General features: G+C 42.8%; 4 protein-coding genes and 1 pseudogene across 6 annotated transcripts; 4 read left to right on the top strand and 1 right to left on the bottom strand.

Annotated features, from left to right (window-relative positions):
* The first annotated feature begins 65,630 nt into the window (after positions 1–65,630).
* ENTPD6 (ectonucleoside triphosphate diphosphohydrolase 6) lies at positions 65,631–93,374 on the top strand. 3 transcript variants are annotated; one of them, XM_037493671.2, is made up of 14 exons: positions 65,631–65,797; positions 73,429–73,749; positions 75,146–75,222; positions 77,333–77,476; positions 78,596–78,671; positions 79,276–79,311; positions 80,152–80,240; positions 81,177–81,256; positions 81,999–82,063; positions 84,259–84,360; positions 87,688–87,825; positions 89,658–89,714; positions 90,204–90,316; positions 90,449–92,560. In XM_037493671.2, exons 2-14 carry the CDS (start codon positions 73,458–73,460, stop codon positions 90,545–90,547), a joined length of 1,368 nt encoding a protein of 455 aa, XP_037349568.1. In that variant the 5' UTR covers positions 65,631–65,797; positions 73,429–73,457; the 3' UTR covers positions 90,548–92,560. The 3 variants fall into 3 exon arrangements, with proteins under 3 accessions (XP_037349568.1, XP_037349560.1, XP_037349575.1); XM_037493663.2 differs by having other exon boundaries at positions 87,685–87,825; positions 90,449–92,197; XM_037493678.2 differs by lacking the exons at positions 65,631–65,797; positions 73,429–73,749; positions 75,146–75,222 and adding an exon at positions 75,315–75,396 and having other exon boundaries at positions 87,685–87,825; positions 90,449–93,374.
* Positions 93,375–104,964: 11,590 nt separating this feature from the next.
* Positions 104,965–164,147, top strand: PYGB (glycogen phosphorylase B). The gene is made up of 20 exons (XM_037493648.2): positions 104,965–105,304; positions 118,075–118,176; positions 131,568–131,646; positions 133,670–133,773; positions 137,046–137,177; positions 138,798–138,909; positions 139,307–139,389; positions 140,295–140,438; positions 140,973–141,065; positions 142,903–143,049; positions 143,895–144,058; positions 144,827–144,941; positions 145,932–146,033; positions 146,781–146,928; positions 150,259–150,317; positions 152,062–152,203; positions 152,977–153,184; positions 154,357–154,491; positions 155,996–156,062; positions 157,506–164,147. Exons 1-20 carry the CDS (start codon positions 105,062–105,064, stop codon positions 157,656–157,658), a joined length of 2,532 nt encoding a protein of 843 aa, XP_037349545.1. The 5' UTR covers positions 104,965–105,061; the 3' UTR covers positions 157,659–164,147.
* Positions 159,885–243,216, bottom strand: ABHD12 (abhydrolase domain containing 12, lysophospholipase). The gene is made up of 13 exons (XM_037493637.2): positions 242,893–243,216; positions 185,618–185,742; positions 176,831–176,936; positions 174,447–174,566; positions 171,361–171,391; positions 169,808–169,853; positions 167,971–168,100; positions 166,436–166,473; positions 165,806–165,885; positions 164,895–164,977; positions 162,897–162,975; positions 161,749–161,876; positions 159,885–160,577 (listed from the first exon to the last, which is right to left on the bottom strand). Exons 1-13 carry the CDS (start codon positions 243,081–243,083, stop codon positions 160,538–160,540), a joined length of 1,197 nt encoding a protein of 398 aa, XP_037349534.1. The 5' UTR covers positions 243,084–243,216; the 3' UTR covers positions 159,885–160,537.
* A 10,240-nt stretch (positions 243,217–253,456) lies between these two features.
* On the top strand, positions 253,457–281,757 carry GINS1 (GINS complex subunit 1). Its single transcript, XM_037493624.2, has 7 exons — positions 253,457–253,653; positions 259,384–259,448; positions 262,628–262,726; positions 263,757–263,847; positions 266,232–266,348; positions 270,891–270,965; positions 276,137–281,757. The coding sequence occupies exons 1-7, from the start codon at positions 253,579–253,581 to the stop codon at positions 276,203–276,205; spliced, it is 591 nt and encodes a 196-aa protein (XP_037349521.1). The 5' UTR covers positions 253,457–253,578; the 3' UTR covers positions 276,206–281,757.
* Positions 268,844–268,957, top strand: LOC119237812 (U6 spliceosomal RNA; annotated as a pseudogene).
* Positions 281,758–287,473: the final 5,716 nt, after the last annotated feature.

The raw sequence follows: 287,473 nt of genomic DNA, 5'->3' as shown, positions 1-287,473 counted from the left end.
GGCTGTGCTCCCCTTCTGACTTCATCCTGCCTTTCCTTTAAAGGTTATTGGAGGGCCTCCCTGGTGGCGCAAGGGGTTAAACACCACACTATGAAGCAATTGCAGCCTCTGTGGTATGAGTTCAATCTCTGGCTAGCCTGGGAACAACCCACGTGACGCAGCAGACCTCTCCTGTCTTGCCCACTGCTCCCCTCAGCAGTGTACTTTGGTCAATCTGCCTGTTCTGTTCCCCACTCTGTCTCTGGTGAATCCTCTCACCCTCCCCCCTCTCCTACATCTCTGGCCTGTACCCAGCTCTTGTATGCATAAATAAATAAATCTTTTTTAAAAATAATAAATAAAGGTTGTTGGAGCAAAGACTGTTTTGCCCTGTCCAAACAATCGCTTTTCCTGAACAATTCGCCTGCTCAGCCTGAAGGACCCACTGGACTCTTCACTTGGAGACTTTCTCTGGTCTCCAGAGTCCACTTTGTCCACTTATCAAATGTGTCAAGAACTGACACCCCTGGAGAAACCCTGGATCAAAGACTGTACAAAATACTGTGAAGGGGAAAATAAACCTCCCTCCAGTCCCTCAGGACTGGGGTGGACTAACTCAAGTATGCAGGCCACTGACTCTCAGGGCCAGGAGAACTGTGCTCCTTGCTACTTGGTGCTTATCTCTTCCCTTATTGCTTTCTTCCTAAGTGCTGCCCTTATCCCACCCAGACACCTCTTGGGTTCTTGCCTTGCACCCACAGATCACCAGTGCCCCGTCAGGAGAACTACCCTTTACTGATAAAAGTCCTTCACCTGGGCCAGTCCACCCAAAACCTCACTCACACAGCCAACATTTCATCAATTGACACGAGGCATGAACAAGTGGGTCCCTTGCCTCCAGGGGGACAATTCTGCAGAGCCATTTCTGCTTCAAAGCCTCCATTCATGAGCTGGACAAGGCTCCTCTGAACCTAGGGCACTTTCTGGTTCAGCTCCTTTCCACCTTTCTGGCCTCCGTCTTCCCTGCCACCTCACCCCACAATAACTCTCATGCAAATCTAGGGGCCCATTTCCCACCTCATTTCCCTACTGCTCTGCTGTGTTCCCTGATAAACAACTTCTGGAGTTCTTCACTCAGAGTCTACATCAAAGGAAACCCAGACAACATATTCCTTTACTGTGTTTCTTTTCTTTCTTTATTCTTCCCTCCTCCTCCCTCCCCCTTCTCCCTCCCCTTTTCCCTTTCCCCTCCCCCTCCCCCTGCTCCTCTTTTTCCTCCTCCTCCTCCTCTCCTAGATGGCACCTGATTGTCCAAGGTAACTGGTGAGGGGAAAAAGTTACTTAATGCAGTTATGTCACTAAAGAACATTATGCTGCCCATCTTCCTGTAACAGGTGCTAGAGAGCACCATGCTGTAGGGGAGCAGGGAAATGCAGAGGCGTTTTCTATATCTTCTTCCCCTCTGCCTGGTTTTTCATTTTAACTCCTTGAAATTCAGTTTTTCCTGATTTCAAATAATCTCTCCTCTCATGGGTTCTCTGCTCCACTCTGACCACTTTCTAAGAGTCCGTATCTTCCAAGGTCGGTCCTGGGCCCCTTCATTTTCTGTCTACTCTCTCCTTCCCAGAAATCTGTCACTCCATGTCATGCTGTCTCCAAGAAAACTAAAAACTAAAAACTCTATGTAGTTTTGACTTCTCTCCCAATATCACATTTTCTTTTCTTTTTAAAAGTTGTTTATTTATGCATACAGGAGCTGGGGTACAGGCCAGAGATGCAGGGAGTGAGAGGATTCACCAGAGACAGAGTGGGGAACAGAACAGGCAGACTGACTGAATTGCACTGCTGAGGGGAGCAGCGGGCGAGACAGGAGAGGTCTGCTATGCCATGTGGGTTGCTCCCTGGCCGTCCAGGGATCAAACTCTTGCTGCAGAGGCTGGGGATTGCTTCATAGTGTGGTGCTTAACCCCTTGTGCCACCAGGGAGGCCCCACATTTTTCTTTTCAACCTTCATTTGGAACTCTTTACCCTCCCATCCAGGATGGACCAGAAACTTAAACACTCCCTAATAGAATTTTCTATCTTTCTTCCCCAAATTACTTTTTCTTGCCCGATGCCGAGTCTTGACACTGCCAATGAAGAGTCTTACTGTAAGTGTAAGTAATTGTTCTTGCACTAATAAACCAAAACCTTGACATATTCATGCAGCTTTTGAGAGTCTGTTTCCTTGGGGAAACTGTTTCAAACTGTGATAATGAAGATTCAATGAGGTAGTATGTGAAAGAGTGCCTCGGAAATGCCAAAGTGCTGCTAGAACTTGGGCCATTTTTATTACTTCTCCCCCTAGTCCAGACTAGGGCTTGGCAAGTGAGCCACTTAACTCTGGAGTAAAATGTAAAGGTTCCCAAAAGCTCAGTAATCAAGATAAATACAATTTTAAAGCAACATATTTTAAAAATTCAAAATAATATCCCCCAAAATGAAGAAAATATAAAAATTGTAAATGAACACAGAGCCTGATCCTGCCTTGCACATCCATGTCATCTCCCTGATCCCTCTTCTTCATCAGTGTCACTGTCACCTTGGCCTCCTCCCTATCAGCAGATTCCATACAACCAGCTATGACACCCACAGGCTCTGTTCTTGTAACCCCCCTGTCCTGTGTCTTGTGTCTGTGACTGTGTTTTGTGTTTGGTGTCTGTGTCCTTGGCTCCCTCTGCCAAGACTATTTGGTAAACTCTCAACTGGTCCCCATGTCTGTCTTCCTTCATCACTCACTTTCTTTATATTCTTTTATGCAAGTTCTAGAAATAATAACCTATAGATCACTCTTGTCATGTATCTGTCAATTAGCACTGGTTTCATAATTAATTACTTACATTGGAAGGTGGTCAAGAGACTTAGAAGAGTTTGGAAGTATCATAAGCCTGGTCTGGAAAATAACTTCTTTCTCATCTGAGCCTTAGTTTCCCTTCAATAAAGTTAAAGGGACAGACTATGTGGCTTGCATGATCTTCTTGAGCCCCTGCCCAGTTCAGAGCCTGCATTCAGGGTACTTTGGCCTCAGTTCCACCACATCACAGCCACGGATTTCTCATACTGCCTGCCCTCTTTGAGCACCATGTTCCAGGCTGATGAAATGAGGAATATTTTTGTCTTTGTAATGAAATATCCAATCTAATTCTGGATAATTTCAACTGAGCTGTCAAACTCCTTTTCGAAAAAGACAAAAAACACTAGCAATTTGCCATTCCTCCTATAAACCAATAAAGCGAAAGCATACAACCTTTCTGCCAAGTAAGGATATAGTATTTCTCACAGAGGGAAAATAACAACAAAGATCTATGTTTGTTTATAAGCTCTAGAGGCTCTGGTGCACTTCAGTGGTGACCCAGATTAGTTCAAGTATGATAATCTCATGACTGGAGGAAATATTTTTTTAGGTAAAAAACAAAACAAAACAAAAAAAAAACCCCACTGTCCCTGGAAGCCTCTTCACCCTTTCTCCCACCCCCAACCTCTTCACCTCTGATAACCTCAGCTTGGTCATCTGTGTCCAGTAGTTTATCATATATGTGAAATCATGCAATATTTGTTGTTATCTTTCTAACTAACTTTGCTTTGTGTGATCACCTCAAGTTCCTCCCATTTTTCAGCAAATGGCAAAGTTTCCTCTTTCTCTATAGCTGAATAGTATTCCATTGTGCACTAAGCAAAAACAGAATACCAGCAAATTGCAATTCTGGTGAAATGATTCACCAGAGACAGTGGGGAGCAGAAGAGGTGGATCTATTGAAATATACTGCTCAGGGGAGCAGCGGGTGAGACAGGAGAGGCCTGATACACCACATGGGTTAGCTCCCTGGCGGGGCATGAAACTCAAGCCATTGCAGTGATAGCCTGATAGCACTCAGACTTAACCCCTAGGCCACCAGAGAAGCCCTATTTTTTGTATTTAAGGAAGACACAGACCACTTTCCATAATGGCTGTACCAGATTACATTCCACCAACAAGGTATAAGGTTCCTCTTTTTCAAATCCTTGCCAACAGTCATTGTCAGACATTATATGTCTCATGCTCCCCTTAAGCACCACTCTCTTTCCCTCATGTGAGTCCCACGGTGCAGTCACTTTCTGTCTGTCAAGAACTCCCAAATCTCCAGCCTGGGATGTGCCCCTGTAGTCTAAGACCATATTGCCTATGGCCCCCAGGCTATCTGCCCCAGAGTCTCCCCAAAACACTGAGAAAGAGCATACCCAGCACTGAATGCAGCATCTTCCCCCTCAAGTCTGCATCTCCCAAGTCTTCTTCACCTCCTCTGTCAGTGAACCACAGTCCTGAGCATTGTGTTTGTCTCCGCACTCTTCCAGGCAGGTTTGCCTCCAGTTACAAAAACAACATGAACAAGAGGAGCAGCCTCCAGCTCCTGGCTTCTTACTATGGGCCACTTATCCAAATGATCACGCTTCATCATGACCAAAGATGTGTGGGAGACACTGCTATTGTGCACATCTTTCAGATAAAAAAAACAAGGACCCAGAAAGTTTAAATAATCACATAAATTACACAAGAACACCCCATTGTGAGGATCAGATTTGAACTCTGAACACTGTGGAGCTGAAGTCTGACTGTAGGTCACTAGTTACTTACTCTCAGCCCTCCCCAATCCTCTCAGTCACGCTCCCTGTCCCTGGCACTTGCTAGATTGGAACCAATTTTTCAGTCTTGGCTTCCTCGGTATTCCAACAAGTTTTGGGGTACCCTAAAGAGGCAACCCCTACAAACAAAAAAAAAGGGTAGATATTTTCTCTTCCCACTCCCTGGTTATTACCTGGGACCTCCAGTGAGGACTAAGGCAGAGGTAGTAACTTGTGTCCAGGAGCTGTGGTGAGTGCTAGAAGTTACTGTGAACACACCACCCTCACTGCTGTTCCCTGGCATGATTTGACCATGTTCACAGATGCCTAGTCTGTTGCAGCCCTGCCCTTTCCCTCCAGCCCGAGAAAAGTATGCCATCCAGTAAGCTTCTTTTCTGAGTAAATTAGCTGGAAGTGGTTTCTGCGGTTTGCATCCAAGAACCCTGTTTAGGCACTGGATTCCCTTCACCTTCTACATGCCCCTCCCCCACACCCACCAACCCATCTTTATTCTTCATCCCAGTGAGCTCTGTCAAGCAGTCCATCACTCTTGACTTCACATTCCTGACTCATCCCACTGCCACAGGACAATGCTCACCCTTAACTCCTTTGCCAACAACTAACAAAGCAATTGCACTACATCCTGTGCTTTTCAGAAATAATTTGGCCAAACCAGAAGGAAGTTGGATCAGGAAACTTCAATCCATTTCTCACCCCGATGCAAACACTAATTCCTGAATTCTCTTCCTTCATTGAATATTCTGATTACTATTTCAGTGCAACAAAATTATCCCAAAATATCTACTGCTGGGTGCGTCATGTGTTTTCTTCCTGCCTTTTTATACAAAACTGCTTTGTTCACTGCTTTCAGCAAAGGTTTTGAAATGTGTGACACTGAGCATGTGATTTCATTTGTTAAGTTTTTGTTCACGAAGGCTGAGCTACTCTGCTCAGCTCCCTGTTAGCCCCCCCCAAAGCACCTGTCACAATTCTAAATATTCTTTTTCCCTTTGGTTTATTGTGCCTTACCTGACCCGTACCAGATGCTATAGCTGGCCCAGCAGCCCACCCCAGGTCACTTGCAACATTACAGGTAGTTCCCAAATACACCAGTAGTTTCCCTCCTCAGGACCTGCAGCTCTGCCTTTTGAATTTCTCAGGCCCCGGGAGTGCGGGCCAGGCTCAGGGTCTGGGAGGTTATGTACTGCACCTCCAGCAACCCTCAAATGATTTTTTTTTTAATAGAGACATGTTTTATTTATTTATTTATTTGTTTGGTTTTTGTTTATACATGCACTGGGTACAGTCAGAAGCACGGGAGGGTGAGAGAATTCACCAGAGCCAGAGGGGGAGCAGAGCAGGCAGAAGGACCGAAGTACACTGCTGAGGGGAGCAGCGGGCGGCAGGAGAGGTCTGTGCGCCATCCCTTAAATGATGATTGGAAATTGGTGGTTCAGTCCGCCAGCATCTTTGCCAATCTGAGCTACAAGGCTAAGATGGGTTCTGCAAACTCACCCCAAGGGCACCATTAGGAGTGAGTCCAACAAACTCCATTCGTTATCCCAAACTTCCCTGGTCCTGCCCTTCTCCCTACCAGGGCTTACTGGGTTCACCTTCAAGATGAACTATTTCATCCAATCCCCCTCTTGGGGTCTGCTCCGGGAGGACCAAAACCTAGGCAGTCAATCAGCTCCCCAACAACTGGCTGACCTGATAGCACAGTGTGTGTGGCACCCAGCACATGGCCAAGAATTGTGGGATGAGCAAACACACAGATGGGTGCAATGAATTGTATGCCTGTGGCCATGACTTTAGCTCCTTCCCATCCGCTCAGCACCCTTAGAGTCCCCTTCCAGATCCCGTGCCCACACTAAAGGCTGGGTCCAAGGAAAACGGACTGGCAGCCATCACCTCCACTATAATCCCAGCACTCAGGGACCAGCCCTTAGTACTGGCTCATCTCCAGGTGGGTGCACTATGTGTTTTATTCCTGCCTCTTTATACAAAACTGCTTTGTTCACTGCTTTCAGCAAAGGTCTTGAAATGTGTGGCACTGAGCATGTGATTTCATTGTTAGGTTTTCACTCACAAAGGCTAAGAGAAGTAGCTTGGTCTTGGGTAGTTGTGAGGCCAGCCTTAGACTCTCTGCTCCAATAGCCTGAGAATGACTGTGGAATATTACTCGTTCTAGCATACTTCCTCCAAACACACTAATTAACCAAACTCCTCAATTCAGCTAGAAAAATCCTCATTAAAGAGTAGAGAAGGAGCAAACAGAAAAGCAAACAGCCACATGCATGGCATCAGCCCTTCCTGCCCACAACAAAGATGCCTCAATTCACAGAGCAGCTCCCCAGAGAGAGGAAATGGCAAACAGTGACATCTTTTTCCTAAAGCTACAATAATAGGCATGGCTCTTATCTGCCAAAGGATAAAAGTACTCAAAGTTGATTTCTGTTCTTGGTCCTTTTAAGATGGAGGAATTTTCATTACATACGTCACACATTGCTGGGAGTTCACTATGGTTTCCTCACTGAGGTCTCCTGTATTTCATTTGTTCTGATAATTATCAGATGTGATTTCTTCAATATTGCCACTCCTCCATTCCTTCTAGTCTCTCCTTGAACTCCAGTTATTCTTCAGCTGGACTTGTTCTATCTATCCTCCATGGCTCTTAAACCTCTCTTTCATAGTTTCCGTTTTCCTGTCTTTTTGCTACAACTCTAACTTAATATTACCTAATTCTCTTAAATCATGCATAAACTATTTTATAAATAATCATTTATGCTTTTAAGCTCAGTGGCTTTTTTATTTTTTATTTTATCTGATTTAAATATACTCATTTTAGAATCATATTGAAAATTTTTTATTTGAAGCATTTAAAGTTCAAATTCTGCCATTTGGTGTTTCTGCTGACTCATGCTCAGTCTTTTTTTTTTTTTTAGGTTTTGTTTTCATTGACTTTTCTTTTTAGAGCAGTTTTAGGTTCAGAGCAACTGAGTAGAAGGGACACAGATTTCTGGTAACCTCCTACCTACCTCCCACACCCACAAACTCCTTGCTATCAACATCCCCCACTGATGGGACACACGTTACAATCAGTGACCTACACCGGCACTTCATTATCAAAGAGTCTGTGGTGTACATGGGGATTCCCTCTTGGTGCTGTACATTCTATGGGTTTGGACAAATGTATAATGATTCATATCCACCATTATAATATCACACAGAGTAGTTTTATTGAAACTCATGTTCTGGCTATTCATTCTTCCTCAGTCCCCACACCCAACCCTTAGCATCATTAATTTTTTTCTACTGTCTCTGTTGTTGTCCCTTTTCCACAGTATCACATACTTGGAATCATACATGTATCCTTTTCAGGTTGACTGTTTCACTTAGTAGCATGCATTTAAGTATCCTTCAAGCCTTTTCATGACCTGGTAGCTCATTTCCTTTTAGTGCAGCATAATATTCCATTTTATGGATGTACCGTAGTTTACTAACCTATTCACCTTCTTCTTGGACATCTTGATTGCTTCCAAGTGTTGGCAATTATGAATAATGATACTATAACCATTTCTATGCAGGTTTTTATTTGGACATAAATTCTCAAATTTTTGGGTACCAAGAAATATGACTGCTGGGTACAGGTATGTGTAGTTTTATAACAGACCACCAAACTGCCTTCCCAGGTGACTGCACCATTTTTCATTCCCACCAACAATGAATGAATTCCTTTTGCTCCACATCTTCTGACAGGGGTCATGCTACTCATGTTGTCTGACAAAGGTCCAGGCATGGTGCAGATTCCTGAAAAGTCAGGAATCTCAATTAGCTGACTCCTGCTAGATTCTTCTCATTTGTTTATGGCTGATTCTTCTGAATATGGCAATTGTTAAAATACGCATTTAAAAGTAAAACTGCAGGGCTTCCCCTGGTGGCGCAGCGGTTGAGCACCAAGCTGCAAAGCTGCCTGCAGCCTCTGCAGCGCTGGTTCGATCCCCGGCCGCCAGCGAGGGTCCCACATGGTGCACAGACCTCTCCTGCCACCCGCTGCTCCCCTCAGCAGTGCATGTTATCAGTCTGCTTGTGCTGTTCCCTGCTCTGGCTCTGGTGAATTCTCTCACCCTCCAGCGCTTCTGACTGTACCCGGTGCTTGTATAAATAAACAAACAAACAAATAAATAAATAAGTAAATAAGTAAGTAAATAAATAAGTAAATAAATAAATAAATAAATAAATAAATGTAAAACTGCAAATGCTGTTTGACCAAATACTAAATAAATAATTTGACAACAATGGCACTGAGTGATATAACAGTACATTTTGAAACAATTAGTATTTTTCTGTTTGGAAGCAGTGATTTAAATTTTGGTCTTACATTAACAAGTGATATGTCACACTTGAAAACTTCTGGGAACAAAAGGCTGTAAACATTCCCCGGCCAAGTCTTTGAGACAGATTTGTGGTCTTTTAAGACAGAGACCGTCTGGAGAGGAGTTTTAAATTTAGGGACAGCAGTTAAAGTTAGAAGATAGCAGTTAGAAATAGTTAAAGTTAATAGATAATTGAAGTTAGAAATAACAGTTAGTTGACAAGATAAAGAAGCACTATCTGGAGAGGAGCTTTAAAGTTAGAGATAACAGTTGAGTGGCAGGCACAGGCCATGTTCCAAGTATGAGGGAATTCCTGATAAGCCAGGAGGTTCCTTAGCTGACTCCTGCTGGGTCTCTCCTGTTTGTTTAGGGCTAATTCCCCTGGATGTGACAATTGTCATGGCAGTTGTTAAAGTATGCACTCAAGAATAAGTCAACAACAATTTTGCTACTAATAGAGCGAATAACCATGGTAGCACAAACGGTGCACTTAGAAATAGTCAATGTTACAACTGATATGTCACATATTAACTATTCTGGGAACCAAAAGCTATAACCATATCCCGCCCTGCCTCCAATGAAATATTTGTAGTTCCTTGAAACAACAATCAGCAATCTTATAAGAAAAGGAATTTTTCCTTGATGGTAAAGTTAGATACGGAAACTGGGCTGACGAGATAAGTAGAGGAGTACTAGGTAGAAAAACTCTTTTGTTAGATTAGGAGAATTCCTCCCTTAATTGAGAGCTTGGGTTTGGGGAAAAGTCAGTGAGTCTTGCCAGGCATTGATATCCTCCAGGTCCTTGGTTCCTTAATATTGAATCAATATCTTATTAAAACAGTATATTATGTGATGATAATTTCTATTTGAAAGCCTTCTGTTTTTGCCTTGATCATATGGTTATATGTTAGTCTTAAGTTTATAGGTTAGTTAGAAAAAATCCCTTTGTCTTCCTTCCCCCAGATAACTTCCCGTCCCTTAATTCTCCTAGCCCTTAGTTAATCGTTCACCATGTAAACATAGAAATGTTAGTTTCAGTCACATAAATTTTTGCTAGCAATAAGATAATTGTTTGGTTGTTTAAGATACATGACTATTCTAAGAACACTTTTGTTTAGCAACTGTGCCTTCTTTAAAGAATAATAAATGTCACGACCTGTGCAGGAGGGCAAATAGACCCTTCCTTGGCTGTTCTTGAGAAAGATGTAATGATTATTATCTTCTTGCTCTAATGCATATGCTTATGTACTCTCACGGGGTTTGCTTGAAATGTATAAATAAAGAGCTGCTGAGACCTTCAGCAGGATGATACTTGCACCCTGATCAAGTGTCAGTGTCTCCTCATTCCCCTACCCCTGTCCCTTTTCCCTCAAGTCGCCGAAGCTGTCTTTTCCTGCAGGGACCCTGACACGACAGTTTGCTGGAGCTGGCTTCCAGCAATCTTCACTAATATTTGATGTCAAATTTGTAGATTTTGGTCATTCTAGTAGGTACATAGTGGTATCTCATTGTTTTATAAATTTTCTTTTCCCTAATGACACGAGAAAAATTTTGTATGTGCTTGTCAGCTACATCTTTGGTAAGCTGTTTAAACTTTGGTCCATTTCTTAATCAAATCGTTTGGTTTCTCACTGTTGACTTTTTGTTTGGTTTTTAATCTTTAATTTTGTTCACATAATATTTTACATTAATTGATTTACATATGTTAAATCATCTTTGCATCCATCGGATAAATCCTATTTGATCATGATGTATAACCCTTGAGTTTATGTTGAACTTGATTTGCTAGTATTTTATTGAATATCTTCACATTAATATTTATCAGAGATATTGGTCTATAGTTTTCTTTTTTTGTGTGCTGTCTTTATCTGGTTTTGGTATTAGGCTAATATAGGCATATAAATATGGGTGCTCTGATGATGGGTAGGGTTTGGTGACATACATCTGAGGAGCTGCGAATCTATTCCTCTGAAATATATGCAGTGATGTAAACCAATGTCACCTCAAAAAGTAATAAATAAAATTAGAAAATAATAAAATAAAATTTGAAAATGAAAATAAATTCACAAGACGAAACATAAAAAAAATAATATAGGCATATAAATATAGTAGGGAAAAATTCCCTCTTCTTGGATTTTTTAAAATAATTTTAGCAGAATGGCCATAAGTTCGTCATTAAAGGTTAAATAGAATCTTTTTCTCCACACCCTCGCCAACATTTGTTGTTGCTAGTCTTTTTAATATGTGCCATTCTCAATGGTTTAAGATGGTATCTCATTGTAGTTTTGATTTGCATTTCCCTGATTACAAGTGATGTTGAACATTTTTTCATGTGCCTGTAGGCCATTTGCATTTCCTCTTTGGAGAAGTTTCTTTTCAGCTTTTCTGCCCATTTTTTGACTGGATTATTTTCTTTGTTTTTTTTCAGTCTCATCAGTTCTTTGTAGATTTTTGTGATCAGTCCTTTAGCATTAGAGTTATGTGCAAAAATTTTCTCCCAGTCGGTGGGGTTTCTCTTTGTTTTGGTTATTGTCTCTTTTGCTGTGCAGAAGCTCTTTAATTTGATGTTGCTGGTGGGAGTGCAAACTGGTCCAACCACTATGGAGAGCTGTGTGGAGATTTCTTGACCTACTAAACATAGAGCTTCCATATGATCCAGCAATTCCACTCTTGGGCATTTACCCAAATGACACAGAAACATTAATTCCAAAGGGCACCTGCACCCCTATGTTTATAGCAGCACTATTTATGATAGCTAAGCTATGGAGACAACCCAAATGCCCAAAAATAGATTGCTGCAGGGGGCCATGCTGCCCCAGCCAGATAAGACACTGGCAAGCAGCTAGGAAAAAGGGCTTCACACTGTGGGGCCAAAGATTTCCAAAGAGCCTCAGACTGTGGGGCTGAAGATTCCTTGTGCCTCAAATCGTGGGGCTGAAGATTAATCTATAACCTAACTTCTCGGAAAGTACATTGGGCAATAAATTATACGTATAGAATACTGTAAGTAAATGGCACAAAGAAAATACCTGCTTAAAAATTAAACACTGTAAATTCGGCCTGCCTGACAATGGGAAAGAATTTGTTATACGTAAACATGCCTGACAAGCAATCCAGGACAACGATTATAGTAAGTCCTTCTTTTGCTTTTTTTAGAAGTTTCTTAGGAAAGTTTTCAAATGAAGTTAATTGTGTTAAAAGTTTCTAGGTAGAAAATCCTTTTAGCTGATAACCAAAAAGCAGCTGGTCTTCAGCTGAAGGCCATGTGAATAAGAAGAATCTTTTGAAGCTTAGGCTTTAGCTGATAAGGGTGTACTGTACTGACTGCTATCAACTGTCTCAGGTAATTGTCTAGCTAAAACAATGAGTTTTAGTGTAACGTTTAGTTTTTTTTATCTATTAACCTTGAAGTTTGCCTTCTTGCTGTGAGCACGTAGCAGCCATAAGTCTATGGGAAAAGAATGCACTGATTGTCTCTGCTTTGCTTCCATGCATATGATGATGTCATCTCACTGCTTCAAAAAATGAATAAAGACTGCTGAGTCCCTCAGTAGAAGATACTTGCACCTCATCAAGTGTCATCGTCTCCTCACTACCTCATCCTCTTCCCCTTAGCCCTTAAGTTTCGCCGACGCCGTCTCATCCTTTCAGGGACTCCTGACACGACATTTTGCCAAGGCTGTACTTCGGCAATAGATGACTGGATCAAGAAGATGTGGTACATATACACCATGGAATATTACTCAGCAATCAAAAAAGATAAACACATGCAGTTTGCAGCAACATAGATGGAGCTAAAAGGGACCATGCTCAGCGAAATAAGTCAGAAAGAAAAAGAAAAATACCGGATGGTCTCACTCATAGCAAGAATTTAGAAACCTAAATAAGGGACCAGGAAAAAGACTAATTAACACAAAGTAAAAATCAAAATCAGGGCCTCCCCGGTGGCGCAGCGGTTGAGCGCTGGGTTGCAAAGCTGCCCACAGCCCCTGCAGCACCTTTTTGATCCCCAGCTGCTCCCCGGCCACCAGAGGAGGGTCCCACATGGCGCGCAGACCTCTCCTGCCGCCCACTGCTCCCCTCAGCAGTGTACTTCCATCCTTCTGCCTGCTCTGCTCCCTGCTCTGGCTCTGGTGAATTCTCTCACCCTCCCACGCTTCTGACTGTACCCAGTGCTTGCATAAATAAATAAATCTTTTAAAATAATAATAATAGGGCCTCCCCGGTGGCGCAGCGGTTGAGCGCTGGGTTGCGAAGCTGCCTGCGGCCTCTGCGGTGCCGGTTCGATCCCCGGCTGCTCCCCGGCCACCTGAGGAGGGTCCCACATGGCGCGCAGACCTCTCCTGCCGCCCGCTGCTCCCCTCAGCAGTGTGCTTCGGTCTTTCTGCCTGCTCTGCTCCCCGCTCTGGCTCTGGTGAATTCTCTCACCCTCCCGCGCTTCTGACTGTACCCAGTGCTTATATAAACAAAACAAACAAACAAACAAATAAATAAATAAATAAACATGCCTCTATTAAAAAAAATAAATAAATAAAATAAAATAAAATAATAATAATAAAATGCTTCTAAAAAAATCAAAAGCAACAAGCAACTATAAACCACAGACACACTGGGGGGGGGGCCAGGGAGAGGAAGGACTAGGGTCAAAATAAGGGGGGGGGGTGCAATTGTACAGGGAATATAACCAAAATGAAAATGCATACATTGTGCAAAAATGAAAAATGATGTAAGAATTACATAAAATATTTTTTTAAAAAAAGGCTAAATAGAATCTGCTTGGGGAGAGATCTGGCCCTGGGCTTTTACTTTGGGGGAAATGTTTAAATATGATTTCCATTTCCATGATTATTGTTGGTTTATTCCACTTTTCTGATTCTTCCTGGTTTAATTTTAGTAGATAATATTGCTCTAGAAATTTGTCCATGTCTGCAAGATTATCCAATTTATTGTTGCATACTTACTCATAGTAATCTCTTAAGATCCTTAATAGTTCTATCCCACCTGTGGTCACTTCTCTTTCATTTCTAATTTTGTTTATTAGTGCGTTCTCTCTTCTTTGTTAGTCTAGCTAGAAGTTTATCGATTTTGTATTTCCTCTCAAAGAACAAACTTAGTTTCATTGATCTTTTGTGTGGGCTTTCTATTTCACTTATTCCCCCTCTTGTTTTTATTGTTTCCTTCCTTATACTAACAAAGTCTTGTTTTTTCCCCCTTTTCAATTTGTTTTAGTTGTAGTATTGATTTATTTAAAATGTTTCCTGTTAATTAATGTAGACCTGTATTGCAATTATCTTCCCTCTTATGACTTTTTCTGCATCCCGTAAATTCTAATAGCTTGTATCCTTTGTTGTTAGTTTTTCAAGGTATTTTTTAATATCTGCTTTAAGTTCTTCTTTAATACAATAGCTATTAAGCAGTATATTGTTTTGTCTCCATGAATTTATGATTTATCCTGTGTTTTTTTATAGTTCACTTTTTATAACTTCATAGCATTGTGGCATGATCAGAAAGAGTATTTGGTAGTTTTTGTAGCTTTATTGATAATTGACTTGTGTCCCAACATATGGTCTATTCATGAAAATATTCCAGGTGCACTTGAAAAAATGTACTTGCAGCAGTTTGGGGGGAAGTGAATTATAGAGTTTCTTCATTTACTCTGTCTTGATCTGGCCCTAATTGTAAGTGTTCTTACTGTTGACTTTTAAGAGTTCTTTGTATACTTTAAATAACAGTCCTTTTTCAGATGTATCTTTTACAAATATTTTCTCCCAATCTGTAACTTGTCTTCTTATTCTCTTGAGTGTTTTTCACAGAGAAGAACTTTTTAATTTTAATGAAGTCCTGCTTATCAATTTTTAACTTCATGGATCATACCTTTGCAGTTTAAAAGTCATTACCATACACTAGGTCATCTAGGTTTTATTCTACATTATTTTCTAAAAGTTTTAGTTTTATACATTTAGTTCTATGATTCATTTTCAGCTAACTTTTACGAATTGTGTAAAGTCTGTGTCTAGATTCATTTTTCTGCATATCAATGTCCAGCTGTTCCAACACCATTTGTGGAAAAGACTATCTTTGTTCAATTGCATTGTTTTTTTACTCTTTTCTCAAAGGTCAGTTGAATATATAAATAAAGGTCTATTTTGTGTCTCTTTATTTTATCCCTTTGATCTGTTTGTCTATTGTTTTGCCAGTACCACATTTTTTTTTTTTTTTGAGTTCATGGGGACTTTGTTTTTCTCTCTTTTTATTTAGTATTGATTCTTTTTTTTTTTCAGGCTTTAATATTTTATTTTTTTAATTTTTTTAAATAATAAATTTTATTTTTATATTCCCCATACAATTGCAACCCCCCCATTCTGATCCCAATCCCTCCCCTCCCGCCCCCCCAAAAGTGTCTCTGTTTCATAGTTTTTTGATGATTCTGATTTTCACTTTCTTATAGTTATTCATTTTCCTGGTCCCTTATTTAAGTTTCCTAGATTCCTGCTATGAGTGAGACCATTCGGTATTTTTGTTTTTCTTTCTGCCTTATTTCGCTGAGCATGATCCCTTCCAGCGCCATCCATGTTGCTGCAAATTGCATGTGTTTATCTTTTTTGAATGCTGAGTAATATTCCATGGTGTATATGTACCACATCTTCTTGATCCAGTCATCTATTTTTGGGCATTTGGGTTGTTTCCAAAGCTTAGCTATTGTAAACAGTGCTGCTATAAACATAGGGGTGCAGGTGTTCTTTGGAATTGATGTTTCTGTGTCCTTTGGGTAAATACCTAGGAGTGGAATTGCTGGATCATATGGAAGCTCTATGTTCAATAGGTCCAGAAATCTCCACACAGCTCTCCATAGTGGTTGGACCAGTTTGCACTCCCACCAACAGTGCAGAAGAGTTCCTTTTTCTCCACACCCTCGCCAACATTTGTTGTTGCTAGTTTTTTAATATGTGCCATTCTCACTGGTGTAAGATGGTATCTCATGGTAGTTTTGATTTGCATTTCCCTGATTACAAGTGATGCTGAACATTTTTTCATATGCCTGTTGGCCATTTGCATTTCCTCGTCAGAGAAGTTTCTTTTTAGCTCTTCTGCCCATTTTTTGACTGGATTATTTTCTTTGATGTTGTTGAGTCTCATCAGCTCTTTGCATATTTTTGTGATCAGTCCTTTATCATTAGTGTTGGGTGCAAAAATGTTCTCCCAGTCAGTGGGGTTTCTCTTTGTTTTTGTTATTGTCTCTTTTGCTGTGCAGAAGCTCTTTAATTTGATGTAGTCCCAGCTCTTTATCTTTGCCTTCACTATCACTGCTTTGGGTGATGTGTCTGTAAAGATGTCTTTGATGTGCAAATCACGTAGTGTTTCGCCTATATTTCCTTCTATATATTTTATGGTTTCAGGTCTTATGTCTAGTTCTTTAATCCATTTTGAGTTGATTTTTGTGTATGGTGTGAGGTAGTGGTCAAGCTTCATTCTTTTGCATGTAGCAACCCAGTTTTCCCAGCACCATTTATTGAACAAACTTTCTTTGCTCCAATGCATAGTCTTTGCTCCTTTGTCAAAGATTAGTTGACCATAAATCTGTGGGTTTATTTCTGGATTTTCTCTTCGATCCCATTGGTCTGTATGTCTGTTCTTGTTCCAATACCATGCAGTTTTGATGATTATGGCTTTGTAGTATAGTTTGAAGTCTGGGAGTGTGATGCCTCCATTCCCTTCTTTTTTTTTTCAGGAGAGCTTTGGCTATTCGGGGTTTTTTGTGATTCCATATGAATTTCATCAATAATTGTTCTATTTCTTTGAAGAATGACATTGAAATTGTGATTGGAATAGCATTGAATCTGTATATTGCTTTTGGTAGGATGGCCATTTTAATAATGTTTATTCTTCCAATCCATGAGCAGGGGATGTCTTTCCATTTCTTTGTGTCTTCTTCTATTTCTTTTAACAGTGTTTTATAGTTTTATTTGTATAGGTCCTTTACCTCTTTTGTTAGATTTATTCCCAAATATTTGATTTTTTTTGTTTCGATAATAAAAGTGATGATTTTTTGATTTCTTCTTCTTCAGATTTATTGTTTGTGTATAGGAAGGCTACTGACTTTTGCGTGTAGATTTTGTATCCTGCCACTTTACTGAACTGATTGATGAGTTGAATTAGTTTTTCTGTGGCGTTTTTGGGGTTCTCTATGTATATTATCATATCATCTGCAAATAGTGATAGTTTGACTTCTTCTTTTCCTATTTGGATTCCTTGGATGTCTTTCTCTTGTCTTATTGCTCTGGCTAGGACTTCCAGTATTATATTGAAAAGCAGTGGTGAGAGTGGACATCCTTGTCTTGTTCCAGATCTTAATGGAATTGCTTTCAGCTTTTCACCATTGAGAATGATACTGGCTGTTGGCTTGTCATAGATGGCCTTTATGATGTTGAGGTATGTTCCTTGTATCCCAAGAATTTCAAGGGCTTTTATCATGAATGGGTGTTGCACTTTGTCGAAAGCTTTCTCAGCATCTATTGATATTATCATATGGTTTTTATATTTCTTTTTGTTGATGTGTTGGATAACGTTGATTGATTTTCGGATGTTAAACCATCCTTGTGTACCTGGAATGAATCCTACTTGGTCGTGGTGAATTATCTTATGGATACATTGTTGGATTCTGATAGCTAAAATTTTGTTGAGGATTTTTGCATCAGTGTTCATTAGGGAGATTGGCCTGTAATTTTCCTTTTTTGTGTTGTCCTTGTTCAGTTGGTATTAGGGTAATGTTGGCTTCATAGAACGTGTTTGGTATTGTCCCTTCCTTCTCAATTTTTTGGAAGAGTTTGTGAAGGATAGGCACTAATTCGTCTCTGAATGTTTGGTAGAATTCATTTGTAAATCCATCAGGTCCTGGGCTTTTGTTTTTGGAGAGGTTTTTGATTACCATTTTAATTTCGCTGCTTGTAATTGGTCTGTTTAGGTGTTCTATTTCTTCTTTATCTAGCTTTGGGTGATTGTAGAGTTGTAGGAATTTGTCCATCTCCTCTAGATTGTTGAACTTGTTTCCATATAACTGTTCATAGTAGTTACTGATTATGCTTTTGATTTCTGCTGTGTCCATTGTGATTTCTCCTCTTTCATTTGTGATCCTGTTTGTTTGTGCTTTCTCCCTTTTTTCCTTTGTGAGCCTGGCTAGGGGTTTGTCTATTTTATTGATTTTTTCGAAGAACCAGCTCTTGGTTTCATTGATCTTTTGGATTGTATTTTTAGTTTCAATTTCATTTATTTCTGCTTTGGTTTTTATTATTTCTTTTCTTCTACTGGTTTTGGGGGTTTTTTTTTGTTGTTCTTTTTCTAGATCTTTGAGCTTCGAGATTAGGTTGTTTCTTTGAGTTCTTTCTTGTTTCTTGATGTGAGCTTCTATTGCTATATATTTTCCTCATATTACGGCTTTTGCTGCATCCCACACATTTAGGATATTGGTGTCCTCCTTGCCATTCAATTCAAAGAATTTTTTAATTTCTTCTTTGATCTCCTCATTAGTCCAGTGGTCTTCCAGTAGTGTGGCTTTTAATCTCCATGAGGTAGGAAAGGTCCTTGCCTTCTTTTTATGGTTTATTTCTAGTTTGATGCCTTCATGGTCAGAAAAGATGGTTGGTATGATTTCAATCTTTTTGTATCTGTCGATTTTTGTCTTGTGCCCCATTATGTGATCGATCCTGGAGAATGATCCGTGTGCGCTTGAGAAAAATGTGTACTCCGTTTTTTGGGGGTTTAGTGTTCTATAGATGTCTGTTAAGCCCAAATGCTCTAGGTCCTTATTTAGAGCTTTAGTTTCTTTACTTATTTTTTGTTTTGTTGATCTATCCATTGTTGATAGTGGTGTGTTGAAGTCTCCCACTACGTATGTGTTTTCTCTGATGTCTGTTTTCAGAGAGGACAACAGTTGTCTGATATATTTTGGTGCTCCTTCGTTTGGTGAGTATATGTTAATTAGTGTTATTTCTTCTTGAAGTATTGTTCCCTTGATCATAATGTAGTGACCATGGGGTCTCTTTTTATTTTTTTGAGTTTGAAGTCTGTTTTATCTGATATAAGTATAGCTGTTCCTGCTTTCTTTTTTGGTCCATTTGCTTGTAGGATTGTTTTCCATCCTTTAACTTTGAGCCTATTTTTATCTTTTGTAGCTAAATGTGTTTCCTGGAGACAGCAAAAGGTTGGGTTTTGTTTCTTAATCCAGGCTGCAACTCTGTGTCTTTTTATTGAAGAGTTTAGTCCATTTACATTTAGAGTTAATATTGATATGTTAGCATATGTATTTGCCATTGTGTTTGTCTTTCCTTTGATTTTATTTATTATTTTAATAACTTTTTTTTTTTTGGCCTTCTTTCGTTGTTATTCGTCCCTCTGAGGTTCTGGATTTAGGACTCCTTGTAGTATTTTTTGGAGTGGGGGTTTAGTCGTAATGAAATTCCAGAGTTTCTGTTTGTCTGGGAAGGTCCTTATTCTTTCTTCATAGAGGAAGGAGAGCTTTGCGGGATAGAGTATTCTTGGTTGGCATCCTTTTTCTTGGAGTCTGTTGACTATGTCCCTCCACTCTCTCCTTGCCCGTAGTGTTTCTTCAGAGAAGTCTGATGTCAGCCTGATTGGTTTTCCTTTGAATGTTATCTGTTTCTTCCCTCTTGTCAGCTTCATTATTTTTTCCTTGTCCTGGATTCTTGGAAGCTTTACTATTATGTGTCTTGCTGTATTTTTCCTTTCGTCATGGAAGTTTGGTGTTCTTCTTGCTTCTTGTATATCAATTTTCAGCTCCTTCTTCACATTTGGGAAGTTCTCTCCAATTATCTCCTGGAATATTTTCTCTGTTCCTACATCTCTCTCCTCTCCTTCTGGAATTCCTATAACTCTTATATTTCCTTTCCTCATGGAGTCAGATAGTTCCCAAAGTCTTTCTTCGTTCTTTTTCCTTCGTACTTCTCTTTCCTTTTCTGTTTTGGTTCTTTTTATTTCTGTGTCTTCAAGAGTACTTATTCATTCTTCCATTTCATCTATTCTGCTTTCATTGCTTTTCCCAGAGTTCTTTAGTTCCTCCATTAATTCTTTGATCTCCTGCATTTCTTTTGCTTCCCTCTTTACGGACTCAATTTCATTCTTCTGATCGTTGATTATTTTTCTCATATCATTGTTTTCCTTTATGACTTCTGTCAGTTTTTTAATCACAGCAATTTTAAATTCTCTTTCTGGAAGTCTCAGAAGTTCTTCCAAGTTACTGTCGTTGTAATCTGGAGGGTGGTTTTCTTTTTGTGGTGTGCTTTTTTCCTGAGGAGTTGTTAGGTTGCGTGTGGTTCTTCCACTCCCTACTGTCTGTTTTCTAATTTGCCGTATGCATTGGGACACTGTGTTGCTCGGACTGGCCGGCATCTTGGGTGAACTTCTCCGCTCCCCTCTGGCTCCTCCAGGAGCCATCTCTGGCTTCTGAGGGAGCTTTCTGCTGGTTTCAGGCAGTCTTTACTGAAGAAATGTCCCTGTTCTAAAATGGCGACACGGGACTCAGTCCCTGCGCTTCCGTTCTCAGGCACACTCTTCTGCGTGCCTGGTCTGCCCCGGCCGTGGGTGCCTGTTCCCTCTGTGGGCTCAGACTGCTGGTCGGAAGGGGCCTGGCGTGGGCTAACTTCCCAGCTGGCCACTGTCTCCTCCGGGAGCCTTCTGCCCTTTTCAAGCAGTCAAGAAATTTCCCTGTTCTATGGGGTGTTAGTGACTTTTTTTTTCCTGGTCGCTAGGTGGCGCCAGAGATCTCTCCTATAGTCCTTGGGGGGGCTGTTTTTCGCCCACCCCCACCCCATGGGACAGGGAACAGAGCGGGAATGGTAGGGTAAACCTCAACGGCTTTGGGGTGCTGTGTCTGCCTTGTGCCCCACCGTCGTGGAGAACCCACGCCCCGAATTTCATGCCCCGGGTCTCAGTTCCAAAGCCCTCAGGTCCAGGACGTGGGCTGTAGCCCAGTTCAGTGGTGCGGGAATGGCGCCTTTTGCACCCGCTCCCGTGCCTGGGCGCCTGGTTCCTGCTTATTCAGTGAGGGACTTTCACCTCAGTGAGGGCCTCTGCGCGTCTCCCCAAAAGCCTAGGTCGCAGGCGCAGGGGCCTGGGCAGCCGCGATCCCGATCCGCGTTTGCTTTTGAAGCGCGCCAATTGCGCAGCTTTTCCACGCAAGCTTACCAGCCGGCCCGGGGCTGTGTGCGGGTCTCCTCCAGAGTCTCTTTGTTCTCTAATGGCGCCCAGAGCCCCTCGCTCACCACCGCGGGGAATCCTGCAGGGTTCTCCACAGCTCCCGTTCACGGGGTGTGGTGGCTGCTATAGTTCCTTTCCACTCACAGTCCCGCTTGCTGAGTAGTTTGTTCTTGTTGGTCGTTTTAGTTTCTTGTTTTCCTCCTCTCTGCGGGTTGGAGAGTGCCGACTCTGTGGGTGGGGGAGGGGAGCAGGGTTCTGCGCTTTCCTCCCTTCTAGTCCTCTTTTATGGCAACTTTCTTCTTCGGGCAGTTTGCTGGAGTCGTCCGTTTATCTTCCGTGTCCCAGTTCTCACTGGGACCTGCTGCTTTTTCTCCCCATTAACTTTTTTTTAATGGGAGATCTTCTCGCAGCGTCTCCTCGCTGCCATGTTGCTCTTAGTATTCCCACATTGTTTTGATTGCTGTAGCTTCATATGAAGTCTGTAAGTCCAGTGGTGTCAGTTCTCTAACTGCTCTTCTTTTTCAAACTGTGTTCACTAGTATGAGTCTTCTCTCTCTCCATAAAAACATTAGAATCAATTTGCCAATATCCACAAAGTAACAAACTGGGATTTTGATCAAAATTGCATTGAATCTATAGATAAAGTTGAGAACTAACCTCTTCGCAATATTAAGTGTTGTGATCCATGAACATGGAGTATCTCCGTTTACTTAATGCTTTGCTTTCATACATCAGAGTTTTACAGTTTTCTTTATATAAATAATACACATCATTAGTTATGCCTTAGTATTTTATTTTGTGTATGTAAGTGATATTTGTTGTTTTTTTTTTCAAAGATTTATTTATTTATACAAGCACTGGGGTACAGTCAGAAGCATGGGAGGGTGAGAGAATTCACCAGAGCCAGAGAGGGGAACAGAACAGGCAGACTGACGAAATACACTGCTGAGGAGAGCAGCAGGCGCACCAGGAGAGGTCTGCACGCCATGTGGGACCCTCGCTGGTATGAACCGGCCCTGCAGAGGCTGCAGGCAGCTTCACAACCCAGCACTCAACCGCTGTGCCACCAGGGAGGCCTGTAAGTGGTATTTGTAACTTGCCTATAACTTGTCTTCCAATGTAAGTGGTATTTGTTCTTAATTTCAAATTCCAATTATTCATTAATAGTATATAAGAAAGCAATGTATTTGTATATTAACCTTGTTTTCTTCAATCTTTCTATAATTGCTTATTAGTCCAAGAGTTTTGTTTTTCCTACATAGTTTTCATACACAGTTTTGAATTTCCTACATAAATGATCATGTCATCTGTGAACAAAGATAGTTTTATTTCTACTGTCTTATTTATATACCTTTATTCTTTACTACACTAGTAAGGCCTGTCACTATTATGTGAAAAAGGAGTGGTGAGAGGGCCATCTTTACCTTGGTCCTCACCTTAGTAGGAAAACTTCTAATTTCTCACCATTAAGAATGATGTTAACTGTAGGGGTCTCCCTGGTGGTGCAGTGGTTAAAGTCTCAGTGCTATCAAGGAATTTCCAGCCATTGCTGCATGAATTCGATCCCTGACCAGGGAGCTAACAAATGGTGCAGCAGGATTCTCCTGTCTCACCAGTTGTTCCCCTCAGCAGCGTATTTCAGCAGATTCACCTGTTCTGTTTCCCACTCTGTCTGTGGTGAATCCTCTCACCACCCCCCCCACCCCCACACCTCTGGTCTACACTCCAGTTCTTGTATGCATACATAAATAAAAATAAATCTTAAAAAAAAATAAAGTTAACTGTAGGTTTATTTGTGGGTTTTTATAGATGATTTTTTACCAAGTTGAGAAAATTCTCCTCTATTCCTATTCTTGAGTTCCTATCATGAATTATTTGATTTTGTTAAATATTTTTCCCTGCATGTATTCATATGACTGTGTGGTTTTTCTTGATATAATGGATTAATCAATTTTCAAATATTGAACCATTATTCTTACACACCTGAGATAAATTCATTTGGTTGTGATACACAATTTTTTAATATACTGTTAGAGTCAACTTGCTATTATTTTGATGAAGATTATTTGCATCTATGTTCCATGAGAGAGAGTTCTTTCTTTAACAAGCTTTAAGCTAGTGTTAATAAATTAAAAAGAAAAGTTGCTTGTCCACTTCCACGTTGTTTTATACCCATTTCATATCGATGTTTGTGTTGTAATTTTTACTTTTGGTGCTATTTCTGAAGTGCAAAATTGGTTGTCTCAAAAATATAAAGATTTCAATTGTAAGTAAACTATTGGATGTGTTTTTGGCCAATTCTGACAATCTTTGTCTTTTGATTCAGGTATTTAAGTCACTGACATCCAAAGTAATTATTGATATTGTTGGGTTAATATCTACCACATTTGTTATTGTTTTCTATTTGTTGGTCTTGTTTATTTTTTTGTCTTCCACTTTTTCCTTCCTTTGTGCATTATTTTGAATAGCTGTTATATCGATTAATAATTTAGAAAATTTTATATTCATGTAATCCTTGATACTCCTCTTTGTCTATCCAAGTTGCTGACCTATGTAATTTTCTTTTATATGCCAGCAATGAACAATTAGAATTTAAAGTTAAAAATGCAATGCCATTTACATTAGCACCAAAAAATTAAAATACCTAGGTGTAAATCTTTTCTATATACAAAGTACACAATTTCATATGCTTTAACATTTATGTACAACCAAGCTATAACCATAATCAAAGTAATAAAAATATTCATAATTTCATCACTCACCCCAAAAAATTTTCTCTTAGATCACTCCCTCTAATCTCTCAACAACGGTTTGCTAGGATTTATTTATCAGAAATGGATATTTGATTTGTCAAATGCTTTCAATGCATATATTGAAAAGATCATATGATCTTTCTTACTATGTAAAATGTGTTTTGATTTTTAAATGTAAACATTCTAGATTAATAGCCTTTTTAATATCTGAACTTTGAAGATGTTTCTCCTCTGTCTCATAGTTTACATTATTTCTGAGGAGATATATGCTTTTATTTTTTTTTTTTTAAATCTACTGGACTGCCTCCAACATTGCTCACAGGTCCAAGCTTCTTTCCAATTCCAGTTCTGTTGCCAAAGTCTATTGCTTGATTTTTATTTTGTTTTTCCCTTGCATCTGCTTTGTATCCTTATATTCTACATATAGTGAAATCATCTATTTGCTTTTCTCCAACTGACTTATTTTACTTCATAATTCCCTTGAGTTCCACTTTGCTGTAATAGTTAGGTATAAATCTCCCAAAATATGTACAGGATCTAATTGAGGAAAACTACAAAACTCTGAGGAAAGAAACCAAATATCTAAACAAATGGAGAGATACTCCTCTCACGCATGATGACAATTTTTTTTTCTACTTAATCTACAGATTCAACACTATTCCAATCTACATTTCAACAAGTTATTTTGTGGATGTCAACAATGTGATTCTAAACTTAGTCTGGAAAGAGGAAGACTTAGAATAACCAACGTAATACTACAAAGTGGGGGAACTGACAATACCCAACTCTGAGACTTACTCTAAAGTTAAAACCAAAACATTGTTGTGGTCATAAAACAACAAACAATTAGATCAATAGATCAGAATGGAGAGCTCAAACAGACCTATATAGTCCCTGATTTTTGCAAAAGGGCAAAGACAATTCACTGGACAATGTATAGTATATTCAGTGAATGGTCCTGAAGCAATTAGACGTCCATAGTTTCCCCCTCCCCCGAAAAAAAGGTGAGACATGCACGTTATATCTTACCCACAAATTAACTCATGATGGATCACAGAACTAAAACTTCCAAAGATAAGACAGGAGAAAACTGAAGTGACTTTGCATTTGACAATGAATTTTCAGATATGATGCCAAAAGCATGAAACAATGAGGGCCTCCCCGGTGGCGCAGTGGGTTAGGGCTTTGGTATTATATCTGAAAATTCGTTGTCAACCTGCACTGCAGAGGTTCCAGACAGCTTCACAGCACTGCGCTCAACCCGATTCCTGGCCGGCCAGGGCGATATCCACATGCCTGGCAGACCTCTTCTGTCTCTCCCGCTGCTCCCCTCAGCGGTGTCTTCGGTCTGTCTGCCTGTTCTGCTGCCCGCTCAGTCTCTGGTGAATCCTCTCACCCTTCCACGCTCCTGGCCTGTACCCTAGTTCTTGTATAAATAAATAAATAAATCTTAAAAAAAAAAAAAAGGAAAAAAGGCTTAGAGTATAGCAAATAAAAAAAAAAAAGCATGAAACATGAAAGGAAAAAATGTTAGACTTTATTAAAAATAAAATGTCCATTCTGTGAAAGACACATAAATAGAATGAAAAGACACAGACTTGAAGAAAAAATAATATCTTTTAAGGACATGTAGCCAAAATAAATAGAACTCTTAAAACTTAACAATAAGGAAGAAAGCAACACAATTTAAAAATGGACAAAAACTCTCAATCGACACCTCACTAAAGAGGTACACAGATGGCAAATCAGTGTATGAAAAGATGTTCCACATCATATGTCATAAAGGAACTGCAAGTTAATACAACAATGAGATAGCACTGCAGTCCTGATGAGTGACTTAAATCCAGAACACTGACAACAGTGTTGCTGGCCAGAATGTGGAACAATAGGAAGTCTCATACATTGCTAGTAGAAATGCAAAGTGCTTCTGCCACTTTGGAAGTCAGTTTCTGAGAAAGCAAAACATAGTCTTAATATACCCTCCAGCAATCTTGCTCGTGGGTATTTAGGCAATTGAACTGATAATTTATGCCCTCACAGAAACCTGCATGTGAATGTTTTTAGCCACTTCTGTTTTTCATAATAGCCAAAACTAAAACAACCAATTAAGTCTTTTAATCAGTCAATATATGGACAAGTATCACACATCCCTACAACAGAATATTATTCAGTGACAAAAAGAAATGAATTACCAAACCACAAAAAGACAGCTGAAATTTAAGGGCATATCTATACATATACATATATATAGCACGTCCTTGAAAATCTTTCATGTCAATACTTTCCTTTATGAAAAGTATATCACTTAAGTTTTTAAATTTCCTGCAATCAAATGATTTTTTTAAAATGTCACCCAAACTGAATTGTCACAACTACTATTAATGTACAATTGAGCAATGCATTTTACAAACATAAAATTTTGGCAACTTATTTGAAAATATATCTTTTGTTGAAATAGAACCTTTTTTGGTTACTTCATATATATGTATACATGTTATGTGTTGCTAACCAGAGAGTTCATAGCATCCATTTTATTTTATTCTTATTTTTTGTATAAGACACATGGAGATAGCCTGTTTACAGAAATAAGTGAATGGGCTGGGGAAGTTTCTTTATAGCAAAGTCACTCAATTATCTGAATCGCTTCCTGAATTCACACCCCAATTCCCATTTGCAGTTGATCATCACTCTAATGATAACTAATCAGGGACTCTTTCAATTTGCTAAACAAAGAAAAAGAAACTCCCAAACATACAGTTATTTCTCATGCAGTCATTAGAATCTTTTATTATTTTTCTTTTTCAAGAAAGTAATACCAAAAAGGCTTCACTCATCCCTGTCAAATGATTGCTATTGTGCTGATTATTCTTTCACTCACAGGCAGCTAGATTAGCATCATCCACTAAGACCTGTGAAAGGTACTTTGTTTAAGGAAAAAACTATGCAACTGAGACAGAATTGGAAACAGTTCCTTATAGAAATGTTTCTGGCAGCTCTGGAAAAAAACATATTCCATCTATTTCCATTTACTTGTTATCTTAAAGAGTTTATAAATAAAATGCAGGACAGATTGATGGAGAGACAGATACACACACAGAGATAACAATTGACTTTACAGTTATGTTTCTGACAGATTTGGCACAGCCTCTGCATGCTTAAGAGAGAGGACTTAATCCTACTCAAATGAAGCCGGTTTTCTCAAATTCAGGGAATTGATTCCTAGATTATGTATTAGAGATGCATTTATCCTGCACATGTAAACAGTGTATGTTCTGCTGGCAGGAGAGCACTCTAATCCAGGCTTACTGCAAAGGTGTTAATGATTATTACTAAATGCATTATTTACAGCTCAGTGGGTGTTCAAATAATGTTATTTCCTTCAACACAGTTTCCTTATAACATTGAGAAGAAACAATTACTGCTATGCTATTGAACATTATTTGAGGGCCTGCTTTCATTATATGTCATTTCAATTAAAGTCACAGTTTCCAAGAACCTATCGATGGTGGTAAGTGAGGACATGTTCACAGCACACACCCCACTGAGTGAAAGAACAGAGAATGACTAGTGAGTGACTGCAGGAGACTTGTGCCCAACTTAAAAAACATTTTATTTATATTTTATATTTCATTCACTTCCAGTACCTTTACTGATACAGTCAACAAAATATTTCTCTTATAAATCTAGATGAATGTTTAAACAATATATAAAATAGGAACTTCTTTCATCTGTAGAAACATTACATATATATACTATATAGCTTTTGTATGTACAGAATGTATATAGAATGTATACATTCTATACAGAGTGTATAGAATGCTGCTCAATCAGAAGTAAAGGTTCAAAAAGTAAAGGTAAAAATGTTCATCTTTTGCCCCTTTACCTTGACATCAAAATACGCAGCCTAGACACAGCTTCACCCTTTCCAAGCTTTTCCTGTAACTCAGGAGGCTGGGGTGTAGAACAGGCATGCTTCCAGGGTATTTTTTTATGAATGTTAAATATTTTAAATCTATGGAAGTATAGTTAATTGCTGCCCATCTGGATCCCCTGCTATGGAGCTCCCAGGAATTCTTTCATGGAGAACCATTCCAGCTTGACAGTCACCGTACCCTCAAACACCCGAAACCCAACTTCCCCCAGGTGTGTTAACTGGCTGACTGAACAGTCTTCAGGCTTGCCCTCTCCTCAAGATGAGACTCACTGCTGTATATTTGGAACATTCTGGCTCATGGTGCTGTGTTCACAGGGTCAGTGTGCTTATCTGAAATCTGGCTTGGTTTTTCTCATTTGTTTTATTTTTCACTTAACAGCTGTATGTTAATAGAAAGTCCCCCTCACTGAAGGATTTGCCATGATTTCTGTAATAAAATAGAAGGATTTGCAACAAATGCTGGAAGAACCCTCTGCAAAAGTGGTATTTTTCAAGTGATTATGAGGCCTAGAACATATTGTCATACCAGGGTGGCAAGCCTGACTTCTCCTTGAGCAGCCATGACAGCTGTCCCCTGTTCATGTCTAATTACTACAAGTCACAGAGGGGAGGGCCCCTCCTATTCTCCAAGCCTCTCTTGCTGGCTCCCACTTCATCTACTCAGCCTGTTCTTTTCTTCCTCAAACCAGTGTCACTGCTTGTCAAGTAACCAAGTAACCTGCATTTCCTTGTAAGTTGTTGGGCTTCTCTAGAGATGAATCTACGTCCCTTCCCTTGCCCATCCTCCATAGCCCTGGGACACCATATTGAGCACAGAGGACAGTAGGGGATAAATAGTACCTTTGCTACCAACTGAAACTGAAAGTCTACAGGTAAGGACAGCTATGGACAAGGAAACAAAGATGCTCATAGAGATGTCAAATAACTTCTCAGAAGAAAAGATGCCCAACATCACTCACCATCAGGGAAATGCAAATCAGCTACCTCTCATTTGCTAGGATGGCTTTTGTCAAAAAGATAAGAGATAACAAATGTTGGAAATCTTGTGCTCTGTTGACAGGAATGTAAGTTGTACAGTGACTATAGAAAACAGTATGGAGGGTCCTCAAAAAATTAAAAATAGAACTATCATATGATCCAGCAATTCTACTTTTTTTTTAAAGATTTATTTTATTTACTTATGCATACAAGAACTGGGGTACAAGCCAGAGGTCTGGGGGTAAGAGGATTCACCAGAGACAGAGCGGGGAGCAGAACAGGCAGATCTACTGAAACACACTGCTGAGAGGAGCAGCAGGTGAAACAGAAGAGGTCTGCTGCACCACGTGGATCAGCTCCCTGGCCAGGGATCCAACTCATGCTGCAGTGGCTGCAGATAGCTTCACAATGCTGAGACTTAACCCCTGCACCACCAGGGAGCCCTAGCAATTCTACTTCTGAGTACATAACTAAAAGAACTGAAATCACAATCTCTAAGAGATATCTATGCCCCCATGTTCACTGCAGCATTATTTAGAATAACTAAGATATGGAAACACTTAAGTGTCTAGCAGTAGATGAACCAAGATGTTTTATATATATATATATATATATATATATATATATATAAACATTTGAATGATATTCAATCATGAGAAAGAATCAAATTCTGCCACTTGTGACATTATGGATGAAACTTGATGGGCAAGAAGTACATAACCTATAAAGGAAACTCGATCAGGTTAACATCAGATTTCTCTGAAGAAACTACAGGCAAGGAGAGACTGAAATGACATGATTAAAATACTTAAAGATAAAAACTGTTAGTCAAAATATTCTATCCCACAAGACTCCTTCAGAGAGACAAGAGAAATAAAGGCCTTTTCAGAAAAATAGAAGCTAAAGAAGTTTGTAAACACTAGAGACCCCACCCAAGAAATGTTGAAAGGAGTTCTCAATTCTAAATCAAAAAAGAGGAATATACACAAAGAACTGAACCAGGAAATAAAAAGAACCACAAATTTGAGGGTAAAATGGTAGCAACATATTTTCATATTATCAATGTAAACAAACTAAACTCACCAGTTAAAAAGCACAGAGGTTCTGGATGGATTAGGAAACATTTTCTGCTGTCTCCAGGAAATACACCTAAGCTCCAAAGATAAACAGAGGTTTATATAAAAGAATTGGAAAACACCCCTACAAGTGAATGAAACACAAAAGCAAGGACAGTCATACTTACATCAGATAAAATTTATTTCCAGCTAAAAATAGTAACAAGAGACAGGAATCAATACCATATAATGACTAAGGGAAAAATACATCAGGAGGACATATCACTGATCAATGTATACTCACCAAATGAAGAAGCACCAAAATATATAAGGCAATTACTATCAAATCTGAAAAAAAAAAAAAAAAAAAAAAAAAAAAACCTCATTGGAAAAACAACACTCATGGTGGGGGATTTCAACATCCTGCTTTCACTAATGGACAGATCATCAAGCAGAAAATAAATAAACAAATAATAACCTTAAACAGAGAACTAGACCACATGGGTTTAATATACATTTATAGGGGACTGTACCCCCCAAAAGCTAAATACACATTTTTCTCAAGCACACATGGGGCATCTCCAAGATTGATGACATGTTGGGTCATAAGACAAGTATCAACAAATGCATGAAGTTTGAAATCATACAAAGCATCTTCTCTGACCATAAAGGTATCAAATTAGGAATCAACCACAAAAAGAAAGCAGGAAAAACCTCTAATACAAGGAGACTGAGCAAAACACTGCTGAATGTTGACTTAATGAGAAAATCAAAGAAGAAATAAAAAAATACCTTGAAACAAATTATAATGAAGACACAACCTTCTAGAAAAAGTATGGAAGACAGCAAAAGCAGTACTAAGAGGAAAGTGTATAGTAATACAGGCCCATATCAAGAAACAAGAAAGAACTCAGAAAAAAAGAAAAAAGAGCTCAGAAAAAAGTTACAACAGGCATAACCGAAGTTCAGAGGATAATAAGAGATTCACAGGGCATTGCACATTTGTATGTTTTTAAGGTCAACAACTAGAAGAGATGGAAAGATTCTTCATATTATGCAGTCATATAAGACTGAATAGGGAAGAAATAAAAAACCTGATTAAATCAATCATAAGCAAGGAAATTGAAATAGCAATAAAAACTTTCCCAAGAAACAGAAATCCAGGGCCAGATAGTTTCACAAGTGATTTATACCAAACCTTCAAAGATGAACTAATACCTAACCTGTTCAAACTCCTTTCAAAAAATTGACAAAGAGGGAATACTTCCAAATATATATTATGAGACCAATATTACTCTAATACTAAAGTCAAATAAAGACAACACAAAAATGAAAACTACAGGCCAATTTCCTTAATAAACAGAGATGCAAAAATTCTCAACAAAGTCTTAGCAAGCTGAATCCAACAATGCATCAAAAGCATGATATGTCATAACCGAGTGGGATTTATAGCAGAGAAACAAGGATGGCTCAATATCCAACAATCAATCAACAAAATTCACCACATCAGCAAAAAAAAAAAAGATAAAAACCACATATATATCAATAGATGCTAAGAAAGCATTTTCATGAGATTCAACATCCCTTTATAATGAAAACACTTGAAAAACTGGGGATAAACAGAACATATCTCAACGCAGTAAAGGCAACGTATAACACACCCACAGCTAACATTCTCAAAGCTAAAAAATTGAAAACTTTTCCACTAAGGTCTGATATAAGATAAGGATGTCAACTTTCATTACTACTATTCAACACAGTATTTTAAGTCCTAGATAAATTAATTAGGAAAGAGAAGGAAATAAAAGGAATGCATGCAAGTTGGGAAAGAAATAAAGGCATCCTTTGCAGATGACATAATAACCTAAACTCTCCACTGAAAAACTAATTGCAACGATAAACCAATACGGCAAAGTGACAGGTTATAAAAATCAATATACAAAAGTCAGTTGCCTTCCTATATGCAAACAATGTGCTGGAAGAGGAAGAAATTAAGAAAATGATCCCATTTATACTTATATCCCCCCAAAATTAAATACCTAAGAATGAACTAATGAAAAAGGTGAAGGACCTATACAAAGAAAACTATAAGACATTGTTAAAAGAAATAGAAAGGTACAAAGAAATACAAAGATATCCTTGCTCATGGACTGGAAGAATTAACTTTGTCAAAATGGCCACCCTACCCAAAGCAATATACAGATTCAATGAAATCCCTAGTAAAGTTTCAATGGTTTTCTTCAAAGAAATAGAACAAATGTTACTGAAATTGAAACAGAATCACTAAAGACTCTGAAAACACAAAATAACTTTAACATAAAAGAGGGAAAATGGCAGCATCACACTTCAGACTTCAGAATATACTACAAAGCTATAGTAGACAAAACAGTATGGTGGTGGACCAAAAACAGACACAGCTCAATGGACTAAAATCAAGGGCTCATAAATAAACCCACAATCATATGGACCCTTAATCTACAACAAAAGAGCCAAGAATGTACACTGGAGCAAAGAAAGCCTCTTTCTTTTTTTTTAAGATTTATTTATTTATTTTTATTTATACAATAGCTGGGGTACAGACCAGAGGCATGGGAGGGTGAGAGGATTTTCCAGAGACAGAAGGAGGAGCAGAACAGTCAGACAGACCAAAAGCACTGCTGAGGGGAGCAGCAGGCGCGACAGGAGAGGTCTTCAGTGCCATGTGGGAATCTCCCTGGCAGGCCAGGAATGGAACCTGTGCTGCAGAGGCTGCAGATAGCTTCACAGCATTGTGCTCAACCCTCTGTGCCACCGGGGTGGCCCAAAAGCCTCTTTCAATAACTGATTTTGGAGAAACTGGACAGCTACATGCAAAAGAATGAAACTAGACCACTACTTCACACCATACACAAAAATCAACTCAAATGGATAAAAGAGTTGGATGTAAGATCTAAAACCATAGATACATAGAAGAAAACATAGGGAAAGCACTCCATGACATAGGTTTCAGAAATGTCTTTGTGGATTTTTCTGTAACAGCAAGGAAAACAAATAAGTGCTTCTCCCAAGAAGACATATGTCTTAAAATGTTCATCCGCGGCAATCCCACTGCCCACCTGTGACTATGCAAGTGCCTCTTTTCACCGGTTCTCTCCCTCTTCAGGGCAGCAGCCTTCCTGCCTGCCCATGACCTCTCAAGGCCACCCACCTGCAACCATGCAGGCCTCTCTTAACAACCTGCCCCTTCTGGAGCAGCTCTTCCTGCCCGCTGTGTCTATGCAAGTGTACTTTAACTTTCCTGACCCTTTTCCTAATAAACCTGCCCTTTAAATATAAAAATTAAATTAAATTAAAATGTTCATCATCACTTATTGTCAAGGAAATGCAAATCAAGATCATAATGAGATGCCACCTCACACTTATGAGATTAGCCCATATTGAAAAGAGGATGCTGGTGAGGATGTGGAGCAAAAGAACGCTCTTATATTATTGATGGGAATGTAGACTTGTTCAGCACACAAGGAAAACAGTGTGGAGATTTGTCAAAATTTAAAAATGTATTTGGCATCTGACCCAGCAATTCCTCTCCTAGGTATCTACCCAAAGAATACAATAACACTAATTCAAAGGGAAACATGCACTCCCATGTTCACTGCAGCACTGTTTACAACACAGTGTGGATACAACCTAAGCACCCAAATACAGATGAGTGGATCAGGAAGATGTGGTGTATATTTATTTGGGTGCTTAGGTTGTATACACACTTTGTTGTAAATGATAGATGTATAGTAAATGATAGATGTATGTAAATAATAGATGTATAGTATTCCATACACACACACAGGAATACTATACATCTATCATTAAAAAAATATATAGATATAGTTATAGATATTCTCTCAGTAGAGAGCAAAAAACCAGATTTCCATGAAAAAACTACCTATTTTTTCACTGTGGTTGAAAACTTTGATTTAATATACTTTGGGTCAGTTAAAACATTCCTGAAAACTACATGGAAACTGAGGGTTTCTAGTAAATGACATTCCCCTCAGATGAAAATCTGACAAACTTTCCCGTACAAATCATTGTGCCCACACACTCCACGAACACATACACACCCCTGTGCTAAATAAAGGTCACAGTCAAGCTTCTACCATTTCATCAAGTGTCTACTGAGAGCTCAGCATTTTGTTGCGTCCCATAATTGAATACCCTGAACTCTATCCTTTCAAGGGAGGACTTCATGGTACTTGAGTTATACCTCAATAAAGCTTTAAATTTTAAATGGCCAAAACATGCTCAAATTGCACTCAAAATTTGAGCAATTCCGTTGCTTTCTGCTGACCACACATCAGGCAACACCCACAGTCTTTCCTTCCTCCTGTGTCTTGCGCTCCACTGTGTGTTAAGATTGCATCCCCATTAATTACTGATTTTTTAATACTGTTGAATAAGAATTAATACTATTGTTTTAGAACAAATACTATCCAAATTTTGTCTTTAGTCAGACTGTAATCAGCTTTACCCACTTTCCATCTAATCTGTTTGGAGCAGATTTTCTCCAAGTCTTTTTTATTATTATTTTGTTTTTATTGAAAGGTCACCTATTTGGAACTTCCTCAAACTTAAGTTCCTGGGATCAATTTATAATTATCAGTCATAGACAACCTAACAGGGAAGACATTACTATACTTTTAATAATGATTAAAAAAATGTGGGAGTGGAGGCTGGAAAGAAGAGAAGAGGGAGGCGGAGAGCGAGAGAGATGGATTTTCACATTTAGTGGAATTCGTGAGGGAAATGTTGGGTACTGCATTACTGAATATATTTTAGCCTATTTTCCCCAGCTCTGTTATAAGAGTTCATCATCATGCCTTTTGACCCTCTGCACTTATTCCATCATAATTATCCTTTAATACTCTTATAAATGAACTTTTAGCTTATCTCCCGTTAATTCTCTAGAACAAGCACAGCCATCTAAATAAAGTGTTTAACCCTTTTATGGTCTTTCAAAGGGTCAAAGTAGAGATGCCTATCTTAGGAGTTCCATTGTGCACCTATACCGATGAGAAGAGAGATGGCAGTCACCTGCCTCTCCTGTCAATCCTAAGGGGAGATTCACAACTTGTACTTGGGGTTCAGATATAAAGAAGAAAGACTTCCTGGTGTAAGTGAAGCTAAATGGTTAAATTGTCTCAGATCGTAAGAGCACAAAAAAGATAAAATAACATATCTAAACTTTTGTGAGACTTGCTTTTATAAAAACAGCAGGGCCTGGAGGCTATCAACTAAGCTTAAGCTGAGCTCCAAGGTGGATACTATTGAAAGCACAAATATAGGGGGAATACTCAGAGGCAAGGGGCCCACCATCAGAAATTCAAAACTCCAGTTATCTGAAGAAAAGCTTCTTTACACTTCTTCAGGTATGAACTGCCCTATAACTAGTCAATGAACTTCTCCAAGTCCATGTCTCTTTGCCCCTAGCTCACTTTTCAACCAATAAAATTTAACCCTTTTGTTATCAATCCTGCTCCCCCTAGATCCCAAAACCTTTATTATGTCATACTATTTCTTAATTGGGGAGGTAGACTTCAGTTTATCTCTTACCTTCTTGACAGTAGATTTGTGATAAGTTTATTTCTACTCTCAGAACTTAATGTCATGATACCAGTTTCTGTGCAAATAGGCTAACAAACCCTAATCAATGGTACCCCAATTGGACGGTCTCCCTGAGTCTCTACAGACCCCAGGGTAGCAAATTCTCCCACTGCTAATTATGAAATGGTCACCTAGACCTTCTTGTCCAGAGGCTTGGCACTGAACTGGGCATGGCATCCACCATGCTATTTATATTTTGAGGGGAAAAAAAACAGATCTGGAAACAAGACATCTTTCTGGTCTCTGGTGATTGCACCTGTGACTTATCTTGTCTACTAAGAATTGTGGGTTCGTTGTTTCCTGGCTTTTTAATCTAAGATCAGTTGAATAATTGTAGGTTCAAGTCCCAACCCCAAAGAGATTGGTATCCTGAGAATTGTGGGGTCCAGTCCCACTCTAAGAGAGATCCTGACAGGTTAGATCCCCACCTCTGAGTTCAAGTCCCAGATAAAATTTGGGTAAGAGTCTTGGAAAATAAGAACAACATAAAAAGAATAACCACTGAGGTACCCAAATCTGGTCCTGGATTCAAATCCCAGCTTCAGTTCACATTGTAATAATATGAATCTGGTTTGTTTTAATTTTTAATTAATTGTTTAATACATTTAATTAATTAATTAAATGTCTGATTAGTCTATTGTTTTCCATTGTCTGTATTTTTGTCCTGAGCATTTAGCTAAATTTGACTGTTTGGGAGTTAAGTGACTAGATAAATACCCATTAATCTCAAATTATAAAGATTCACGGATCCCAAAGATAAGAAACACTGTTCCCTTCAGCCCCTTGGGTGTCTCCACATGACTGAATACCACAGTGTTACTGCCCACCCTATTTGCCTCACTTCCCCTCTGTTGAGATTTCCTAGTAGCATCAGAAATAACCATGACTGTTTTGTCCCAGCTCCATGGACCTCAGTGCCCCAAATTTGAGCCTTGCAAGCTGCCTCCCCTCTAGGCTCCAGTTTCATGTTCGACTTGCATCTTCCACCTGCTACCGCCATTGATCAGCCCCCTAAGCTTCACCATCAGCAGATGAGCAGCTATGCACATTAGGGAGGCTAGAAACATCACCTATCTCTTCTGGTTGGTTTTCTCCAAGTAGACCAGCCACTATCTTACTGATGTCTGCACTGTCTTAGCTTGGTAGAGCCCCCAGCCATGCCTGATGCTGGACATGTGCCCATGAAGCTTAGCAAAGAAAATTCAGAAGAAGCCAACCCTCCCTGTGACTTCATCCCTTGTCCTACCACCTGGGGTCCCTCATAGGTAACAGAGCACAAGTACCCAGCAGAAGCCCCAGAAAGTCCAGACAAGAGATGATCAAGAGAAATGAAATGGGGAAATCTGGATTCCAGTCACCATCCAGCCCTTCTCTGGTCTTGCTGTGATGATCAGTAAAATGGAGATTAGGTCAGTTGGTACCGTGTATTTTATTTTCAGAAAAAGAATAAATGCATGTGATTCAAACTTAAAACCCCACAAGAATATACAGCGGCCATCTTCGTCCCTCCCAACCCACTTGTGCATGCTTCCAGAGGAAGTTCATGCATTACAATAAATTCATCATTTGCTTTATTTATATAAACCCAAGTCCCACACAATTCACCTCGCATTTTTCACTGGACAACACACCTTAGAAACCATCCTATGCAGGCTCACAAGTGCTATCTCATTTCTCTATGTTAAGGCTGAGTGTCCCATTGGGTGGAGACTTACATAATTTTAGATAGTTTTTTGGAGTCCTCCCAGTTCTGCAAATCCAAGATCTCCATTCAAACCTGCCATTCAACCTGGGCACACAGAAAGTTTACCACACGGAAAGTCACCTCTCCTCCCCCGGCAGTACTCTTCTGGGGAGGAAACCCTTCTATAAGCCAGCCCCCTCCTCTCATCGGACCTGAGACAATTACTGTACAGCCAGATGGCATCTTGGCAGCAAACCAGGGCTGCTTTGTTTCTGTGGCTGTGCTAGTGGACTAGGGCCAGAGGCTTCCATTACCAAATATGGAACACCCATGAGCTGACCCCATCATAACACTCTCAAACACATTCCCTAAAATTCCTGATCTGAAAGGCCTGTGCCTGCCTTTCCCAGAACTGATCTGGCCTCTTGTGTCAGGATAATGTTCCCATCAGGCCGGTTCGTCCCTTAGAAAAGAAAAGGGAAATTACATCATAAAGACAAAAGAAGTTGCCTCCTCCTTAGAACCCCTTGTCCGTCTACAGAATTATACTAGGATTGACCCACAAAATACCATGGCTGCAACAGTGCCCAGGGGAGGCGGCAGATCCTTTCTTACCTAGCACTTCAGCTCATCCTAGACAGCAGGTTTGAGAGGAGGAGGGGTTGGTCCTCACAAAGGACTGGCAAGAGAGGTGGGCAAAGGGTAAAGAGAAAAGAAAAAAGCAGACACCAAATAGAGATAAGTGAAGGCAGATATGGATGCTGACGGCAAGAATGCAGAGCTCCGAGAGAGCTGAAATCATCAGATGCTTGTGGATGGAGAGTAGTGGAATCGCCCCAGATATGAAAAATGATCAAATGGAAAGACTACTCTGAACAAAGAGAAAGATGGTACACTCTTTCTCTGATGCTGCAGTACAGATTACCCACAACCTAATGCTCCCAAACAGCAATAGTCATTTACTATCGCTCATGGTTAGGAATTCACCCATAGTTCAGCCAGTGAGTCTGGTTCAGGGTCTCTCACACAGCAGCCCTCGGACTTCAGTCCCGGCAGCCTTGTGTCAGGGTAATGTTCCCATCATGTTGGTTCGTCCCTTAGAAAAGAAAAAGGAAATTGTATTTTGACACAAGACTGGAGGACCCACTCCCAAGGCAGCCTGGCCTGTGGCTGTTGAGGCTGCTGGTGTTGTCAGGAGGCCCTTCTGCCCCTCCACGGGGCCTCTCCACAGAGCTGCTTGAGTGTCCTCCCGGTATGGTGGCTGGCCTCCCCAGCGAGGGATCCAAGAGAGCAAAAGGAAGTTATGACACCTTTTTAAATAATTTTTTTTAATTTTATATATATTTTACATCATTCTTCATTTTTGTACAATGTATGCTTTCTCCTCTCAGGCGTAGTCCCCATGAAATTCCCACCACCAATTCACCCATGCACCATCGCCGTAGTCCGTAGTCCATCACCATCACCATAGTCCCTTGCGTTATTCCCACCCCTGTTTTGAGGCTTCTCCCTCCTTCTCCCCTACAGAATGTCTCTGGTCTATGGTTGCCTGTTGATTTTGATTTTTAAATTATTTTAATTTCTTTTTTTTCCTGATGTCTTATTTGGTCCCTCTACATTCCTCCTATAAGTGAAAATATCCTATACTTTTCCTTTCTGGCTTATTTCATTGAGCATAATCCCTTCCAGCTCCATCAGGTTGCTGTGGATGGCATGAGCTTATCTTTTTTTTTTTTTTTTTTGATTGCTGAGTAGTATTCCATTGTGTATATGTACCACATCTTCTTGATCCAGTCATCTATTTTTGGACATTTGGGTTGTTTCCATAGCTTAGCTCTTGTAAATAGTGCTGCAATAAACATAGGGGTGCACGTATCCTTTTGAATTAATGTTTTTGTATCCTTTGGGTAGATTCTTAGGAGTGGAATTCCTGGATCATATAGAATCCCCACTTTCAGTAGTTTGAAGAACCTCCACACAGCTTTCCACAGGGATTGGATCATTCTGTACTCCCACCAGCAACGGAAGAGAGTTCCTTTTTCTCCACATCCTCGCCAACATTTGTTGTTGCCAGTTTTTTTTATACGTGCCATTCTCACTGGTGTCAGATGGTACTTCATTGTGGTTTTGATTTGCATTTCCCTGATTGCAAGTGATGTTGAACATTTTTTCATATGCCTGTTGGCCATTTGCATTGCCTCTTTGGAGACGTGTCTTTTTGACTGGATTGTTTACAATGCCTTTGATGACTGGCAATTGGAGGCCTGAGTCTATATGGGAAGGACTACACAGAGTGACTCCCCAGAGGTGAGGATTTTTGGCAGCCACAGAAAGAGACAAGATAGCTCACAGAAACATGAAATTGTGAGAGGCCATGTGAATTTCATGATATTCTGCAAACATTGATAGAAGATGGGAGGGATGAAAAATTAGTAAGAAAAGATAATAAGTGAGGTTCCTTTTACTTTCATTGGACTGTGGCACCCAAAACTTGTTTCCTTTTCTCACCCTCCTTGTTATTTTAAATGATTTAAAATGACAGCAGTAATGTATGCATATATCTTCATTACAAAAAAGGTGGCTTCTTTCCTTAAGCATCATGAGACAACCTCTGCTAGTTTCAAACTTTTTTGTGCCACTTCCTCACCTCTCTCAGCTCTCATGGAATTGAAAAGAGTTGGGTTTTCACTTTGAATTAGGCTTTGACTTAAGAGAATGTTGTGACTGATTTGATCATCTAATAAGGTTGTTTCACTTTCTTATGATTCATTTGTCCACTGGATGAGCACTTTTACTTTCCTTCAAGAACCTTTCCTTTGCATTTACAATTTGGCAAACTGAGGACTAGCTCTAGGACTATCTTGACTTTCGACTTGCCTTTTTCATGAAGCTCAATTATTATTTCTACCTTTTAATTGAAAATAAGAGACATGTGCATCTTCTTTCATTGGAAACACAGAACATCTGTAGGGTTATTAAGTGGCCTAATTTCAATATTCTTGGGTCTCAGAAAATAAGGAAGCCTGGGGACATTTGTTTATTATAGGAGACTTGTCATTTGTGTTAAAGTGCTCTGCTTCCTTCTGCTCTTGATCTCTGTGAATTTTGAGAGATGTATACTAGAGAACTTACAATAGCATATTTTTAATTTCTCTTTGTATTTCCATCACTTCTTATTTTAGATATAAAAGTTACACCTTCATTTACCACCTGCTATGTGTCAGACCTTGTAGTGAGTACTTTAACTATATTGTCTCATCTCATCCTCACAACACCCCAGGAGGAAGGCATTAGTATTCTTTATTCGCCAGGTGAGAAATGCAAGGTAAAGAGGAACTTTCGGTCATGTTTCTAGAGAGCACTAGAATTGAGATTTAGCCCTTAGACTTTGACTCCAAGATGTGAACTTTTAGCCCCTACAGGTACTGCTTCTCATTGAGACCTGTCATTATTTATACCACTAAGGATAGGAGCTACCAGTTACCATGACACAGAGCTTTCTATCCATGAGAATTTTTGTATCTATTGAGAGAGTTCTCTTAGACTTATTTATAAATCATTGTGTCATATATTTCTCTTGAGTGTATAATAAAGGAAGTGAAATAAATTGACTAAGGTTTTCTTAGGACTTGCTTTCTTTCAGCACCCAATGCTTCTGAATTACCCTTGGAGTCAAGAGGCCTCACCTTCTTTGTTTTTCCCCATCTCCGTGCCCCTCGATTCCCTCAAGAGCATGGTTAATACATGATTCCTTTAAAAGTTCTTCTCTGCAAATATGAGGCAATCAGAGAGAGGCAAAAATGTGGAAAGAAGGGTAGAAATATAGAAAGGAGGGGGCCCAGTGGAACACGGTAAAGGATTATTGGGTGATTGGTGGTGGTCATGCATGGTATTAAAACAAACATTTGAAGAAGTTTAAACCAATAACCCCCAAAACATATAAAATGATGTAAACAAACTGTACCTTAATTGATATTATTTTTAAAAGAAGAAGAAGAAATGTAGGAAAAACTCAGGCTCCTGAATGGAAAACTATTGAAAAGAAAGCAATTTATCTTTTTTGATTGCTGAGTTATATTCCATTTTGTATATGTACCACATCTTCTTGATCCAGTCATCTATTTCTGGGCATTTGGATTGTCTCCATAGCTTACCCACTGTATATAGTGCTGTAATAAACATAGGGATGCAGGTGCCCTTTTGAATTAATGTTTCTGTGTCCTTTGGGTAAATACCTAGGAGTGGAATTGCTGGATCATATGGAAGCTCCATCTTTAGCAGGTTGAGGAAACTCCACAGAGCTCTCCATAGTGGTTGGACCAGTTAGAGCTGGAAGGGATCATGCTCAGTGAAATAAGCCAGAAAGAAAAAGAAAAATACCAGATAGTCTCACTCTAGCAGGAATTTAGAAAACCTAAATAAGGGATCAGGAAATAAACTAATTATAATAAAGTAAAAATCAAAATCAAGAAGCAACTATAAACCAGAGACACACTATGGGTGGAGGGAATAGTACAGGGACTGTAACCAAAATAAAAATGCATACATTGTGCAAAAATGAAAAATGATGTAAAAATATATATATAAAATAAAAAAGAAAGCAATTTATCCATAATCAATATATAAATTCTAAACAATTCCAATAAAAATTCCAATGGATGATTCCTGTTGTCTCTGAGGTTTATGTCCAAGATTCTCATGGCCATTCATATTAATGCTGTGCTTTATTGATTTTATCAAAAAATGCCAACAGAAGTTCTTTAGATTATCACCTAGACCTGTGCCTGTCCCGCATGGCCCTTATATAACTCTCAGACTGAAGTGGCAGGAATAGTGTCATCCAAGGCCCTCAGGGGTAATGTGCCAGCCTATGGGTGCTTGGGCAGGGGCAGTGCCCAGCCAGCAACCACTGGGGACATCCAGTTATGACACATCGTACTATCACAACTATTAGAAAACATGTCTCATGCACATATTTCAAGGCAATGCATGAAGATTTGTGATCGAGCCTCCGGTAACTTATACATGATCAGCATGAAATAGGCTTCACTGCTTTCCGCCTTAAATTCCAAGAGGAAAGTATTACTTAAAAAAATGCATGAAAGTTTTATTGCAATTTTAGTATTCAGCATAAATTTGATGTCTGTACCTGCACTGGATGCCTGAAACATGGGCATGGAGATTGAACTAAGAGCTAGCAGGTCTATTAGAAAAGTACACTTAGGATGATTTGAATGTGCATTCTGCTTTCCTAGGTCTCTTGCAGCTAGCCACACTACATCTGGGTCTGAAGAGTGGCTGAAGGCAGGACTATTTCAGGGGTGAGAAATAGCCCATTGTCACCACAGGCAGAAAAAGAACCCAATTTGGTGTCTTGAGTGAATTAGGAATCACAGGTCTGCCCCGTTTTACTCTCACTCTTCCGCTGTGTGTTGGGGAGCAACTGCAGTGCAGGGTAATACAGAATTACTGTCATCAGCAGAGAGAAACATGAAAACCTTCACTCTTATTATCTGGGCCTTGGAGCAGCCATGTTTGGATGTATACACTGTTGGGACAGGATGGGAAGCTGCAAGGGGATGGCCTAAGGTCCCTTCAGCTTGCTAAAAGGATGACAGTGATTACACAGGACAGCAACAAGACCAAGGCATGCCACCAGGTAAGAGGCAGGATGTTGTCTGTTTCAGCTCATCATTACAGCCCCAGCGTGGCTGCCACTTACCTGTTATTAACATTCCTTCTGACTTGATGAGCTGTGGAGGTGCCAGTTGCCTGGGGTTCCTTCAGCAGGTCCACCAAACCTAGTTCTTTTAGTCAAAGAAACAGCTTGGGACTTGTATCTTTAGAGTTTCCCAAACCACTGTTTGATTTCTCCTCTCAGGTGTAGTCCCCATAAAATTCCCACCACCAAGTCACCCATGACCCATAATCTCTTGTGTTCTTCCTGCCCCTGTTTTGATCTTTCTCCCTCCTCCTCCCTTACTGAATGTCTCCGATTTATAGCTTGCGTGCTAGTTTTGTCCTTTTTTCCCTCTGGCCCCTTGTTTGGTTCCCCTATATTCCTCCTATAAGTGAAACCATTTGATATTTTTCTCTTTCCTTCTGACTTACATAATTCTTTCCAGCTTCATCCATGTTGCTGCAAAAAGTATGAGTTTATCTTTTTGCTTGCTGAATAGCATTCTATTGTGTGTGTGTGTGTGTGTGTGTGTGTGTGTGTATCTATATATATATGTATGTATTTTTTTTATCCAGTCATATGTTTTGGGGCATTTAAGTTTCCATATCTTAGTTATTGTAAATAGTGCTGCAATGAACATACTGTTTTCTATTTTAAATCATTTGAGAGTCACACTGCAAGACACAGTCACTCCATCCCTCTCCAAAGCACACGGTATATTTCCATTCAGTGATCACGAGTAATGAAGACTCCACAGTGCTGTGGATAAATCCTTCAAGTATTCATTAGCTCCAGCTTGGAAATTCTTCTTTGTGTCTGATCTAGTATCAGCCACATGGTCTGTCCAAGATAGAGGTGATTATGTGAAGGTTTGGCTTCAAGGAAGTCCCAAGAATGAATTTTAAAGAAGCAATTGTTTCATCATTTCATATCTTCCCACACACCAATACCAACAGAGATGACAGAGCACACCTCCCTCACCACAGAGATGTCAATAACAAACCAGAAAAATTTACTAAGCATGCACATCCCAAACAGCTTTCAAAGAAACACAAGAAAACAAACTCTACCTCAAGTACAGTAAAGCTAGAAAGCAAAAACTAACAAACACACATAAAATGTTTAAAAAAAAAAAAAAAGGCTGTCATAAGGAGGTTCCACCTGGGAATATATTTCAAAATTTCACCTGCATGTCCCCTAGGAAGCTACTGTGTGGAAGACTGATGTGCCATTTTTCAATGAACCCAATCATGAAGACTGTGTCTAAGAATACTGGAATTCACTAAGTACATTTCACATATCAAAGAATGTTACACTCACAGTCAGCTGTAACAAAGCACCTGAGAACACCCAAGTGGAAAACGATATCTCTGTGGGTCACATGCTCATTAGGGGGAGTGCTAACCCAATGACCACCACTATTTAAATTGTTTTTGATTCTCTCTCTCTCTCTCCTCCCCTTCCTCCCTCCCTCTCTCATTCCCCCTGCAGCCATATAATTTTTTAGCACCACACTATAACCAACTGAGCTCTCCAGCCCTACCTGCATACTTTTGTTAAAGAACAAAAGTCATATAATGTGACACCATTTTATAACCTTCTTTTTTTAATATGATGCACTTAAGACTCAAAGAGACTGTCACTTGGCCAAGATCACACAGTATTTCCTTCTAACTTATTTTGCTTAGCATAATACCTTCCAGCTCCACCTATGTTGACACAAATGGCATGAGTTTATCTCTTTTGATCACTGAGTAGCATTCCATCATGTATCTATAGCACTTTTTTATCCATTTGTCTGTTTGGGGGTGTTGAGGTTTTTTCCATATTAGATGATTTCACTTATTTGTAGCATATAGAGAAACCAAACAAAAGGTCTGAAAAAAGAGACAAAACTTGCAAGCAACCATAGATCTGAGGCATCCGTCAGGGGGTTGAGGGTGTTAAAGCAGAGAAGGAAAGAGCACAAGAGACTGTGATGATGGATCACAGGTGCTTTGGTGGTGGGAGAACTACAGGGACTACACCTGGGGGGTGGGAAACCAAATACTCTACAAATGAACAACAATTAAAGAAAATAAATAAATACATTTAGAACTTTAAAAAAAATCGCACAGTGCTTAAGTATGAGGTACTCTAATAATTATTATGAGAACTGGCTTATAATAAGCAAACACTTAGATCTTATCGAAGAGACCTTCCCCATTTACCTGAAATAGGTAGATCGTACTCAAGAGTGGCCAACAAACTGTTAGAAAAAATTTAAGTCAATAGTTTTTTCATGAAGGTATATTGCTCACAACTTAACTTTTCCTATATGTTTCACCGGTAGAAAGAGCAGTATGTAATACTTAACTAGTGTCCAGGCTATGGTTTTCTCCCAGGTTAAAGTTGAAACTGCCCACTCTCTTGGTCTGAGTAAAGATGCACATTTTTTTTCTTTTTTTTCCTTTTTCTTTTTTTTTTTCTTTTTCTTTCTGGCTTATTTCGCTGAGCATGATCCCTTCCAGCTCCATCCATGTTGCTGCAAATTGCATGTGTTGAAAAAAGAAAAATACCCGATGGTCTCACTCATAACAGGAATCTAAAAAACCTAAATATAGACCAGGAAAAAGAATAACTATAAGAAAGAAAAAAATCAAAATCAGCAAACAACTATGAACCAGAGACACTCTTTGGGGGAGGGGCAAGGAGGGATTGGGGTCAAAATCGGGGTTGCAATTATATGGGGAATATAAAAATTTTAAAAAATGCACATTTTAGTTCCCAACAGAAACATGAGTAGTTTCTTTCTCCTCTAATGGATCTGAAACCAGTCCAGGTATGAGTCACCTAGGAACAAGCATGATTCCCTCTACTGCCAGCCTTCCTGCCTCCTAGAAACAGGGAAGGAGCTCAGAGGATTCTAGCTAAACTTAGATAAGGGACAAGGATTCCTGATAGCATCCTTGGTAAGGAAAGGAGGCACCATTGCCCCTGGGAAGAGTTCTCCCCTCTGGAGTTTAGCTTGAGGATGGCACTTCCACCACCATATTCCAACAACGCAAGTACAATGGCATGAGCCAAGGGAAATATTGCGGTATCTGTCATCCCCAAAGAAAGGATACAGTTCATTAGGTGTGGTCTAGGTTCCTACTGGAAGCCTTCAGGCCTCTGGGGCTTGACTGCCTGGTAAGTGCCAATCCTCCAACTGACATTATTAAAAACTAATATTTCAAACACAAAACTTGCACTTATGTCAGAGTGTTGAAAGACAAGTTTCATGAATTTGATTTTCATTAAGGCCTAAATTTCTCAAATAGTTTAGCCACAGTGGTAGTCAATGGTAGGAACTGTCACCAACTAACATTTGTATGGGGGAAAAAATCCCCCAAATGAACTGGGTTAGGAAAACTTGCTAATAAGTCATCTGTAACATTGCCTATCCCTTACTTAGCCTTTTCGTTTTCCAAATAATTTTTCTTTCATAGGTCCTATGACATATGTGTGGATTTGAAGGCAAAGGAAACTGTCCTCTACAGATTTCACCTGCATGGCAGGTCATATAATGTTTACTACAACTGTAAGGAAATTTGTTATAGGGAAGGAATCTTTCTAAAAGCATTTTTCCTGATCATTATTAAAGCATTAAATCCCCTCTTTTGGCTTAGAGATAAACAATGTCCTCATTACCAGAGCAAAGCACCTTGAGACTTGCATTTATTTCCCTGACGACATAATCCTCCTACCAACGAGTTATGCCACGTGTTAATATCAAGGAACAAAATCACAATCTGATTTGATTTTTTTTTTTGAGTGAGAACTCAACAACATAATACCACTACATAATCATCAGATGCAAAATAAGCTGTTTATCTGATTTCACATACACTCACAATTGCATCTCACTCCTGAAATAACTATAATTGCTTTCTAAAATGATTCATTTTCTTTCTCGTTACAAAAGTCTGCATGCCTGCTAAAGGAAATATGGGAAATAAGAAAATTACAATCACCCTAAGCCTGTGATCCACACATAAGCCCTGTTAACATTTTGGTGTACTTCATTTTAAAACTTTTTAATATATAACTTTACAACTCAATACTCTTGTAGAGACAAATTGTTGTACTGATTTTTTTTTTCAATTTGCATTGTATAATTGTATACAGTTTTAACTGTCATCAAAACTTTTCAAAATCTGGGAGAATATATACTAAGGTATTAACAGTGATTATCTTTGGGTAGTAAGAATATGATGTTTTAATTTTCTTTTTGTATTTATGTCTTAATTCTCTAATTTTCTATAATGCACATTTATTGTCCTAAAGAGAGAATTTCTAAATACAAAAAGATTATTTTAATATTTCATTTTAAAGATACATTCTAGTTTACTTAATCTATTCCACAATGGTGTATACCTGGCCTTTCCAAGGGGCCCTACAATGTAGGGGCCCTACAATGTGTTTATGCAGTTGTTTTTCGAGTTTTGGTTTGTTTGTTTGTTTTTCTCTTTAAAATCTGTAGCAGTGAAGTGCTGCAACCACAAGCATTTGAGATCACACCAACTGGCAGGTCAAGTTGTGCTGGGAGGTGAGAGGCACTGGGTTTGGGGGTGTGCCTTGAGGGTGACTCACAATCAGTTCTGCTTGTAGCTAAGTCACTGCAAACATCCTGGTCTGGCTATTGCTTATAGGAATGCTCCTAATGCTACCCAATATGCAGGATTTAAGTGACTTCTGGGAAGACAGGAGTAGTGACAAAGGTTTTGGATGGCCTTGAATCCTACACAAATAATCTGGCAATTAAAGAGATAAACAAAAATACATAGGAAAACTTACAAAGTAGACAAGAGAGTACCCCAAGTTCTCCAAACCCAAGCAAGTAGGCCCACCACCATGGCCACCAAGCCTGCATGGTGCCAGCATCTGTGGGAGGAAGGAAGAAGGTAAAGGAAACTGGAGAAACCCAGAAAATAAAAGACTCATGAAAGAAAATCATCTGAGAATCGAAGGCCTAACTAGAAGGAACATAAGAACAAATAACACAATAGTCAACGCCTTGAGAGAAATAGGAGGAATTTTTTTTTTAATTATAGGGAATAAAAAAGATTTTTCTAAAAGTGACAAGTAGGTAGAAAAACATTCAGCATATGGGTAACAGGAGTATCTAGAGAAACAAACTAAAGTCAAGGAATAGAACAAATCCTGAAATCTATAATAGCAGAAAACTTACCCTAAATTTAAAAATTACACTGCAGTGTGCAACTGAGAGAATCCACCTGAAAGACCAAAGCCAAGATAGTCTGGTAAAATTATTGAATGTTAACAACAAATAAATAATTTCTTTGGGCAGTTGGGCACAAAGAACATGAAAGTACATCAAATAATAGGGACAGAAAGTCAGATTACCATTAATGTTGACAGCAATGCTTGCTCCCAAAGGAAGTGGAATAATCTGATGTAGGAGCAAAGAAAGAAAATGTGAGCCCACAATTATATCCAGCAAAATTACTTGCAAATTAAGAGATCACAGCACGGGGCATCCCTGGTAGCCTAAGTTAAGTCTCAGTGCTTTCACCGCTATGGCTTGAGTTCGATCCCCAGCCAGGGAGCTGACCCACATGGCGCAGCAGACCTCTCCTGTCTCACCCGCTGCTCCCCTCAGCAGTGTATTTCAGTCGATCTGCCTGTTCTGCTCCCCACTCTGTCTCTAGTGAATCCTCTCACTCCCCTCCTCCACCTCTAGCGTGCACCCCAGTTCTTCTATAAATAAATAAATAAATAGATAGATAGATAAATAAATAAATAAATCTTTTTGAAAGAGAGAGAAATCACAACACCTACTAGGGCTTTCCCTAGTACCTTGGGAGCATTTTAAGTCCACATTCAGAGGAAGCCTGGAAGCACTAGAGGTGCCCTCATCAATGAGAGTGAGGAGCCCTGGCCTCGGTGAGATGACTGAATGCACTCAAGTGACAACCGGGCATCCATGTTAATTGGCTCTCACCTTCCCATCTCCACACTTCCCTGGCTGGTTTGGGGAACCAGGCAAAGACAGAGATACATCCTGAGTGAATGAGTGTAGAGTAATTGGTACTTGCTATCTGGTAAGTGCCACAGCACTGATGCAGCAGTCACATGTGGACCTGGGTGCCATTCACAAGCATTTGGGTGCAGTGACAGCCTGAGTGGTACTGTGCATGTGCACCCACATCAAGGCAGATGACCCTAAACTCCAAAGGCTGTCATGCAGTGTCAACCTGTGGCCAAGTGAAACTCTTCCCTGCAGAGTCAGACTCTGGCCTCTTCCTCCAGCAGGATCTGAGTTTAACCTCCACCAGGAACCAGTAGCCACTGGTGCAGGATGGGAAGATGCCTTGGACTTGGCACGTCCTGGGACAGTCCAAAAGTCGAGGTTCCCAGACATCTTCCTTGGACCACATAGTGGGACTCTCACCCCATTCCCTGTGTTGTTCCTCTCAAACTATCTCCAATCCAACCCCACACACACACCAGGAAAATCTGATCTTCAAATCGACAAAAGCAGTGCAGCTGTTGCAGAGTAGTTCACTTTGGGTGCAGCTCGGCCTCGGTGAGTTATGTATTTGTGGAGCAGCTGAGTGGTGATGTTGTTCTAGGAATGCTGCAAGAAGCTACTCTGGTTCCCACTGCTTCAAAATTGCCACTGCATATCTCAGATCCGAGGTGCTGGCTGAGCATCCCCCAGGTAGAATGTTGACTGGGGCCGCCCAGACTCTGAAAAGCCCACAGACTGTGGTCCCCCAGGGAAGAGCATGATCACTCATCTGGGTGTCTAAGTTCCATCCATATTTCCCCTCACAACTAACTGGGGGTGAGAAAATCTCTAGAATATCATGGGTGGTACACTGGGTGGCCTTGAGCGTCCAGCCAGGAGGCCAAGCCCCCCTTCAAGAGCATGTCCCCACCAGCACCGCCAACCACTGTCATGTTCGTCCCACAGCCCCATCTCTCCACCCAAGCAGAGGCCCCAAAGACGTCTTTCTCTTAGGCCTCTGTCTTCTGAGCTCTGACGGCAAGGGCCATCTTCCCAGTTCTGTAATCCTTATCCCACCCACCTGCTTTTTCATCTCACTCATTTTTTACAAGACACTTCTAAGGCCAAACATCTCCCTCAGCCACCCCTGTTTGGCTCTCAGCATTGCCCTGTGATATCTCATCCCCAGCACGGATATGGGACTTTCAGGAGAACCTCCAGGCTCCACTGACTCCTTGTTTACAGCCCTCTGCTCAAAGCCTATCAGACGTGGGAACAGGGGTGAGCTGCAGCCATGCCTCCCATCACCTGGCTGCTGACCCCAGGGGAGGTGGAAGACCTGAGATGCCCCCAGGAACAATGGGTGAAAAGCCAAAGCAGAGCTGAACCCCAGAGGCAGAGAAGGAGAAGCAGCACAGGCTTGGGATAAACCACCCTGGGTATGAGTCCATTTATAAATGGGTTGAGAACACAAGTTTTTTAAAGCTTCATGTTTTAAAGTTTCCAGTCTTCAAAATGTGGGTAACAATATCAAATTCATAGGGGTGTTACAGGGGTGAAATGAGATAGGAACAAGCACACAGCATAAGGACAGGCCTGGGATAAACACTGGTAGCCAAGTTTGTTGTGGTCATCATCGTGAACCGTTGTTCACATCTCTGAAGTCTCTTATCCAGAAATCCAGCTTGTATCGAGGACCATTTGAAAAAGAAGAGCAAAATTTTAAATCAGCGTGATTCAAAGAATTTACTCCCAGCCAACAGTTGTTAATGGCAGGAAACCTTGGGATTTCTTTCAAAATAGGATTCTATATTGTCAGGCTTGAGTGGTTTCTGAGAGAAAAGGTCTAAATTGTTCCTCAAGTTCCTCCAAGAGCCCCTATATTTTGATTCCATGATTCTTCAAATCTCCCTAATTAAATTGTCTGGTAATCACACTCTCAGCCCTCTCCCCACCCCACCCACCCCTGTCCATCCTGGGCATAGCAGCCATTCCGTGCGCATTCCAGACCGGGGACACCTTCCACAGCCTGTTTGCAGTTCACCGCCCCACAACAATATGCTGTGCAGACTGCCTGCCCTGCTCTGCAGCCACCCCCTTTGTCTGAAGGCCAACTGGTAACGGGCAGTTGGAATGTCCTCTAAGCAGACAAAAGACCTGCTCAAGTGTGCGACTATTTGGGGGCAACCCCCACTCCCTCCGCGGGTGGTTGGGGTCTGTGCTACCCAGAGCCAGCTGCTGAGTCCTAGGAAAAGAATAGAGCGGGCATGTGGGCTGGACAAAAGCCCCAGGCCTTGTGCCCCTGGCCAGCCTGCCACGCTGAGTATCCTCAGCATATGGGTCCCCAGGGCCCTCCCTCGTTTAACAATCATGACTTCCCTCTTTGGGAGACAACAGTATTTAGAGATCTTAAATGGGCCGTGAGACTAAATTAAATTCCCAAGACAGCCAGAACAAAGATGCTAATTGGCTGGACTCATGGTTCTTCCCCTTCATGAAACAGATTGGCTCATTTTTTCAGGGTGTGATTATTAATTGAAGCCATGAATAGAAAGAGATGGGAAGAACCTGTCACCTCTGCCTGGTAAATGTTAAAGCTTTGTTATTCACAGGCACAGTAGAGAACTGAGGACCCTGGGGGTGGGCACAAGTTAGATCCCACGTGTACAAACTGTGCCGGGTTGTTGCTTTTTCTCTGTAAAACTCAGTGAAGAGGCTGTTTACAAGGAACTGTTACCGTCAGACAAGGAGAGGCGGGCTGTGGAAGATAAGGGCCACATTCTCTCCGTTCACAACAAACTCAGACTTTGGAGAGGTCACCAAAAGTTGTATATGTAAAAGTTAACCAAAACAGAGTCCTTCATGCCACTTTTAACATATATTCCATTACTAGACCATACCTTCGACTTTATAAATTAATATTTTAAATAAATTCAATAGTTGTCTTGTGAACAAGTGTATTAAAGGCATTTATTTGTTAAATGCAAATAACTGCAATATGCCTTTACTTTTTGTTTAGTCATTTTTACCCCAATATTTTGTTCTGGAAAATCTCAAATACACAGAAAAGCTGAAAATGAACCCCCATACATTCTGTAACTGCTAAAATTTTGCTTCCCTTGCCCTGTCACAAATGTGTCCCTCTGTCCACCTTTTAATTCACCATCTAACTAGCTGACATCAGGGCCCTTCCTTAAACACTTCACTAACCAGAAGTTAATGTGTTTATGGGCTTTTTAGGTAAAACACATATAATGTCAGGCCCTGCTCAAAAGTGGCCAGTCCCCAAGTTTGAACAAATAGGTACACCAGGAGCCTAACCCAATCAAGATGCATGACATTTCCATCATCCAAGCAAGTTCTCTGGCCCTGGAGGGGCCACTCCCACTCGGGCCACTCCCACTCAATCCACTCCCACTCTGCAACTTACCTCCATATCCAACCCAGAGACAACTATGAATTTTTTCTCTTAGAGTCAGAAGTCATTTTTGCTATTAGTTTCTTAATGAATCTGGAACCTAAAAATAATAAAAGTGGTCCAGACCTCCCTCAACTTCTGTGAGATTCAGAGAACCTCCTCACTGTTCTTAAGAAAAAAAAAAAAAAAACCACCAAGTCATCATCAATGCATCCCTCCAGGTCTAAGAAAGCATGAGTGCAAATTCCAAAACTCCCACTGGTTTTAAACCCCTGGGTACATGGTACATTTTCTTTTCTACAAACAAGAACATCAAACCTGACTGATTTTACTGTTTTTATGAGCTTCTTCAGAATAGGAAATTGGGTGACCACAAGCTCTTTTTACAAGCCATAGAGTTCTTTGACTCTTTTTGGATCAGGAATACAACCCACCCACCCCCCAAAAAGGAATACAAGCCCAAATAAATTAGGGAATTGAAATGAATTCCAAATGTTTTTAGGCAAAAATCACTGATGAATACTAAAAAGGGTGAAAGTTTGAGGCATATGAGGATATTTATTTACATAGTCTCAAAGTCTTTGCTCAGAAATTTAGCTTCACAAGGAAATATAGCAACCTGAAAGTGGAGAAGGCAGGCAGATACCACCTTAGGCAGTGATGAAAGTCAACAAACTTGTGATCAGACAAAATAACATCATGAAACCTCTGACGGGAGGCAGAGAAAGGGCACACCCCACTGCAGGGGTATTCGTGATCAACACTCATGACCTGAATCTAATCATAAAGGATCATCAGAAGAACCAAACTGAGAGGCATTTTAAAAAATAATTTACTCTTAAAAGGTCAGTGTCATAGAATAAAAGGCTGAGAATTCATTCCAGATTAAAGGAGATGACAAGTTATTCCCACGCATGATCAAAGACTTTCTTGTGCTATAAAGAACATTAAGGGAACAAATGGCAAAATCCAGTAAGATATATGTTCCCTGCTCTTATGATCAGGAAAAAGCAAATCAAAACCACAATGAGATACCACTTCACTCCAATGAGAATGACCCATATAAATAAACCAGAAACAACAAATGTTGGTGAGGGTGTGGAGAAAAAGAAACTTTTTTTTATAATAAATTTTATTTTTATATTCCCCATACAATTGCAACCCCCCATTCTGACCCCAATCCCTCCCCTCCCGCCCCCCCACCCCACAAAAGTGTCTCTGGTTCATAGTTTTTTGTTGATTTTGATTTTCACTTTCTTATAGTTATTCATTTTCCTGGTCCCTTATTTAAGTTTTCTAGATTCCTGCTATGAGTGAGACCATCCGGTATTTTTCTTTTTCTTTTTGGCTTATTTCACTGAGCATGATGCCTTCCAGTGCCATCCATGTTGCTGCAAATTGCATGGGTTTATCTTTTTTGAATGCTGAGTAATATTCCATGGTATATATGTACCACATCTTCTTGATCCAGTCATCTATTTTTGGGCATTTGGGCTGTTTCCAAAGCTTAGCTATTGTAAACAGTGCTGCTATAAACATAGGTGTGCAGGTGCTCTTTGGAATGGATGTTTCTGTGTCCTTTGGGTAAATACCTAGGAGTGGAATTGCTGGATCATATAGAAGCTCTATGTTTAGTAGGTCAAGAAATCTCCACACAGCTCTCCATAGTGGTTGGACCAGTTTGCACTCCCACCAACAGTGCAGGAGAGTTCCTTTTTCTCCACAACCTTGCCAACATTTGTTGTTGCTAGTTTTTTTAATATGCGCCATTCTCACTGGTGTAAGATGGTATCTCATGGTAGTTTTGATTTGCATTTCCCTGATTACAAGTGATGCTGAACATTTTTTCATATGCCTGTTGGCCATTTGCATTTCCTCTTCAGAGAAGTTTCTTTTTAGCTCTTCTGCCCATTTTTGACTGGGTTATTTTCTTTGTTGTTGTTGAGTCTCATCAGCTCTTTGCAGATTTTTGTGATCAGTCCTTTATCATTAGTGTTGGGTGCAAAAATGTTCTCCCAGTCAGTGGGGTTTCTCTTTGTTTTTGTTATTGTCTCTTTTGCTGTGCAGAAGCTCTTTAATTTGATGTAGTCCCAGCTGTTTATCTTTGCCTTCACTATCACTGCTTTGGGTGATGTATCTGTAAAGATGTCTTTGATGTGCAAATCATGTAGTGTTTCGCCTATATTTCCTTCTATATATTTTATGGTTTCAGGTCTTATGTCTAGTTCTTTAATCCATTTTGAGTTGATTTTTGTGTATGGTGTGAGGTAGTGGTCAAGCTTCATTCTTTTGCATGTAGCAACCCAGTATTCCCAGCACCATTTATTGAACAAACTTTCTTTGCTCCAATGCATAGTCTTTGCTCCTTTGTCAAAGATTAGTTGACCATAAATCTGTGGGTTTATTTCTGGATTTTCTATTCGATTCCATTGGTCTGTATGTCTGTTCTTGTTCCAATACCATGCAGTTTTGATGATTATGGCTTTGTAGTATAGTTTGAAGTCTGGGAGTGTGATGCCTCCATTCCCTTCTTTCTTTTTCAGGAGAGCTTTGGCAATTCGGGTTTTTTTGTGATTCCATATGAATTTCATCAATAATTGTTCTATTTCTTTAAAGAATGACGTTGAAATTTTGATTGGAATAGCATTGAATCTGTAGATTGCTTTTGGTAGGATGGCCATTTTAATAATGTTTATTCTTCCAATCCATGAGCAGGGGATGTCTTTCCATTTCTTTGTGTCTTCTTCTATTTCTTTTAACAGTGTTTTATAGTTTTCTTTGTATAGGTCCTTTACCTCTTTTGTTAGATTTATTCCCAAATATTTGATTTTTTTTGTTTCAATAATAAAAGGGATGGTTTTTTTGATTTCTTCTTCTTCAGATTTATTGTTTGTGTATAGGAAGGCTACTGACTTTTGTGTGTTGATTTTGTATCCTGCCACTTTACTGAACTGATTGATGAGTTGAATTAGTTTTTCTGTGGCGTTTTTGGGGTTCTCTATGTATATTATCATATCATCTGCAAATAGTGATAGTTTGACTTCTTCTTTTCCTATTTGGATTCCTTGGATGTCTTTCTCTTGTCTTATTGCTCTGGCTAGGACTTCCAGTATTATATTGAAAAGCAGTGGTGAGAGTGGGCATCCTTGTCTTGTTCCAGATCTTAATGGAATTGCTTTCAGCTTTTCACCATTGAGAATGATACTGGCTGTTGGCTTGTCATAGATGGCCTTTATGATGTTGAGGTATGTTCCTTGTATCCCAAGAATTTCAAGGGCTTTGATCATGAATGGGTGTTGCACTTTGTCAAAAGCTTTCTCAGCATCTATTGATATTATCATATGGTTTTTATATTTCTTTTTGTTGATGTGTTGGATAACATTGATTGATTTTCGGATGTTAAACCATCCTTGTGTCCCTGGAATGAATCCTACTTGGTCGTGGTGAATTATCTTATGGATACATTGTTGGATTCTGATAACTAAAATTTTGTTGAGGATTATTGCATCAGTGTTCATTAGGGAGATTGGCCTGTAGTTTTCCTTTTTTGTGTTGTCCTTATTCGGTTTTGGTATTAGTGTAATGTTGGCTTCATAGAACGTGTTTGGTATTGTCTCTTCCTTCTCAATTTTTTGGAAGAGTTTGTGAAGGATAGGCACCAATTCATCTCTGAATGTTTGGTAGAATTCATTTGTAAATCCATCAGGTCCTGGGCTTTTGTTTTTGGGGAGGTTTTTGATTACCATTTCAATTTCGCTGCTTGTAATTGGTCTGTTTAGGTGTTCTATTTCTTCTTTATCTAGCTTTGGGTGATTGTAGAGTTGTAGGAATTTGTCCATCTCCTCTAGATTGTTGAACTTGTTTCTATACAACTCTTCATAGTAGTTACTGATTATTCTTTTTATTTCTGCTGTGTCCATTGTGATTTCTCCTCTTTCATTTGTGATCCTGTTTATTTGTGCTTTCTCCCTTTTTTCCTTTGTGAGCCTGGCTAGGGGTTTGTCTATTTTATTGATTTTTTCGAGAACCAGCTCTTGGTTTAATTAATCTGAAAAAGAAACTCTTGTACACTGTTGGTGGGAACGTAGAATGGCCCAGTTCTTACGAAAAACAGTTTGGAAGCTACTCAAAAATATTAAAAATAGTTATATCATATGATCCAACAATCCCACTCCTTGCATTTATCCAAAGGATGCAAAAATACTCATTCCAAGGGACATATGCATTCCTACATTCATTGCAGCACTGTTTGCAATACCAAAATTATGGAGACAATCTCGTTGATCCCAATGACAAGAACTAGATTAAGGATGTTGTGGTCCGTCCACATGTTGGAATACTATTTAGGTACAAAAAAATGTATGAGCTACTTCCATTTGTTACAACATGGATGTAATTAAAAGGGATTATGCTAAGTGAAATACGCCAGGAGAAAGACAAATGACAGATAATTTAACTCATATGTGGAATATAGATTAAAAAAAAAAGAATCAACAAAACTAAACCAAAATAAAGTCAATAAATATGATTGCAGAATTGAAGTTACTAGAGGGGGAAGTAGAGATAGAACAAGTGGGGAGGGTGCCCAGTGATATGCAATAAAGGCATATGGGTGCCCAGGGATGGGTGTGGGGTGCTGAGGTATATCTGAGGAGGTATGAACCTATTCCTCTGAATAATATACAGTACTGTAAATCAGTTACCTCAAAAAATAAAGTGGAAAAAAAAACCTACAACAAACACCCATGTTGATTTGGAGACACCTATATCAAAGAGAAATAACTTAAATACATGGCCAGCCATGAGACTAGATAAAGGCCAGGCTGCCTCTCCCCACTGACACTGCTTTTGTTTTACAGACCTTGGTTGATTCATATAACTGGTCAGCTGGGACTGATCTGTATATTTCCTCTTTTTTTTTTTTCTTTTTGTCTCTTTTCCCAAAATTTCTTATGCTTAGAATGCATCAAAAAAGAGTAAGCCTGTAAAACCCTAGACCCCACAACTTCAGCCCTAATGAAAGCAGGCTGCTAGGACCCCTGTGCTCACTTGTCCTCCCCACCCCCCACATCACTATGACCCAGGTGTGCTGTGTAACTTCCAGATCTGGTAAATAATAAACACCTATTCTTTTCAATGCTTCTTCATGTTTATTACTAAAGGGCATTGTACAATCATAAAAAACCTAAAGGGATAGTCTGGTCATAAAATCAATAAGTTGTGACCAACAAAATCAGACATTTCTCTAAAGAAGATGTACAAATAGCAAACAAGCACGTGACAAAATGCTCAACATCATGAGACATGGGTGAAATGCAAATGAAAACCACAATGAGATGCCATTTCACTTCCACTGGGATGGCTAAAATGAAAAAAAGAAAAAAAGATGAACTGTTGGTGAGGATGTAGAGAAATAGAAACTTTGTACATCACTACTGGGAATGTAAAATGGTGTTGCTGCTGTGAAAAACACATGGTTAGTTCCTCAAAATGTTAATAAAAGAATTACGATCTGCCATTCCATTTCTGCATATAAACCCAAAAGAATTGAAAACACACAAATCAGTATTCACTCAGAATGAGCACGGCAGCACTATTCACAATAGTTAAAAGGTGGAAACAACCCAAATGTCCATCAACTGATAAATGGATAAACAAAATCCAAACAATGGAATATTGCTCAGACATAAAAAGAAATGAAGCAATGACACAGGCTACAATGTGGATGAACCTCAAACACATTATGCTACGTGAAAAAAGTCAGATCAGAAGGGCATACACTGGAAGTTCCCATTTATTGGAATATCCAGAATAAGCGAATTCAGAGACAAAAAGCAGGTTAATGATTGCCGAAGGCTGCAGGAGGGAGGAATGGAAAGTGATTGCTCTTGCTTTTCTTTTTGGACTAATGAAATGTTTTAAAACTAGCTAATAGTGATGGTTGCTTAACTCTGCAAATATACTAACAATCACTGAATTGTACATTTAATAAGGTGAATTTTATGGTTGGTGGATTACATATTAGTTGAGGCTGTTATAAAATAACAAGGATCTTTTGTGCACAACCACAAATGCAATTGTTAAAATTAGGATACATAGGAAAAATGAGAAAGCTCTATAAGAAATATCAGACTCAATTAGAAGAGGAAACATAAGGATAGTGAGTATTGAAGAAAGTAAAGAGAGAGAGAGAGAAAGGGAGCAGACTGTAGTCAAAGAAATAATAACTGAGAATTTCCCAAGCCTAAGGAATGAATTAGTATGGCTGTTGAAGAAGCATAGAGTTCACCCAAAATTTTAAATGCAAAAGGACAGACACCAAGACACATCATTGTTAAATTAACAAAAATCAAAGACAGAAAAAAAACTGGTATAGATTTTGTTTTTACACATTTTTGCACATAATGAAAGTGAAAACTCAGAGAAATTCAGTTCCATCTCACTGTCACAAAGCAAGTAAGGTGCAGAGGTAGGGCAAGAGCCCAGAGCTCACTTAAACACCACAGTGGTAGGAGAAGTGAGTGATTTGTACATTTGAGTCTTCTATTTCTGAAATTCTATCTTGTGGCCCAATCCAGAGACACTGAAAAGGAGACTAGGCTCAGGCAATTACACTGCAGTTTCCTATCAAATACACACATCCTCCAGGGCTCTCCACAAGACAAGCCCACCAAGTATTTCAGGCCCAACAAGCTCCCTCTAGTGTGGCAACTCAGAGTGCTTGCCTAGAGCCAGAAAAGCTAAGAAAGGCAAGGAATAAGTTTGGGCAGGATTGTCTTTGTATATCAGTTTCCTGATCTGTAAAATGAAACTAATAATTGTCTCAGGAATTGATTAAAAGAGTATACGTATCGAAGTGAAGAGACTTAGCAGACAGGATCTGAACCAAGTGTTTAAAGTAGACGTCAGCAATAATGAGACAGCAGGCACCTGATACAAGGTGCTGGGAGGGGCACACCTCATCTGCGGCATCACTACAAACGGAACCTGAACTGAATAGTGAAGAAACAGAAGGTATTCTATAAAGCAACTGGCTTTTCAAAAATGGCCAGGTCGTGAAATACAGAGAAAAGCGGAGCAACTGTTTTAGATGGAAAAAGACTGGAAGAGACAGTCTGAAAGAGATAACAGACTGAAAGAGGCTGTATCTTGGATCAGGAAGGAAGAAAGGGAAAAATAGACTTTTGTTTGCTTTGTATTTGCTAAAAGGCACTATTGCCACCATCAGTGATACTTGTAGTGTATGGATATGAGGGTTGCCTTGTATCAGTGTTAAGTTTCTCATTTGATGAGTGCACTGTGGCTCATCTGACAGCACAAGAATGTCTTAGCAAGAAGGCTAATTACAGCTATTAAACTAAGTACTTAGAGTCTGTTCCACATAGTCTATTATATGTAATTTACTTGCCTAACTGTTTAGCAGAGAGGTGTTTGATCTTTGAGGGCATTATGTTTTTATGACATTTATAAGGTCTAATATACTGGCATAAATTTTATTTGACAGGCATTGATTTAGATTTGAGTTTGCCAGTTACTGTGCCAAGTAGAGAGGCAGAAAGGAGTTCTATGTCCAGAACTTCGGAGTTTGTCTATTCTAGTGGGAGAGGTTTCAGGATGCCTTAAAGTGAAGAGAAAGAGGGCTACTGAGTACTGATTAGCAAGACAAGAATGACAAGGGAAAAAAAAAATAGTTGGTGGGAAAAAGTAGTGAGACCAAAAAGGCTCTGTTTAAAATTAATTTCTGGCATCCTTAAACAGAGTACCTCTCCTCATAAGTCGGTTGTGGTTACCTGGAAGGAGTTGTAACAGGGAGGGGACAACAGGGAATTGGAGTCAATGAGGGGTTGGTGCTCCACAGTCCACAAAACATCATCGAGACCTCCATGTAAGACTTGTGCACTTTGCCACATGTCAAGTTAATTATAGCTCAATTTTTAGAGCTTTTTAAAAATGTATTCTCTATGTATATGTTGATATACAGTCTTTGATGGGAGAGGGGAGTTTCAATAAAGGGGATATCTACACATCTGTGCTTACCAATCCCTGGACATCAACAGAATGAAATAGTAGAAATGAGTAAAGCATTTACAACAGGGGAGAAGAGAAGTGGATGGCATAGGCCTGGAGCTGGAAGCATATGTGGGAAAAGAAGCCAAAAAATTTTTAAAGTGAGCGGGAATCTAAAGCATGGAGAAAGTAAATGCTTCCATTTAAAGCACTTAGAGCTAACAGTTTTGACAGATGAGGTGTCTGCCAATGCATGATGTTAGAAGATTAGATGAGGAATCTGGATTGGGAACTGCTTTTAAATCTTGTTTTTCTCAGTAAACTAAACACAACTGAGCACCCTGTCAGAGCTGTAGTTTAGTTTTATATCAGATTTTAAACTCAGCCAAGTGCCTATGAATTTATTAAAATTGGTAGGCATTTACATACACACAAATACAGATACATGTGGCCATGAGAGTTCAAGATACACATTAAACCTTGGAAGCCGAATTTTTGGACGAAACTCCTCCTCCACCACCACCACCACCTCCAGTTTCTGATAGTATGCTGCCACCTAGTGTCCTTCAACAAACTGACACCAAATGGAATAAATAAGGATGAGGCTGAGTCACTTTATTCAGATTGAAAAACATGTTAGGAATCAGTTTATACATATGCACATATGCTTATGTATGTGCAAAATGCCTTTGGAAAATACAAACAAGTTGTTAATATCAAGTTGCCTCCAAAAAGAGTAACTGGGTTGCTGGGGAAATTATCACTATATATTATTTTGTATCTTTTAAATTTTTAGCCATAAAATATACTAATAATTGAAAATATTCAGTAAGAATTTAAAAAGAAAAATATGTTTATCAAATTCTGCAGGTTTATTGACTGGGAGGCCACCTTCATTCATTGATTTGTATAATTTAATTACATATTAAATGTTTCCTATGTGCTGGGCACTATCTGGAGGAACAAGGGTAAAGAAACCAGAAAAATTCCTGCTCCCCCAGAGTATAGACCCCATGAGACTAGCCTTGAACAGCAAATATTGAGGATTGAAGAGCCTTGCGAACCTGGGCCCTAGGATGACTGACTGCATGGAGCAGAATTCCAGCCTCAGGTGAATGCAATGGGGAACAATTGTCTTCCATATGCTTCCATATCTATGCAGGGTCTTTAGTTTTATCCTAATAAATATAAAACTTCAACAAAATCTGTCAGTTACTGGGAAGAATAATAAAATTTTTAAATTTTCGGGAAAGTTGATCAACAAAAAGAGAGGTTACAAATAAACTTTATTATGAGTAAAAGGGAGGCTATAACTGCAAATGCTAAGAATAGATAATGTGGCTGATTTCATGCTAATAAACTTTAAAACTTAGGTGAAATGGGCTAGAAATGGAATCACCAGTTTAAAAACATTTCACTTAAACAACAGGCATATTCCATCAAATATACAAGGAATAGAAAATTCAAAATAAACGCCAGATTAGAAGATTGAAAAGAGAAAATCAACAACAAAAAACGAAAAGTAAACCTACTGAGAGAAGATATTTATAACTCACGAACATGTGACCAAGGATTAATCAGTCAAAATATGTGAAGAACTCATTCAGCTCAGCAACAAAAAAACGAACACTTCAATTTAAAAAATAGGCAGGGGATCTGAATGGACACTAGTTCAAAGAAGACATAAAGCTGGCCAACAGGCATCAGCATCAATTATATTGATGCAAATCAAAACTACAATGAGATATCACTGTGAAGATGACTCTTTTCGAAAGGACAAGAAACACGAGTTAGCAAGAATGTGAAGAAAGGGGAACCCTTATGCACTATTGGGGGAAATGTAAATTGGTGCAGCCACTGTAGAAAATAGTATGAAGGCCCCTGCAATTAAAAATAGGACTACTATATGATCCAACAATTCCACTTTTTTAAAAATCTACCAATACTTGTTTATTGGTTTTTAAATTTAACAACCAATTAGAAATAATGTGTGGAGCATTCAACTACTGTTACCAAAAAGACTGGAGGATGACAGAGTCAGGGCTCAGGGCTTTGACAGTGGAGCTTCAAGAAGAACCTAAAGACACCTCCCATGGTGTACTGGGAAGGGAAGTTGTGATGCCAACACCCAGTGTTCATGTGGAACAATTCCATTTTTTAGATATTTATCCAGATGTGAAAACACTAAGTCAAAAAATATATGCACCATTATGTTAATTAAAGCATTATTTATAATTGCCAAGACAGAGAGACAACCTAAGTACCCCAAAACAGATGAATGGATAAAGAAAATGTGTTGTATATACACAATGGAATATTGTTCAATCAAAAAAAAAATGAAACTTTGCCTTTTAGACAACATGAATCAACCTTGAGTATATTATGCTAAGTGAAATAAATTAGAGAAAGGAAAATAAAGAGCCAATGTGGAGTATTGAAAAAAAGTAAGTAAAACAAACTCTTAGATATGGATTGATGGTTACCAGAAGAACAAGGAATTGGAAGACGCAAAAAGGGTAAAGGGGGCAATTATATGGTGATGGATAGAAACTAGACTTTTGGTTGTGATCACTTTGTAGTGAATACAGATGGTCAAATCGTAATGCTGTATGCCTGAAACATGTTATAAAACAATGCTACCTCAATTTAAAAAATAGTACACCAGGCCTCCCTGGTGGCATAGTGGGTTGAGCGCAGCGCTGTGAAGCTGTCCGCAGCCTCTGCAGCACCGGTTCGATTCCCAGCCAGCCAGGGAGATACCCACATGGTGTGGCAGACCTCTCCTGTCTCCCCACTGCTCCCCTCAACAGTGTATTTCAGTCAGTCTGCCTGTTCTGTTGCCTGCTCTGTCTCTAGTGAATTCTCTCACCCTCCCGCGCCTCTGGACTATACCCTAGTTCTTGTATAAATAAATAAATCTTTAAAAAAATAGTATACCAATAATTATGGATGTGATAAGTGCTATGAAGGAAATAACATGAATGGTGAAAAAGTACAGATCTGGGGTAGGCTATTCTATATAAAATGGTTTGCAGAGATAACATTTGAGCTGAATCGTCAGTGAAAAAGAATGTATGTCTCAGTCTGTTTGGGCTGCTAGAACAAAAATACCATAAACTGGGTAGCTTATGGATACTTATTTTTCATTGTTCTGGAGGCTAGGAAGTCCAAGATCTGGGCACCAGCAGATTGTATCTAGTGAGAGCTTACTTCTTCAGAAAACTGTCTTCGCACTGTAACCTTACATGCAGAAGGGACAAGGGATTTCTCTGGAGCCTCTTTTATAAGGGCACTAGTTCCATTTCTCTCCCAGAGGCCTCATCTCCTAATACCTCAACTTGAGGATTAGGATTTGAATATATGAGTTTAAAGAAGACACAAACATTCAGACCACAGCAATTTACTAAGGAAGAGCTTCCAAGCAGTAAATGTAATAGCATATGCAAAAGCCCATGTCAGCAATACAGACAAATTCCAGAAGTATGGTGTAAGATATGTTGTGCGTTTGTTAACAGGGTGGTCCCCAGGAAAGGGGGAGGTTCCAGGTTTCCTGCCCCACCCAAAAGGAGGCTGGAGTTGAGCAGGGAGAGAAGAAGCTGCAGAGGAGACTGAGGAAGGGAGGAAGCAGGATGGAGTGCCAGAAGGAGACCTGGAGGAGGCACATGGAGCCGAGAGACACATGAAGAAACTACACTTGCCTTTTGGTCGTGGACTGGGTGAAACAGACGTGGGTGAGAGACCCTTGGGGAGGATAATAATGGCAGGTTTTGCTTGATTTTGATTTTGCTCTTTTCCTCCCAGACTTGTCTGGTTGTTTCTGATCCTTTTCTGTGGGTCCCCACTGGAAGATGCTTTAGACTTGCAGACTTTGGGGCCTTGCTCTGGGCCAATCCTGCTTGGGTGGACTCTTACCCACGAGGGGACGGGTAACTTTGGGTGCTTGATTTAGAAACTATATTCTTTGCCTTTCCTGTATTATTTACTAATTGTATTAAAGTTCCTTTTCATTAAAGTCTCATATGTTTTGTGTTGATGCTGCACATGGCAGAATCTATTTAGAGCAGGCGGGTTTGCGGGGTATGGGCTGCCCCTCTCCCTGACATGTAACAGGCTGATGTAGACACTAGGGCACTAACAATTCCAACAACAGAAATTTCAAAATATTAGAATAAATGTAAAATAAAACTGTATATGAAGTAGATTTTTGTAACAATTGGAACAGTTAAGATCCACAGATCTGTCAAGACTCCACTCATGAAAAAGTGGGGAAACCCACACTCTTGTACACTGCTGTGGGCATGTAAGTTGTGCGATAACTTAGGGGCAATTTAGTATATATATTGAATATTTTTTTAAGGTGGGGGAGATATCCTTTATCATAGCAATTTCTCTTCTAAGAATTTTTCCTAGGGATATACCTACATGAGCACACAGAGATGTTCCTCAGGGTCCTGTACCAGTGCAAAATGGAACAAGAGGCCATATGGGCTATATGCTGTGTAAACACCAAATCTCACTGGTTTGACCTGGTAAAGGAGGATAGTATCCCAGGGGCACTGGAGGCCACAGGGTGACCCAGTAGGGTGACATGCCCGCTCTGCCCAGTCCCAGTCTATAGTCCATCTGGTTAGCAGCTACTTATTTGAGAATTGTCACCATCTTGATAATAACGTTAAGACCATTGATCAGGAGCCCACAGGCTCTCCCCAGCCAGGCCTTTAAGGAGCACACCCACTCCTCGTTGGCGAGACGCTGTCACATGAGCAGCCCAACATTAAGGGAAGCTGGTATGGGGGCTCTGGCTCTGGTGGGAAGGAGGGTACTTTAGGGGTCATCTGAGCATCTCCTACCACCAAGATCCTTGGGGCCCTCCGCCAACCTCTCCCAAGTCAGGAGCCTGTATTTTCTATACTGTATTGCCTTAAAAAAAAAAAAAAAAAAAAAAAAAGTAGACTTAGGTGAGGAGGTACTCAAGGAAAGATTTTTAATTCCACAGGCTAGTTAAGGTCAAAGTTGTGCATTGTGCTGGTAACTCCTGGGCCGGGCACAACAGACCCAGTGACGCCGCGCCGTGAGGAACTCCCATAAACTGGCCCAGGAGTTGCCTCTGGCTGGCCAGGGCCACACAGGCCGCTGGGAACCCGGCACCGCTACTGGGCCACCGCGGACAGCGGGGAGAGACCCCCGCGCCTGCGCAGTGGGCCCGCGACGCCCCGCCGCGACTCCGCGCCTGCGCGGTAAACTCGCGCCGCCCCGCCCGGCCGGTGTCTGGACGTGCACGTGGGCGGGGCCCAGGCTCGCGGGATCCAGGGCCTGTTTCCCCCGCTGAGGCCGCCGTGAAGCCGGCGGAGCCCGGGCAGTGCGAGAAGGGAAAGGCGGCTTGGGTCGCTCGCCGGCCCGCTCCCCGGGGAACAACACCTAACAACGTGGGAGGGAGAGGGAGGCCTTGCGAGGTAAGCGGGGGGCGCGTGCGGGACCGGCGGGGTCTGCCGGGTCTGGGCGAACTGACTGCACGTGGGCCTCCCGCTTACCGCTGTGCTGTGCCCCTGGGGAGGGGCCTGCAGTGGGGAGAGTAGGTGCCCTCTGGGTGCAGACCCACGCGCGTGGCACCTCCTCCTTCTCGAGCGGTAGCGCCCAGGGGTGGTGTCAGGGTCACTTGCACCCAGTCTTTCCTCCTGCCGTTTCCTGACCCGCTCCTAGACCTCTCTGAGTCTCTGAACATGAGAATTATGTTCCTTATTGTGGCAACTAGGTAGATCTGAGAGCAGGAGTCTCTTCCTGTAGTCCTGATGCATTCATTCATTTAGCCAGATTTGGGGATCCAGCTGCTAGGCAGGCCCCTTCCCTCGCAGCCGCACAGACCAGTTGCAGAGCCCAAGGAGCAAGTTCAGACAGTAATTGAAAATGTGAGGACAGTGAGCAGGCACTGGAGTGATGACCAGGAGAACAGCTTGTGGAGTGGTCTGGGTAGTCTGCCAGAGCTGACCAATGAGCCACAAGTTCTCCTGGCTGCAGGAGAGAGGCCCTGAGGTGGACAGAGCTGGACACCATACTGGAGTCCATTAAACAGCCAGGAGGATGTGGAAAAGCTGGGAGGGATGGGCAGGGGACCGTGGAAGGAAGGGCAATTTTTATTTTAACTGCTGCTGGAAGTCACAGAATGGTTACAAGGGCTAAAGGAAAGCCTGAATTGCTCTGTAGACAGGGTGGCCATAGTCCTCTATCCTGGGTCCCCACCCAGAGACATCAGTCAACAGGAAGTGATTGAGAACTTCCACACATCTGTATTAAGTATTGTGTGTATTCAACCTACATCCTTCAAGATGCAAGGAGGTCCTAGCCCATAGCCCCCCAGTGACAGAATCTGAAACTTGTAGGAGTGGATAGTCATTGTAATTGCAAGGGTTCTCTGACCCTTTCTGAAAGAGTGATGATGGGTGGTGGGATTAGGGTTCGTTTGGGGGTTTTCCAGTTGTTGGTGTTACCAGTGTGTTAACAAGGTTCATGAAAAGTCTGGCAAGCATGATGGTACAAATCCAGAAACTGGTTTTAGTCCCCCTACTCCTGTCTTCAGAAGCATCCGTCGGTTAATATGGTATGTGTCTGTATCTCCTTTCTGCTACCTCCTATGAAAAACCAGAGAAATGGACAAGGACATAAAGAGGTCAGAAGAGTTTCCCTCCCACTTAGCCTATGAAAAGGAAACAACAGGTGGTGTTGACAGGGCTGATTGGCATGTAGGTTTTTGCAGAAAGAAAAGAAAAGCCCTTTTAGCCCACCAGGAGAATAAGTAGTGGTATGCTTAGGTTTTGAATAGCTTTTAAGCACATGTGGCAGTCATTTTATACTCATGACTCTTACGTACTTTGAAAGCCTTGAAGAAACTGACAACAAGCAGCAATCACCTGTCCACATCAGGTAGAGTTTGTAATCTCTGAGAACTGAACTGCTGTCCCCAGTTCCATAAAGAGGTCTGGAAGAGCTTCCCTTCCACTTCAGCCTGTGAAAAGGAAACAGCAGGTGGTGTTGACAGGGCTGACTAGAATATAGGTTTCTGCAGAAAGAAAGAAAAGTCCTTTTAGCCCACCAGGAGAGTAAGTAGTGGTATGCTAGTAGCTTAGGCTTGCTAGCCAGAAGCTGAGGCGGGCACCAACCTCTGCACTACTGCTCCATACCCAGGGTCTCTTCTCTGACCCCTCTCTCCCTCTGAGGAAGGCTGCACTTGGCAAGAGCCAGCCAGGAGCAAGGTTTGCTCAGCCAAACCTCTGTTTGCCCTTGTGCATCCGGCCCCCGGCCACTCCACCCACCTAGCTTACCTTCCTTGCAGCCTTGTTTTAGACTCTCTCCTTTAAAGAACAATACTAAAATTGAATTGTTTTCCTTGGTGAACCTCTGGGAGGGAGGGTCTGATTCACACATTTGTGTTATGGTATTAATAGTCCCCAAACAAACGTGATTTGTCTCTCTTCCAGTTGCCTTAACTCTAGAAGAACACCTTAATTCAATAGGGTGAAATGGAGTTCAGGTTTGGGCCTCAGGAACATAGAGGTTCCTGTGGTCCAGGCTGTTTCTGACTGTTCTCCCTCAATTTCATGTTGTCAGTGGACTCTGTCTTTATGAACTCTTTGGTGTGGAGCTTTAGTGATTATGTATATGTAATTCCCTGTGGGTGTTTTTTTTTGGTTGTCTAGAATAGGGTCTGTATTAATAGGGAAAAGCAAGTGAAGAAGTATATTTGATTTAGAGACAGAAGCCAGAAACACTCATCTGTACCTCACCAGGTGCCAACTGTGTGATCCCAGGCAAGTCCATTTTCAGACTTTCCTTGGTACTGTCATATGGAAAAAAGTCATTGTATCTCAAATGGTTTAAGTGCCAGCCTTGTGGGCATCTAATAATAGCATTATTACATGTTAAAGGATATTTTTTAATGGGTAGGTAGATTTAATAAAGAGCAACCTTTACCCTGAAATTTAATATCCCACCTGTTAATCTAATCTTGTAGATCACAGTTCTTTGACTAATATAGAATATAATAAAACTTGATTATATTAAAGGGTTTTATAAAACACTTCCCAGTTGTAAGACATTAGTATTGCTTTTGTGTCCTCAGTATTCATCCTTGTAAATAGCTGCTTTAGAGCTTTCTCTATAAATATATTTTTTGTATTTAATGATCACTGAGCTGAGCAACAGGAAACTGTGGGAGGCAGTAATCCTAACGAAAAGAGGCCTATGAGACGGCCAGTTGTCAGCTGAGAACTGGCTGCCTAGGACAGGCATCCCCCAGGAGCATCGCAGCCTCTGCTCCGTACTTGAGTCTTTTCTCTGTCACTCATTTCTTCACTCCTGATCTCAACTAATATCCCCTTAATGCAGATAATTTCCCGGACCCCAACTCCACATGTGTCATCTCTCACCAGGGTCAGTTCCATCAGTTTGTGACTGATGTCCTACTGTCATTTTAAGCTTGACCAGAAACCCTGGTCACTACTTCCTGCCAAAGACCCTCTTCCCAAATGGCCTATTTCTGTTGGTGACCATCACTCAGTCCTGGAACATCAGTACCCCCATCTTTCCATGACTGCCTGAATCACTAAGTTGTCAGCTGGCCTCTTTCAGCGAGTGCTGGCTGAGCAGCTGCTGGGCTCTTGTCTTATATTGAGGTTGGGAGATCTATGGTGAGAGGCCTGGTTCCTGATCCCTTAAAGGCACTATCTAACCAGAGGGAAGAAGGACACATAACTCCACATACAACTTACCTCAGGGAGTAGAAGTGCAGAGCACCAAGGAGCCTGTGGGAGGAGCCTCTAAGTGCAGGGCTCAGAGCAGCAGTAAGCATCTTGGGTAGATTATAAAGGACCAAAGGAATACAATGCTAAACAAACAACAACAAAAACAGATCATTTAAGGCAGAAGGAATCTCGATTAGGCATGTAAAATGACTGTCACCTTTGTTGAGAGGGTGAAAAGAGTTGTATCTTTAAAGTGGTTTCAATTTGTTGAAAGAGGCAGCCTTTTCATTTTCTTTACACCACTGCCTTTAGCCCTGCATGCCCACAGAATTCATTTATGTTACCCGCTTAACCTCAGAGCCATTAAAGTATATTCTTCATTGTGATGAAATATGCATAATATAATTTTATTATTTCAGTCATTTTAACTATGCAGTTCAGTAGCATTAAGTAGATTCGCATTGTTGCAAACCCATCTCCAGAACTGGATCTCCTAAACTGAATCTTTGTACCCATTAAAGACAAGCTCTTTGTCCTTGCTCTCTGGCCATGGAACCATTCTATTTTCTTTCTGTGAATTAATTATTAGAGTTACCTCATAAAAGTGGAATATTTGTCCTTGTGACTGGCTTATTTTGCTTAGCATAACAAGGTTGATCTATGTTGTAGTGTTTATCAGTTTCCTTCCTTTTTAAGGCTGAATCATAATCCTGTGTGTGTGTGTGTGTGTGTGTGTGTGTGTGTGTGTGAGAGAGAGAGAGAGAGAGTATGTGTGTGTGTGTGTGTGTACGCCACATTTCCTTTATCCATTCATCTGTTGATGACATTTGGGCTATTTCTACCTCTTGGCTCTAGGTGTGCAAATATCTCTTCAAGAGCCTGCTTTCAGTTTTTTCAGACATATACCCAGAACTAAGATTGCTGGATGAGTTGATAATTCCATTTTTAGTTTTTTGAGAAATATCCGTACTGTTTTCCATTGCAGCATTTTGTAATCATGCAAGGGTTCTGATTTCTTCACATCCTTTCTGGGGTGTTTTTGTTGTCATTCTTGTTGTTGTTTGCTGGAACTACTGGGCCTAATGGGTGTGAAATTATATGACATTTTAGTTGTGTATGCCTGTAATGATTAGTAGTGTTGAGCATCTTTCCATACACCTATTGGCCATTCATCTGTCTTTGGAGGGATGTCTATTCAGGTTCTTTGCCATTTTTTGGACTGTTTTTTGAGTTTTGGGAGTTCTCTATACAGTCAGTGTTAATCCCTTATCAGATATGCAGTTTGCACATGTTTTTCCTATTCTGTGGGTTGCCTTTTTCCTGTTGTCAGTATCTTTTGATGTACAAAGGTTTTTAATTTTGATGTGGGTCCATTTTTCTTTTTTTTTTAACCTGTGCATTTCATGTCTTATCTAAAAATCACTGCCAAATTCAATGTCATGAATTTATTTTCTTCTAAAAACATCCCCTTTTTTTCTTCTAGGAGGTCCATAGTTTTAGATTGTACATTTAGGTATTTAATCCGTTTTGAGTTAGCTTCTGTATATGGTGAAAGATAAGGATCCAACTCTATTGTTGAGCATGTTAATATTCAATTTTCCCATTATTATTTGTTAGAGACTTTCCTTTCCCCAAAGGAAATGGTCTTGGCGCCCTTGTCTAATATCATTCGCCCATATAAATGAAGGTTTGTTTGGAGACTGTATTTTGTTCCATCGGTCTATGTGTCCATCTATATATCACTATCACAGTATGCTAATCACCTTAGCTTTGTAATGTGTTTTGAAATCAGGAACAATGAGACCTCCAACTTTGTTATTTTTCAAAATCATTTAGGGGTCCCTTCAGGTTCTTTATGAATTTTAGGAAATTTTTTTCTATTTCTGCCCCAAACATGTTTGGGATTTTGATAGGGATTACACTGGACTTGTGGATCATTTTGGATAGTTTTGATGTCTTAACAATATTAAGTCTTCCAAATCATGAAAATGGGATCTCTTTTACTTATTCGACTCTTAATATTTTTCAGCAACATTTTGCATTTTGTAGTGATCAAGGTTTAAGTCTTTCATGTCCTTGATTAATTAGTCTTCTAAAACAAGGTGTTGATTTTATGTCCTATAACCTTGCTGAATTTATTTATTCTAACAGTTATTCCCCTACCCCTCACCTCCAGGGAATCTTTAGGGTTTTTCTACATATAAGACCATGTCATCTACAAACAAATAATTATATAAAATTATTAAAAATTATAAAATAATAATTTTACTTCTTCCTTCCCACTTTGGATGCCATTTACTTCTTATTCTTTTCTAACTGATCTCACTGGAACTTCCAATACTATGTTGTATAGAAGTGGTGCAAATAGACATCCTTTTTTGTTCCCAATCATAGTAAAAGTTTTTTGTCTTTTACCATTGAGTGTGATGTTAGCTATTGGTTTTTCATATATGGTCGTTATTATATTTAAGTAGTTTCCTTCTATTCTTAGTTTGTTGGTTTTTTTTATTATGAAAAGGTATTGTTTAACATTCTGTTAAATGTTTTTTCTGCATTGATTGAAATGATGTTAATGTGATATATTATTACCTTGATGGGTTTTTCATATGTTGAAGCATCCTTGCATTCCAGGAATAAATCACACTTGGTTATGGTATATAATATTTTACTATATTGGTCAATTCAGTTTGCTTCTATTTATTGAGGAATTTTGCATCAGTAGTCATAAGGAATATTAATCTTTGTTTTCTTATATTGCCTTTGTCTGGGTTTGGTATTAGAGTGATTTAAGTACAAGGGCCACTGCATTCCATTTCTTCCCCCAGACAGCATTGAAGTTGGTGTGAAGATCACCGTAGAGTTGTCCCTGACCTTCTAGCCCTGGCCCCCACATTTCCTCCTCCCAAGACTGCAGTCACACTGACCTCCAGCTCTCCTGCCCATCACTACCCCTTGTTCTAAATGGCCTGTGTCCTCTTCCAAGCATATCACACAATTTGGTGTATCACCAGACAATGTCAGGAGGCAGCTTTCCTATGAGCAGCCCTGCCTTACAGATGAGACTGCCCCACCCTGTCAAGGGGTAGCTTACCACAGTCCTGAACTGCTTTAGCAGAGCCTAAATCCATGTCATCCTTTCATCCCATAGTTCCTTAGGGGAGGTGTGTCCACCGTTTCACATGACTGACAGAGAATAAGGGGTAGGCAGGCTAGTGGGTGGGCCTTTCCCCCAGGGTGGGGGGATCCTGAGAATCACCACCTCAACCTTGTCCTTTAAAACCTAAGGTTCCCACACAGTGCCTGGCAGTAGAAGCTGCCAATAAACTTGAACTAATGCTTTATTTGGGGTGTATTGAACCAAAAATAATGGTGTTGAATTAATTTATTTTGCTACTCAGGTAGAATATTTATAAGCTTTGAAAGCACATGGCATTATTTCCTCCTTGGCAAGAAAATGCTATGTGAATGAAAGGAGGCTTGTGTTGTGAAACTTCCAAGGAAACGTGTGATTTATCTCAGATTTGTCTGGGGCACTCTGTAGTTCCCCACGGATAAGATTTTAAACCTTTTGAAAGGTAAATTACCTACATGGGAGCTAAAGTGAGAATTGGAAGAAAGGATCAGATAAATGTTTCTGTTACCTTGAAAAGCGTGGGACACTTTTCCATGTGGCTTTTTTATTTTTTTTTTAATTTTTTTTTTTTAATAGAGGCATGTTTTATTTATTTATTTGTTTGTTTTGTTATACATGCACTGGGTACAGTCAGAAGCGCGGGAGGGTGAGAGAATTCACCAGAGCCAGAGCGGGGAGCAGAACAGGCAGAAGGACCTAAGTACACTGCTGAGGGGAGCAGCGGGCGGCAGGAGAGGTCTGCGCGCCATGTGGGACCCTCCTCCGGTGGCCAGGGAGCAGCCGGGGATCGAACCGGCGCTGCAGAGGCCGCGGCCAGCTTCGCAACCCAGCGCTCAACCGCTGCGCCACAGGGGAGGCCCTCCATGTGGCTTTTTTAAATAGCAGTTAGTCCAAAAGCCATTTATCTGGAGAAGCACTTAGAGGAAATGGATCTAGGCTGAGGTCTGTACCCCAGGTCACCACCCACAGGGCCCACATCCAAGGACAGGTTGTCTAGTTTTATAAATTTCAGTTCCCCTTCTGTAAAGTGGAATCACACGCTCCAGAATCATTTTGAGGATCAAATGAATCTTCTGATTCGGGAGTGGGGGGGTGGGAGGCAGAATGCAGACCATTTTCTGGTTGAACATTTTGCCCTTGAACACAGAGATCTCTGACATGGCCCCAAACCTCATTGCCTAATATCTTTTCCCTGGTTCTGCCTTTCTACCAACAGCTGTGGCGCAGGCCTCCACAGACAAAGAAATGAGAAAAATACCAAATAATGGAAACCTCAAGATGACAAAGGTGGCGTACCCTCTGGGGCTGTTCGTCTGCCTATTCATCTACGTAGCCTACATCAAGTGGCACTGGGCATCTGCCACCCAGGCCTTCTTCAGCATCACTGAAGCAGCCACAGGGGCCCGAAGGGTCCCACAGACCCGCAGTCCTCCCGGGACAGCTGCACGTGGTCATGAGGTCTTCTATGGTATCATGTTTGACGCGGGGAGCACTGGTACCCGAGTCCACATCTTCCAGTTCTCTCGGCATCCTGGAGGTACCCAAATCAGAAAGCCATTCCCTGCACTACTTTGTTCTTTATGTCTCAGAGCAGAGCGCACAGGGTCACTTTCCCTAAAAGACAGTGTCTTCTCAGAGTAGGGGCTGGACCCCTGCCTTGGACTCACCTGGAAGCTCATCAGAAATTCAGCTTCCCAGAGATACTGATTCAGGGTGTGGCTTGTGGCAGGAATCGAAATCTCCCAGGAGTTCCAGATTGTCCTTACTCACAGTAGCATCTGTCCCCTACCTAAGGATAGCTGAGGCCTTGCATGGTATTTGATGGTCTGTTCCCCTCCCAGCATTTACTGACAGTTCAGATGACTGGAACCATGACTTAAACCAAAGATCACATTGGGACCCCACAGGTAGTGGGAGCCAGGAATCTAGGAAAGTCAGATAAAATTCTGGCAAAGAACCAGAAGCAGATTGACCTGGAGCTGGCCAGTGGAACCGGAAGCAAGGGGGAGACAACAACAGTGAACTCAGCAGTAAGGAGGGAACTGGTGCCTGAACCCCATCATCTCTGCTTCCCAGTTCGGAGACAAGGGCTCCAGGAGGAGGCAGGGTAGGGTGGGAGTTGGTCATCTTCACCTCCCCTGGAAGCCCCCAGTCACAGTCTCTCTCCTTGCTCTGCTTCTCTCTTTTCCAACACTGTTTTCCTCCTCCATAACCTTCCCTGGGACCTCTTCTGCGCAGCATCCCTTAACCGTCATTGCCGCAGAACACTCTTCCTTGCCTGTGTTCGGCTCCCGATAATATAAAACCCTCAATACTTTTTTTTTTTTAAGACAGCTGTTCTTTAGAACCCTATAATATAGCCTCACATAAGCAAGGAAATGATTTTCATATTTGCAGTTTGGAATCTTCTACTGTACCATTCTGTTGTTGACTCACCAAGAGTTACTATGTTAAAATTAACATGGTAAGTGAGTACAGTTTTTTATGAGTAAAGTAGATCTCAAAGTTGTTTTTTTTTTAGAAAAAAGAAGGTAAAGTTCTCACCAAAACATGAGATATAATAGGTTATAATATAATCTGATTCTTCAGCTGAACTACGGATTCTTCAGCTGAAAAATATATACTTACAGGACTAATGACTAACTCAATGAAAAAACTTAATAAGAGGTACTTAAAACCTCAAGTCTTATCTAAATAAAATATAAAATGCTTCCCCATTCTGCATATCTGTTAAAAGATACTTATCCATTATAAAATTTCAAGCAAATCAGGAAAGAACAAAGAAGGTGGCCACCCTATCTCACCAATTTAGACAGTGATGGGTTCCTGTCACTCTGGGGTTGTTCTTTTTCAGATGTCTGTCTTTAAAAAGTGTAGCTAGTCATGGTTGTGTACATTCATAGTTTACCTATTTTAAAATGTTTTCCCTTTAGAAACGCCCACCTTGACCCATGAAACCTTCAAAGCACTGAAGCCAGGTCTTTCTGCTTATGCTGATGATGTTGAAAAGGTAATGACTTTCTCTTAGGTTTATTTGTTCCATCAAATTTATCTTCTAACTGCAGTTTATTAAAGCCAGCTCCCTTTCTCTTGAATGCATAGGCCATCTTCACAGAGCAAGGCCTCTCTGATGGTGCTGACCTGGGCTCTTCTGCTGTGTAGGATGGTCAGATGGAGGAAATTGGTACAGCACCTGAGGCTGAAGGAGGACCATTCCCCCACACCCACAAGCCCCAGCTTCTCAGACCCCTCCCCAACCAGTGTGCATGTCACCCACAATCTTGGCACCATTCAAAAATACAAACACTACAAACTTACAAAAAGTGTTACTTGAAATTTTAATTTTTTTGTTTCAGTTCCTCTGATTAAAAATAACAAAAATTGACTAAAACAAAAAAAATAAAGTGTATTAAGCAAAATCTACAAAAAACAAGTAAGTGTAAAAACAATTCAATCAACTGTCAAATAATGACTTTTGTAAGTCTGTAGCATTAATACTTAAATCCTTAAAGCTTACAACTGCACTTAATTCAGATAGCTGTATTTCCGCTAAGGCACTCATGAAACTTACTAATATAGTTGTTAAGTTCCTTTTGGTTCTGCATGTCTTAAATCAAAAGCTAACATACACCTGAAACTAACAGATATGTCAGTTATACTCCAATTAGAAAACAAAAAGCAAATACGTGATTCTTGCCCACAGATGCATCCTGATCTCAATGTAATCACAGCCTTGCTTTCCTGTAGCTTGATTAAAGAAAAATCAAAATTAGTGATCCTAGAGTGACCATAAAGTTAGACCTGTTTATTAGAGATATCCTTAGAATAAACTGTTAGGATATTTTAAATCTTATTTGTTTGAGTAGGCAATACACAATCAAGTGGGACAAGTTTCACAGCCTCCCAGGGTGAACCGAGAAATCTGCCTCCCTCTCCAACCTTCTCCAGGAAGACCAGAGTCCTGGTTTCTTACATATCCTTCCAGAATGAGTTTATGTGTGCATGAGCAAATGCAACTGTATTCTTCTCCCTTCTTTACTTTCCATATGCATAGAGTGTATGCACTTTGCTTTTGTTGCTAAACAGTATCACTTGGAAACCCATTTGCTATCAAGATGTGAAGAGCTTTCTTGATTTCCTGGGAGAATGGTATTGCATTGTATGGGTGCACATTGAATTTATAGAACCAGTCCCCTTCTGAAGTTTATTTTTTTTTTAAGATTTATTTATTTATTTATACAAGCACTGCGTACAGTCAGAAGCATGGGAGGGTGAGAGAATTCACCAGAGCCAGAGCAGAGAGCAGAACAGGTAGACTGATGAAGTACACTGCTGAGAGGAGCAGCGGGCGGTAGGAGAGGTCTGAGCGCCATGTGGGACCCTCACCTGGTAGCTGGGGATCGAATTGGCGCTGCAAAGGCTGCGGGCAGCTTCACAACCCAGCACTCAACAGCTGCACCACCAGGGAGGCCCCTGGAGGTTATTTAGATAATGTTTGTCACCTTAGATGTACTTCCTTACCCACACATGCACAGGTGTTCTTGCAGGTGAATTCTTAGAATGGGATTTCCTAGTGAAAAGAATGTATGTTTCCCCTTGGACAGACATCACCAAACTGTCCCAGTGGCATTGTGCCTCTTGATATGCCCAGTGATACTTTGTCAAAGTTGTTTCCCTTCCCCAACCCTGCACTACCACAGGGCCTTATCCAACTTTTGAATCTTGAGTGTTCTGACAGGTAAAAAAGGCAGTTTTCATGAGGTTTTAGTGCTATAATGGACCCCAGAATTCATTCATGATATTCAGGGCAATTTCCACTCTTCTGAGGTCACTTGGTCAGGTTTGGCAATGGGGCTGGGAGGTGGTTCTAGTTGCTGGGTGGTATAGAACAGCGGGAGCCCCTCTGCATCCTCACCCACCTCACTCGGCTGCCAAGGGTATATCTTCTTGTGCACCTGCTCCATGCCCCAATGCCCACCTGTAACATTTGAGTTACTTTCCTGCTGATTTGGAAAGTTAGGAAAAAGTATAAATTAGTAAAACCAAAAGGGTGGGGGAGAATTTGTGGCCCTGCTTGACATGCTTTGCCCAATCTGACTTGACTTTTTCCTTGTTCACAGAGCACTCCAGGAATTCAGGAATTACTGGATGTTGCGAAACAGGACATTCCTTTTGACTTCTGGAAGGACACCCCATTAGTCCTCAAGGCCACAGCTGGTTTACGCCTGTTACCAGGAGAAAAAGCTCAGAAGTTACTGCAAAAGGTGATTTCCATTTCCCCCGAGGGCAGAGGGAAGGGGAAAGAAGGAGGGGAGGGGTGTGGCTTATGATAACTAAAAACAGCAAATATTCATCCAGTATCCAAGCAGTCAGACAGGATATGTAGACACTTCTTGGGGGAACCACATTGGAATTCTAACAGCATCACTTTTAGACAGAGGGATTATGAATGAATAATGTTTCTTCCAATGATATTGAAAGCAATTCATGTTTTGTAGAATGAGACTGTTTTATAATAAGAACAACTTCATTTTGAAAATGCATTGTGCTTTCAAAGGGCTTCCTTCCACCCATGGGCTTGCCATGTGTTAGAGAGCTTCTCTGGGAACTACCATCCTGGCTTAGTATGAGACTCAGATGTACCAATTGAAGAGAACCCTTGGCCTTCTTTCACCAGCTCTGGCTCTCCATTATAGGGTCTGTCACCAGATCCCAGAGCACCCCTGCAGAGACTCTAGAATCTGTCTCTAATAATAGGCGCTTGCAGGGTTCTTATCAGACAAGTTAAGAGAACTATTCTAAGCACAAAGGTTCTTCTCCTCTTTACTGTTTCTATACTCTTTAGCTGCTAACTGATGGTGCATGACACATCTGTCAAGGTCCCTTCCAAAAATGACCTTTACATGCTCACCTCAGATTTTAGGGATAAAGTGCAGTTGGAGTGTTGGGATACAAGTGCAAATACAGAGTACAAGTCTCTGTATTGAGACTTACTAAAAAATGGAGATGGAAACGTATACATCTGTGCAGGGGTCAGGGCCAAGCTCTGCCATGTGCAGCTTCCCACCCACTTCATCCCCATCCTAAAGTAGAGCATGTTTGGGGGTCCAGCAGGCTCAGTGCATCCCACAGTTTTCCAGTCCAGAGCAAACTTAGGCTGGTCTCTCCCTGGCGGCATCCACCTCAGCTAGTTCAGGGAGTAGATTAACATGAAAACCCCCTGCTGAGGATTAGAGAAGTTTAAAGCAAAATGTGAGGTTGGCACTTACCAGCATCAACAGACACCTTCTCATGTTGTGTTGCTGCCTGCAAAAATTCTAGCATGACTGGGATCTAAGAGCTTAAATGCTAAAGGGTAAAAACATGTCTGTCTCTACATTTAGGTGAAAGAAGTGTTTAAGGCATCGCCTTTCCTCGTGGGGGATGACTGTGTTTCCATCATGAATGGAACGGATGAAGGTAGAGTTGCCAGAAGCTCTGTGCATGGGCTGTGCGGCAAGGTGACAGGGCTGCTGCTAGTGTTTTTTCCTTGATGAGCACCATGAGTGCTCAGGGACCGAATGATGGGCCCTTCCAATTCACAATTTAACTGGTCTCAGAATATCTCAAAGACACAATCTCCTTTTGACCAACTTCAAACCTGTCTCAGATGTTTTTCAGAACAAATCACCCCACCTGCTGCCTTGTTTAGAACAATGCTGTTGTGTTAACTCCAAGAAAGACCCTTAACAAGGTTCTTCACCCCTGATTTTAAATGTAACCTTAAGAGATGGTGGAGGGTAATGTTTGGTTCTCTTACCCGCCAAAGTTGATGATAACAGGAGGGAGAGATATGACTTTGGTAGTGTTCTGGTTTTTTAGTGCGGTGTCTGCTAGAAAAAAATAGTTCTAGAAAATGCTGGATGACTTCATAAGTAGCATTCATGTCTGTGGATGATCTGAGTGTCAAGGAAGCAGTGGTCCCTTCATGCTCCTGAAATATGAGAGCAATCATCTGAGTCACATGTGTTATGTTTGAAACTTCTCAAGTGCCTCAGACACTCTTTGTCACCCTCTCTTGTAGGCGTTTCAGCGTGGATCACCATCAACTTCCTCACAGGTGCGTGCCCTTTCTCATAGAGATTGGCAATTCACAGATGCTGTTGTCAAGAGTAAGGGCATCATTTCTACCCTTCACAGTAACTCCTTGGCATTTCAAAATGTTGCTGGTGTTGGAATGATGGGAGTATCCATCTGGCTCATCAGGGTGAGCAGTGAATGTTAGGGAAGGGAGAGCTTCCTTGCTGCCTGGAGTGACAGTCACCCAGGAGCACCCAGCCCCTTCTTCCAGCGACATCCGCCAGTGCCCTGTCCTCTCACTCCTTAGAGAAGTCATGAATGAAACTAGTCTGGCCTTCAAATATTGAATGTGAAGTGAGTGCTAGTCATCATGTGGTTGTATTCCTGTGCTGTGGGTAAAACAGGGAACAGAAACATCTGTTCTTGGAAACAGGCAGCAGGGAGTTTTTTTCCTTAGATTATTCTCTGTACATGTGGATTTTTGTCACTTTATTGTATTTATAGAAAAGAAGTGTATCTGACGTGTGTATGAAAAAAGATGTTTCTTGGCAGAATTTGCCCATTGGGAGTAGGGGACCACATTAGGGGACAAATCAGGAGGGGGACATAGGAAATAGCAGAGAAGTCAGTGATGCCCTTCCTAGTAGGTGTGGTTGACCAGTATCTCTGCTCAAGGTCACTGTTGTTCAGATTAAAACCACAGCTAGCAGAGCCTTTGTTCTTTTCTTTAAATATTTAGTGCATCCTTAAATGAGTATTTTTATACAGCTGCAGCTATACTTCTCTTTCTCTTTCCACTGAAGGACTTGGCTTCTAACCTCTCTTTGTTTTGCCTACTCTTCTCATCTTTTTATTGTGTGGTTTTTACTTTGCGCTCCAGGCAGTCTGAAAACCCCAGGAAGGAACAGTGTGGGCATGCTGGATTTGGGCGGAGGATCCACTCAAATCACCTTTCTTCCAAGAGTTGAGGTAACCCATCCCTGCCCACCTATCACAGTGCCTCCCACTCCAAGGCAACCTGCCTCGTAGGGGGAGCTTATGGGGAGGCCCCACTGGCCTCTGAGTCAGTGAGGTCAGTTCGTTTCCTGAAGATCAGATTTATTCAGCTAATGCTTGTTTCTTTGATTTTAACTCTGCTTGGGAGGTGAGGAAATTTGTCTTCATGGTAGGGGGGCGGGGTGATAAATGACCTGGAACCCTTTGGAACAGAAAATATGAGGTGGGCCTGTAATTAGTCTGACTCACAGGAATGACAGAGCCTCAAACCTTCTCAGGACAGGGGCCTCCCTGGTGTCCTGGGGGTTAAGTCTCAGCCAGGAACTTACTCTGAGGCCTGAGTTCGATCCCCAGTCAGGATGCTAGCTCTCTCCTGTCTCACCCACTGCTCCCCTCAGCAGTGTATTTCAGTCAATCCACCTGTTCTATTCCCTGCTCTGTCTCTGGTGAATCCTCTCACCCCTGCACCTCTGGCCTACACCACAGTTCTTCTACTCAAAAATAAAAAAAGAAATTATAAATTAAGGAAAAATAAACCTCAGGACAGTTACTTAAGGAGATGAACATATTTTCAACAAGGAGTATCTGCTGCTTTTGAAAAGAGTTCCCTCCTCACTCACCACTTTTTGTTAATTTTTCAGTTTTCAGCAGAAGAGCACTTAAATTTACTAGGGCATATTTGTCAAAATGGGTAAATGCTGCTCATGAGGAGGAAATCTTAGTTTCCATTCAGGATGGTTTTTTTCATGGCTTGTTCCATGCTCTTTCACAGCATGGGATTAAATGAAAAGTTCATTTAATTGAATACACCTGTGAATATAGCAGTTCTTTCAAATGAATTGAGCAAGTGAGGGACAATTTTCTAGAGGAGTCAACAGGAAAGAGTGTAACCCTCCTGTTCTTCCCCAGGGCACCCTTCAGACCTCCCCACCTGGCTACCTGGCATCACTCCAGATGTTTAACAGGACCTACAAGCTCTATTCCTACAGGTTTGTCAGTGGGAATCAGTGCGGGGAGAACTCAGCTAGCATCAGGTGGTCTCCCCCTTGCCTCTGGCTGCTGCTCATAGGGGACAGAGACCAGGCATTCAGTAGGGATGCCAGGTCCTCAGAACTCCCTGCTGTGGACCCACTTGGGGTAACCTTCTCTTCCTCACCCTCCCTCTCCTCTTCCTATCCATTTCCCTCCTCTTCCCCCATATTTGTCCTCCTCCACCCACCCCACCCCCGCCCCACCATCTGCATCCTCCTCCTACCCATTGCTCCTTCCTCCCTTTTCCTCCTCCTTCCTTCATTTTCTAATTTACCTGTCGTCCTTATTCTGCTCTGGTTTGGATGAGGTTTCCAAAGTGTGGAAAAGCCCATGGATTGTGGAAGAATTTCCTGGGCCATGTGTTTGCTGTATGGTGCTTTCAGTAGATTCTTTCCATCAGGCATTGCGTAAGGATGAGGGTTCCCTGTTTCCTGCACTGTGCTGTCCGCAGCCCCTGGTCCAGCCATTATCAAGGAATAGGCCTTTGTTTGTTGAATTGACTAGCTGAATGCCCTCAACTCCACAAGGAAAGACTTCAAAAGAAGCAGAAGGAAACCTGCTAACTGCCCTGCCCAGGGCTCCTCCCTTCCCCACTTGTTTTGGATGCAGGCCAGATGAATGTACTGGCAGCATTATTGGGACAGCAGCCAGGACTTTTCCTGGCCAGCCAGCCGCTCACCCAGTATTTTCTTTCCACAGCTACCTGGGGCTCGGGTTGATGTCAGCTCGTCTGGCAATTCTAGGTGGCATAGAAGGGAAGCCTGGTGAGTAGAATTTGGGGTGAGCACCCTCCTTGCTTAGCAGATGTGAAGAGGCTTCCGGGAGAGTGGCTGTTCCATCGTGGGGGAGGGGCGCTTGCCCTCTCCTCTGTCATGGCAACTCACTGGCCTTCTGCTGTTGTGTGTGGAAGGGGGTGCCCCTGACCTTGTTGGTGGACACCCTGATAGGGATGGAGGATGTTTTACCTGTGTCTTAGACTTTTTTTAATAAGAAAAAGGTGCTACTGAAGTCACTTCTGAAACCTGAAGCTGGGCAATTTTAGGAACCCAAGAAACTGCACTCATCAGCTACATTTGGAGTCAACTTGTTTTTAAGGATTTAAAGAGAGAACCCAACTCTTCAGGATAGTCTGGCGGGAACACAAGGAGGTGGTTCTGGGCCTCTTGCTGTGGGGCTGAGGGAGCTTTTCTCTCATTCACAGTCAGTCTAATCTGTCTTCTCTTACTCTCTGAAAGAAATAAACATGAGCTTGGTCCTTCCTCCAGGCGTGGCATTTGATAGACATGAATCCTATGTCTGGTTAGGTTATTAATAACCTAACCTATATCTGGTTAGGTTATTAAGGCTATGTCTGGTTAGGTTATTAATGACACGTTTAGTTCTGAGCCTTCTCTGTGACTTCCTGGTAGACTGGCTGAGAAGAAGCCTGGCATTGGCCAACAGTATTGAAGAACTAGGAGATCTTAAGGGATGGCCTCATCCTGATTCTGGAGTGGGGGAGCACTGTCCAAGGATGGCATCAGCCTGTCTTTCCTGGTAGCATCATTCGGGGGCCCAAGGCTTCAACTTGTGCCTCTGCCATAGATGTGTTTGTGAGCCACCTGTCTTCTCCACCTCACCCCTCCTTGAGGCCCTTCCCCTCAGCATCCTGCACTCTTCCCACCTCTGCCAGCCCAGCATTCCACCTGCCTCTTCCAAAGGCCCTTCAGGCAGGGTAGAATGTTCAGCTGAAACTAACTTGTCCACATACATCCTATTTCATTCATTTCTTTCAAATTCACTTTAACCTCATGATATTCGCTTCATGCAAACCAAAACACATTCATGTCTCAGAGACCCCTGTAACCCTTACTGGGGCAGCAGAACACCTTATTAGCTAATAAAAAGAAGGCAGGCTCCTGTGTTTGCCCTCCAGAGCTAACCTCAGGGTTCCATCAGCTCCCGTCCTCCCCCTACTCCCAGTAGGGAGGACTGCTGGCCTTCTCGGGCCATACAAAGTACCTAATTGGGACGTGGGGGTGGGGGCAGAGGGCATGCCACCAACCAAGAAGGGAGTGGAGTACCCCCTGCCCCAGAGGATATCTCCCTTTTGTGTACCCTTTGCACAGCAGTTTACCCAAAAAGAGTGAGTGATTGAGAAGAGCAGACAGCAAGTTGTTTACTATTGAGGTTCATGATTTCACTGACTTCAGCAGGTGGCACCTCTGTTGGGACCACTGGGGTCCAATGTGTGGTGTCGATTGGGGTGCCTCAGCACTCCTCCACGTAGCTTCTCTTCCCACAGAGCAGCCTGCATTTGTCCCTGGTAGCTCAGGGGAAGGAGCACTGCCTGGAGTCATGACCTCCTGGCCTGAGCATTCATAGGTGAAAGCAGGTCCAGGCCAGAATCAAGGAGAGGGCAGGGGCCCACTTCTTGTGGGAGAACAGCATGCCTACTTGAGGTGGCATTGTGGGGCCAGCCTTGGAGACCAGCCATGAGGATTCTTTGCTACTGTGGGGCCCAGCTTTGGTGTTGTAGATCCACATGGATTCATGGTGTGGTGCACCTGGTGACCTGGACCTACCAGGTTACTCTGCAGCCTGAGCCATTTATAAAATCAGGTAATGCTGACTCTCCTCCTCTTAGGGTCATTGTGACAGTTGACTGAAAAATGCTCAGGCCAGTGCCTGGACACATGAGCTAAGAGTGGCCGTGTTTCCAGAGTAGAGAGGGTCTTGCTGCAGCGTCTGTGACAGAGAAAAGCTTTGCCTCCCTGGTTGACTTGGAACACTTCACCAGTTAGATCTCATGCGGCAAAAAAGAAGCATGTTGCCTTGAGCCTCTGACGCCTTCGTTACTATCCTGAAATACTCTCTGAACTGCAGGCCTGCCCCTCAGCAGAACCCGTGTGTCTCAGCTCCATGCATGCCATAATCCTCCAGTGGTAACATGCCTTTCTTTTTAATCTATTTACTTCAGCAAAGAATGGAAAGGAATTGGTCAGCCCTTGTTTGTCTCCCGGGTACAGAGGAGAGTGGGAACATGCTGAAATAACGTACAGAATTTCAGGACAGAAAGCAGGTACAGTAGATTTATTATTTACTGGTGATTCATAAGGCTTAAGAATGGCAGCTTGCCCTTACCCCAGTATCTTGCAAATACCTCAGAAGCAGGGAGACGATGTTCAAACCTCTTTTCTTTCCCAGACAGGCCTACAAAATGGAAAGAGAAGCAGCTCTGGGCACTTTGTCAGGGCTTTAGGGGGCCCTTGCCAGAGCACACTGGGAACTGCCAACTCCTACAGGGTCTCTGCACACGGCCCCCTTGTCCATTGTCCAAGTTCTTTGTAAGAAAGCATTTGGCTGAATTGCCTAACTAGCCTCTAATGAGGGAGGATTTGAACATGCCACAGCTCTGAGACAAATGCCCAAATCCAGACTGTGCAGTAGCACCAAGAACCCATCTCTGGACATAGGAAGAGAGAGCTTCTCCTCTCAGGGAAGCACAGTGGGATTCCCTCAGGCTGCTGGCAAGGACAGAAGAGGAGAGGCGGCGAGGGCTCCCTTGGTTGTCACTGCACTGACAGGTCTCACCAGCCTGCCCCTCCCACCCCCTATGGTCTTTGTTGCTCTGTGCTCTTTTGGTTCTTTCTGAAGGACACATGGGCATGAGGTTTTTTTGCCTTCAGTGACAGCTATTTCTACTTATAACACTTCTAACACTAGATGCGGGGGGAGGGGGTTCTGCACACCAACCAATCCGATTCTCTTCCGACACAACTGTTCTCACACTAACTACCTGGATCTAGAGCAGACCCCACAAGTTAAAGGCCCTCCTCCACAAGATTCTCCGCAGCTTCAGCAGCTGCCAGTCTCAAACCACAGACCTCCTATACTTCTGATCAACTAAACTGTGGGCTCCCATACCCCCGCCCCCGATAATGTGCTAGAACAGCTCACAGAATGCCAGAAGACACTTGACTTACTGCGATAGGTTATTATGAAGGGTACAACTCAAGGTCAGCCAAATGGAAGAGAAGTATAGGAAAAGGTGTGGGAGGTGAGCAGAGTTTCCATGCCCTCCCAGGAGTGCTGCCTCCCTGCAACCCCACATGTTCACAGATCCAGAAGCTTCCCCAACCCTATTGTCTAGGGGTTTTTATGAAGGTTCCATTATGTAGGCATGTTTGAGTAAATCTTTGACCATTGGTGATTGGCTCACTCCCCTACACCTTCTTTGCCCAGGAAGGTAGGGGTAGAATTGAGAATTCCTCTAATTACATGATTGGTAACTGACAACCAGCCCCTATCCTGAAGCTTCGAGGAACCCACCAAGAGACACTTCATTAGCACAAACTCAGAGATGCTTGAGAAGAGTTACCATGAATAACAACAAGAAGACTCTTCTCACCCTCATCACTCAAGATCACAAGGGTTTTAAAAGCTCAGTGTGCAGAACCAGGAACAAAAACAAACATATATATATATATATATATATATATATATATATATTTTTTTTTTTTTTTTTAAGATTTATTTATTTATAGAAGAACTGGGGTACAGGCCAGATAAACGGGAGGGTGAGAGGATTCACCAGACAGAGCGGGGAACAGAACAGGCAGACTGTTCTGCTGTGGGGAGCAGCGGGCGAGATAGGAGAGGCCTGCCGCACCATGCGAGATTCTCGCCAGCCGCCTGGGATCGAACCTGCACTACAGAGGATGCAGACAGCCCCACAGTGCGGCGCTCAACCGCCTGCACCACCAGGGAGGCCCAGTATATATTTCTTATTATGCAGTTACTGTGCAGTGATTCTGATTCAGTCAACCACTTGTGACATGCCATCTGGTAGAGCCTCCTGCAGTACTGGAGCAGAGCAGTCACAGTGCAGATCAGGTCCTTTCCCTCATGGAACTGACACTCCAGTGGGTGGAGCTGGGCAATGAAATGCAGGAGAAAGTGCTTTGAAGATAAATAAGTGGAAAAAAGGTACTGAGGGTGTAATTGTACCCTGGTGATATTTTATCGGAGTTTTTCGGAGAGCAGGCCTGGAGTGTGAGGACCCCAGACGGGCTCTTTCTCAGTTTTAGCTTTTGTCGAAAAAAGAATTCAACATGGAGACCGAAAGTGCAGAAAAGGAAGAGATTTATTCTTAGATAAGAGGAAGGACAGCAACGCTTTCCTACCAGAAGGGGATCCCAAGTGTGTGGCCACTCAGGTGACAAGAAGCAGGTGTTTATATGGGCAGGGTGAGCAAGGAGTTGGGGGTTGGCCATTGGGAATGTCCGCATGGTGTCTCTTGCTGATTAGCTGGGCCCTCAGTGATCTCCTAGGCTATTGAGGCCCACTGAGTTTTCCCACTTTACCCAGCTACCGCTGCAAAACCAGCTTTGGTCTGTTGCTGTTCTGTAGTTATGTTGGTGTTCTGGACATTCCATTTTTAATTGAATTGGGCTGGGGGTGGGGATGTTGTTTCTCAGACTGATAAATGGACCTGGGGCACCCTGTTCCTAACTGACTGCCTATATCCATTGAAGAACTTCCTTCTTCAATCTTTGAACCAAGACATGAAGAAATGGGGAATGAGCCATGTGGACCTAAGGCAGCATATGAGAAGGAGCAGCAGATACAAATACCTGAGGCAACTGCTGCTTCTAAAGAGCAAGAGGGGAGAGCCAGACTAGTCTGACAAGGGAGAGTACAGTTATGAGAGGGCTGCCTCATACCAGCCGTAAGTCTATGGAGAAACAAGGGGTGTCAGGCTCTGGCTCCTTGGAACCCAAGCACCTCCCCCAGTGTCTCACTTGCTGAGCTACTGCTGACCTGGCCAATGGCATAACCCTGTGGATCGCTTGGAGAACTGGCTCCCCACAGTTGCTGTTAGACAATGGAGCAGGTGTGCACTGTGGGCACATCCATGTCCATTAACCTCTGGTTATTGCCATTATCCTTCAAGCAGGGAGTTATGACCAACTTGCCAAACTGCCCATTGGGCCTGTTTCCTCATCTGTGACTTGCAGCCCCCAACTCTCAGGTGGCTCATGAGTCGGGGTAGGACATCACATGTTCAAAGCTCAACTAGGACTGGCAGAGGGCAAGTGCAGAATAAACAGTGCAAACTTGAACCCACTGACAGCTGCACAGCTCCATTCTCTCTCCGGCCATCTGTGCGCTCAGAGTTTCTCTCCTTTGACCTGGACTGCCATGGGTCTTAAAGGTTGCTAGTGATTGTGGACGTGTGTGGTGCTGGCGAGCACGTGAACTTGGAGTGGGATCTGCATAAGATCCCGGTCCTGCCTCATCCCAGGCAGGTCTTGCTCACATCACCGGGAAAAGGCCCCCAGGGCTGCGTGCCCAGATGCTCCAAGCCTGCTAACCCCCTGGCTTTGTGCCCTCCCTTTGCCAGCAGTGAACCTGCATGAGCTGTGTGCTGACAGAGTGTCAGAGGTCCTCCGAAATAAAGTGCACAGAACAGAAGAAGTGAAGAATGTGGATTTTTATGCATTTTCCTACTATTATGACCTGGCAGCAGCTGTTGGCCTTATAGGTAAGGAAGGGTCTGTTGGGCTTCAAGGAACCTTGGTTGTGAGTCCTTGCGCCTTCTGGGCAGAGAGCCGTGGCAGAGCATGAGGAGGCATCCGCCACTGCTCAGACCCTTAGCAGTGTGTGCGTCTCCCCTGACTCTACACCATAGTGAGCTCACTCAGAGCAGATATGAACCGAGGAGTCTGCCATGGCCGAGGGGTGATGAGATTCCTGAGAGGGTTGTGAAGTCATTTGTGTGGGTTGAGACCAGAATTATTTTAATGAAACATTAAGGATGGAGAAACAAGGGGTGTCAGGCTCTGGCTCCATGGAACCCAAGCGCCTCCCACAGTGTCTTGCTGAGCTACTGCCGACCTGGCCAGTGTGAAGGCCGCCGGTGAGTGGGTGCTCTGAGTGGGAGGGGACTTCTCTCACCCCGATTCAGGCTCCAGTTCCCTCTCTCTGGCACAAAGCAAGGTGCCTGGGGTGCCCCCCAGCAACTGGCCCTGCTGCTGCTTGGCCTACCAGGCTTAAGAGGTCTCCGCCAGCTCCCCAGAGCTAGAAAAGTGTGTCCCCACTGTGCTCTCCTAACCATGCTGCTAGTTGTGGACATCTATGTGCCCGCGGTCCCCCACACCCCCAATTGGCCCGGGCACCTGCTGTTCTGCCCTTTCAGGCTGGTTCCTGCCCAGCCTGGTCAATCCAGGGTGCCTCACTTTGTCTCAGGCTGCCTTTCCCCTCGGAGTTCAACATCATCTTGGGGTGACTCAGAATGCTGGGCTGAGATATTGTAACTCCTTGTTGGGATCATGTGTAACTGAAAGAAAGACTTGGGTCTGTTTTCAGCAATGGAACCCACCTTAGCATGGCATTTGCTGACTTAGCACACCCCCAAAGTCTCAGAAAAATTAGGAGATGTCCTTTTTCTTAGTACATTGAGCAGCTGCCTCATACCAGCCATAAGTCTATAGGACACCTTGGGGACCTTCTATTGAATATAGAGCTTTTGAGGTATGTTGATGAAACCAGTCGTCATTCTTGAGAGTTAGGGAACCCAGTACTTCATCCTTCCTCCCCTGGAATGACACAGAGGCCACATTCTTGGAAGCCTCTGCCCATTTGTTCTAAAACTCCACCGCCCACTCCTCACTTTTTTTTTTTCAACAGAATTCTTTTTTTCACACTCAGGAAATTGAAATCAAAATACTGTTGCTGAGTTCAGGTCTCACAACTTTGGGAAACTTTCATTTTTTTTTTCTCTGTCTCTGCCTTTATTATTATTTTTTTTAAGATTTATTTACTTATACAAGCACTGGGTACAGTCAGAAGCACGGGAGGGTGAGAGAATTCACCAGAGCCAGAGCGGGGAGCAGAGCAGGCAGAAGGACCTAAGTACACTGCTGAGGGGAGCAGCGGGCGGCAGGAGAGGTCTGCAGCGCCATGTGAGACCCTCACTGGTGGCCGGGGATTGAACTGGCGCTGCAGAGGCTGCAGGCAGCTTCACAGCCCAGCGCTCAACCATTGTGCCACCAAGGGAGGCCCTGCCTTTATTTTTTAACATAAAAGTGTGCTCACTCTGTGGGATCCAGGAATCCTGGTGAACTTTATCTGTGAGGCCCCTGGCCCTATCGACGCCCCCAATGCTGTATGGCCCTGCATGAAACACCTGTCCACCCTGAGCCAAATCTCAGAACTCATGAGCAGCGTACAGGGGACACACTGCCCTGTGACAGCCAGGCGGAAGCCCCTCCAGACACACAGCTTGTGCCAACTCTCAGGCTCCCTAGGGGCTGGCCTTGGGCCTTCAGTGGCATTAAGTCTCCTACAGGCTGGGTTCTTGGTTTCTGTCCTCAGATGCAGAGAAGGGAGGCAGCCTTGTCGTCGGAGACTTTGAGATTGCTGCAAAGTACGGTGAGTGGTGGATGCTTTGGCAAGGTGAGAAAGACCAGGACAGTGTGTATTTCTCACAGAAGACCTCCCTCCTGGCCCCCTCCCCAAAAGGCTTTTTTTTTTTTTTTTTTAACTTTCTTGCCACTCTGGCCTTATCCTATAACACTAGATGTCTGTGACTCTTCGGTAGGAAAAAGTACTTGAGCAAAAAGTTCAGGTCCTTTCTGGGAGAAGTGCCCAGGGTCATGGTGGCAGAGATGTGGCCTCTGAGACTGTAGCTTCCACCCTTGACATCGAGGCCAGGGGCACCAGTCCTCTTAGTTCTGGCAGCCAGAGCACAATTAGCAGCGAGGACCTGGGTATATCTCTTGGGAAGACAACATTAAAAGGGCACAGCCTAAAGAGCCTGGAGGGTGCACCCTGATATAGGCAGAGTTAGTCTGCACTCCACATACCATCAGCCCCGGGAGTGAACCACCCAGATCCTCATTAGGAAACTCTCACCCACAGTGTGCCGCACAGCAGAGACCCGGCCACAGAGCAACCCCTTTGTGTGCATGGATCTCACCTACATCAGCTTGCTGCTCCAAGAATTTGGCTTTCCTGGGAACAAAGTGCTGAAGGTAAGGACTCGCCTTCTGGGGAGTCCCACCCCCATGCCCTTTATGGCATAAAGGACCAGGACACTGCTTCTGGTCCTGAGTACCTTCAGCATTCAAAGTGGTCCCCTCTGTTCCTCCCTTTGTCTTTTCTAGCTGACTCGAAAAATCAACAATGTTGAGACCAGCTGGGCTCTGGGGGCCATTTTTCATTACATTGATTCCCTGAACAGACAGAAGAGTCCAGCCTCATAGTGGCCAAGCTGCCCCAGTCATCCTCACAGAAGCAGTTCTGTCCCCATGAGAACAGGCCCCTTTGGGAGTCCTTGACATGGAGGGAGGAGGCCATAGGCCCAGACCCTCTTCCCTGTGGCCTTGCAGACCTACCCCTGGACTGGCAGAGTGTTAGAAGCCAGTACAGGCCCAATGCCTTCTCCTGCCTGCCTTGGCCCCAGATGGGCAGGGAACCAGAGAGGGCAGAGGACACACACTGAGGCTGGAGCGATGCACCACCCCCCATCTGCACATTGGGCAGCTGTGATGTGCATCCCGTGACAGGAGTCTTTCTGTCTCCCCCCATGTGGTCCCTCCACCAAGTGCAGACCTCCCCCTTCTCCCCACGATCAGTGTGGTGATTGTACAGCTGTCCTGGCAGTTCTCAGGGTGAGCCAAGTGGGAACCACCGTGCCCTCTGGGACAGTAAGTCAGTGGAAGGCCGTGAACTCTGTTCTTGAATGTTTGTCTCCTCCTCGGGTATGGACATGTGAAGTCATCCAGAGGTCCACGTCCTCAGTCCTCCAGAGGAGGAACTGCTGTAAACTATTTGTGACTGTGCTGTGTGAGTGACGTCTGTTGTGTGGTGCTGAGTGCTTGTGTAGCAGCCACGTTCTGAGCCCCAGTGAATGTATCGCTGTCCTGAGCCATTTGCAGCCCAGCAGTGTAGGAAGACATAACCCCTGGGGTCAACCAGGGCTGCAGTCCCAGAACCTGCCCCCAGTGCCTGGGGCCACAGCTGATCCACCGGCAGCTCCCCAGGACACAGAACCTCGTCCTGCATCTGCAGGCTCTGTGAGTCATGGGCCATGTGCTCAGGTGTGGGCCCCAAGTCCACAATCGTCTCTGCAGTGAATGTACAGTACACAGAGTAAGCTAAGCCTCATGTGTTCCTCTCAAAATAAAAGGTTTACGAAGTTTCAGTTTCTCTGATTTCTATGTGAGCAACAGTGACATATGTCCGCCCACCCCACCTCGGGAAGCAACTTTACTGAAGTGGGTTGACAGGTGCTGATACAGCTATGTCCTGTTTGTGTATCTCATGGGCAACATCAAAAGGACACATGAGGCCACTGTCGGCCCTCCTGATGTCTCTTGGCAAAAACTGGCCCTATGGAGACCCAGTGCTCTGGCAGAGACCCTCATTTTCCAGCTGTCAGAACAGAGATCCCCTGGGAGAGGGAGAGATACCTCCTCTGGGACCATGACTCAAGCATGTGCCAGTAAGACTATGGGCACCCGCCCTTCTTGAGTGGTGCTGGCGAGCAAGCACTGAGCCCCAGGTTTCAGTGTTCACCTGCCAAGAAGATCTGACTCTAACCTGGGACAGTTGGAAGGGGGTCACATGCAAAGTCTGGGCAGGCCCCTGTCCTCAATACTCAGCACTTAGAACCACCACCCCCCACCTCTCTCAGCACCTGACCAGGGGAGCTTGGGGTCTAGCCCTTGGTATAGGTCCTCAGCAGGACCATCCTGGTGGTGGCCCATGTGCAGAAGAGGGCAGTGAGGAGAAAAGGAGGGGCAATGCTTGCTGCCTCTTCTCCATGGGCAGAGGAACAGAGGGAGCCAGTGTAAGCCCTCTTGATAGTGAAGAAGCGCTATGACCACAGGACCCTCAGGGGTGTCCTTCTCTTAGGGTGTCCCAATCTGGTCTGAGGAATGACCTTTATTACCCAACTCCAGAAGACTGGGGGAGACACCTAGGATGCAGCCTCTGACAGATGATTCAGCTCTTCTTTACCCAATTGTTTCTCTAAAACTTAAATCTGGGGCAGAGGTCTCAAGGTCAGTGTGTCACATGTGCAGGAAAGGTACTGTGACAGTAGGAAGATACTGTGACAGCAGGTGTCACAGTAGGAAAGGTACTACCCCCAAATAAAAAGCACCTGAGAACTGAAGCTAAGAAACTTTCACTGGACAAGGGCATGAAAACCTTGCTTCTCCCTGACACATCTGCCCACCCCTGCCTCATCTGGGTTTCCCCAAGTCCCTTTTCTTTCTATAACATCTAATCATTTAAATATTTAAAGAACTCCGGAGGCAAGGAATCAAAGATGCATGAAGGTAGAAGCAAAAATTGATTTGTTCCCTTTATAGGTTAGTGAGCTCACGTCTGAAAAAGTGTAAACAACTGGAAGTTTCTCAAAATGTCACCAAGTAAGTCATGGAACATTTTGGGGCCCAGCAAAATATGCAAGTCATTTCACTCAAGTAATAAAGTAGGTTCTTGTTTAAAAAAAGAAATAGCTGCAGTTGCACATCCCAACACATTGTAAAAGATGCAAACTAGGGATCCCATGCAAATTTTGTCCCTCCCATGCGCGTGCCCCACCTCAAAGAAGATGTGCATCTGTCAACTCAGGTCTTCCTTGCACCCCCACACCACTGCTGCCTACAAGTCCACAGCTGCCTATAAGTCCACACACCCATTCTCAGAACAGCCATCCTGTCATGGCTCCAAGTTGCTTCGGTCCTGGGGTACTTGTGTCATTCCCAAGGCTAGATGCCAGAACCCATCAAGTTCCCAATCCCACATCCATGTGTGTGACCCATCCTGATGTTGCCGGATCCAAGCCAGAACCATTTTAAATTGTGTCCATATCGCTAGATTTCCCTTAACTCCACTGCCCTCCCAGCACAGCTATGATCCCAGGATTTGCTCTACCACGTGACAGGTAAGAGGTGGCAGCTGGCGGTTCCCCATGCCCTGATCTATGATCTAATTCATCCTGTAAGTCCTAATTCATCCTGTCAGTCTGAGAGTGCTTCCTCTTCTGTGAAATATCTGTACATATCCCCTGCCAAATTGTCTATAAGATTGTTGTCAATCTTGCTGATTTTAGATTTTTATATATTAAGAAAATTAGTCATTGTTATGTGTTTGCAAATTGCTCCATTTTATTATTGCCTTTTGACTTTATGGTGGTTTTGTTAATGCACAATTTTACTACTTTTATGTATTTAACTTTGACATTTTAATACAATTTTTTTCCTGGGTATCAAGTTTTGTCACAATTAGAAAGGCTTCCTTGCTGAGATCATTTTAAAAGTTAGCAAGTTTTTTTTTTTTTTTTATGGTTTTAGTTTTTACATTACTTCAAGAATTAGCAGTACCTGATTTTTTTTAAAGATTTATTTATTTATTTATACAAGCACTGGGTACAGTCAGAAGGCGGGAGGGTAAGAGAATTCACCAGAGCCAGAGAGGGGAGCAGAACAGGCAGAAGGACCGAAGAACACTGCTGAGGGGAGCAGTGGGCGTGGCAGGAGAGGTCTGCACGCCATGTGGGACCCTCGCCAGGGGTCGAACTGGTGCTGCAGAGGCTGCGGGCAGCTTCGCAGCCCAGCGCTCAACCGCTGCGCCACCAGGGAGGCCCAGCAGTACCTGATTTTGAATACTCTTGGGCACAATAAATCACTGGTGCAGAATGGAGTTGATTTTTAGAATCATTTCAGAGTCAGTGATAAGCAAGAATGATATTCACATTGGATATCACCATTTTTTAATAGACTAAAGGCTGGCTCTACAGCAATGAGGCAATCCCAAAGGGAACTACAGAAGTATGCAGTCGTAGCAACCGTTAACAGTTGAGTGTGCAATTTCTGGGAAAATTATTTTAAAGTGACTTGTCTGGAGGCCATAGATGTGAGGAATGTTTGAAGTTATTGGGCTGTTCATCCTCATAAAGTTAAAAAAAATTTCTCTTGCTCTACTCACCCCTCCACTCTTCTCTCAGTACTGCATTCTGACAACCAACATGTGGGTTTATGCCAAGCAATTCTGGGACAACACCCTGCCATCCTGCAGTTTAACTCAATTCTGACATTACCTGAAGGTGGGTCAGGTCCTGCAGGGTAAGAGCTCAGTCCCACAAGATTGCCCTCACTCCGGATGCCCATTGCAAGTCAGGTTGTCACTTGTGCTTCTGACCAACCTGCTGTTAATCAGAGCTTCCCACAACCCCCGGCTCAGGTTTGCTCATTTGCTATAGGGGCTCACAAAACTCAAGAAAACAGTTTGCTTCCTAATATTGCCTGTTTATTACAAATTAATAGTCATGTGGAAGAGACATGTTGGGCATGTCAAAGTGGGGTGCTTCCCTGCCCTATAGGCATTCCACCCTCCTGGCACCTCCATGTGTTCACTGACCTGGAAGCTCTCCAAAACCAGCTGTGCGGGGTTTCTATAGAGGCTTCATTACTTAGGCTTCACTACTTAAATGACTGGTCACTGGTGATTATGTCAATCTCCACTGCGGGATCCTGAAGTTCCAACCCTCTCATTACAATTGAATCTCCTGGCAACCAGCCCCCGCACGGCAGTTACTTAACGGATTCTTCAAAGATCACCTTGCTAACAAATGAATGTGTGGTTGAAAGAACTTCTTAGACCAAAGACCAAATATGGTTGGGCACTGTGGGCACAAATATGTTTGGGCACCAAATGTCTTTGGGGCACTGCGAGCCAGGAATAGGGAGGGACAAAACATTTCTCATTATAAATCACAGTCCTGGAAAGAGAGGCTTTAGAGTGGCAGGAATTCAACAGCCATCTTCAATATTATAAGGATTATCATACCTTAACCTTGCCTGTGCTCCTCCAGAAGCCAGAGAGCTCAGATGTGTGGGAAGACATTTTCAGGTTCTATCTGTCTCACAAGGAAAGTTGCCCTGAAAAGAAGATGAACTCTTCAATCAAGTGCATCCCTCCTTGGTCAGCATTCAAGGGTGCTCCAGAAGGGGCCTGTGTGTGGGATGAGATTTCAGAATCAGGCACTTGCAAGATCTCTTCACACTGTGGTCCTTGGATTCACTCTGACAATTATTTTGAAAGTTCTAGCCAGGTAAACATGTGGAATATCCCTTAATTTTGAGTTAAAATAACAATGGCTTGTGTACATGGGGTGTATCTTGCATGTCAGGCATAGAACCCACTTGTTTTTTGCGTAGCCAACAATTTAATCATCACAGCCACTCATGGTCTGGGTGCTGAAACCAAGCAAACCCAGGGGGGATGATCAATTGGTAGATCCTCACCCACATGCTTATAACTGCAGACACAACCCCAAATGTTTTCCACATAGTGTGGAATAACAATAACAGGATTTATTTACACCAGGTGGAGGAAAGGGGAGAGCAAGAGAGGGTATTCACTGGCTAGCACCGGGTAGATGCCATTTGTACTACCCCAGGAGCATCCACTGAGCAGAGGCCTAGGTCCAAGCCAAAGCCATATACAGCAAGCTGGTGGCCTCTCCGCAGAGACCCTTCCTCACCAGCAGTTTAGCTGCCAGAAGCCTTAGCTCCTCCCTATTTCCCATCAGCCCCCATTTCCAGACTCCACCATCTTCTACCCACAGAGCACCACCCACTGGCTCAGAGATTGTGCCTCACTGTTCCTCTTACAGTGTTACTGTTCATCTCCACCCATCATCCAACAGAGAAGCTGGGCCTGAAAGAGTCAAATATCAGTGAGTGAGGAGATAAAGGCCCCAATTCAGTCCTAGGTCTGAAGGCTTCCAAACCCCAAACTAGGAAGCCACACTGAAATGAAACAAACCCAGGAGAACAGGAGTGACTGAGTTGATGGGTCCTCACAAGAGGGTTTACAACTGCAGGATGTGACTCAGAAACAAACGCATGGGGACAAACAATAACAAGATTTATTTACACAAGGAATGAAGAGGGAACTGGAGGAGAGGAGGGCAGGGAGGGAGGGAAAGAGAGAAGGAGACGTCATTGGAGAAAAGGGAGACTGAGAGATTACTGGCCAGCATTTGGTCAGATCCCATCTGTCCTACCCCAGACAGTGTCCACTAAGCAGAGACTGGTCCACTATGAAGCAAGGTCATGGGCACACAGGCAAGCTGGTGACTTCCCCACAGACACCCCTCTTCACCAGCAGTTTAACTACCAAAGTACTAGCTCATCCCTTTTTTTTCCCATCAGGTCCTGCTCAGGGTGGAGTCTGGAAACCTCTACCTTCTACCACTGAAGGTGTGTTCGTGCACCATCCACTAGCTCAGAGGTTGCTCCTCACTGTACTTCTTCACAACATTACCTCCTAAAATTTAGTGTCTCCAGCTGAATTTTCCCTCATCCCATCAGGTCTTGTTGTGCAATTGTTTATCAAAAGCAGATCTCTCTGGCAAATAATTAGAGTAATAATGGGCTTTGCGATATTGAGAAAAATAGTTATACAGTCCAGAGAAATAGTTAGCTCCAGGTCTAACTGCCTCTAATTCTTACTTTTCCACATTATTGATTAGTGAGTAAAGGCTTATGTTTAAGAGCTTGAGTGCAGCCTTGTAAATCTTTGTGTCTGCTCATGATTTACATAGCTCAGAAGCAGACATCCCCTTATAAGGCATCTTGGCTCAAGAACCTTTCTAAAGGTCAAAAGGACACCAGAGCCACTTTTCAGGGGGCAGTGGGATGGCTTTAAACATAACCTTCAAGGTGCAGGGTGCTCAGCAAACAATGCTGTGTCCACCAGGAAGATAGCTGATGATCAAATGAATTTACAAATAAAATACCAACTCTTGGAGGCTTGCAAGGACTTGTTCTAAAGCAATATGGAGAAATAGGAATGTTAGCCAGGGTTTTCAGCTTTCTGGAGATAGATTTCAAAGGATTTTTTTAATGACTCCATATATTGAAATATTATTTTACAGTAAAAATGGAGTAGTTACTTATACATGCTACATATGAATGACTGAAAGACCTTTGAAAACATTAGGCTAAGTGAAAGCTAGACACACAAAATCATATATTGCATAACTTCATCTATATGAAACGTCCAGAATAGGCAAATCCATGGAAACAGCAAGCAGATTGGCTCAGGGATAGGGGTCCGGGGAGGGGGTGGGGGGAGCTAGGGAGGGTAGGGGGAAAATTGGAAGTAATTGCTACTTGGCTTTGTAATAGGGCTTTTGGGTTATTGAGAAGGTTCTCAGATTATGGTAATGTTCATAAATTAATCGAAAACCATTGAATTGTGCATTTTAAGTGGGTAACAATGGTATGCAAATTATATCCCAATAAAGCAGTTTAACAATTGAAGACTGGGGCCTCCCTGGTGGTGCAGCAGTTGAGCCCGCAGCCTCTGCAGCACCAGTTCAATCCCCGGACACCAGGCGAGCGTCCCACATGGCGCGCAGACCTCTCCTGCCGCCCGCTGCTCCCCTCAGCAGTGTACTTCATCACTCTCCCTGTTCTACTCTCCGCTCTGGCTCTGGTGAATTCTCTCACCCTCCCACACTTCTGACTGTACCCAGTGCTTGTATAAATAAATAAATAAATCTTTAAAAAAAAAAAAAAAAAAAACAATTGAAGACTGGAATTCCAGGAAGGTAACAGCCTAAAAGGGTTTACCTTCAACAAGTTCCCTTCAAATTTATCCACATTACCATTTTGATCCCATCTGAATCAAATGATCCTATGTTTTGTCAACCCTTAGAATTTTTTCTGTCTGGCATAGTCTCTTTTACAGCTGTGGGCTGGGAGAAGATGGCGTCCTTGTGGAGAGGTCTGGTCTGCTCCTTCCTGCAGGTATTTGACTCATGGTGAGGGCCCCTCAGCTGCCTGATGAATAATGAAAGGTTGTCTAAAAAGGAAGCAGGAGAACTGAAAACTGGAGAATGTGACAGACCTCTCCTCTCCACCCCCCACCTCACTCACACAATCACACCATCCACCGAACCTCATAACCATACTTCCTTGTGAGGCCAACATCTTCCTGTTTTCTCAATGAGCATACCTGGCCAGGACTCCGCCCAAACCACACAGTGAGGGTCAAAGTTAGGCAGAGTAAACCAACTTGCAGCCACAAGCCCTCCTTCACTTCCCTCTTGGATGGGTTCTTCATGCTTGGCTCAGCGCTTCCGCTGGAATTCCTCAGCACAGAATCAATCTCAGAAGAACTGGGTGCTGCTTCCCCAAGGCCTAGATTTACAGCCTTCCCATTCCATGAAGGCTATCTAGCACTTTAGGTCTTCTTTTTTATATATTTTTTAAGATTGATTTATTTATGCATACAAGACCTGGGGTACAGGCCAGAGGTGTGGGGGGTGAGAGGATTCACCAGAGACAGAGTGGGGAACAGAACAGGCAGATCTACTGAAATACACTGCTGAGGGGAGCAGTGGGCAAGTCAGGAGAGGTCTGCTGCATTATGTGGATTGCTCCCTGGCCAGCCAGGGGATCGAACTCGTGCTGCAGAGGCTGCAGACAGCTTCCTAGGTTGCATCTTAACCCCTTGCGCCACCAGGGAGGCCCCACTTTAGGTCTTCTTGACTTTTACTTTTGACCTAGTGGATTTTTATGAAAAGATTTTTATTGAAAATTTTTACTTTTTAACATTTTGTTGAAAATACAGAGGTATTTTATATAGTGAATTGCACAGATCTTATGTAGTTCACACAATTTTAACAAATGCATGCAGCCCATACCCCGTATTCTTTCACTCCAGAAAATCACAGAGAATGTCCTGAAGCCTTGGCCAGCAACCACTGTCCTGATTTCCACAACATATTCTTTGCCTGTTCTGGAATTGATAAATGAAATCCTGCTGTATGTATTATTTTATGTCTGGCTGCTAGTTCAGCATTTTTGTGAGATGTACCCGTGTTGACACGTGTATCAATGGGGATTTCTGTTATTTCTATTTGCTCCACTTTGTTCCTGCATTTTCCTTTTTGTAATTACTGGGGTTCCAGTGTGGGCCTTTAATGATAAGGCTTCTGTGAACATTTTCATACAAGTTCTTTGCGGACATACATTTTTATTTCTCCTGAATGAACCACATGGCCCATGTAGGTTCAACTTTATAGGGACCTGCCAACCCACTTCCCATGTGACTGTATCCATGACCACTCCTGTTGGCAGTGTTCCACGTCCTCACCTACAGTGGGTATTGTCGGGCATTTTCTTGTTAACCATTCTAGAGATCATTTAAAATTATAAAAGTATTCCTAGCTCAAGGGCCACACAAAAACAGGCTAGGGCTGCGATGGGCTGAAGGCACAGTTGGCTGCCCCCCTCAAGGTAAATGAGGAGCAGCCCCTTTGCATCTCTAAGCCAGTAAGCCAGCAGGACCTTCCCAGAGCCCTACCTAGCTGCTCCTGTGGGGGCTTGGACATCGAGGAAAGGGCTACCTGAGATGAGTGTGAGGGATGCTTCACACTGAGGGAAATGCTGAAAAGGCAGAGGAGAGTGAGAGCCAGTCTGGGAAGGCTGCAGATGCAACTCCTCACAGCCCCCAAGCCCCACCATTCTGGGGTATTATCTCCTCAGCATTCCACCAGCCTTTCAGTGACCTCAGCTCTGACTGCTCCCTCTTCTGCCAGCTCCCATAGGAATCAGATGCCTCATATACCTGTTTGGATTAGTTCCCATCATCACTTGCTCAAGTTTCCCTTGGCTTAGCCCAAGGACCCACAAGAGACTGGCTGGGCCTGGCTTAGTACGTGTGACTGCTTGGGATCAAGGTCTATAAGGACAGTCCTGGGCTCAGCCCTTCATGGAAGGAGTATTCAATCTGCAACCTGTGTAGGATAACTCCGGGAAGCACCTGGAGACAGGGGACCCCATGAGGAAACTATCACAGGAATCCCAGCCAGAGCACCCAAAGCAACAGTTGAGGATGTAAAAAGGGGTAACCAGACCAACAGGGAACAGAACAGCTGGAGCCCTCAGACTTTCTCTTAGCATGACCAGCTGCTAGCACAGAAACCTTGAGTACTTGGGGGAGAAATCAGGGCCCTGCAGGCCTGAGTGTCTCTGGCACCTGACCTGGGAGCAGGAAGAAAGTTATAGGCCTAAAGAAAAACAGGGAGCCCTATTGGATATGGGGGATGGCAGGAAACAGGATAAACCAGGAAGGAAGTTGGTAGAAGTCCGTGCCTAGGTCTGCCAGGGTCCACTACATCCTCAGGTGCCCCCACATGGGGTAGATCCTGTGTGTGCACATGGTGAGCCTTTACACCACACACACCACCCTGCCATACAGAGTTTTCCTGAACTCATACTATGTGTGCCCACCAGTTGTCCCCCGCTTACGTTTCCACCACCACCTTTGGGCCTAATGCCTAGAGGTTTGCTGGCCTCGGTTTTGTGACTCACACAGAACCTGCTCTTGGGTGCAGACTTCGCTCATCACACTGAGCCACATCATCGTGGCAAGTCATTCCTTCCCGTGGTAGCAGCCTGTTCGACTGCGGGGATACACCAATGTCTTTAGCCACGCCATTGTCAATGGACTGGAACCCTGCTTCCAGTTTAGGACTGTTTTGAACAGGGCTGTTAGGAAAATTTTTGTGTCTGCCTTTTAGCTGGCATAAACACTCACTTCTGTTCACATTTTCTTTGGAGCAGAACTGCTGGGTCAGAAATAAGTGTTGATTTAGTCTTCAGAAATACCACTAGTTTTTCAGAGCAATTGTAAAACCTGCAAGGATTCTTGCTGATGTAGCAGCTGCAGAGGCTGAGATGATATCGGCAAGGCAAGACTGAAACCGTGATCCAAGAGGGTCTGAGCACCAGAGGGGTTCTCCTGAGAGAGACTTGGGGCCATCCCACAAGCATATAAGGAAGAACCAGGTGACCCCACCTGTGGGAAGGAGGAGCAGGTGCTGAGGCAGAGAGGAGGGGAGGTGCCAGCAGGAACATGGTCCACCAGGCCAGCACCTGGGCATGGTGAGAAACATTGTTATCCAGGGGGAAGCTGACTTAAGGAATTTGTCCTGGAACAAGTCTCAGCACATACCAGTGAATAAATAGAAAGTGAAAAAAAAAATAAGAAGTGTTTAAGCTTGAATCTTAACTTTTTTTGTTGTTTTATTTTCATTGAGGTAATACAACACATTCACTTCTTCAGATGCATGTCACACACTTCTTCAGATGCATTCACTTCTTCAGATCATGCCCCCCACTAAAGTCCCAATAACTCTCCACCATAGTCCACGGCACCCTCCTCCACCCTGTGCCACCTAATCCCTCCCCCCTCTGGTAGCCTCAGTTCTGCTCTAAAGATCATTTCTTAGCTCCAATGATATAGAATAAGTTCACTATTGTAGTAACTGAATCTGGAAAAATATCCATCACTTCTTAATAAATGAACTTTAGAAAATGATCTCCCAAAAAGAAAAGAAAGAGATTATAGAGAATTAGCCTGTAACCTGTCAACTTGACTCTCTCAGACCTTCTTCCTACAGGTGAACAGGTGCACCTGACCCCTCAGCCTGAGACATCAGAACAGGCCTTTATCTTGAAGAGGCAGAGCTGAGCTCACTTTCTTATCCTTCCATTTTGTTGTTAAAATTGAAGATAAGAGAGTCCTCACCACAGCTGACCTGACACCTCCACCTGACTCCCCACCTCCAGTCTGAATCTACCTGTTGGTTGTATAGGGGAGTAAAATAAAAGCTTTTCTCTACTCATCTTAAGTACCCAATCTGAGGCCCTATAAAGTAGACTGGCCAAAGACAGATTAACAAGAGAAAGCAAACATGAGTTTGTCAGCATGTGCATCACACATGTATGCAGGAGTACCCAGATATAAGTGACTCGAAGGGATGGTTAGACATGGACTTTTAGATTATTTTAGGCCAAAACAGAGGTCTGGGGCTTCTAGAGAGGGGAAGCAAGTTATGGAAGGTGACCAGAAGTATGGTAAACCAAGGGAGTTTAGTTAGGTTTTACAGGCAGACTTAAGTTGGAAGAAGGAATGGAACTATCCATTATAAACATAAATTTCCTTTATAAAAGGAAAATGTGTGTCCTGTTTTTAGAGTTTTCCTGCTCCTGCTGTTTGTCAATAGCCTTTAGTTCAAAATAATCCATATGCCAAAGTATATGCAATGAAACAAGGACAGTTTGTCCTATAAATGGTGCTGGGAAAACTAGACCACCACAAGCAAAAGAATGAAACTAGACCACTACCTCACACCTTGCACAAAAACCTACTCAAAATGGATAAAAGAATTGAACATAAGACCTGAAACCATAAAATATATAGAAGAAAATAGAGGTATAGCACTACATGGCATACATCTCAGTAACATCTTTAAAGTCTCATCCCCCAAAGTAAAGAAAGTAAAGGAAAAGATACACAGCTGGGAATACATCAAACTAAAAAGCTTCTGTACAGCAAAAGAGACATTAATAAAAATAAAGAGACACCCTACTGATTGGGGAAAAAGTTTTGCACTCCATACACTGATAAGGGATTGATCACAAAGATACACAAAGAACTCACACGACTCAACCAAAGCAAAGTAAACAATCCAGTATAAAATGGGCAGAAGAGTTTAAAACACACTTTTCCAAAGAAGAAATGCAAATGGCCAACAGGCATATGAAAAAATGTTCAACATCACTCTTAATCAGGGAAATGCAAATCAAAACCACAATGAGATACCACCTTACACCAGTGAGAATGGCACATATTAAAATGATTAGCAACGACAAATGTTGGTGGGAATGTGGTGAAAAAGGAACTCTCCTGTACTGCTAGTGGGAATGCAAACTGGTCCAGCCACTGTGGAAAACTGTGTGGAGTTTCCTCAGTCTACTAAAAATGGAGCTTCCAGATCACCCAGCAATTCCACTCCTAGGGGCCTACCCAAAGGACACAAAAACATTAATTCAAGATACCTGCACCACTATCTTTATTACACCACTATTTATAATAGGTAAGGTTTGGAAACAGCCCAAAAATACATGACTGGATCAAGAAGATGTGGTATATATATATACAATGGAATACTATTCAGCAATCAATAAAGGTAAACTAATGTCATTCGCAGCAACATGGATGAAACTAGAAGGGATTATGCTCAGTGAAATAAGAAGGAAAAAGAAAAATACAGGATGGTTTCACTTATAGGAGGAATATAGGGAAACCAAAATAAGGAATCAGGGGGGAAAATAACAATTTAAAAAAACAAAAATAAACAAGCAATTATAAATCAGAGACATTCTGCAGGGGATAGGGAGAGAGAGGGATCAAAACTGGGGAGAGAAGAGCACAAGGGACTATGGTGATGGTGCTCGGGTGAATTGGTTGTGGGAATTCCATGGGGGCTACACTTGAGAAAAGAAAGCAAACATTGTATAAAAATGAACAATGATGTAAAATATATAAATAAATTATTAAAAAAATAAACAAAATCAATTAATGGTTGCCAGAAGGAAAGGGATAGGGGATGGGTAAATTCTCCGGAATGGAGAAGTGGTCATCTCAGTCACTTTCTGCTAAATAATTCTTGGATAGTTAGAAATGCTTTGAAGAAAAGCAGGTTGAATGGCTATTGATTGAAGTTGCTATTTGACTTGACACCGAACTGAGTGAATGAATCTGGGAGGATAGCAAGTGCAAAGCCCCTGAGGTGGGTATCTGCTTGGACAGTTCACAGCAGAGAAAGTCCCACTGGTCCCATAGAGAGCAACTGAGGGTTATCAGGAAATGCCACCACCCAAATTGCCTCTTTGGCATATGGATTATCTTTTTTCAGGTTTTTTTTTCCTTTTTATTGAAATGACATTGAATTATATCATAAACTTCAGGCATAAATCACTGAGAATCATGTGTATATACTACATTAAGGTCACACCCTGACTCACCCCAACTAGGGAACATGTTCCTGATGGGATTGTGGGGCATCTTGAGAACAAAGGACAAGGAAGAGGTTGGGAGTGGGTGGGGACATCTGACTGAACCTCACAGGAAGCTCAGAGCACAGGCTCAGAGCAAAGCAGGCTGGGTGCAGGGGACGACCTCATGTCCTTGGAACCATAGCCTTAAGCAGGTGCGTGAGACTGTGTCCACACCCCCTGATCTCAAGCTCACATGTGAGGAGGAGTGGAGGAGGCTGTGGCAATGTCTCTGTCACAGTGACCCAACTTGGAGGGGACGAGGGGGTTGTCCTCCCTGACCCACTTTAAAGGGCAAAGGGTCTGAGGGCCCATGATTTAAAGAACAATGTTTCTCAGAAAGAAAGGGTGGTCCCTCAGAGAAGGGGTCCAGGTGACACTTGAGGGCAGAGCATGCCCAGGAGAGAGCTGTCTCATTGTGGCAATGAGAGCCACAGCTGGGATCCTCGAGTCCTCTTGTGCAGACTCGTCGAAAAAGGGGAGACCCCAGCTTTTGAAGGGCCGTGAGCAGATCTCATCAGCTTCTTTTATATAAAACCGGACGCCGCTGGCCAGGTCCTGGGATCACAGCCACCCCGGAGTCCCGCCCCGAAGGCCCCGCCCCTCCCGGAGCTCGGCCCCGCCCCTCCCGGAGCTCGGCCCCGCCCCTCCCGGAGCTCGGCCCCGCCCCTCCCGGAGCTCGGCCCCCTGTGTCCGGGAGGCTTGGCTCGGCCCTCCCGCCGCAGTGCGCAGGCGCGGCCCCTGCCCGCGGGCGTCTCCGCCGTCCCCGGCGCCAGAGCGGCCGTAGCATCCTCGGTGTCCGCGTCTCCTCGCACTCCGTCCTCTCCCTCCCCGGCCGGCGCGATGGCGAAGCCGCTCACGGACAGCGAGAAGCGGAAGCAGATTAGCGTGCGCGGGATCGCGGGGCTGGGCGACGTGGCCGAGGTGCGGAAGAGCTTCAACCGGCACCTGCACTTCACGCTGGTCAAGGACCGCAACGTGGCCACGCCCCGCGACTACTACTTCGCGCTGGCGCACACGGTGCGCGACCACCTGGTGGGCCGCTGGATCCGCACGCAGCAGCACTACTACGAGCGCGACCCCAAGGTGAGGCGGCCCGGGAGGCCGGGGGCCTGGCGCTCGCCCTGCACCACCCCGAAAAGGGGCGGCACTGGCGCCTGACCCTTCGGGTCCCGGGCCTCTGCGAGGTGACAGCGAAGCGATGCCCCTCTCTCCAGAGAGACGCGCGCGGGGCTGGTGCGCGCCGAAAGGATGTGGAGCAGAGGGAGCCGCCCCCGGCCCGCCCCTGCAGCCCCTGCAGCTCATTGGTGGTCCTTGCCCGGGCCTCCGGCCGGGGAGAATCGCCTCGGGTGGGGCCCCTGCCTTCCCCGCCGCCTCCCTGTCGCGTTTCCCCGGGGGCAGCCTGTTGCACGGTCCGAACCCGGTACTTCCCGTCCCGCCCCCTGGGCGCAGAGTGGATTCGGGCTGTCGCTCACGGTCCCTTGCAGTCTGGGTTGCGGGGTGGGGGGCTTGGCCTTGGCCTCTCTTCAGGACCGAGCCCGCAGGACCCTTCCCCCACGATCCAGGTCTTGCAGGGATCCCCTGTCCCCACATCATTGAGCCCTGGAATCCTAGCGGAATTTTCTGACCTGTAACTAGCTGTATGCTTCTGTGATAGCTGCAGAGTCAGTGCTTCCTCCTCCCTCCACTCCCGCGTCCCCCACCTTTTGTTTTTCTGCACCAGCAGTGTGGGAGAAAGGGGGGCTGGAATCAGGCCCAGGCAGTTTTATGTTTTGGAAGAGCTCAGTCTTCTGCAGGGAATTGTGGACCTTTTTTGGCCAGGCGGTGAACAGAAGAGAATCATTTAAGACGCTTGCGGAAGCAGGAGGGGTCAGAATGTCAGAGAAGGAGCCCACAAGAGATTCTTGGTTTTAACATTCTCACACCTTCCTTCCTTAAAAAATACGTTAAAAGTTCATGGGTGTTATTTAAGTAATTGTTACTTTTTATATTTTGCAAGAATGTGTGTTTATGGAAGAAAATACACAATAAACAAAAGCAAAGTAGCCATCTCATTTGCTCCAAATTGTAGATGTATGTCCTTTCAGTTCTTTTATTCTTAAATAGAGGTACACATTTTATAGTTTTTCTGTTTTACTCATCACAATTACTACTTTTTCAACAACTTTCTAGGTCAGTGTATGTGCTTCTCTGACATCATTGGTAGTTCTCAATTTGATAGTTAATCATAGGCTTGGCCATGATAGATCACAGCCCCTCTGCTACCAGACTTTTGCTTTTTGACCTTCTCTCTGTCTTTCTTTCTCTTAATCATGGAGAATTTTGTCCTTTCTACTATACTAATTTAGGGTGAAGACTGGCAAGGAAAGAATTCTTTTGCAGGCCTGCAGCCAGTTTGCAAACATTTGATTTGTATACCCCTGGGCACCTGGGCAAAAAATACTTTGATAGTATTTTGGAGTATTTTTATGGGCTTTAAAAATTGTTTAGTAGTTACGGCAGCCCTGTCTTGCTCCTGTATTTCAATAAATCTGCCTGTTCTTTTCTCAAAAAAAAAAAAAAAAAAAAAAAGAAAGAAAGTTAGTAATTGCTAAGAGTGGGTTTCTCTTTTTTTCTAAAGTAGAAATGGAAAGGACAAATTTGTTAGAATACCAACTGAGCCTCTTCACAGTTCTTCAGAAAGAAGTGGCACCAAATGGATAAAACAGGTTATTACAACAAGGGCTCAGTATGATTTTGCCAGGGAAACTGGCCAAAAGACAGTGGGCCCCTTAGAATTTCCTACTGATGGTAGAACTAACTGATTCAGTTTTTTGTTCCTGTAGCTGACAACAAGGGTATGACTTTCAAGGTCAAGGACATTTCCCTGGAGCAGGGCCAGGAGATACCTCAACACCTTAGAGCTCCCTTTAGAGTCCTCTTGTATAATTAGATCCTAAAGAGGCCAGTGATGGACTCAGAGGTTATGGAGATGACTTTTCATGAACAGAATTAATCCCCTTACAAAACAGGTTTGCCTAACCTCAGTAAGAGGTCTGAGTTTTGATTGTCTACTGTAGAGGCTACAGACAGATACCTTTCTCTGTTAAGGAAACCACCTGACCTGTAACCAGAGGGTTGTTTGTGTGCTAGTTTTAGATACAAAGGCCATTTAAAAATGGGAATTAGAATTGAAGTGCTTCAGCCTGGCTAATTCATTTTGAAAACAAGCCAGGCCTCCTCTTTGTCTACAAAAGTTGCATGTTTACTTATAATGGATCAGAAACAAACCCCACTTGGATCTGAGCCCCAGGAGAGATTGAATCCCAGTAAAATTCCTGCAGAGCTCCACCCCCAGCCTAGCAATGGCTCAAAACTGTGTATACTCCAGACTTGGGTAGCCTGATGATCTGTAGTTAATAAATTAGAGTGCACTTGTTTCTTATTTTTGTCTTTTAAACAATTACACAAGTCCTTATGATTATTGATGGAAAAACTAGAACATGTAGATAAGCCAGAAGAAAAAATTTAACTGTGGTCTCACCTCCCAGTAATACGGTAAACACTATCCACATTGGTGGCTTACATCCTTTTTTCCCTATACTGAGAGAAACATTTGTTTTTATTACAGTGTAGTACAGAGCTACCTGTGGTTTCATGACTTGGGTTGTAGCAGAAACAATTCTATTCTGCTCGGAGGAAGATTTTTTTAAAAAGATTTATTTATTTATACAAGAATCAGGGTACAGGCCAGATGTGCGGGAGGGTGAGAAGATTCACCAGAGACAGAGTGGGGAACAGAACAGGAAGACTGACTAAATATACTGCTAAGAGAAGCAGCGGACGAGTCAGGAGAGGTCTGCTGCACCATGTGGGTATCTCCCTGGCTGGGGATTGAATTCATGCTGCAGTGGCTGCGGATAGCTTCGTAGGTTGAGACTTAACCCCTTGCACCTCCAGGGAGGCCCAGAGGAAGATTTTTCAAGCAAACTGCCTCGCAAATCAGCAAGTCAAAAAAAAAAAAAAAATTGACTAAAATTAAGAGTGGTTAGTTCTGAAGGCAGTTGAAGGATCCCCTGAAGTGATAGCAAGGTTGGAATCTGGGATGAAATGTCTCTGGACTCCAAAGTCAGGAAGGGAAAAGAACTTGGATAATGAGGGATGGCTTGGAGGAGTCCAGGCTCCCGTGGGGCTTTACCATTCAGCCAAGGTGACTCTGGCTTGGATGGATTTCTTAGCCTTTCTTGGCCTCAGTTTTTTAATCTTTAAAATGAGGTGGTTGCATTAGGTAATCCATTTCTCAGAGCCCTCAGCATTCTTAAAGTTATGGCTTTGTGTTTCCTATAAAATGTTTCCATTTTAAATTGACATCCACCTCATCCAAAAAGAATTTTAGATATGACACAAAAGACTCAAATTAATAGAAGACTCAGAGAAAGCTGGGGAGAGACAGTAAGAGTAGAAAAGCAGGTGAATTCAGCTACAAGGTCAGGACATAGAATGCAGATGTAAATTGTGGTCAACCAAAGCAAATGGCAGACCATGCCAGATTATGGGAGTCATGGAATATCTTTTGTAGCTTCTAGAATGGGCAGGTGCTAGATTTCTTCCAGGGGTCTTAAAATAGATACTGTGCAGTGGGGACACTGAACTACCGCACCCTGCAGTGGATGGAGTAATCAGTTTGCTGTGGCTCCTGCTCATATGCTCATGGTATAAACCACAATGGTAGATTAAGGAAAAGCAGCTCTACCATGGGGCCCAATTGCTGTTAAGTACTTCTAGTAAGGTAATCATAATGAATGCAGTTAATCTTACAGAATTTAGGAACTTGCTCTTGCACAGTATTCGAAGCCTTGGCTGCCCACAACTCCTGCTTCTGATGTTTTTGTTTGTTTGTTTGTTTTAAAGATTTATTTATATACACGAACTGGGGTACAGGCCAGAGGCACAGGAGAGTGAGAGAATTCACCAGAGACAGAGCAGGGAGCAGAACAGGCAAACAGACCAAAGGCACTGCTGAGGGGAGCAGCGGGCCAGGCAGGAGAGGTCTGCCGCGCCATGTGTGTTCCTCCCTGGCTGGCCGGGAAACGAACCTGCATTGCAGAGGCAGTGAACAGCTTCACAGGGCGGTGCTCAACCCGCTGCGCCACCAGGGAAACCCCCAAATATTTTGTTTTAATTAGCCATTGGTGGGACCCGCCACGGGATCTTTGTGACACACTGAGTTGTTCTGATGCCATTAATCTATGTGAAGTTGACCTTGTTTCCCAGGGGCAGGCTTTCCTGACAGCAGATAGCTCAAAGCTGTTTTCTCTGGCTAGAGGCTAAGGATGGTTTTTGTTGCTGATTATCCTGGCAGCTAGCCAAGTGGAAGGTGAAGTTAAGTCATTTTATGAGATTGAGAAGCCCTTCAGCATAGGTGCCATGACTTTTTTAGTGGATAGTCTGATCTCTCCTCCGACTGGCTGTTTTGGTTCATTTTCTGTGTTGTTTTGGCTGGGCCAAGGTGCCCAGATCAGTCCAGGTCAAATATTATTCTGGATGTTTCTGTGAGGGTGTTTCTAGAATGAGATGAACATTTGAATCAGTTATGCAGGAAACAAAAAGTGGGGTTTTGAGTGAAGCAGACATCCCTCCATAATTTGGGTGGGCCTAATCGATTGAAGGGGTTAATACAAAGAATTAGGCCCTCAACCCTCCCCAGCAGGAAGGGATCCTGCCAGCACACTGCCTTTGGACTCCAGATACAACTCCGAGTTCCTTCAGTCTCTGGCCTCAGATTTCGGTCCTGGACCTTCACAATCAAATGAGCCAATTCCTTAAAATAGAGCTCTATAGTTATGCTATCGATATTGTTTCTCTGGAGGACCCAAACAAATACTGTGGATGACTGCAAAGACCCATTTATCTTATGAAGTATTGTAACTAACCTCACTTCTGCCCTTTGAAAATAATTTTTGAAACTTTATTTTACATGATTTCAAATTTTAGAGTTATAAGACTAATACAAAGTATTTCCTTCTTCACCCAGACTCCCCAAACATAAAACATCTTGACACGTTTGTTATGTCCTTTTCTCTTGATACATAAATATATTTTTTCTCTGACCCATTGGAGGTAAGTTGCACATTTGATTCTCCTTTACTTCTGAAAATCTGGTTGTGGGCTTCTAAAGAATCAGGGAGACTCTTCTGTAGCTTCAGCCACGTGGTTAAACCTGGAGGTTTGCTTTGACACGGTGCTGTCATCTCTGGATCTCACTCTGCTGCTCCTCTTATCCCATTTAGAAGAATTACAAATAAGAAAATTGAGAGAATGTACTATGTCTTTTTAGATTACACTTTTTTTTTTTTCATTAAACAGAACAAGGCTTTAAGCCATTTAGAAACTCACACATTCTAAGGCATGAAGCAAATAAACAGCAGGGTTCCTAGGTTGCAGCAAAGTCCTTCACTTGACTACAGAAATTTAAAAAGGTAATTGGAAAATAGAAAAGTTTGCTCTATTATGTCTTTGACAGGATCTTTTGGAATAGGAATTATATGTTATTTTGGTTTAAATGAATCTTTTTCTCAGCCTTAAAACTTGTTTAAAAATGAAAGGTGGGGCCTTCCCTGGTGGCACAGCGGTTGAGCGCTGGGCTGCGAAGCTGCCTGCAGCCTCTGCAGTGCCAGTTTAATCCCCGGATCCCTGGCTGCCAGCGAGGGTCCCACATGGTATGCAGACCTCTCCTGCCACGCCCGCTGCTCCCCTCAGCAGTGTATTTCGTCAAGTCTGCCTGTTCTGTTCCCCGCTCTTGCTCTGGTGAATTCTTTCACCCTCCCACGCTTCTGACTGTACCCAGTACTTGTATAAATAAATAAATAAATCTTTAAAAAAAATGAAAGGTGAAAGTGGCTCTGTTTATAATGCTGACTAGTATGACACTGGCTATAAATACAGTTTGACATAGTCCAGATCACTGCATATAACTTGCTTAAACTTGGGCTTATCTCTCAGTGATGAGGCAATTTCCACGGTTGTTTGCTCTGGGATGGGAGTGAATGAATATTTTATAGAGCTGAATAGAAGGAAAAGAGAAAGGCAAAGGGTTGTAAAAATGTGATGAATGTAGAATAAATTTGTTTCCTGCATAACTGAGTGATCTCTAAGATCCCTGTGAGTTCTCATATTCTATAATTTTACTATTTTTTTTTCAAAGTTGACTTGGAGCTAACATGACCAATGTTCTAAACCAAGGTACTAGTATCTGAAGTGAAATAGGAAATCTGTGATCCACACTGAGACAAAATCTGTCACCAATGGAAAGCCATGTTTTCCTGGCACTTAATTTTAAAAGAAAGAACTTGAGTATGACTTCCTAGGTTGGGAACTTAAGAAACATGGGAGATAATGCTCGGCATCCTTGTATAAACAACACGTTGTGGTCTTAGAAAGCTGTTCCTGATCTCTCTCTTGCTGGGCTGCTATGAGGGCTATGGTTGACACATGGGAGGTGGCCCCACTGCTTTGTGGAGGCTGGGGAGCCTACCGGATCTAGCAGGCGGAATGCTTTATTCACCAACCTCTTTATTGAGCCAGAGTCCCCTGTGTCACATCAAGGCAGACTATGTCCTACCCAACAGGGAGCCAGCTGTGAGTCATGGGCACCACGGTCTGCTTCGCCACTGACATGTGGCTGCCAGTGTGTTAAGATGTGGGGTGCTGACAGAATGTAATAGACAAGAGGAGCATTGCTGTGTTTCCCTGGGTATAGGATGACAAGTCTCTGGCCACATCTGCCTGGAGAATCAGTTTTTTTTTCCCTTGGAGAAAGTGATTGCCCACATCTGTTTTATTGCCCTGTGTACTGGAAAGTTACTTTTCTTTTCTTGCAGGGCATTCAGACCCTTCTGTTAAACAGTCTCAATTAAAAACACTTTTAAGAGAAGGAAAAGAAATTGGAGGTCTCTGAAAGTTCAGTTTTATTTATCTTGGCTATGTAAAGGGCAAAAACAAACCCTCTACCTTTTGATAATAAACTCAGACTCTATAGGTAGAGTTATTAATACCTAAGATAAATATTTAGAAGACTAATATGTGTAATATTTGTGTCGATCATATTTTCATCTCTTTGTGCAAAAGAGCTTCATTTATGCTTTTCTATGATGTTACCCATTAGTGTAGGCTTTGCATGTAATAACTAAATTTAATTTAAAAAGTAAAGGCTTGGGCCTCCCTGGTGGTGCAGGCAGTTGAGTGCTGCGCTGTGAAGCTGTCCTCAGCCTCTACAGCGCCAGTTTGATCCCCTGCCACTGGCAAGGGTCCCACATGGTGCTGCAGACTTCTCCTGTTGTGCCTGCTGCTCCCCTCAGCAGTGTATTTCGTCAGTCTGCCTGTTCTGTTCCCCGTTCTTTCTCTGGTGAATCCTCTCACCCTCCCCCGCATCTGGCCTGTACCCCAGTTCTTGTCTAAATAAATAAATAAATAAATCTTTAAAAATAAATAAATAAATAATAAAGGCTTCCTCTAGGCCACTTAACACTTGTTACAGTTGCAATGCAAGAAAGGATCCTACAAGAAAGATTAACAGCTCAGTTCAATACCCCAGGCACTAGGCTGGTATAGAGAGGTCGAGGGGTTCCTGTGGTCAAGCTGAAGAAGGTGTGAGTCTCGTTCTCCCACCAGAGCACCCTCAACAGGGATGGCAGGCAGGAAGCCCATGGGACTAGAGGGGTGGAGAGAACAGGTAAGGTGTGGGATGGCCTTTGGCTGCCACAGCAGAGTTTGGGGCCACTAAGGAACTGGGCCTTTGCAGGTGAGAGCCCAGACTTCTACTCAGACAAAGCCAATGCCTTTAGGTATCTTTTTATCTTTATCTTTTTACTGCCGCCCTGCTAATTAGGTTCTACACTCTCCCTGAAAATCTGACTTGTTGAGTGGCTGCCATTGCCTGAGTCCAAGCCTAGCACCTTGTTGGTCCCCCAAATGGATGTGGTGCCACAGATAGGGGAGGGGCTCTGGGGACTTCATGTGCAGGGTTCAGGCATCTGTGCGTCTCCTTGATTGGTTGCTCCAGCCAGCGCCCTCTGTCTGGTAGTTTTCACTGTGAACCATCTTAAGAAAACTAGAGAAATTGGGGAAAACAAAACCATTTGAAGAAACTTTAAAAGTTCTTCAGTCACGCACTTAAGAAGAGACAAGCCACAAATCTAAGCCCAGTGCCCATCAGAGCCAGGTCTGCAGTGGTGCCTGGCTTGGAGCTGGCCCACCTCATTTTTTCTGAGACCCCAAATACCCTTCTTGCTCCTACCCACCCCCCACCCCCCGACAGAAGGTTGCCCAGCATTATTGCAGAATAAAATAAACTGCTGAACCCTTGACATCTGTGTTCAACTTGTAAGGATGGGTCGAAGGTTATGCCATAGTGTTCATCCCTTAAAAAAAGCATCATTTTTTTTTTCATAGTGCTAGTTAAAGGTTAAGGAAGATCCGACTATAACAATTTAAAAAGTGCATACTTCTAGTTAAAGGCAGAATTAAACCATCTCAATCACATTCGTGACTTGCCAACGTTTTATAAAACCTTTAGGAAGAACCCCCAAAGTAAGTATGTGGGGAGACATGATCACTGATGTGTTGGACAATTGTGCTGGAATGTGATAATGGGGCTCCTGGTGAGTGTGCTGTCACACTGGCCACCAGGCCCAAATGGAGGGTGGGGTGGTGCAGCGCCACGGAAACCCCGTATGATGATAAGTCTGTTCAAGTGTAGTGTAAATAATGTCCAAAATGATGACAAGTCAGGAGGGCGCAATGGAGCGTGAGTGGCAGTGACAGCAGTGGCACTTGGCGAGGCTGTGCAGGTGCAGTCATTATACTGCTGTGTGATATAAAGGACACTGGAATCTGATAACAGTTTAGAAGCCATACATGCAGATGATCAGAAATGTTTAAAAAGGTTGTCAAAGATTAAGTCCGTATGCTTTTTTTTTTCATGCATGTTCTTTTAATTTTGTAGATTTAAATATGTATAGAAATTTTGTACTTTTCAACCTCTTTATTCAGGGACACCACACAGATACTGTTTGTCTTCCACATGGATGTTTTTCTCTCCACTTCTTTTCAAGTTTGCCCCTAATTTGTTCACTTTCTAACAGGGTTTTTGTTTTCAGTTTTGCTCCTGTTTCACACTCAGTAGTGCCTTCATCTCTGTTCATTTTATCTCTTATTTGTTTGACTTCATGCTCGATTGGGACTGCTTGTTACCTTATCAGTGCTGCTGGGCTTCCTGGATGGTCTTATTGATTAATTCACCCCTGTGTGAATGCTGACTGTACTTTGCCCTCTGTGTTTCCTCTTCTGTTTTCCTGGCTTTTTTTTTTTTTTTTTTTCCAGAATGTAGACCTCTCCATATCTCAGAGTAGAGGGAATACTCCCTGAACCAGCTGTTTGCAGCTGGATATGGGCAAGGGCTAGTGTGTGCAGCCTGGAGGGAGCAACGCCTCCCTGGTTCCCAGGAGCTGTGCATATGTTCCTGTGAGTGTGAGCACATGAGAATGTTCTGTAGTGTGTACATGAATGTGTGAAGTGCTTTATCCTTTCCTTGGCTTCAGAAGGCAGAGAAAAGCCGAGAATAGCTACCTGTGTCCCCACCTGCACTTGGTATTGATATGGCACAAGGGCCAGTTTTCTTCTGCTTCCTGCAACTGGTCACTTCTGTTTTCTTATAATCAGTGTGTTTTAAGAAGTGGGCAGAGGCATTTTCTACCATCTTTTACAACTGGGGGTATATTATCTTTTATAGACCATTTATTTTACTGGTTATCAGTTATATGACTTGCAAATAGTTCTCCTATATAGTGGGTTGTCTTTTTTTGTTGTTGCTTTCTTAATGGTATCAACATTTTAAATTCTGATGAACTCCAATTTGTTGTTGTTGTTGTTTTTTTAAAGATTTATTTATTTGTTTATACAAGCACTGGGTACAGTCTGAAGTGCAGGAGGGTGAGAGAATTCACCAGAGCCAGAGCGGGGAACAGAACAAGCAGACTGACGAAATACACTGCTGAGGGGAGCAGCAGGTGAGAGAGCGAGAGGTCTGCTGTGCCATGTGGGACCCTCGCCAGCAGCCTCGCTCAACTGCTACGCCACCATGGGAGGCCCTCCAATTTGTTATTTGTTGCTTTTCTCTAGAGGTCATGTTCAAAGAAACCATTTCTTAATCCTGTAGAGATTTCTTCTATGTTCTCTTCTAAGAGATTTATGTTTTGGTTCTTGTACTTGGGTCTTTGATTCATTTTGAGTTAATTTCTATATATGTTTTGAAGTAGTACATGTGGCTATTCAGTTATCCTAGCACTAGTTGTTGAAAGATTTTTCCCTGCTGAATTTTTTTGGCATCCTTGTTGAAAATCAATTGACTATAAATTTGAAGGTTTATTTCTCACTCTGTTTTATTCTATTGCTCTGTGTGTCCATCCTTATGTCAGTACCACATAGTTTTGATGACTATAGTCTTGTAGTTAGGCTTGAATGTAGTGTGAGCCTTCCAATTTTGTTCTTTTTTCAGGATTAATTTGACCATTCCAAGATCCTTGCATTTGCTTCTGAATATTAGACTCACTGATAGCCAGCAAGGAAGCCAACTAGACTTTTGATGGAGGTTATATTGAATCTATGATCTATAGATCTATGCTGGGAATATTGCCATCTTAGCAATGTTATGCCTTCCAATCTGCTCATGTAAGATGTCATGGACCCCACTTTCTCAAGTCCCTGCCTGTGTATTTTGCAACTGGGAGTCCCTTGTACCAAGCTCACCCTGCTTTTTGGTTATGAGAAGAATGGTTTTAAGACTTCTGCAGTAAAATGGGAAGCAACTGTGAGAATGCTGCTGTAAAAATCCAGAGAGTGGCCACTGTTTCTCAAAATGTTTCTGGTTAACAACTGGTCAGAATTCTAAAGGCAGTGTAAAAAAAAGTACATCCGTGCAGGAAATGGACCCAGGCTCACAGCATAGTGGGCAAGGACCATGTTTGCCTACGAGCAGGGCCCTGCATGGGCGCCCAGCTGCCCACCTTGAGCCAAGGAGAATGAGTCCAGGCCTTTTCCTTGCTGCATTCTGCAACCCATAGTGGAGTAGACTTTTAAAATTGTATCTTGGAGGTTTTAACCCACAGGAAAGATACAGCCACAGTGGGGTCAGCACCCTCCTCTGAGTCTGGTCATGCGCCTCACCACCTGCGTGTTTGCACACATACCACAGACATGCCCTTTTTAAGGCCTGGTTTTGCTTTTAACTTTGTATTTAGAAGCAGTATTAGATTTACACAAGGTTGCAAAGATAGTGGAGCATGCCTGTGTGTCCTTTGATCTGCTTTCCTGGTGAAGAGCCCTCAGTTTGGGTCACTCTGATGTTTTCTCATGATGAGTCTGGGGTTATGAATTTGGGGAAGAATATAACTGAGGTGAAGCCCCCCACTCACCACACCTGGGGATGCTAACTAACTTCCAACGAACTTGTGTTGTTCTCCATTAGAAGTGAAGTTACAATTTCCCTTTCAAGACCCTGTTTATTACATGTGTGGGGAATTGAGCTCCACCTCCTGGAGTGAAGGATATCAGTCAAGGATATCGGTGGTAGGCACCTGTTAAGACCACCCAGGTCATGAGTAATTGTTTTGGGGAAGGTACTGGGCACTGCAGATGTCTTGAGTCCTCACAGCTGTGCCCTCTGATCTGCCTTCAGTGGTGGTTACTACTATGATGTTCTCAGGGAGATTCTCCATTCCTCTCCTAACTTCTACATTTATCAATTGGGATTCTTTTATAAAGACTTTTTTTCAGGCCTCCCCAGTGGCACAGCAGTTGAGCGCTGGGTTGCAAAGCTACCCACAGCCTCTGCAGCACCAGTTCCATCCCGGGCTGCTCCCCGGCCACCGGAGGAGGGTCCCACATGGCGCGCAGACCTCTCCTGCTGCCCGCTGCTGCCCTCAGCAGTGTACTTCAGTCCTTCTGCCTGCTCTGCTCCCCGCTCTGGCTCTGGTGAATTCTCTCATCCTCCCATGCTTCTGACTGTACCCAGTGCTTGTATAAATAAATTAATTAATTAAATAAATCTTAAAAAAAAAAAAGACTCCCCCCCCCCATTTATTTTCCCCAGGTCTTAATTTTGACAGCAGGAAGCAGCAGTGAGCCAGCCATCAGCACCTTCCTGGTCCTGCTGCTACCTCCAGTCGCCTGACAAATAGAGGGTTGTGAGGAGTACATGGTACTTAGAGCTTGGAGGTATTTATACTTGCTCAGCACCCAGTGAGTGCTGGTGGGCCTCCTCTTCATTTACACAGAACTACCACAAATCTCAATCCCCAAAGGCCCCAAACTGGCAAAATCTGATTTCTGCTTGATGGAAAGGAAATGTGTGTCCCGTCCAGTTGGGTTGACTGTGATGAGGGTGTCAGAAGCTGTTAACACTTGGAAATACTACCCCCAGTAGGGCTGTTTTGCCCTGGTTTAGGGATGTGAACAGGTCACCTGTTCAAGGGCACACGGCTGGAAGAAGCTGAGCCAAGCTTCAGTTGGACTCTGGTTTTAGAAGCCTATTACCCATTGCTGCCTTGGCCTCACCATCAGAGAAGCTTGTTTTATATCTCCTTCAGGACTCAGTACCTCAGTGAACAGGAGCTCTCCTTTAGAAAGTCCCCTGGTTGGGCTGCCCTTTGAAAATTGAGATTGGCCAAATCGTGGTGAAAGGGTTGAGTCCATTTGGGGAGTAGGGGGTTAATAAAAATAAAATCTCAGGTAGGTGCTCTTATGAATCCACTCATCTCTGTAACCTGCTTTGTGTGTGGCATGGGATGAGAAATCTCTGATGCTTTCTTTTGCTTCCCCAGCGCATCTATTATCTGTCCCTGGAATTCTACATGGGTCGTACGCTGCAGAATACGATGGTGAATCTGGGACTTCAGAACGCTTGTGATGAAGCAATTTACCAGGTATGGGGCCTTGGGGCTGGGCTGAGGTGTGGCCTCTCTTGGCACACTGAGATTTTGATCCAAGTCGCGCAGAAGTGAGCACTGCTGGTAAGATTTGCAGCTATCAGGGTTACTGGGAAATGTCTTATGCTGATGCTGGAGGGCGGGGTGAGGGAAGTGGGTTAGTGTTCCTCTCTCTCAAGGAGGAAAGTTCGAATTGGGTAGGAAGCAAGTAGTTCAAGGACTGGGTTACATTGTAATGCTAAGGTTTAAAGACTTCTGGAAACCATTGCACTCCTCATCCCAACCCCACAGCTGCAGCTTTAACACATGGCAGAAGTGGCTGGTATCATCCCTTTCTCCTTGCTTTTTTGAATTGGTCTCCTTACTCCACTCCTAAAATAATCTTTTGTGTTTATACTACCTATTAGTTATAAATTGCCCCTTTTCCCCCAATCAGACCGAAAGCACCTTACATAAGGATTCTTAAGAGTTCTCCTCTTGGAGGATAACTGTTCTCACAGTTCATTTATTTGCAGGTTCAAAGAAGGACTGGAGCTGCTGTGTGTTTTTTTCTCTTTGTCCCCCTCCCTGGAGTCTGTCTTCCTTCCACACCTGGATGCTCAGTGTGGAATTTCTGGTGTGAACTTGCAACTCTTAGCACCTTTTACTGCCTTAGCTTTTGTTTGGTTTTGCTTTGCTGTGGGGAAGTGCTCTGGGGGCCTTGTTGTGGGTAGCACTGTGTGATCTCAGCATAAGAGGGGGGCTTGGTAAAGAATAAGTATCAGAGCAAGTATTCTCAGTGGACACAACAAAAAAATTACAACAAAAATTTGACTAGCAAATAGGAATTTTATGCTCAAAATTATCTAAAACGTTTGGGGTTATCTAGCACATGGTTGTCATTTGAGTTCCCTTCACTGAACTTGAATGTTGGAGCATGTCTGCAGGAACCAGAAGATACATGATATTTTAGATCATCAGTGGGGCATTTCATTTTTCAAAACATTTCCTTTTATACAATTCTTACAGAGAATAAAGATTTTTTTTAAGATTTATTTATTTATGCTGGGGTACAGGCCGGAGATGCAGGGGGTGAGAGAACTCACCAAAGACAGAGTGAGGACCAAAACAGGCAGACTGACTGAAATGCACTACAGAGGAGAGCAACGGGCAAGTCAGGAGAGGTCTCCTGCGCCAAGTGTGTTCCTCCCTGGCCAACAGAGGCTGTTGATTGCTTTATAGTGTGGTGCTTAACCCCTTGCACCACCAGGGCGGCCCCAAGAATAAAGATTTTAGAGAATATTTATGCCATAAATATTTGGTATCTGTTTATAATTTTCATCACAATACAAAAAATGCGTTAATTACAGAAACTTATAAAATGTAGGTAAGCATATGTCCTATTAAACGTATTTTTCCCCTTAGAAGTAGCATTTCACTTCCTGTTTAATTAATCTTGTGTTTGAAAGGTGGCTGATGGTTCATCAACCACCTCAATCAACCGTGGTTGATTGAACCTTTAATTCCCTAGATACATATGCTGGACCCTTGGGGACTGGATGCTTCAAGTGGAAATCAAAGGATTATAGTGGCTTGGGTGGTCCCTCTCCCCTTCATAATATCAGGTTGAAAATAAGACAGGACACTTTCACAGCTGCATCAGACCATGGGTAGTAGGGGAGTGGTTATACTAAAAATTAGAACTTCAAAAGAATCACCTCTTTCCCAGTTGACCTATCAAGGACACATTTAAAGTTTTTCATTATAGAAAACCTTAAATATGTACAAAAATTGAGTGACTTTTCTAATGAATTCCTTCTCCGTGCTCATAACCTGGCTTCCCCTGTCATGGCCAGTCTGATTTGCCCTATACCTCTTCTACCATTCCCATATTATTTAAGCCAATATCAGAAAGCATAATATTTCAATGGATACCTCTAAAAGATAGGGTGATGCCATTATGACCCCTAAAATATTCACAATAATTCTTTCATAACAGTTTTTCAGGCAGTGTACAAATTCTATAATTGCCTTATAATTTGTTAGTAGTTGTTTAGAAGTTGCATTTGATTTATATGACTTGTAAGTCTCTCTGAGTCCATGACTTCTCCTCCTTTTTATTTTTCTGCCTTGCATTTTATTTGGATTTGTCCTGTGGGGTGTTCTGCTGTCTATAGTTAATTTATTGAATCTCCAGCTGGTGTTTTACCTGCTGCTTTTTTCCAAGGATGTCACTGTTGCTGCTTCTACTTAGCATTCGGATGGCTGTAGTCAAGAAAATGAAATAAAAGGCATCCATATTTGAAAGGGAGAAGGAAAACTCTCTCTATTTGAAGATGACATGATCTAGAAAAATCCTAAAGAACCCAGTAAAAATATATTAGGACAAATGAATGAGCTCAGCAAGGCTGCAGGATATAAATCAATATACAGAAACCAACTGTATTTTTTATACCTGAAATGAGTAATCCAAAAATGAAATTTAAGAAACAGTCCGCTTACAATAGTATCAAAAAAAGAATAAAAGGCCTGGTAATTAATTTTCAAAGGAGGTGCAAATTATATTCTAAAAACTCAAAAAACATTGTTGAAAGAAATTAAAGAAGACCAAAAAATGGAAAGCCACCCATATTAATGACTTGGGAGACTCAGTGTTGTCAAGATGGAAGTACTATCCCAGTTGATCTTAATGTTCAGTGCAATTCCACAAGAATCTAGTAGATTTCCTTGCAGAGTAAATAGCTGATTCTAAAATCCAGATACAAATGCACAGACCAGAAAGAATGAAAATAAAAATGAAATAAAAATGAAAGTTTTTAAGGACTTACTGTCCCCAATTTCACAAAGCTATAGTCATCAGGAATGTGTGGTATACATGTAGGATGGATATATAGAGCAATGGAATAAAATTAATGACTCAGAAATGAACCCTCAGGCCTCCCTGGTGGCGCAGGCGGTTGAGCGCCACACTGTGAAGCTGTCCGCAGCCTTTGCAGCGCGGGTTCGATCCCGGGCTGGCCAGGGCAAGTCCTACATGGCGTGGCAGACCTCTCCTGTCTCACCCGCTGCTCCCCTCAGCAGTATATTTCGTCAGTCTGCCTGTTCTGTTCCCCACTCTGTCTCTGGTGAGTCCTCTCACCCTCCTGTACCCCGGTTCTTGTATAAATAAATCTTTAAAAAAAAAAAAGAAAAAGAAATGAACCCTCACATTTATAGTCAGTTGTCTCTTTTCCAAATTAGAAAAAAGGGGTAAAATACATAACATGTAATTTACAATCTTAACTGTTTTGAAGGGTGCAGTTTAGGATTAAGTACATTCACATTGTTGTACAGCCATCACCCCATCCATCTGTAGAACTCTTCTCATCTTCCAAAACTGAGCTTCTATATCCACAAACCCTAAGTCCCCATTCTCTACCTCCCCAGCCCTGACAACTGTTATTCTACTTCCTCTCTTTGAGAATTTGATACTGTAATTACCTCCTGTAAGTGAATTGGTACAATATGTATCTTTTTGTGACCAGACTGATATCTTCAGGTTTCATCCATGGTTGTAGCATGTCAGAATTTCTTCCCTTTTTAAGGGTGAATAATATCCCATTGTATGTATGTATGAATATGTACATATAATATACCACATGTTCTTTATCCATTCATCTATCAGTGGATACTTGGATTTCTTCCACTTTTTAGCGAGTGTGAATAATGCTAATATGAACATGTGTGTACCGATATCTTTTTGAAATCCTGCTTTTAATTCTTTTTGGTAGATATCTAGAAATAGAATTCTTGTATCATATGATTATTCTGTTTAACTTTTTGAGGAACCACCCCATTGTTTTCTATAGTGGCTGTACCATTTCACATTCCCACAAACAGTGCACAAGAGCTCCAGTTTCTCCACATCCTGGCCAACACTTTTTGTTTTCTGGGATTTTTAATAGCAGCTACTATAATGGGTGGAAGGCAGTATCTCATCATGGTTTGAATTTGCATTTCTATAATAATTACTGGCATTGAGCATCTTTTCATGTGCTTATTGGCCATTTACATAGGTATACTTCCTTTTATTTTGCTTCACTTTATTGTACTTCACTGATAATGCTTTTTTTTTTTTTTTACAAATTGAAGGCTCGTGGATCCCTGCATCGAGCAAGTCTATCAATGCCACTTTTCCAACAGTATGTGCTCATTTTGTCTCCATGTCACATTTAATTAAATATGTGTATTTTTAAAAGGTATAATGCTGTTGTGCACTTAACAGACTGAAGTATGTTACAAAGATAACTTTTATATGTATGGAAAACAAAAAAAATTGTATGCCTTACTGTATTACAACATTTGTTTCACTGTGGTGGTTTAAACTCAGCCTGCAGTATCTCTGAGGTATACCTGTGTATATTCATTTAGAGAAATTCCTATTCAAATCCTTTGACCATTTTTTTTAATTGGGTTGTTTGGTTTTTGTTGTCATTGAGTTTTAGGAGTTCTCTATTCTTGATATTTGTATCTTAGCAGATTTGCACATATTTTCCCTTATCCAACTGATAACATCCCTTGTGGCACAAAAGATTTTAATTTTCATGAAGTTTAGTGTATCTAGTTTTTCTTTGGTTGCCTGCATTTTTGGTGTCCTATATGCTCAATTGATTTTTTTTTTTCAAAAGGACAGGGGTACCAAGACAGTTCAATGTTAAAATAATAGTCTTTTCAAGGAATGGTTAGATTTAATACATAAATAATAAGTTGTTACATAAGACCAACAGATGGTGAATATTGACATGTGAATAAATAAATTTGGACCATACCTCAAACAACCTATAAAAATAAACTCAAAATAGATTAAAGATCTAAATGTAAGAGCTAAAACCATAAAAAACAAAGGTATATTATTCTATTACTGGAAGAATATATAGGAATGAATAGATTCTTAGAAATGATACCAAAAGCACAAGTTAATAAGAGAAAAAAATAGATGAATTTGACAAAATTAAAAACCTTTGTGCATCAAAGGATGTTACGAAGAAAGTGAAAAGACAATGGAGAAAGTATTTCTGATTAGGTCTCGTGTCCAAAACATATTGGGAGCTCTTAAAACTCAATAAGAAAAATACAGACAACCCAATTTAAAAATGAACAGAGAACTTGAATGTACATTTCTTCAATGTATATTCAAGAAAGTACCAGTGGCCAATCAGTATGTGAAAAGATGTTCTGCCTCATTAGTCATCAAGGAATGCAAATAAAAATCACAATGAGATTCCACTTGCCTCCCTGTAGAACCACTGTCTTCATAAAGGCAAAGAACAAATGGATGTGGAGAAATGGGAATCCTCCTCAACTGATAAGGCCACTTTTGAAAATAGTCTGATAACTACTCAAAAAGTTAAGAATAGAATTACCATGAAATCTAGCAATTATGCTCCAAGGTTCATATCCAAGAAAAAAGAAGACATACAGGTACACAAAAAAGACTATACTTGAATGTTCATATCAGCGTTATTTGCAGTAGCCAAAAAGTAGAAACCCAAATGTGCATCAGCTGATAAATAATTATGGTACATCCATACAATGGAGTATTATAACAGTGACAAAAAGGAATGACATACTGACACAGTATAATATGGTACAATATGGATGAACTTGAAAACATTATTTTAACTGAAAGAAGCCAGATACAAAGATCGCATTTTGTAATGTCTTGTATGTATTCCCATTTATATGAAATGTCCAGAATAGGAAAATTTTTAGAGACAGAGAGAAAATTGGCTGTCAGGGGCTGAGAGAAGAAATAGAGAATGATTGCTAATGCACCTCAGATTTCTTTTGGGGGTAATAAAGTTCTGGAGCTAGATAATGATGAAGGCTGCACAACTTTGTATTTATGCTCAAAATCATTCAGTTGTTCACTTTAAAAGGGTGGATTTTATGGTATGTGAATTTTGTCTCAAAAAATTAAAAACAGCATATTAAGAGAAGACATGCTCTGAGGTGCTCCATTTCTCTGTCTTCATCTAAGAAGCCCACTTTAGCAAGGCTTTAGACTTTCTGTCATTAAGCTACTTTCTACCCCTCTTTTGAATGCTCTAAATTCAAGCAAAATTTGTCCTCCCTGAATGAAGCGTACCAGTAACATTCAAGGAAAAACATAAAGGAACAAACTGTTTTTCCCCATATCTACCGTACCGTCTTTATTTAGTGTGTTAGTCTCTGAGTTTAAGAAATGTTTGATTAGTAAGAGGTTCCATGATCTGATAAGTTTGGAAAAAGTTGTAGTTAAACATGTTTCTTAAGTTTGAACTAATAATGCATTATTGAGTAAATCCTACCTCCCCCATATACCCAAAACATTTTTGGTGGGACACACTCGTAGAAATTGCTATGGAAAGATCAACATGGTGGGGAAGAAACACTTTGAGTAAGAACCAGGACACATAAGATAAACTGGCAACGCTGGCAATCTGCCTGAAGAGGAAAGTTACAATAACAGAGGATGAGAAGAGAGGAAAGCATGAGAACCCTGCTACCCTCCACAACCCACAAAGCCAGCACACTTCAACCAACAGAAAGGAGAAAAAAAAAACAAAAACAAACTAAAGACCAAGCAGAATAACGCGGAAAGGAACTGCTGCAGGCACCACGCCTCATGACCTGGAACTGTGGGCACCAGGTAATCACAAACCCAGTGCCATCAGAGGAAGATAGGGACTCCACAGGCCCACCTGGAGCAGAGAAAGGGAGAGACTTGCAAATAAACAAAGGCCAGCCAGTAAGTTTGTGCAGATAAGCGTGCATGTGGAAAGTATATGTGGATCGCGGCTTCTCAGGTTCCTGTGCCCGTGACCTAGGACTGTGGAGAGATGCATGGGGGTGAATGACCTGCACTGGGTAATCAAAAACTCAGGCTCCCAGGCACGGGATCAGGGCGCAAAAGGTACAATATCAGTGGGCACTGAACTGGACTACTGCCCACATTCCAGATCTGAGAGCTTCGAAACTGAGAACTGGGGCATGAAATTTGGGGCTCAGGATCACCAAAACGGCCGGGCACAGGGTAGACATAGTACCCAGCACAGTTGAGGCACTCCACTTCAATCCCCCTCTCCATTCCAGGGAGACCTACAGGGAAAAAGCGGTCTGGAAGGATACTAGGAAAGGTCTCTGGCGCCACCTAGTGATCAGAACAAAATCACCAACTACCTGATAGTTGGAAGGCAGGGATTCCAAAACCACTCTCCTGCTCTGAGAAGGGGTGGGCCACACAAATGAGGGTGAGAAGGGCAACGTGGCTTGGAGCAAGACTACCGAAGGCCTCACGCGACAGCCCGCATTCTGGAACTGAGAGCCGGGCATGGGACTTGGAGTGTAGAACACGCCATAACAGCAGGCACAACACTGGATGACAGTCAGCATTTTGGATCAGAGAGCCCTGGAACTGAGAGCCAGGGCACAGAATTCAAGGTATGGGATCCACACAGCTGTGGGACAGCACCAGGTGAACACGGGGCAGACACAGCACCCAGCATGAGCCATATCCCCTGTGTTGAGGTACTCCCCTCCCCCCCTCCATACTCGAGACAAGTACTGGGAAAAAGCACAGGTCTGAAAGTACAGGTTCTAGTGATCAGAACAAAATCAACTACCTGATACTTGGAAGGCAGGGACTCCAAGACTTCCTTCTGGAACTGAGTAAATACAAAGGGAAGGAACCCCAAGGGACAGCGCCCAGCAACACAGCTACAGCACATCAACACCCTGGTGGAGTTTTGGCCTAACAGTACTGGACTCGGTCTGGTAAACAGTTTCCAACATCCCTGAAGGACCATGCCAAAGAGATGCCTGCAATACCAGTGGCACAATGTCCCAATGCATAGCACTAATTAGAAAGCAAACAGCAGGGAGAAGCAAAAATATAAATACCAAGCAAGCTCTCAGGGGAAGGACACACCACAAAAAGAAATTCAGTCACCAGAACTCAACAATGACATGGAAGAACTTCTCTGCCTGCCAGATAGAGAATTTAAAATTGTCATGATTAAAAAACATGAAGAAGATGAAAAGGAAAAGAATGAAATAAGAGAAATAATTAATGAACTGAAGAATGAAACTGACTCCCTAAAGAAGGAAATGAAAGAAACGCAGGATATCAAAAGATCAATGGAGGAGATAAAGAACTCCGGGAAGAGCAGCAAAAACAGAATTGATGAAATGGAAGAAGAGATCAGTACCTTTGAAGATACAGAAATAAAAAGAACCAAAAAAGAAAAGGAGAAGTACAAAGGAAAAAGAATGAGGAAACTCTTTGGCAATTATCAGACACCATGAAGAAAGGAAATATAAGAGTTACAGGAAAAAGAAAAATACTGGATGGTCTCACTCATAGCAGAAATTTAGAAAACCTAAATAAGGGACCAGGAAAAAGACTAATTAATACAAAGTAAAAATAAAAATCAACAAGCAACTATAAGCCAGAGACACATCATGCGGGGCGTGGGGGGAGGGAAGGAGAGAGGAAGGACTAAGGTCAAAATAAGGGGGGGGGTGCAATTGTGTGGGCAATATAATCAAAATGATAATGCATACATTGTGCAAAAATGAAAAATGATGTAAGAATTATGTATAATAAAATATTAATTTAAAAAAAGAGTTACAGAAATTCTGGAAGGTACGGACAGAGACAAAGGAGCTGAGAAATTATTCAAGGAGATAATCGAAGAGAACTTCCCAAGCATGAAAATGGAGACAAATATAGACATACAAGAAGCGAGAAGAGGGCCTCCCCTGGTGGCGCAGTGGGTTGAGTGCCGCGCTATGAAGCTGTCTGCAGCCTCTGTAGTGCCAGTTTGATCCCGTCCGGCCAGCGAGGGTCCCACATGGTGCGCTAGACCTCTCCTGTCATGCCCGCTGCTCCCCTCGGCAGTGTATTTTGTCAGTCTGCCTGTTCTGTTCCCCACTCTGTCTCTGGTGAATCCTCTCACCCTCCCGTGCATCTGGCCTCTACCCTGGTTCTTGTATAAATAAATAAATAAATAATAAATAAATAAATAAATAAATAATTTTTTTTTAAAAAAAGAAGAAGCGTGAAGAACACCAAATTATCACAAGGAAAAGAAAACTACAGCAAGACACATAATAGTAAAGCTCGCAAGAGTCCAAGTCAAGGAAAAAATAACCAAACTGGCAAGGGAAGAAACAGATAACCTATAAACAAAACCAATCAAGCTGACATCAGACCTCTCTGAAGAAACACTACAGGCATGAAGAGAATGGTGTATCATATTCAACAAACTTCAAGACAGCAAATGCCAACCAAGAATGCCAATCCTGAAAAGCTCTCCTTCCTCTATGAAGAAAAAATAAGAACCTTCTCAGACAAACAGAAACTCCAGAAATTCATTACAACTAAATCCCCACTCCAAATAATTCTACAAGAAGTCCTAAAGCCAAACCCAGCAGAGGAATGAATAAGAAGAACAGAATAAAGCAAGGAATAAAATCACAAAAAGACAAACAAAATGGCAAATACAGATGCCAGCATATCAATATTAACTCTAAATGTAAATGGACTAAACTCATCAATAAAAACACACAGAGTAGCAGGCTGGATTAAAAAACAAAATCCAACCTTCTGCTGCTCTGGGAAACACATTTAACTACAAAAGATAAATGTAGACTGAAAGTAAAAGGCTGGAAAACAATCCTGCAAGCAATTGGACCAAAAAAGAAGTCAGAAACAACTATACTTATATCATATGAAATAGACTTCAAATTAAAAAAGGTAAAAAGAGACATACGCAGACACTACATTATGATCAAGGGGACAGTACATCAGGAAGATATAACACTCATCAAAATATACTCATCAAATGAGGAGCACCAAAATATATTAGACAATTACTATCAGCTCTGTATTTTCATTAAAGAAAATACATACATAGTAGGATACTTCAACACCCCATTCACACCAATAGACAGATCAGCAAGACAAAAAATTAACAAAGACACTAGAGCCCTAAATAAAGACATAGAACTCATGGGCTTAACAGACATCTATAGGACACTGCACCCAAAAAAAATCCAAGTACGCATTTTTCTCAAGTGCATGGATCATTCTTCAGAATTGATCACATACTGGGCCACAAAACAAACATTAACAGATACATTAAGATCAAAATCATTCCTGCTATCTTCTCCAATCATAAAAGCATCAAACTAGAAATAAATCATGAAAAGACAACAAGGAACCCTCCCACTTCATGGAGATTAAAATCCACACTATGGGCCTCCCTGGTGGCACACGGGGTTAAGACGCAACCCATGAAGCTATCCACAGCCTCTGCAGCACGAGTTCGATCCCTGACTAGGGAGCTACCCACATGGCACAGCAGACCTCCCCTGTCTCACTCACTGCCCCCCTCAGCAGTGTATTTCAGTCAATCCACCTGTTCTGCTCCCCACTCTGTCTCTGGTGAATCCTCTCACCCCCCACACCTCTGGCCTGTACCCCAGTTCTTGTATGCATAAATAAATAAAACTTAAATAAAAATAAGTAAAATCCACATTACTGGAAGACCACTGGACTAAAAAGGAGATCAAAGAAGGAATTAAAAAATACTTTGAGTTGAATGACAACGAGGACACCAATTTCCACAATGTATGGGATGCAGCAAGCAGTACTAAGAGGAAAATATATAGCAATATAGGCTCACATCAGAAACAAGAAAGAACTCAAACAACCAAATCTCATATCTCAAAGAACTAGAAAAGAACAACAAAAAATCCCTAAAACCAGTAGAAGAAAGGAAATAATAAAAATCAAAGCAGAAATAAATTAAATAGAAATTTAAAAAATACCCAAAAGATCAATGAAACCAAAAGTTGGTTCTTTAAAAAATTAAACAAAATAGACAAACCTCTAGCCAGGCTCACAAAGAAAAAAAATGGGAGAAAACATATATAAATAAGATTATAAACAAAAGAGGAGAAATCACAACAGACTCCATTGAAATCAAAGAATAATCCGAGATTACTATGAACACTTATATGCAAAAAAAAATGAGCAATCTACAAGAGATGGACAAATTCCTAGAATGATATAATAATCCAAAGCTAGATAAAGAAGAAATAGAACACATAAACAGACCAATTACAAGCAGCAAAATTGAAGCAGTAATCAAAACACTCCCCCAAAACAAAAGCCCAGGCCCACATGGTTTCACAAATGAATTCTACCAAACATTCAGACATCAGCTAGTGCCTATCCTACACAAACTCTTTCCAAAAATTGAAAAAGAAGGAATACTACCAAACACGTTCTACGAAGCCAACATTACACTAATACCAAAACCAAACAAAGACAACACACACACAAAAAAAAAATTACAGACCACTCTTCCTAATGAACACGGATGCAAAAATCCTCAACAAAAACCTTGCCAACAGAATCCAACAATGCATCAAAGGGATAATACAATACAGTCAAGTGGAGTTTATTCCAGGGGCACAAGGATGGTTCAACATAGGAAAATCAATCAGTGTAATCCAACACATCAACAAAAAGAAAAATAAAAACCCTATGATCATATCAATAGATGCTGAGAAAGCAGTTGACAAAGTCCAACATCCATTCATGATGAAAGCCCTTGAAATTCTCAGGATAGAAGGAACATACCTTAATATGATAAAAATCATATATGACAAACCCACAGCCAGTATTATTCTCAGTGGCAAAAGCTGAAGGCCTTTCCTTTAAGATCAGGAACAAGACAAAGATGTCCTCTCTCATCACTGCTCTTCAATATAATACAGAGGTCCTAGCCAGAGCAATAAGACAAGAGAAAGACATACAAGAAATCCAAATAGGGAAAGAAGAAGTAAAACTATCACTATTTGCAGACGATATGATAATATACGTAGAGAACCCTAAAAACTCCACAGAAAAACTAATCAAAATAATCAACCAGTTTAGCAAAAGTAGCAGGATACAAAATCAACACACAAAAATCAGAAGTCTTCCTATACACAATCAGTCTGAAGAAGAAATCAAGAAAACCATCCCTTTTATAGATAATTGAAACAAAAAAAAATTCAAATACTTGGGAATAAACCTAACAAAAGAGGTGAGGGACCTCTACAAAGAAAATTATGAAACAGTTAAAGGAAATAGAAGAAGACACAAAGCAACGGAAAGATATCCCCTGCTCATAGATTGAAAGAATTAACATATTAAAATGACCATCCTACCAAAAGCAATTTACAGATTCAATGCTATTCCAATAAAAATGTCAATGACATTCTTCAAAGAAATAGAACAAATGCTGATGAAATTCATATGGAACCACAAAAAACCACGAATAGCTAAAGCCCTACCAACAAAAACAAAGGAGAATGGAGCTATCACACTGCCAAACTTCGTATTATATTACAAAGCCATAATGATTAAAAGTGTGGTACTGGAACAAAAACAGACACACAGACCAATGGAACTGAATAAAAAGCCCAGAAATAAATCCACATATATATGGACAGCTAACCTTTGACAAAGGAGCAAAGAATATGCAATGGGACTTGGACAGTTTGTTCAATAAATGGTGCTGGGAATACTGGACCACCACATGCAAAAGAATAAAACTAGACTACTACCTCTCACCATGCACAAAAATCAACTCAAAATGAATAAAAGACCTGGACTTAAGACCTGAAACCATAAAATATATAGAAGAAAATATAGGTTAAAAACTACAATACATATATCTCAGTAAAAAAATATAAAAAAAAATAAAAACCACTGCTCAAGATAATTATTGTGAGCAATTTGTTGTATTTCATATCCTAAAACTAGATTGATGGAGCAATTATCCATATGCCATAATCAAGAGACTTAAAATCTGCATTATGGAACAGTTTTAAATAAGGTAGAGTGGATTCTGTTGCTTTTTCTGTGACTTTAACATATCGTGTATATTTCACAAGATTGGTTGAATGCAATTGGAATGCCACAGGTATGGTGCTTTCAGGATTTGGTTTGAAAAAATGTCATAAATATTATTAAACCGTGTAAAATTAAAGAATTACTAAAACCATTGATTTCATTTTCAGGATACATATTATAATCTGTCCACCATAATAAGTAAGTTAGTAACCTGGTAATAATATTTTTGGCTGTTAAACCAAGTCTCATTTTGATTGTTGACTCTTAAATAGTTTGGCAAATTTTGAAATACCTGGGAAATTTTTATTTTTGTGCATTGATTTAAACCAACACCATATTTTAACATTTTAGACTTTTAAATCTAAAAGAAAAATTCTAACCTTTGATATAAGATCATCAGATTTAAATCATTTTCCTCCTGTTGCTTGAGGGAAACTATTAAGTATTATTAAAATGTTACCTCTACTGTCATTCACAGCTGGGGCTGGACTTGGAAGAACTGGAAGAAATAGAAGAGGATGCTGGCCTTGGGAACGGAGGCCTGGGGAGGCTGGCAGGTAACTGTATCCACTGGGACTGGGTCTTTCCTGGCTGGGCCCTTGTCAGTGGTCACCTGGAGAGGCCAAGGTCCACTGCGCTTCTAGCTCTAGTCTGTCAGGGCAAATTTGCCTCAGAATACATGGGAGAGTGTGTTCCCCAAGTCAAAATCTTTGTCACCAGTGGGAAAATAATGCAGAATTTATGTTCTCGTTCACATACTTCATAATTATCATGAAAGTCAGGTGCCAGTGCTGGGTAACTGGTGCTGGAGGGGTTTCCAGTGTGCCAACCACTGAAAGAAAGAGAGATGAACACACACACACACACACACACACACACACACACACACAGAGAGAGAATATCGCCCCTTACAAGAAGCTGTTCCTGCTTTCTTAACAGTAATCAGATTGCCCTGAAAAAACAGAACCATTCCTTCATGGGATAATTGTCATTGTCCCCTGGACCATCCTGAAAGCATATCCAGTTTTTGTCTTTTTTTTTTTCCCCTGTTTAAATTATTTTTACAAGCTTTTTGGGGACAAGGGGTCTGGGTGGAAGTGGAGATAGCATGTTGAGATTTGGTTGCATCGTGTGCCTAAGGCTCTCAGGCAGTGCTTCTGGGGCAGAAGTAAGCTTTGTGTTGCACTGTACAGCGAGGGTGGCCCACTCTGCGTCATGGCCCTTGGGGAGTTGTCATTTTGTAAAGGGAGCACACATCCTAAAATTGATCTGAGGTGTATATGTGTGTGTTTTCAAATTTTAAATTCTTCAACAAGTGTAAGTGCAACATGTTTCCCTCAAACAATATAGCACATGAATCCACACACAAAAAACACTTGGCAAGACCTGTCCCCCCACCTCCCTGGAGTATCCTGTATGTTATGCTCCCACACTCAGAGATCTGCTCTTGTTTTCGAGGGTGACATTGGACTAGACACTGAGCTGAGGATGGATACCTTGTATGCCACCAGCCCAAGACTCAGTTCACTCTGTGGCCTTCACCCCAGTGGCATTTTCTCAATCATGAGTGTCTTCCTACTTTCCCTTTTCTAGTCAGTAAAAGCAGAAGCTGTTTTTGCAGCTTGTTGAAGCCCCAGGTCCCTGAGTCCTCTTCACCCACTAGCTGCCTAAGCTCACCCTTCATCTAAGCCTCTGAAAGTGACCAGTGTCCCCTTCCCTGCCCTCCACCATCTGTTCCCATTCAGGGCATTCCCGGCCTTCCCAGTCTGGCTCCTGCTGGAATCCCCGTCACCTTTTTTGCCACTTCTGCAATGGCCTTCCTGTGATTGGGGTGACAGTTCCTCCTCCTCTGTTATGCGCACCCCCCTCACTGTGCAGACCCAGCATCCCCCAGCCTTCTGTAGCTTGACAAGCCCTGTGTCCTGCCTGTGAGAGTGATTTCCTCCAGAAAAGAGCAGGTCTTACATCTTAGGTCATCTTATCCCACCCCCTCAGCAAAGGTCTAACATACTTTAATAGTTGTTTAGACATTTTTTCCTTTTTTAATAAGGCTGCCTTCTGGATCTTTATTCAAAACATTTGTTTTCATTTTTTGATGATATTTTGGTGCTTCTGTCCCCTTTTGGGAAACTGGGGGCAGGATGCCATTCAGTGGTGGCAGAGAGTGAAACATACATCACCAGCCCCTCTTCTCTGCCTTCTTCACTAGCTCGTGGGGAGAGATTTTGTGATGTTCCCTCCTCCCCTTCCAGCTTGGATTTTATGTGCAAAGAGGTACAGGACTTGTGGCCTGAGTGAAAGTCTTAAAAAGAAGGTTGATAGAACGTTTTCGTTTAAAGACATGCTGAGTTCCTCAGTGTTCTCTGTGGGAGTCTTTCCTCCCACCTCCAAATAGCCACCATGTTGGTGTCTTAAAGCTGAAGAGGGTTCTGGGGGAGTTGGGCTTTCCTTTCATGAAACCTGACACTGAGGGGAGTTGCCACTGTCTGACTGGAGGCCAGGGACCCAGCACCTACTTGGCTTGGTTCCAGTGGGCTTTGTCATTGATGCCAAGAAGTTCTTTGTGTTTGGACTTTCCAGCCTGCTTCCTTGACTCGATGGCCACCTTGGGTCTTGCAGCCTATGGCTATGGAATCCGCTATGAGTTTGGGATTTTCAACCAGAAGATTGTCAACGGCTGGCAGGTGAGTGAGACTTGGCTCCTATACTTGTTTATTCATTCCCATTCGTGCAAGAAAATACACAGTTGGGATTTTTATTCTTTAAACTCTTTAGAGAGACAGCATGCCAGTCGAAAGCAAAGCAGTGGTGGGCGTCCATGCAGCGACCTGAGCTCCCTACTCTTGTCCTGGTTCTATAAGGCCTGGAAGAGCTGTCTCCTTGCAGATGATTTCTGGGTGGTGACCTTGTGGGGTGGGGCCTGGCACCCAGCTGGGCCTGATGGGATGTATGTGTGTGTGCATGTGCCAAGGCTGCACGCACATCAAAGGTGGCCCTCTTCAGTTCCCAGCAGAGGGACAGCTGGAGCAATTAGAAAAACAGTTGGACTTTGTTCCCACCTCCTGCCTTCACTCCCTGACACAAATGAGCAACAGTATTTGGTGGGGTTAGAGACCAGACTACTAAGCAAAGTGTCCTCTAGGAAGATCAGGCTCCACCTAAGCAGCAGGCAGTTCTGCAAGGTGGCCAGAGATGTGTGGGGGAAGCACGGTCTCACTGTCCTACCCAGGCAAGGTGGCCATCTCCCCTCATTTGGCCCTTCAGATGGAAGACATAACCATCTGCTGGAAGGGAATATAGTTTATGTAATATAATTTGGAGCCAGAAAGTCACAGATAGAGCAGAGCCAGACTGGGATCAAAGGTTTGTAACATGAGAGAAGCACAGCCCAAATGAACAACCGGTTAGGGGCCGTGTGATGGGAATGCTCCGTGCTCGAGAGGGTTCAGTCACACAGGCACATGCAGTTGTCACAGCTCATCAGTGCCATTCTTAAGGTTTACACATTTCACTGTACCTGTAGCAACCTAAAAGATAAATACATAATAGACTGTACTTAGTGACACACATACTTAAATGTCCAGTGGAAGAGTGTCTTCAACTTTGAAAAGCAACAGAACATTAGGGACAAAGGGATGAACCTGTACTACATCAAGCACAGCGAATGTTAACAGTTAAAGAATCTAGGTGGCAGGGATGTGGGAGTGATGTCAATTCTTTTAACATTTCCATATGTTTGAAAATGCTCATAACAAAATGTTAGTAAAGAAAAATAATGGCTAAACATAAAAGAAAACTTAAAACAGATTTCTGTCATTGCTTAATTTATAGAAATGCTGTCTCCAACCTTGAAGGGAGAAATGTGTCTCCTCCTAGCACTTTCGATAATTTCATTAACAATTCTGAGTTTTTTTCCGGTGCCCCAGTCCCTGTGCGTGGTGGCCCACTCTGACTCTCCCGGTTGAGGTTGTGTGTGTGTTTGTAAGGCAGACTCTGCAGCTCTTTCCTGCCTCTCTGGGTTACGGTTATCAGCAGGAGAGCTTTTGGTGGTGCGTTTGTCTGAAAATGGACATTTCTTTCTTTCCTGTGTCTCTTGGCATCTTGCATTGCAGTGTAAAGACAACCCTACAATGACAGATGAGTTTTCAAGTGAACCTGTCAGTGAGAGTGGCTTTAGCTGAGTTTTGCATAGCAGAATTAAATGTGCACATAATTGGACAGCAGCATCATTACAAATGGGCCACAGGTCAGCCTGCCTGGCATGTTGGCTTCAGGGGCAGGAAGAAGGCGGGATCCAAAGGGGAACCCTCTGCCTTTCGTATTTGGGAAGGTGCTGTTTCTGCAGGTGACTCCTGAAATTACCCTGTGAGAGATAGCCAGGTGCTGGTATTGGAGAATTTCACTAATGTGTAAGGACACGCCAGCAGGAGGTGAAAGCTGGCACTGGTTACGTGAAGACTATCTATCTATCACCAGAAACAGAAGTCTTGCCAGTATGATGAAGAGGGGCATATTGAAAATATGGAAGCAGTCATCTCAGCCATGTCACCTTCCTAAATCATAACCCAAATGCTCTTGCTGGTGACTTTTTATTTCTGCAGAAAACTGTTAAAAAAAAAAAGTCCCTCAAAATAATATGCATAGGGTTGCTTGTTAAATTTAAAGAAAAAAGACTTGACCTCATTGAAATTTTAATTTATTTTCATGATTCTTTATTCACTGCCCTCCTGAATTAATTTATTCTGTTGTTTCTAAGCAGTATAAATTCTACAGGGTGGTGGGGAAAATAACCCTACAATGCTTCTATTCAAAGGATGAGTTTGTGAGACAGTTTTTAGTGTTATTTTGGAAGTGGTTTTGCATTGCATGCTCACTGATTTTGCAGATTCAACATACTCACTGATTTTGCATACCCCTGGGTGCAGTCTGAAATAATAAGCTGCCTTGGAGAGGCCTAGCAGCAAGGTGAGCCAAGGCTCTCCAGCCCCCTCCGGTGCATGGTGTCATTTCAAAGCAATGGGCTTCCTGTGATTCTTTTCTTTTTAAAATAACAACTTTATATAGATATCAAGTAGTTTTTAATATATTCAGAGAGCCAAGCATCCCGCATCACTGTCTCTTTCCAGAACATGTTCATCATCCTCAGAAGAAACCCAGCACCACTGTCAGTCACACCCAGAGCCTGACAACTATCTCCTTATGTTCTGTGTATGGCTTTGGTTGTTCTAGATGTTTTGCTGAACTGGAATCATATCATATGTAGCATTTTTGACTTAGCATCCTGTTCTCATGGCCCAGCCACCTCGTAGTGTTAGGACTTCTTTCCTTATTATTACTGAATTCAGCTGATTCTTGATGTCTTTTTACTTTGATGCATTTTTCTAAATTTAGTATGCATTTGTTTCTTTAGTAGTCTGTTGATTTTTAAGCTTGGCTTTGATTGGAATTGGAAGTTTTTGTGTTGTAACTAGCCTACAGTTTTATTTCCATGCTGGGCCACATCCTCGGGACTGCATGGTCAGTGTAGAGCAGGGCCCAGGGTTGGCCCTGGAGCAGGACTGTCCCTCCCTCTGAGAACTCCCCCTTTTTTTTTTTTAAGTTTTGGATTTTTTTTTTCTTTTATAGAGGCATGTTTTATTTATTTATTTGTTTGTTTGTTCGTTTGTTTTGTTTATACATGCACTGGGTACAGTCAGAAGCGCAGGAGGGTGAGAGAATTCACCAGAGCCAGAGCAGGGAGCAGAGCAGGCAGAAGGACCAAAGTACACTGCTGAGGGGAGCAGCGGGCGGCAGGAGAGGTCTGCGCACCATGTGGGACCCTCCTCCGGTGGCCGGGGAGCAGCCGGGAATCTAACCGGCGGCGCTGCAGAGGCTGCGGGCAGCTTCGCAACCCAGCGCTCAACCGCTGCACCACCGGGGAGGCCCTGAGAACTCCCCTCTTTGCCGGTCCTTACAGGTGGAGGAGGCTGACGACTGGCTGCGCTACGGGAACCCCTGGGAGAAGGCCCGGCCTGAGTACATGCTCCCAGTGCACTTCTATGGAAGAGTTCAGCACACCCCTGAGGGGGTGCAGTGGCTGGACACGCAGGTACCTGCTGGCTGGCCTCAGGGTGGGTCTGAGTACGTGGCCACCTGTGTCCTCCGTGTGGTATGGGCTTCCTCTCAAGCGCGGGAAACTTGCTGTTTCTGTGGAGGACTCAACTCCAGATATAAACTTGGGAGGCTTTATTTTGCTCTGATACCCAATTCCTTAGACTTTGCCAAGAACTTCCTAGACAGTGGACATTGCAGGACATTAAGCCCACTCTGTAGTTGCACATGGGGGTTGAGACCGGCAAGTGTTTAATGGCAATAGGGCAGTGTTGTGATGGGACCAGGGCATTGACTGCCTGGGGAGATCACCAGCACCTCCTAGCATTGCCATTTCTCTGAGCTATCAGAGCCCTGGGCGTGGGTGGATGTCCATCAACAGCCAGGCCTGATGGGGGCCCAGGGCAGGAAAAAGGATACAGTACTAGCCACAGGGACACAAAGGCACATGGTCCAGTCCAGGCTCAGAGACACAGAAACCATACATCTCAGTAGCTTGGGGGGGTGGGGACCTGGCAGAAGGACCTCATGAGAGGGGGTACTTGGAGTGAGTAAGACTCAGTTGTCTGGTGATGTGGGTAGCATCAGCACAGAAAGGTGAGACAGTCGCAGGCAGGCAAAAGCAAGTTGTCCTGATTTCCTGCAACATCTGTTTTTAATAGGGTCCTCTGTGCAAGAACTGGCTGCAGCCATGTCATGGAGTCCTAAAATGTCATAATAAATTATATTTAGATTAAAAATTCTGAGAAGGGAATCTGAATTTCTAAATGTGTGTTGTAGAAAATGAAGCTATTGTAGAAAATGAAGATGAGGAGGCCCAGAGATCCCTGGGGAATCCCAGGCAGGGTAGGATGCAGAACTTACCCCTGAGAGTGGGCCATGGAGAGGGGAGGAGAGATTTGGGGTGCTTTGGCAAAAGCAAAGCTGATACTTTTAGACAAATGGGAATCAGGAGGATATGGCAAGCTCTGGGTGAAGAGCAGGTCCTGTCATTTCCGTCTAAGCAGAATGAGCCAGCTGCTTTGATTTTGCTGAAGGTTAGAGGTCAAGGCATGCAGCACGAGGAGCCTTGCTACAGATGGGAAGTGGAGGTCGGGAGTAGGTGTCCACTGTTGGGAGACAGGTATTGGTCCTGAGATTGCCTGGAGTGGAGTGAGAAGAGGGATGGCATGAGGGCAGATGGTGTGCACTGGGAGAAGAGGCTGTTCAGGGAACAAGAGCTGGGGGAACTGAGTACATGTCGGGATTGCAGGAGGTAAAGCTAGAAGACAAATGCGACCCAGGATACTGATGAAAGGCATACCTGTGAGGCTGTCACAGGTGTCCCCAGCTCAGGAAGTCAGCAAGCAGGGGCTGTGGGTGCAGGTGTGTGGCAGGGTGGGAGGGTTTGGGTTACTACATGGCACAGGGGACTGTGGTGAAGGGCAGGTTGGGTGTGTTTGGGACAGAAGAAGAGCTGGAGCAGGATGAGCAGGTAGACCATTAGCAGGGAGGTGAAACTGTTTCCTGCAAGGTTGGAGCTGTCCCACCTGGTGGGTCAAGACAGTCTCTGACCGGATCAAGTGGCCAGCACTGTGGGTCTGGCTGACTCAGTCTTAACGTCTCTTTTCTCGGCCAGGTGGTGTTGGCCATGCCCTATGACACCCCAGTGCCAGGCTACAAGAACAACACTGTCAACACCATGAGGCTGTGGTCTGCCAAAGCGCCCAATGACTTCAAACTCCAGGACTGTGCGTTCTCCCTGTCCTGTTGGGTGGCTTATGCCCAATCTCCCTTCTCCCCACTCAGCTCTTGTCCTGTCTCTGCGCTTGGCTAGAGTCCATGTGCTCCCCTGGCCACACCCCTCTAGCTGCAAGAGGGCAGAGGACAGGTTCCTTGTGAGCACTGGGGCTCCCCATGGAGGGTCACCAGCATGAAAGAGTGAGGGGCCCTCACAAGAATAGGAAACATTATGGCTGCCAGTCCAGATCTGGGGTGGGTGAAGCAGGGCACTTCAGCAGCAGGGGGTGGGGGGAATCTGTTCAGCAATACTTGTCCTTAGACTCTCGGGAAAGTGGTACGGAGCCACGGGGTAGGCCCGGGGCATCCAGAGCACCCTGGGTCTGACCTCCCCTTCTCTGCTCTCAGTCAATGTGGGTGGCTATGTGGAGGCAGTGCTGGACAGAAACCTGGCCGAGAATATCTCCAGAGTCCTGTATCCAAATGACAATGTGAGTAGCCCGTTTGTCAGTCTGTCTGCGCCATACCTCTTGCAAGTGTGGGAATGGAAAATGGAAGGCAAACTCTCTGGAAGGACCTGTAGTTTGTCAGCCTTGCAGTTGTCAGGCAAGGCACATGCATGGCCACCTCTGGCCCTGGTGTTGCTCCTGGGGTGTGAAGACAGGCTGTCACCCTGCTGAAGTCTAGTGAGTCAAGTGTGCCTGTTAGTGTCTCCCTTTGCCCCTCCCTGGAGGGTTTTTGAGGAGGTTCTACACTACCTTTTTGAGGAGGTTCTACACTACCCTGTTAAGATCTATCTGCTTGGAGCACACCTGCTGTAGAGCATACCCACTCAAAGCACCTGCTTCAAGCCAAGCACATAATTGCACAGTCGCCCCCAAAGGCAGGTCTTAGCTGACTCCACACAAGTCCACATGCAAGGCCATGTGCTAGGATTCAGGAACACAGTCGACCTCAGGTCCAGTCAATCTCTGCTCTTCTCACACCTGATGCCACTTGCCCAAGAATTGAATGCCCCATTCCCTGCCCTGAGATTTTTAAGCAAATTCTAAAGCTGCAGGTGCAAAGCATTTTGAGGCTCACTTTGGAGGTTGCATTTCTGTGTGGCTCTGGTGCTTGGCTTCTTGAAGTTAAGGAACTAGACCTTCCTACCCCGTATCCCCACACAGGACAGTGTAACCCCATACTGACTGCCCTTGCATACCCTCCCTGTTGGGAGGGCACACGCAGGTAGCACCCATAGGCAAGGATGGTGGGGCCGAAGCATCAGCACCATGCTGGATGCCGGGCTCTCATTCCTTTCACTGCCGCCCTCTTGTATCCCGGAAGTCCTCAGGGCAGGCCTGAGTCAGGTGGAGTAGAGCTTGCCCCAGTGTTGACTGCCTGTTGTCTGCAGTTCTTCGAGGGAAAGGAGCTCCGCCTGAAGCAGGAGTACTTTGTGGTGGCTGCCACGCTCCAGGACATCATTCGGCGCTTTAAGTCCTCTAAGTTTGGCTGTCGGGATCCAGTGAGAACCTGTTTTGAGACATTTCCAGACAAGGTATGTTTGCAACAAGGGATAAAGCTCAGTGTGGAAGGACAGGGTGTTCTAGACTCGATTTCTTCCTCTGAAAGTGGGCATGGGTGGAATTGGGCAGGACAACAGTGTGCCCTGCCATCAGTGGCCAGGCCTTTTCTCTCTGCCCAAGGCCATACTGGACCTTGTAGGAATCGAGGCAGCAGGGGACACTGTAAAGGTTCCCATGGCAAAGCCTGACACATTTAGTGCGCTCTGCAGTAACACCTGCTCAGCACATACCTGCTGTAGAACACACCTGTTCAGAGCACCCCTGGCTGCAGAGCCATGGCTCCCTGTGGTCCCTCTGGACCTCATGCCACTCTCTGTTCTTTGGTGGTTTCCCTGCTGGACCTAATGTCTCTGCAGTTCTGTCTGCTCCCTGCTGTCGGCCTTTTAGATCAGGCCCCCAAGGGTGGTTGACAAGAACTCCAGGTCTGTGCAAGGCGGGGGTGTGGGGGTGGTCTGTGTTGCCTGCACAGGCAAGGGGATTGAAGGGATCCTCTCTGTAAACTGCAGGTTGCCATCCAACTGAACGACACCCACCCAGCCCTCGCCATCCCTGAGCTCATGCGGATCCTGGTGGATGTGGAGAAGGTAGACTGGGACAAGGTAAGCACTGAGGATGAGGGCACAGGGCACAGTGTCAGCGGCCCCCACAGACTTGACATGGGGTGGCAGTGTTCCTCTGCCCGAGTCTGTCCCAGGAACAGTCACGAGCACTGAGCCAGTCTGGCATGTGGAGGGAGGCCTCTGGCCTGTGGCTGGGGGAGAATGGAGGAGTCTCCTTGAGAATTCAGGGACCTTGGCTGGAGGATACCCCAGGGACCAGGACACACTGAGTGGGGGAAGTAGTGCAAGGGTACAGAAAAATGATTTCCTGCAAGACAAGACAAGGATTCTTACCCTTCGAGTTTCTCATATTTTTTTTTCATTTTAGAAATCAAGGCCAAGAAATCAGAAGTATCAAATACTTTGTTTACATATGTATAGTTTTTTTCGCATATGTCAACTTACTATGGTCCTAGATTCTGTAGTGTAGTGGAGTTTTCTTGATCTGGTCTAATTAAGTCAATATATGAAGTTATAAAACAAATTGGCTCCATTTTGTAATACCCAGAGTTTATCTGGGTGGACCTGGGGGCCCCATTCTGGGTTCCTGGCCACTATCTAGTGGAGGGTAGATATTGCAGTTTACCAGCATCTTCTGGGCTATGGTTAAGTCAGTTTAATGTAAATGAAAAACAAATGCTCAGCACTGCTTGTTTTTATTGTTATTATTATTATTTTTATTTTTACATATATTTCTTACATCATTTTTCATTTTTGCACAATGTGTGCATTTTCACCTTGGTTATATTCCCCATACAATTGCAACCCCCTTATTTTGACCCCAATCCCTCCTCTCCCCACCCCCTGTAGTGTGTCTCTGGTTTATAGTTGCTTGTTGATTTTGATTTTTTCTTTATTATAGTTATTCTTTTTCCTGGTCCCTTATATAGGTTTTCTAAACTCCTGCTATCAGTGAGACCATCCGGTATTTTTCTTTTTCTTTCTCATTTATTTCGCTGAGCATGATCCCTTACAGCTCCATCTATGTTGCTGCAAATTGCATGAGTTTATCTTTTTTGATTGCTGAGTAATATTCCATTGTGTATATGTACCACATCTTCTTGATCCATTCATCTGTTTTTGGGCATTCGGGTTGTTTCCAAATCTTAGCTATTGTAAATAGTGCTGCTATAAACATAGGGATGCAGGTGCCCTTTTGAATTAATGTTTCTGTGTCCTTTGGGTAAATACCTAGGAGTGGAATTGCTGGATCATGTGGAAGCTCCATCTTTAGCAGGTTGAGGAATCTCCACACAGCTTTCCCAGTGGCTGGACCAGTTTGCACTCCCACCAGCAGTGCAGGAGAGTTTCTTTTTCTCCATATCCTCGCCAACATTTGTTGTTGCTAGTTTTTTTAATATGCTCCGTTCTCGCTAGTGTAAGATGGTATCTCATTGTAGTTTTGATTTGCATTTCCCTGATTACAGGGAATGTTGAACATTTTTTCATATGCCTGTTGGCCATTTGCATTTCTCTTCAGAGAAGTTCCTTTTTAGCTTTTCTGCCCATTTTTTGACTGGATTATTTTCTTTGTTGTTGTTGAGTCTCATCAGCTATTGTAGATTTTTGTGATCAGTCCTTTATCATTAGTGTTGTGTGCAAAAATTTTTTCCCAGTCGGTGGGGTTTCTCTTTGTTTTGATTATTGTCTTTTTTGCTGTGCAGAAGCTCTTTAAACATCCATCAGTATGTGTGCTGTATTAGCTATGCAGCTTACTGGGCCCGTTCTGGGATCAGAACTTCTGCCTTCAATCCTAGACTTTCCCATTGCCTACGCATCTGGCAAGAGAGCTGCATATTTCTAAATGAAACACACTGATTGTTCTGGAATGTTCTAGGCCTGGGAAATCACAAAGAAGACCTGTGCATACACCAACCACACTGTGCTGCCAGAGGCCTTGGAACGCTGGCCTGTGTCCATGTTTGAGAATCTGCTGCCACGGCACCTGGAGATCATCTACGCTATCAACCAGATGCACCTGGATGTGAGCCTGGCCGGCTGTGGGGGAGCAGAACGGCAGCACCCACTATGCCCACCCTTGCTGCTGTGATAGGGGGCAGGGATTGGGAGGCCACACCATACTGACCAGCCCTCCCCTATCATCCTGCTCTTGTGTGGCCTGGGACAGAGGCTTTATCTCCTGAATGGCAGAGCCTCGGTCCAGCAGAGGACTTTGGGGGCTGGAGGCTGTCATTTGGCAGAGCTGTTGGCTAGTCTCTCTCCATTGTCTCCCCTAAAACACGCGTGCATGCGCATGCACACACATACATACACACACCTCTGCTATGTTGCATACAAGCTTTCCAAAAGCATTCCTTTCCCCAAGAGAGTTTAGGTGTGTCTGGTTCATGAATGCCAGAGACTTTCACTTGGGAGATTTGGAAACAAAGCACCCTGTGTCTTTCCTCTGTTATCCACAGAGGAAAATTATATGAAAACTGGGGGAACTTAGAATGCAGTTATGATTATAGTTTGCTTTTTAGCTTTTTGGTACAAAGTAGCTGTTCCCACTGGTCAAAATAAGTTAATAATGAAGGCCCTACCCCACCCCCCAGCCCACAGGGACAGCATCACCAGCTTTTCCCTGTAAGTCAAGTGGCTGGTCCTCCTCTCTTCCTCCCATGGAACAGCTCTGCAGGATCCTCAGGCCCATTCAGGCCTCCTGGGCCAGGCAGTGTAGAAGCTTCCCCTGCAGGTGGGGCCCTGGGGGTGTGACAGGGCTGGGGTGTAGCAGCCCCAGGATTTCCTCAGGGGAAGCGTAACTTCCCTGTGGAGCTCCAGCCCACACAGGACTTCCTGCCCCTGCTCACTGATCTGTCTTTGCAACAGCACGTGGCAGCCTTGTTCCCTGGGGATGTGGACCGGCTGAGGAGGATGTCTGTGATTGAGGAAGGGGACTGCAAGCGGATCAACATGGCCCACCTGTGTGTGATTGGTTCCCACGCTGTCAACGGTGTGGCCCGGATTCACTCAGAGATCGTGAAGCATTCCGTGTGAGTGGGTGGTGTTAGCCCTGAGCTGCGTCACCTTCTTTCTGACCACAGACCTGTCTCTGGGGACCATTGGTCACCGCATGCAGCAGCTGAGTTGGCATATACTGCCCCATAGCACCCCTCCACTCCCAGTGGACAGTGACTGAGCTGCCTGGGGCACACCAGCCAGAGGCTCTGCTCCTGGCCATCTGCTACCGGCTGAGTGTCTCAAGCATCCCACCTGGTGACCAGTGTGCTGGGCCTGGACAGGGTGGAGGTTCAGGTTGAACTTCATGCCTCCTGTCATCTCTCAGTGCGATGTGACCTCAGAGTTTCTGCCTTGCTCCCCCCTCTCTCCTGTGAGCCCCAAGGGCCCTCTGTCCATATGGAAGGTCCTGTGTCTCCAGTGCCAACTAAGGGCTTTGTATGTTCCCACAGCAAACATGTCACCTGGTGTTTCTCTACTTTACATATGAGGAAACAGCCCCAGTTTCTTGAGCTCTGAAGCCCGTAACTCTCCACTGTCATAACTTAGACACACAGACCACTCTGGAAACAGGCAGGCTCCACTTGTGAGTGGTCACAGCTAGCACAGACTACGTGGCCAGCGTGGGGCACTGTGATGAAAGCGGGTCCATCTGCTCACGACTTCTCCCCAGCAGTGGTGCTGACGCTCTGTGTTCTTGAGAAAACCAAGCTTCGCGGTCTCCCTTTGAAGGTCCTTATGTTTGCTTGCTCGCCTTATATAAAGTACCACATTCACAAGAGCTGTCTGTCTTCTGTTTTTAGCTTTAAGGATTTTTATGAACTGGAGCCAGAGAAGTTCCAGAATAAGACAAATGGCATCACACCCCGACGCTGGCTGCTCCTGTGCAATCCTGGGCTGGCCGACACCATCGTGGAGGTGAGAACTGTCATCTGAGGCCATGGGGAGCCGGTGTGGTCAGGCCGTCACCAGTGGTCTTTTATGGGCCAGCCACACCTCTGGGACATGAATGGGTGGGTGGTTACTGACCTATTCATGTGCTCGCTTGGGAAGGAGGAGAACCAGTACTCTTAGATGCTGGGGGCTATTGTGGCCAGGCTGAGGGCCCATTGTGGGGACATGCTTTCAGGGAACACCTCTGGCTGATGGGCTCTGGGCAGCTCCGCTACTGCCCATGAGGTCCTTCGAGTGACGTGCACAACTCGTGCAGTGGGGAAGGCTTTGCTAAGAAAGGGGCAAGGCCAGATCTGCTGGGTGAGTGGGAGGAGCTGGCCGCAGCACTCAGGTGTGGCTAGTTTCAGGTCCAAGACCCTGTGCTGGGGAACCAGCTCACCAGCTGGAAGGTCAGAGCAGTGTAGTGCTGGGCAAGGCAAGGAGAGTGAGGAGGGTCTGAGGAAACATCTGGCCAAGGTATTCAGAGGCCAGGAGTTCTCCTGATCCTAAATTAGCAATGAGAAACCTTATAGGATACTTGTTGAAACTTTTTCCTTGGAAAAGACCCTCTCTGCAGTGTGGAGAAGGAAGGAGAAGGCCCAGGGCAGGGCAATGTGGTGGGGCAGGGGCTCAAAGGCACTGTTTTGTTTGTGGTCGTGAGTGGTGCAGAGCCTCGGGGATGAGTGGGAGATGGGGCTGGGGCAGCAAAGAAGGCCTGAGCCTGGCTGAGCCTGACTCACTTGTGGTGGGTGGTTGAGCTCACCAGGACTTGGACAACTGCAGAGTGACTGGGAGTGAACCAGGTCTGACAGAGGAAGCGGGGGGTCCGCTCTGCTAGGCTTATAAACATCCACTGTGAAGGGTGTTTCCTAACAGGCCTGGGCTGAGCTTCCAATTGAAAACAGAGAGGTGAGCAGAGGCATGGTGATGGGTCTGCCCAGGGCAGAAATCATGTGTCCCTTCGTGATTCTCCAGAAAATAGGGGAAGGTTTCATGACTGACCTGAGCCAACTGAAGAAGCTGCTGCCGTTGGTCAATGACGATGCCTTCATCAGGGATGTGGCCAAGGTCAAGCAGGTGGGCTACATGCAGCCATGTGGGGTGGCATCCTGGCCTACATGTTCTGGGTGTTGAGGTCCAGGGGCCTCCGAAATCCATCCTCTCCATTCAGCAATTCAGATGTGCACCCCTGTGACCCTAGGCAACATAACAGGTGGGCAGTGGGCTAGTGCAAGTCCACAGATAGTCTCAAGCCTGCTTCTCTGAAGTCCTGTAGGAAGAGCTGGTCCAGAGGGAAGTGCTCGGGAGGCAGAGCCAAGTCCTTGCACCTCTACACATGGCCTGTGGTTCAGCTGCATCTCAGCCTCTCCCTCTCCAGCCAGCCTCACAACTAGACAGACTAGCTCACATTTCCAGCCAAATAGATGGCAGATCTTGCTCCCTTACCTGCCTCTCCCCGCTCAGAGCCATGGAGCCCAGAAATAGTACTTGTCTTCCCAGACGGGCCTCATTTCACACCATGCTCACTGGATTCCTTTTAGTCTTATTTTTTTTTTTCTTTTGTCCTTTGCTTCTCTCCACATGGACTCTTTGTCTCATTTTCCCTTTATTTCTGCTACTCAGTGCAGATCGACTCCAGGATCTTGCTTTCCATCATCCTCACTCCCCAGCCCTGGGCCAGAGGTCCACACATTCCTCCCGGGGTAGCAGTACCCTCCCACATGTCCCTTCTGTAGCATATCTGACAGGACAGTGAAATCTCTGACCCTCGGGGACTTTGTTCTTGTGAACCAGTCTACTTTCCTTTTCCTTTATTCTCCCCAGGAAAACAAGCTGAAGTTCTCTGCCTTCCTGGAGAAGGAGTACAAGGTGAAAATCAATCCCTCGTCCATGTTTGACGTGCACGTGAAGAGGATCCATGAGTACAAGCGGCAGCTGCTGAACTGCCTGCACATTGTCACCTTGTACAACCGTGAGTGGCCAGCCTCCAGACCTTGACCCACAGCTAGGCCCAGGACTTGCTCACTGAGTGCTCCTCCTCCACCCGAGCCTTTTCCTCACATAGCTGCGTGGGGAGGAGGGGTGTGTGCACTTTTAAGCAATAGTCTTACGTTTTCCCTGTGCTCGGTGTCAGAGCGGTTACCCCGGTAGGTGGTGACGCTGCCTCCAGTCTGAGTGCACATGGGCCTGAACTCCGGGGAACAGGTGGACAGCTAGGCCCCTCAGAAGGGCCCATGGGGTGCAGAAACTTAGCTGCTTTCATGTGGCCAGCACAGGGTCTTGGTGGGGGCCTCTGAGGGACTCAAAGGCCGGATTGGTTATCTTGATTAGATTTGCCTTAAGTTATTTAAATAGACTTTACTTGTTAGAGGCATTTACAGTCCACTGATTAAAAAAATCAAATGGACTATGTATGAATAATTGCATGTACCTTCAATGGTTTAAGCAACATTTAGTGATGAGAGGAAACAAAGACCCCCCCGAAAGTAAATGTGAAATATTGTATATAGGCTTATAAATAATAAAACCTTAGGGGAAAATTTGGGTTTTAAATTATTGGACTATAATAAAGTGAATACTAATTTTGAAAACCAAAGGAACCATAAAATACTCTTTTTAAGATACAACGCTCCTCTTGAGAGCATCAGTTCTCCTGTTACCAATAGGTCAGACTCAGCCGGGTGGAGGAATCTGTCACTCAGGAGGCATTTAAGTCATAGGACCGACACTGGCTTTGTCTGATGCTTCTTAAGTGACCCTTGGGAGAAGGCCCCATGCATGCCCTCCTCTGTGTATGGCCTTCAAGGTGCTGCATCATGCAGGCGACTTTCCTAGAGGGAAACAGTGGTTCATTGAGACCTGTGGTTTGTTTCTTTGCCATTATTTTCTTTTGCAAGTTGAGATTTTCTGTCTTTTCTTTGTCATCTCCCCCAAGGGTCCCGGTCCCATTTGTGAATGCAATGAAAGTCTCTAGGCACCCCCTCCCCCTGCATCCAGTCCCACCTACGTGGCAACTCAAGTCTTCCCACCTGCCCTCTTCTGCCAGACGGTTAGCTTTCGCAGCGCCCCGCAATGGCAGCTGTCCCAGCCAGCAATGAGGAGCCTGTGTTGTGTCCAAGCCCATGCGGACGCTGTTTCTTTGTGTTCAGTGGGCACACCGTCATCACTCTTGTCTTTGTCCCTGGCGTTCGTCTGTCTCCATCTGTGTTGGACATGCTCAGTGCTCAGCACCAGCCCCTTAGCAAAGTTCACAACATTCACTTGTGTAAATGGAGCTCCTAGGTTCTTCCTGCAGGTTTGGAACAACTTATGGCCTTGCAGCACAAAGCTGAAGGTGACATTCTCAGCTTCCCTTTCTATCCTTGAATAGCTCTTATCCCCGCACTCTGATGCCCAGCACGTGGGGTGTCTGGGCCTCATGAGCATTCTCTGAGCCAGCACTAGGTGTGCTGGGCTACATCAGGGGCAACCAATGTGGCCAGTTTTCCCATCTGGGCTGTTTGACTTTGTCAGTTGGCATCTTGTATTATTCCACAAGTTGTCTTGAAGTAGACTTTAAAACATCTGCTTGGTGCCATTGTTGGGTTTTCTTTCAGGGCTCCAGGAGGTGTGGTGTAGGTTTCTTCTGCGCACCCACCTTGTCTGTTGCTGTCTCTCTGAGCATTTCCCAAAGATCTTTCCTTTTTGTTCTATGCTGTCTGCTTGTCTTGCTTCTCTCCTCTGTGTGCTGCGTTGCTTCTCAAATCTCCATGCTCTCTGGGCTTCTGGAACCAGGCTGCCCTTTGGGCAGTGGTCCTGCCTTTTCTCTCCCATGCCTCATCCCCCATGTTCCAGTTTTCTCATCCTCTCCCCAAGGTTCTACCTTTTGACACTGTGGCCTCCTTTCCAAGTTAATGGGAACCACAGATTGCAGATTCTCACAGGGAAGATGTTTTCCTTGTCTGCAGCGAGGCCGGTATCCACTTTTTTTTTTTTTTTTTTTTTTGGTGGGACCCTCGCCGGCAACCAGGGAATGAACTGGCGCTACAGAGGCTGCGGGCAGTCTCGCCGCCCAGAGTTCAACCACTGCTCCACCAGGGGAGGCCCCGGTATCCACTTCTGTGGCTCCTATCCAAGAGAGCTGTATGACCCAGAACTTCATGGGCCCCAGGGGCTGCAGGCTTCCCCAGTGTGGCCCCAGTGTGGCTGCCTATTCAAGCCCAAATTGGTGCACAAGGCCACTAGCCCTGATGCCCTGGCTTTGCCCTCTGGGCCTCTGTCCGCAGGATGCCAGAGCCCTCCTGAGGTTTCTCTGTAGAGGAGGTGCTGACGAGGTTGGTCTGCCTGGCTCTGGGCTCCTTCCCAGGACATTAGGCCCGGACTCCCCCAGACAGCCCCTCAGCTTCCCCCCACCATTCACTAACCCCTTGCCCTGGCCTCCTGCCTGGCTTTAACCACCCACCACCTGACACAGCTTGTGCAGTGATCTGGACTTTATGGGTTTTTCCTCCTTCCTAGTTTTGGTGAAAATGCAGTTTGTGTTTTTGATTTTTCTTGTTCTCCATGTTTTTCTGTCTGATTTCTGAGATCAGGCCCATCCAGAGTGGTATGGCCATAGATAATTCTGATTTCGGGAAGGAGGAAAGTTCAGAACTATGGAACAGCCATATTCTTTCTATAACCTGGGGTCAGATGTGGAAGATCACCCACAATTCTTAGTAGCTGGTTCCAGGCCCAGGTGAATTCTGTCAAGGCTGCCTCTCACCGCTCTGTTGACACCTCTCCTAGCATACATTCTGAAATCTGAAAACCATTGTCCCAGCCAGGATACACTCAGTTTGCTGCAACTTAAGGTGCTTTGGGAGGGACGTCTGACCTCTGATTATAGTGAGAAAGTGCAGGGACTTGGGGGGGTCTTGCCTGACACACCTCGAGGGGTGAGAATACCATTACCATGATCCCAAAGTCATCTCTTTTTCATGAGACCATCACTTGCAAGAGTCTTAATGCTGGTGACCAGACCCTAGAACAGGCACATGTTTTGGGCTGTTCTGAAACCATAGGTACAGCTTTTCTTGTGAACTTGTAGGAAGACTTGGCTCTAGGCTGGCCTGTCTCATCAACCTGGGTCACATGTGCAGGGCTAGGGATCTCAACCCCATCTGTAAGTGGGAGCTCCTGGTGGGTCTGCGGGGGCCCAGTGGCTGTGCTCTGCCTCCTGTGTGTGGGCTGATCTCAGGACACTGAGTATCATGGTGTTTCCCAGGGCAGAGTGTATATGGCTCTGGTTGCCCCACTTGACTCTCTTTCTTTTGTCCTGCAGGAATAAAGAAGGATCCAGCCAAGGCCTTTGTGCCGAGGACTGTCATGATCGGAGGCAAGGTGAGGGGGCATCCTCTGCTCCTTGCTTGACATTTGGCCAGCATGAACAAACCTGCACAGTTTTGGCACAAGGGAGCCAGCTTCCCATGGACTGGACAATATATGTAGCCCAGTGCCACCAGACACCAACTGAGCCCTCTGTGCTTGTGAACTGAGTCGGTTCTCTTTTCCTCAGCTCTGTAATGGGGGAGAGTGGGCAGTCCCTGTGGACTTACTGGCCGCTCTATTCCATGGTAGTGCCATTTCTCTATATAACCACCACCATTTTTTTTCTGTGCTGGCCATGGCCCCAAGGATCAGTCCCACCTGCTCCCCAGCATTCATGTGCCAAAAGGACACTGGACCCTGGCTATTTTGTCAACCAGATGTGTGTCCAGTCTGGGTGTAGCCAGATGTGCATCTGCTCCAAGCTCAGCCTGACTGCACTTCAATTTACCCAGGCTTGTGCTGTTGGACATGCTGTCCTGCAGTCCCAGTGTGTTGACACTGAACAATGTCAGGTCCCCTTGTTGTGCTCTACATTCCCAGGCTGGTGGCACACCCCTCCACCACCACATTTCCACTTTTCCTGGGTGACATCAGAGAACATGAGGAGCACTGGGGCACAGCTTTTTTATGGGGTGTCCTCATGGTGGGGCCTGTGTGCTGGTAGGTACTGGTGCATGTCCTTGACCGGCAGGCTCTGTCCTCTCCTCTAGCTCAGATACACATGAGGGTGAGCAGAAGAGCACAGCTGCAGGCCCACCAAAGCCAGAGCAACACAAGCCACTTTGTTGGTCTCTGCCCACTCCCCAGCCCTGCCACTTCTGAAGTTAGAAACGGTCAGTGTGCATTTCTTAGAGATGTGGACTACCAACACATTTTTAAAATGCTAAAAATTTCAAGCTAGAGAATAGTAAGAGTGGTAGACTATCCAAATACCTACCCCTCAGCTCTGATGAGCCACTTCAAAGTATATTATAGACATGATATTGCGTCACCCCTGAGTACTGTATCATATGTCTTCACGACGATGCTTTCCTCCAAAATCACAAAGTACATGTGTTTAGACACCACCACACAGTGCCATCATCACCCCTACAATACTTGACAAGAGTTCCTTCAGGCCATTAGATATCAGCTGGAGCTTCATGCCCAGTTTCTTATTAAAGTTACAAATATCTCAGGAAGTGTGTTAGACTGGGACCCAGTGAGGCCACATGGCAATTGGTTCTGTGTTTTAAATCTCGTAATGTAAGGTTTTACTTGTGTGTTTCCCTCTTCTTTTGTCCCGCAACTCATTTTTCATAGAAATTGGGTTGCTTGTCCTCTCTAGGCTTCATCTGGACTTCCTGACTGCATCCTTCTGGTATGTTCCAGAATTCCTTAGGTCCCTATACTGCCTGTTAGTTGCTTGTCAGTTCTGCAAGTTCTAGTTCCTTTTAGCTTCTCATTTCTGAAAAGCAGAGGAGAATCAAAACAAGCTAAATCCCACATGTGGTGTACATGGGGTGGCCGCCAGTCCATGGCGAGGCCTTGGACCCAGTGGGGTGGGCTCTGCTGTCACACATCTGTCTGTAAGATCACGTGCAGGACACAGGGACACCACAGCCTCAGCCTTTTTGACAGCCACCACCCTGACACCAGCAGAGGGGGACCTCGCGGGGCTGGCAACCAGGCTCCGATGACCTGGTTGCCAGTAAAAGTGAGGTACCCCCCAAGGGCCCAGCCGTGCCCCAACTAGGCATATTCCCTTCCTATCCAGGCAGCTCCAGGTTACCACATGGCCAAGATGATCATCAAGCTGGTCACAGCCATCAGCGACGTGGTCAACCATGATCCAATCGTGGGCGACAGGCTCAAAGTGATCTTCCTGGAGAACTACCGAGTGTCCTTGGCCGAGAAAGGTAGTCCTGAGCGGTCACATAAGCAGAAACCTGCCCCTTCCTGGCAGTGCTGGGCAGGGCCACTTACTTTCAGGAGCATTAACTTTGCGCTGGACACAAAGGCTCCTGCGGCCAACGAGGCTTTGAAGAAGCTCTCCGCCTGTATCAGTGGGGGGACTCTCTCAGGCCTTGGGCAGTCTCTGTGCCTCTATTTTCTTGCTCCTGCCTATGACCTCATTGTCCCTCTCCTTCCACTCTCCTCTGCCCCTCACCTTCGCCTTTCTGCTTCTGGGCTTTCTAGCTGGCAGGATGTGCCCTGCCTGGTGCAGCTTCCATGCAGCTTCTCCTCCTCTCCCCCTCCCAGCTAGATACCTCCGCCCATCGCCTGCTCACGCTCAAGGGCATTGCCTACTTTTCATCTGGGCCAGCACCTGTCCTTTTTGTCCTTTCTGAGGCAGCTCAGGGCCTGACTTCCTGTGCCTACTCTGTGGAGTTTAGTCTAGGATCACTGACGTTCCAGAACAAATGTCCTTTGCCACCTGAGGAGCTTCTCCTCAGGAGTCTCCTCATGGGCCCTCTGTCTCAGGTTGCCCTGGACTAAGAAGGGGAGTGTTACAGGCAGGGTGGGCAGTGCTTAGCCTACCACAGGGCAAGGGAACTACTAGCTCATCCTGGAATCAGTGGGAGGGAGATCTGGAAGCACCTTCAAGGACTGGAAGGGGGCATGGTGTTCCCACCACATCCCCCACCACATGTCCCTGTGGTGACACCCTCTTGTGATCCGTCCCCCACAGTGATCCCCGCCGCTGACTTGTCACAGCAGATCTCCACCGCAGGCACGGAGGCCTCGGGCACAGGCAACATGAAGTTCATGCTCAATGGAGCCCTCACCATCGGCACCATGGACGGTGCCAATGTGGAGATGGCCGAGGAGGCTGGGGCCGAGAACCTCTTCATCTTTGGCCTGCGGGTAGAGGACGTTGAAGCCCTGGACCGCAAAGGGTGTGTGAGTCCCGGGCACTGCCCAGAGCCCCAGGGAGGGCTGTGGGGGTTGGGGCAGGTACGCCACATCTGTCTACTTCCCAGGCCCAGAGTGCTGTCCCAGGGATCCGCATGGACAGGAGCTGGCTGCTCTGCATTTTGACTCCTCAGCCCAGGGGTTCCTAAGCATCAAAGGCCCTGGTGTCTGTGGCGGGAGCCCTCGGGGACAGGGCTCTGAGTGCACTTCGCTAATTTGGGGGTTTTTGGCTCACCGACTGACAAGGTTCCCTGGCCTGTCTCTATGCAGTGACCTTTTTGTTTGGAGTAACTTTAGATTTGTAGAAAAATTGCAGACAGCGCAGAGCTCCATGTGCCCTTCTGAGTCTCCTGTGGCTTATATATTACTGACGAAGTATAGTGCATTGTCAAAACCAGTAGGTGTATGTTGTTACTTACCAAAGGCAATCCTTTACTCAGATTTCCCCATGAACAGCCTTTTTTGTCCCAGGTTCCTGTTCAGGGGTTCCCAGTGTTTAAACCTCAGCATTCAGTCTCCTCTGGTACGTTTCTCAGCCTCTCAGTGTTTTTCAAGGCCTTAGAGACTCTTGAGTGCCAGCCCCAGCCTAGTTCTGAGCAGTAATGGAAGACAGCGTTGCCTAATTGCCAAAAAACTCTCAGGAGAGTTGGTGAAGCCTCAGCACCAATCCACAGAAATTCCAGTTGTCATCAAAACATCAGAACTGCGTCCCTGTCAGTCTGAGCATAAACCCCTCCCTCTGACGTTCCATTTTCTGCCTGCCCCTCACTCAGGCCTTTCTGCCCCCATATCCCTGTCTTGGAACACAGCATCTGCCACCTGCCGCCCTCCCCCAGACTCCCTGATGGGCCCATTCGTCTCCTCCGTCTCCTGTGCCTGTTCACATACATTTTTCTCCTCCGCCCAGAACCGGGAGAGCAGGGCAGCTGGCGCTGCTAAGAGTTCTGCCCAGAGTCCTGCGGCGCAACCTCTTGAGCAGCCGCTGCAGCGGTGTACAGTGAAACGTGCATGGGACTGTGTGTCCTGAGCAGCCATATTTCTGTACAGCAGAAGGAACAGGAGGCCACCCTGCTGGGCCCAGGAATGCCCTGCAGACCTCAAGGACATGGGCGTGGGGCAGTCCTGGGTGGCCCTCTCACAGCCCAATCTCCCACAGGTACAATGCCAGGGAGTACTACGAGCGCCTGCCTGAGCTGAGGCAGGCCATGGACCAGATCAGCAGTGGCTTCTTCTCCCCCAAGGAGCCTGATTGCTTCAAGGACGTCGTCAACATGCTGCTGTACCATGACAGGTGGGGCCAGCCTCCCCTTTGTCCCTGGTGCCTCCCCACCAATCAGACAATTGGGTCCTCCTGGTAGGCTGAAAAAAAGTGTAGGTTTTGGTGGGGGAGGAGTGGGGGGGTCTTGCTGAGGTTTCCTCCAGGGAAGAACCTCAGACGCCCACCCAGAGAGGCTCTGCTGTACCCCAGGCCCAAGCTGGCTGTGGGTGCCTATTGTGCCTGGTGTGCTGCAGGGACTCTGGTGGTGGCGATGGCTGCCTGTGCAGCTCTAGACCCCCCAGTGCCAGCCCACAGCTGGACGAGTGTGGCCAGAAGGGGGTGGTGTCCCATGGGGCTGGGTGGAGGTGCTCCCTCGACTCCCCAGGAGAAATAGGGTTCCTGTTATGGCAAATGTCAACCCAGAGTGACATGAAGTGGTTACAGTGGAGTGACCTGTGATAAATGACAGTGTAGTGTTCATTGCAGTACATGTAACACGTGCTTCTAAGGCATCTGTGGCTATAGACTGGCTGATTTCTAACACTAAGTGTGTAACAGTAAGTCTGCCAATTTTCAGTGTCATGAAGGTTCTTTGTTCCACCCTGTTGGTAAAAGTTGAATCTGGCAAGAATTAAGCCCTCTCTCACTTGCACTTGCCTTTGGGTTAGTTTTGTCTGTTGCTTTTTTTTTTTAAAGATTTATTTATTTATCTATACAAGCACTGGGTACAGTCAGAAGTGCGGGAGGGTGAGAGAATTCACCGGAGCCAGAGCAGGGAACAGAACAGGCAGACTGACGAAATACACTGCTGAGGGGAGCAGCGGGCCGCAGGAGAGGTCTGTGCTCCATGTGGGACCCTCACCTGGTGGCCGGGGGTTGAACCGGCGCTGCAGAGGCTATGGGCAGCCTCACAACCCATCATTGTCTGTTGCTTTTTGATGAGAGGTATCAGTTGGGCTCATCAGACCAGCTCATAAACACACACACACACACACACACACATACACACACATGCACCCCACACTCCCCACACACACATGACCTGGGACTGGAAACTTGGCCCTAAGATCTGTGATTGAGGGAAGGATTTTACTGGCTTTATGAATTGTTTCTGAGCCAGTTAGAAATGAAACTGCATTTCTCTACTCCTATCTCTTCATAAAACTTTTATTTTTGTTCGGAACATCAGGAAAATGCAAATAACCTTTTCCTGTGTCACCAGATCTCAGCGCAGTTAGACTTGAGAATAGACTAAAGAGAATCAATAGCTAAATGAAGCCGCCATTTGCCCACCATGCCCCTTTGCCTGGGAGGGGAAATTGGCAGGAAATCTCAGCCCATGTAGCTCAAACCCACTTACATGAGGAGGTTATGCTGTAAAGGCAAACTTCTTTAGATAACATTGGATTAAAATAAGATTTTTCCAGAAGTGTCCCCAAGGTAGATGTGCTGGTCGTGGAGCAGCCCCTGGGGTCTGGTGGGTACTTCCTTGACTCACCACCCAGCATGAGGCCCGGCCTCCTCTCTCCCATTTCAGGTTCAAGGTGTTTGCGGATTATGAAGCCTACATGGAGTGCCAGGCCCAGGTGGACCAACTGTACAGGGTAAGATTCTTGGGCCCTAGAACTGATAGGGGTGGCCCCCAGTTAGGGAACAGTGGGTGCATCTGTGTCATACCATCTTGAGCCATTCCCAGGAGATCATAGTTCAGCTGATGTGACCCAGAGCAGGGTGGCTGGGACTCCAGGCTCTCCTGCCATCCTGTGTTTCTTATCATTATCCACCGGGCACTCAGCTGTCCATCTGCTCTCCCCTACCCAGCCTGGTACCCTGTGGCCCCCTTGGATGCTGCTATCCACACTGGCACAAGGTGGGGTCTCCCCTACAGCCACTGAGCTGCCCCAGCAAGGTGCAAGGGAGCAGGAGAGGTGCCCGCCTGAGGCTCTGTGCTGTGGCCCCGAGGTGGAGACGGGCTGCTCCAGCTTGCAGTCTGACTGCCCTGTGACCCTGGGGTGTGTGTGGTCTGCACAGGACGTAGGTGTTGCTGACCTGTATGGGTGTGACCAGGCCTCAGGTGGGTGTGGAGTGCAAGGGTGCAAGACCCAGATGAGGGACAGGCCTGGCAAGCAGTGAAGATCTTTGTGTGCACAGAAAGCACATGTTTGAAATGAGAATGTGAACAATTTCTTGGAAAAGGCAAAGACTTCAACATCAGGTAGAGCAAGGACTCAGACGTGTCAGGAGAGGAGTCTCTAAGGCAGCATGTTAGGGCAGCTCTCCCTCCCATCCATGGTGCAGGCATGAGCGCTTGCCCCCGGGGTTCCATGTGGAGTATGTGCCCGTCTGTACCAGGCAGCCCAGGGGCACTGGTGTCCCTACCTTGGTGTAGCCCACAGGGAGTGGACCCAGGTCCCAAACTTGGAAGGTGGAAGAGAATGTTCCTTGGTACTTGATTCCTTCCTTTTCTGGGATTTTCCAGGTGTCCCATCCACCGAGGATGGCAGTAGAGGTGATGGTGGTGGGCAAAGTTGTTGGATTAAGTGATTTATTTCCCTAAACTAGGGTAGTCCTCTGATTATGGCCAGCCTCATCACCTGCCTTGGGGGACACTCCTGGAAAGAACTGGAAAATCAGGATACTCTGAGAGGAGCCGTCATCACCCTTAATTTGGGCTAGCTTCAGAAGAGTGTACCTTTGGGGATGACCTCCTGGTGCTGTTTACAGTCTGGGTGCAGCTGCCAGGCCCTGCAGGAAGCTCTGGTGGAAGGAGGCTGCTCAGCCATTTCCCCTGGGCACTGGATCCACCTGGTGGCATCTGTCTTTACCATGTGGTACGCCCTAGTAGGATTTTGAGGCCAGAGCTTTTCCTGGGCTCTCTGCCCTTATAGTCATTTGGTACTTTTTCTGGTCAAGGGGTCCCCCTTTTCAGTGAGCTATTAATTGTAACTCCCTCTTCTTCCATCGGGTTTCCCTGGAGTCTCAGAATCATCTGGGAAAGCCCTAAAATTCTGGAAGCTCAGGCTCTCTGTGCATCTCCTCCTCTGCAGAACCCCACCCAGTGGACCAAGAAGGTCATCAGAAACATTGCCTGCTCAGGCAAGTTCTCCAGTGACCGGACCATCACGGAGTACGCTCGGGACATCTGGGGTGTGGAGCCCTCTGACCTGCAGATCCCACCGCCCAACCTCCCCAAGGATTAGGTGTCCTAGTGTTGGGACCAGCAGGCTTTGGTTTCCTTGTCAACTCTGCACCCCATGCCAATTTTAAGCACTGTGCGCACAACCAGTGGTTCCTGCTATTTTTTTAGGGCTATGTTCCTGGGAGGGCATGGCAGTCATGGTGGTGGCTTTGTGTATGCCTTGTCAGTCCTGGCGGGTGCATTTCTATCTCACACGTATAGACACACACACACACACACACACACACACACACACACACACACCCAGGGTGCATTTCTATCTCACGTGTAGACACACACACACACCCCTGCCTTCCTTCCCACCAGTGTAACAACATGGTCTGGAAAAAGGACCCAGTGGGTCCATAAGTGAGCCCCCTTTCCACTCTGCCTCGACAGTGCACTGGTGCCAGGAAGGGCACAGTCAGCCCTTCTCAGGTGCCCACAGGAAACCAGTGAGCAGATTGGGTCCTTTACCAGGTGTTGTAGGAGACATCAGGGAAGATCCCTTCTAGAAGCCATCTGCCTTGCCTGCTGGGTCTTTGCAGCATGGGGACCCTGCGTCATCCCCAGCTTCTATTTACTCTCAGAACCAGACTGCGGAGGATTTGATCACATGCACACTTCAGAGCCACTGGGGTCTGTAGGCGAGGGACATGTTCTGGGGCAGTGGTGGTGCCCTGGCACCCTGCACTGCCCTGTGCCTTATGCCACGTGACCATCACTGTCACCACTTACTGTTACTGCCTCCTGTGAGAACTGATTAAACCTTCCTGCCTGTGCATGGTTGACTTGGCCTCTGCTCCACTCTTTACTGAGGGCAATTCAGATCCTGGGGTGCCTCAGTACCTTTGTAAGGCTGCGCTAAATAATAGCCCTTTGTTCTGGGAGTGAGGAAAGTTCTCTCATCCCAACTGCTTTTGGAACTTGAAGCCATAGGCTTCCGAACTCTTCTAAAGAATTGTCAAAGCAGCCATTTGGCAAACTCTCGGGAATTTCTGGTGTGACCTGGTGGCTCCTTTTTGCACCTGCCTCCTGCCACCATCTGTGGGTGGGTGGTAAGTCGTCCTGGTAAGTGGAATATCCTGGGAACCAAAACATTCCCTCCTGAGTTGTACCTCTGCTGTTTTAATTAAAAACTCAGGAAGGACATGAGCTCAGGACTTAGAACGTTAAAACTGCATGAACTGTGGTTTACAGCTGTGCCCACATTTCCAGTTGGCTTTTCAAGGGCTGGTCCTGACCACAGATTTGTTTTGTAACCTTCAAAGTGTCATTTAAGCTTAGCCACTTGGACCAAGGTAAAGAGCTAAAATGCCACCAGGTGTTGGTACTAGATCAAATTAACTGACATTGACACCCTGCAGAGGTGACCCAGCGCCCCCTTTTAGTGTTTCCTATCTTCAGTCTGCCTTGTCACACACGCACAACAGCTTGTATTTTAACTTTATATCCTCAGTGCCAAAAGGCTCTGAGGCAGCTCATAGATACAAAAGTTTAAAAACACAAGAAAGAAGACATGAGTGTAGGTAGGACGGCAGATCTGAGACTGCAGTCCCTGTCCCATCTACCTTGGTGCTGGGCTCGACTGGGGAAAGTTCCACAGCCTGAGGGGCCTACGGAGGCCCGTGTCAGGAGACCAGAAGTGCTTACTCCTCCAACCTGCGAAACCTTTGTCCCAGCGCCACAAGGGGACTGTAGCTCTTGGGGGGACAGCCCCATGCACGCTTGGGTTCTGAGAGCTTACTTAGCCAGGTCGGAAGACTCTGCCCTTCCCCTAGTGAGGGGGAGGTGAGATAAAAGCAGGATTGTTAGCACCTACTAATGTCAGGTGGGAGCAACAGAACTGCAGGCCAATTTGACAGAAAGTCAAACACGAGCCACCACCAGTAAGTGAGGCAGCGCTCACAGGCAGGACCTGCACTCCAGCGGCCTAAGTATTTTCATGAGAAGTCAGGCTTGTCTCAGATCAATGGGTGAAAACCAACGGCCTATCCACTGACAAAGCAACAGCCTTATGCTCAGCGTGAGGTTAGAAGGGTCACCTATGTAGGCCTGTATTTCAGGAAAATGCTGGCTGCCTTATGTGGAGAAGCAGTGCCCACTGTAAACATGCCTCCACCCAAGGCCAGACCCCTCCCTACAGGGACCTGCATGTCTGGGCAGGAGGAGGAAAGACCCCATGCTCCTTGGCCTGGTAGAGCCGCCCTCCCCTCACATGGCTGGGCTGGGAGGCACAGCTGTAGAGTGACTGAGTAAACAACACAGACCACCACCAGGATTTTATTCTTAAATAAATGCTCAGTCTAAGGCCAGGTTAGGCAGATGGGTGAGATGCAGAGGAAGTGCAGACTCTGGGCGTCTCCCTGCTGTGAGCAAGCAGGGCTGTGCAGGGAGGCAGGATGGCCAGGAAGGGTAAGCAGGTGCTTCAGGTGGGAGGAGGACGATCAAACCACTAGAGTCCATTCTGTGGGTGTCAGGAAGAGACAGAAAGAAACCAGATCTTCCCACATTCTCACAGGTTGTGCCAGAAAGCTCACGTTGTCCTGAGACCCAAGGCCTCCTGCTCTGGGCGCTCCATGCTCAGTTCAGGAAGTACAGGATTGACCAGCTCGTGGCCAGCCTGATCTGTTACTAAGTCTTCCCAACAAGAGCTCAGGTTGAATGGCAGCAAAAGGGAGAGAGGGCCATACGTCCGACACCCAAGTTTTCCACAAAGATCCATGCTCCCAGGCACTGTGGTGCCACAGGTCTGCTGGGGCCTCCTCCATCTGCCCTGACTGGTATCCAGGCCACTCTCCAGGGGCATTGCAGTGGCCCCCTCCAGGCTCCGGGGTGCTGGGCTGGCCAGAGATGAGGGATGAAGGGCAGAGGTCTTCATGCTCTTTCAGGCAGCAAGACTCAGTGCTGGCGCTCAGGTTCCGACTTCCCCAGGAATTCCCTAGACCAGGACAGGACACATGTGAGCTGAATCCCTTGAGCATGAACTAAAAGGAGTCCTCAAAGGAGCCTGCAGGAAACCCACTGTGAGTTCCCCAGCAGGACATTAATGGCACCAATGGAAATTCGTAGGAATAAAGACAAGTTCGAGTTACCTACTACACTTTGTTCTAAACTTAGGCGCTACACTCATCTAAATTTCCTGTAATATATTCCTTTTATAATAGAGAAAAGTTATAAACCCTGAGTGAACCCATACTCTTTCAGTTCACTGTGCCCTCTCAGCAACCCACATCCATGTGGCAGGTACTGCAAACTGCAAAATGAAATGCAGCTTTGCCTCCCGCCTTTCAGGGCCAGCTAGGGGAGAGCTGAGGTTTAAACTAGAAATACTCATGAAAGACGCCACACTGAGGGCCACTCTGAGCAACCCCTGTGGGGTCAGCTGCCCCAGGAAGGCGAACTCTCCCCATCCCAACCTTAGCATCCAGCAGAAGGGGACAGTCAGGAAGTAGTGGATGGTGCCAGTGCCCTTGAGAAGAGGCAGGGAGAACAGGCAGTGCATGCCTGAGTCATGGGACTTGTCCTGGCACAAGAGCCTAGATCCTAAGGCAAAGCCAGCCCGGTCCATTTTAATCATTGCACCATGCCACTACTCTCATGTGGGCGCTGCAGTAGGGCCGTGGCCCTCTAGGCTACTCCATGCCTGGTCCAGGATTCCACTCAACACAGTGTGGCCAGTACAACCTCCTTCAAGAATGGCTGGGGACCAAAAAGCTTTTGAGAAGCTAGCCCAGGTCAGAGTTCCCCGTGTGCCATGTGCACAGCAACCTGATGGATGTGTGGAGGGGACCAAAGCATGACCAGAGCAGCAGGCCACATGCGGCTCCTGTGTGCATGCTCTTGGACTGGGCACACCCCTGTGTGGGCTTCTGTGTGCACCTGCATAGCCTGTGCCACAGGGATATCACCACCCTGTCTGATCATGTAGACAGTCCAGGAGGGAGAGACAATAAACCCTCTCAAGCCCTCGATGGAAATGAAACACTCCTGAGTTACTATGGCTCTTGGCCCCACTGAGACCCCCAAGAGCATTAGTGACTATGACTGCTGTATGTCTGGCCTGAACCGTCCCTGCCCAGGATGTCATCTGTGATAAGAAAAAGCCTCACCTCAGTATCCGTGGAAGCTCAGGGCTCTTGTAGATGTACTTGTGCCTGTAGCCAAGGTCTGAGTGAAAGGGGATAAACTGAACTTTGAAGTCTCGAAAGCTTCGAGATGGTGCAGCAATATTGTAGAGCTAAGGAGAGGGAGAGATGGGGTCAGTACCCAGACACTGTGAAGGCTCAAGGCCTGTGGGTTACCTGTCTTTCCCCTCCACAAAGACTGCTCAGTGGCCTCTTGAAGAGCAGCCCAGCACCATACACCACAACCCCCAACACACACAAATCCACACGCGGTGCCACTGCCCTACAACCTACGACAGCCAGGAGCAAAAGATGCTGGATGGAGCAAGGCCCAGACTCAGGCTCTGCCTGCCATTCAAGTCCCTCTCTGTGTTCTCAGGCCTGTCTCCATCTGGGAGCCCCCTGAAGTGGGATGTAAGACTGGGCAGCTGGGACTGGTGTGTGCCTCAAACAGGGCCAGGAGGAGTTCCGAGGTCAAGGACAGTCAAAATGCTGACTCATTATCATTCTGCTTCGGGCTACCCAACCCTGGGGAGGGTGGGGAGTGGGGGTGCTAGGTGCTTGGGCCTGCTGAGGCCTGTTCTGAGACTGAAGCAAAATGCCTCAGGGTTGACCCCTCTAGGTTGACCTTGTCCCTGGCCTTTTACTATCCCACTCTCACCTACCTCTGGGCAACAAAAGCAGAGCAAGTGTGGAAGCCCCAGGACAACACAATATTCCTGACATCAATCCAGTCTCAAGCACAAGAGAAAAGATGGGAGGTTTCTGTGTCACTCCTAACTACAGGAACGTCTGTGTTGGGGCTGGGGAGACCCTCGTAACCTCCAGTCAGTAACTGGGAGGCCTCCCAACTGAGTCTCCTCTATCTAGCTTCCATCAGACAGGACCCCTGAATGGGGACCTGGGAGCCATTTGCTTATTTGTCATGTTTCCTCTTGTAGAAAGCAACAGCTCTTCCCGAACCCACCTGAGTCCCTGTTCCCTCCCCCCAACACACACAACTCCAAACACACCATCTCTGCCCTTCTCTTCCTCACAAGGGACACCTGCTAGCAGCAGAACACACCTCATATCTGTCTGTAGCCTGCCTGGCCTGAATCTGGGTCTGCTCCCAGCCTGTCCCATACACCCACCTTTCTGCCGAGCTGAAAGGGCACAACAGGGTCGTCCTCAGCGTGCAGGATGAGCAGGGAGCAGGAGATGTGCTTCACACTGTGGAGGGAGAGGGGACTAGACTAAGGCCCAGGAGAGGGCTGGGTTTCCTGCCCCCCTGGCTCTGCCCATGGCAGGGACCTGCTGTAGGGAGTCCTTCACCCTGTTGCTTATTAACAGCTAGTTTTTGACCAGAGAACTGAAAGTTCATTTCTTAGATGTTTCTATCAACACCTATTCTGGATGAATAGGTGTCAACCAAATCTAAAGATCAATTCATTCACCAAATCTGGCCCCTGCATAGTTTCTAGAAATTGTAATTTTTTTTCCAGTAGACTTGTTCTTTAAAAGTTACAAAATGATACTTAGAAACTGAACAATTCAAATGGGCCAAGAAACTTAACTGCAAATGACTGAAAAATCTATTAGTAAAACAGCCAATAGCCTCTAATTTACCTTTAGTGTTAATGACATTTAAAGTCACTCCAGCTCTGAATGTTTACAAGTAAGTTAACATTTCAGTAGCTTCACTAGATCCAAATTCCTTCAGCAAACCATGTAACAAAGGAGAGGCTATGGACTGGCCACCGTACTGAGGTCTCACACGGAGCTGGAGAACACAGCATCCACCCATCCTAGCAACTCTATACTGATCTTGGGTTCCAAAAGGGCTGCATGGGGGGAAGCCTGGTACATGATAGAGCATTCCTGCCCCACAGATGCCCAGCTTGTCCACAGCCTGCTTCTGCTAGTGGTGCACAAGAACATACTCACTCTACTTTCGGGGAACAGCATTTCTGTATGCAAGTCATACCTTCGCACATTAGAATACCCATTTTTTCAGAATTTCCACCATAGTTAAGTGTGTCTTGGGCCTTCCTGGTGGCCTAGGGGTTGAGTCTCAGCGCTGTCACTGCTATGGCCTGAGTTTGATCCCCAGCCCAGGAAATAACCCACATGGTGCAGCAGACCTCTCCTGTCTCGCCCACTGCTCCGCTCTGCAGTGTATTACGTTACTCTGCCTGTTCTGCTCCCCGCTCTGTCTCTGGTGAATCCTCTCACCCCTGAACCTCTGGCCTACACCCTCGTTCTTCTATGCAAAAATAAATAAAATTTAAAAAAAACATAATTAGCGTGTCCTTAGCTTTACATTTTCTGGAAGAGGCCCAGCTCACATGCTATCACCTTAGCAAGTACTTGGCAACAGACCTGCCCACCCAGACAAGGGCTCCTGACTTCCAGTGGGTAAGGCACTTCCCCAACTCTCAGTTGTGGGGACAAGGCCAAAAGCAGCTCCAGGGGGCCCAGTATTCACTGTTGGCTTGTTTATAAAAGGAATTCAGTTTACTCAGCTAATTCTGCTTCTAGTATTATTTATAAACAAGCAGGTTTTTGCTTACAGTGCTTAAATTTTAATTCCATTTTTAATTTCAAAATAAAACATAATCTTGAGAGAGAAAAATACTTTTTCATATTGTTTCAAAGTGTAGCTATTAAAATGTTAACTAAATATTTAAATAAGGATTTTTTCTTTTTTTAATAAAAATATCACAAAGGCATTAATAGAATGTGAACACTGTTCAAAGAGTCCTATATTGAACTTTTGGAAATATTTTTAAAATACACTTTACAATATCCTTACACAACCAACAAATCAAATGTCTATGAGAGAGCCACATTTTTACTAATAGTCCCTATTATTGTTTTAATACCTGTCCAGGAGTTCTGGTTTTGACAGGCTATTTTCAAATGAAAACACCTTTACAGATAGAAAGAAACATGTCGTCTTTCCAACTCTTTTCTGTCAGAAAAGGCTTTGACCTTCCTTTTGTACAGATCTGGTAGTGAGAGAAAAACCCTAAATATTCCGACCCCTCTCCCGGCACCCCCATTTGGTTAATGAGACTGAGGCAGCTTATCCTGGGGGTCCTCAGGGATTTCCTAAATTGAAAAATCAGGTACTCTACCACAGTACTCACTTTTCATCATTTGCAAATTTAATTCCACTGCTTGTAATGGGGTCCAGGAAGAACCAGTCAAACCCAGGGAAGTACCTATATATCTGAAGGTGACATGGGAACAAGGTGTCAGTTAAAACCCCTTAAGAAAGGTCAAGGCCCAAGGTTCAGACAGACACTACCCAGTACCCAGGGGTGGTCCCTGCTTCCCAGCAGGCTAAGCTGTGGCCCCACAAGAGCTATGTGGGATGCCCCAATATCGAACCACAGACTCCAGCTTGAGAAGCCCTCAGACTGGCCATGGCAAGGACTGCCCACAAAGGGGGCTCCCACACCTCAGAGCAGCAGTTAGGATAGGCTCGAGAGCAGACTTCCCACAGACACCAGGGCCAGTCAGGGTGCAGGGGCAGGAGGAGGACAAGGAATAGAGGAGGCCTTTCTGGGTCAAGCCTATAAAAGAAGGAACCAAGGCCTCCATCCCAGCCAGTGAGGGAGCAACTCACTCTGGAGTCCCCACTGGACTTTCCCTTGGGATCACCCTGAGACATGTTGGGGAGAGTCTGGCTGCCACGCACCAAACATGTGGACAGAGGGGGCTGGGGAAGCAGCCAAGGCAGCAGTCCTTGGCCTAAGCTTAGCCCCAAGGGGCAAAGATGCCAAGCAGATAACCATGCCACAGGGCAAGGCCTCCATGGGTCCTGCTGCCCTCTGATGACCCAGCTGTGAACCAACTTGCTATCTGGCTGGAGGATACGAACCTCTGCAGCAGCTTTATAGTTAGGTCAGTGCCCCGAACCAAAGTAAGGATTACTTTTTAATAAAACCTGTATTCATTAGATTATTTAAATACTTTAATTATTTTTAATGTTATACTTATTTACTTACAATTTTTATATTCTTACAGTAATTGTTTTAATAAGATCTGTACTTGCCACTGAGAATGGATGACTCTTAGCTTCTTCACGGATATTAGTGAATGGTGATTCTAATATAAGGGCATCTGGAGGTGTCTCTAGAGAATAAAAAACAAAGAACAAAGATAACTGTGAGACAGGCAAGAAGCCATGAGAAAATACATACTCTTTGACCCCATACTCTAAGATCCATGGGAAGGGGCAGCCCCCTCACCACCCCAAATAGGACAGTGGACCTAGAATGCCCACCAGCTGGCCCTGTCCCTCAGGCCCTTTCACAAGGTTGGCCACACACACACACGGGGGGGAGCGGGAACTCTTGGGTGGCCTTTGGGTTACTCCTGAGAACAACATCTGCTGAAGCTGCTCATCTGGCCCTGAAGACGCTCCACTGACAGCTGGACTCCAAGGGGATGAAGGTTTGGGTCAGGTGAGATTCTGCCCAGGCTCCGGCCTCAGTGCCCAGCTTGAGGGGCTCTGAGAGGAAATCAGTGCTGTCACCTTGCTTTTTATCCATCAGCACCTGCTTGATTAGAACTCAAAGCAGGGCTGGAACACTGGGCACCCACACACCCTGCCACACACCCTGCCACACACCTATAGGACCCAGGCCACACACCAATGCTCACAAGCCCACACGAGCCCTACCTCTCTCACAGAGGCGCCGCACCAGATTTGTTGCTACTCTGGGAAGACAGAAAAAAACAATTCAGTTGAATTATGACAGAAGTTGTTTTATTTTTTTTTAACTTTTTAATTTTATTATATTGTTGTTCATTTTTGTACAATATTTGATTTCTCCCCTCAGGTGTAGTCCCCATAAATCTACCACCACATCATCCATGAACCATCACCATAGTCCCTTGTGTTCTCCCTCATTTCAACCCCTCTTCCCTCCCCTCCCCTGCTGTATGCCTCAGATCTGTAGTTTGCCTGCACATTCTTTTTTTGATACTTTGTTCAGTTTCCCTAAATTCCTCCTATAAGTGAAACTATCCAATATTTTTCTTTATCCTTCTGACTTATTTCATAGAGCATAATCACTGACAGAAGTTGTTTTGGATGAAACTGTTCTAACATTGGAACATGCCCAAGAAGTCATGGAATCTGTGAATGATATATGGGGTTTGGGGGAGTGGTGTAGAAGAAACAAAATGTCCCAGAACTATGGCGGGGAGGCTACCATCAGCTAACCCCTCTGACATGGATGGCGATGACAGTCACCATCCATGCGTCTGTCCTGCTACCTCACCTGGGTCAGCCTCCTTTTGGCTATATAGCACCATCAGCTGACAGGATGCTGTGGTCTGCATGCATAGTTCCACGCCACAGCCAGCATTCGAAGTCTGTAGGCCAGGGGCCCTTGATTTCCTAGGTGAGCAGGTCCCATGCAGAAAGCCACAGCAGGATGGCCTGGACCCCCCCACCCCACCTCTGAGGATATACAGCTCACTCTCCCCATAGGGGAGACCCTACCTCAGACACCCCGCAGCCTGCAGGGCCAGACTAAGTGCAGCATTTTGTCTCAGGTGAGGAGCAAGAATCACAAAAGGGGCCACAGCCACTGTGCCCAAAGGAAGGCAAGAGAAAAAGGGATGGATGCTGAAGTTCCTGGGGCTCTGGGCACTGACAACAACAGCTTCCTTTAGAAACACCCTGAACCTGACATCAGCAAGAGCAATTAAAGTTGCCACCATAGACCATCAAAGTGCTTCCTGTCTTGGAAAATGTAGGAGGCACCTATGTGCCTCCTCACGTTGTCTGGTAAGCCAGGTGTAAGCTGAGTGATTAAGTTGTTTACAAACATCCCTAATTTATGTTATCAAAGCCTCGATTTGATGGCTAGCACAAATCCCAAAGCCTGGGACCCAAGCCCCATTCCATTCTGCTCTGAAGACATCTCCGCAGGGTGCAATCTCAGGCTGCGGTGAGTTGCCTGTCCTCCCCGCAGAGGGAGTGGCCCGCTATGATTGCCAATGTGTCTTGAGCACTTCTTGGGTTATAGGATTCAAGTAGCTCAAACCTTTCGTGGTTTCTTGTAGCACTTCATCCCCTGCCGCAACAGGATTTCTGGGACTAATAGATCCACAGACCACTCAGGCATCCTCAAGGGAGCCCAGGTTGGAAAGTTGCCTCACAAAGACCTGCTCACACAATGGCCACCTCACGCTGGAAATTCTTACCCAGTGCCGAGGGAATGGCCCCAAATATATACAGGATTGTCTCCACTTCTTGCTTTGATCCAATCAAAAACATGGAGTGCATCATATGTCATGCCCCGCTCTGATGGTGTTCCTATTGAGTCGCCCCAACCTGGGAGAGAGAAGCAGGAAGAAGTCAAATGCAGCTCACAGAACTTCTTGAGGGGGCCAGACCCTCTCCTCTTTCTCAATAGGCATGAAGATCCAGCTCAGCCTGGGGTAATGAAAGTCTCTGCCATCACCATCCTCAGTTTCCTGCACAAGGTATCCTGAATAGCTGACTCCTACTTCTCCCACCAATTCTTCAGTTATATCTCATGAGCCTGAACAGCTGTCCATGAACCCCTGTCCAAGTCCAAAGATCAGCTGTGCAGACAGGGGTAGTCACACATTCAGACCTCTGAGAACAGTGACAAGACATCAAACTCCCTAACACTTAGGACTTGCTGGAAGCCAGCCTGGGATGAGGAACTGACAGGCCAGCCCAGTGGAACTCCAGTCTGTCAGGAAGGAGCGGAGCACCCATGGCAGTAAATCCTGCTGCCATGGGGTACCCTGAGCCCATGTCTAATTCCATGGCCCAGCTGTGGCCCAGCATTAGACAGGCATGGGAGCCAGGAGGCTCTGGGGAAAAGAAGTAGGCAGAGATTTCAGGCTCAACACAACTCTGACCCAAAAAGGGAAGTGGCTCCTAAAGAGGAAATCCAACAATTTGTCTTCCCAAACTATGTCTCCCCCAAGAGTCTTTCTCTAAAAAGGTCAAGTGCAATTGTCATTTCTAGCAGCTCAGCAGTGAGTCATCATCAAATGATCTGAAGCACCACAGGTTCAGGAGCAGGTACTGCTGCATAGGCAAACCTCACAGAGCTAGTAGCAGGCCACTCCTGGGCACTCCAGATGCCACTCCAGGGAAGGGACTGCATGAGAGATAACACCAAAGCGGCTCAGGGTCCCAGTGGGAGGCAGGGACTCAGGGACAGGAAGAGATAGAGACTGGAACACAGCCACAGAGGGGCAGGGAGATAAATGGAGTTTGTCTCTTACGAGTCTTAGAAGTACAGAGACTCAGTAAGAACTGAAAAGAGGAAATGTTCTAGGGGATTTTATTTCTTGTTAGAAGCACAGGGTGATAAACACAGATGACGGCCACTCCTTCTCACTATGCTGAGGTCTCTAGAGTGTAGCAGACACAGAAAACCTTCTTTATCATGGAAAAAAGTATGAACTACCTACCTTCCAGATTCTCAGTACAGTTTTCTCTACTCAGAACTTTCATTCTGACAGAACATTCTTCCTTCCTGTGGTAGGAAGATTAATAACCTTCAAAGACATCTGTGTCCTACTCCCTAGACCGTGTGAATATACTGCTACATGGCAAGAAAAAATTAGGTTGCAGAAGGAACAGAGGTTGCTGATAAGTTAACCTAGAGTTGGTAGACTATCCTGGTTTCTTAGCCTGGGCGCGAAGTTATCACAAAGGCCATTATAAGTGAAGGTGAAAGACAAGGTCAGAATTAGAGTGATGCTGACTCAAAGGGCCTAGAACTGAGGAAAGAGGGAGGCCTCTGGAAGCTGCAAAAAGGCAAGGAACCAATTCTCCTATAGAGGCTCTTAAAGGAGTCACTCCTGTCAATACTTGGATTTGGTGGCTAAAGAGTTTGGCTTCTAATCTCCAGAAATACAAGATATTAAACTTGTGTTGCTTTAAGACATTAAGTTTGTGCTAATTTGCTACAGCAGCAAGAGGAAGCTAACACAATGCCCATACCCTCATCTTCAGAGCAAGTGCATGGAGAAGCACATTCAAAAGAACACTCACCTCTATAGTCAAAGGTGACCACATGGTAACCAAGGGCGCTCAGCACCTGTAAAGTAAAAGATACACATCTAGGCAACAAGTCCATGCATTTCAGACTCAGGGCAACTTGCCTCTGACTAAACCCATCCTGCTTCCTGTTATGGTGCCCCGCATGGGAAGTTAATTAAGACTGTCAAACATGCTGTCCCATCTCCAGCTGGATCTTATATAACCCAAATGTCAACTGCTGCTATAAGACACTGATACCCCTCATCCTCAGGAATGTGGAAAGGAGGCCTCCCAGGTGTGAAACATACTGCTGTACCCCAGAGTACTCAATCACATTTGTGGGGCTCAAAGACATTCTCCTGGAGCTTCCAGAAGCTCTGATCATTACCCAGAGACTCAGGAGGAAGGATTCCACAGTGTGGAGACAGCATCTGGGGACCTTTACTGCAAAAGTATTCCTCAAACTCTAAACTTTTGTTGAATTTCTTTTTTTTGATCCCTCTAGATTAAGTAATCTCTCATTAGATCACTATTCATACCCTCTACCTAAGACCTTACTGTCTAGAGCCATATTGGAGCTGGTGGTCACCAACCAAAGTTAACGCCCCAGAGGTATGCTGCCTTCTCTTTGGGAGAAGTTCCCAGTGCTTGCTGCCAGCCTCCAGCTCCTGCAGAGCCACATCTGTTCCAGGTGCAGGCTATTTCTATAAACAGAAGTCTTAAAGGGGGACTGACAGCTTTCAGGGCCCCCCCCCTTCTCTGACCTGATCCAACTCACTCAAGGGACAAACCCTCCAATGGCCCAGAATAGTCCACCCAATATATGGTGGACAGAATAGCCCCATGCTGAGCAGATGTTTCAATATATCTGTTGTGTCCACTGTGCCCTGAGAGCAAATGCAGACATGTTTCTGAGGGGAGGGTGATGGAGAGAGGCAAGGTAGGCCTTGGGACACTGGTGTCAACTGCACATTTCAGGCTCTGAGACCCAAACACTCTGATGAAGACGTCAACCACACAAAGGGAAGGTCTGCGTGTCTGCCGGCAGCCTGTCTTTTCCCAGGGAGACCCAATGATGCTTCCACAAAGCTAGTCCAGAGAGGTAAGAAACTGTTGTGCTGGCAAAACTCCGGAGCCACAACTCAACAGAGAAGTATACAGTAGCTCCCTGATTACTGATTCCAAATGAGTAATACAACATTTAAGAATAATTTCAAAGATCTTTTATGTAATTTGTCAATCTCTGGCATATCATCCACAAATTCATTCATTCTGATTATGTAAACTTCCCCTAGGGGAAGTGTTATGGAACCACGATCAAGCCTTCTACAAAAGGCAGTGTTGGAATGAGCAATGATGATTCCCTCCCAAAATCTTTAGGGGACACCCTTCTGTTCAAGACTCCTGGAAAGAACACACAGGCAACATTCTGTCCTATGTCCTCTATGTGGGCCCTGCGGAACCCATCACACAAGTGTGGTCTCTGCTCTGCCTGCCACACACATGCCAGCACCGCTCTGCCCACCACCCACGCACTCTGCTCCCTGGGTGCCGAACTCACTGACCTTGTAAAGCTCCACCCGGTGGTCGCCTCCTCTAGAGCACCAATGAGAAGGAAACAAAAACGACGTTAGTGGGTCCTTTCAACCAGGCAGGTACCAGGGTCATTATGGGAGCGCCTGGGCCCTTAGTGACCTCCAACTAGGGAGGTTCGACCTCACCCTTAGGATAGCTGAAGTGTCCCCAGCTTGCCTCTGGTAGAATGATGCCAAGTGAGGGCCAGTCTTATCATTTTGGGGACATTTCTCGTTATCTTACTTTTATTTTAATTATATATGCACACCTACAGTACAAATACCAGAAAACATGAAGGATGAACAGCAAGCCCTACCCACTGCTGCCTCAATCTGGCCCCTCCCTCAGCTTCCCAGGGTCCAGGGACCACCTGTATAGACATAAGGAAGGACCTTCTTTACCTGTGCAAACCTCCACACCTATGGGGAGCTGCCACAGGCACTCCCTGCCTCTCATGTTTCACTCAATAAATGACATCAACATTCAGTACATTCAGTACACTCAGTACACTCTTCTGCGGCAGGTCTCTGTCCTTATCCCAAGGCCAGTCGGTCCCTTCCCAATGTAAATCCTGCTGCCATGAGAAAGCCTGCACAGACGCCCTTTCACATTTGCCTTTTTCGGGGGGGGGGGGAGGGGCTTACTTTTCACCAGGAGTGTGAGAGACAGTGTTTTTCCCAACCCCACACAACAGGCTGGGGTGTTAGTCCTTGCCACTGAGGGGAGAGGCCTGCACACATCTGAACTGTGTCACATGTCTAGACTTCTCTGTCTGAGGACCATCTAGCCCTTCCTCCCACATCAGTCCAGTTGTTGGTCAGCTGTTAGCCCAAACACCAGAGCGGGGCAGACTTCCCCTATTCAGGCTTCTCAGCTGTTCTCCTTTTTGTAATAAGCATTTTGACCATTTTGTCAAATGTGAGTGCACACATGCATGTGTGGGGGAGTGTGGTTGGAAAAGTGATATATTGCAGAAACAAGAACACAAAGGAATGAGTTTCAAGCCCAGAGGGAAATACTATAAAATATTTTCCACTGCTTTAGAAGAATTCTTGGTAGCCCTTCTCCAAATTTTCAAAATTCCCTACCTTGAGCAAAAAGGGAAATTTAGAGCATAACAATATGTGGCAGCAGCCCAGGGATCTGAATCTCGGGAGCAAGGGAAGCCACAACTCTTCTAGACCACAGTCTGGTCAGAGAACTGGGGTGAGGCTGCAGACTGGCCAGAGAGCAGGGGTGAGGCAACAAGCGTGCTGGTTAGGGAGCAGGGGTAGGACTACAGCCTAGTCAGAGAGCAGCGGCAAAGAGCAGTCTGGTCAGAGTGCAGGAGTGGGGCCACAGGGTAGTCAGGGCAGGGGTGAAACTCTAGACTGGTCAGACAGCAGGGATGAAGCTAAAATCTGGTCAGAGAGCAGAGGTGAGGCCATGAGAGATGGTGCATACTGGCAGGTAAAGATAGAAAAGCAGGAGTTTCAGGGGTGACCAGAGAGCTACAAGTCCATTTCTGTGGGAGCAACAAATCTTCCAAAGTGACAATATTCCTTCAAGTCTGAACTTGCAGGCAGATGATGTCTTTTCTACTAAGATTTTCGGCACAGTTTAACTGAACTTTACTCAGAGTAAACAACAAAATTTCTCATGTATAGAAAGATGCTATGAGAGCTATTTGCCGTTACTTGCTCTATGAAAAGCAGAAGAGAAACCTGCTGTAGCTTGTCCCAAATAAAGGCAGCAAGTTACAAGGCATAAGCAAGATTCAGCAGCTGAGCACTCTGTCCTCTTGGCTCAGAACCTCTCCTCGTGGCCAAGCTTCCTGGACTTCCTGTTATGCCCTCCGTGCAGCTCTTCTGCCCAGATACCCACTGAGCCCAATTTCCCCTCCAGAAAGGTCTGTGCATTGTTCTCCTTGCTGGTTATTCCTACAAAATGACAATCCCCCCTCAAAGTCCACTACCATGGCCAAGGTGCCATCCTGACCCCAGCCCCATGGTGATCCTGCCCCATGCCAGCTCCTTGCTGGCTTTCTCAAGAGACTAACAGAAGTTGCAGCAATAGTGACCCTCCAGGGTTTTCTGGCAATGCTTTGTTCAGAAAATGCACCACCTCCCCTCACTCTGTCAGCTCTAACAAAGTGATCATGTAGGGTGAAGGAGCTGTCTTTATACCAAGGATGGTAGCTCCACTCCAGCTCGTCCGAAGGACATGCAATTAGACCCACTCATGAAAAGCATCTGGGAAGGCAGCACTGGCTTACATCTTAGATTCCAGGGCTTACAGCTGGCAGCAGAGAGCTAACTCATTACCCTACCAGACTGTAGTAGATGAGTTTGCCCATGCCTGCTCACTAGAGCCTCCCAGCTGGCCTCCTTCTGCCCTGGGCCATGCATCCTTCCATGTCACCTACCCTTTCTTGGCACTCTCTCGCCCTTGCCAGAAAGTATGTCCCCTCCTCTAACTGGGCATGCCTGCCAGTGCAAGCACCTCTGTGGCAAAGAGCCAATTTGTCTGCAATGCTCAGGCTGGGATGACAGATGCTGCTATGAACAGGAGCGCCTCTCCTTAGGGCATGCTCTGCCCTCAAGTGTCACTAGGACCCCTTCTCTGAGGGACCACCCCTTCCTTCCTGAGAAACCCTGTCCTTTAAATTAACGGGCCCTCAGCCCCTTTGCCCCTTAAATTAAATTGGGTCAGGGAGGACAACCCCCTGCCCTCCAAGTTGGTTATCCGGGTCACTGTGACAGACATTGCCCACTGCCTCCTCCACTCCTCCTCACATGTGAGCTTCAGATCAGGGGGTGCGGACACAGTCTCCTGCATCTGCTTAAGGCTATGGTTCCAAGGACACGAGGTCGTCCCCTTCACCCAGGCTGCTTTGCTCTGAGCTTCCTGTGAGGTTCAGTTAGACCCCCCCTTCCCTACACTCTACCTTGTCCTTTGTCCTCAGGATGCCCCAGGACCCCACCAGGAGCATGTTCCCTCTTGGCAGTGGGTCAGTAAACTCGACTGGACCAAGATACTCCCTCACATCTCAAGTGAGTCTGCAGGGAAGACTCGCCAAGGGCGTTCCCTTCCTCACCTGGTGCCTGCGTTCCCATGCAGGTACAGGATGATAGGGTGGCTGGAAGCCAAGGCATCCTCGTACCACATCTGGTCCTTCCCTTGGGCATTCTTCCACCAGACAGTGGGGACTGTATGCCTAGAAACAGAGCAGGGAGAGCAGCACAATCAGATACAATGACCACAAATGGAAAGATTCTACAACTCAAGTCACACCTGGGCAGACAGCAGATTGGGTGGCCAGGGAGGCAAACAAACTATCTTTGTCACAGAATCACTAACTATGGACAACACCACCCCTCCCCCGCCCCCCCTTTTGCCCCCCTCGTCGCCCCCGTTAGGGACAGGTCTGACAGTGTAAGCAGGAATGTCTCCTGACTTGCAAATGGACCTCTTCTGGGCCACAGAAACTGGGACTGGTAGCAGTGACCAGGGAAGAAGCGACAGATGTTGTTCCCATAGAACTGCAAGCTCTGAGGTAGGATACCATCTGGATAGGTCACCAGATTCACCTGGGCCTAGCACAAAATGAGCATTTAATAAATACTAGCTGAGTAATATCATTTCCCCTTATGTTTTGAAGCTGCACATAGCTCAATTCACAAAGTATTTAAGAGAATACCAGACTGTCATGTCCCAATGCAGCAACACTGACCTTTCTAAGCTGAGCTAGAAGCATAGCTATCCTTAAAGTGCTGTTTCTAATGCCCAGCACGTTCACCAATGGAGCACTCATTTCTGCAGGCAAATGCAGGTTTGTGGAGGGAGCTGACAGGGAAGGCAGCTCATCCACACCTGGCTGGCCACAAGGACTCTTGGTCTATCTGGCCAAATCCTCTGTCAGTCAGATTCTCCAGCTAATCTTAACTCAGGCCAAATCAAATACTGTTAACTGCCAAGGAAGGTCTGATTTAATAAGGCTTATCTGTAAAACTTACCCAAATTTAGTTGAAAGAAATTTAAAAGTATTAAATAACCAGTATCCTATTTCCTAGTTCTTAATGTCAGCAACTTATTTCTAATGTCTCTAACCCATTCCAGAGAATCACACTCTGGGTGGATCAGACCCCTGCAATGACCACTCTCCTACATTATAAGACAAGATGAATTACAATAACCAGCCTACCCCAAACTCAGGGATACTGACAAAAGCCTAGGAAGCTCCAGGGGGATGGACCCTATTCCTGAGTTCCCTTCTCCCCTGTCAGGTGAGAACTTATGCCACAGAGAGGTAGTTAAGAAGGAGGTAATGCCAGTCATGCCCTTGGGCTTCCTTCCTGTGGGTACTAAGGATAAGATACTGCTGGTAAAAGGGGCCTGCTGCCACCCAAGGGTGCCACAACAGCACAAGGTACAGACATGGCAGGCAGCTGGCACCACTAGCACACAGTGTGGCTGTCACTTCCTGGAGACCCTCCATTGTTGCCAAACAATTTTCTTGGGTAACTCCTATGAGAGTTTTCAGCCTAAGTATCAGCAGCACGAATATCCCTCCCTCAGAAGGACTGGAGAAGTCCAGACTAAACTCCACTCCCACCCTCACCAAGTCTTCAAAGAATAGACCCCCATTAGCACCCAGCAGGAGACTCAAGCAATTCCCACCAAATAGCTCTGAGCTTTGAGCAAAACACATCAAGCTCCTGCTGAAGATGGAAAAGCAAAGTGACAGCCACACACACACTGACCAAATTAGAAATTAACAAAAGACTAATCCTAGCATCAATGCCTAAGAACAAAAATCTCCCTTCTCATTTTGTTCTTCATCCAGGCACGTTATTAGAAATGCCTGAACATCCTCACAACTCACTGGGAAGCTACTCACAACACTTCATTTAGAAACTTCTCACGTACGCAGCAGTTTTCTGAGACAGCAAACACTTTATGGCTACTGAAAAGAGAAACCCAACTAGATAGAGGGGCAATGACTCAAAGCTGCTTCTGAGAGAAGAGAAAATACCATAGAAAGTTTCACTCAGATGTTCAGAAACACCCAATTTGCCACCAAAAAAAAAAAAAAAAAAAAAAAATAAGACATATTCCAAAGAGACACAAAGTCATGGAGCTTAAATGCAAAGCTAAAAAGGTAAATAGCAAACACCACTATTCCCAAATGATGCCTGTCAATAAACATCACTTATTTTCTAGCGTTGTTGCTTTCATAGAAATAAGGTTCTCCAGAAAATAATCTGGTTCACAAAGACTTCACTGTCTGAAAACCTTAAAGTTTTGTGCCATCTCACTGTGCTCCACTAGGATCAAATTTAGCTGAGATCTTCCTTTGGAAACAAAGCAGGACAGATAAAAATGAACAAGTGAAATGCCTGAGACACAGACACTGCTGTCAAGGGTAACAGGGGCCCACTAGGCAGAATGTCCTCCTGCTACCACACAGGTGGCACTCACCAGACTCCAATGGTTACGTCTTCCTCTGGCTGGAGGTAGTAGTTACAGGTGTGATTCAAACCTTGATCCTGCGGTTTTTTCAAGTCGATGAAATAGGGAACCCTCACTGAGGGGAACCAAGAGACAGAAATTGGGATTAGTGAGTGTGGATGGTCATACACATCCACATCTACACATATGCTCGCACAAACACACACATGCACACAGCAGAGCCGAGAAGAAACTCTCAAAAAGTGCCAAGTATGTTCCAGTTCATCATTGCTATGAGCCAGGCCTTCTAGGCCCAGGTGAGGTGGGAGAGGCTGTGCTGGCACACTGTGCCCCAACAGAACCTCCAGCAAGGGTAAGGTCCGAGTAGAGACAGCACCTCCTAAAAGGTGTTTAAGGTGTGAAAAGATGCTAGTGAGAGAGAAAGTATCCTTGAGAGGCCTGAGAACTAGTGAGGGTAGCGATCAGGAGGCTAGCCAGGTCAATGGAAGCAGCCAGGTTGCTAGTGGCAGGAACAATGGGAAAGGTGACAGACAGACATGGGTTTTGGAGTTGGAGGGTGCCACAGGACCAAAGGAATGTGGATATGAGCCAGTTAAATGGGATTCTGAAGTTTCTAGTGTTGTCACTTAAGAGCTGAATGTGAGATGTGGGTGCAAGGAATGGATGAATTCACAGAACCCCTCCAGAGTTGAGTGAAGTCAAGTGGAACAATATAACTCAGCCCTAAATTTAACAAGAAATCTGCCAATAGGGCAATTACTGAATAAACTGGTGCACCCACATTTTGAAAAATCCTGAGGCCATTAGAGAGCCAAGAAGATCCATGGACCTGGAGGAATTATAGGTTGTCAACACAGTGAATTACAGGTAGGTGACAAGGCAGGGAACAAGCATAAGATTACCCTGTGTTGTACAATCCCATTTTGTTATTGTAAAAAACAAGTAAAATGACATTCAACATCAACATCACCACCACCACCCATGTGTGGCTCAGAAAGACACACATGTATGTGGGTTTGAACAGCGGGGTGTGGGGGGAGGAGGCGGGGGTTGATGATTAATTTTTCCCATCTATATCACTGTACTCTTAGTGCTTGTGTTGGACACACTTTTATAAAAATATATATTTGCTTAAAAACTAGGAAATGTTTTTAAAATATCCAAAACCTTGAGGTGGAATTTACCCACTTTATAAAATGGCAACTCCTAAAGGGGACACTGACAAAGAACTGATCCCATCTTCTATAAAAGCCACACACCTGTTTCGGGTTTTCTTTGGTGAAGAATGGTTTCATTAAATAACCTCATACATCCACATGGCATGAAATGAAAGCCCAGTGTGTTCATCTCCCACTGCGGTCTTCTTCCTGAGCCACAAGCATCGACCTCCCACCCAGGGGATTGACTCCATTTGTTCCTCCACAAGAGGAACAGCCCCCTCCACACCAGCCCCCAATCCCAAGCATCTAGCTTTCATGTCCTTAAATGTAACCAGGGCTCAGTGAACATATGCTGAAGAAATGAAATACCTGGTGCATGAAGACATGGGATGTACACATCCTCCCCCACCCTCCCCCGCCCAGAAATCGTCTAAGAGGTCAGAACATTCAGGAAGACAAATCCTCCTACCACAGTGGCTGTTCATATCTCCAGCTACTTAAACCAGTTCTTCCCCAAGAAGCCACCTGAAGTTTTAAAACTTTAAGAATCATTTTCTTCAAAAGAAAAGTGGCAATAAAAGGAGGTGGCATCACATTTTCTGCTGTTCCTACCAATTTGGCATTGCACTAACTGCCCTCCTTGCAGAGCCTCTTGGAACTCACACCCCATCCCAAAGGCTGGTGTACTGCCTCTTCAGAGCTCTTGTGAAGTCATAGCTCCTGTGACAGGACTAGGACTTGTACCCAGGCAGCCTGACTCCATAGCCCATACTCTTGACAAATCAGACATGAAGGGAGAAAGGTAAACTGGTTCTAATTCCAACAGACCCTGAATGTCCCTATTACAGAATTATGTCCTCAAAAAAAAAAAAAAAATACACTGAGGTCCTAACCCCCATCACCTTATTTGGAAATAGAGTCTTTACTGAGTTGATCAAGCTTAAGTGAAGTCATTAAGGTGGGCCTTCATTCAAAATGACTGGTCTCCTCATCAAAAGGGGACACTAGAACAGAAACAGGACAGCGGAACACAACGTGAAGATGCTGTGATAAGACGTGACAACAGAGGCAGTGACTGGAGTGGTATGACAACAAGCAAGGAAAACCAGAGATTGCTGGCCACCACTAGGGGCTGAGAAGAGGCAAGAAAGGGGTCTCAGAGGGAGCACAACCCTGCTGGAAATTTCAGATTTCCATCCTCCAGAAGTGGGAAAGAATGCATCTTTGTTATCCTAAGTCACCCAGTTGGTGTTTTGGCTGCCCTGGGAATGAATGCAGCTATACACTATGAAGTTCTAATTTTTACCCTGGCAACAGGCCATAGGTTTCTGAAAGGACCTCCTTTCACGTGCTATTTCAGACACAGATGCCTACTGCTGCAACCTCCATCCTGTGGCTGTTCACACTGCAGAAAGTGAAGGCTGCAGCTTGGTGTGCCAGCTCACAACTCTCTGAATACCCACACCCCATGCCCTTTGTTAACCCCCCACTCAGATCTATCAATTCTGCTTCTGGGGCTGAAATTACTGGCTCCCAGATACCATACCAAACAAAAAGTGGGTTGAGGGCACTTGGTTTCTGCTGCCTCAGCTTCCGGGCCTCAGATGGTTATGTGCAGACAGAGGTGGCCAAGCTGCTTACAAATTACCTCAGCGTTCCCTATTGACTTGAAAGTGTTTTATGAAGATAAGCAGCTAATTCAAAAACTTACGAGGTCGAGAAATCTAGGAACTGAAAAACCAGATTCTACCTGAGGATTGCATCATCTCATGAAGCTTGGCTTCCAATTCACTTTTATTTATTTATTTTTTAGGATTTATTTATTTATTTACTTATTTATTTATACAAGAACCGGGGTTCAGGTCAGATGCGTGGGAGGGTGAGAGGATTCACCAGAGACAGAACAGGCAGACCGATGAAATACACTGCTGAGGGGAGCAGCGGGTGAGACAGGAGAGGCCTGCCATGCCAAGTGGGACCCTCGCCGGCTGGCTGGGATCGAACTGGTGCTGCAGAGGCTGTGGACAGCTTCACAGCACTGTGCTCAACTGCCTGCGCCACCAGAGGAGACCCTTCAATTCACTTTTATTTCTGTTTTTGGAACAGTGAAAAGGAGGCAGTGAATATGCCAAATCCAGAACCCGCTGGAGGCCCCTCCAACTAGTGGGAGGGTCCTGGTTAGTCCTGGGGGTCAGAGAGCCCCAGAGAGCAGTAGCCAGAGGAGCCACTGGCCACCACTGATGTGAGAAGAAATGCTACAAAGCCAAGGAATGGGGTCAAGGGCTGGCTTGAGGCTCACTCCTCTTGGCCAGTAACAGGTGGGTACTAGAGCTATCTGATCTCCTGTGTGGTCATGTGTTTTGGCTCTGGTAACTCTTATACTGCCAGAAGTTCACCTTCTTAAGCCCCTGCTTTATCCACAGGGCTGAAGGCAGGTTGCAGGGGCAGGAGCCCAAGAGTGATCCAGCTCCTTACTGCTCCCTTTGACAAGTTCTGTCTCAATCAGCACTTGACTGGGACACCCTGGCAACTCAACTCAAGGGCACCCTGCCCACAGGCCAATGAGGATCATTGAGCTACAAGACTCAGGCTTCTGGCTGCTTTTTCCCCAGTTTTTCATTATCTGCTCTCTGGCCAGCAACAACAAATATCAGTGGGCATGATTTAGAAAGAATCCTGCACAAATGGTACTCAATAAATAACAGTGAATCAATAAATGGGACTGAATAAATAGGAAACAATGCACTCATCATCCATTTTATAGCTAATCTGGAAAATACCTGATAGTTGAGAGGCTGAAATACCTTAGAACCTTTGGACTACCTGAGGATTCTAAATATGCAATAACACCTCATCCCAGGCACTGAGCAAAGCACACTCTAACACTGCTGGAAGAGACATGTCGCCACCAAAAAGAAGGGGTAGGAGGGCTCTCTGGGTTTTATCACCTCCAACTCCATGATTACATAGCCCCCCCCCCTTTTTTTTTGCTCATGAATTTGTTTTTATTTTTTAAAGATTTATTTATTTATTTATATAAGCACTGGGTACAGTCAGAAGCATGGGAGGGTGAGAGGATTCACCAGAGCCAGAGCAGGGAGCAGAACAGGCAGATGTACTGAAATACACTGCTGAGGGGAGCAGCAGGCACAGCAGGAAAGGTCTGCGCGCCATGTGGGACTCTCGCCGGTGGCCAGGGATCGAAACGGCACTGTGGAGGCTGAGGGCAGCTTCTCAGCCCAGCACTCTACTGCTGCGCCACCAGGGGAGGCCCTGTTTTTATTTTTTTTAAACAATATTTGCTTCCCCTCACCCCCTCAAGTTGAGTCCCAATAGAATTTCCTTTCCCAAGGCACCCGTGCACCATCACCCCCTTCTTCCATAACAGTAAAAGAGGTGAAAAAAGAAAGTTCTCAGTGACTGCTAAAGGGAGGTAAAAAGAGGAGGTCTAAGAGCTATTGTTCCGGGTATTCGGCTAGTCTTTTGCTTTTTATTTTTTAATATTTATTTATTTATGCATACAAGAACTGGGGTACAGGCCAGAGGTATGGGGGGTGAGAGGATTCGCCAGAGACAGAGTGGGGAAGAAAACAGACAGATCAACTAAAATACACTGTTGAGGGGAGAAGCAGGCGAATCAGGAGAGGTCTGCCATGTGGGTAGCTCCCTGGCTGGCTGAGGATTGAACTTGTGCTGCAGTGGCTGCGGACAGCTTCACAGGTTGTGTCTTAACCCCTTGTGCCTCCAGGGAGGCCCTGGTCTTTTGCTTTAGAAGCAAATATATAACTCACATATCAAACCTGTTTCCAAAAGAGGCCCAAGGCAATGTGCAGAGAAAAGTGGTTCTGTATGTGTTCTAAATAGAAAGGCAGAATTACTGTTGAGAATATATCTAGACTTCAAGATCACAAAATGCTGTACATCACCCCAACATTGCCAGGATGAAATTCAGACTTTTGAATGTATTGAAAAGCATATATATTTATGTTTATGTGTGCAGACTCGGACAAAAAGACCAGCGGGAAATAGACCACACTAACAATGATTTCCTCAGAACAATTTCCACTTTCTTCTTCATGGCATTCAGAGTCTTACAGTTAGCCTTTTGTTTTCAGACAGAATGGTCCTCTCTTTTTTGCTTTTGAAAATATATTTGAAGGAAAATAATGCCTTATATCATATGAGCTATGCTTATTCTGAAACTTATTTATAATTTTTTTCAAATACATTTGCTATTCACTTAAGAATAATTTAATTGTTTTTTGTGACCCAAATATTGCTACATTTCCTTTAATGTCCAAATGGAAAACCACAGGCTCATGATTCACATCTTGAGGAGACAATAAAAAAGCAACTACACAATATGCAGGTGTTCCAAAAGCATAAGGTGAAATTGCCCAGTCAGGGGGCCTCTCTGGTGGCGCAAGGGGTTAAGATGCAACCTATGAAGCTATCCGCAGCCATTGCAGCACGAGTTTGATCCCCCGCCAGGGAGCTACCCACATGGTGCAGCAGACCTCTCCGGACTCGCCCGCTGCTCCCCTCTGCAGTGTATTTCAGTCAACCTGCCTGTTCTGTTTCCCACCCTGTCTCTGGTGAATCCTCTCACCCCCTACACCTCTGGCCTGTACCCCAGTTCTTGTATGAATAAATAAATAAATCTTTAAAAAAAAAGAGAAATTGCCCAGTCAGTACAAGAGATGCTGGAGACCCCCATGACCTCCACAGACAACTGACTAAAAAAATGTTCTTTTTAAGGAACTCTTCTGCACTGTTGGTGGGAGTGCAAACTGGTCCAACCACTATGGAGAGCTGTGTGGAGATTTCTGGACCTACTAAACATAGAGCTTCCATATGATCCAGCAATTCCACTCCTAGGTATTTACCCAAAGGACACAGAAACATCCATTCCAAAGAACACCTGCACCCCTATGTTTATAGCAGCACTATTTACAATAGCTAAGCTTTGGAAACAGCCCAAATGCCCAAAAATAGATGACTGGATCAAGAAGATGTGGTACATATACACCATGGAATATTACTCAGCATTCAAAAAAGATAAACACATGCAATTTGCAGCAACATGGATGGCACTGGAAGGGATCATGCTCAGCGAAATAAGCCAGAAAGAAAAAGAAAAATACCGGATGGTCTCACTCATAGCAGGAATCTAGAAAACTTAAATAAGGGACCAGGAAAATGAATAACTATAAGAAAGTGAAAATCAAAATCAACAAAAATCTATGAACCAGAGACACTTTGGGGGGGGGGTGGAGAGAGGTGAGGGATTGGGGTCAAAATGGGGGGGTTGAAATTGTATGGGGAATATAAAAATAAAATTTATTATAAAAAAAAAAAAGAAAAAAAATGTTCTTTTTAGTGGCAGACTAAAAACACTATGGCAGACTACCCTGCTTCTGCGCAGTAGACACAGGAAGGAAAAGAGTTAAGGACAGGCATCTCCTTGGGTGCCCAGGGTGGTCCCACTGCTCAAGCCTAGATTTCTCATCTGCGCCACAGGGGCTGGAGTGGGAAAACTCAATGTTTGCTCCTGTGGAAAACCCTGCATTTCATTAGGAATCCTGTAGGCTGTGTCTAAAGTAGCCTGAAATAATTGATCTGAAAAAAAAAAAAAAATTCAATTCCAGTATTTGCTGGGACCCCACTATGTGACAGGTCCCAGAAAATGACAATCACATGCTGCTGCAGAGGCACCTGCCTAGGTTCCTGGAGGTCTGCAAAGTTAGGAAAGTTGCACATGGTCTGCTCTAAGGTCTGCCACTGGGTAGCTGTCTGCTTATATGTAAACTCAATCTCTGCTGTTCTGGACTGATTAAGGACATATAGTGGACATTAAAGTCAGAAAAATAAAACTCCTTTGATTTTAGTATGTTAGCTCTGCTTAAGTCTGTGCTTTTCACAGTGAAAAAACTTAAAATTTCTAGAATGTCAGCTGTGTTTCTGTTAGAAAAATCAAATGTCTCTTACTTAGCATATATACTATGTATTTTATAGTTATCTTCAGACACCCAAATAAAAAACATACTTTAGATTTATTTACTATTAAATAGTAACCTTACCATTTCTGTTCTTCCTCCTACTATTCCTCCTTAGAACAGATACTCCATTTTAGTCAGTTGTTTCTGAGTTCCTGAATGGAATCTATTGAAGACTTAACATGCAAACTCAGACACCCAGATGCCTGCAGAGCCTGTGATACTACAGGCCATGGGTCTTAAGCCCCGGGATGTGCCTGCCCTAGCAGTGCCACCAACCCCATGCAGAGTCCACATGGACCTTCTCAACTCCCTTGTTTGTCCTCTCCCTGGTCCTCAGGGTCCTCATCCTACCACCTTTCTACCAGCTCTCCTGGGGCCTCCAAAAGCAGTGGTCACAGCTTCCCACATGCCTCTAGCTTCCAAACCCACTCTTTGCAAACCATCATAGCCACAGTGCATGCACAGGGCCCACCTCACTTGGCTCCAATGCTACCATGTAGATCTGAAGCCATCATTTATGGAGTACCTGTTGTGTGCTCTATCCTCAGACCTCTCATCTGCAGAGATGATCCCCTCCTAGTCTCACAGAGTAGGTGTAAAATGATGCTCCCTGAAATGCTGATTCCCAGCAGCCACATGCTTTCTGTCTCCTAAGTTTGATGCTTTTGCACCTTTCTCCTCCCAAATGCCCGAAAGTAAATTTATAACATGAAAAAAGAAAACAACTTTGAAACACATGAGGTCCAAGTTAACTCAAAGAGATTACACCTATAAAACCACCATACAGGGCCTCCCTGGTTACGCAAAGGGTTAAGCCTGCACTATGAGGCAATCTGCAGCCTCTGCAGCACAAGTTTGCTCCTCAGCTGGCCAGGGAGCAACCCACATGGCGCAGCAGACCTCTCCTGACTTGCCCACTATTCCCTTCAGCAGTGTATGTCAGTCACTCTGCCTGTTCTGTTCCCCACTCTGTCTCTGGTGAATCCTCTCACCCTCATCATCTCTGGCCTGTACCCCAGCTCTTGTATGCAAAAACAAATAAATCTTTAAAAAAAAAAAAAAAAAACCCACCATACAACCCACAGAAATCAAACTACATTAGGGCTTAAGAGAAAAAATATCTCATTTTTTTTTTTTTTTAAAGAGTCCTAATTATTTAAAAAGCGAGGTGGGGAGAGAATCATATTTTTCAGGGGTTTGAACTTTTCCGAAGATCATGGGGTTGGTGGCACTACTAGGGCAGGCACATCCCAGGGCTCCAGACCCAAGGACTGTATTAGCACTGGCTCTGCAGTCATCTCAGTGTCTGAGTTTGCATGTTAAGTCTTTAATTGCTTCCATTCAGGAACTCAGAAACAACTGACTAAATTTTAAATTTTAGATTGCACAAGTGACAATGCAGCTCCAACACATCAACTTCAGGAAACCCTCAATGTGATCAACATTTTTATCTACCTCAGCTACAGAAAGATTCCCAGGCATGTAGTGGTTACCAGTGCACACACAACTGTAGTCCCTGGACAGCCTCACCCTCTTTATAAACACCCTTTAATTGGGAAGGGACACAGGGAACTTTCTGCGTAATTGAAAATAAGCTCTTACTAAAATTAAAGGAAAAATGGATATATAGCACTTACCAAAATTCAAGAAAATCAGTTTGGCCTGTATCCCAGGACATAGTTTGATGAGAAATGGAATGGCAATGTACAACCCCAAAACAAAAAGAAGTATCTTCCTCAGTCGGAACCACAGGCCCTTTCGCCTGCAAGAGAAAAGCAATTTACAGGTCAAAGGCAGGAGGTACAACTTTGTTATAGTTTATTAACAGCATTATCAAAATAACTAATCAAGACTTATATGTTACCTATTCCCACAAGAATAATGCAAGTAAGAAGTCTCACACCCGCTTTTGTTAAAAGAATTATTCTAACAGTCCTAATTTGAGCTTAGAATTCTGCTAGGGGGTGGGCGTATAAATTTCCCCCCTGAAAGTCAGAGAAACTGTCCTGATGATTTCCTGTATTCACCCTGGGATCAGAACACAGGACAGACATATGCTCAGAAAGGGCCCAACCTGCCATCAGATCATAGTTGCAACCTCATCTCAGAAGAGCAGAATCTTTGGTATCCTATCACTTCCTGCAAGCCGGCCCAGGTGTGGGCTGCCCATGAACTTCTTGTAGGAAGCATGGATAACAACAGAAACTGCCCGACCAGGTCCTGGGAGGGAACAGGGGGTTGAGAACACAACTGTGGCTATCACAGCCCGCCCTCACTGCAGTCCTTGCATTTCTGCCCACACCCCCTCTGGCACCACCTGATGAGGTACCTCAGGCCAAATGGTCATACAGGGTCTCAAGACCCTCTTCCAGCCTCTAACCAGCTCTATAAGTTGCTCATCCTATTCCCAATCCCCTTTCAAAAATGTTCCTTGCTCAGAGATTCTCAAACTTCTTGGACTAAGGGGCCTGTCTACAACTGAAAAATTGAAGATCCCAAAGAGTTTCTGTTTATATGTACCGCACTCTTCAGACAGTGGGTAGCAAAGGGTGGGGTCTGCATTCATGCTGGGTTCTTAGCTGTGGAGAAGGCACAAAGTTGGGAGAAAGGTACCTGGTACAGGTGATCTGACCTAGTCTGGGTGACCAGGGAAACACTGTTAGGAACACAGGAGTTAACTAGACAATATGAGGAAATAGTTTAAAACACAAATTCCAGGGCCCCCCCAGTGGTGTAGTGAGTTGAGCACAGCGCTGTGAAGCTGTCTGCAGCCTCTGCGGAGTGGGTTCCATTTCCCGGCTGGCCAGGGAGATACCCACACGGCTGGGCAGACCTCTCTTGTCTTGCCCACCGCTCCCCTCAGCAGTGTTTTCGGTCCACCTGCCTGTTCTGCTTCCTGCTCTGTCTCTGATGAGTTCTCTCACCCTCCCAAGCCTCTGGTCTGTACCTCAGTTCTTGTATAAATAACATAAATCTTTAAAAAATAAAATAAAATGACAAAATCCACACACAAGCTACCCTTTTACTGAGGAAAAGTGAACTATATTGTGGTTAAAGGAACAATATTGTGGTTAAGGCAGCAATTCTGAAGTGAGATGAGTTGGTCCAATATTCTATTTATTAGCTGTGCAATCTTAGGCAAGTTACTTAACATCTCTGAGCCTTGGTTTCCTCCCTGCATTGTGGGGATAAAAACAGTACCTACTTTGTGGAGGTCATAGAATTATTATCCACAATAATGCACATGAAATGCATTAGGTCCTAGCACTAGGTTCACAAAGTTGCCATGACCATCTTTATATTCTTGATAGAGAAAGGAGCAGCCTAGACATTGAACAGCCACCAAAAGTAGAAGACTGGGTATTATGTGAGAGGTTCCAAGAGATCTAGAAGGATTCATAACTTTATTCTGAGGAAATAAGCCACAATCAATGCATGACCACCAATGCCTGATACAAAGCTTGTGCCTGGGTACTACTTCAGCCACCCTTGGCCACACCTGTATCTCTCCTATACTTTGTTCACATACCCTTTCAGAGCCTGCCAAAATCTTTGCCCTATTGGAAGCTTTCAATTCTATGCCTTAAGAGAAAGCAAAGTATATGTCCCCACAAAGACTTGCTCAGAAATGTTCATGTCAGCTTTACTCACAGCATGCAAACAAAGAAACAATGCACATGTCCTTCAGCAGGTGAAGGGATAAATAAACCAAGGTTTGTCCTTAGAGAGGAAAGCAACACAGTAATAAAAGAGAGTCACCTACTGATACACACAACCACATGGATGAATCTTAAAATAACTCTGCAGAGTGACTGAAGTGGGAAAGAAGGCCAAGTCACCAGCTGACTTTTGTTTTGATACATGAGTACACCTACAAACTATCCCTATATTAGCAAAATTAGTATTTTCTGTGCTATTTCAATGTGATGCTTCCTCTATATAGACTGTGGCTTTTCATCTTTTTTATATTTTGGGAAGTTTACATACAATGGAAGTCATCTCTTATAAAGTTACAAGAATTTACCAAGAAGGAACACCCCCCAAAAAAGACTGCAAATAATTTTTAGGGCAAAACAATCATTTTCCTCATTTCTTCTTAAGTACTTATTACTTAACTTCTTATAACAATTTTGTTAACAGTCTCAGAAATTACCCTAGCTGAAATCTTTACTTATTAGTGATAGTATTGCTATTAATAGTTGTCCCTTACTGAAAGTATTCATTGTTCTCGATTACTATTAAGAATGAACATTTCCTACCCAGCTGAGGGAAAGTGTCACCTCTGTGTTGTGCCTGCACACACCTTGTGATTAATCATGGGTGATCACCTTTCTCCACACTTCACATGTCCATGTGCACAGGCACAGCTTTTGCCATAGCCTGTACAGTGATTCAACATGCTTTCCTTTTCAGGTTACTCATATTATATCAGTTCCTAAAAAGATAACCAGAATCACCTGCCAAGGGAACTGTAAAAATAAATTTAACAAATGGACTCTTATGCAACCCAGCAATTGTATTTTTTAGGCATTTATTCCAGAGAAATGAAGACTTATTTTCACATGAGAACTTGTGCGTGGATAGCATTTCTATTCACTGTTGCCCCACACTGGAAACAACCTGTTATCTTTCAACAGGGAAGTAAGATAAACTATGGTTCATGCATACCATGGAACACACTCAGCAAGAAAAAGGAATGAGCTACTGCTCATAAACAACTGGGATAAAACTGGGAATAAAGCTGAGGGAAAAGTCAACCAAACCCAAAAGATTCTATAAAATGTGAACCCATTTATATAACATTCTTGAAATGATAAAATTATAGAGATTGACACCAGATTGGTGGTTGCCTGAATTTAGGGATGGATGGAGAAGATGGGAGTGACTCTAAAGGGGTAATGCAAGGGAAGCTGGTGGTGGTGTTACAAATGAGTTCCTTGATGTGACTGTGATTTCACAAAGCTATTCATGTGAAGAGATTCACAGCATTACAGATAAATACACACTCACATAATGCACATAATGACCGCATTTAAAATCTGAATAGCTCTATGGATTGCAGCAAATGTCAATTTCCTGGAGTTGTTTTGTACTATAGTTGGGTAAGATTTGGGGGGGGGGGGGATGGGAGCACAGGAATTCCCTTTATATTTCTGTGCAATGTCCTATGAATCTATAATTATTTCAAAATAAAATCGGGAAAGAACAAAATAAAACAATGCAGAGTGTTGGAAAGCAATTCGATCACTATATCAAAAAAACCGAAGTAAATAAAATCTGACCAAGTTGCTGAACTTCATACGTTATCTCAATGTCCAAGTAAATATAAGCCCCATTTTCACAAGCAGGAAAACCAAGTCCCAAGGAGCTGAATAACTTGCCTGAGGCCACAAACCAGGATGACAAGCACAGCACACTGAGTAGGCACAACCAAGCAGACCTCTGCTCCCATGATCCTGTGGGTCTCCTCACCTCTTCATACAGGCCTCTCTAGAAAGGTACCTCAAACCAGAAGCAAAAGGCCCACAGTACCTACCCAACAAATAATCTGGTATTTTCTCTGAAATGATGACAGACCTTGACATTTTTTCGTAGTGAACTTCTAAACAAATTATTCAAGGAATGTATAATATGTGTAATTTTTTCTTCCTGCTGCCTCGTAGAGGGTAGTTTCCTGGTTAAACTGGTTGGGAAGAATATGAGGTGGAGGCTGAAGGAACTGAGACAAGTATCTGAGAGGCCATTGATGGAGTAGAGAAAGGTGCCTGGAAAAGCCAAAAGGCTTGGATAAGGACGCCCAGAGTCCACAGTGGAAATAGGGAGGCTGTAGGTGACATTCATTAGATTCCAGTGTGGTATTAGTCAAAGAACAGACAAATCAATGAAACAATAGAAAATCCACAAATAGATCATATAAATATGGTCGACTAATCTTTGACAACAGCAAAAAGGTAATACCAAGCAAAGACAATTTGTTCAACAGAAGATACCAGACCTAGATATCCAAATGCAAAAAAAAAAAAAAGAATCGAGACACATACCTGCACTCTTCATTAACACTAACTCAAAATGGATCATAGAGGTAAATACAAACTATAAAACTTCTAGAAGGCAACAGGAGAAAATCTAGATTAGTGATGACTTCTCAGATACAACACCAAAGACAAGATCCATAAAACAAGTAACTGATAAACTAGACTTCATTAAAATTAAAAAGTTGTGCGCTACAAAAGACAATTCAAGAAGACAATGCTGGGAGAAAAATCTGCAAGAGGCACATCTCATAAAGGATTGTTAACCACAATATACAAAGGACTCTTGAAAATCAACAATGAAAAAAGGAATAATCCTTTCACAAAAGACGTTATTTAGATGGAAAGTAAGGATATGAAAAGATGGCCCACATCATAAGTCATTAGGGAAACACAAATTAAAACAATAATGAAGTATTGTTTTAATTTAACGTACCTATCAGAATGGCCAAAACCAAAAATACTTTTATCAAATGCTGGTTAGGATCATTCATTGCTGGTGGGAATACAAAATAATAGAGGGCACTTTAGAAGACAGTTTGGCAGTTTCTATTAAAAGTAAACATGCAGGGGCCTCCCCTGGTAGCGCAGCGGTTGAGCACTGGACTGCGAAGCTGCCCGCAGCCTCTGCAGCACCGGTTCGATCCCCGGCCTCTGGCGAGGGTCCCACATGGCGCAACAGACCTCTCCTGCTGTGCCCACTGCTCCCCTCAGCAGTGTATTTCATCATTCTGCCTGTTCTGTTCCCCGCTCTGGCTCTGATGAATTCTCTCACTCTCCCACAATTCTGACTATACCCAGTGCTTCTATAAATAAATAAATAAATCTTTAAAAAAAAAAAATAAGTAAACATGCAAGGCCTCCCCAGTGGTGCAGCGGTTGAGCGCTGGGCTGCGAAGCTGCCAGTTCGATCCCTGGCCACCGTTGAGGGTACCACATGGCGCACAAACCTCTCCTGCTGCGCCCGCTGCTCCCCTCAGCAATGTGTTTCATCAGTCTTCCTGTTCTGTTCCCCGCTCTGGCTCTGGTGAATTCTCTCACCTTCCCGCGCTTCTGACTGTACCCAGTGCTTATATAAATAAATAAATAAATAAATAAATAAATAAATAAATAAATAAATCTTTAAAAAAAATAAAAATAAACATGCAATGTAGTACTTATGTTCCCTGGAATATACCCAAATAAGTGGAAAACATAAGTCCGTACAAAACCTTTTACATGTATATTTGTAAAAGCTTCATTCATAATTGCCAAAACAGAAACAGTAAATATACTTCGGTAGATAAATGAATAAACAAACTGTGATATATCAGAGAATAAGAAATTGTTGAGCAGTGAAATGAAATGTGCTCTCTAGATATTTCAGACAGGGAGGAAAAATATTACCTATGGGAACATAATGTTAGTATATAAAGGAAGTCAATTTGAAAAGGTTTTATACTATATTACTACAACTATAACAACCTGGAAAAGACATGCATGTTATTAAAAAAAAATAGCATAAAAAGCATTAGTCCTAATATTGAGCAGGTAACCTTAAACTTGTTCATCTCCCCAAAATGAAATCAAATTTAAAAAATACATAAAGTGGTCCAGACCTAGAACCAAGTTTTATATAAGCTAATGTGTGTATGCCTTTTATATAATGTGTGTATGCCTTTTATAATGTGTGTATGCCTTTTATATAAGCTAATGTGTGTATATAAGCTAATTACTGTGTATGCCTAATTCAGCTAAAATTTTAGAATAAAAGCTGTAAGATTTCTATTTCCATCTGTATGTTTATGTGTGAATGTACATATAGCATTATTTGATATTTCCCCATCTCCAAATGCTATTACCAAGTTAATGTATACAATCCCTTACAAGTGCTATTCCAAGTAGCTTAGAAATAGTTCAAATATAAATTAAATATTCCTACAAGTCTGAAAAGCATAGGAACTACACCAATTTTTAAGTTCATGTCTATAAATAAGAGCAGTTTGGTATTATCAGTTTAATCAAAATGTGTGTCTTCTGGGTTATCAGCATTATGTACGAGCATCTATCATTATTTCACATGGATTTATTAGTCAAATAATCTTACATCTACTAGGTGTTTCAGATTATAAAATTTATAAACTCAACCTAAGAACAAAGGTGCAAGCAAATTTGCAATATAATCAATTGTTTGATAACCATTACTTCATGTTTATAAAGCACAGCAATAAAATAACACACACACCAGCACTAGCATGTGTGCACGTATACACACACACAATTTTTTTGTTGTGATTTTTTTGTTATTTGCTTAATGAGCTATAAAAATAGTTAGCAGGTAAAAAACTTGATGGTGGCTAGCTTTGCTTAACATCTTATGAAATCATGAACAATCCAAGCATATTGTTAAGAACATGTAGGAGTTGAGGTAAGTAAAATAAAAATTTTATGCACAAATTTTTCAACATTAATTATGTTTCATAGTATATCTGCCTAGAAATATAAAAATTAGGAAATGGTGTAAAAATAATTTGCTAATCTGATATAAAATATTGGTATATGACATGCAAATTAACTATTATCTATATCCTAGTATCCTCAGTAAGCACAGATTATTAATGGTCATAAATTATAAACAATCTATTAATCTACTAAAAATATATCAATCTACTACAACTGATAAGAGTAAAGGGAAACAACTTTACATGCATGGTAAGTACGCAAGCAACATAAGTTATGTAAGGGGAAACGGGAGTAAATTCTGTCCCAAGATAAACCTAGTTCCAGAATGAGAAAAGAAGATAGACTAGGATAAAATCTGAGTACATACAGAAAGTTGTAAAATATTTTGTGAAAAAGGAATTTTATTTTGCATGGTCAAAGTTAGGCTAAGATTAGATGGATTATTTCACAAGTTTGTTTTTTAATTAAATTCAGTTTTAATAGTACCCAAGTGCAAAATTAGAGTTTGCATTTCTCATAATTTTTTTAAAGATTTATTTATTTATGCATACAAGAGCTGGGGTACAGGCCAGAGATGCGGGGGCTGAGAGGATTCACCAGAGACAGAGCAGGGAACAGAACAAGCAGATTGACTGAAGTACACTGCTGAGGGGAGCAATGGGTGAGTCAGGAGAGGTCTGCTTCGCCAGGTGGGTTGCTCCCTGGCCGGCCAGGGATTGAACTCATGCTGCAGAGGCTGCGGATTGCTTCATAGTGTGGTGCTTAATCCCTTGCACCACCGAGGAGGCCCTGCATTTCTCAGTGTTAAAATAAAAATTTTCTTAGGCTCTAAAGTCTTCTCTTAATAAGAAATTGTTAAAAGTTTTTTTTTCACATTTTAAGTGATCTGTTTAAGAACAAAAATTCTTTGCCTTACCACAATACTGTCTGTGCTTTATGTTAAACTTTATTGTGCCTTTGACCATTGAACAGAACCAACTATTCTCACTTTTAAAAGACCTAAGGTTAGGGCCTCCCTGGTGGCTCAAAGGGCTGAGCACGGCACTGTGAAGGTATCCACAGCCACTGCAGCACAAGTTGGATCCCAGCCTGCCAGGGAGCTACCCACGTGGTGCAGCAGACCTCTCCTGTAGCTCCCGCTGCTCCCCTCAGCACTGTATTTCAGTCAATCTGCCTGTTCTGCACCAACCCCCTACACCTCTGGCCTGTAACCCAGCTCTTGCATGCATAAATAAATCTTCAAAAATAATAAAAAATAAAAAAATGAAAGACCTAAGGTTGGTTATTTTAGGGCTTAGGGAATGTTACCATCATATCACCTCCTATAATTACTTTTGACTTATTATTGTCACTTTGTTAGTAAGTAACCACATACTGTTTCATAGTAATCCATGGTCCTATTTAGCCAAATGTCAAACCTTTTTACATTTTGACAAATTGTGCTATTTATTTTCCCAAAATCAAATCCTAAAAGAAAAATCTTGATCTCAATCTGACTTTGAGATTTCCCAGAAGACCCCTGGGAAACATTAGTTTGTTCCTTACCTTGTAAAAAGAGAGATGTTAAAATAATTTAGGTTTCTTTGATGTGTTGGGTTGTATGAAGCATTCTCTAATAAGAAGAAATCCTGAACCTCCCCTAGGTTATACTCAAAAGCAAATATAAATATTTCAGAAATTATATAAAGTTCCTAGAAATCTGTCAATGCCTTTGTCATTCATGATATGTCTTGGTATAATGTCTGTAATAATTCTGGTTAAGATTTAAAATGCTGTAAGCAATAGAAATAACCAAATTTCCTAGTCAGTACATTAGTTTTATAATAAACTCTCATCAGATCTTTAACCATGGCCATTTTAAGTCTTTTATGATCATCCATAGATAATCTTTGTTTCAGACTGATTTTTCTCTAAAAGTGTCCGCAGTCAGCTATAGGCCTGAGTATTTCATCTTCAACAAAAAGGAGCTGTCTCCGAGACCCAAGGGAAGGGCTATGCTGCATATTCCATGGCAGACTCTCTTGATGGCATTGCTTTAATAACTTTGAAACCATACTATGGGACTGAGTAAGGATTTCCAAAACTCCAGTTGAGAAGTTGATGTGTTCATATAAACTATTAATCCCAAGATCAAGCAAAACATTGATTAATTACATGGAACTGAATGAAATGATGAAGAATAATTATAATCTTGTACAGTTTTTATTTGAAATATTGCCTGATGCCTTAACAATCTATTTTTTTTAATATAATGAAGTCTTTTCTTATTTATAATTTGTACCAAGTCAAACTATAGCTTTGTAAATAGAAGTGAAATATTTGCCTTTTCCTCTTTACCTGATTCCTGCAGAATTGTTGACTATTTTTATTTTCCTAGCAATGTCGTTATTTGCCTAAGTTCAGTAAGAATCTGTCCTCCTTGTATCAGGACATAATTGGAACAGTGATTATATAACCAAGGCTTTGACCAAGGAATGTCATATTTGAGAATGATGTATAGAATTGTATATTATCAGATTGCTTTAAGGAACTAAGGTTGCCTTTATGGAGCCAAAGCTTACAAAGTCCTCTTGGAAACACAGGCTGATAACTGACTTACAAAGCTCCCAGCCATACTTAATTACAGAGTACTTCTCACAGGCCCAATGTTAGGGGAATATAGGGGAACCAAATAAGACATCAGTGTAAAAAAAATAATAATAAAAGTACAAAACACAACAAAGCAAAATCAGACAATTATAAACCAGAGACATCCTGCAGGGGAGGAGGAGGGAAAGGGATTGGAGGGAGGGAGGAACACAGGGGACTGAGATGATGGTGCATGGGTGCCTTGGGGAAGGAAATTCTATGGGGACTCAATCTGAGGAGGTGGGGAGAAGCAAATATTGTCTTAAAAAATGTAAAAAATGATAAATGTTAAAATAAAAAAGTTAAAAAAAAAGATCTATCACACAAAGATGATGCTTCCTTTGTCTTTATGAGGCAGATGGCAGGACCCCATTTTAGAGCACATACCCATTTGTTTGGGTTCTCTGGGGGCCCCTCGGTCCCACACTAACACCAAGAACTGTGAGATATCTAGGGGACTTCAAGAAGAGAGGAATTCAGGCCTCCCCTGGTGGCGCAGGTGATTGAGAGCTGCGCTGTGAAGCTCCAGAGCCTCTGCAGCGCTGGTTCAATCCCAGCCGGCCAGTGAGGGTCCCACATGGCGCAGCAGACCTCTCCTGTCGTGCCCGCTGCTCCGCTCAGCAGTGTATTTCGTCAGTCTGCCTGTTCTGTTCCCCGCTCTGTCTCTGGTGAGTCCTTTCACCCTCCCGTGCATCTGGCCTGTACCCCAGTTCTTGTATAAATAAATAAATAAATCTTTAAAAAAAAAAAGAAAAAAGGAATTCATCTAAATCTTGAGATACTATAGTTCTTGGCTTGGCTTCTGGGCTTCAAGAGGCTCTTAAAAGTTTGAGATTCCTTATAAAAAGTTGTAGTAAAGCCAACTTAAATTGTGGTCAATTAGTATTGTTGCTGACCCAAGTAAATAATCAGGCCAAATCTAACGAGAACAGACTTATTTTGTAAAGAAAAATCATCCCAATTGATTATATTTGCTCAAAGCAGAAGCTGACTAGAGAGAAATTTTGTTTGAATAGAAAGTTATAATAGGGGCCTCCCTGGTGGTTCAAGGGGTTAAATGTCAGCAGTATGAAACAATCCACAGCCACTACAGCACAAATTCCATCCCTAGCCAGGGAGGTGACCAACATAGCACAGCAGACCTCTCTGCCTGGCCCCCTGCTCCCCTCAGCAGTGTATTTCAATCAGTTTGCCTGTTCTGTTCCCCACTGTGTCTCTGGTGAATACTCTCACCCACCCACCCCCCCCCGCACACACACACACACACACACACACACACACACACACACTACTCCCCTGCACCTCTGGTCTATATCCCAGCTCTTGTATGCATAAATATTTTTTTTTAAAAGAGTTATAATACACCCTTATGGATTATCAGATTCAATTCTGTTCATTATCAGAAGTTTTATTATTTATAAATTGGACTGGAGCCTGTCATCTTGTAGATTTTTATCAAGTTCTCAAATCTTCTAGTTTCCTCCAATATCTGAGTAATATTTCTAACTCTTCCTCCCACTCTCCTGATGTGGGGTAACTTAGAACTAAGATCTGACTGCCCAGATTCCCAGACTCTTGCTTGTCTAGCAGCTTCCTCATTCTGGAGGGAGCTGAAAAAGTCATGCAAGGTGAAGCTGGTGGGTTTGATGTAAAGTTCAAAGAACATATAGATCAGACATGGCTCACTATCACCAGAGACATTCAAACTGCAAACCAAGAAATTCAACACATTGCCACAGCCATCCTCACAATACCATCTCAAAAAAATGCTTCAAACTCAACATTTAAAAAATCTTGACTGACAACAGTTTGAATTCAGAAACTGTATTTATAACCTGATCCAACCATTAATCTTTCTTCACTGATTTTAATCTATATTTTTCTTTCCCTTTACAGATCTTTTACCTCCAATTTCTAAATCAAGTCTTCTTTCTGAAGCAATCATCCCAGTTCCTTATTTGCAAAACTTCTGGGAAGTTGAATGGGGGAGACAGAGGGACTGATATCCCACCAGAAATAGTATAAAGATTGTTTCAAAGTGAAAACATCTTAGCTCTGACTTATGCAGAAAAGATATATCTGAAATTCTCTTATCCCACTAGAGCTACAGAACAATTACCTGACACAATCACCTCTCTGGGGAGGTTTCCAGCCAAGGGAGGTGACTGACTTTGGGCACCAGGACATTCCAAAATAAGTTGTGTAAACAAGCATTCTCTGAATCTTCTATCCTATAAGCCCCTAATCCCACCCCTCCTCTGCATTAAACTGGTATATTAGCCTTTCTCTGTAGCTTTTCAGGGGGCTACATTCTCTATAGATAATTCCCATGTGCATAATCAACTTTTTTCCTATTACTATGTCTATTGGCAACTAATTCACAGGCCCCAACTATTTAGATATAAGTTGGTAGGAGTTTTCCCTTCCCAACAGAGGCATCTTCAGGTATGGCCATAACACACTGAACTCTAACACACTGAACTCCTTCCAGCATGGACCTTTTCTTTCATCTTTGTCTCTATGGCACCTAACTCAATGCCATACCTACAGTTTTATTCAACGAATCCTTCATCAAAGAATTATTGAGATATGATCATTAATGCAAACAAAATATCAGAATTACCTTCAAGTTTTTTTTTTTTTTAAGATTTATTTATTTATACATACAAGAGCAGAACAAACTGAAATACACTGCTGAGGGGAGCAGCGGGCGAGACAGGTGAGGTCTGCTTCGCCATGTGGGTTGCTCCCTGGCCGGCCAGGCATCGAACTCATGCTGCAGAGGCTATGGATTGCCTCACAGTGCTGAGCTTAACCCCTTGTGCCACCAGGGAGGCCCACCACCATCAACTTTTCTAGGCCCCCATTGCACTTAAAGAAATTCACATTTTTTTCTATTTCACTGTTTGTGTCTCCAACCAAGCAACTGCACTGAAAGTTACTCTGGTGATCATTTATTTCACTGTGTATTAGAATCTTCAAGAAAGTTTATAAACTACTAACGCCTAGGGACATGCCTCAGAAATTTTAGTTTTATTTATTTTTTTTTTAGAAATTTTAGTTTTATTGGCTTAAATGTGACCTAATCATTAGGCTCTATACCACATTTTCACTACATTTTTTTTAAAGATTTATTTATTTATGCATACAAGAACTGGGGTACAGGCGAGAGGTGTGGGGGGTGAGAGAATTCACCAGAGACAGAGTGGGAAACAGAAAAGGCAGACTGATAAAATACACTGCTGAGAGGAGCAGCGGGCGAGTCAGGAGAGGTCTGCTGTGCCATGTGGGTGGCCCCCTGGCTGGGATCAAACTCGTGCTGCAGTGGCTGCAGATAGCTTCTTGGGTTGTGTCTTAACCCCTTGCACCACCAGGGAGGCCCAGCTACATTTTTTTTTTAACTACCTAAAAATAAATAAATAAATAAATAAACCCTGCCTACTGGATCTAAGTGTCAAACCCACAATCAACTACCCCACTTGCTTACTGAAGAGTCTACCTATACTACACCTCTTAAGCTCGGGATAAAGTTTTCTCAAAGAGAGTATTTTATTCATTGTACATATTTATATATAAGATTTCTCAGAATTAACTTTAATTGTAACAGAAATCTCTATAAAAGGGGGAGATTTCCAGTTCCCTGCCCCAGCTAATGAGGAGCAGAGCTGAGCGGCCAGGTAAGGTACAGAACACTTGGAAAGACACAGGATAGAGGCACATGGAGTAGAGAGACATGTGAAGGAGGGCACGCTTATTCCTCACCAGAAACTTGGGGGACATGAAAGAAATATATGGAGTCAATACAATACATGTGGAGACACTTGAAAGAGTCATGTAAGGAGGCTGACAATGGCAGCCTTTATCTTGTTTTGTACTTTAATTTTACTCCTTTCATCCCTGACTTGCCTGGCCCTTTCTGCCCCTTTCCTATGGTTCCCACCAGAAGGTGCCTTTGACTTGTGGCAAACTTTTGGGCCTCAGTGGCCCCATTTTGGGCCATCCCTGTCTGGCTGGGCATTTACCAAAGAGGGGATGGGTGACTTTGAGTGTTTCATGGGGAAACTATTCCCTCTTCCCTCTCTATGCACAATCTCTTTCCCTTCTCTTCTTCGCCCTCTTTGCACAATCATTCTATTAAAGATCTTTCTCACTAAGAGTATGTATTGTCTTTATACAATGGATGGCAGAATTCCCTTAAAGCATGCAAGTTTGGGGTCCCAGGGTACCCTTCAGTATGTCCCCTAACATAATTACAACATAAAGCCTTCAAAATTGGTGATTTTAAATTAGAAGCTCTATCACCCTGTAGTTCCCGGATATCCAAGTATACAGGACAAATTCAAAGATTATGTAGATGAAAGTGAGATGGCTTAAAAACTGAATCTTTAATTAAGTAACATAAAATTAACCAAAACAAATCAGAAACGTCACATGTTTTTAATGCTTTTCCCAAATTGTAGAGCTATAGAAGTCTCATCTTCTTTCTGGCAAACAGGTGCCACATTTAATACAACTTTAAACAAATGCCTGCAAATGAGAAAAAAGAACTCAAAGTATAAAGTTAAAGATACTTTTATCAGCAAAACAGGCAACTTAACTCTCTAGTTGTTCCACAAAATAACTCACTCAAAACACATACTTAAGATTTGGTAACTTCTATATGCACATTCAGAAATATACAAAGGGTCCAGATGGGAACACAGCCAAACCAAAGCCATCTTCTGTCCCATCCACCTTCTGTACAGGCAACATGGCCATGGGTCCATTTGAGCAGGAGTAGGAATGAGTTCCCATCCCTGGTAATCAGACCCAGAATTCCTTCTGGAGAATAACTGTAATCCCATGAATGATGAGGAAATAAGCAGGTGCTAAGGTGTGGCGAAATCAAATCTGGGCATAGAGATTGTAGACTGCCTGCCCAGCCACTGGCTATTCATCTCAGGACTCCACACCCACCTCACCCTCCATGGTCTTTTCAGCTCTCTGCAGACCAAATATGGATTGTGCTCTATCAATACTTCACAAAAGAATGATAGCCTGTGATCATTTTTGCACCTCCACCCACATTTCAGTGTTTCAGTTTCCCCTCCCCCGGAGTTTGAACAAGGAGGGGTACTTGAGGCCTGACTCATTCTCACTGGTCTCTGTATCAACCTCCAAGGGTCTGAGAATTTAGGGACAAAGGGAGCCATCCTGGAATGGCCAAATGAACCCTTAATCTCAAAAGACAGGAACTGAAGGTATTAAAGACTCTTATTTCAAGATTTAAACGACCTTTACAGCAAATAAACAAAAATCCTGCCCTTAATAAATCAAATGAGTTTAAAGAAATAGGAATCACATTTGGCACAACAATCAGAATTTGACCCAAAAGGGTGTTAGTTCACAACTACATGGAGAAGCTGTCCCAGAAACAGGAAAGGAGCAAGTCTGGCGAGAGTCTGGAGTAGGAGGGGGAAGGAAAAGGCTGCAGTGCATCTGTGGGCTCATATTGCCCACAGGAGGAACACCCACCTGCCCTCAGCTCTGGTGCGAAAACAGGTCCTTCCTCTAAAATTCACATTTATGGCTCAAAAGTTTTTAAGTATTCTGGCTTTGTAGCATCAATTACTAGGCCATTTGCTTCCTGTTATATCTAAACCATGTGGGAAAAAACTGAGGTTTGGCTAGGAGTACACTGCCCACATGGCACTCAATACACCCATCTTTTTTGATGTCCAAGATGACCACTCTTTCGGGTCAGACCATTAACAGACACTTGGGATCCCATGTGGCCTGGGGGATTTGGCAACATCAATAGAAATCCAGCAAGTCAAACTACTGAGTTTGGTCCTAAGCAATACAGGATTATACTGTCAGAAAAATACAGGATTGTACTGTCAGAAAAAAATTAATCGAGGCTTATATTAGAAAAAAAGTGTTCTTATCTGGTTTGCTCAGCTTTTGTCTTCCCTTCCATTCCCACAGAAAGACAGTGTTTGGACTCCCTCTGGCATTTCAGAATGAGGTCTGTCCATTCTCTTAACTGCTTTCTCTTTCATCTCTCTTTCTTCTCTGTTCTTCCTAAACGATACTCTAACATAATTAAACTTTTTTTTAAAAGATTTATTTATTTATTTATTATTTATACAAGCACTGGGTACAGTCAGAAGCGCAGGAGGGTGAGAGAGTTCACCAGAGCAGGGAGCAGAACAGGCAGAAGGACTGAAGTACACTGCTGAGGGGAGCAGCGGGCGGCAGGAGAGGTCTGTGCACCATGTGGGACCCTCCTCCGGTGGCCGGGGAGCAGCCGGGGATTGAACCGGCGCTGCAGAGGCTGCGGGCAGCTTTGCAACCCAGCACTCAACCGCTGCACCACCAGGGAGGCCCATAATTAAACTATTTTTAACAATGGAGACATTACATTTTTCTAAGAGGTTCGAGCTATCAAAGATTTTGTATTTGATGTTCAACATCACTTGTAATCAGGGAAATGCAAATCAAAACTACCATGAGATACCATCTTACACCAGTGAGAATGGCACATATTAAAAAAACTAGCAACAACAAATGTTGGCGAGGGTATGGAGAAAAAGGAACTCTCCTGCACTGTTGGTGGGAGTGCAAACTGGTCCAACCACTATGGAGAGCTGTGTGGAGATTTCTGGACCTACTAAACATAGAGCTTCCATAGGATCCAGCAATTCCACTCCTAGGTATTTACCCAAAGGACACAGAAACATCAATTCCAAAGAGCACCTGCACCCCTATGTTTATAGCAGCACTATTTACAATAGCTAAGCTTTGGAAACAGCCCAAATGCCCAAAAATAGATGACTGGATCAAGAAGATGTGGTACATATATACCATGGAATATTACTCAGCATTCAAAAAAGATAAACACATGCCGTTTGCAGCAACATGGATGGCGCTGGAAGGGATCATGCTCAGGGAAATAAGCCAAAAAGAAAAAGAAAAATACCGGATGGTCTCACTCATAGCAGGAATCTAGAAAACTTAAATAAGGGACCAGGAAAATGAATAACTGTAAGAAAGTGAAAATCAAAATCAACAAAAAACTATGAACCGGAGACACTTTTTCGGGGGTGGGGGCCGGGAGGGGAGGGATTGGGGTCAGAAAGGGGCATTTGCAATTGTATGGGGGAATATAAAAATAAAATTTATTATTTAAAAAAAAAAAAGATTTTGTATTTGGAAAAAGATGCAAGAAAAATAAAGGCCTCAGTCATCAAACATGATTACATATTCTACTAAGCTACCACTGGATTTTCAGAGTATTACACTGAACCAACGGTATTATGAAGTGAATACTGTTTTATATGCTACCAACCTTCAGGCTGGAAAACATTTAATGCAGGATGTCAAGACTAGCATATTCATTCTCCGCTATTGCCCATCAAAAGGAAGCTGAGAGGAAACAAAGGCTTTAAAGCAGCTCTGGGCCTCCCTGGTGGTGCAAGGGGTTAAGCATCAGCACTATGAAGCTATCTGCAGCCACTGCAGCACGAGTTCAAACCCCCGTCAGGGAGGTGACCCACATGGCGCAGCAGACCTCTCCTACATTGCCTGCTGCTCCCCTCAGCAGTGGATTTCAGTAGATCTGCCTGTTCTGCTCCCCACTCTGTCTCTGGTGAACCCTCCCCGCCACCCCCACATCTCTGGCCTGTACCCCAGATCTTGAATGCATAAATAAATAAATCTTACAAAAAATAAAAAAGCAGATCCAATTTTAAGGGCAATATTAAAAAAAAGAGAAGGAAGGGAATGGGAGAGGAGGGGAGGAGAGGGGAGGGGAGGGAAGAAAGAAGCTGAGAAGTTCATAATGGTCATAGAGAAATGTTGTGTCTCTGAGTTCAAGCTAAGAAGGCTTCCTGTTGGATAGCTGTCATTTCTTCATTTTTATTTTTACTATTTCCGGCTAAAAGAACAAAATGTTTTCAGTGAACTAATTTTAAAAAGTATTATTTTTAAAAAGATCTTTCATTGCACGTCATCATATGAAAGTTGTCATTTATACTCTAAGAAGACTGTCTTCATTTCCCCTACTTGGGCCTGTGAAATGAGGGCAATAATTTAAAGTATAGGTGAGCAGATAGAGTACACCCATTCCTGAGACAGAAGTAAAATCTAGAAACAAAAGAAGTCCCCAAAATGCGCTTTATTGAGGAACACTGCAGTGACTTGGCTTGTTTATAAAAATGTGGTTCCCACAGTTGAAGCTGAAAAAGAAAGGTATACCTTAAGTTATATAGAATCTTCCAGTCAAATAGCATCTTGCAAAACTGAAGAGTAAGGGCAGACCTCACAGTAACTTTTTCCTGCAGGACAGTTTCTGTCCCCAGCATGAAAACTGCTGAAGTTTTGTTAGTGAGCAGACTGAAGATTACCTGGGACCACCAAACTTGCACACTCTAAATGGGTTCTGCCATCTACTATATAAATACAAAGCGTATTCTTAGTGTGTAAGATCTTTACTAGAAGAGAATTTTTAATAGTGTTAGGGTGCACAGAGACAGAAGGACAACTGTTTCCCAATAAGACACCCCAAATTACCCATTCCCTTCAAACAGCATTGGCCCAAAGAGGGCCACTGAGACCTAAAAGGATGCCACATGTCTACGGCATCTTCAGGAGAGAAGCCACAGGAAAGGGGCAGAAAGGACCAGCAAGTCTGGGCCAAAAGGAGTGAAATCAAAGTACAAATCAAGGCAAGAGCTGCCACTGTCAGCCTCCCATCAGGTGAGAACGTACGTCTTTTCCAACTCTTTAAATGTCTCAACTCCATGTGTCTCCTTCCTTCCATGTCTCCTAAGTCTCTGCTCCATGTCCAAAGCTGAGAAGCAAGCGCAACTTCTTCTTCACATGTCTCTCTGCTCCACATGTCTCTTCTTATCTACTCCAAGTTTTCTTCCAAGTCCTCTCCTTCCCACTTAGTTTCCCTCTTCCTTAGATGGGCAAGGAATAAGGAACCTCCCCTTTTTTACGGAGATTATTCCCTGCAACAGTTTCACCTTCCAAGGGCCATCAGGCTTCCCTTAAACTGCCAAATATCAATAAATGCTCAGTCTTTACAGGATTCTCTACTCAACTCAGCCTTTCTTCTTCTAGACAGTAGCTTCTCTACACTCTGTTCTGACACATAAAGGTTTAAAATTATTGGGAAACCCCTTCTTGGGGGTAGGAGGTATGACCTCAATCAGAGCACGCCCTGCTAAGGCAGACACACTCAACCCCCAACATCAGGAACTGAGCCTTTCACGAGCCCACCTAGTGAGTCTTAGGGAAAGTTAGGATTCATCAGGTAGCTTCAGGGACAGTGCAAGCAGGACCTTCAGGAGAGCTACACAAGCTTCTGAGATAAGGACAGAGAAATCCAGGAGGGCTAATGAAGGCAGTAAATTTTTAAGGCTAATAGGGAGAGTAAATTTTAAGAGACCTTGGACAGGGCAGTGAAATAAAGACTAAGATAAGAGCTGTAAACCTGGACATAGCTGCCCAGGGAAGTACAGCCACAAAGTGAAGAGCCAATCACAAGAGGGTGATGAGATTTTAGAATAGAGAAAAAAGGTTTAAATATGCCCTAGACACAGCAGGAACTTTGCTGATACTCAGACAAGCAAGTGAAAAGAGGCAAATTTGTTTTGAGAAAGAAAAAGTTTATTAGGGAGAAAAGGAACAGAAATAAAATGGGACTCCCAGGCTGGTGGAACCAGGCGAGGGAGGGGCAAGGAAGCCAAAAGGGCCTGGGGTCAAAATAAGGGGGTTGTAATTGTATGGGGAATATAAAAATAAAATTTAAATTAAAAAAAAATAAAACAAAAGGGCCAGGATCTTGCTCTTTAGCAGCATCCTGCATTATGTAGCCTGCTTCACGACTCCCGTTTGTCAGTGTGGTATTGTCTGATGCAACAAATAATCAACCAGTTCAGTAAAGTAGCAAGATACAAAATCAACACTCAAAAATCAGTAACCTTCCTATACACAATCAATCTGAAGAAGAAATCAAGAAAACCAGCCCTTTTATAATTGAAACAAAAAAAAAAATCAAATACTTGGGAATAAATCTAACAAAAGAGGTGAAAGACCTATACAAACAAAATTATAAAACTTGTTAAAAGAAACTGAAGAAGCCACAAAGAAATGGAAAGACATCCCCTGATCATGGATTGGAAGAATTAACATTATTAAAATGGCCATCGTCGGGCCTCTCCGGTGGCACAGTGGTTAAGCGCCGCGCCGCGGATCTGTCCGCAGCCTCTGCAGTGCCGGTTCGATTCCCCGCTTGCTGGAGAGAACCCCACATGGTGCAGCGGACCGCTCCTGCCTCGCCAGCTGCTCCCCTCAACAGTGTCCTCGCTCTGTCTGCCTGTTCTGCTCCCTGCTCTAGCTCTGGTGAGTTCTCTTGCCCTCCCACACTTCTGGCCTAAGCCCCAGTTCTTGTATAAAATAAATAAATCTTAAAAAAAAAAAAAATGGCCATCCTCCAAAAAGCAATACACAGATTCAATGCTATTCCAATAAAAATCTCAATGACATTCTTCAAAGAAATAGAACAAATACTGAAGAAATTCATATGGAACCACAAAAAACCATGAATAGCCAAAGCCCTCCTGATAAAAACAAAGGAGAAAGGAGGTATCACACTTCCAAACTTCAAGCTATATTACAAAGCCATAATAAATAAAAGTTTGGTATTGGAACAAAAACAGACACACAGACCCATGGAACTGAATAGAGAACCCAGAAATAAAGCCATACTTATATGAACAACTAATCTTTGACAAAGGAGCAAAGACTACACAATGGAACATGGACAGTTTGTTCAATAAACGGTGCTGGGAAAACTGGACCTCCACATGCAAAAAAAATGAAACTAGACTGCTACTTCTCACCATGCACAAAAATCAACTCAAAATGGATAAAAGAACTGGACACAAGACCTGAAACCATATAATAAATAGAAGAAAATGTAGGTAAAACACTACAAGACATACATCTCAGAAATATCTTTAAAGACTCATCTCCCAAAGCAGTGATAGTGAAGGCAAAGATAAACACCTGGGATTACATCAAACTGAAAAGCTTCTGTACAACAGAAGAGACATTAACTAAAACAGAGAGACACCCCACTGACTGGAAAAAAATCTTTGCACTCCATTCAACTGATAAGGGACTTAGCACAAAGATATACAAAGAACTCACAGAACTCACAGGGCTCAACAAAAACAAAACAAACAATCCAGTCAAGAAATGGGAGAACTTAAAAGACATCTCTCCAAAGAGGAAATGCAAATGGCCAATAGGCATATGAAAAAATGTTCAACATCCCTTATAATCAGGGAAATGCAAATCAAAAGCACACTGAGATACCACCCTACACCAGTAAGAATGGCACATATCAAAAAAACAAGCAACAACAAATGTTGACAAGGATGTGGTGAAAAAGGAACTCTCCTATATTGCTGGTGGGAGTGCAAACTATTCCAACCCCTATGGAAAACTGTCTGGAGGTTCCTCAGTCTACTAAAAACAGAGCTACCATACAACCCAGCAATTCCACTCCTAGGGATCTACCTAAAGGACACAAAAACATTGATTCAAAAGAACACCTGTACACCTATGTTTATTGCAGCCCTATTTACAATAGGTAAAACCTAGAAACAACCCAAATGCCCAAAAAAAAATGACTGGATCAAGAAGATGTGGTATATATACACAATGGAATATTATTCAGCAATCATAAAAGATAAATTCATGCCATTTGCAGCAACGTGGCTGGAGCTAGAAGGAATTATGCTCAGTGAAATAAGCCAGAAGGAAAAAGAAAAATATCGGATGGTTTCACTTATAACAGGAATATAGGGGAACCAAATAAGACATCAGTGTATTAAAAAAAAAAAAGTACAAAACACAACAAAGCAAAAACAGACAATTATAAACCAGAGACATCCTGCAGGGGAGGAGGAGGGAAAGGGATTGGAGGGAGGGAGGGAGGAGCACAGGGAACTGTGGTGATGGTGCATGTGTGCCTTGGGGAAGGAAATTCTATGGGGACTCAATCTGAGGGGGTTGGTGGAAGCAAATATTGTTTAAAAATAAAATAAATAAATAATAAAGCTATGGTGGGCCCACCAGTTCTGCTGAAGAGCTGGTGGCATCAAAGCACAGCTCACCAGTTGTCTCTGGTTCTCTGCCATTCTGGGCCTATAGCAGGTTGGTATCCCTCCTCCTTTAAAGTGAGGGGCAGCCAAGTAACTTACTTTGGCTAAGGAAACATTAGAAGAAGCAGTGTGGAAGAAGGTTCTGGTGGCATTTTCAGGGGAGACCAAGGACAAGAAAGAGGAAGAGTATGTGGAACAGTTCTGGATCCCTGACGCTCAATGGGAGTACTGTGAGGGCATTCAGATTTGATCAACAATGCGCAGGCTGAAAGGACTGAGTTCCAGATCTGTATAACCAGCCATCTTGGCTTCTACACAGAGTCTGACAGGTAACTCAAAATTAACAAGTCAAAAATAAAATTTTGGATTTTTCACCCTCTCCTCCCCCAAATCTGCTTTTCCTCCGTGCCCAAGGCTACATCAGAGTCCAGGGGTTAATCCTAATACTACTTCTTCCCCTTCCCTACTTCCAAAACGTACCAAGTCTCCAAAGTCTATTTCAAATCCATCTGACCCTAGTCACCTAAACTGTAGCCTCTCCAGCCTAGACCATGTCACATCCAGACAAGTAGTCCCAAATTTTTATGATTATGTATTTGATTGGTAACTGTTTTTGGAGCATGCCCCAAATATATATGTATGTATAAAATTTTACACTTGTAGAATTTGTCTGCATGTATATGTTAGTTAATTTCTGAATGACTATAATTCAAAGTCCCAATATTTCCTTCCCATATCCCAGTGACTGTGTCTCATATACCTCCAGGGCACCACTTTGTTTTATGTGCAGAAGAACTGGGGTATAGGCCAGAGGTGCCAGGGATGAGAGGATTCACCAGAGACAGAGCGTGGAGCAGAAAAGGAAGATTTACTGAAATACACTGCTGAGGGGAGCAGCTGGCCAGACAGGAGAGGTCTGCTGCGCCATGTCGGTTAGCTCCCAGGCCAGGGATCAACCTTGGGCTGTAGTGGTAACAGTGCTGAGATTTAATCCCCAGGCTACCTGGGAGGTCCCAGGCCACGACTTTGGAAACAAATACCTCGACATTCTGGAAAGGCCTAAATGGAATGGCCTACAATACCTGCCTTCCTCCACTGATATTCTCTACTTTATAGCCAGAGAGAACTTTCTCAGATGCAAATTTGCGCATGTCACTGCAACCACCTCCACCTTTGTGGCCACAGCCACAGCTTCCCCCACCTCCCTTTAAACCTGGCAAGAGCATATAAATCAAGTCAAGGCCTGTGGGTCAGAATGATATGGACCTCTGACCTTCCAGCTCTTTTCAGTTTCTGAAATGGGCTAGTAAGTCTGTTCAGTCCTGTGCTGCTTCCTGCTTCCCCTCCACCCCTCCACCCCCAAGCCTCAGTTTCACACCGCAAGCTAGTTTCACATCCCTTCCTTCCATTCTAAGCAGTAATCCCATTGTAACCTTATAATCATGAAGGAAATTACCCTGTTGACATTTTATAAACAACTTATATTTATATTTTATTCTATAAGTACATTATTTCATATCATTATTTCATATACATTATTTCTCCTTGTTCAAGGACTTTTTTTTAATTACAAGAAATTTCAATTTTTTTTATGTATTCTTATTGTATTAGTCTTTATCTTCATGCTTTCTTCCTCTATGGGTAAATATTCTTCTCTGTCTTTGCAACTTGATAAACTCCTTTTTCCTGTAGGGCTTTATACTACATTTTAATTCATCTGGAAAGTATTCTGGCAAAGATTAGGGTTCTGAGTTTGGTTCCTAAAGAGCTATTTAATAGTTTGAATCTAAAATGCCACCTTGAACACATTAAATTTTATGCTCAAGATGACAGATTTAATTGTTCCCTCCTAAAACCCCACTATAATTGTAACAGGAAAGGGGGAACTTGCAGGTTTTCAGGTTTTCTGCCCTACCTAAAAGGAGGGTGGAGCTGAGCAGGGAGGAGAAGAAGATGGGGAGGAGGCAGAAGGAAGGAAGCAGGATGGAGAGCCAGAAGGAGACCTGGAGGAGGCACATAGAGCAGAGAGACATGTGAAGAAATTGCGCTTGCCTTTTGGTAGTGGACTGGTAGAAACAGATGTGGGTGAGACCCATGGGGAGGTGACAATGGTGGTTTTTGTCTTGATTTTGATTTTTCTCTCTTTCTCCCAGACTTGTCTGGTTGTTTCTGCTCCTTTTCTGTGGGCTTGTGGCAGGCTTTAAGGCCTTGCTCTGGGCCAATCCTGTTTGGGTGGACTTTTACCCACGAGGGGACGGGTAACTTTGGGTACTTGATTTAGAAACTATATTCTTTGCCTTTCCTGTATTGTTTACTAATTGTATTAAAGTTCCTTTTCATTAAAGTCTCATATGTTTTGTGTTGATGTAGTGGATGGCAGCAACTATTTAGAGCAGGCAGGTTTGTGGGGGCTGGGGTGCCCCCTCCCTGCCATGTAACATAATGTCAATATTTTTTTTAGAAAGTATAAAACCAGAGAGACACCAATATTTTGAAAGCTGGAATGCAGGAAATCTGGAAATTTTGTTGACTTAGGAAGGCCGAAGGCAGTGTGCAATAGTTAGGGGAGATAAGACACATGAACAAGTGCCTGTGGAGGGGCTCAGGCTGGGATCCAATTTGGAAAACACTAATCTCACAGATCAGAGTGAGGCCACTGCCTCATTTTACAAAAAAAAAAAAAAAAAAAACCCGAAGGTTTATTCTCTGTAAGTGGTAAACAGAGAAGGTGTCTGGACTATGAAAGCCAGATACACCAGAAACAGAATACACAAAAGTTTTATAAAAGAATATAAGAATCCCCAGCCTTTTTCCTCAGCTCCCAAAAAACTAGAAGCTGGAACAGGACCTAAGGAGGTTCAGGAAAAAAATTCAAGGTGATCTCCCCCTGTGACTATCCTGCTGAATTGAATGCCCAGTCCTGGTCAAGAAGAAAGTTTACCATTTGTAATCGTGGGAAGTCTGTGTTCCCAAGACCCACTGACAATCTTGTATCCTGACTTCCCTAAAGGGAAAATGAGGTGAGCTTGTTACAGGGCAGCCCCGATATAAAACGGGTTGCCTGACTGTAGGTCCTCACCCACGCACTTAAAAGGGACTTGATATACTCCACTGCAGGCACACACAAAAGGTTAATAAAAGATTTATTCACAAGGGAAGGAGGAAATGTACAACTGAGGGAGAAAAGTGGGAGATAAAGTCTAAATGCGTCCTACCCGATCCACCGACCTGGAAGCCCAAATGGCACTCTGAGAGCTGGTGGAGAGCCAAGAGGCATGAAGTCAAGAAGAGAGCGCGCCAGACCCCAGGCCCACGTGTCTGGTTTTTATACCAAACCTGGCTGCTTAATTCCACCCTCAGGTCCCAGCAACCTTCCCTTTGGTGGTGATGGGATTTGTCTTTCCCAATGTCTTGATGGCTTTGGTCTGGAGTGGGGGTGGAGTCCACTAAGCCTATATGGAATTAGCTCAGGACATCCTTTCCCCCTGACAATTTGATCCTGGGCAGAACTGTTAGTGAGACAGAATTGAGGATATCTTGTAATGGGGGTAAGAATAGAAAAACTCCAAAGGAGACACCACAAGATCAGGAACCTGTCTCAGGAGGTGGGAGTAGAAGGGATTACCATAGCCATTGATCCAGCTGTAGAAACTATCAGACTACTGTAGGGAGTGTCAGGAGCACAGACCTGAAGGTGAAGATATGGAGATTAAGGGAAGAACAAACCATGGACCCACAAAGATGAGCCCTCCCTACTGAAAGAAGATAAAACCTAAGGCTGCCCCCACAAAAGAGCAGCAGTCCTTCTGGCCACCTGTGGCTCTGCAGGTGCTTTCTTTCATCAACTCTCCCTCCACAGAGCAGCAGCCTTCCTGCCTGCCTGTGACCTGTACCATGCTGGGGCTTCTCCTCACTGACCTCCCTCAGAAGAGACAGCTCTCCTCAAGGCCACCCCCCTGTAACCATGCAGGCCTCTCTCAGCAAACCTGTCCCTGTCAGGGCAGCAATTCCTGCCCGCTTGTGTGTATGCAAGTGTCTTTTACTCTCCTGTTCCTTTCCTTAATAAACCTGTTCTTTAAAAATAATTATCATCTCTGCCTTGTGGAGAAACTCGCCTGGGAAACTCACCATATGCTGCTGAAAGTGAAGCTCTGGTGAAATCTCCCAGAGTGAACCCAAGTGTTACAGGACAGGGAGAGGGGTAGCCCAAGCCCCGCAAACCTGCCTATTCTAAATGGGTTCTGCCATCCGCCGCATCAACACAAAACATATGAGACTTTAACGGGAAGGAACTTTAATAAAACTAGGAAACAATACAGGTAAGGCAAAGAGTCTAGTTTCTAAATGAAGCACCCAAAGTTACCTGTCCCCTCATGGGTAAAAGTCCATCCATATGGGATCAGCCCAGAACAAGGCCCCAAAGCCTGCCACAAGTCTAAAACATCTTCCAGTGGGGACCCACAGAAAAGGGTCAGAAACAACCAGACAAGCCGGGAAGGAAAAGAGCAAAATCAACATCAAGATAAAAGCTGCCGGGCCTCCCCGGTGGCGCAGCGGTTGAGCGCTGGGTTGCGAAGCTGTCCGCAGACTCTGCGGTGCCGGTTCGATCCCCGGCTGCTCCCCGGCCACCGGAGGAGGGTCCCACATGGCGCGCAGACCTCTCCTGCCGCCCGCTGCTCCCCTCAGCAGTGTACTTCGGTCCTTCTGCCTGCTCTGCTCCCCGCTCTGGCTCTGGTGAATTCTCTCACCCTCCCACACTTCTGACTGTACCCAGTGCTTGTATAAACAAATAAATAAATCTTAAAAAAAAAAAAAAATTTAAAAAAAAAAAAAAAAAGATAAAAGCTGCCATTGTCACCTCTCCACGGGTCTCACCCACATCTGTGTCACCCAGTCCACAACCAAAAGACAAGCGCAGTTTCTTCACGTGTCTCTAGGCTCCATGCGCCTCCTCCAGGTCTCCTGGCTCCATCCTGCTTCCTTCCTCAGTCTCTTCTGCAGCTTCTCCTCTTCCTGCTCAGCTTCACCCTTCCTTGGGTGGGGCAGGGAACCTGGAACCTCCCCCTTTCCTGGGGACCACCCTGTTACAATCCCCCCTTTTAATTTTTATTCCACCATATCTATGGTGGCACAGATGTCATGGTGTAATCTTAGGAGACAGTCTTTTTTCAGGGTCACAATGTGTGTAAGAGAAGCAACAATTAGTCAGCAGCATTGTCCATGAATGTCCAGTATGACAGTTTCATTACTTAAAAATAATCCATTATCCAAGCCAAAAGAAAAAAAATTTGGAGCATTGGCTAAAACAAGATAGCAAATATATCAAAATCACAGGGAAAAAATGTTAAAATGGTTCAACTTATGCAAAAACGAATTCTCTCAACCTTGATCCCAAACTTTAACAGCATAGCAAAAGTTTGCAAATTAAATCTACCTTTAAACCATTTTTCCCATTTTTGCATAAAATCACAGGGCAGAAACAACCAGACAAGCCCGGAAGGAAAAGAGCAAAATCAACATCAAGATAAAAGCTGCCATTGTCACCTCCCCACGGGTCTCACCCACATCTGTGTCACCCAGTCCACAACCAAAAGACAAGCGCAGTTTCTTCACGTGTCTCTAGGCTCCATGCGCCTCCTCCAGGTCTCCTGGCTCCATCCTGCTTCCTTCCTCAGTCTCTTCTGCAGCTTCTCCTCTTCCTGCTCAGCTCCACCCTTCCTTGGGTGGGGCAGGGAACCTGGAACCTCCCCCTTTCCTGGGGACCACCCTGTTACACAAGGACCCCGCACTCCAAAAAATGACATCAGTTAGGAACAGTGAGTTGCTGACATTAAGAATGTAATTATTCTTGAGAGGGAGGGAGGCTGCTATCTCCTAGTTGTCCAACCTAAAAAAATGCTGATGCTATACACTTAACAATTTATCCCTATGGCCCCTTTTAAATTGTGTAATTGATTTAGAATTGTGCATCATCATCTCTGAACATGATTAATTATCACCAAATAATAATGCTGAGTCAATAGAACTTAGTAGAACAGGGCTTCCCTGGTGGCACAGGCAGTGGAGTGCCGCACTGTGAATCTGTCCGCAGTCTCTGCAGCACGGGTTCGATCCAGGCTGGCCGCCAAGACTCCCACATGGCGAAGCAGACCTCTCCTGTCTTGCCCGCTGCTCCCCTCAGCAGTGTATTTCGTCAGTCTGCCTATTCTGTTCCCCACTCTGTCTCTGGTGAATCTTCTCACCCTCCCGTGCATCTGACCTGTACCCTGGTTCTTGTATAAAAAATAAATAAATCTTTAAAAAAACACAAAACTTAGTAGACTGAAGAAATAGGTGAAAGACAGAAAAAAGAATAGTTTTAGGCAATATTACTTAGTTGTGGACTAATGTGTTCAGAAAATGTCACCTGTAGGTTTATATTTCACTCAGCTTCATAATGATGGTGTACGTTTTAAAGGAAATAAAATGATTTTGCTTCAATGTAACTTTGAACAAAAAAAAAAAAAAAAAGGAATGCTGATGCTAGAGGAAGGCAATGCAGGCAATCTTTCCTTCTAAAGAATGCACTGCCAGAAGCAAAGGTTGAGTATGTACCCATATTTAAATCTTTATCTGGCTCCTACTTCTTCAGTGACATGAAAAGATTGACTTTACCTGCAGGCAGCAGATTCCTGCATAAGTGATGGGAGATGCAGAAAATTTTACTTTTGTTCACAGAAGCCATCATCTGCAAGCAATAGTAATTTTGTCTTTCCTTATAGGTTATCTTTTCACTTTTTCTTGTTTTTTTGGTTTTTTTTTTAAAGATTAACTTTTTCTTACCTTCTCATTTAAAACACTCAGGATAGTATTTTACAATAGAGGAGAGAGTAGATGAAAAGTCTTGTTTCTTCCCTTGAATTTCCACTCATTTAACAAATATTTATCAAGCACCTAATATGTACCAGGAATAAATTAAATGATTGATGTTTCATTATAATGTTGAGATAGATGTCTTTAAGGTTTAATTTTAAATGCAATAAATGACACACATCTCAATGAAACACCACAATACTGAAAGGGAACCGCTAAGCAAATAAATCTTTCCAGCTTCCTGCTGTAGGGTCTTAGGCCTGGTGCAGTTAATAATCCAATGCAATTGTAATTAACAAATTTGTTTACTTAATAAATCTTTCCTTAGAGAGCTTTCAAAATTTCAGCTTATCTAGACAAAGTTACATTTTTAACAAGGTCGGGCAGCCAGACAAGCTGGTCTATCTCTCCAAGGCCATCACCCAATGCCTGCATCCTTCCCCCTTTTGCCAGGCCCCCTTGTCTAGGAACTTTGCAGCAAATGGTTATGCCTGCTAAAAACCAATATTATCAGTGTAAGATAGTTGTGTATAAAAGAAACCCTTGTCTTTAAATAGTTGCTTAGATCTTTTGGGGCTACCCAGATCTGGGACCTCATGCATGAGTAATAAAGCTTCTCCTGACCTCACCATTCCTGAAGTACCACTTGTTCTTCCTCTGCCTGGGTAAAAGGCTAGAATTTATTTCTATAACAATATAAAGGTATGAAAAGTAGCTTTAGAAAAACCAAACAGAAGCATCTGCATTTCCCTAACACTTAAGAGCTTTGGGCCCAGCCCTCCCCTTCCCTGGGCTGAAAAGAGTCCCTTGCTGGCCAGGAAACAAGAGCAAACCAGAATGCACCAGGACCATGTTGTCCAGTAATGAGATCAAGGTCTCCTGACATTCTACTGACTAGCTCTCAAAATCATCCCCTTCCACTTTCATTTTAACAAATGAGGCCATATCCTGGGAATTTATCTTCAGATATAAAGGGCTCCAGAGCTATTTTATGACATTTCCTATCATCAAAATAGGTGGCATTAAGTTAGATGACATGTAAACAATGAAGTTCCATCTTTACTTATCTTACTAACAAATAATAAGAACACTGACAATACTAAAATATAAGTATGAGCTAATTAGTACTCTCCCGCTGCCAGTGGGACCTGCTTTCTAAGGGAGCCATTCCACTCTGAAAGACTGACCTTGTGGAACTGACCTTCCCACAGTGTGGGGAAGACTCTGCCCAAACACTCTGCAGGCTAGACTGTGAGAGGAAAGGGAAATGTGCTCACAACAGTCAACAGGGCTGAATTTTTTACTTTTTCATACTTTCATGCTCTCCCTGGTAACAGATAAAGGTATAAAATTTGCAGGTAACAAAAAAAGGCTTTAAAGAAGAAATAAAAATCACCACAAATCACATGATCTTAAACAAGTCATTGTTTATTACACTAGCATAGTACATTTTTAAAAAGATTTATTTATGCATAAAAGAGATGGGGTGTACACCAGAAGTGGGGGTGGGGGATGAGAGGATTCACCAGAGTGGGGAGCAGGAGACAGAGTGGAGAGCTACACAGGTGGACTGAAATACACTGCTGAAGAGAGCAGTGGGAGAGACAGGAGAAGTCTGTTGCACCATATGGGTCAGCTCCCCTGGCCGAGTTTCAGTTTCAAACTGCTGATAGCTTCATAGTCTTGAGCCTTAACTAACCCTGTGTCACCAAGAAGGCCCCACATATTTTTTTTTAAGATTCATTTATTTTTATTTCTTAAAGTTAGGATCTGGAGGTAGCTAGCAGATTGCCAAAAGTCTGCACTCCCCTTTTCCAAGGGCAGATGGTAAGTAGCTGCCCAGTTGAACAATTCTAGCCTTCCTGGAAAGTAGTTGGGAACATGTGAGCAGAGCTTACCAACACAGATTGAATCAGACAACATGCAACTGGTTTTCAGTGCTGATTTGGCAAAGCAGCTAGTATCATCCTAACTGAAAGAGGATTATTCTCTACCTGCTCATTTTGATTTTAGCTTACCAATCTTTTTTAAAAGGCCGTATGTTTACCTAGTTCAAAAAATAAAACAAAATTGGCAATAGGACTGCATGCATCCTGTCCCCCTCATGCCCAGATAACCATTTTTATGAGCTACTTATTTTTTCTCCTAGTGTTTCCTAATGCAAATGCATGTACAAACACTCATTCCATCCCTTTTCTCACATAAAAGGTGGCACACTAAACATTGCAGATTGCTTTATATCTTGATTTTTCTCTCTCAACAATACATCCAGGCAATTTCTCTACATTGATTCCCAGCACATTGTTAAGAACATGTAGGAGTTGAGGTAAGTAAAATAAAAATTTTATGCACAGATTTTTCAACAATAATTATGTTTCATAGTATATCTGCCTAAAAATATAAAAATTAGGAAATGGTGTAAACATATAATTTGCTGATCTGCTATAAAATATTGGTATATGATATGCAAATTAACTATTATCTATATCCTAGTTTCCTCAGTAAGCACAGATTATTATTAATAGTCACAAATTATAAACAATCTTTAATCTACTAAAAATATATCAATCTACTACAACTGATAAGAGTAAAGGGAAACAATTTCACATGCATGATAAGTACGCAAGCAACATAGGTTATGTAAGGGGAAAAGGGAGTAAATTTTGTCCCAAGATAAACCTAGTTCCAGAATGAGAAAAGGAGATAGAATGGGATAAAATCTGAGTACATACAGAAAGTTGTAAAATATTTTGTGAAAAAGGAATTTTATTTTGCATGGTCAAAGTTAGGCTAAGATTAGATGGATTATTTCACAAGTTTGCTTTTTAATTAAATTCAGTTTAAATAGTACCCAAGTGTAAAATTAGAGTTTGCATTTCTCACTATTAAAATAAAAATTTTCTTGGGCTCTAAAGTCTTCTCTTAAAAAGAAATTGTTAAAAGTTTTTTTTCTCACATTTTAAGTGATCTGTTTAGGAACTAAAATTCTTGCCTTACCACAATACCACTATACTTTCTGTGCTTTATGTTAAACTTTATTGTGCCTTTGACCATTGAACAGAACCAATGATTCTCACTTTTAAAAGACCTAAGGTTTGGGTCTCCCTGGTGGCACAAGGGGTTGAACACAGCACTGTGAAGCTAACCACAGCCTCTGCAGCACAAGTTGGATCCCGGCCTGCCAGGGAGCTACCCACATCACACAGCAGACCTCTTCTGTCTCGCCTACTGCTCCCCTCAGCACTGTATTTCAGTCAGTCCACCTGTTCTGCTCCCCACTCTGCCTCTGGTGAATCCTCTCACCCATACCACCCCCCCGGACCATGCACCTCTGGCCTACACCCCAGCTCCTGTATGCATAGATAAATTTAAAAAATTACACATTTTTACATAATTCAAAAATTGGGGGTTGTATTACAATGAATAGGCTATGTCATGCTACAGAAACAAACTGCCACCAAATCCAGCATAAAGAATAACAATTCATTTTTTGCTCTGACTCTATGGCCAGCACAGCTTATTCCAGTTTCCTTTCATCATAGTCACTCAGGAACCTGTCCTGCAGAAGCTCCATTACTATGTGATGTTGCTGTCTGTACAAATGGTTTTAGGAAAAGCTGCATGGAGAACTACAAACCTGCCACAGAATGCTTCTACCTAGAGTCACATGTCACTTCCTCAGATGGCAAGGTCACATCTCACTTCAAATGGCAAAGTCTTGAACTAGAAATTGGAAGATGGTAATGATGTGCCTGTAGGTGGAAGAGGTATGTGTGTGCAGTGTTAGAGAATGGATAGTGAGCTACATCTCAATTTCACCCTGGAAAAACTGGCTCTTTAAAGGATTCCTAAGTAAATTTTTTAACAAAGTAGTGGACCTCATCTCTTTAATTTTCCTATCTGGGAGGCCTGAGCTTTTGGGGATTTTATTTTATTAAAGAAGCACACACTAGCACAGCATGCAATTCCTTCTTAAACTGATCACAATCAACCTGGACACATTCACCCCTCTGAGTTCAAGTCCCTCAAGTTGATAAATTGAGTGTCCCCATGATTCACAATGACTTATCAGGAAGCAAAGTGAGAGCTGGCCTCCAGTGAGCTTTCCTCAGAGTATTGGCTTTCCCACACTTGCCTGATATTTTCAAGCTATAATATTTACTTCTTCTAACAGTTTCAGGATGTGTAAGAGAGACAGCCCTAACAGAGGTAGGACAGCCCAGTGGTTAGAGCACGGGTCCTGGGGCCTGCCTAGCTTTGCCTCTGAAAGCTGTGTCACCCTGAGCAAGCTACTGAGCTACCTGTGCCTTAATTTTTCATCTGTGAAATGAGATAATGGTACCTACCCCATGAGGTAGTGTAAGCATTTGAAAGTTAATATATGTGAAATGCCTAAAAGAATGATTATCAGGGGGCCTCCCTGGTGGTGCAGGCAGTTGGGTGCAGCGCTGTGAAGCTGTCTGCAACCTCTGCAGTGCTAGTTCCATCCCCGCCGGCCTCGGAGCAACCCACATGGCAAGCAGACCTCTCCTGTCTCGCCCGCTGCTCCCCTCAGCAGTGTATTCCGTCAGTCTGCCTGTTCTGTTCCCCGCTCTGTCTGATGAATCCTCTCACCCTCCTGAGCATCTGGCCTATACCCTGGTTATTGTATAAAAAGTAAAATAAATCTTTAAAAAAAAAAAGAATGATTATCAGATATAAAGTACTCAATGTTACTTTTATTAATTCTTCCTGTGCCTACTTCTAATAGCTTTCCCTTTTTCTTTTTGATTGTGCTACCTCTATCATTCTCTATTTTCCTTCCCTGCCAGCATCAGAAAACACCAACTTGCCAGATGCTATTTTGAAAAGCACCGGGGAATCCAGGAAGCACAGGGATAAGGGTTAATTAGGAAGATTGCTCTGTGTTCAGCAAACACAGCCATCCTATTCTAGAGGGACCACAAACAGACAAGACCTTGAATGGTAGCTTTGGCTCTTACATGAAGCTCCCTCAGGCACATGGGCATTGAGGTGTGTTGGGCACCTGCACAGCACCCTGCCTCAGATTTCATCATGACCTGCCAACATACGCCCAGTTACATCCTGGAGGCAGCAGAGGGCCCAATGTATAGGAAGGCCTGATTTTTTTTTTAAGATTTATTTATTTATGCATACAAGAGCTGGGGTACAGGCCAGAGGCTGGGGCGGGGGGAATGGTGAGAGGATTCACCGGAGACAGAGTGGGGAATAGAACAGGTAGACTGACCGAAGTACACTGCTGAGGGGAGCAGTGGGCACGTCAGGAGAAGTCTACTGCGCCATGTGAGTTGCTCGCTGGCCAGCCGGGGGATCGAACTTGTGTTGCAGAGGCTGCAGAAGGCTTCATAGGCTGTGTCTTAACCCCCTGCGCCACCAGGGAGGAGGAAGGCTTGATTTTTAAAGAAATCAAAAAGTCCATTAGATAATGCTTAATGGCCACCTTGACTGCTTCATGTTAATCCTATTCTCTCTCTGGAAGTGCTTCCCACAAAAGAACTGGTTCCTAGATTTTCACTTCATGACTAGTAGAATTTTCCACAAATTGAACACTTTAATAGTGTTGACAAGTTTTAGATTTTATCAAGTAAGGATTTCAAAAACTAATCTGATGAGAATATTTTAACACCAAAAAACATAAAGGACATTGCCTTAGAATTCAAACATTTATATAAATTTACTTTTACTAGAGATTTTCCACACTGTCCATTTTTTCCATTTCCCTTCCAGATATAAAAATTTAACCCAAACTGCCATGGACCCCAAGGCAGTATTTGGGATTTCCACCCCACAGAAATGTCACTATTGGCTTCCTCCCTCCCCTCTCTCCTACCTTCCTCCTAGCACAGTTCCGATTTCTGTTTACTTTGAGGCCATAGAAGGATCTGGCTTCAAGACAAAACTGGCTCCAGAAACCACCAAATCCAACGCAGGGGCTCTTGGTCCTGTATTCTCCTTTTGTTTATGGCAGAAGTATTGGATATAGGCAAGAAGACAAATGTCTGGTTCTCATTCCCCAAAGGAGGACGGTGTAACTTTTTAAGTGTCCTGTATGGGGTTTTGTTCTTAGCCCAGGTCCTGGATTCTCAAAGATCTATGAGATAGATACATACTTGGTAGGAAGGAAGGTATACCCTGAAGTAAACCAATGCATTTATTTTCTATTTTATCAACAGTACTAGTATAAACTTTTTTTTAAAGTTATTTATTTATACATACAAGAACTGGGGTACAGGCCAATGTTCTGGGGTAGGGGGGAGAGGATTCACCGGAGACAGAGTGGAGAACAGAATAGGCAGACTAACCGAAATACACTGCTGAGGGGAGTAGCAGGCGAGTCAGGAGAGGTCTGCTGCACCATGTGAGTTACCTTCCTGGCCAGAGATCGAACTCACGTTGCAGTCGCTGCAGACAGCTTCATAGGTTGCTTCTTAACCCCTTGTGCCACCAGGGAGGCCCTAAAACTTTCTTTATTCCTAACAAAAACATGGCCATCTCACTGAATGGATAAATAAAATGTGATATATGCATACAATGGGATGCATGAAAAAGTTTGGGATGATGAGAGGGCGGAGCAACATGGTGGCGAGGAGACGCTGCGAGTAAGATCTCCCATTAAAAAAAGTTAATAGGGAGGAAAAGTGGCAGGTCCCAGTGAGAACTGGGACACGGAAGATAAATGGACGACTCCAGCAAACTACCCGAAGAAGAAAGTGGCCATAAAAGAGGACTAGAAGGGAGGAAAGTGCAGAACCCTGCTCCCCTCCCCCACCCACAGAGTCAGCACTCTCCAACCGGCAGAGAGGAAGGGAAAAAAACAAACCAAAACGACCAACAAGAACAAACTACGCAGCAAGCGGGATTGTGAATGGAAAAGGAACTATTTCAGCCACCACACCCCGTGAACGGGAGCTGCGGAGAACCCTGCAGGATTCGCCACCGAGGTGAGCTCCAGGCGCCATTAAACAGAGACCCCGCCCCCCAGGAGGAGGCCAGGACCAGCACACAGCCCCAGGCCACCCGGTAAGCTTCCTCGGAAAAGCGGTGCGCTGGAAAAGCAAACACGGATCGGGATCACGCAGAAAAGTGGCGGGCTGGAAAAGCAAACGCAGATCGGGATCGGGATCGCGCGGAAAAGCAGCGCGGTTGAAAAGCAAACGCGGATTGGGATCGCGGCTGTCCAGGTCCCCGCACCTGCGACCTAGGCTTGCGGGGAGACATGCGCGAAGACCCTCACTGAGGTGAAAGTCCCTCACTGAGTATCCAGGAACCAGGCACCCAGGCACGGAAGCGGGGTGCAAAAGACGCCATTCTGTGGACACTGAACTGGGCTACAGCCCGCGTCCTGGACCTGAGGGCTTTGGAACTGAGATCCGGGGCACAAAATTTGGGGCGTGGGTTCTCCACGACGGTGGGGCACAAGGCAGACACAGCACCCCAAAGCCGTAGAGGTTTACCCTACCATTCCCGCTCTGTTTCCTGTCCCACGGGGTAAAAAAAAAAAAAAAAAAACAGCTCCCCAAGGGCTGTAGGAGAGATCTCTGGCGCCACCTAGCGACTTGAAACCAGCAGAGGCTCCTGGAGGAGCCAGTGGCCAGCTGGGAAGTTAGCCCACGCCGGGCCCCTGCCGACCAGTAGTCTGAGCCCACAGGGGGAGCGAGTACCCAAAGCCGGGGCAGACCAGGCGCGCAGAAGAGTGTGCCTGAGACTGGACACGCAGGGAGTGTGTCCCGCACCGCCATTTTAGAACAGGGACATTTCTTCAGTAAAGACTGCCTGCAGAAGGCTCCCTCAGGAGCCAGAGGTGAGCCGGGGAAGTTCGCCCACACCAGAACACCTCTGGCCTGCAGTCCAAGCCCAGAGGGGGAGAGGGAACCCACCGCCGGGGCAGGCCAGGAGCACAGGGGAGTGTGTACCCACATCGGCATTTTAGAACAGCGACCTTTCTTCAGTAAAGAGTGCTTGAAACTGACAGATGGCTCCCGGAGGAGCCAGAGGGGAGCAGAGAAGCTCACCCAAGATGCCGGCCAGTCCCAGCAACACAGTGTCCCAACGCATACGGCAAATTAGAAAACAGACAGTAGGGAGTAGAAGAACCACACGCAACATAGCAACTCCTCAGGGAAGAAGCACACCACAAAAAGAAAACCAGCCCCCAGATTGCAACGACAGTAACTTGGAAGAACTTCTGAGCCTTCCAGAAAGAGAATTTAAAATTGCCATGATTAAAAAAATGACAGAACTCATAAAGGAAAACAATGATAAGGGAAAAATAATCAACGATTAGAAGAATGAAATTGAGTCCGTAAAGAGGGAAGTAAAAGAAATGCAGGAGATCAAAGAATTAATGGAAGAACTAAAGAATTCTGGGAAAAGCAATGAAAGCAGAATAGATGAAATGGAAGAACGAATAAGTTCTCTTGAAGACACAGAAATAAAAAGAACCAAAACAGAAAAGGAAAGAGAAGTACGAAGGAAAAAGAACGAAGAAAGACTTCGGGAACTATCTGACACCATGAGGAAAGGAAATATAAGAGTTGTAGGAATACCAGAAGGAGAGGAGAGAGATGTAGGAAGAGAGAAAATATTCCAGGAGATAATTGAAGAGAACTTCCCAAATGTGAAGAAGGAGCTGAAAATTGATATACAAGAAGCAAGAAGAACACCAAACATCCATGACGAAAGGAAAAATACAGCAAGACACATAATAGTGAAGCTCCCAAGAATCCAGGACAAGGAAAAAATAATGAAGCTGACAAGAGGGAAGAAACAAATAACATTCAAAGGAAAACCAATCAGGCTGACATCAGACTTCTCTGAAGAAACACTACGGGCAAGGAGAGAGTGGAAGGACATAGTCAACAGACTCCAAGAAAACAGATGTCAACCAAGAATACTCTATCCCGCAAAGCTTTCCTTCCTCTATGAAGAAAGAATAAGGACCTTCCCAGACAAACAGAAACTATGGAACTTCATTACCAATAAACCCCCACTCCAAAAAATACTACAAGGAATCCTAAAGCCAGAACCTCAGAGGGACGAATAACAAGGAAAGAAGGCAAGGAAAAAAAAAGTTATTAAAAGAATAAATAAAATCAAAGGAAAGACAAACACAATGGCAAATACAGATGCTAACATATCAATATTAACCCTAAATGTAAATGGACTAAACTCTTCAATAAAAAGACACAGAGTTGCAGCCTGGATTAAGAAACAAAACCCAACCTTTTGCTGTCTCCAGGAAACACATTTAGCTACAAAAGATAAAAATAGACTCAAAGTTAAAGGATGGAAAACAATCCCACAAGCAAATGGACAAAAAAGAAAGCAGGAACAGCTATACTTATGACAGATAAAACAGATTTCAAACTCAAAAAAATAAAAAGGGATCCCAACGGTCACTACATTATGATCAAAGGGACAATACTTCAAGAAGAAATAACACTAATTAACATATACTCACCAAACGAAGGAGCACCAAAATATATCAGACAACTGTTGTCCTCTCTGAAAACAGACATCAGAGAAAACACATATGTAGTGGGAGACTTCAACACACCACTATCAACAATGGATAGATCAACAAGACAAAAAATAAGTAAAGAAACTAAAGCTCTAAATAAGGACCTAGAGCACTTGGGCTTAACAGACATCTATAGAACACTAAACCCCAAAAAACGGAGTACACATTTTTCTCAAGTGCACACAGATCATTCTCCAGGATCGATCACATACTGGGGCACAAGACAAACATCAACAGATACACCAAGATTGAAATCATACCAACCATCTTTTCTGACCATGAAGGCATCAAGCTAGAAATAAACCATAAAAAGAAGGCAAGGACCTTTCCTACCTCATGGAGACTAAAAACCACACTACTGGAAGACCACTGGACTCATGAGGAGATCAAAGAGGAAATTTAAAAATTCTTTGAATTGAATGACAAGGAGGACACCAATATCCTAAATGTATGGGACGCAGCAAAAGCAGTAATAAGAGGAAAATATATAGCAATAGAAGCTCACATCAAGAAACAAGAAAGAACTCAAAGAAACAACCTAATCTCGAAGCTCAAAGATCTAGAAAAAGAACAACAAAAAAACCCCAAAACCAGTAGAAGAAATAATAAAAACCAAAGAAGAAATAAATGAAATTGAAACTAAAAAAACAATCCAAAAGATTAATGAAACCAAGAGCTAGTTCTTCAAAAAAATCAATAAAATAGACAAACCCCTAGCCAGGCTCACAAAGGAAAAAAGGGAGAAAGCACAAATAAACAGGATCAGAAATGAAAGAGGAGAAATCACAACGGACACAGCAGAAATAAAAAGAATAATCAGTAACTACTATGAAGAGTTGTATGGAAACAAGTTCAACAATCTAGAGGAGATGGACAAATTCCTACAACTCTACAATCACCCAAAGCTAGATAAAGAAGAAATAGAACACCTAAACAGACCTATTACAAGCAGCGAAATTGAAATGGTAATCAAAAACCTCCCCAAAAACAAAAGCCCAGGACCTGATGGATTTACAAACGAATTCTACCAAACATTCAGAGATGAATTGGTGCCTATCCTTCACAAACTCTTCCAAAAAATTGAGAAGGAAGAGACAATACCAAACACGTTCTATGAAGCCAACATTACACTAATACCAAAACCGAATAAGGACAACACAAAAAAGGAAAACTACAGGCCAATCTCCCTAATGAACACTGATGCAAAAATCCTCAACAAAATTTTAGCTATCAGAATCCAACAATGTATCCATAAGATAATTCACCACGACCAAGTAGGATTCATTCCAGGGACACAAGGATGGTTTAACATCCGAAAATCAATCAACGTTATCCAACACATCAACAAAAAGAAATATTAAAAACCATATGATAATATCAATAGATGCTGAGAAAGCTTTTGACAAAGTGCAACACCCATTCATGATCAAAGCCCTTGAAATTCTTGGGATACAAGGAACATACCTCAACATCATAAAGGCCATCTATGAGAAGCCAACAGCCAGTATCATTCTCAATGGTGAAAAGCTGAAAGCAATTCCATTAAGATCTGGAACAAGACAAGGATGCCCACTCTCACCACTGCTTTTCAATATAATACTGGAAGGCCTAGCCAGAGCAATAAGACAAGAGAAAGACATCCAAGGAATCCAAATAGGAAAAGAAGAAGTCAAACTATCACTATTTGCAGATGATATGATAATATACATAGAGAACCCCAAAAACTCCACAGAAAAACTAATTCAATCATCAATCAGTTCAGTAAAGTGGCAGGATACAAAATCAACACACAAAAGTCAGTAGCCTTCCTATACACAAACAATAAATCTGAAGAAGAAGAAATCAAAAAAACCATCCCTTTTATTATTGAAACAAAATAATCAAATATTTGGGAATAAATCTAACAAAAGAGGTAAAGGACCTATACAAAGAAAACTATAAAACACCGTTAAAAGAAATAGAAGAAGACACAAAGAAATGGAAAGACATCCCCTGCTCATGGATTGGAAGAATAAACATTATTAAAATGGCCATCCTACCAAAAGCAATATACACATTCAATGCTATTCCAATCAAAATTTCAACGTCATTCTTCAAAGAAATAGAACAATTATTGATGAAATTCATATGGAATCACAAAAAACCCCGAATTGCCAAAGCTCTCCTGAAAAAGAAAGAAGGGAATGGAGGCATCACACTCCCAGACTTCAAACTCTACTACAAAGCCATAATCATCAAAACTGCATGGTATTGGAACAAGAACAGACATACAGACCAATGGAATCGAATAGAAAATCCAGAAATAAACCCACAGATTTATGGTCAACTAATCTTTGACAAAGGAGCAAAGACTATGCATTGGAGCAAAGAAAGTTTGTTCAATAAATGGTGCTGGGAAAACTGGGTTGCTACGTGCAAAAGAATGAAGCTTGACCACTACCTCACACCATACACAAAAATCAACTCAAAATGGATTAAAGAACTAGACATAAGACCTGAAACCATAAAATATATAGAAGGAAATATAGGCGAAACACTACGTGATTTGCACATCAAAGACATCTTTACAGATACATCACCCAAAGCAGTGATAGTGAAGGCAAAGATAAACAGCTGGGACTACATCAAATTAAAGAGCTTCAGCACAGCAAAAGAGACAATAACAAAAACAAAGAGAAACCCCACTGACTGGGAGAACATTTTTGCACCCAACACTAATGATAAAGGACTGGTCACAAAAATCTGCAAAGAGCTGATGAGACTCAACAACAACAAAGAAAATAATCCAGTCAAAAAATGGGCAGAAGAGCTAAAAAGAAACTTCTCTGAAGAGGAAATGCAAATGGTCAACAGCCATATGAAAAAATGTTCAACATCACTTGTAATCAGGGAAATGCAAATCAAAACTACCATGAGATACTATCTTACACCAGTGAGAATGGCACATATTAAAAAAACTAGCAACAACAAATGTTGGCGGGGTTGTGGAGAAAAAGGAACTCTCCTGGTGCACTGTTGGTGGGAGTGCAAACTGGTCCAACCACTATGGAGAGCTGTGTGGAGATTTCTGGACCTACTAAACATAGAGCTTCCATATGATCCAGCAATTCCACTCCTAGGCATTTACCCAAAGGACACAGAAACATCAATTCCAAAGAGCACCTGCACCCCTATGTTTATAGCAGCACTGTTTACAATAGCTAAGCTTTGGAAACAGCCCAATGCCCAAAAATAAATGACTGGATCAAGAAGATGTGGTACATATATACCATGGAATATTACTCAGCATTCAAAAAAGATAAACACATGCAATTTGCAGCAACATGGATGGCACTGGAAGGGATCATGCTCAGTGAAATAAGCCAAAAAGAAAAAGAAAAATACCGGATGGTCTCACTCATAGCAGGAATCTAGAAAACTTAAATAAGGGACCAGGAAAATGAATAACCATAAGAAAGTGAAAATCAAAATCAACAAAAAACTATGAACCAGAGATACTTTTTTTTGGGGGGGGCGGGAGGGGAGGGATTGGGGTCAGAATGGGGGGGTTGCAATTGTATGGGGAATATAAAAATAAAATTTATTATAAAAAAAAGTTTGGGATGATGAAAAATTCTAGAGATGAATAATAATGACAGCTGCACAACTTGTGGATGTGCTTAATGTCATGGAATCATATACTTAAAATTGTTAAAATGGAGAATTTTGTTAATTTTGTCACAATTTAAAGTTGCTTCAAAAGATTATTGTATTTGGAAAATGATTAAAGATTCTTTTTCACTTAGCTTGTTCATTCAAAGCAGCATTCTGTTTGTCTTGCTCTGGAACAACATACAAGAAACATTATAAATCTTAAACGAACCCCCCCTACCAACTAGAACAAGAAACAACCTTTCCTTGAATGCTATTTTCATAGCAAAAAGCATCTGAAAAGGTTCTGAAACCCACAGTAATACAGTGCAAAAATACTAGGATGCACAAAAATACTAGGATACATAAAAATACATACCTAGAAACATAGGAAATTTAATACCTAAAAATAATACAAATGTGAATACAAATTAACATGTAAAATAGGTGTCTCCTGAAAACTTCTCAAGCAGCAGAAAAAAGTAAATGGAGTAGGGTATTCTACTTATAAAATGCTGATAAGATCTTATTGAAGGGCCTCCCTGGTGGCTTGAGGGGTTAAGATGCAGCACTATGAAGCTATCCGTAGCCACTGCAACAGGAGTTTGATCCTGTTTGCCAGGGAGGTGACCCACATGGCACAGCAGACCTCTCCTGTCTTGCCTGCTGCTCCCCTCAGCAGTGTATTTCAGTCAGTCAGTCTGTTCTGTTCCCCATTGTCTCTGGTGAATCCTCTCATGCACCCCCAACCCCACCTCTGGCCTACACCCCAGTTCTTGTATGCATAAATAAATTAAAATCTTTTAAAAAAGAAGATCTTATTGAAATCTTAGTACAACTGAGTAAAGTAATAAGCAGAGTGAGGGAAACTAAGCTCATAGCTACTAAGTAACTTGTTCAAGGCATGCCTCAGCTGGGGGATGAGCTGAGATCTGATCTAAGTCTGAACTATTTTTTCCATTTCCCAAATCCTCACTGGGAATGAATGAAACCATGCCAGAAATCCAGGAAAAATTGACAATTTACAATGATACTTGACTCTCAGTTCCCCTGGGTTTTCTTCATGTTTCAAATCACTTGACTCCACTCAAAATCCCAAAGGTTAGTGACACAGTAGTGGCAAAAACATGGATAAGAATGACAGCTGGGAAAATGCTCATGCAAAAGCAGTTAGGTGTATTTTGTTTTTAAAACAGGTATACTGAGGTACAACAGTATATATTTTGATGTTTTAACACATGTAAACACTTGTGAAGTTGTCACCATGATCAAGGTAGTGAACACATCCATCACCCTGAAAATTTCTCCTACCCTCCCTGGTCCCCACGCTCTATCTCCAAGTAAGGTCAGATCTACTCTCTGTCACTACTCATTAGATTGAACTTGCTAGTTTTGTGCAAATAATCCCCTTTGACTGGTTTCTTTCATTTAGCCTAATTATTTTCAGATTCACTTAGCTCACTGCTGCATGTAGTTCTTTTTTTAGAGCAGTTTTAGGTTTATAGCAAACAGCAAAAGGTATAGAGATTGTGTTCTCCTGCCCCTTGCACATTTACAATCTCCCCTATTATCAGTATGCCTCACCAGATTGCTATATTTGCTTCACGATATTACAGTTTCAGAGTCATTTCATTGTCCAAAATATCCTGTGCTCTGAGTTCATTTCTTTTGATTATTGAGCAATAAACCATTTGTTTTTATATTCACCTGTTGATGGACATTTGGGTTGTTTTCAGCTTTTGTCTATTACAAATTAAAGCTGCTGTTAATGTTGATTTTTGGCTTCCTATTTTATTTCTGCTTTAATATTTAATATATAATATATGCTTTCTTCTGTTTACTCTGGGTTTACATTGTTCTTATACATATAGTTTCTTAACATGGAAGCTGAAGTCATCGATTCTAGACCTTTCTTCCTCTCTATTACTACAGGCAGGTAGTGCTATATATTCCCTAAGGATGCTTACAAAAAGTAGATATGTTTTCATTTTTAGCCAGTTCAAACTACTTTCTAATTTCCTGTTTAATCTCTTCCTTGACCCATGGGTATTCACAAATGTTTTGGTTATTCAGTTTGCAAAATTTTTGGATTTTTTTCTGAGATCTTTGTATAATTGGGTTCTAATTCAATTCCGTGTAGTCAGAGAATGGAATTTGTGTGACTTAAATGCTCTTAAAGTTATTGAGATTCATTTTATGGCCCAGCATATAGTCTATCTGATAAATGTTCCAAGTGCACTTGAAAACTGGAATCTGTTGTTGGGGAGGGAGAACTGTCAATCAAGTGGTGAGTGAATAGTATTGGTCAAGTTCATATGATCCAGCAATTCCACTCCTAGGTATTTACCCAAAGGAACAGAAACATCAATTCCAAAGAGCACCTGCACCCCTATGTTTATAGCAGCACTATTTACAATAGCTAAGATTTGGAAACAACCCAAATGCCCCAAAATAGATGACTGGCTCAAGAAGATGTGGTACATATACACCATGGAATATTACTCAGCATTCAAAAAAGATAAACACATGCAATTTGCAGCAACATGGCTGACGCTGGAAGGGATCATGCTCAGTGAAATAAGCCAGAAAGAAAAAGAAAAATACTGGATGGTCTCACTCATAGCAGGAATCTAGAAAACTTAAGCAAGGGACCAGGAAAAAGAATAACTATAAGAAAGAAAAATATCAAAATCAACAAATAACTATGAACAAGAGGCACTCTATGGAGGGTGGGAGGCGGGGAAAGGTGGGCTTGGAGTAAAAATAAGGGGGCTGTAATTGTATGGGGAATATAAAAATAAAATTTAAATTGAAAAAAAAATAGTATTGGTCAAGTTGATTACATCCTTGCCCCTTTTCTGCCTCCTCAGTTATTGAAATTTCTGACTAATAATTGTGGATTTATCCATTTTCCTTGCAGTTCTATTTTAGTTTTACATTGTTGTTTATATATTTTGAAGCTCTGTCAATCATGTATGTAAACATTTAGGATTATCAGATCTTCTGCATTATCATTTTGTCATATGAAACTAACTTCATTAGCTCTGGCAATATCCTTTGCTCTGAAATCTCCTTTGTCTGGTTTTAATATAGCCATCCCAGGTACCTCTGATTAGTGTTAGCATGGTGTATCTATATATATTTTTTCATTCTTTTACTTTAAACCTTTTGGTGTTATATTTTAAAAACCTTCTGTTGGTAAGCATGATAGGGTGGGCTGCCTTTTAATACAATCTGACAATCAGTGTCTTTTAATTAGATGTTTAGACATCTTGCATTTGTTTTCCATTTATGTCATCTGTTCTTTGTTTCCCCTTTTCTGCCTTTCTTTGGATTAATAAAGCATTTTTTAATGATCCCATTTTATTTTCTCTGTTGGAGTGCTATTACCTCTGTTATTTTACTGACTGCTCTAAGGTTCATAGTATCCATTTTTATCATACTGCACATCAAAGTGAAATAAGAACCTTTTAATAGTGTTCTTCCATTTCTTCCCTCTTGGCCTATATGGATTTGTCATGCATATTTTATATATGCTACAGACCTCAAAACACTGGGTTATTTTCTAAATAATTATCAAAGACATCTAAATGATAATAAAATTATATTTTCTTACATATTTATTATTTCCAATGTTCTTTATTCATTTGTATAGATTCAGACTTTGATCAGGTATAAAATTTTTTCTGCCTAAAGGACATGTTTTAATATTTCTGAGTGTAGGTCTAACACTGAGTTCTTTCAGCTTTTTAAGTTTGTAAAATTCTTTTTTTTTTTTAAGATTTATTTATTGATTGATTGATACATACATGCATACAAGCACTGGGTACAGTCAGAAGCACGGGAGGGTGAGCGAATTCACCAGAGCCAGAGCGGGGAGCAGAGCAGGCAGAAGGACCGAAGTACACTGCTGAGGGGAGCAGCGGGCGGCAGGAGAGGTCTGCGCGCCATGTGGGACCCTCCTCTGGTGGCCGGGGAGCAGCGGGGGATCGAACCGGCGCTGCAGAGGCTGCGGGCAGCTTCGCAACCCAGCGCTCAACCGCTGCGCCACCGGGGAGGCCCTAAGTTTGTAAAATTCTTTATCCTATCTTTGTTTTTCAACAAACTGAAGAAAATTTTCATGTGGTAATGAATTCTACGAGGAAAGTGATTTTGTTTTTCAGAGCTTTAAAGGTGATGCGCCAATGTCTTCTTGCTTGATATTTCTTTTGCTGACAATAAATCTGCTGTTGCCAGTATCCTTGTTCTTTTATACATAACATGTCCTTTTTTCCTTGGCTGCTTTTAAGATTTTTCTCTTTATTACTGGTTTTGAGAAATTTGATTATGATGTTCCTTGGCTTAGTTTTCTTCATGTTTCTTTGGGGGGGGAAGGATAATGCATTGCATTTTTTAGAGAGTTTATAGTTTTCATCAAGCTTGGAAGGTTTCTAGCCATTATTTCTTCAACTATGTTTTTTCTCTCCCTTTGCCCTGATTCTCTGGAGACTCAAATTACCCATACATTAGCTGCTTGAAATTACTCCACAGTTCAATGTTACTTCTGAAAAATCATTTGATTATTTTTCTGTATGTCATGTTGAACAGTTTAATCTTTTCTTCTGCAGCATCTAATCTGCCATTTATGCCCATGAGTGCATCTTTTACTTCACATATTATAGTTTTCATCTTTAGAAATGTGATTTGGGTAATTTTTACATCTACCATGACTCTACTTAGCTTTGTGAACACACAACATACTGTTGTAGTAACTGTTTTAAAGTTCTTCCTTACTTGTGTTATAACAGCTGTGTCAGTTGTGGGTTGGGTTCTGGTGATTAGTCTCCTCATTAATGGTGACATTTTTCTGCCTCTTTGCAAGCCTTGTATTATCATGTTCTTCTCACCCATACTCATATGTTGAACTCCTCAGGCCCCAGGAATCTCAGAATATGGACTGTATTTCAAGATATGGTCTTTGAAGAGATAATTACATTAAAATTGGTCATTGGAGTCGGCCCTAATCTAATAAGACAAGTGTCCTTGTAAGAAAAAATCTGACACAGACACATACAGAGGGAAGACTGTGTGAGGACACAGGGAAACAACATTCACCTACATGCCAAAGAGAGGAGCCCTAAAAGAAAGCAACCAGGAGATCTTGGTTTCAAACACCTAGTCTTCAGAACTGTGAAAAAATTAACTAACTTCTGTTGCTTAAGTCATTTTCCCTCTTTGCTATGGCAGCCTGAGCAAATTAACAGAACCAGGAATTTTTAATTGGATGCCAGACACTGTGATTTATACTTTTTGGGTGCTGGATATTTTCATATTCTTACAAATATTACTGGATCTTGTTCTAGGTACAATGAAATACTTGGAAAAGACCAATTCTTTTGAATCTTGCTTTTATGATTTGTCTGGTGGATCTCAAAGCAGTGCTCAATCTAGGGTTAATTATTTCCTGTTACTGAGCATGACATTCCCAAGTGTTCTACCCAACATTGCACAAATTATGGTCTTGCTGGGAACAGGGACTGTTTCATCTAGACCTTTCTAGAAGTTTATTCCCCCTCTTGACAGTCTTGTCATACCAATGTGCTAAGCAGTGCTCTGCTGAATACTTGAGGTAGGTAACCTGCAGTTCTTCAGGTCCCTCTCTGTACCTGTTTTCTCTCTGGCCCTTTGCCCTATAATCTGTAAGCACACTGGTCTCCCTAGATCCTCAGCACCATATTCACATCTTAGGAGCCCACCAGTACCCAGGTGAGTTTCACCTCTCTGTAGGGTAGCAACTCTCTCAAGGCAGTAAGCTGCGGTCATTGTAGGGCTCACCTGTTTACCAGCTCCTGGAGGTCTCTTTATCACCTCGTGTTCAGAGTTTTGAAAACGTTTGCTTCATGAACTTTGTTTATTTCTGTTCTTTCAGTCATTTCAGGGTAAATTCAGTTCCTTTTACTTCATCTTGGTGAAAGCTGAAGTTCTGTATTGCTTTTTAAATGTGTTTATATTTGGCTTACATCAATTCTGCCATTTCTATAACTACTAAAATTGTTAGGGAAGAGTTTCTGGTCTTATCACATTATATGAATAGATATATTCCATAAGATATAGGTATACAATGTTATAGTATAAAATACATCCACCCGTGTGCCTGTTCCATTATATTCTCTCAGAACGAACATAGGAATAAAGTCAGGATTCATTCCTAAGACTAATTTGTTGGATTAAATTCTTAGTTTTTAGATGGAAATCTTAACAACAATCTTCAAAGTCTTGTTTGAACACAGTGTTGAGAGTAATTTTACTCACAGAATTGAAAACCTTGAAAACTTAATAAAATGCACAAGAGCAATCTATAAATGTCTCTTTGTTCCCACAGAAGAAAACAAAAAAGCATGAGGATGTTGTGGCAAAGTTGAACAGCTGGATGTCCTACTGTAATGAAAAGGCTTTATTATCCTGGTGGACACAAGAATGTTTTACCACTGACCACTGACTATTTTCAAGTCTTTAAACACCTACCTTGCTGTTTTTCTCTTTAAAGAATTTTAATATCCCTTGAAAGTTTTCTGTGTGTTTACTACTATCTAGTCTGTCTTTCTCTTTCATGAGACTATAGGCTCCAGGAGGTTACTCTTGTGCAACTTTTTATCTACATCCCCTGGCACACAGCAGACCTTCAACAACTATTAGATGAATCAAAGGACAAACATATATGTGCTTTGCCACAGTGTTAATAGAAATCATCAAGAGGAGGTCCACTTTCTCAATGATGTTGAGGCAAGGAAGGCATTGTTATTTCTTTCAATTTTTCATTAAGAAATCTTTATTACTTTTATAATCAGAAAAAATTACGAGAACAGAAGGAGAGAGAGAAGGTCCCTCAGGGGTTGCCTTTCACCATGGCATTCGCCACCCTCATGGCGGCTTCTCACTAGGAGATGCCTTCTTTAGTCCCTGCAGAATCTCCCTTGCACTTTCTCTTGAGGCCCTGGGGAGATAGTGGCAGGCTCCCAGCTAGCCCATATTGGTATAACAGTTCCTTTCTTCTGGAACCCTAAGCCAAATATCAAATGTCCTAGAACGATAGTCTTCTTATTTGCCTTCCTGTAAGTTCTGTCATGACATGCCTTGTTATAGTGTACTGTGTCCCCAAACTCAGAGTTTCTTATATCTACAGGCAGCCCTGTAAGCAAGAGATGCACTGTGCGTTACATCTTGTCAAAGAAATGAGACCCTAAAACATGCAATACTCTAAAGACAAATCAGCACCAAAAAATGTGAGCGCAACAAAGGATGAATGTGAATCCAGACTCACCATCTCCAGTCATCCTTGCATTTTGTCTCTACTATAGTCATCATTAAAACAGCTAAATTTAAGAGTTGACAGCTGCCATGCATAAAAACCAAAAAGATCATGGACTTCCTAGAGATAGGTATTATCTTTTTCCATCTTTGCATCCCCAGCACCTAGCACAGCATGTGACCAGCGACAGGAGCTCACTAACTGTTCGATGATTACAAGCTATGGGTACTTGACCCTAACATGGCTACCTTCAAGTAGGAACATAATATTCCAGGATCCAGAATGCACAGGTCAAGGACGAAAGGGAAAGGAGTATCTGCTGTATACATTATTATGAAGAAAAAAAAAAATACTTGGAAGGTAAAAATCCCATATCTTTTTTTAGGGAACTGAATGATTGCACCAAAATGACCGCCTTCAACTTGGAACACTCTTTCCTTCCCATTATAAACTGTTCAGTCAATACATCTAAACCTTGCCTGGAGATCCCACAAGTCTGAAAAGAATGAAAAATTTGAACTTTCTTTTCTTTACCCTAAAATTGAGGGCAATTTCTTTCAATTTTCAATAACAAACCCTAAATTCTAGCATTCCTGACATTTGCTTATATTCCTTCACTGACACCACTTCCTTGCCTTCATCTTTGCAAAATGAAGAGTCTGAACCTTCTGAAATTACTCAAATTGGTACCAATCTACCCACTCTTTTTACCTTCTCAGCATGTCTCTAGACCTAGCAAAGACAGCACATAGCATTAAGGCAACTAAAGCCCACAAGTAACTTCTCAAGATAAATTCTATTTAGAAACTTGGCTATTTACATATTAGCAAAACCTAAAAGGGAAGAATTCTACATTGGTCCCACATAATCATTCTATCTTGACTTCAGTTCATGATGTTCTCTTCCCACCTCCACCTCAAACCTAGCTCTAACCCAGCCCATGCTGGGATGTGTGCAGAGCCCTCCCGGTGCTCAGAAGAACAGAACAGGAAGGCTCTGGACTGCTCAGAACCCACGCGGCGTCCTGAACAGACGAAATGATTGCCCACTCTGGTCATCCATTTGCAATGTTACACATCAGAAGGAAAGAAGAGTCACTGTTATACAACGTGACTATTCCTGTTAATGAGTTTGGCAAATATAGTAAGAAACATCTGATTAGGTCAAATATAGAACCCCAAGACTGGATCTAGGAGGAGAATGAACGAGAAAAATCTTCAGCATCTCCACTGCCCTACCCCCTTGACAGATAACCTTGCTCTTATTTCACAGAAAAAAAAACAGAACTAGAAGAGAACCTCCAGAACTCCCTACATAAATCTAAGTACCCACTGTGTGTTCCCAGCACTGCAGGCCCCGCTTCCTGCCTGGGATGCTCCACTTAGCCTTGGGAAACTAAGTTCCAGTGCGTCTAAGAAAACCACAGACACTCCTCCACCAGCCCATAACACACTAGTCTTCTTTCCCCAAATGTTCTATGCCTTGAGTACGGCAAGGAACCCTAACAGCACTGACAGGGAAACTCCTCCCGCTCCAGCTACCCCTCACTTTATTCCCTTTAATAGCAAAACTCCTTAAAAAGCTATCTGCATTTCTTCTCTCCACATTATACTGGAGCCACTCCATCAGCCTCTTCCCCTAACCACTCCAATTAGCCAGCTGCTCTTGTGAACCACTGATTCTCAAATCAGCAAACCCAAAGACAGATCACACTGTCATCTGCAGCAGGCTTTACATGGCTGCCTCCACCCCGTCCTCCCAATCTTCTCCCAACTCACTCCTTTGAGGTCTCCTTGGCTTGAGAATCTCTCCTCCTCAGCGCCTAACCACTGAGGACACAAGGCCTACCTCTCTGACAGTACTTTCCACCAACCCTGCCATGACTCCCAACACCATTTGCAGGATAAGGGTCAGATGTCAGTACTTTCTCGCCTGATGTCCAACTCCTCCTACCGGCTCCACTTGCATGGTTAAAAAAAAAAAAAAAAAAGATCTATTTTTACTTATTTATGCATCAAGAACTAGGGTGTATACCATAGGTGTGGGGGCGGGGGGTGGGGAGAGGATTCACCAGAGACAGAGTGGGGAGCAGAACAGGCAGATCTACTGAAATACATCACTGAAGGGAGCAGCAGACGAGACAGGAGCGGTCTGCTGCACCATGTGGGTCAGCTCCCTAGCCGGGGATGGAACGCATGCTGCAGTGGCTGGCAATAGCTTGACAGCGCTGAGAATTTAATCCCTGCACCACCAAGGAGGTTCCCTCTTGCATATTTAGTAGGTACCTTGATATGGCCCTAACCTAATTCACGCCCTCAAAGCACTTACTCTTCCCATAATCGCCCACCTCAGCACAAGACAGTGCCATTCTTCTGGATGCCCAGAGGAAAACAGGAGAGTCCTCTTTGACTCTCCTCATTCTTATACATTCTGTCAGCAAATTTTGTTGACACCTACTTCAAAACAGATCCAGGTAAAAAAAACAAACAAGGATGTAAATAATGATACATCATTAATTAAAAAAAAACCCAAATCCAACACAGCACTTCTCACTTCCACAGCTATGACAGTCTTAGCCCCCATTATCTGCTGCCTACAGAACTCCTAATGATTCCTCTGCTGGCCCCACCCTCCAGTCTATCCTTATGCAATAGTCAGAGTGACACGACAACACACATCACATCAAGCCATTACTCTAAAAACAGCCAGTGCCTTCCATTCAAACATCCCCTATGAGAAAGACCTCCTGCCTGCCACCCAAACTGTGCACACACCATAGCAGTTGCTTACTTGCCCTATTTTTCCCCAAAGCAGCGTGCACTTAATTCATTTGTTATTTCCTCCCCCACAGATTATAAAGGCCCCAAGATGTGACCCACATCCATTCCTGCAACCTCAGCACTTAGAAGAGTTACTGTATATAATAGGTACTCCGTTACTATTAAATGAACAACTAAAAAAACTGTTGAAGGATCAAACAGTATAGTTCTAAGTTTTCTATTACCACCAACTGTGTTCATTCATCCTGATGACATGTGTATGCACGACAACTGGCTAAGAAGAGGAGCAAATTCTTCTTGACCTATGTTAACAGCTTTCCCAATACGGAAGATATTTTTATCCCTGCATCACAGATGAAAAACAGACTCAAAAAGTTTAATAACTTGCCTCAAGATACAATTCCTGAAAACATACTATGTAAATTTTCCTCTAAAATATCAAATATTACAATGGGGACCAAACTTAGCTTCTGCTAACTGAACATTTCAGTCAAGGCTTCCTGGCTAATGTTCTTCCCTGTGTCAACCCCTCTGTCCTCACTGCCATGCGGTCGCTGGCCCTCAGTTGAGAATGAGACAAATGACTTAGCCACTCTCTAAGTTCCCTGGCAAAGTGCTAACCCATAGACACCAGAGTTCTGTGGCACATCCCTGAGTGTTGACTTAATTTGTCGGTTTTCAAGATCATATTATACTCAAATTTTTCCTGTAGACTGCATTTTGGAAAGAGAAGTTATCTAATGGAAGGGACAGAAGGGTCACAAGTTTGGAAAAGTACCCTGTTCTCCAGGACTGATAACAGACTCATTTCTATAGCTCTTTCCATGGCTACCACCATGATAGTTTTCAGGAAGTTTCAATCTAACTAAAAACATCTCCCACACTTGAGCAGTATCTTCCCAACTTTACTGTAGAAGAAAGACAGTCCCTTGAGAAGGTAACTACATGCTGACTAAAAGCAAGTGGGGAGCAAGCAGAGACAGAAGTCTTGCCACAGACAGAGACACCAGTGAAGTGCCAAATCCCAGGGTCCTGCAACCAGGGCTGCAGTGTGGCCTTGATAAGATAAACCACAACTAGGAAGAGATGGATCCAGCCAGGGGCTAGGCACCATAAAGCTACCCCCTTGCTTGTCACAGTCCAAGTACACACTGTACTCTGGGAGAGTAACAAGAAAGAGGGGTGGAATAAAAGCAGACTTTGACGAAAAAGCTAGCTCAGAACGTGCTCTCATCTTGTCACTGCGTGAAGAAAGAATGAAGAGATATCACATAGAATTGCTTATAGGGTGAACTTAAGAGTTACCGTCAGGAAGGCTGATGTTAAAAAACACAGATGTTAACCTCAGCCACCCCCCTTTCTGGGTCATGGTGAAGTCATTAGCAGCCCTGGATGAAGCCATTCCTTCAAGTGAGACTGTGAAGAAAATGAAAAAGGCACTTGACTTGGGGGAAAAAAAATACCTTAAAGAACACAAAAGGCCCTCAAAATCCTTTATTTGCTGAGAACATACCAGTCATTGTGCAAAACAAAACTGTTACCTACTCTTTCCTCCCATGAAGCGTGGGGTCTACATACAAGTTAGATGGTTACAAGTGACCCTTTAATCTAGAAATTTAAAAAAACCTTCAAAAATTGTTGTTTTTATCTAAATTAATTGCCAAATTTTAAAAAGAGATGGCACACAGAGCACTACTGTTCTGCAGAGAGTGGAGGATCCTCCCACCCTGGAGCCACATTCCTGCCAGCAGGATAGGGTGTAGTAGCTGCTGCCCCCTTCAGATGGAACACGTTCTCTCCATTCTCCACAGTCCTCAGTGTCATCCTGGTCTCCAAGAATTAACAATTTTCTTTGGAAAAAAATATTTTTCTTTTTAAAAAATTCACTTTAATGTATATCTTAGATATATAAACATATATATGTATACATATACGTATATGTTAGGTAACAAAATAAGGAAATAACCAAGGCTACATAGGAAAAAGTTAGATACTGGTCCCAGGAAGAGCAAATCCAAGAAACTATAATAGTGATCAAAGAACTATATTCTAATAAAAAGCACCATGTTTAGGGCCTCACTGGTGGCACAGGGGTGAAAGACAGAGCTGTCAAGCTATGGGCAGCCAGTGAGCTGCCCACATGGTGCAGCAGGCCTCTCCTGTCTTGTCCGCCGCTCCCCTCGGCAGTGTACTTCTGTCAATCTGCCTGTTCTGTTTCCCACTCTGTCTCTGGTGAATCCTCTCACTCCCCACATCTCTGGCCTGTACCCCAGCTCTTGTATGCCTAAATAAGTATTTTTTTAAAAAAAAAACAGCAAAAGAAAGAATATGTACTATAAGGAAGTATCCTATTTTCAACAAAAAAGATAAAGTAACTAGGAATAAACAAGAAATGTACAAGATTTTAAAACAAGCCATTTCTGAAACAACTGGAGAAACTGTTTATGTAGATTAAATATTAAATAGTATTAAATAGGTCATTGCTAATTTTGAAAAATAGTAAAAATATTGGGATTACATATAACATGTATTTCAAAAATTTCTTACTTGTTCAAGATATATTGTGAAATATTTATGAATGAAATCTTTTAGAGGGGAAGGGAAATAGATGATTCAAAATCAGAAAACAGAAAGCAGCACAGTGATGGACACATGGAGGTTCATCATCTTGTCTTCTCTCCTTTTATATGTTTTAAATGTGCACAAAAGAAAGTTAAAAGAAATGTCTGGGAAGACCCAAACCATGAAAGACTGTGAAAAACTTAAGTAATGCCAAAGATACATAACAGGTTTAGAAAACACACCCAAAAAGCCACCTATCCTAAACCTACAAATGCTAACTAAGACTACAAATCAGACATGGTCTTTTTTTCATCAATCAAGTAGTAATAAGGGGGAAGAAGGCATAACTGCTAGAGGATCAATCAGTACAAATTGGAGGACACTTTGGCTTTACCTTTCGAAGTTATAAACACACACCCATTGGCCCAGCAATTCCACATCTAGGAATTTATCCTAGACATTCATTGAGCAAATATCTTTCTACCATTCACTATGTGCCAGGAACTGGAAATAGAGAGGTGGTGAAAACAATGTTCTTGCTCTCATAGCACTTCCATTCTAGTGGGGAAGGAGATAACTCATAAAGCAAGTCAAACCCGACCATTACAAGGTCAGGTAAGGGATAAGCATATGAAATAAAAAGTATAAGGGGGACCTCCCTCGTGGCACAAGGGGTTAAGTCTCAGCACTATGAAGCTATCTGCAGCCACTGCAGCCATGAGCTGGAACCCTGGCCAGGGAGCTAACCCAGGACACAGCAGAGCCACTACTCCCCTCAGCAGTGTATTTCAGTAGATCCGCCTGTTCTGCTTCCCACACTGTCTCTGGTGAATTCTCATCCCTCCCCTCCACACACACACCTCTGGCCTACACCCCAGCTCTTGTATGCATAAATAAATAAATCTTTAAAAAGAAAGAAAGTGACAGTTGAGCAGGGGCAAGACTGAAGAAAAGAGCAAAGCAGGAGAATGCTCAGAGGAACAATCCAGGCAACAGACCAGCAGATAACACACACAAATCTGACCTTTCCAACCTCTGCTTTTCTTTTTATTCCCCTAGCAGACTTTTATTTATCCAAAGGATATGAGCACCACTTGGATGTCTCTATTTCCTGATTAAAAACTAAAAATTAATCAGATCCCCTCAACACAGTTCACCTTTAAAAAAAAAAAAGGATTTATTCATTCATGCATACAAGAACTGGGGTACAGGCCAAGGGTATGGGGGGTGAGAAGATTCACCAGAGACAGAGTGGGGAACAGAACAGGCAGACTGACTGAAATACACTGATGAGGGGAGCAGCGGGCGAGACAGGAGAGGTCTGCTGCACCATGTGGGTATCTCCCTGGCCAAGGATCAAACTTGTGCTGCAGTGGCTGCAGAAGCCTCATAGGTTGCATCTCAACCCCTCAGGCCACCAGGGAGGCCAATACAGTTCATCTTTCAAGAAAGGTGCATGGCAATATTGGTTCCCCAAACCTCATTGTGCATATAACAATCTGATTTTTACAAAGGAAAAATTTCCCAACCTAAGTATTATGCCAAGTCTCTTAATAAAACTGCATTAAAGCCAATCAAAAAATTTTAATACAGATAAACCATACCACAGGATAAAAGGTTAATTTCACAAAAGATAGTGATCAGTTGTGCTTTATACAAAAATAAAAACATTGTCAGTCCCTGCCCTTCTGGTGGGATTGGGAACCACTACAGTTTAATTTCATGACCTTTTAAGCAAAGAAGTTGAAATTTTGATGGGACTATTTGAATATTGTCATTTAAATTTTTATTTACCTAAATAGCCACATTTATAATTTCATGGCCTTTTAGGCAATGAAGCTAATAATTATCTGGAGGTATTATCTGGATAAATAGTTTACACTGAAAGGCTAGCATCAATGACTCTGCCACAACACCTGAAAACATTACATACCAATTTTTTCAACCACCATGAAATGTCACAACTTCAAAACTGCCAGGAAGATATGTTCCGCGAACAGTCAAATAAATAAGGAACTAGCATATGGGGGGAGAAATTTGTCCCTGTGAAATATGCTCCTATCTCAATTTTGAAATCAGCTTTACATAAACGCATTCATTTTCTACCCAAAAGCAGAAAGCAAATAATCAAAGGACTTCTCACGGAGATTCCCAGGGTGACAACTCAAGTGGACAGATTTCAAGCACCACGAGTCACCTGCGCAGAGAACGTCAGGTTTCTCATCAACATCTGAGGAAGCGATGCAGCCGTCCCTTCCCGTGGACCAGCAGACCTTTTAACCTTCTCGAAAAGGTTCTGCAGTTCTGAGCGGAGAATGCCACTTCTGACAAGCGGCGACCCGCGAAGAATTCCGAAGTGAGAAACCAGATATCTGTAAGCTTTCGCACAGGCCAAGCCACTTACCACCGGCGCTCGGTTTCGAGTCCAATACAGAGAAGGAGATCGAGGGGACCTCAACGTTCTCAGGGTCCGGCGCCCGCTCTCCGGCATCTCACCTCTAAAGGACCGGGCGTCCGGAGGCCTCTTCCCCAGGGACGCCCCCTCCACACCCCCTACTCCACGGCTCCGGGCGGCGATTTCCTCGCCGCTCCAAAACCCCCGGAGAGACGCTCTTCTGAAGGGCTCCCCAGTAGCCCCCCTGTGAAAGGGTAAGGGTGTGGGGTCGGGTTCCGAGCGCGGGGTGAACGGGTTGGGGGGAAGGGGCAGGAGGCGGTGAGGACGCGGAGGTCCAGAAGGACACCACGGGGATGAGCGGGCAGAACCCCGCGGCGGGCACGGAGGGAGGGGCTCGCCCTGCCTGCGGGCCGCACTGGCGGGCCAGGGGCGAGGCAGGCGTCTGGAGAAGGTCGGAAGAGGTCAAGCCGGGGATGGAGGGCAGGTGTGGGGCGCTCGGCGGGCGAGTAACTCACGGAGGGAGTAAGAGGGTTTAGGGACGGCGCGGGGGCCGCACCTGCCCGCCAGGTAAGGCCCCCCCCAACCCTGCGCCGCGCCTCACCTGCCCAGCGCCCGCTTCATGCCCGCGTCGGCGGCGCAGCGCGGCTCCGCCGGTCCCTTGCCCGCCAGGCGCAGATTCTGCTTCAGGCGGCAGTCGGCGTCCAGCGCCGCGGCGGCCGAGCCGGAGGAGGACGAGCCCGAGGCGGCGCAGCGCTCATGCTCCAAAGCGACGGGCTCGGTCCGCTTCCTCATCCCGCGGCCAACACGGCCGGCAGCCGACGGCGCCTGCTGGCCTTGCCCACCCGCCCTCGCCTCTGTCGCCGCGGCTCGGAGCTGCCGCCGCGGAGCTCACCCCAGCTTCACATCCCAGCCCCAGGCCTCCGCGCTCGGCTGGAGCTACAGACCGGCGCCGGGGGCCCGGTCGGCCGCGCCGGCCAATCAGCGCCGGGCTCAGGCTGACCCCGCCCCCCCGGGCTTCCTCCTCCCTGGTTCCCCAGGGGGTGCGCCCAGCATCCCTGGCGCCGACCTGCGGCCATCTTGGAAGAGGGCGAGTGAAGCCCAGACGCGCGTTCTTGGCCGGGCAGGGCGAACTGGCCAAGTCTCGCTGCTCTTGGGTTCGAGGGTCTGTGTTGATGGTGGGGGTGGCCATCACCTAGGTGGTCAGCGGCGTGGGCCAAAGCACGCAGATCCGTGCCCCACAATAGGGACGGACGCAAGGCAGAAAGGGGCCAGCCAACGAGCTACAGCCGGAGCTGAAAGCTTGTTCCCTGCGCATCCCCCCCAGGCTTCCTGACTTCCCCCTAACACTGGAAACTCGATTTGGATAAGGCCCCGGAAACGATCTTATAAAAGGTTTATAAGGACAAAAGGGAAAACATAACAAATTACAGTTCTCTTCTTTTTACTTTAAAAAGATGCTTTCGGGTAGTTTATTTATTTATTTCGGGTAGAAACACAAATGCATAGATGTTTTTACTTTGGGGGTGAACATATGTAAATTGAGCTGCTTAAATACTTCTTAAAAACCTGTAGTAGATTCTAGATTTTTATAAAGCAATCAAAATTATTTGATGGGGGAAGAATAGATTTCAGAGATAAATTCACCCTTGTGAAACATTAAGTACTAATTCAATCCATCCCATTAAAAGAGAAAAAAGAGTAGTTTCACAAATTGGGTTTTATAGCTTTGACTTTCTTGAATGTGGTGTTTTGTTTTTATGATCTAAAATCAAGAGATTTGCTTACTTATTTAAAGTAATTTTTAATTTCAACATTTGTGTCAGGAAAACTTAGGAATTTGTAATTTAGGATAAAATATAAGTACCTTTAAAAATACAGTGGTTCATTATATTACTACAGCTTTGTAATATTTCAAAGCTGCAAAAGAATTTCATTCACCGTGTTACTAAATAGAACACCCAACATTTATATTTCTGTGGGTATCTCCAAATAACACTTTTAAAATTTTTTTTTGCTTGTTGATGCATTTTATTTTAGAATTACAAAAGCACTTTGCATTAGTTTTCTGCAAATTCCTGTGAAAAAAACTTGATAGTGTCCAAAGTCAGAAATTGCCAAACAAACCAATGAAGCACCAAAGTAGTAATTAGTGAAATTTGTGCACACATCCAGAAGACAATTTGCAAACAAAATGGAGTGAAACTGAGGAATATATTGCTATACAGCAGCTTCTACAGACAAAAAGTTGCACTATGTATTTTTCACAGTAATTGGTTATAATATTATGTGTTTTAAATAATGGAAAAATTTGTCAGTAGCTACCTCACATCAACGTTAGAAAACAATTCAAGTTTTCCTTATAGTTTCAATGGCATAAACAAATAATGAGGTGAAGTTAGTTTCACGTAATAACCTTGTTTAGGTTTTGTTTGTTTTGATGAGAAAATATGTTATTGAGCAAATGAATATAATAAAGCTTCCAGCAGAACTTCCAGCCCAGGTGCAATGAACATTCCAATGCAGGCATAATTAACAAGTTTGCTTACTTACAGCTCCTTGCCTTTCAAGATTCATGGCCAGGGTCAGAGCACTCTTATCTACAAGGTCAGGCAGCCAACCAGCTGGTCTGTCTCTCCAAGGCCATCCCCAAATGCCTGCATCTTTTCCCTCTTGCCTTACCCCCTTGTCTGGACTTTGCCACAAATGGTTGTGCCTGCTGAAAAATGATGTTATCAATGTAACAGATATGGACACAGTTTTGTATAAAAGGAACCCTTGGCCTTTAAAAGGGTGCTCAGGTCTTATGGGCCTACCCAGGTCTGGGACCTCAAGCATGAATAATAAAGCTTCTCCTGACCTCACCATTCCTGAAGTACTGCTGTTCTTCCTCTGCCTGGGTAAAAGGCTAGAATTTATTTCCACAACGTTCTGACTGTTTTAACTGCTCAGGGAATTTTCGAGACTACTTCCGTATTTATTAACAGAAATATATTAGAGAGTAAAATAGAGAGAAAGAAGATGCCTATGTTCCAGGTGTTAAAAAAATAAACATACTATCTTTGCTATTTCTTGTGACTATATAATTAGTTTTTAAAACAAAGATAAAATACACACAGAAAAAAAAAAAAGCCAAAATCTTCAGATCATATTATATAATACTCCAAGAAGCATCCATGAACTATAGGAAGAAAAATATCAAATTGCAAAATCTTTCAGGGAGTTCATTATTTGTGGGACAGAATTCAGAAACAAACCCTAAGTTTTTCCTCTAAATGTGGAAGTATGGATATGAGATCTGTTATTCAAGTGATAAGATGAAACTTCTCCCAATTCATAGTTCAGAAAAATACCAGTTTGTTGAGTGTTTATTCTATCTAGTGCAGTGCAGGTGCCAAAGTAGAGTTGGATTCACCAGTATCCTTATTTTGGGGATGATGAAGTCATAGTGTTTCTGGGAAAAGATTCATTATAGACACCATTGCTTTTTATTTCTACCTGCCAATAATACCTGCCAGAATCAAATCCCATAAAACACAGGACAGCAGGAAAAAATTGAAATTCTTGAGTCTGAGAGAAGTTTGCTTTTGTCTTTCCTAATGTCACAGTTTTTCCACCTTCTGAAAAAAGTTTGGGGTGTGCAATTTCAATATCTAGTGTCCAGATTGACAAATAATCTCACCATTTTCCATAGGCTGCAATACTGTTCAAGAAACGCAATACATTTTTGTTGTTGAATTCATATGAAAACAGTGTTAGAGTGCTTGGGTTTTCATACCTGTTGTAGATACTTTCAGTGTTTGTGAATAAATCCAGTTCAGACTGTGCCCATTATCTCAATAAAAGCTTTCTCCGTGTGAGTATGTGTACTGAGAATTCTACTTTGTTTTCATTCAGTTTTTTTTCAACTCGAGTAATTGTAGTTTATTTTCCTCTTTCTAAGGAAATTCTTACTTTGTTCAATATCAGAATATAATTCATTCTTTTGATTCCCTACCTTCAAAGTCAAGTGACTTGACTTTTAAATTGGCATTTCATGCCTCTTTTCAAAGTCTTCAGCCTGCTTCCTCAGGACTCAGTGTAACTTTTGAACTTCCTTCCTGTGACTATCTACAGTGGGTTCAGTGGGCATTAGTGCTGATCCTGGTGGTGGGAGGAGACCTGTTCTGGGAGCAGAGTGTTCCAGGTCCTCTCAGAAATGGCCAAGACCTGATTATGCTTCTCATACAGGGGTTTCTCTTCCTGCATTTGTTCCCTTTCGTGGGAAGATGATTATCAATGTCAGTCATGTGACATAATTGTGTGTTCCTCTTGATGTTCCTGTCAGAGGTGTGGTGGGGGCAGAAGGGAAAGGGTAAGACATCCTCTAGATCGTCCCAGCACTGGTGAATGCAGGAGACACAGGAATTGTGGCCACATTAGAGTCACTGGGTCTCTCAGTAAACCAGGCAAAATAGGCAGTGTCTCTGCTCGGAGCTGTGCTAGGAAGGCAGCTAAGGTCATTGTCAGGGTGATGTCCATCTCAGAAACTCCCCTAGAAAGGTCTGGTTCTCCAACAGCTGTTGGTTCCTCTGTCCTCACTCTCTTTCCTTACCAGCAGATCCTAGGAAGCCACTGTTCCTTCCTGTACTTCTTTATTCTCTTCAGTTCCAGAGAAAGGTACCATGAGGATCCACCAAGCAGACATGTCCCTGGAACATCTTTTGCCTTTGGTATCACTCAAATTGTAGCACAGCTATGGAGTCCTATTGGCCAAGAGAGTGTCATAACCCTTATTACCAAGTAGTTCCTGTTGCTTACCTCCATTGGTTGCTCCAAATGTGATTTTGGAATTTATTTTTTTTTAAGATTTATTTTTTTATGCATACAAGAGCTGGGGTACAGGCCAGAGATACAGGGGGTGAGAGGATTCACCAGAGACAGAGCAGGAAGCAGAACAGGTAGACTGACTGAAACACACTGCTGAGGGGAGCAGCAGGCGAGACAGGAAAGGTCTGCTTCGCCATGTGGGTTGCTTCCTAGCAGGCCAGGGATCAAAATCATGCTGCAGAGGCTGAGGATTGCTTCATAGTGCAGTGCTTAAATCTTTGTGCCACCAGGGAGGCCCTGATTTCGGAATTTAAAGGGTGAGTTCTTTAAAGTGTTATAATAGCACTTATTAGAAAATGGGAATCCAGAAACTAATGTATAAAAAAGATTTTGACCCTGTCACTCACAAGATCATCTTTAGTAGAAAAACAAGGAAGGAAGGGCTGTAGAGAAGAGAGAAATGTTGAGTATTGAGTTTCTCTGAATGGCCATATAGTTCTCAACTATTGATCCACACTTAATTTCTGAGTGGTATTAGCCAAGCTTTATTTGTATTTCTAGTCTACAAACAATAATCCTTTAGACCTCAAGATCCTCTGCCCAGTGGTTTACTCACCCTCTCCAATATCCTACAGCATCTAAATTTACTACTTTCAAATATTGGTTCTATTTTCTTTTTTCTTTAAAGATTTATTTATTTATTTATACAAGCACTGGGTACAGTGAGAAGCGCGGGAGGGTGAGAGAATTCACCAGAGCCAGAATGGGGAACAGAAGAGGCAGACCGATAAAATACACTGCTGAGGGGAGCAGCGGCTGTGGCAGGAGAGGTCTGTGGTGCCTTGTGGGACCCTTGCCCGTGGCCGGGGATCAAACCAGCATTGCAGAGGTTGCGGGCAGCTTCGCAGCCCAGCGCGCAACCACTGCGCCACCAGGGGAGGCCCCTCAAATACTAGTGCTTAACCCTTATCCCCAACTTCATCCATAACCTTCCCTACCTCAAGAATGGCAATGCCATCCTTGCATTTTCTCAGGTTAAAACCCTGGGATCATCCTTGCTTCCTCTTAAACTACTGCAAGTCTCTCACCAAGCCTTGTCAGCATGCTCTTTAAATTCAACCCAGGAGCCAACCACTTCTCTCTAGTCCACTATTTACAACGTGGACCAAAATGCCATCTCCCTCAATTACATTATTTTAATAGCTGAAGTGGTCTCCATCTTTGACCTACTTGTCTACTTTGCTCAAAGGTCTTTTGAAAATCTAAGCCCAGTATGCTCAAAAAACACTTTAATAGGTCCTAATCTCATTCAAAATAAAAGCAAAAGCTTACGAAAGGAACTACAGGGCCCTACCTGACGTGGTTCCTAGTCCTAACTCTGATCTCAACCACCTTCTCTCTCATCCTGCACCTGCATCATTGCTTCTTTGCTGATGCAATGGCCCTGGGGAGGGGTGGCATGTGTGCCTTTCACCCACACCCCTCCTTGGAGTCTTTATACTTGCATTCCTGATGCCTGCTGGACCGGAATTCTCCATAGCCACAAAACCTACTCTCTTCCCACTTGAGGTCTGCACCTTCTCTGACACTGACTCAAACCCTGTCACCCTCACTCTGTTCCCCTTGCTTGGGTTAGTCATCTTAGCATTTTTCACAAGATATTGGTCATCAGTATATCTGTATCTGTGCATTGCTCTTTTTCCACACAGGAATGTGGACTCTAACAGCAAGGACTTTGTTCACTGTTTTATCTTCAGTATCTCGAACAATGCCCAATGTGTGATAGGTTCTTGATAAATATTTGCTGAAGGAAGGACTGAATTATCACAACACCTCAGAAGTGGTGATGGAATCTTAGAGTAGAAAATTGAGGATAGAAGTTATCGTAAGGTCAAAATCTAGTGGTGGGGGTAGGATCATTAAACCAGCTATGGAAGTTTCCAGGAATCAGATGCAGGGTCAGAAAGGATTATCAGTATTTGCAGAAACCAATCCAACCCAACCTGACCTGACCTCAAAGCAATAAAATTACACCAAGGAAATGAATCCTCCCAAAGAACACTATATAAGTCTACCCCTTGTTCTGGCAAAATGCAGGTCTTGCCCTATGACTGCCCACCTGCATCTATGCAGGCATCTCTTTTTCCTAATAATCTACCCTTTGAAAATGTAGCCTTTACCTGTTTTTGTCTATGCAAATATCTTTTGCCTTAATAAACTCGCTGAGTGCCACTGAATGGGAAACTCGCTGAAATCTTTCTCAGAAGGAACCCAAAAAACCACTATGGAACCCCAACAGTGGGTATTATTTTTGCCCATTGTACAGATAAGGAAATGAATCAGGAATATTAAGGGACTTTGCCTCTGCTCTGGATTATGAAAGTTTTATGGCAAAGGAAGGTTGTGGCTGCTGTTGATCTTTGGATTACAATCCTACAGCATGGTCCACTATTGAACTGTGCATTTAATAATACATTTTAATAACAAATGAAATATTTAACATAAAATCTTTGGTAATAAAATTTAGCTAAATTAAAAAAAGTGAAAACCCTATATTTTCCCAAATATAAAATTTATTAATTAATGCCTCAAAAGAAAATATAACATGGTGAAATATTTAAAGGACACCACTATTCACCAAGGATTTATGATTTACCAATTACATATACTATGGCTTTAAAAAAAAATGAAAATTTTGGGGACTCCCTGGTGGCGCAAGGGGTTAAGACGCTGACTATGAAGCTATCCGCAGTCACTGAAGCACAAGTTCGATCCCTGGCTGGTCAGGGAGGAGACCCAGATGGTGCAGCAGACCTCTCCTGACTCATCCATTGCTCGCCTCAGCAGTGTATTTCAGTTGATCTGCCTGTTCTGTTCCCCACTCTGTCTCTGGTAAATCCTTGCACCCCCGCCCCTTGCACTTCTGGCCTGTACCCCAGCTCTTGTATGCATAAATAAATAAATCTTTAAAAAAATGAAATTTTGAAACAATTTATAAACTCAATATACCAAAGACTGTATACATCTCTATATTGCACTTTTTTATGTACAAGAATAAAACAGGAAGTCTAGTGCATTGCATATACTAAGAACAGCACAAATTTGTTACAATTTAACTTAACACAGAAGTTGATGTATTAAAGATGTAGAAACCTAACAAATGCATGTAGAGAATTCTCAGGCTGTATTAACAAACTAAGGATATCACTATTTACCTCACTTCTTGAAAAGTTTTAGACTGGTTGTTTATTAATAACATTTAGCTCAATTATTCCTTACTGCAAAGCTGAAAAGGAAATGTCAGTCAACATAAGAATAGTATTCAGAAGTCATTCTCATGACCATTTCTCAGATCACACATTGACTGTATCTATATTTGCAAAAGAGGAACACAACTTCTCAAGCAGCTAGAGTAAATCTAAACAATATCTTAAAAAACATTGCTTTTTACAAAAATAGCCAAATAAAAGAAATTGTTTCTACAGCAGTGATTTCTACTTTTGATTCTCTATTGTTGTGAAAATTTCCATACTCATGTGAAATTCACATAGGAATATGTGAATTTGTTTTATTAGGGCATTCCCCATGTAGGCCAGTGTTCTCAAATGACTTTAAAATCAAAGGTAGTAATGTATAGTTGAAAGTGGAAAGCTTAGGGGCCTCCCTGGTGGCGCAAGCTGTTAAGCACTGCACTACAAAGCAATCCCCAGCCTCTGCAGCACCAGTTCTATCCCCGGCTGGCCAAGAGCAACACACATGGTGAGGCAGACCTCTCCTGTCTCGCCCACTGCTCCCCTCAGCAGTGTGTTTCAGTCAGTCTGCCTGTTCTGTGCCCCACTCTGTCTCTGGTGAATCCTCTCACCCCCTGCATCTCTGGCCTGTACCCCAGCTCTTGTATAAATAAATCTTTAAAAAAGATAAATAAATAAATAAATCTTAAAAAAAAAGAAAATGGAAATCTTAAATGCAGAGACTGTCACTTTACGAGCTGTGTGACAAGTTATCTAACTTCTCTGTTTCATCATCAGTACCAGGAATTTTTTTATTTTTTGTTTGTTATTACCATGAATGTTAACCACCTTTAGGAGCAATAATGATAATTAAATGAAACAAATATCACAGTCCCATACCACACAGGAGATACCCAATGAAAGCTGATTGCCCTTTATTATTAAACAAACAAAAAACCCACATTGCAACATTAAACAAAATTAAATGCTGCATCAAAACATAATGCACACCAAGTTTCTGGGCCTTCTCCAGAGTGTATCAGCTTTGAAAATGAATAAAATGGAAAAAGGAAGTCAGGGCATGCATTTACCCTGAGCTATACTCCTGCAGCTGCCTGGTTAGCCGCCTGGGAACTCAAAAGTCCACTCGAGCTGAACTTGGTCAGAGCAGCATAGTTCCTGAGGAAGAGTAAGGTGCTAATTAAACTGAAGAAAATAAAGAAGGTGAGAACATTTCACTGGACACAGAGGATACACACCTTGAAGAAACTACAGAAAGCCAACAAAATGGTGAAGAAGGCATGTCTACTCCTGAGGACAAGGAGAGCGGGCAGGAGCAGGTGGACAGTATGGCAGAGGAAGGGACCAGTGATAACACTGGCTTGGAGATCAACAGTGTGACAGTGGAGGAGCCACTAATACATCCCATTCCAAAAAGTGAGAAAAAAAATAAATGGAACCCTGTTTTATGCGTTTGAAGTATTTTGTAAAATGAAGCAATGACTTTTGTGTTCTAATGGTGTTATGTGGTTTGTGTATTAATGTTTTTCTTGTCCATATCACACAACCAAAGGCTTTTGGATCATTCAGCAACATAAACTAAATGACATAGTCACCTTTAATGCTATAGAATCTACTCTTTTCGAATGCTTCCTACAACTAACTTGGTTGGGTGCTTACCAAAGCCATAGCTTAAACCTTCCCAGTCCCAGCAACGGCTTCCTGAAAGCTCCCCTTCCTGTTTACTTCCACAAAAAGTATATCTTGAAAACATAATCATATATGAGTATGTATTTGTACACTTACCCTTTAATTTTCATCAATGTTAGATACCAAGAGCTGTGTGTACCTGGAACTACACTTGGATTGTATTGTTCCAGAAATAATCTCCACAGTTAGTCACTAGTTTATGAAGTCATCACAGTGAACATACGCATACACATTCTCTGTGCTGCTTTTATTAGAATTATTATTGGGTATGTTCTGGTAAATTCATCCTTATTGTACAGGAACAAAATTCCTTTTTTAATATTAATTTTTTTACATCATTGTTCATTTTTAAACAATATTTGCTTCCCCCCACCCCCTCAGGTGTAGTCCCTATAGAGTTTCCTTTGACAATGCACCGGTGCACCATCACCTCAGACCCCTGTGCTCCTCCCTCGCTCCCTCGGATCCCTCTCCCTCCTCCTCCCCTGCAGTATGTCTCTGATTTATAATTGTCCGTTTTTGCTTTGTTGTGTTTGGTACTGTTATTTTTTTTCACATTGATGTCTTATTTGGTTCCCCTATATTCCTGCTATAAGTGAAACCATCCGATATTTTTCTTTTCCCTTCTGGCTTATTTCACTGAGCATAATTCCTTCTAGTTCCATCCACATTGCTGCGAATGGCAATAGTTTATCTTTTTTGATTGCTGAATAATATTCCATTGTGTATATATACCACATCTTCGTGATCCAGTCATCTATTTTTGGGCATTTGGGTTGCCTCCAGGTTTTACCTATTGTAAATAGTGCTGCAATAAACATAGATGTACAGGTGTTCTTTTGAATCAATGTAAAAAATCCCTTTTAACCAAGTTTTTCAAAGACAGAATAGATGACAGAGTTTAAGGGATAAAATATCCTTGCAATGGACTAGACAACTTCAAAACAGCCCATTCCAGAAGATAAAACAGCTGGGATTTATGCTTATCCACTTGAAATTCTTTTACATTTTTCAAAACATTCAAAACCTCAAAGCTCAGGATTCCGTAGTTCAGAGACTACCTTTATGATAAACTCTTACTTGGAGACTAGAAGCAAGAGAGTATGTGACACATATGCTTCCCAAAATTAGAATAGATTTTCACTGAATGGAGGCATATGTGATGGTATGTTTCTTAAAGTTGCAAGTGTAATAATAAAAGGAAAAAAAAAAAGAAGAAAGAAAGAGCCCAACCAGCCTACAGACTGTCACCGTGACCCGCCTTCCCTTCCCTAGACAGCGGGGTCTCCCCAGGGAGAGACCGCCCCCTTCCCGCCCTCCTGTGGTGCGGCCGCCCCGTAAGTCAAGTGTCCCTTCACCGCCGCCGTAGGCCGCGAGGCTCACAGCGCGTTCCTATTGGCTGGGCGCGTTTGGCGCCAAAGCGCGGAGCCGGGGGCGAGAACCTGAGCTGTGAGGCGAGAGCCATTAGAGCCCAGAGACCGGCGACCGTTTGGCTTGAGAGCGGGCGGTTGACAGAACCGCGGGACCGGGGTGTTTCCACCATGTTCTGCGAAAAGGCCATGGAGCTGATCCGCGAGCTGCACCGCGCGCCCGAAGGGCAGCTGCCCGCCTTTAATGTAAGGGGGCGGGCGCGGCGCGGGCGGGGGAGGCGCCTGGGCGGGTCGTGGGCGCGGTCGAGGGCGCTTGGAGGCGGGGCCTGGCTCGGCCGCCCGCCTGGGGCTCTTCCTCGAGTGTTCCCTGCAGATTTTGCTTTTCACTTGCTTGGGATACAAAGTTGGGATCCAAAGTTTTGGAGCTGGGCGAGACAAAGTATGGGAAAATAAAAAAAAAATCATTCATGTTTGTATCTGCCAGTGATTTGGTGAATTCCCTTATCTTTTCCGTGAATTTTTTTTTCATGTACAGCTCTGTTCTTTTGTTCAATCATTTGTTGGTTGCCTGATCGTCTAGCATTTGTTGCACACTCAGGCAGCGAGGGGTGGTGATTCAAAGCTAGGCCCATGGAGCCAGACTGGGATTCTGGCCCGTCTTAAATTATAGTTTATTTATATTTTTACTATTTAAGTTTATTCCTGTTGACCCTGATGAGATCATTTACAATGTTATCATTCGGACAGATACTGCAATAATAGTCTAATTAGGTGCTACTGAACCCAAATTGTGTTAGAACACTTCCCTAACTGTACTTCTCTGCCTTCATAACCTCCAATCCCTGTGGAATACTTCTCTGCCTTCATAACCTTCACAATCCCTGTGGAATACTTTAAGGGCTACACCACTAGAACACAATGAGCATGAGGTTATTGGCAATTAGATTTAAAATGAATGTACTCATTTATGCATTAATTTATCCTAAGTGATCAAAACAATAACAGCCAGAATCCAGATACAGTCTTTGTCTTACCCCATTACTTGTTTTATTGCTTACTCATGAATAGAGTGAATTAACTATTTAAACTAGGTATTTGCAAAATTCTGCATCTTTACATTTTTTTTTACTAGTTCATGTTTCTCTAGTTATGTACCCATACATAACTTTGTTCAGCTCTTTTTTTTTTTTTTAAGATTTATTTATTTATTTTATTTATACATGCACTGGGTACAGTCAGAAGCGCTGGAGGGTGAGAGAATTCACCAGAGCCAGAGCGGGGAGCAGAGCAGGCAGAAGGACCGAAGTACACTGCTGAGGGGAGCAGCGGGCGGCAGGAGAGGTCTGCGCGCCATGTGGGACCCTCCTCCGGTGGCCGGGGAGCAGCCGGGAATCGAACCGGCGCTGCAGAGGCTGCGGCAGCTTCGCAACCCAGCGCTCAACTGCTGCTCCACGGGCGAGACCCCAGCTCTTTTTTTTTTAATTTTTTTTTTTTTTTAACCACTATACCCAACCATTTGACCTGCCCTTCTCCCTCCTTCTTAACCTCAGATGCCATACTTTGTTTATTAATGTCTGCTATTTTTTACAAGTGTTTTGCATTGTTGAGTCATCTACTATGTAGACGCCATTATTTGTGTTTGCCATTCTGACTTGCTTTATTATACATAATTCCCTTGAACTTCCATTTTATGGTAAATGGGCAACATTTCATCTTTTCTTATGACTAATATTCTGTTGTATAGACATTCCACATCTTCATCCACTTGTTTATCTGTGAGCACTTAATGTTTCTATGCTTTAGCTTTTATGTAGAATGCTGCAATAAACGTTGTACAGCATATAATTTTCAGTTGATAGTTTCTTGTTCTTCTGATAGATCACTAAGAGAAGGATTGTTGGTTTACAGCATTTCCATTTTTTGTTTTTTTTTAAGTTAAATGCAGATTGCTTTTCAAAATGGCTACACCAGGTTATATTCGCATCAAGGGTATGATAGGGCTCTTCTTTCTCTGCATCCTCTCCAACAGTTTTTGCTAGGGATTTTTTTTAACATGTATTATTCTCATAAGTATGAGATGATATCTCATTGTGGTTTTGACCTGCATCTCTCCTACTAAAACAATGATGAAAATTGCCATGTCTGTTGACCTGGATATTCCCTTTGGTGAATTGTCTGTTTACGTCTACTGCCTGTTTATTAGTTGGGGTTTTTTTAATTGTTAAATTGAAAAAATTTTGGCTTATCTTGGATATTAACCCCTTTTAAATCTACTTATATTTTGCTGTGTAAATGCTTTCTGATTTGAGGTAATCAAAATTGTTTAATTTTGCTTTTATTTCCTTTGCTTAGGGCTTAAGTCTTCAAAAACATCTTTATCATCGATGTCATGAAACTTACTGCCAATGTTTTCTACTAGATATTTTGTTGTTTCATATCTAAGTCTTTAATCCATTTTGAATTTATTTTTATGCATGGAATAAGAGAGCAATTCAACTTCATTCTTTTACATATGGCTGTTCAGTTTTCCCAGGACCATTTGTTATGGAGAATCCTTTCCTCATCTGATTGTGGCTCCTTTATGACTTAAGCAATGATATATGCTTGTGGATTTATTTCAGGACTATTGATTCAGTTCCATTGATCCATGTGTCTATTTTAATATTACATTGTTTTAAATACTGTTGCTATTTAGAATAGCTTTAAGTCAGGTGATGTGATCCTCTTTTTCTCAGCATTGCTTTAGATATTTGAAACCTATTATGATTCCATATAAACTTTACTATTTTTTGTTCAGTTTTTAAAAGAATATTGTTGATATTTTAATGGAGATTTCTTTTTTTTTTTTTTTGAAGATTTTACTGACTTATTTTTGCATAGAAGAACTGGGATGTTGGCCAGAGGTACGGTGTGGGGGATGGTGAGAGGATTCACGGGAGACAGAGTGGGGAGCAGAACAGGCAGATGTACTGAAATACACTGCTAAGGGGAGTAGCAGGTGAGATAGAAGTCTGTTGTGCCATACTTGGGTTAGCTCCATGGTTGGGAATTGTTCTTTGAACTCAGGCCGTAGTGATGATAGCACTGAGACTAAACACCTAGGCCACCAAGGAGGCCCCCTTTTTTTCACATTTTTGAAGATTATTTATGGATACAAGACTGGGGCACAGGCCAGAGATGTGGGGATGAGAGGATTCACCAGAGACAGACTGGGGAACAGAACAGGCGAATTGGCTGGAATACACTGCCGAGGGGAGCAGTGGGCAAGTCAGGAGAGGTCTGTTGCACCATGTGGGTCACCTCCCTGACAGGGGATTGAACTTGGTGCTGCAGTGGCAGCAGATAGCTTCATAGTGCTGCATGTTAACTCCTTGCACCACCCGGGAGCCCCCTTTTTTACCTTTTATTTAATTAATTTATTTATTTTAAAGATTTATTTATTTTTATACAAGAACCAGGGTACAGGCCAGATGTGCGGGATGGTGAGAGGATTCACCAGAGACAGAGTTGGGAACAGAACAGGCAGACTGACGAAATACACTGCTGAGGGGAGCAGCGGGCGAGACAGGAGAGGTCTACTTTGCCATGTGGGATTCTTGCTGACCAGCCAGGATCGAACCTGTCCTGCAGAGGCTGCGGACAGTTTCACAGTGCAGCACCCAATTGCCTGCACCACCAGGGAGGCCCCTTTTTTACATTTTAAAGGGACAGATTTTTTATTAGGAAAAGGAGAAAGATAAAGAGAGGCACCTGCATAGTCACAGGTGGGCAGTGTTGGGAAGAGAGCTGCTCTTTTACATTTTTTCCAGCTACATGTGCAGGAACTTGGGGGAGGTTAATTATCTTGCCCATGGTAAAGCTATGATTTAAACCCTAGTGGTGTGACTCCAGACCGGCTCTCTAAATTCTATACTTGACTACTTCCCCAATAGTAGGGCAACTACTGTGTATATACCAGGGAACATTCTACTGGGAGAGGAAAAGGAAAACAGGTAATAGGTTGCAACAAACTGATACCATACTTTTCTTTTGTGTGCCTACAGATCTAATCATTGTATAAGAGTTTTAGCTACTCCATAAAATAATACTAGCTGATAAAAGAAATATTTAACTGAATTCTAATAAATCAGATTTTCCCATGATCTCTTTTTTAACAGCTGATGAAAGGGAAGAAAGAAGTCATACTACATTTTTCATCAGGAATTGTATCTTTTCTTATATTTGAGCAGGCTTATTTTGTAATTATGCCAGTAGTGCCAAAGCATTTTTGCTAATGTGTATTTTTGGTCCTAAAAGTAGAATTGAAAAATATATAGATCAATTATCTTTGGTGTGTTGACAGTCCTATTGTAAAACACTTAGGAATTTCAGAACTTTTAATGCTTTTATCCTTACAAAGGAAAACTTAAAAATTTATTCCAAAGTAGACAGTTGAAAAACTCCTTGACCTTTCTATTGTTATAGAACAAGCCAAAACATTGTTCTTTTTTTTTTTAGTAGTAACATTTAAGAACCATTTTTAGCAATAAATTATTTACATACTTTGGTCATGCCTTATTGTTTTTGTGGGACTATTGATTTTTTATCATTAATTTATTGAGGTATAATTTATATAGAATGAAATACACGTTTTTGAGTATTGACAATTACATACATCCTTTTAACCAGAACCCTAATCAAGATTTCTGTCATTCCGAAAGGCTCCCTTTTCCCCTTTGTAGTTACCTTCTACCTTCAGCCTTAAGTAATTATGGTTTTACTTTTGGTGACCTCTGATTGTATTTGTTTTTTTTTTTTTTAAGATTTATTTTATTTATTCGTGCATACAAGAGCTGGGGTGTAGACCAGAGGTACGGGGGTGTGAGAGTATTCACTGGAGACTGAGTGGGGAGCAGAACAAGCGGATTGACTGAAATACACTGCTGAGGGGAGACAGGAGAGGTCTGCTGCGCCATGTGCGTAGCTCCCTGCCCGGGGATCGAACTCATGCTGCAGTATCTGCCAATAGCTTCTTAGTGCAAGACTTAACCCCTTGAGTCACCAGGGAGGCCCTATATTTGTCTTTTTTACATATTTCTGGCTTCAGAGTGCCAGGAGTTGCAAACATTTCTGTGAAGGATCGGTAGATATCATAGAGCAGGCACTTGTTGTTCTCGACCTCTTTGGAGATGATCCTTCCATCACTCTGCTGATCGTTTATGTTGTCAGTATGCATTCCTTTTTTTTTGTGGTAAAATACAGCACAATTTGTCCACATCACATTCACATTGTTATGCAGCCATCATCCCATTTCCCAACTTTTTCATCACTCCAGACAGAAGCTCTGTAACCACTCACCAGTAACTCCCCACTCCTCTTTGATCCTAATAACTGCCATCTGTTTTCTCTATGAATTTGCCTATTCTAAATATTTAAGATAAGTAGATAAGTGGAATCATACTGTATTTTTCCTTTTGTGCCTGACTTCATTCATTTAGCATGTTTTCAGGGTTCATCTACATTGTATCATGTATCCATACTGATTTCTTTTTTATGGTCAATAATATCTCCGTTGAGTTGATAGACCATTTTGGTTTATCCACTCCTTAGTTGATGGACATTTGGGTTGTTTCAAGTTTTTCGCCATTATGCTACTATGAACATTTGTATACAAGTTTCTGTATGAACATACAGTTTCAGTTTCTCTTGGGTATATACCCAGAGTGGAATTGCTGGGTAATACAGTAATTCTATGTTTAATCTTTTAAAGAACCATCAGACTGTATTCCACAGGGCTGTACCTCTTTACATCCCTATCTGCAATAGATGCGGGTTCCAATTTCTCCCCATCCTTGCCAACAATTATTACAATCATCCTAGTAGGTCTAAAAACACTTGACTTTGGTAAATAGATAAATGTAAGATGAATGTAACAAATAGAATATTGCTACAGACTTGTTGGGAAATTAATAAATGTATTAACATCATATGTTCTAGGAGGATGGGCTCAGGCAAGTTCTGGAGGAGATGAAAGCTTTATATGAACAAAACCAGTCTGATGTGTAAGTTTGATGAGATTGATATTTTAAAACAATTTTATAAGTAAGATATCAAAATCAGATACTTTTTATCAGTTTTTAAATGTGTGTTGTGTTTTATGTTTTTTTTTTAAGATTTGTTTTATTTTATGCATATGAGAGCCGGGGTACAGGCAGAGGTGTGGGGGTGAGAGGACTCACCAGAGACAGAGCGGGGAACAGAACAGGCAGATTGACCGAAGTACACTGCTGAGAGGAGCAGTGGGCGAGTCAGGAGAGGTCTGCTGCACCATGTGGGTTGCTCCTGGCTGGCTGGGGGATCGAACTCGTGCTGCAGAGGCTGCGGATAGCTCACAGGTTGTGTCTTAACCCCTTGTGCTACCAGGAAGGCCCTGTGTTGTTTTAAATTCCCAGCCTAATCATACTCTAATTATACAAATGATAACAGAACTGGTGAAATGTGTGTTGATAATTGCATAAGGGATTCAAATAGCGCCTGGCACAAGCTAAATACTCAGTAAATGTATGTTGCTTGACTGTAAGGCCTTAAAAGGAGTTAGGGTAGACTTAAAAGAGACGAGTCATGAGCAAATAAAAGCCTTAAGTGAAAAGCCATTTCATTAGTGGATGCCTTTGCCTTGAAGAGGAATGGGAAGTTTGTATACTTTTCAGGAGGGACATGATTCACCATAGCTTGGAGTTTACTGAAAACTAGTGCTACCAAAGGATACAGCTTGGTAAGTAAGAGGACTCTAGATTTGTAGAATATTTAGACCTGAGCATGGTAGTTGGCACAATGTAAATTTGGGTTCTATGGCAAGCTTCATTGGTTCCCATGATGTGGTGAAGAGTAAGACACAAAAGAATATCAACTACTAGATCAAAGGTGAGGTGTTTAGATTTGCGACATGAGGAATGACCTTGTTACGTAGAATGTTTCTGTCAGTTACTTGACTGTAGAAGTCAGTAGCATGTTGATAAGATTTTTGGAGCACAGAAAACAATAGGAGTATTTTGCCAAATGTTTAAGGATAGATACAGAAAAATCTTTACGCATGAAATTAGGACTGAACCACAGCGGGTTTGCTGTAATGTAAGGCAAATGTAAAGTCCTGAACTCAATTTCCCAAGCCATTTATTCATTTAAGAAATGTGTACTAAACATTTGCCTGTAAGTGGCTCTAGTAAAGAACATAGTCAAGACTTCTGCCCCTATTGGCCTTCAGTCTCATGTGAAAGACAGATAACTAAATACCATTATACCAAATTGGGATACTTGCTATGAAGGGAAGCAGCAGAGTGCTAGGAGAGATAATGGGAGACTAGTGGATTGATGATATAATTAGACTGAAGAATTAGGAAGAGTCCTTGCAGTTGAGTCTGAAGAAAAAACAGATTTTAGCCAGAGAGTAAGTATGGGCAGAACATTCTACTGGGAGGGAGCATCATGGGCATAGGAGGGTGAGGTGCCGAGGAAACTGACACTGACAAAACTGGTGTGGCTGAAATTCAGTGACTTGGAAGGATGACCCAGATGGTAGCACATTTGTGTTTAAAAGAGCACCCTGGCTGCTGCATGGATAGTGGACAGGGGCTGAGAGAAGAGGGAGACGTACTGGTCATTCAGGTGACTGGAGAGTTGACCAGAACTTGGTAAAAAGTGAACAGGTTGAACACCCATTTTGGAGGTGGCCCAATAGGACTTGATCCAGTAAGGCCTGTTGGTCTCTAGATTTTACCATTTGCACATTCATTCATGATCCCAAATTCTGTGCCCCATCCTCCCAGTTTCTTTTTGGGGCGACAGTAACTACTACCAGTTTCTAGTTATAAATTATTTTTTAAAATAATTGTTTATTAAAATCACTTGTGTAATTGTTTAAGTGTGTAAATGTGTGTCCTTTTAAGGACATCCTTATGTACTTATTAAGTACTCTGATGTTAGGTTGTGTGTATTTTATTTGTAGTATTATTTTTAGTCCAAGCACATTATAAACAATGGGGAGAATAAATCTGACTTAATAGAATCTCAGGAATGCATAAAATAAGATCTAGAAGACACAATAGAAGGAGAAATATATTTTGCCTCTTTTTTCATTGTCTTGTATTGCGTCAAGGAACTTTTTGTATTCACCTGGTTCCTTTTAAAACTACAAAGTAGGGCCCACCCTGGTGGCGCAAGAGGTTAAGCACTGCACTGAAGCAATCTGCAGACTCTGCAGCATGAGTTCGATCCCCAGCCTGCCAGGGAGCAACCCACATGGCATAGCAGACTTCTCCTGTCTCACCCGCTGCTCCCCTCAGCAGTGAATTTCAGTCAGTCTGCCTGTTCTGTTCCCCACTCTGTCTCTGATGAGTCCTCTCACCCGCCCACCCCCATCTCTGGCCTATACCCCACCTCTTGTATGCATAAATAAATAAATCTTTAAAAAAAAATAAAACTACAAAGTAGATTCTTACTCATTTCATATATCTTATTTTGTTTTGTTTTTCCATTTTTTTATTGTGAAATTCACGTAACTTAAAATTCTGCCATCTTAACCATTCTTAAGTGCAGTTGAATATTATTGAACACATTCATAATAGTGTTCGGCTGTCACCACCTTCCATCTTCATAATTTTCCACTTGTAATACTGAAACAGTATGCATTCTAGTTTTAAAACATACTTGTCTAATACCTAATATATTTCATAGGGAAAACCAAAAATTTTTCCTGTCAGTGTGAAGAACACTGAAGTAGAATGTATACACATAATCGATGATCAAAAAATATTTGTTGGATGAGTGAAGGACCATTTTGACCACATTTTAATTCTTACAATGATGGTTTGGAAGTTCTATGAGAGGAGTGTATATAGATAGGTTTGTCTTTTATCCCAGTATGATAAAGGAATTCCTAAAGGTGATTGAACACAATCTTTGTCTTTTGGAAATAGGAAAATTAATCTATATGGAAAAATGCAAAATACCATGTGGTTAAATGAAAACCTGAGAATATTATCTTAAGCAAGCTACTCAGTTTTGGCTTTTGACTCTCATATCTTAGCATATTTAATTAAAGCCTTATGTAGAGGTAGGTACTATTTGCTTAGGTTCATTATCAGTCATAAATGATAAAAACAAACATGTCAGTTGACTTTGAAAACTTTGCTTGTACTGAATGTACAAATTTGTTGTTTTCTTCTCTAAATGTTCTTAATAGGAATGAGGCGAAGTCAGGTGGACGAAGTGATTTGATACCAACTATCAAATTTCGACATTGTTCATTGTTAAGAAATCGACGTTGCGCTGTAGCATACCTGTAAGCTTCTCCTTTTTCTCAGTTGGGTGGCAGGGAAGGTTTTCCTAATTAACCATTTCGGATGGTTAAGAAATGCTTAGATTTGTTTTTCTTTGTAAGCATTCTAAATTCATCTCTTTTTCAAATTAAAAATTCTAAAATTATGAAATTATAGTAACCATATAGCTAGGAAAAATAACATTACTAATTCCCATAGAGTCATCGCATAGTCATCACAAACATTTTTATGTTTGTGTCATCTTGCCTTGTCAATGCTACACTGTTGTAGCACATTATAACATTTACTGCTGAATACTTTCATGTACACACCTCTAAGAATGAAGGACCTTTTTACGTATTTTCTCATATGACCACTGTACCATTGTCCTACCAGGAGAAGTGAACAAGAATTCGTGGTATCCATCCCAGTCCATATTCATGTTTTCCCTACTGTCCCAAAGATGTGTTGTTTTTTAAAATTAATTCATTTATTTTCACATCATTGTTAATTTTTGTACAATATTTGATTTTGTACAATATTTGATTTGATTTGTAATCCCCATACAACTCCCACCACTACATCCCCCGTGAGCCAGCATCCTTGTGCTCTTCCCTCCTGTTTTGATCCCTCTCCCTTCTCCTCCCCTGCTGTACATCTTGGATTTATAATTTGCCTTCTAGTTTTGTCTTTTTTCCCTCTGATCCCTTGTTCAGTTTCCCTATATTTCTCCTATAAGTGAAATCATCCAATATTTTCCTTTCTCCTTCTGACTTATTTCACTGAGCATAATCCCTTCCAGCTCCATCCATGTTGCTGCTAATGGCATAAGTTCATCTTTTTTGATTGCTGAATAGCATCCCATTGTGTGTGTATGTTATATATATACCACATCCCAAAGATATATTTTTACAGTTGCTTTTGTTTTTTGCCTCAGGAACCTAATAGAGTCGACATTTTACATTTGGATTACTGAGCCTTGAGTCTCTTCTAATCAAGGCAACTTCTAATATCCCTTTTATTATACTGTCTAATACCTTCTTAATGTCCTAGGTATGACCGATTGCTTCGGATTAGAGCACTCAGATGGGAATATGGTAGCGTCTTGCCAAATGCTTTACGATTTCACATGTCTGCTGAAGAAGTAAGTTAGTACTGTTCTTCAGGTTCATTTGAATTTGAAAAGTTCTGAGGTTCTGGCAATATTCCATAATAGTATTTACTGATATTTCTCTGTTTTTAACATGTTTTTCAGAAAATTTTCTCCTGTATTAATCTAGTATACACTATGGTGAGAGTGGTAGGAGTAATTCTAAATGCTGTATGGAAAACTGTTATTACTTAACAAAATAAATAGTCCCACAATGTTACTTACTAGTGATTCATTATTAGGATTAAAAAACTAGAATTAATATTTCAATTAAATATTTATGCACAATGAGAATATTTGTAAGAAAATTCTTGATTTGTGCAGTCATTGAGGCATAGAGCTAGCCTAATGTTTAAGGACATAGGATTTAGAATCAAGCTAACATGGGTATGGAACTTGCCTCTGTCACCATCTAATCTTGGAAAGTAACTTGACTTCTTTATGCTTAAATTCTCTCATTTACAAAGTAAGGATTGTAGTACTTACATATGCAGTGTAGCAGTGACTCTTACCTTGTGTTAGACTAAACTTTACAGGTTACGACTGTGACTGCCACGTCAGACACCCACCACAAGTTCAGGAATTTTCAGGAACTCCTTCTGCTCTGATCAGCTGACTACAAATTAGACAGTTTCCAAACTTTGAGGTTTGATTCACTTGTTATTAGTCTCATTCAGAGAGGAGAGGGGAACTAGAGGGAGCTCATCTCATGGCCCGTGAGTCAATCAGGCATTCCTGTGTAAGAATCTCAGTAAATATCCTGAACACAAACACAGTGGTTTGTGTACACTATTACATAGCTGGGTGCCTGGATAGTCCTGATTCCACAGGGAGAGGACATCAGAAGCTTTATGTGTAGGACCCTCCCAGACCTCATCCTATGTGTCTCTTCCTTTGGTTTGTTCTTACTTGTATCCTTTTCACTATAGTAAAGCTATCATTGTCAGTATAGTATTTCCCTGAGTACCGTGAGTCATTTTTGAGAACTATTGAATCTGGGGAACTCTTTGTTTATGTTTCGATGTAGTCTTTTAGGAATTATATTGTTTTATCTTTCCCACAGAGATCTATAGTACTGGATTGATTTTTTGTATATAATATAGAAATCAAGTTGCATTTCAAATATGGATTTTGAGATGACCCAGCATCATTTATTGAAAGGATCTTCCTTTCCCCACTGCTCCGTGTGGTACCACTTTTGTCATAAATTGATTGTCAGTGTATCTGGATTCTTAATGGGCAACTTTTTCTTTTGTTTCTCTTCTTATCTATGCTTGTCAGTACCATACTGTTTTAAATTATTGTATATTATTGTATATTTAAAATATTGTATATTATAGTAAGTCTTGAGCAAGTATTCTCATCTTACTCTTTATTAAGAGTATCTCAACTACTTTTGGCCCTTTGCATTTCCATGTAAATTTTATACTCTATTTGTCAAATTTCATTTAAAAAAAATTAAGATTTTGATTGAGGTTTAATTGAATCTGCAAATCACTTTACAGTATTATAATACTGAACCATCCAATTCATTACTGTGGCATAGCCTTCCATGTATTTAGATCTTTTATTTTCCTCAACAATTTTTAAAACAACAGATTTGCTGAGATACAATCCACATAGCATAATTACTCCTTTAAAGGTACACAATTTAGTGTTTTTCAGTATAGAGTACTAGCATCATTTTTAGTGTAAGAGTTCAGAGTTGTACATTTTATTCTAGAACAGAGTCATTACTCATAAAAGAAACCCTGTAATCTTCAGTTGCCCCATATTCTCTCTCCTCTTCCCAATCCTTGAAAGTTATATTTCCTACCCTTATATTTTCCTATTATGGATTTTTCATGTAAATAGATCATGCAATATATGGTCTGTTGTGTCTTTCATTTAGCACATTTTCGGGCTTCATTCTTATGTAACATGTAGCAAAACTTCATTCCAATTAATGGCTGAATAATATTCCATTGTATGGACAAACATTCATTCATTTGGTGAACATTTGGGTATTATTCTCAATCATGTTTTATGATTGGAGGAGATCATAATTTTAAAATTTGAGGAGATCATAATTCTAAAATGGTGTCTCTTTCCTGGTTTTGTTTCTGTTGGCCTGTTTCTTACATCTGTGACTAAGCATAGTAGGATATAAGTTCTTTAAGAACAGAGATTATGTTCGCTTTGTTGAATGATCCATCTTAAGAACCCAGACCAGTGCCTAGTTCCTAGCAGGCAGTCAATAATACTGGTAGTTTAAATGAATGAATGGTCATATTAATGATCCATGTGGTGATGTGTGCTAATTTTGAAAGTATGTATATATAATTTCTGCAAGTTTGTATTCTTACAACTTCGTCCAATGACCATTTTTATATTTGCAGATGGAGTGGTTCAATCATTACAAAAAGTCTCTTGCTACATATATGAGGTCATTGGGAGGCTGTGAAGGTTTAGACATTACACAGGATATGAAACCTCCAAAAAGCCTATATATTGAAGTAAGTGTAAATGAACTTTTTTAAATGAACTTTTCTTTAATGTGTAGATTGTACTGCCTTTGTTTAAGAAGGCATTATATTATTAAATATTAGCTCATATCAAAAATCAGAGGAATTTATACCAAAATCAAAAATGTTCTCAATAGGGGGAAGATGGGAATGTGGTAGAAGAACTAACATTTTCTGAATGGACCCATTTTAATAGTTTTGACTTTGGAACCATGTAAGTTGGTTTACATATTATTAAAATTAAATCTTAATAGAAAGCCAACTCTCAAATTTTGAAACAAAATGAAGAAAATGAATCTCTTTCAAGTTGGTGGATTAGTCAAATAGGAATCATTATAAACACATAAATTTATTATTATATTCCTGGGGCCATATTCTAAGGATGACAAGACTTACAAAGTAATCTTCACTTGTATTTGGTAATCATAGTTTTGGTAATAGTATTATTACTGTTGTTTCAAAATATATATTGAAGAACAGAACAAAAGAAAAATGGCAGTAGGATTTTTGCCATTCTCAAGATTCTCAAAAAAGAGAAAAGAGATTAAAAAATTAAAATGAAAAAGGTAAGTGAAAATCCTATATTCCCAAATGAAATGTCAGTGTGGACTCATGCTGAATCATCTTTTTTTTTTTTTTTATAGAGGCATGCTTTTTATTTATTTGTTTGCTGGTTTGTTTGTTTGTTTTGTTTATACATGCACTGGGTACAGTCAGAAGCGCGGGAGGGTAAGAGAATTCACCAGAGCCAGAGCGGGGAGCAGAGCAGGCAGAAGGACCGAAGTACACTGCTGAGGGGAGCAGCGGGCGGCAGGAGAGGTCTGCGCGCCATGCGGGACCCTCCTCCGGTGTCCGGGGAGCAGCTGGGGATCGAACCGGCGCCACAGAGGCCGCGCGCAGCTTCGCAACCCAGCGCTCAACCGCTGCGCCACCGGGGAGGCCCCCTGAATCATCTTTTTAAAAAATTTTTTTTCTTAGCACTTTTCTACTGAAAAGGTCTAGAAACAGTGACTAACCAGTAGCCATGAGCATCTAAACTCTGAAGTCTACATGCTTATTTTCCACTAAGGAAAACTCTGTCTTCCTAGAATGCAAGGAAAGTATCAACCACTACATGGGTAGTGATTGCATTGACTTAGGATCTGATTTGAAGGAATCCTCACTGGCCAAACAAGGGACAATTTGAGCATGAAAATAAGTAACTGTAGTGAATTGAATGACATCACCTAATTAGATGTATGAATGCATAACAATAACAAACAACAACAATAACAACAGTTTACAAAATAAAGCCTCATTGGCTGCCTTTGAAGAGTATGAGAGATGCAGCTCACTTTTACAACTGGTAAATAAAAGAATGGAATCAAGCACCTTTCTGCCTGTATTGTATAGACTTTGTCTAAGGATGCCAAATTGTTTACAATGGAAATTTCCATTTTGTTTTTTTTTTCCAAAGATTTAGTTATTTATGCATGTAAGAACTGGGGTACAGGCCAGAGCTGCTGGGGGTGAAAGGATTCACCAGAGACAGAGTGGGGAACAGAATAGACAGTCTGACTGAAATACACTGCTGAGGGGAACAGCAGGCAAGACAAGAGAGATCTGCTGCGCCATGTGGGTCAGCTCTCTGGCCGGGATTGAACTCGTCCTGCAGTGGCTGTGGGTAGCTGTATAGTGCTGAAACTTAACCCCTTGTGCCACCAGGGAGGCCTGGAAATTTCTGTTTTTATAGAAGAATTCCAGCTATAAACGTAGCTGGGATAAGAGTACTACTTTAATGCCATTTTGTAATTCTCATATATTGAGATAAAGAGTTAACAGATGTTTGGTTTTTTTTAAAGATTATTTATACAAGAACTGGGTTATAGGTCAGATGTGCAGGAGGGTGAGAGGATTAACCAGAGACAGAGCGGGGTACAGAACAGGCAGAATGACGAAATACACTGCTGAGGGTAGCAGTGGGTGAGACAGGAGAGGTCTGCTCGCCATGTGGGTTGCTCCAAGGTTGATAGGGATCGAACTGGCACTGCAGAGGCTGCGGACAGCTTCACGGAGTGGTGCTCAACTGCCTGCACCACCAGGGAGGTCCAACAGAGATGTTAATAAGGATATGGATTGGTCTAGACGACAACTAGACCCAGTGATCAATCTTAACATCCAAACAGGGACAGCCAGACATTTTGTCTCTGTAAGATCTTGCAACAGGAAGTACATAATATAAACTAATCTGATCCAACTCCTAGACCTAACTTACAGTTTAACAGAAAATTTAGAAACAGGGGAACATGTTAAATGGCTCCAGTAGAATCCATAACAAAATATAGTTTATGGGAAACTACCAAACACAAATTACCCAATTTCTTTAACAAATAAATTACAAAGGGGAAGAGAGGTGAAAAGGGAAGGGACCTTATAGTTTAAAGAGACTTAGACACATATCCGAAACATATAATGTGTAGCTCTTTTTGGATTCTGATTTGAACATAGTGACTTAAAAAAAAGTTATGAGCACATATACTAAAATTGGAATAATGCACAGAAGATTAGCATCACCCCTGTGCATGGATGACATGGAAATTTGTGATGCATTCCAAATTTTTATTAGTGATTATCAGAAGAGAAGGGGGAAGTGGGAGGGTAAATCACATAAAGGGTCTGCTGTATGATGAAGGATGGAATTGGACTTTTTAGTGGTGAACTGAATATAGTATATATAGAGATGTTGATTTGTAATGATGTTATATCCAATGTTACTTCAATTAAAAACATAAATAAGGGCCTCCCTGGTGCGCAGGCGATTGAGCGCCCCACTGTGAAGCTGGCCACAGCCTCTGCAGCGCAGGTTCGATCCCAGCCAGCCGGGGAGAAACCCACATGGCGCAGCAGACCTCTCCTGTCTCGCGCGCTGTTCCCCTCAGCAGTGTATTTTGTCATTGTGCCTGTTCTGTTCCCCGTTCTGTCTCTGGTGAATCCTCTCACCCTCCCACACACCTGGCCTGTACCCAGTTCTTATATAAATAAATAAATTTTTAAAAATAAATAAAATTATTTAAGTGATAAGTAAAAACACACAAGAGAAATGGGGAAATATGTATGCCAACTTGATATTTCCTGATAAAAATTATTAAGATGTGATAATAGTATTGAGTTTTTTTTTTTTTTTTAAGATTTATTTATTTATTTATATAAGCACTGGGTACAGTCAGAAGCGCGGGAGGGTGAGAGAATTCACCAGAGCCAGAGCGGGGAGCAGAGCAGGCAGAAGGACCGAAGTACACTGCTGAGGGGAGCAGCGGGTGGCAGGAGAGGTCTGCATGCCATGTGGGACCCTCCTCCGGTGGCTGGGGAGCTGCTGGGGATTGAACCGGTGCTGCAGAGGCTGCAGGCAGCTTTGCAACCCAGCGCTCAACCGCTGCGCCACTGGGGAGGCCCAGTATTGAGATTTTTTTTAAGAAGAATTTTATTTTGTAGAAATGGATACTAAAATATAGATGAAATGATTTCTAGCATTTGCTACAAAATCCAGAAGTGGGTGAGGAAACAAGATAGGTCACGTGTTGATAATTGTTGCATGGAGTTTCATTATATTAATACTTTTACTTTTGAATATGCTTAAGATTTTCTATAGTAAAAATCTATTTAAAGAAGTAAAATGATGGTAGGGATTTTTCTAAAATAGTATTTGTCAAAGTAGATTCTGGATGAAATTATCTAGGAAAAGTGGAGGATTGAAATTTGGTGCTGGAATTGCCTAATACCAACCCTAGTACTCAGAAGAAACTAGTTTGAATTGTCATAAAGGTCGGAAATGACTTCCTGGTTTCCTGTGGCAGCACTTGGAGCTGTAGCCAGGTCTGTAATCTTTTCTCTAGGGACATTTTAGAATTATCCCTCTTTGTAGTTTTCACAAGAGATTATAGACTAAGAACTGTCCTGACTCTAGGGACATTTTAGAATTATCCCTCTTTGTAGTTTTCAGAAGAGGTTATAGACTAAGAACTGTCCTGACTCTTATAACATGAATCTGTGTTTGCTCTTTTGTGGTTTATTTCTCGGTATTCCTGGGGAAAATATCTGCGTATCGGAGGTAGTTAGAAGAAACACTTTAAACCGAAATTTTATAGACTTATCTATGCCGTGTTCTCAGGTATTGATGTTTATGAGAGGGATCTGTGAGCGGCAGGTTAGAATAGATATAAAACATTCACTTTTGTCAATGTATATGTCAACTGCTTCGCTTTTCAGTATTTGCAGAGAGAATCCAGTAATGTCTCCCCTGACCAGCTTTTCAGTTTCCCTTGCTGTCAGTGCTAACATGCACGTTTGAAGATTTTGCCATTCCTTTTCCTCCCCATCCAAACAGGACAGTCAGAGCCACCAGACTATCATAGGAAGAGTACTAGGCCTAAGTATACAGAGAAATGGCAAACAGGAAAGTGTGTATTTCTACTGTGTGGGTATTTATATAATTCCTGTTAACTTTATGGTCACTATAGACTAAAAAATAATTTAGATATCACTTTTTCCTTTCAGGTGCGGTGTCTGAAAGACTATGGAGAATTTGAAGTTGATGATGGTACTTCAGTTCTATTAAAAAAGAATAGCCAGGTATTTCTTGTCTTAAGATACCTTAAATCTTTAAATCTTTTAAGAGTACTAAATGATAGAAATGTTGGAATTATTAGCAAAATAAATATCACACCTTATGATGATCATTTATATTTTAGGCTTCGTGTGTTACATATAAGACACCCTGTCTTGTACTTTTGCTAAATATAAAGATGAAGCAAATGTACATAGTAAGACAAGGCTTATTAATTTCTATGGATATTGCTTCTGTTTAACATTGAGCATTTTCCAGGAAAATTATCACAAAGAACCTTTATTTTAGTTAAAGTGAGCTTATTCTAATTAAAGGGCTGTTAAATTGTTGTATTTAGTGCCTTTCCTTGAATTTTAATTTATTTAAAAGGTACAAAACACTCATTTTCAGCTGTACACTGTTAGCAGGCAGACTGGGGGGACCCCTAACTTGCATGCTCTAATGGGGTCTGGCCATACATGTTCACAAAGACAAAGCCAACTTAGTGTGAAAAAATTTTAATAGTGATATGGCTTATAAGTCCCCAAATCAGGGTTATTGGTACTTATCACACCAGTCTACTTTTGTCAATTTAGCTCTCTCTAGCCTCCCATCTTTCAGTACTATTTCTAAATCCTCAAGGTGGGAGGCTCCTTTTTACTTCTGGGACTTCATGTATGTTGTTTCCTGTGCATTGAATATTCTTACCAATCCCTCAATTTAAACTCTTGAATTTTGTCTTAAACATTATTTATTAAAAGTCTTTCCTAGTGATTTGAGTCAGGTTGAGTTGCTACTCTTAATAGTTTCCTAACGTTCTATACCTTCATCTGTTGCAGTATCTGTCAGAGCTCATCTATGTTTCCCTTAAACTGTAGGGGTGAGCCATGTCTCTTTTATAGCTCTTTTTCTAGCAACTGAGATTTATTTGTGCTTAATGGAAGTTAACTGAATGAATAAGTAATGTTTGTATGAATAAAAAAAGAATTTAAGTAGTATTAGTGTGCATGGAGAGAGAAGAAAAGATAATAGTTTCCCAATAAAACAGTCAAACAGCACTGTCAAGCTGTTGCCAGCCACTGCAGCACAAGTTCAATCCGCTGGCTGGCCAAGGAGCTACCCGTGTGGTGCAGCAGACCTCTTTTGACTCTCCTGCTACTCCCCTCAGCAGGGTATTTCAGTAGATCTGCTGTTCTGCTCCCCACTCTCTCTGGTGAATCCTCTCACCCCCTGTACCTCTGGCTTACACCACAGTTCTTATATGCATAAACAAATAAGTCTTTGGAAAAAAAAAAAACAAAACACTCAAATTTACCTAACCCGTCATGGGTTAATGCCCAGCCAAACAGGGCTGGACATGAGAAGGACTTCTCACACCCAAAAACCTGCCACAAGTCTAAGGTACCTACCTCTGTCAGGGAACCATAGAAAAGGGCCAAAAGGGTTCAGGCTAGTTTGGGAGGAAAGGAGCAAAATCAAAGTACAAATCAATATGAAGGCTGCTATTGTCAGCCTCCCCATGTGCATCTCACCCAGCAGTCTTTTCCAAGTGTCTCTACATATCTTTACTCCAAGTGTCTCTCTTCCTGTGTCTCCCCTGGTATCTCTTTTGAGCCCATGTTATGTATCTCACCTGTCTGTTCAGCTCCGTCCCTGGTTAGGTGGGGCAGGGAACATGGTACCTCCCCTTTTTATGGAGATGCCTCTGTTACACTTTACCTTTTAAATCCTAATACTAAATTTAGTAAAATGATAGGGATTAAAAAATTTTAAGTGTTTAACCTATATACATAACAATTTAATAGGGAAAGACTGAAATTGTGAAGTTATAACTTTAAACTTTTTCTCACAAAGAATTGCAATATTGGGCCTCTCCGGTGGTGCAGCAGTTGAGCGCTGGGCTGCAAAGCTACCCACAGCCTCTGCAGCGCCAGTTCGATCCCCGGCCGCCGGTGAGGGTCCCAATGGTGCGCAGACTTCTCCTGCCGCCTGCTGCTCCCCTCAGCAGTGTATTTCGTCCATCTGCCTGTTCTGTTCCCTGCTCTGGCTCTGGTGAATTCTCTCACCCTCCTGCGCTTCTGACTGTACCCAGTGCTTGTATAAATAAATAAATAAATCTTAAAAAAAAAAAGCAGTATTTCTCTAAAGTCTTCAAGTTCTCATTACATAAAGTCATATTGGCTAAATTAATTTTTATCTTACATCAATTTTCTGTGGCCCCATTAGTGTAAAAGTGACCTAATACAACCATTTCTTTCTTTGCCTCCTCATGTTATCAACCAGTTAGTGCCTAATGACCATAAGTCGTCAAGCTGACTTTGTTTATGCCGTGGAGCAAAAGAATGTCTTAGGTCATGTAATTCATGGATTTATTTCACTAAGCTAGGGTGAGTTGATCGCTTATTTTACTTGTACCCTTGGATCTTTAAATTGTTTCCTAAAACAAAAGTTGAATATATTAAAGACAGATTGTCAGGGAACCCTAAAGTCTTTGGTTGTTCAGGCAAAAGTTTCCCTCCCAAATGCCCTTTCTGAAGTAGGATACCAATAAATAGAAATCAGATGATGAATTAATGCTCTCATAAAAATCAGTGTTTCCGGAAGACCCAGCATGAAGCTGTGGTTCACAAGAACAAAGCTATCCTTCTAAAGCAATATACAAGAAAATGTCACTTCTTCTCAAACATAGACCTGTGGGTGGATTTCTTCCTCAGGCTTCATGGCTGATCTTTCCAGTCATGTACTGAGACACTGATTACTCAGCTGTCATTGCCTGGGGCTGTCAGGACCCCCTGAACCACTCTTCCCTCTGATCCTCTGCTGGATGATTGTTTTCTGTGGACCACACAAAAGTCTTCATCTTGATGGTATATTTAACTTTGCCTCTCAGTTTCACCCTGCCATCAATTATAAATGGAAAAGTTTTTTAAAAGACAATCATCTGCAGCCTCTATCCGAGGAAAAAGACAATCATCTGCAGACAATCATCTTCATTTTAGAATTGGTCAGACATTTTAAAGACATGAGTTTTTCTATGCAGTCAATGGAGTAGCTCATCCACATGATGAAGATTAATAGGAAAACATTTTCTTGCTATAAATGACAACATGTTTCTATTTGTCTAGAAATCAGAATAGTCCCTCTTTTTAGTAGACACTGGAATAATTTGTGTTACATGGGCAACTCAGTATGTTAGTGGTGTTTTTTCTTGTTTACATTTTTTTAAAGATTTATTTATTCATGCATATAAGAACCAGGGTACAGGCCAGATGCGCAGGAGGGTGAGAGGATTCACCAGAGACAGAGCGGGGAACAGAACAGGCAGACTGACTGAAATACACTGCTGAGGGTAGCAGCTGGCGAGACAGGAGAGGTCTGCAGTGACATGTGGGATTCTGCTGGCCAAACAGGATCGAACCGGTAATGGAGAGGCTGTGGGCAGCTTCACAGCGCTGTGCTCAATAGCCTGCGCCACCAGGGGAGGCCTTGTTTACATTTTTATTCCTAAACCTTGTTAGAATCAGTTAACTTTAAACAATAGCACTTGGTCTGTGTATGTCCATGCCTCGTTTGGAGGACTTTTTTGCTACTGGATTTCTTAAGGCCTTTGAGTTTATGAGGAAGGACCATTATATGCATAGTGCTGCTGAAGTTACCCTTTGCTATTTTGCTCCTACAGTTATTTTCTAAGCTATCTGCTCTGTGTGCTTCTTAATATACTTTTTTTCTGTTTACCGAAGTGTATCTGTCTTCCTTGAAATTTCTTTTGTCACTTGTGAACCAAAGTCTTTCTGCTTTGCTTCCTGCACCTCCTTATTCCAGAGTTTTTTAACTATTCACTTCTGTGTTAAGCCCTTTCTGTGTTTTGAGAGGGATCAGATAAAGCGAACTCTTTCATTATAAAAAGGAGAACTTTGTACACACACAGCCACTGGGTACCAGCAGTTCACGTGCTCTGTGAACAGCATGCATGCCTTAGGTTATAAATACTCTTAATTCTTAAAATGTGCAGGAGAAGTGTTGTTGCCATTGTTGTTATTAGAAGAATAAATGTATAGACTCATATCCTAGAAAATGTTTACTAGAGAAGGTGCTCCTTTCTTTAGTTTTCCTCAATAACTGCTGCATTACTGTCATTTGATACCTCTAAATCACACACCGGGTTTTCTGTGCATAAATTCAAAAATGCAAACACTGAGTTTAATTTAATTTAAGCAAACTAGAATTTCTTTATAAAAATCAGAATTTAGTACAGCTCTAAGTAGCATCCATTTCAGTTGATTAAAACAGCAAATATACTTAAGTTTAGCTTTTAACTATTTAGCTGTTGAAGTTTAAAAAATATGTAATCAGTTGCTTTGTTTACATGCAAATTTGAGTATTTTATTCACATCACTTATAACATTAAAGTTCATTATATAATAAAACAATTCTATAAGCTAATATATTTTATTGCAATTTCCTGTTGAAGGAATATTCTTTCCTGAACGTTCCCCACAAAATTTTGACACCAATAATAGGTTTCTTGTCAAAACACAACAATTGTTGCACTCTGCCCTTAAGTCAGGAGAAATTCATAAGACGTTCCAATCACCCCCCTGTTATTTTCTGCAATTTCCATTCCTCTATTTCTTCTAGTGTGTACTCATCTAGATGTCTTCCATGTGGATGAGGAAGCTGTTCCATAAATTCTTAAGAATACTTTGTGATTTAACCTCACCTGGGAAAAGATGAAATGGAAGATTTTTGGTAGCATACTATATAAATAGCTAGTATTACAATTACTGCTGGATTCTGAGTAGCTGTTACTTGTTTAAATCTCCCTGGGTAGCCAGTATGAGAGGAGCAGATTATTTGTTCCCATTTGTTTCCAAAAAATGCAACCTGTCTTGTGTTCATTATGGCAACATGATCCTCACAGTCACTTAGTCAATGTACACAGGTTTATGCAATCCTTGAAGTTTAATTGATGCCATAGCAGCAAACTTGCCAATGGGGGCTGCATTTTCCCTTCTAAGAGATACCAAATTCAAATAAAAATGGCCTATTGCTGGGTTGTTTTAGAAAGCTCAACTTCTCATCTGCAGAATTGCCCTTCTTTTTCCAAGATAATCAGCTGCTTTTCATGATATCGAAAGTAATTTTAAAATCTTTTCATCATTTCTCTCTCTTATTTTCCTTACCTCTTGCCCCTTAGCACTTTCTACCTCGATGGAAATGTGAGCAGTTGATTAGACAAGGAGTCCTGGAGCATGTCCTGTCGTGACCTCATACTAGACAGTGCCAGGCTTCACCTGAAGGGCAAGGCTGAACCAGCCACCGAAACTTCTACACGTCTCTCTCCACCCTCTTGTGTCCCATCCCTCATTGGTTGTGAAAGTTACAGACTTCCTTAAGGTAACCAGGAGTACCTGGGAAAGGAGCATGGTTTGTTTTCTTATTTTACAGGAGTCATCCTTTTTGTAATAAGCTATTCCTGTAATCATAATATTGCTGCATTACTACAACATGAATTTTTTCTAATGAAAATAAACTTTTATTGCATTTAAATCTTTTTTAAACAATGAAGAAGTTTCATTTGGCTGAAGATAGATTCCATTGCATCTGTAGTGTGCTTTGTGTGAGCCAGGGAACTGAATTTCTGAACACGTTTTCAAATGATTTGGGAAGGTGGGGATAATAGGTTCTAAACATTTTTAGTGTGTTTAATGTTTAATGACATACTTTATCTTTTGGTTATTTGGGAAGGAAGATAGGAAGGGCACAGTGGATTTTGCCCATTTCTTTTTTCTTTTAAGAGTTATTTTTATTTATGCATACAAGAACTGGGGTGCAGGCCAGAGGTGCGGGAGGGTGAGAGGATTCACCAGAGACAGAGTGGGAAGCAGAACAGGCAGATCTACTGAAATACACTACTGAGGGGAGCAGCAGGTGAGACGAGAGATCTCCTGTGCCATGTGTGTAGCTCCCTGGCCAGGGATCGAACTCATGATACAGAGGCTGCTGGATAAGTTGATAATGCTGACTTTCTTTCTTTTTCTTTTTTTTCTTATTTTGGCCTTGTTGGAAGGCATTATTTTTTTTTTAATTTTTTTCACATCATTGTTCATTTTTAAACAATATTTGCTTCCCCCCACCCTCTCAGGTGTAGTCCCCATGGAATTTCCTTCCCCAATGCACCCGTGCACCCTTACCTCAGTCCCATGTTCTCCTCCCTCCTTCCCTTTGATCCCTCTCCCTCCTCCTCCCCTGCAGTATGTCTGATTTATAATTGTCTGTTTTTGCTTTGTTGTGTTTTGTACTGTTACTATTTTTTTACACTGATGTTTTATTTGGTTCCCCTTATTCCTGCTGTAAGTGAAACAGTCCGATATTTTTCTTTTTCCTTCTGTCTTATTTCACTGAGCTTAATTCCTTCTAGCTCCATCCACATTGCTGCGAATGGCATGAGTTTATCTTTTTGATTGATGAATAATACTCCATTGTGTATATATACCACATCTTCTTGATCCAGTCATCTATTTTTGGGCATTTGGGTTGTTTCCAGGTTTTACCTATTGTAAATAGTGCTGCAATTAACATAGGTGTACTTTTAAATCAATGTTTTTGTGTCCTTTGGGTAGATCCCTAGGAGTGGAATTGCTGGGTTATATGGTAGCTCCATGTTTAGTAGACTGAGGAACCTCCATACAGCTTTCCAAAGTGGTTGGACCAGTTTGCAGTCCCACCACCAATGTAGGAGAGTTTCTTTTTTGCCACAAACATTTAGTTTTGCTAATTTTTTTGATATGTGCCATTCTTTCTGGTGTAAGGTGGTATCTCATTGTGGTTTTGATTTGCATTTCCCTGATTATAAGGGACGTTGAACATTTTTTCATATGCCTATTGGCCATTTGCATTTCCTCTTTGGAGAAATGTATTTAAGTTCTTCTGCCGATTTCTTGACTGGATTTTTTACTTTGTTTTTGTTGAGTCATGTGAGTTCTTTGTGTATCTTTGTGATCAGTCCTGTATTAGTTGACTGGAGTGCAAAAATATTTTCCCAATCAGTGGGGTGTCTCTCTGTTTTGGTTAATGTCTGTTCTGCTGTACAGAAACTTTTCAGTTTGATGTAATCCCAGTTGTTTATCTTTTCCTTGACTTTCTTTGCTTTGGGTGATGAGTCTTTAAAGATGTTACTGAGATATATGCTTTGTAGTGTTTTGCCTGTATTTTCTTCTATATATTTTATGGTTTCAGATCTTTATGTCCAGGTCTTTTATCCATTTTGAGTTGATTTTTGTGCGTGGTGAGAGGTAGTGGTCTAGTTTCACTTTTTTGCATGTGGTGGTCCAGTTTTCCCAGCACCATTTATTGAACAAACTGTTCATGTTCTATTGCATATTCTTTGTTCCTTTGACAAAGATTAGCTGTCCATATAAGTGTGATTTTATTTCTGGGCTTTCTATTTGGTTCCATTGATCTGTGTGTCTGCTTTTGTTCCAATACCAAACTGTTTTAATTATTATGGCTTTATAGTATAGCTTGAAGTTTGGAAGTGTAATACCTCCTTTCTCTTTTGTTTTCACCAGTAGGGCTTTGATGGCACTGACTTTAAACCCTGCACCACCAGGGAGGCCCAGATTCTGCCCATTTCTGTCAGTGGTGGCTGCTCTGGCTTGGTCTACACACCTGCTTGTTGAGTGCACCAGTACTGTGTACTACCTCCTTGGAAAAGGAACTGAAATTGGGGCTAGAGAAGGAACTTGATGCACTTTTCCCCAGATTCCCTTTGACCACAGTCATGTGAAGAGCTAGTTGAGTGGAATGTCAATCTGTTCTCTGATGAACTGAGAATGGTAAGTGCTGGAAAGGAAGTGACCTCGTCTGGTGGTCAGTGGCCTTTCCCCACCAATCCCTGCCATGACTAGCCCAGCTCAGCAAAGGACCTGGCACATGCTGTATGTGCAGCTTTGTTTTTATACAGGAGAACTTTTGACCAAAGTTATGCTCAAGAAATCAAGTTAAAGAGACTTGACTAAGATGAAGATCTGTATATTTTCATAATTGACCTACTCAGGTCAATAGGCTGCCCTTTGCAAATTTTTTTTTTTTTTTTTTTTTTTGGTTGAAAATAGTCTCTCCCCTCATACTCAGGTCATATTTTGATCTAAATCTCTGCTGGGCCTCCCTGGTGGCTCATTAAGCACAGCATTATGAAGGTATCTGCAGCCTCTGTAGCACAAATTTGATCCCCGGCCTGCCACGGAACAACCCACATAGCGCAACAGACCTCTCCTGTCTCGAGCACTGCTCCCCTCAGCAGTGTACTTCAGTCAATCTGCCTGTTCTGTTCCCTGCTCTGTCTCTGATGAATCCTCTCACCCCCCCCCCACACCTCTGGCCTGTACCCCAGTTCTTGTATGAATAAATAAATCTTTAAAAAAAAAATCTCTGCTGATAAACACTAGGAAAATTTCCCAAAGTGAAGGGATAGATGATGCTGCTCTCCGGCTGTTGGGTCTGTGATTACTTTGTCCCTCCTCTTCTACTTTTAGCGAACTTAGGATAGTGCACACAGATGGGCCCTCGAGTCCATGGGAGTCTGCTGTGCTGTAAACAGATTTGAGGACATCATGTCCCTAAACCAGCAGTGTTCCTGAACTTAAATTATGCAAAATAATTTTGTGTTAAAGCCTCAAAACAATAAAATACACTCATTTGAGTTGAATGTATGCTAGTTGAAAATTTGAAATTTTTGAAGTTTTACCGGTTAATATTGACTGGCTCTCTATAGAAATGTGGTTAAACATGGGCCTCCCCGGTGGCGCAGCGGTTGAGCGCTGGGTTGGGAAGCTGCCCGCAGCCTCTGCAGCGCCGGTTTGATCCCCGGCTGCTCCCCGGCCACAGGAGGAGGGTCCCACATGGCGCGCGGACCTCTCCTGCCGCCCGCTGCTCCCCTCAGCAGTGTACCTTGGTCTTCTGCCTGCTCTGCTCCCTGCTCTGGCTCTGGTGAATTCTCTCACCCTCCCGCGCTTCTAACTGTACCCAGTGCTTGTATGTATAAATAAATAAATCTTTAAAAAAAAATGTGGTTAAACATGTATCATTTTTTTCTAATGGTAAGATAATATAAAAAGTAAAAAAAATACATAATGTAGACAATGAAAATAAGCTGCCCTTCACCCACTAACAGTGTGCTCACATGTAAAGTACAATCCCATTTCTTTTTAAATATTTTCCAATTCTCTTCTAATTTTATTCCTTACATTAATCTACTTTCTTTTCCATTTTTAACTGGCTTTGGCTGATATATGTCAGAAAGGTGCAAACTATAACAATTTGTCCATGTTCTAAAATGTGTATATATAAACTCATTTATTTTTCACATTGATTTTGTTGTCTAGAAATTTCGGAAAAATGTCTACTACTGTTGGTAATAGTTGGCAGTTTATCTTTGTCCTGACTTGATTGGAACGCCACTGTCTTCTGTCTCAATTTTTCTATTCCACATTTCCCCAGGAAAAATACCAAAACTTGTGGCTTTCCCTAGTGCAACTTTAAACCTCAAAATGAATTCAATACTATGATTACAGAACAGTGGTTAATAACAAATAAGATTCTTACAAAGGAACTTTTGGAATCTCAGTGATGATCATGTGTTTTCTTACTTAACTCACTAATGTTATGAATTATATAAATAGAATTTTACTCTTGAACCATTGTGTATTTCCTGGGCTACACTGTCTTTGGCCATGTGTGTTAATCATTCAGTGAACTGCAAGATTGATTTGCTATTATTTTAATGGGGAATTTAGCATCTGTGAGTGATGCTGGCTTTATAATATTTTGAAAGAAGAGAATGTGAGTGCTGTGTGTCTGTGCTTTTAGTCTTACCGGTTATCTGTTCGTCTGAAACAAGCAATCCAAAACTTAATGTCTTTAACAACACCATTTAATTAATGCTCATGATCCAGTGGTTTGACTGGGCCTACCTGGGCAAGTCTGCAGATCTTGCTTGGGGTCTCTGATGAAGTTGCATTCAGGCATTTACTTGGCAGGGAGGACTTGAGCTGTCCCTGCTCTCTCAGGACTCTTGCATTTTAAGAAGGTGAAAGAGGGTATTGCTAGTTCTCTGAAAGATGAGGCCTGGTACAAGACTGGCACCCTCTGCTTCTCTCTTCAGTTAAGTACAGCCACAGTCTGTTCAGGTTCTTTAAAGGGACTCTGAACCACACATGGAGACCTTTCATGTGTGGCCACCACAGCCAGATTTGGTGCTTGTTCCCTTATCTATTTTATAGAAATGTAACTTTGAAATAGCTTTAATGCATACAAAGCCATCTGTGTATCTATATATCTTGTGGGGTAAGAGATATTGATGTTAGATTAAATTTTTTGTTTTCTTTAGTTTTAGGTCAAGCTTTTTACTTTCTCTGGAGTAAATTTTAGTGTTTCTGAACATTTGATCATTCCTAAATTATGTAACTGTTTTGCCTTTTTGGTCTTAGTCATGTAACTTTAAAAACCTGTAATGATGATGTATCGGTATTTTGGAATGTTAAAGAGGGAGATGCAAATTTCAGATGGTTTATTTTCAAAATAGGTAGTAGTTAGGATCAGTTGAATATCTAATTTTTTTTTTGTAACTACAAAAAAACCCCAATATATTCACATGTTCCAAAAGATATGTGTATAATAAAGTATACAACAAAACTCACTTCACTTCTGTCCTTATCCGTCCTGTTCCCATATTCACTAGTGAACCACTTTTATTAATTTTATGGGCTTATTTTAAGTCTCTTCACGTGAATAAAAGAAAGTGTGAATATAAATTCTTGTTTTCCGCTTTCATAAAGGTTACAAATCATTAAAAGGAATCTTCATTCTTTCCTAAGCACTATTCTTCTCATGGCTGTGTTATGGACTGAATTGTGTTCCTCCAAAATTCATACATAAGTTGAAGCTCTAACCAATACTTCAGAATATGACTGTTTTTAGAGATATGGCCTTCAAAGAGGTAATTAAGGTAAAATGAAGTCTTAGTAGGACTAGTGTTCTTATAAGAGGAGGCAATTTGGGAATGGACAGATGTGGCTAAGGGTGTAAACTTGTAACTGGCAGTAATAAGCCCTTGGAGAACTAATGCACAGTATAGTGAATATAGATGATATTGTACTATCATCCCACTTTAAGAGTAGGACTTAATTATCCCATCTAATAAAGAGAAAGGGTAATTATGTGATAAAGGTGCTAGTTCTTGCTACAGTGGTGATCATTATATATAAATTTTCCAATTAACATATATTCATAGAATTTTCATAAAATTGTGTCAAATATAGCTAAATTGAAAACCATTTCCCTAATAATGGACACTTGAATTGTTTCCACATTTTTGCTGTTATTGTCAGAGCTAATACATCACTGTGCACAAATCATTTCACACATAGAAGCTTAATCTGTCAGACAGTTATATTTGATGGCTCTTCTGGAAGGGATCATGCTCAGTGAAATAAGCCAGAAAGAAAAAGAAAAATACTGGATCATCTCACTCATAGCAGGAATTTAGAAAACCTGAATTAGGGACAGGAAAAATACTAATTATAATGAAGTAAAAATCAAAATCAACAAGCAACTATAAACCAGAGACGCACTAAGGCAGGGGCTAGGGGGAGGGGGGAGAAGGGAGTAGGATCAAAACAAGGAGGGTGGGAATTGTATGGCGACTATAACCAAGATAAAAATGTATACATTGTGCAAAAATGAAAAATGATGTAAAATATATAAAATTAAATTAAAAAAATATTTGATGGCTCTTGCCAAAATATGCAATAATTGCAATTATTGTATAGAAGTCTTTTATGAACATATATTTCCATTTGGGCAAACAACTAGGTACAAAACGACTTGATCATATTGTAGGCGAATGACTTTTTAAGAAAAAAATTGCCAAGCTGTATTCTAAGGTGGTTGTGGATTTTGTATTCACAGCAGCAACGTATGATTCCAGTTTTTCTGCATCCCAGCCAATACTTGGTATGGTTAGCCTTTTTTTTTTTTTAAGATTTATCCACTTATGCATACAAGAGCTGGGGTACAGGCCAGAGATGCAGGGGGTGAGAGGATTCACCAGAGACAGAGCGGGGCACAGAACAGGCAGATTAACTGAAATACACTGCAAGGGGAGCAGCGGGCGAGACAGGGGAGGTCTGCCTCGCCATGTGGGTTGCTCCCTGGCCGGCTGGGGATCGAACTTGTGCTGCAGAGGCTGCGGATTCTTTTGTAGTGCAGTGCTTAACCCATTGTGCCACAGGGGAGGCCCTGGTTAGCCTTTTTAATTATTGTAATGGGTATGTAGTGCTATCTTGTGGTTTTAATATGCATTTCCCTAACAACTAGTGATATTAAGTATCTTTACACGTGATTTGGACTTTGGAATTTGTGTATCTTTTTTGTTGAATTGATCCAAATCTTTGCGCATTAAAAAAAAAAAAGTTATTAGTTGTTTTCTTACTGAGCTTACACTATAGTGTGGCCTATTAAGTGTCTGATAGTGTTATATCTAAAATATCAGTGGTATTTTAATTTAAAAATACTTTATTGTTTAACATGCTAACTATCACCTGAACCTCAGTGAGTCATAATCTTTTGCTGGAGGGTCTTGTCTCAGTGTTGATGGCTACTGACTGATAAGGTGGTGGTTGCTGAAGTTTGGGGTAGATGTAGCTACTTCTTAGCATAAGCTAGCAATGAAGTTTACCACATTCATTTATTCCTTTCACAAGTTATGTCCAAGCCACGAGATGCTGTTTGATAGCATTTTATCCTCAGTGGAGCTTTCAAGGTTGGAGTCAGTCCTCTCAAGTCATGCTGTTCAACTAAACTTACGCAATATTTCAAATCCCTTATTGTCATTTCAGCATTGTTTACCACATCTTCATCTAGAGTAGATTCTATATAAGATAATGCTTTCTTTGCTTATCCCTAAGAAGCAACTCCTCATCTATTTAAATGTTAAGAGATTGCAGGACATCCCTGGTGGCGCAAGGGGTTAAGCACCACACTATGAAGCTATCTGCAGCCACTGCAGCACGAGTGGCTGGTGAATCCTCTCACCCCCTGCATTTCTGGCCTGTACCCCAGCTCTTATATGCATAAATAAATAAATCTTTAAAAAACAAAAGAGAGATTGCAACAATCCAGTTATAGTTTCAGGTTCCACTTCTAGTTCTCTTGCTATTTCTTTATAGTACCTACATGGAAATCTTGAACCACTTATTGATGAAATTTGGAATCAACTTCTAAACTCTTGTTAATATTGACCTTTTCCCATGAATGGTAAAAATCATGTGTTCTTAATGACATCTAGAATAATGAATCCTTTTCAGAAGATTTTAAATTTACTTTGTCCACATCAGTAGAGGGATGTCTTCGTATAGCATAGTTACAGCTTTTTAAAATATTCTTTTTTTTTCTTTTTTTATAGAGGCATGTTTTATTTATTTATTTATTTGTTTGTTTGTTTTGCTTATACATGCACTGGGTACAGTCAGAAGAATGGGAGGGTGAGAGAATTCACCAGAGCCAGAGCAGGGAGCAGAGCAGGCAGAAGGACCGAAGCACACTGCTGAGGGGAGCAGCGGGCGGCAGGAGAGGTCTGCGTGCCATGTGGGACCCTCCTCCAGTGGCCGGGGAGCAGCCGGGGATCGAACCGGCCCCGCAGAGGCTGCGGGCAGCTTCGCAACCCAGCGCTCAACCGCTGCGCCACCGGGGAGGCCCAGTTACAGCTTTTTAAAATGTATTTCTTAAAAATAAGATTGAAAGTCAAATTTACTCCTGATCCATGGGCTGCAAAATGAATGAAAATAACATTGATCTTTGTACATCTCTATCAGATCTCTTGGGTAAACAGGTATATTGTAAACAAGTAATAATATTTTGAAAGTTACTGAGCGATAGGCCTCAACAGTGGGCTTAAAATATTCAGTAAACTGGGCCTCCCTGGTGGCGCAGGTGGTTGAGCGCAGCGCTGTGAAGCTGTCTGCAGCTTCTGCAGTTCTGGTTTTATCCCCACCAGCCGCAGAGATACCCCACATGGCGGGACAGACCTCTCCTGTCTTGCCTACTGCTCCCCTCAGCAGTGTATTTCAGTCAGTCTGCATGTTCTGTTGCCCGCTCTGTCTCTGGTGAATCCTCTCACCCTCCCACACATCTGACCTGTACCCCAGTTCTTGTATAAATAAATAAATCTTTAAAAAAAAATTCAGTAAACCATATATACACAAATATCCTGTCATCCAGGCTTTGTTGTTCCATTTATAGAGCACAAGCACAGTAGATTTAGCATAATTATTTTTTTAATATTTTATATAATTCTTACATCATTTTTAATCTTTGCATAATGTATGCATTTTCATTTTGGTTATATTCCCGATATAATTGCACCCCCCGTTATATTGACTCTAGTCCTTCTCCCCGCCCCTCTCTCCCCGCCCCCCGTAGTGTGTCTCTGGTTTATAGTTGCTTGTTGATTTGGTTTTTACTTTGTATTGATTAGTCTTTTTCCTGGTCTCTTATTTAGGTTTTCTAAATTCCTGCTATGAGTGAGACCATCCGGTATTTGTCTTTTTCTTTCTGACTTATTTCACTGAGCATGATCCCTTCTAGTTCCATCCATGTTGCTGCAAATTGCATGTGTTTATCTTTTTTGATTGCTGAGTAATATTCCATTGTGTATACGTACAACATCTTCTTGATCCAGTCATCTATTTTTGGACATATGGGTTGTTTCCATAGCTTAGCTATTGTAAACAGTGCTGCTATCAACATAGGCATGCAGGTGCCCTTTGGAATTAATGTTTCTATGTCCTTTGGGCAAATACCTAGGCGTGGAACTGCTGGATCATATGGAAGCTCTATGTTTAGTAGGTCAAGAAATCTCCATACAGCTCTCCATAGTGGTTGGACCACTTGGCACTCCCACCAGCAGTGCAGGAGAGTTCGTTTTTCTCCACAACCTCGCCATCATTTATTGTTGCTAGTTTTTTTTTTAATAGGTGCCATTCTCACTTGCTGCACCTCCCCCTGCAGTGACCTTCAGGGCTAATGGCTGTTGCCATGGTCCCTGAGGTCCAGCAAGGAACCATGCGCGCAGGGGGAGAACAGCAAACTCCCTAAAGCTTAGATAGGTCGGATGCCTGTTAAGAGATAATGACCACCAGAAGCCGCCACGAAGATTGTTAAAAGGAATACTGAACACACGAAACCTTATCTCGCTTTCTCAAGGCCCACAAACTTTATTCTGCTACAACTGTCTTTCTAAAATCTTTCCTTTTTCTGGTCATTGATTGCTGATTAAAAAACATACGTAATCTAATAACTAGGCTAATTCAAATGAAACATTACTAAACTCTGTGTAATAATAGAATTGTTAGTTTTATGATTTCTCTGTTGTGTCCTTGGCTTTGTTAGCTTTGATCTTAATGAAAAAATATTACTTTGTGAAAAGTATATTCACCCATGCTAATTAATAAATAAGTTAGTGGTAGTGAGTAGTTATTAAAACAAAAAAGTAATTACATAGAACAAAAGAAAAATTATTAGCCTGACTACTTAAGAAAATGACTAGGTCCAGATGTAACTTCGGACATAGATCACTGCCCTGTCAATGATAAGCTAAACCTATGAGCCAGCTGGTTTAATTCACTGATAACCGATCCTATGCCTTTAGAAAAACATATATATACTGACCACTGACTCAAATAAAGTTGCACTCAGATTTTCACTCTCTTGAAGTGTGTCTGTGTGTCATTTATTCGCCGACTCCCTGACCACCCGCGCAATCTCTCAACCCTGAGAGGGCCTCATCATCCACTGCTGTGCTGGTCCGCGGCACTCACTGGTGTAAGATGGTATCTCATGGTAGTTTTGATTTGCATTTCCCTGATTACAAGTGATGTTGAACATTTTTTCATATTCCTGTTGGCCATTTGCATTTCCTCTCTGGAGAAGTTTCTTTTTAGCTCTTCTGCCCATTTTTGGACTGGACTTTCTTTTTGTTGATGAATGAACAGCTCTTTGCAGATTTCTGTGATCAGTCCTTTATCATTAGTGTTGTGTGCAAAAATTTTCTCCCAGTTGGTGGAGTTTCTCTTTGTTTTGGTTATTGTCTCTTTTGTTGTGCAGAAGCTCTTTAATTTGATGTAGTCCCAGCTGTTTATCTTTGCCTTCACTATCACTGCTTTGGGTGATGTGTCTGTAAAGATGTCTTTGAGGTGCATGTCATGTAGTGTTTTGCCTATATTGTCTTCTATGTATTTTATGGTTTCAGGTCTTATGTCTAGTTTTTTAATCCATTTTGAGTTGGTTTTTGTGCATGGTGTGAGGATTTAGCATAATTCTTAAGGGCCCTAGGATTTTTGGAATGGCAAGTGAACATTGACTTCAACTTGAAATCACCAGCTGCATTTGTCCCTGACCTTTGATACTTTGAAGCCAGGCATTGACTTTGCTCTTTTTTAAAAAATTAAATGGATTTATTTAAATATATATTTTA

This window comes from Talpa occidentalis, unplaced genomic scaffold (assembly GCF_014898055.3).
Source record: "Talpa occidentalis isolate TD23 unplaced genomic scaffold, MPIMG_talOcc4v2.1 talOcc4.10, whole genome shotgun sequence".
Lineage (NCBI taxonomy): Eukaryota > Metazoa > Chordata > Mammalia > Eulipotyphla > Talpidae > Talpa > Talpa occidentalis.
Note: the sequence above shows the minus strand (reverse complement) of the source record. Positions and strands in the feature narration are given on the sequence as shown.

Excerpts from the sequence above, each read along its gene's own strand:
- ENTPD6 (XM_037493663.2), top strand. The coding sequence starts at position 73,458 with ATGAGAAAAATACCAAATAATGGAAACCTCAAGATGACAAAGGTGGCG. Across the intron at positions 79,312-80,151 it reads CACCATCAACTTCCTCACAG|GCAGTCTGAAAACCCCAGGA; the intron begins GTGCGTGCCCTT and ends TTTGCGCTCCAG. Across the intron at positions 84,361-87,684 it reads AATTTCAGGACAGAAAGCAG|CAGTGAACCTGCATGAGCTG; the intron begins GTACAGTAGATT and ends TCCCTTTGCCAG.
- PYGB (XM_037493648.2), top strand. The coding sequence starts at position 105,062 with ATGGCGAAGCCGCTCACGGACAGCGAGAAGCGGAAGCAGATTAGCGTG. Across the intron at positions 105,305-118,074 it reads ACTACGAGCGCGACCCCAAG|CGCATCTATTATCTGTCCCT; the intron begins GTGAGGCGGCCC and ends TTGCTTCCCCAG. Across the intron at positions 139,390-140,294 it reads TCCTGTATCCAAATGACAAT|TTCTTCGAGGGAAAGGAGCT; the intron begins GTGAGTAGCCCG and ends TGTTGTCTGCAG.
- ABHD12 (XM_037493637.2), bottom strand. The coding sequence starts at position 243,083 with ATGAGGAAGCGGACCGAGCCCGTCGCTTTGGAGCATGAGCGCTGCGCC. Across the intron at positions 168,101-169,807 it reads GGTCACCTTTGACTATAGAG|GTTGGGGCGACTCAATAGGA; the intron begins GTGAGTGTTCTT and ends TCTCTCTCCCAG. Across the intron at positions 164,978-165,805 it reads AGAGTCATCCATTCTCAGTG|ATATATAGGTACTTCCCTGG; the intron begins GCAAGTACAGAT and ends TGTCACCTTCAG.
- GINS1 (XM_037493624.2), top strand. The coding sequence starts at position 253,579 with ATGTTCTGCGAAAAGGCCATGGAGCTGATCCGCGAGCTGCACCGCGCG. Across the intron at positions 262,727-263,756 it reads CGTTGCGCTGTAGCATACCT|GTATGACCGATTGCTTCGGA; the intron begins GTAAGCTTCTCC and ends TTAATGTCCTAG. Across the intron at positions 263,848-266,231 it reads TTCACATGTCTGCTGAAGAA|ATGGAGTGGTTCAATCATTA; the intron begins GTAAGTTAGTAC and ends TTATATTTGCAG.